We start from the raw sequence: 263,458 nt of genomic DNA, 5'->3' as shown, positions 1-263,458 counted from the left end.
AAAGAGAAATGGCTTAACCATAAGGTTCATCTAGAAAGACCTGTAGTGAGAATTGGGGAGGTTAGCGAGGTTATCAGAATAATAGTTTCTTTCAGCTAAGGCCATAGATATGGAGAATGGATTCTAGTGATGAAAGATGTTTTTCCTATGTTCAGTTCAGTTCAGTTGCTCAGTCGTGTCCGACTCTTTGCAGCCCCGTGAATCGCAGCACGCCAGGCCTCCCTGTCCATCACCAACTCCCGGAGTTCACTCAAACTCATGTCCATCGAGTCGGTGATGCCATCCAGCCATCTCATCCTGTTGTCCCCTTCTCCACCTGCCCCCAATCCCTCCCAGCATCAGGGTCTTTTCCAATGAGTCAATTCTTCGCACAAGGTGGCCAAAGTATTGGAGTTTCAGCTTTAGCATCAGTTCTTCCAAAGAACACCCAGGACTGATCTCCTTTAGAATGGACTGGTTGGACCTCCTTGCAATCCAAGGGACTCTCAAGAGTCTTCTCCAACACCACAGTTCAAAAGCATCAATTTTTCGGCGCTCAGCTTTCTTCACAGTCCAGCTCTCACGAGCAGGTCCCAAATGGTGAAATTTATTACTAGCTTTTTTCTGTGACTTTCATGTTATAATCTCATTCTACACACACAACACCCTTCTGGTAATAGAACTGATGTTTCTGTATTAGGAGATTATGTAGAAAACTTGGCCTTGGTCATGAAACTAGTTAGTGGAGCCTCTATAAATAGCATGTACAGATTTGGGTACTAATGACTATATACTGAAAACCTTGCCTTTTTATTAATGTGTCATTTCGCTCACTTTTAAATCTTTCCTCACTTTTCCAGATACCATTTCAACATAGAATATTTGCCAAGGAATTTTTGAGAAATGAAAGACAAACTGTTGAAAAACTAACAGTAACTTCAGTGTTTTCCATTGGTAGTCATTTCTGTTAACAGTTTTAATATTGGCTTTGAAGTATAGATACAGATATGTAAGTATCGCATATACATGCACACACAGTCATGTTTAGTATTGTGGCCTAACCCTCTGTCATGCTTGAATTTTACTCTATGATCCTTCAGTGATAAGAGCAGGTATGTTATCATCTCTATTTTATTTAAACGGAGTAGCAAGGCATATGAGAGGTGCTATGAATTGCTCAAAATTTAATAACAAATTAATGTTATTTACAAGACTTAAATGCTAGACTATTAACCTCCAAGTCTTCTGCTTTAGGATACTTCTAGAATGTGGATGTAGCACATAGAGCTGTACTCCTGGACAAATCAGACACACTTGAAATCATATCCTGGCTTCTAGTTTAAGTTAGCTTATTTTGAACTGTAATTCCTTTATTTGTAAATCAGGAATAATAATTACGGTTTCTAGTTTAAGAATATATTAAAATACCAAGTACATAGTATGTGCCCATTAAATGTTTTTTTTCTTCTAGGTTAGCTTTTTAGTATCAATCTTTGATAGTTTAAAATCTTTTGCCAGGAAGCTAGGCATTGAGTACTGAAGCCAATATTCTGTGCCCTGCACTGCTGCCGCTGCTGCTAACTCTGTGTGACCCCATAGTGTCGTGTCCAACTCTGTCGTGACCCCATAGACGGCAGCCCATCAGGCTCCCCCATCCTGGGATTCTCTAGGCAAGAACACTGGAGTGGGTTGCTGTTTCCTTCTCCAATGCATGAAAGTGAAAAGTGAAAGTGAAGTCACTCAGTTGTGCCTGACTGTTAGCGATCCCATGGACCTGCAGCCCACCAGGCCCCTCCGCCCATGGGATTTTCCAGGCAAGATAACTGAAGTGGGGTGCCATCGCCTTCTCCGATGCCCTCCACTACATGAATATAAATGAAGCACAAGGTAACCACTTGTGAAAATGAAAGTGTTAGTTGCTCAGTCATGTCCCACTCTTTGCGACCTCATGGACTGTAACCCGCCAGTCTCCTCTGTCCATGGACTTCTCTAGGCAAGAATACTGGAGTAGCTTGCCATTCCCCTCTCCAGGGAGTCTTCCCAATTCAGGGATTGAACCCAGGTCTCCTATATTGCAGGCGGACTTTTTACTGTATGAACCACCAGGGAAACCCAAGGTAACCTCTTACCTTGATTTTATTTTCCACATCTAGTCCTATTTTAAAATATTTTCTCATTATTTTATGTGTATATATCCTCTCATCAATATTACAAGTAATTTGTGACTAGGGAACCATGCCTTCATATTTTTATGCATTTTTCATTTAAATCATCAAATTGCATATCCATATTGATTTACTTTCTAGTGGAAAAAGAGCACTGGCTTCAGAGTCAGGACTTACTGACCTTGGTTACTATGCTGCTTACCTTCAATTCGCCCCATCAAGATCTACTTTGTATTCTTTCTGTAAACTGAGTCCAGCAACATAACAGAGATTATACATTGTGATCTGATAGGATTTATACCAGGAATGCAAGGCTGGTATAACAGTCAAGAACCAGTCAGTGTAATATGCCATATTGATAGGGTAAAGCACAAAAATCACATGGTCATCTCAATGTGGAAAAAGCATTTGATAAAATCTAACACCCTTTCATCATAAAACATTCAGCTAACTTGGAATAGAAAGGAACTTCCTCAACCTGATAAAGAGCAACTATACAAAACAAAACAAAACAAAAAACAGAACATATAGCTAACAACAAACTTAATACTTTCTCCCTAAGATCAGGAACAAGACAAGATGTCCACTTTCACCACTTCTATTCAACGTTGTACTGCAGGCCCATAGCTGGGGCAGTTAGGCAAGAAGAAGAAACAAGAAGCATCCAGATTAAAAAGAAAGAAAACGTCTTCTATATAGTTGCATACAGGTTTCTTAGGAGACAGATAGGGTGGTCTGGTATTCCTATCCAAGAATTTTCCACAGCTTGTTGTGATCTGCACAGTCAAAGGCTTTAGTATAGTCAGTGAAGCCGTAGATATTGTTTTTGGAATTCAGGTCAAGAAGCAACAGTTAGAACTGAACATGGAACAACAGACTGGTTCAAAATTGGGAAAGGAGTACCTCAAGGCTATATTTTGTCACCCTGCTTATTTAACTTGTATGCAGAGTACATCATGGGACACACTGGGCTGAATGACTCACGACCTGGAATCAAGATTGTTGAGAGAAATAACAACCTCAGACATGCAAGTGATACCACTCCAAGGCATAAAGCAAAGAGGAACTAAAGAGCCTTTTGACGAGAGTGAAAGAGGAGAGTGAAAAAATGGGCTTAAAACTCAACATTCAAAAAACTAAGATCATGGCATCCAGTCCCATCACTTCATGGCAAATAGGGCAAAAGTGGAAACTCTGACAGATTTTATTTCACTGGGCTCCAGAATCACTGCAGATGGTGGCTGCAGCCACAAAATTAAAACTCTTGCTCCTTGGAAGAAGAGCCATGACAAACCTAGACAGCGTATTAGAAAGGAGAGATATCATTTTGCCAACAAAGGTCCATATAGTCAAAGTATGGTTTTTCTGGTAGTCGTGTATGAATGTGAGAGTTGGACCATCAAGAAGGCTGAGCACCAAAGAATTGATGATTTCAAATTGTGGTGCTGGAGAAGACTCTTGAAAGAGCAAGGAGATCAAACCAGTCAATCCTAATATTCCTAAGTAAATCAATCCTGAATATTCATTGGAAGGACTGAAGCTAAACCTGAAACTCCAATACTTTGGCCATCTGGTGCAAAGAGCTGACTCATTGGAAAAGTCCCTATTGCTGGGAAAGATTGAGGGCAAAAGGAGAAGGGGGAAACAATGAGATGGTTGGATGGCATCACCAACTTGATGGACATGAATTTGAGCAAACTCTGGGAGACCGTGAAGGACAGGGAAGCCTGGCGTGCTACAGTCCATGGGATTGCAGTGTCCAGGCATGACTTAGCAACTGAACAACATTTACAGGTGACATGATCTTGTATACAGAAAATTCTATAGAATCCACACAAAACTTTTTAAGTTGAGCAATATAAAAAATCAATTGTATTGCTACACTAACAATTCTAAAGTGAAATTCCATTTATGATAGCATCAAAATGATAAAATCCTTAGGCTTTAATCAAAGAAGTACAAGACTATATATATATTGAAAGCTACAAAGCATTTTTTAAAGGAATTTTTAAAGACCTGAGAATAAGGAAATAAATGGAAAGACATCCCATGTTCATAGATTGGAAGATTTAATATTTTTAAGTTAGCAATATTTTTCATGGGTCTACAGATTCAAGACAATCACTATTGACATCCCAGCTGCCTTTTGGGCAGAAATTAACAAGCTGATCTTAAAATTCATCTGGAAATACAAGGAATAACCAAACAAAAAGAAACAAATCTGGAGGACATACACTTCCTAATTTCAAAACTTATTACAAAGCTACAATAATTGAGACAATGTGTAACTGGAATAAAGATAAATATATAGCTCAATGCAATAGAATTGAGAGTCCAGAAATAAACCCTTTTACAATAGGCAATTGATTCTTGACAAGGGTGGCAAGATAATTCCCTGGGGAAGAAGTCTTTACCAAAAGTGCTGGACAACTGGATATATACTTGTAAAAGAGTGAAGTTAGACCTTACATCATGTACAAAAGTTAATGCAAATGCCTCATAGACATGAATAAAAGATCTAAAACAAAATTATTAGAAGAAAACAACAGTAAATCTTTGTCAACTTGGGCTAGGCAAAGCGTTAGGTACAACAGGAAAAGCACAAATCACAAAAGAAAAAAAATGCTTCAAAGGGTAACATCAAAAAAGTGAAAAGACAACCTATAGAATGGAGAAAATATTTGCAAATCATGTGTCTGATTAGGGGCTTGTATCCAGAATGTATATTAAACAAAACACAACCCAGTTTTAAAATGGATGAGGATTTGAGTAGACATTTCTCCAAAGGTGGACAATTGACCAACAAGCACACGAAAAATGCCCCAAAATTATTTATCGTTCAGTTCAGTTCAGTTCAGTTCAGTCGCTCAGTTGTGTCCGACTCTTTGTGACCCCATGAATCACAGCACTCCAGGCCTCCCTGTCCCATCACCCGGAGTTCACTCAGACTCACGTCCATCGAGTCCGTGATGCCATCCAGCCATCTCATCCTCGGTCATCCCCTTCTCCTGCCCCCAATCCCTCCCAGCATAAGAGTCTTTTCCAATGAGTCTACTCTTCGCATGAGGTGGCCAAAGTATTGGAGTTTCAGCTTCAGCATCATTCCTTCCAAAGAAATCCCAGGGCTGATCTCCTTTAGAATGGACTGGTTGGATCTCCTTGCAGTCCAAAGGACTCTCAAGAGTCTTCTCCAACACCACAGTTCAAAAGCATCAATTCTTTGGCGCTCAGCCTTCTTCACAGTCCAACTCTCACATCCATACATGACTGCAGGAAAAACCATAGCCTTGACTAGGCGGACCTTAGTTGGCAAAGAAATGTCTCTGCTTTTGAATATGCTATCTAGGTTGGTCATAACTCTTCTTCCAAGGAGTAAACGTCTTTTAATTTCATGGCTTCAGTCACCATCTGCAGTGATTTTGGAGCCCCCCAAAATAGAAAAAATGTCTGACACTGTTTCTACTGTTTCCCCATCTATTTCCCATGAATGATGGGACTGGATGCCATGATCTTCCTTTTGTGAATGTTGAGCTTTAAGCCAACTTTTTCGCTCTCCTCTTTCACTTTCATCAAGAGGCTTTTTAGCTTCTCTTCACTTTCTGCCATAAGGGTGGTGTCATCTGCATATCTGAGGTTATTGATATTTCTCCCGGCAATCTTGATTCCAGCTTGTGTTTCTTCCAGTCCAGTGTTTCTCATAATGTACTCTGCATATAAGTTAAATAAGCAGGGTGACAATATACAGCCTTGACGTACTCCTTTTCCTATTTGGAACCAGTCTGTTGTTCCATGTCCAGTTCTAACTGTTGCTTCCTGACCTACATACAGATTTCTCAAGAGGCAGGTTAGGTGGTCTGTTATTCCCATCTCTTTCAGAATTTTCCAGTTTATTGTGATCCACACAGTAAAAGGCTTTGGCATAGTCAATAAAGCAGAAATAGATGTTTTTCTGGAACTCTCAGGGAAATATAAATAAAAATCCCAGCGAACTGCCACTTCACATCCACTGGAATGACTGTATCCCCCACAAGACTGACCATATCAAGTGTTGGCAAGGGTGTGGAGCAAGTACAACTTTCAATGCTACTGGCAGGATTGTAAAATGGTGGAGCTGCTTTGTAAAATAGTCTGGGAATTTCTCAAGTGTTAAACATAGAGTTGCTATGGCTCAGCAATTCTATTCTTAGGTTTTATATATATATTATATATATATATACCCAAGAAAAGTGAAAACATGTCCATATGGGTATTTGTACATGAATATTCCTAGCAACATGACTCATCTTTCTGAATTAGAGAATAAATCATTTTGCAATCCCTAATGAAATAAATCAGCCAAAGACTATTAATGCTGAAACCATTAGGAAAAGGTTGATTGGGGGCTGAATATCCAAATGGTGTTGAAATATCACCCTGTGGATCATTTGCTAGTCATGAAAGTAGAAACTTTACATTATAATGGTCAAGCTTTCTGGTTGTTACCATTTTAACCCAATCAAATTTAACATTACCAGCAATGGAAGACAGGATTTGAAAGGGGAAGAGGTCAGCCAGTGTGTATACACTGTGTTAGGAAATTGCAGTTTGGCAGTCACCCAAAGAAGAGCTAAGAGTTGGAACACCGGGAAAGTGGCTGTGACAAAGTGTGATGATTAGCTATTGATCAAATGAGTGAATTATTAATGCAAACAGCACCAGATCAATATGGTAACTAACCATCCCAGTTTGCTTGGAACTTTTCTGAGTTTGCCCATGAAAGTCCTGTATCCTAAAAAACTTCATCAGTGTCAGGCAAACTGGGAAATTTTGGTCATCCTGCCAACTCAGTAAAACTACCTTTGCCTCTTTTCCCTGGTCCTCACCTTCCCTGCCCCAATTCTGGAATTTGTAGGGGAGAAATTGAATAACAAAGGAAAATGATAAAAGGAGTGACATTTCTCTCTCCAGCAATAACTGGTCCCTGAGCCAAAAAAGGAGAGGGGCTTTAAACCAAGTGTGAGTTTCTTTTGTGGGTGGTAAAGAATGTTCTAAAATTGATGGTAGTGATGGACGGACAACTAACTCTGAATATGCTAAAAACCATTGAATTGTACATTTAAACACTGAATTATATATAATTTATATCTTAATAAAGCTGTTTTTAAAAAGTGAATGTGAGAGAGTTTTAAATTAGATTAAATTAGCTTGGGGTATTTAAACCTGAAAGAGACTGAAAAGCTATAGGAGCTGCCCAAGATGTCAAGGGCAAGCAAGGAAAGAGGTGTGATGGTTTAAGACAATGGTGGAGACAAAATACCGTTTCTTGTTTGTTTTGCATTTAGTTTATATCCCTCAGTAAGATGGCTACACCTGTTTATTCCCTGCAACCAAGGGTTGTGACTAAGACACCTGAAGAATATTCATTCCATCTTGTCCTGTTTAGATGCTAAATTTTATCCTTGGGAAAAAAATCACAAAGAGCTGTGTATTTGAATTGCATTGCTCTAGTCTCATAGAATTAAAAAAAAAAAGTCAAACTACATTGGCATTATGCCACTGGTTTGTAATGGAGATGTAATAGAAGACACTTGTATAATAAAATATCCCTATCAGTGTGTTACTGAGTTCCTAGAGGAGACATTGTTTCTTAAGTATTAGTCTGGGGAGTAGCTGGGCTTCTGAACAGTTGATTTGTTTATATCTTATGTATATGAAATTATGTTGTTATCAAGATATTTTGTTTGCTTAACCCTTTTCCTTACTGAAACTGCCACTGAAAGATAATGATTTCCTAATGGGATTGTAAATCATGCAGCACCCCCTGGGGCTTATGGGAGAGGGCACGTTGACCCAGGCTAAGCAGTTAGAATGCCTCATTCCTTTGTCCACATTGTTTAGTCCAGAGTTGGGACTAACCACAAAGAGGGCCAAACAGAATCCAACCAAGGACTTTTTTGTGGCGCTCTCAGAAAGAGATGCTCTCTTTTCACTAGAATCACTAGCTGTAAGACCTATGTAAGCACAGATTTTTGAGGCCATCTTTGCCAGCAGGTGAACAGAGGCTACTTAAAAATGAAACCAACAAAAAGTAAATGTCCAGATAACCTTGTTTGAGTCTGTGGACCTAATCTGTGCCTAAAGCTAGTTCCATTTGCAGACTGTTCTATTAAATAAGCCAATAAATTTCCTTTTTTGTATTTATGCCTGTTTGATTTGGATATTTGACATTTGCAACCAAAAGAGGCTTGACTGATACAGCTCCTGATTCAGTTTTCCTCTTTAAACTGACAGAAACTGAGTCAAATATGTATCCCACGAGTACAAAGAATCATACTGAATAAATTTTGTGTAGTGCGCTTGTCTTTTAACTTTTTCTATCCTTTCTCTTTACTCATTTTATCTTGCTATACTTTATATATTTTTTAAAGTCACTTAAAATCCTTTTTATAATAAGGCACTAAATAGTAGAGACACTAAATAGTTTCCCATGTTTTCTTTAGTCTGGATTGGAAAAAAACTAAGAATTGATTCCTAGTAGACAGAATCAGTTTCTTACCCAATTTTACCTCTCATTTTTTCTCCCAATTCTGATTTTGTTGTAGCAATCACTCTGTTTGTGTCCCATGTGATTGAGGAAAGGCCAGCCTCACCCCCAACTTCAGGGATGGGTCTGAGTTATCTATAAGAGTGACTTTATTTTCCTTGTCAGGAATTGATTCAGAAATGTGGGCCATTGAGATGCCAGGGGACATTTGCTAGTAGCTTCTATTTCTAGGACACTTGCTGAAAATGACTCTTTTGCTATTTGTTATGTGTGAATATGAGTCTTGAAACAGTTGCAGCTGTCCTAAGACCTGTTTGAGAATGAAACTGATGCCAAAAGAGAGCAAAGTCAAAAGAATGTGAGGGAAAGGGAGCGCAACCACTGGAAGAAATCAGTCTTGAGAACTGCATTATCTCTGGGCTTTCAGTTATGTGAACCAGTAAATATTTTCATTCAAGGCACTTTAAGTTGGGTGTACTCTTTATGAGGATCCTAATGTAATTGGGCTTCCAGGTAACGCAGTGGTAAAGAATCCATGTGCCAGTGCAGGAGACTTGAGAGACTCAGGTTTGATCCCTGGGTTGGGAAGATCCCCTGGAGTAGGAAATGGCAACCCACCCCAGTACTCTTGCCTGGAAAAAGACATGAACAGAGGAGCCTGGCAAGCCATAGTCCCTGGGGTCACAGACTGGGCCCATGACCGAGGACACTGAGCATAATATAATTGGAGAATATAGTTTTGGCAATGATATTTTTAGATTTGACCAAAAGCAAAAATGGGACTACCAGTGGGACTACATCAAACTAAAATCTCTGTACAGCAAAGAAATATATCAGTGAAATGAAAAGACAACCTACAGAATGGAAGGAAGTATTGGCAAGTCATATCTGATGAGGGTTAAAATCCAAAATATATAAAGAGCCCGTACAACTCAATAGAAAAAAAAATTGATTTAAAATGGGCAGAATTGATCCAAATAGACATTTTTCCAAAGAAGACAAATAAATGGTCAATAGGTACCCGAAAAGATGCTCAACATTACTGGTCATCAGGAAAATGCAAATCAAAACCATAATGAGATATCACCTCATGTTTGTTAGAATGACTATTACCAAAACGACAATAATTGTTGGTAGGGATGTGGAGAAAAGGAAACCCTTGTGCACTGTTGGTGGGGATGTTAAGTGGTGCAGTTACTATGGAAAAGAGTATAGAGGTTTTGAATTAACATGAGCCAGCAATTCCACTTCTAGGTATTTATCTGAAGGAAATGAAGCTGCTGTCAAAAAAGATAACCATGTTCATTGCAGTATTATTTACAATAGCCAATACAGGGAAACAAGTGTCCATCATTGAATGAATGGATAAAGAAATTGTAAGATGCTGTACACCTGAGACTAACACGGCTTTGTAAATTGACTATATTCCAATAAAAAACTTTAAGGAATAATAAGTTGTAAGATACACACACACGTATACATATATACACAATGAAATATTCAGTCAAAAGAGACGGAAAGAAATCCCGGCATTTGCAACAACATGAATGGATGGACCTTGAGGGAATTATGCTAAGTGAAATAAATCAGACACAGAAAGACAAATACTGTCTCATTTCACTTATATGTGGAATCTAAAATGATAAAGGGAACTCATAGAGAATAGATTGGTGGTTGCTAGAGGTAGGGGTGGGAAAAAATGGGTAAAGGTGGTAAGAAGAAAACAATTGAAGAGTGAGTTTCCCCTCCAGCCTTTGTTGTGAAGGTTTCATAGCAACCTTCTTTAGCAGAATTAAGAACTTTCCAAATCTCTACAGTCTGACAATTGCAAAAGAAATGTCTTTAGAAAAAGTCTTACTGGTAACTCACTGGCTTGACTAAGTTCAAAGTCCTCTAAACCTCCTTACAGCTTAAGCCAGTCAGAGTTCAATGAAGTTCAGATACCTGTCTTAGAGAATGCACTTTATACTTAGAAATTGTTCAGAAGTCAATTACAGTTCATGTGTTTGGAAACAGATGACCCATAAACAAGTCATTCTGGTTTTTTCAGCCCATTCACAACTGTCTGCTCACAAGCTTAAGCCAGTCAGAGTTCAATGAAGTTCAGACACCTATCTTAAAGAATGCACTTTATACTTAGAAATTGCACAGAAGTCAGTTACAGTTCATGTGTTTGAAAATAGGAGACCCATAAACAAGTCATCCTGTTTTTTTCAACCCATTCACAACTGTCTGCTCACAAGATGCCAAAAAGATGGTCCTTCCCTTTATAGGTCGAAGATGAACCCAAGTCCAAAGTAAAGATTATGAAAATAGCAATTTTATTTATATGGCTCATATCCATATGCCTAGCACTCTACTTGTTGCTCTATGGATACAACTCCCATAGTCAAAGAATTTAAAGTTGAAATTATATGATTGAAAGTTCAGATTTTTTTTTTCCTTTAAATAAAATATGGACCTCTTCAAACTCCTTTTGCAAATAGTAATCTCTGTCAAACATGTCCCCAAATAACAGGTGAAAAAGCTAAGTGCTAGTGAAAGCACTCCCCAGATTTCTCCATATGTGTGTGAACAAACATGAACATACAGAGAAATGCATTTTTAAGTCTTGACAGTACACTTAAAGATACTATCCAGCAAATTTTCACTAATTTGGCCATTTTCATGTTCTCAGTTCACAAAACTGTCTATAATAATAATAGCAGAAGTCCAACCATAAATTATAAGAATGCATTTGGTATTATGAATTTAAATAATTTCCTAGTAAAAGGCCACCATATGTTAAGGTAGTGCTGTCCCACTGTGATAAGAATAAACTCAGCTTTATCTTAACAGGTTGTTTTGGTGCTGTTTTGCTAGAACTTGTATTCCACAGAATTCAACATCTTACATATAATTTCTTTTAGCTTATTTTCTTCATTCCTCCAGTTCTTCTGAAAGCAGCCACTATCAACAATTTCTTTTGTATCTTTCCAGAAATTTTTATAATTACTTGTATTTAATTGCTGGTAAAACTATGTGGTTTTCTATGTGATAATTACAATACTTAGATTGCCCCTCCCATGTTATTTTTGTCAGATGTCTTCCCTGTTTGGTTACTTTCATATTGTATAGGTGTCCCTCAGTATCAAGGGGGGATTGATTCCAAGATCCCCCTGGATACCAAAATCTGCAGATGCTTAAGTCCCATGTAGAAAGTGGTGTAGTTTTTTCCTGTAACCTACACACATCCTCCTGAATACTTTAAACCATCTCTAGTTTACCTATAATGCCTAATACAATGTAAATACAAATAGTTGTAAATATCAATATAATGTAAATACTATGTAAATAGCTGCTACTGAATGGCAAATTCAAGTTTTGCTTTCTGGAACTTTCTGGATCTTTTTTTTTTTTTTTCAAATACTTTTGGTCTGTGATTGGTTGAATCTGTGAACGTGGACCCAGGGATACAGAGGGCTGACTGACTTTTATAAAAGTCTCTTGAAAATTAATAAAACAAAAAGATTGTGTAGACATTTTTCTTTTTTCTGATATCACCTTTTGTTTTTCCCCAGGACTCAGAAGAGTATTATTCTCTCCAGGGCATATCTCTTTATGCTAGCCCATTTTCTTCTCCTGTTTTATGACCTATCAAAATATATTTTATGGTATGATGTGAAGCAAAGACCTAAATTAATTGTTATCATTATTTTTGGCTGCCCCACTCAGCTTGCAGGATCTTATTTCCCCAACTGTGGACTGAATGTGGGACAGGGCGGTGAAAGCGCCGAGTCCTAGCCACTGGACCACCAGGGGATTCCCAGTTACTTCTTTTTTATACTAAAATGCTTCTGTCTAAAAAACATTGAACTGCTCATCCAATTCTCTCTAGTTTGTCAATGGTTAAAATTTTATTCTTTGACTTTACTAGGGTCATTATTCTGTACCATCAATAAGTAACTCTTACTATTTTTAAAGTATATGTTTTTAAATTTTTAAAATTAATTAATTTATTTTAATTGGAGGATAATTACTTTACAATATTGTGATGGTTTTTGCCTTACATCAACCAACATGAATCAGCCACAGTTATACATGTGTTCGCCCATCTTCATTTTTTTAAAAATCTACATAAATATTTTAGTAGTTGACTATTTTGTTAGGCTTTAGGTCTAGTTCAATGAGTTCATTAATTATTTAAATTTGTTCTTTGAAATTTGTTTATTCAACCAGGAAAATTTCACTATATTTCAGCCTTTAATACTAAAAAAATAAATTTATAATTAGTAAAAGTATTTTCAAGTTATTGTTATTTTAATTACTTGTATGTCCTTTTTGGTCTCTGGTTATTCTAAATATTCCTATTTGTTTTACAGCACAAAAATGTGCAGATTGTCTTGGTGAAGAGTTTGGAAGTAATTATTTGATTATTTCATATTACTGTTTTTAGCTTATGCTATAGGAACATGAATATTAGACTCAATTAAAAAATACAAAGGGAAAAGCAATATTTTTACTGTTACCACTGGATATCTAATTTAAGATATTGCACAAGAAAGAAAACCTTTTTTAAGTTCATGTGTAATCATTAACTAAAAGTATGCAATTCTTTGGTTATCTTGAACATTGAACTTTTGTAGATTCTTCAAAGTTACTTAAGTGCAACCACTTATTAATCAACATTTGCTTACTAAGTAGAAATGATCCAGCATATTTTCCCCCCAAGTCACTATGATCAAATGTTCCCTTCTACTGGATTATCTCTATGAAATCAATTATTTACAGAACACACACATTGAGTCATTAAGAAGAGATTTTTGGAAGCCATTTAGAAGAGATCTGGGAGAAATCATTTTACTTAAGACCATCAGAGCTAACACCAGAATCCAGCCAGCTTTCCTGACACCTCTACATGTTGCAGTCTTTCTTAGTACAGTCTTTAAATACCAATTATTACACTTTAAAAGAGAGAGTTCACAGAACACCCTACTGATAAAACAGAAGCATCCCTGAAAATGTGTATGTATTTGAGATATTCAGATTACATCTTCAGGGCAGTAGGAGAGTTTGTGATTTAGAGAAATCCTGTGGTATAGCCTTTGGTAAAGGGAATCACCACACTATTTTTGTCTTTTGTGTAAAATTTTATTTACATTAAATTGTAACATCTTGGAGGTCTTCTGGTCAGACTTTCTCCCCAGAGCATACTTTCTCCCCAGAGCCTACTTTCTCCAGTCCTTTCTATACTGTAAGAAGTGGGATGACATCTGTTGATGTTTTTGCTGAACAGATATGGAACATTATTCTTTGTAAGTTGTGGGATGTAGGACAGTTTTCTGAACGTCAGTTTCCTGATTGGTAAAATAGGAATAAAAATGCCTACCTGATAGGATTATTGTGAGGATTGAACTAGATAAAATTTTAGAGTACCTACCTAGAAATATATTTGTTATTTGTTGACATGTAAGATGTTCATTAAATGGGTGTTCTCTTAATGCTTGTAGATCATTGATAAAAATGTTGAAGGTGCTGAAGCCACCACAGACTCTTTTGCAATGCTAATAGAGATCTTCCTCAGGTTATATCATTAATATCATTTTGTTAATTTTTTTGACTATATAGTGCTTCAAGCAATTAAAGGTCCATGTAAATATGCTCTCATTCTGTCCATAGAAAACATGATCTATCTTGTCAGGTGTCTTGGTGAGTTCAAGATATACTATACCTACTGCCAACGTAATAATCACATCAAAAAAAGGAAATTAAATTACAAAGAGTGTCCTGCGTATGTTTTCCTGTAGGAGTTTTACTGTATCCAGTCTTACATTTAGGTATTAGTCCATTTTTAGTTTATTTTTGTGCATGGTGTTAGAGAATCTTCTAATTTCACTGTTTTCATGTAGCTGCCTGATTTTTCTAGCACCATTTATTGAAGAGACTGTCTTTTCTCCATTGTATACTCTTGCCTCCTTTGTTGCAGACTAATTGACCATAGGTGTGTGGGTTTATTTCTGGACTTTCTATCTTGTTCCATTGATTTATGTTTCTGATTTGTGCCAATACCATACTGTTTTGATCACTGTAATTTTATGATATAGTCTGAAGTCAAAGAGCCTGATTTCTCCAGCTGACAGTGTCTTTTACGGAGCAGAAATTTTAAATTTCAATAGAGTCCAGCTTGTTAATTTTTGTTTTCTTTCATGGGTCATGCCTTTGGTGTTGCATCTAAAATGTCATTTCCAAACACAAAGTCATCTAGATTTTTCTCCTCTGTTGTCTTCCAGGGGTTTTATGGTTTTGCATTTTACATTAGGTGTATGATCAATTTTGATTTATATTTTGGGGAATGGTGTAAGGTATGTATCTACATTCTTTTTTGCATGTGGATTTCTAGTTTTTCCAACATTATGTATCAAAAATATTGTATTTTCTTCATTGTATTGCCTTTCTTCCTTTGTCAAATATCAGTTAACTATATTTATAAGGCTCTGATACTGGGCCCTCTTTCTGTTTCATTGATCTGTTTGTCAATTTTATCTATCATACTCTTAAAGTCTGGTAGTGTTAGTCCTCCAACTTGGTTTTTCTCCTTCAATATTATGTTGGATGTTCTGGGTCTTTTGCCTCTCCATATAAACTTTAGAATCAGTTTGTTGATATCCAGAAAATAACTTGTTGAGATTTTATCAAATTGCAGAGAATTGACATCTTGACAGCAGTGAATCTTCCTAACCATGAACATGGGATATTGCCCTTCTTTGCATTTTTCATCAGGGTTTTGTAATTTTCCTCATACATATTTTGTTAGATTTATTCCAAGGTATTTCTTTTTTGAGGTGCTAATATAAATGGTGTTGTGGTTTTAATTTTGGATTAAATTTTGATTTGTTCATTGCTGGCATATAGGAAAGTGATTGATTTTAGTATGTTAGCTTTGTATTGTGCTACGTTGCTATAATTGCTTATGAGTTCCAGAAAGATTTTTGGATTTTTTACAGACAGTCATATTACCTCAGATCATCTTCCTTCCCAGTTAGCGTATCTTTTCTTTCTTTTTCTTGTTGTTGTTGTTTGTTTGTTTGCTTGCTTGTTTTTTGATTAGCTATGAATTCTAGTTTAATGTTGTAAAAATGAGGTGAGAGGGACATCCTTGCCTTGTTCCTGATCTTAGTGGGAAAGTTTCTAATTTCTCATCGTAGGTATGATGTTAACTATAGGTCTTTTATAGACCCTCTTTATCAAGTAAGGAAATTCCCTTCCTCGTTGTTCCTAGTTTCTGAAAGTTTTTATCATGAGTGTGTGTTGGGTTTTATCAAATTATTTTTCTCCATCTATCTATGGATATGATCATGTGATTTTTCTTCTTTAGCCTGACATAATGGATTACATTAACTGATTTTTGAATGTTGAACCAACCTTGCATACCTGGGATAAGTCTCACTTGTTTCTGATCTGTAACTCTTTTTATACATTGTTGGATTTGACTTGCTAATATTTTGTTGAAAATTTCTACATCTATTGTTTTATGTTAAATCAGTTAAGAATACAAAAAAGGTTTTTATTTTACCTTCACGTATTCCTTCTCCAGGGGCTTCCCTGGTGGCTCAGTGGTAAAGAATCCGCCTGCAGGATTTGACCCCTGGGTCTCCCTGGAGAAGGAAATGGCAACCCACCCCAGTATTCTTGCCTGGGAAATCCCATGGACAGAAGAGCCTGGAGGGCTATAGTCCGAGGAAGCAAAAGAGCCAGACATGACTTAGGTGACTAACAACTGCATAACATTCCTTCACCAATTCCTTCTCTTTCTTTCTTTTTCTATATCCAGGTTTCCAGCCTGTATCATTTTCCTTTTCTCTAGAGAATCTTTTAAAAACAATTCTTGCATGGTAGGTCTATTGGCCTCAAAGTGCAAGTGAAAGTAGCTCAGTCATGTCCAATTCTTTGTGACCCCATGGACGGTAGCCTACCAGGCTCTTCCATCCATGGGATTTTCCAGGCAAGAGTACTGGAGTGGGTAGCCATTTCCTTTTCCAGGGGATCTTCCTGACCCAGGGATTGAACCCAGGTGTCCCGCATTGCAGGCAGACACTTTAGCGTCTGAGCCACCAGGGAAGTTCCTAAAGCCCCTGACATATTAATCATAGTTGCTTAAAATTCCTAGTCTGATAATCCCAACATTCCTGCCATATCTGAAGCCTGCTCCATCTCTTCAAGCTGTGTTTTTTGCCTTTAGGAATTTGCTGTAGGTTTTTATTTCTTTCTTTCTTTCTGGCCACTCTGTGAGGCATGTGGAACTTCCCAGAAACCTGTGCCCTGCCCTCTGCAGTAGAAGCTCAGCGTCTTAACCACGGGGCCACCAGGGAAGTCCCATATGCTCTGTAATACTTTCTTGATAGCTGGATATGGTGTACTGGGTAAAAGGGACTGCTGAAGATAAGCCTTTACTAATGTGGAGTAGGAGTGAAGGGAGAGGAATTGTTCTATGATTCAATGATTACGTCTCAGCCTTTTTGGTGAGACTGTGCCTTTGGACTGTGAGCTTCACAAGTGTTTTTCAGCTTCCTCTCTTAGGTGAGACAAGAAGGCTAGAGGGGGCTGGAGTTGGGTATTTCTCTTCCCCCAGGCTGGTTTGGCTTAACCCAGCAGGTTAAGCTCTGAAGGCAGACTGTTAAGAAAGAATTCTCTGGTATATTTCAAATGATTACTTTTCCCTTCCCCTTGCCAAAAATAGGAGATTTTTCTCCGATATTCACTGTGAGAACCTCCTCAAGGTAAAACTCATAGGTGTGGGGGGCTCCCCTATAACTTGGGGGCCCTGGGTCTGTTTTTATTTTTTGTTCTTTGGCCACTCCTCACAGCATGTGGGGATTTTAGTGCCTAACTAAGGATTGAAACTATGTCCCCTATATTGAAACCATGCAGTCTTAACCCTGGGACTGCCAGGGAAATTCCCATCCTCTTGAATCTTTTTGATGTCTCAGACCTGACTGAGACTCAGTCATCCAGAGGAGATTTGTTAAGATCCAGAAGCAAATGAATGCCGTCTTGGAGGGATTCACAGAACTGCTTTTTACTGATTTGATTAAAAATTTTGATGAAAGTCAGCTTGAGTTGCTGATGTTCAACCTTAGCAATGTGGACATGAATGACTGAAGACAGTATTTATTTACAAGATGGGCTGCTCCCCAGACCACCCTATCATTCAGTGGTTCTGGAAGGCTGTTCTGCTGATGGATGCTGAGAAGCACATCCAGTTACTGCAGTTTGTCACAGGAACATCCTGAGTACCTATGAATGAATTTGCCTAACTTTATGGTTCCAGTGGTCCTCAGATATTCACGATAGAACCATGGTGGGGTCCTGAAAAACTGCCCAGAGTGCACGTGCGCCTTGAATTACCTCCAAATGAACCCTTTGGAAATTTGAAAGAGCAATTTCTCAGGGCTGTGGAGGATCCTCAGGGATTTGAAGGCGGATTACGCGCCCCCTGCCTTGGGATGGTTGGTTGCTTGTGGAGTGAGTCCTGCTTGCACTCTTATATTTGCCTAACAGGCTTGACTGTGGCAATGCCACAAGAGCAGTCTCAGGGAGTGACTCTTGGAGCAGAGCTTCAGCTTGTGCGCTTGCCCAAGCTCAGATGTGGGACCTCAGTCCCAGGTCACACTCTTGCATTTTCTCCCACAAATGATCAACAGGGTAATATCCACTGAATACACTAATTACGTTTCAGGAGGATTTATTCTATTGATGTTATGCTGCTGTAGGCAAGGCCCTTAATATTTTATATACTTTTTAAAAAAAAACCCTCTCAGTGACCCTGACTCTAAAAAACGGAACCTCTATCAATTAGTCGATTATAGTTCAGCTTTCTCTACCCTGGCACTCGTTCTGCAGAAATTGCAGTTCATGGATTTTTGTTCCAGTAAATCATGATTCCCTGTACTCACCTGGCTCCCCAGTTTAGGGGGCAGCAGTTTGCCCTGTGATCTCACTTCTCTTACCCTTCTTAGAAAAGTTGCTAACTTTTCAGTTTGTTTAGCTTGATATTTGTTAAAATGGAATGGTAACTTCAAGCCACTCACATGCCAGAACCACCCACTTCTTTTCTCATTAATATCATATGTATATTCCATCTATGTCAGTACATATTCTATAATCTAAGCATTCGTTCTGAGGAAATTCAGATCCTCTACTCTCTTCTTTTGGCTATGCAAAATATGTAAGTACAAACAAGTAAAAATCCTGCTTGTCTTGGTCAACCACAAATTGACACCTGCCATGGGTGCTTGCCATCTACCTGTATAAGAATTAAATTACATGCTGCTGCAGCTGCTGACCTCCAACACCCTGAAGGAGTTTAGGGTGGAGAGCAAAAATGAGACATTCTACTCCAGGAAACTGGCAGGACAGGTCTTTAGATAGATCTTCTCAGGAGCTGATTTTATGAGCCCAATTCTTGTATCTCCTCATATCTAAAAAAGCTCAAAAGTTCTTCACAGTGACGATAGTTTCTCGTGACTAGCAGAAACTTCACGAGACCAGCAGAAACTTTCTACAAAAAATATGCGCTTGACTGTATGTACCCTCCCTTTGTCAGCATCACATATATACTGTCTGTTCCCTACCTCTTTGGAACAGTTTCTCAGAGCTATCTGAGGTGCTGTTCCCTGGGCTGCAGTTCTGACATTGCCCCAAATAAAACTTAACTTGTAACCCTCTCATTGTGCATTGTTTTTAGTCGACATTTTAAAGCATGATTATAATTTATGTTAGTCACCTTTGATTCCTTTTACTTGCAACAGCATGAGACTTTTCATTTTATTTTTAGAAAATGATCCTATTCACACCATACCACTCATCAGGTCTTCTCTTAAAGCCCGATGAATATTACCAAGCTAGCTAATTTGCTCTCACAACTTACTTGCTAGCCAAACTCAGTAAATAAATCCTCCTCCATTCACTTGAGAAATAGAGGTCTAACATCATTATCAGAGAATAACTTAGATCTTTTGTTAGATCTGCAACAATGGTGTTGCTTTTCAATCAAATTTTTAAAAGAATAAAACTTGCTTAGGGTTTGGCAACTTATAAATCTTGATTTATGTAATGGATCACTTAAATTTTTTAATTGTCTAACTTTTAATAACAGTTTCTTCCTTTGCCTTAGAGTTCTGATTGGAACTTCTTTTGCCTTAGAGTGCAAATTGGAATTCTGTGTTAATTTAGAAGCTTTAGTATGCTAGCCAAGGAAAGCTGACCCCTGTATGCTGGAGGTTGTTGCTTTCAGTTTTAAAGCTCCTTGGATATTGTCCTTCATTGTCATTTAGTCACTCAGTCGTGTCCCACTCTTTTGCAACCGCATGGACCCTAGCCCTCCAGATTCCTCTGTCCATGGGATTTCCCAGGCAAGCATTATTGGAGTGGGTTGCTATTTCCTTCTGCAGGTGATCTTTCTGACCCAGGGATCAAACCTGCATCTCCTTCATTCACAGGCAGATTCTTTACCACTGGACCACCAGGGAAGCAGATACTATCCTTTATTAAAGCCAGAATTTCCTACCAAGATTTATGCATTTTTTAAAATCATCTCTGGTAAAGGAATTTGATTTTGCAAATGTTGAGAACTAATGGGTAAACATGAAAAAAGCTAATGGTTTAGAGGGAGGAAGAAGGCTCTGAGCCTTAGAATTGCACATTGATATATATGAGGTATACGCAATGTACTATAACTCTGATCAGAAGCGCATGATGATAACAACTTCTGAAACGTACTGTTTAAATGCCAGGAAATGTAACCCAGCAGGACCCTATAGGGCCCTTTTGGAACAGACCCCTCCCTTGTATCCTCTGCTGAAGTACCCAGATAATATTATCTGATGCACGTTTCCTGAGTCGTTTCACAAATGCAAAGTTGGAGAAGACTCTTGAGAGTTCCTTGGACTGCAAGGAGATCAAACAAGTCAATCCTAAAGGAAATCAGTCCTGAATATTCATTGGAAGGACTGATGCTGAAACTGAAACTCCAATACTTTGGCCACCTGATGCAAAGAACTGACTCATTGGAAAAGGCTGTGATGCTGGGAAAGATTGAAGGCAGGAGAAGAAAGGGATGACAGAGGATGAGATGGTTGGATGGCATCACTGACTCGATGGACATGAGTTTGAGTGAGCTCCGGGAGTTGGTGATGAACAGGGAAGCCTGGCGTGCTGCAGCCCATGGGGTCACAGTCAGACATGACTGAGCAACTGAACTGAAAATCACCACAACATGGAAGAGATTAACTACTTGATGATCGTGAGCACATAGCTCCCAAACCTCCTGAAGTCTTAACTTCTCTGACACCGCCTTGTTTCCTCACCATCAACCAATCAGAGAGTTGTACACGAGCTGATTGCCTACCCAGGATGCCCCTCCCTTGGGTCACTTTTTAAAATGCTTTGCTGGAGCCTAGGGATGAGTTCTGGTGTTTTGAGTGGTACCTCCCCTGGGTTCCTTGCTTGACGGCCTGCAGTAAGTGCTGCACCTTTCTTCAGCACAACTCAGCTCAGTAGACTCGCTTTACTGTGCACGGGCCAGCAGACCCAAGTTTGGTTCGGTAGCAGAAATGCCAGAATTATAACAGACAAAAGCAAATACACAAGGCTAACAAACACAGATTTCCTGTTGTCTGCCACCAGCCACAAAATGAATTCCTGTCGAATGCCACTTGGCAGAAATTGCCACTGATGAATGGTTAGACATCTAAAATCCCACAGAGCTGGTACCAGAGGAGAAGACTAATATGATAAACAAAAATAGGAAAAGCCACTTGGCTAGTGAGAGCCAAAAAGCTCAATACTGTTTATATCACTCACCAGAAGAGCCAGGAAAGGTGAGCTGTGGACCTCACTCCATTGGAATGAGGTTCATTTTCAGGCATGTGCTTCTCTTGGGCTCTGATAATAGAACTCAGGTGGGAAAGTCGGTAAAGCTTTCTGCGTGGTTTACTCGCATGGCTGCTTCCTACTTTCTATTTTCTTAGAACATATTCTGCCCTGCTGCCTGCTCCTACCCCTCCATCCCCCACTTGCCCTTTCCAAGGATGGTTGGGTGGGGTGATCTTATATCCCATGAAGGTGGAATTGCACTAGAGGGGTTCTCTCAGCTCTTCTGCATCTGCCTTAACGTTCTGTAGGTGAAAGCTTAGAAAACCTCAGTGTTTAATCTCAGCTCTCCTAACTGCCTCCTTCTGTTTTGTTGTACTGCTCTCAGCACTTGGTAAGGCTGGTGTGGCAAAGAGTTGGCGATTGTGCAGTCTTGAAAGCGCCCAACTCAGATGGGACTTGAACCCAGCCAAAACCAAGGTTGGGACTTGAACCCACGGGCTAGGACTCGAATCCACTGTCTTTTAACTGATATCGCACACCTGGTCTCAGGACTTAATGAAGCTCAGGTTCTCTATGTTTCAGCACAGAGGAATTCAGTGAGAGGCAAAGTGATAGGTAAGAAGTGGGTTTACTTAGATACATACTCCACAGACAAAATGCTGTTCATCTCAAAAGGTGAGAGACCCTGAAATATGGGGTAGTTAGTTTTTACAGACTGGGTAATTTCATAGGTTAATGAGTGGGAAGATTTTTCCAACTATTTTGGAGAAGGGGCAGGGATTTCCAGGAACTGGGGAAACGCTTTTGGCCTTTTATGGCTGGCCTTTGTGCTGTCATGGCACCTGTGGGCATGTTATTTAGCATGCTGATATACTACCGTGAGGGTATAATGAGGCTTAAGGTCTAATGGAAGTTGAATCTTCTGCCATCTTGGACCTGATCAGTTCTAACCAGTTTATGTTTAACTGTGCCATTCTTGAAGGGTTGTGCCCTGCCCCCCTTTCTCCTGTTTCGCTCTTTTTGGGCTCCTCTTTCTGTCAGCCCCACGAAAGACCTAGAAAAGTCTGTTAGAAAATAGACTGATTTATCCTCAACCCCCTTTATGGTAGACTTCGCCTCCCTGCTGCATTTCAGCAGAGATGAAAGCTGCTGTGGCTCTCTTCTGTCTTATAAAGGTCTTGTTTCTGAGGTTTTGTTGGCAAACTTTTCATTAAAGGGTCAAATAGTAAATATTTGGAGCTTTGTGACTCAAGAGGCAAAACTGAGCAGTCTTTTTTTTTTCTTTTTCTTTAATTTGGCTGTGCTAGGTGTTAGTTGCAGCACACAGGATCTTTGTTGCTGCATGTGGGAATCTTTTAGCTTTGGCATGAGAAATCTCAGTTGTGGCACGTAGGATCGATCTTGTTCCCTGACCGGGGATGGAACCCAGGTCCCCTGCACTATGAGCAGAGTCTTAATCACTGGACCACCAAGGAAATTCCCAAATTAAGTAGCTCTTATTGAAAGGCTGCTCATATTGAAGAGCCTTTTTCACATTTTATAATTAAAAATGTAAAAATCAGTCTCAGCTCCAGGACCAGACAAAAATATAGGGGTCAGATTGATTTGTCCCATGGGTGAAAGCAATCTCTTGTTTGGTTCACGTAGATTTCTTTGTATCCTCATTGGTGAGTTTTTAAAAAATCTATATAATGAAGTCATCTTTCCAGCTTGTTTATGTTAGTATGGTCAGAGGGCTGTGCCAAAACCCACTATGCTAATGTCATGCCTTTATCTGATCCTGGATCTGATCTCATTCCAAGACCTAAATCATTTTCTGTTGTTATAGACACATAGAAAAGTGTGGAAGTTCATCTCACAGCTATCTTCTCAGAAGATAACTAAATGACTGAATAAAATATATACATCGTTCAGGTGTTAATAGTCCAGAACATATCCACTGGTACTAGTGGCAAATATTTTTATCATTTGTGAATTTGAATAACCAAATTATATTTAACCTTAGGCCAATCATTATAGTATAAATTATACACATATGTGTGTGTACATTAAAGTAGACATTATTCTTTTGTTAGTCTCTGTTGATAGTCTGTATATAACCACAGAACTAGGGGCTTTCTTGTGTTGACCACCAGAATGGTTCCACTTAATCCTCCCAATGATGGTGTTTTCACTTTTATATGTTGGTAAGCATGTCTGGCTGCCATTATTGTAGAATGTCCTAATTTTTGAAAGAACGTTTGCCTTACTAGGGGAAGCAGGTAATGGGGAATGTCCAAGGAGTTTCAGTCTAGAAATACTTAGAAAAGGTTCAGTTCAGTTCTGTCGCTCAGTCATGTCTGACTCTTTGCGACCCCATGGACTGCAGCACGCCAGGCCTCCCTGTCCATCACCAACTCCAGGAGTTTACCCAAACTCATGTCCATTGAGTCGGTGATGCCATCCAACCATCTCATCTTCTGTCGTCCCCTTCTCCTCCTGCTTTCAATCTTTCCCAGCATCAGGGTCTTTTCAAATGAGTCAGCTCTTCACATCAAGTGGCCAAAATATTGGAATTTCAGCTTCAACATAGAAATGGTTAAGATGGTAAATTTTACATTACACATTTTTTTACCACAACACAAAAAAATTTGCTTTAAAGATATTATTACATAAATAATTGCTGACAATTATGTAAACATCAAAAAATACCAGCAAAAAGGAAAATAAAATCACCCACAACATTTTATTGCATGATGCATAAATCCTATGTAGATTCACATTTGGATTTGCTATTTTATAACCTGACTTTACACTATTTTTAGTTTAGTTGTTTTTCCTGGCTATGTTGGGTCTTAGCTGCACGTGGGCTATATAAAGTTGTAGTTAGCAGGGCTGGTGGGTGGGCTTCTCATTGCGGTGGCTTCTCTTGTGGGGCATGGACTCTAGGTATGTGGGCTTCAGTAGCTGCAGGGCACAGGCTCAGCAGCTGCAGCTCCCAGGCTCTGGAAGCTGGGCTCAGTGGTTGTGGTACATGGGCTCAGTTGCTCTGCAGCTCCAGGATCTTCCCGGACCAGGGATCGAACTGGCATCCCCTACATTGCAGGGTAACTGTTAACCATGGACCACCAGGGAAGCCCTTACACTATTTTTAACCATGTTTTAAGTTCTATGTTCTTAATTGAAAATGCAGAGAAGTAGGATATTTCACACTTCTATAAACTCTAAGACCTCAAGGCAGAAGTGCGACGGCACATTTAAGGGTGCATGCCTTTCCGTCAATGCTTCTCTCTTTAGATCATGTGTCCTCAGGAGAAGGAAACTCTCCTCCACTCCTGATTTGTCCGCTAGCTCTACTGACATATTTCAGTGGTTCCTTTTAGGTATAAACCCATCTATAGAGGCTTCATCCCTTCATTCTTTCTGGAGTTATTCCTCCACTGATCTCCAGTAGCATATTGGGCACCTACTGACCTGGGGAGTCCCTCTTTCAGTATCCTATCATTTTACCTTTTCTTACTGTTCATGGAGTTCTCAAGGCAAGAAAACTGAAGTGGTTTGCCATTCCCTTCTCCAGTGGACCACATTCTGTTACAATAAACTGTGGAAAATTCTGAAAGAGATGGGAATACCAGACCACCTGACCTGCCTCTTGAGAAATCTGTATGCAGGTCAGGAAGCAACAGTTAGAACTGGACATGGAACAACAGACTGGTTCCAAATAGGAAAAGGAGTACGTCAAGGCTGTATATTGTCACTCTGCTTATTTAACTTATATGCAGAGTACATCATGAGAAACGCTGGGCTGGAAGAAGCACAAGCTGGAATCAAGATTGCTGGGAGAAATATCAATCACCTCAAATATGCAGATGACACCACCCTTATGGCAGAAAGTGAAGAGGAACTCAAAAGCCTCTTGATGAAAGTGAAAGAGGAGAGTGAAAAAGTTGGCTTAAAGCTCAACATTCAGAAAACAAAGATCATGGCATCCTGTCCCATCACTTCATGGGAAATAGATGGGGAAACAGTGGAAACAGTGTCAGACTTTATTTTTGGGGGCTCCAAAATCACTGCAGATGGTGACTACAGCCATGAAATTAAAAGATGTTTACTCCTTGGAAGAAAAATTATGACCAACCTAGACAGCATATTGAAAAGCAGAGACATTACTTTGCCTAAGTAATGTCCGTCTAGTCAAGGCTATGGTTTTTCCAGTGGTCGTGTATGGATGTGAGAGTTGGACTGTGAAGAAGGCTGAGCGCCGAAGAATTGCTGCTTTTGAACTGTGGTGTTGGAGAAGACTCTTGAGAGTCCCTTGGACTGCAAAGAGATCCAGCCAGTCCATTCTGAAGGAGATCAGCCCTGGGTGTTCTTTGGAAGGAATGGTGCTAAAGCTGAAACTCCAATACTTTGGCCACCTCATGCGAAGAGTTGACTCATTGGAAAAGACTTTGATGCTGGGAGGGATTGGGGGCAGGAGGAGAAGGGGATGACAGAGGATGAGATGGCTGGATGACATCACTGACTCGATGGACGTGAATCTGAGTGAACTCCGGGAGCTGGTGATGGACAGGGAGGCCTGGCGTGCTGTGATTCATGGGGTCGCAAAGTGTCGGACACTGAGTGACTGAACTGAACTGATAGAGGCTTCTGGTACTTTGGAAACAGGTGTGTCTACCTGTCCCTGGGGCTTTTTAGTCACATGTCTATCTACTGGGGTAATGTGAATACACATCTGAGCAAGGTTAACGATTAAATTGTTGAGTTAAAAGGTCAGAAGACCTGCTGTTCGTTGGAACATCCAAATAGGAGATAAAGAACCTCTTGAAACTGGCATTCTACCTTCTCTGAGGAAAAGAATAAATAAGAAACAGCACAGTCATACAAGGATCTTCATCCCAGAAGTGATCCAGGAATCATGCTGGATACTTTCTGCGGCTCTACTTTTTGGGTAAGTAAATCCCACTTATTCTCACTGACTCTTCTCAGCTCAGAGTAAGTAGCAGATTAACCTAGAGTGACCACTAATAAGAACTAGAAAAGTTAGAAATGCAGTTTGTCTAAAGCTTAGGGGTTTTTTTTGCTTGTTTGTTTAAAGATAAGTCATATTCTATGTGGGTGAGATAATGTATCTATTTTTCTAGGATACATTTATTGCATCCCAGACTCTTTTCTCAGAATAGGTAGCTGCAAAATTGCCTTCTCTAAGGAGAAATATGGAAAAAGCTTCTTCATTAATCTTAGGAGGAATTGTTTGTGGAGTAGGAGGAAGACGAGATGATCTATGTTTGAGTTTTATTGGGAAATGTTGATGCTGAAATGATACTGATATGTTCTAAAGGAACTGGCAATTAGTGAGATGGACTAGAAGTTGAGGCTAGGGATGCAAATTTGGGCATGAAGAGCACTGAGACAATTTTTGAACCATTAGAGCAGAGAATTCAAGACGGGGTGAACAACAGTACCACATGGTTTAGTGAAACAGAAATTTAGGGATTTTGAGAAAGCCTGGTTGGCAGACTCCTAGCGTCAGAATCAACTGGAGTGCTTGTTAAATTAGCTTAACCATCTTGGTAATTGTTTCACATTCTCAAGTTAGGCAATTTTACAAGGAGAGCAGGAATGAGATAGCAGAGCACGCGGACAGCACTTCCCATCCTAGAAAGACACTGGGCCCCAAGGTGCTCAAGGCCCAGACGAGGATGATGCTGAAAGCTCAGCTTCTCTGTCCACCAGTGCCAAATTCAATCTCAGAGACAGAGTTCTGGGTGAAGTAGAAAAGAATAGCTTTATTTCTTTGCCAGGCAAAAAGGGCCACAGTGGGCTCTTGCTCTCAGAACCATGCGTCCCACCTTGCAGAAGATAGTGAAAAGTTTCATAGTAATTGTTCAAAGAGGATGTGACCAGCTCCTGGACATTTTCCTGATGGGTGGGTGGTGAGGAAAGTGGAAAACGGCATTGTCTCCAGCTGGCCTGGGGTCTGCATACTTGTGGGCAGCATGCTATCTTTAATCATTAACTTCTCCCACCTGGAGGGGGTTTCAGTATCTGCAAAATAGCTCAAAGATATTGTCGTGTGTATCTGTTGATGGGGAAGCAAGGACCTTGCCCCACGGCCGAGCTTGACCAGTTTGTTTTCCCTCTTATCTCGCATCCCTTCCCTTCCTTAATTAAAAACTGCTTGAATCTGCCCATTGGAACTCAAGGAAGTTTCTGGAGGCTGAATGAAGGCTGTTTCCTATAAGGCTTTGCGCCCAGGAACCCCACCGGGCCCTGCACAGTATCATGTACACCACAGGAAAGGGGGGCTTACCATGCCCCAGGATTGCACCAAGTCATCTCAAGAGAATTCTGAGAATCATTTGACAGATCATCTTGGTCAGGGAACCTCAGTCTTTAAAGAGTGTACCCCAATGTTCATCGCAGCACTGTTTATAATAGCCAGGACATGGAAACAACCTAGATGTCCATCAGCAGATGAATGGATAAGAAAGCTGTGGTACATATACACAATGGAGTATTACTCAGCCGTTAAAAAGAATTCATTTGAATCAGTTCTGATGAGATGGATGAAACTGGAGCCGATTATACAGAACGAAGTAAGCCAGAAAGAAAAACACCAATACAGTATACTAACACATATATATGGAATTTAGGAAGATGGCAATGACGACCCTGTATGCAGGACAGCAAAGGAGACACAGATGTGTATAGCGGACTTTTGGACTCAGAGGGAGAGGGAGAGGGTGGGATGATTTGGGAGAATGGCATTCTAACATGTATACTATCATGTAAGAATCGAATCGCCAGTCTATGTCTGACGCAGGATACAGCATGCTTGGGGCTGGTGCATGGGGATGACCCAGAGAGATGTTATGGGGAGGGAGGTGGGAGGGGGGTTCATGTTTGGGAACGCATGTAAGAATTAAAGATTTTAAAATTATTAAAAAAAATAAAATTAAATTAAAAAAAATAAAGAGTGTGCAAACAGCTGTACAAAGCAAAAAATGTTTGCAAGAAGAGGAAGATCTACAGATTCAAGAACTGGTGCCCCCACCTTCACCTCACAAGATACTTCTGTTTATTGCAGGATGCAAAGTCTAGTAGGAAACTTGCTGGGAATAAGCCTTCCCTCCAATGTGCTTCTGCTGCTCCTTAGCCTAAGGCCCCTTCAGGTTCCAACTTAAGCCCTTGGGGCCATACGAGCTTAACTGCCCTAGTGTAACTAAGCACTCTGCTGCCGGCAGGTTTGGCGTTTGCCCGTGAGTTCGGTCAGTGCTAAAAACTATTATATCCTAGGATTATTCTCCTCTTTGGATTGTGGAGTGGTCCCTCTTCTTCCCACAACTTATTTGTACAGCTGGTGGAGAAATTCACTTAGAATCGCAGAAAGAAAGGTTTTTAGAGGTTTGGTCAGAAGTCACCAACTGGCATTAAATGGTGATGTTTATATCAATGGAGTTGGACAGGAAAATACAGCTAGTTGAAGGGTTAGGCTAAATAGGGATATAGAACTGAGTTAGAACTGTTTGGAAGTGAGGGTAGGGGTGGTACTGGGCTGGGGATTGGTATTCTGTCTTCAGAAATGCATATATCCAACAGTCATTCCATTTTGATCCCCCAGAACTCCTCGTTGTTGGATAGCCCGGAGGTGGACCTGCCACTTTGTTTTGAGCAGACTGTTCTGGTGTGGATTCCCTTGGGCTTCCTTTGGCTCCTGGCCCCTTGGCAGCTTCTCCATGTATATAGCTCCAGGACCAAGAAATCTTCTATAACCAAACTCTACCTTGCCAAGCAGGTAAGGGAACTCTACTATTTTCACACGAGTTTTGTAGTATGCAACAGAGGACATTTCTCGGTGGTTCAAGTGTCGTCTTCCCTGTCTGTGCCAGTTTTCCCAGGTTCTGCTGTCTCAGGTAGAGACGTGCTCTGGAGGCCTCTGCTTCCACCTGCCCTGTGCCTCACTGACCCCTGCCATATTCCCTAGTTAAGATTACTTTGATTTTTGCATAAGAATGACTCTGAAGTCTTACGGATATTGGACTCCAGAAACACCAATGATGAGTAATCAGTCAGTTGAATAGCTGTCTTTTCAGCATTTGAGAAGCAAACACTGAATTTTCTATCTTTGCTGCATGTGTGTGTGCTCAGTTGTATCCAATTCTCTGTGACCCCACGGACTGTAGCCCGCCAGGCTCCTCTGTGCATGGAATTGTCCAGGCAAGATCACTGGAGTGGGTTGCCATCTCCTCCTCCAGCTGATCTTCCTGACCCAGGGATTGAACCCACATCTCTAGTGTCTCCTGAATTGGCCGGCAGATTCTTTACCACTAGTGCCACCTGAGAAGTGCATGTATGTATCTTCAAGCTGTTCTAATTAATCAGGAGGCTATAATTCAGTTGGCATCTACCATGAGGTAAAAATGAACTACCAAAAGTGTCTGCACCACTCAGGCAATCCGAACATCATTCTTCTCCCCAGACTTGGATCTGGAATAGGGCTTCTGTTCCCCACCAGAGTCAACCCTGGGTCTGGGTGGTCGCTCACCGTAGAGGGAGGATGGGTATGTGCTCATTGTGACCTGCCCGAGCAGGGAGATAATGGAAAGGAGCTGCAGGAGAAAGCCCAGGAGGAATGAGTGTAGGTGCCTCCCAGCCGGCTGCACTGATCAGTGCAGAGAAAAACTTGTGGGAACTGAGAGATCTTCAATTGAGCTTGTAAAGCTCCCTCTTAGTAACTATCACCTGCTGCTTTTCACTAGGGTTTTCTTTTATCTTGTCCTGATTATTAAATAGGATTTTAGACAGACAAATTAGATTTGGTGTTCTATGAGCATACAGATCAATGAACCCAGGTTGTTGCAGCCTAAAAAGAAGGCAGGAAGAAATTTGTCCAGAGGAAGTTGACTGCACGGACTCTCTGAGGTGGTGGCAGGCCTTGTCTACTCTGGATAGAGGAACAGTCTGGGAGGGCTTGGAGCAGAGCCACTGTCTCCCTCATAGAGCTGAGTGCCTGGCACAGGGCCGAGCACTTGGCATGGCATTTGCTGAACGCTGGCATAAATCCATTCTAGGAATAGGAATGGGATCAAGAGTGGGTCACTCTGAACATCAAACATCATGCTTCAGTACCTTAGGGATGAGACAGAGCTTCTGGCTAGTCAGTTAAGTTAGAGAGCTTCTATCATTTTCTGGAGCTTCTAAGCAAAGGTTGGATGATCAGTAAATCAGTATCTCATTTCTTATCATAGCTATTAACTTTAAAAAACTTTATTGAGAAATAACTCACATATCTTATTAATACAATTTTACCCATTTAAATACAATTTTTTTTAGTATTTTCATGATCTATGTAAGCTACCACCCCAGTCAATTTTAGAACATTTTCCCCCTCAAAAACAAGTCCTTTGGTCATTAACCCATATCTCCGCATTTCCCCTAGCCCTGAGCAACCAATTATCTACTCTTTGTCTCTGCAGTTTCCCTGTTCTAAACACTTCATATGAGTGAAATCCTACAATATATGATTGAGTAGCTTCTTTTACTTGTTATAAGGTTTTCAAGGTTCATACATGTTGTTCAAGGCTTAACCATGATATTCCATTATATGACTATATCACGTTTTGTTTAACTTTCATAACACAAACCTCTACATAAAACTCAATAGATAAAAATAAAAGCAGTGTATTTGTTTTTTTTAATTTCTATAACTAATGATCCACTCACCCTTGCTCATAGCTTATAATTTATACTCTTTTTGTCCTCCATCCTAAGAGTGAAAGGTACAGATTAGCTTCCTGTTAAAAATTTCAAGATTCCTCTGAAACAGTCCAAAGTATAACTCTTCAGAAAATAAAAATTCACTACTTCTATGAAATTCACCTTCTTCTTGGCTCAGTCCTCAGCTTGACTTCATTTCTTTACTTCCTATTCTACTTGCCTTTGGGCTGTTCCTCTCTGACTCTCTTCCTCTCTTTTTTTAAACAAAGTATTTCACTGCATTGCTTGGTATGTGGGATCTTGTTCCCTAACCAGGGATTGAGGGATGTTAGTTCCCCCACCAGGAATTGAACCCACGTCTCTTTCATTGGAAATGTGGAATCTTAACCTCTAGACTGCCAGGGAAGTCCCCTCTGACTCTTTTAAACTGTTATTGTTGTTTGGTCATTAGCGCAGTGTTTATCTTTTCTGGACTAAGTCAATTTGTTTGACTAACCTGGTGAGAGACTACCAGTTTGTTCAAAGGTGCACCCTTTGCTAAAGGGACCCTGTGCCCAGCAGGTGATTTCATGAATTAAAAATGAGTGAGTGAATGAGCTCATATTAAGTCCTAGAGGAACAAAAAAGGAGTTTTGTTCTAGAGGTTATAAAATGGGCTGAGGTCAGATATGCAGCAAAAATTGGCCTATTGTTGAGCCAGTGAGATATATGGAAGTCATCTTCAAGTATTTGTAGAAGTTTAACATAGGAGATTGTCTAGCTCATTCTGAAAGTGTCAGTCAACAAGATTAAGTTAAGTTGGTGTAGGTTGTTCAAGGGAGCTAATTTTAGCTAAACATACAGAACTTTTTCTTTTTTTGTGTGGATGATTTAGCTTGTTATCCTTTATTCTTATGTAAGTTTAAAGAAAATCATAGAAATTATTTTCCATTCAGCTGTATCAAAATTTAAGAACTTAAATTTGAGACAGCTTTATCAGTTGACTTTTCTTTGAGAGGGTTTTAAATAAGTTCAGTTGTAAAGACCATTACAAAGGTGGAAGAACTTTCTAATAGTAATAACTGTCTGATAGTAGAATGGTCTGCTGGGGGATATAGTTCCTGAAAATGTTGAAACTGAAGTTATACATTTGTCTGCCAGAGAAGTGATGAAAATAGACACCCTATGTAATGGGTCAGAGGTTCAATCAGAGTGCTTTCATAAAGCCCTGGGGAAAGGAAGACTGTGCAGAGGTAGAAAGATATTAAATATAGCCAAACCACTTTTTTTTTTAATATAATACCAATGAGGTTGTGTCCCCTTAGGAAGTTGAGTTCAGTAAACTCCACGTGCACTTGAAACCCCTCCAGTGATTCAGAGATGGAGTGCAAAGCCTATTTAAGGACTTGGTAATCATTAAACAGGGCTTCTCTCGTGGCTCAGCAGTAAAGAATCTGCCTGCAATGCAAAAGACGCAGGTTCAATCCCTGGATTGGAAAGATCCCCCGGAGAAGGAAGTGGCAACTTACTCCAGCGATCTTGCCTGGGAAATCCCATGGACACACTAGCCTGGTGGGCTACAGTCCATGGGGTCACAGAGTCAGATACAGTTCAGTGACTGAACAACCACAGCAATAGTTAAACAACCATAATGTTCCCTTGAATGGGATTAAAAATTGTTTCTGGTTATTAAAAATGCATTGCTGTAGAAAGCTTTATTATGTGATTATTGTAGAAATTTTGTCGACTCTAGGGAAATAGAGGATGAAATCATTGATAACTGTTATCACTCTGTACTTCTGTTTTTAACATTTGGGGATGTTTCCTTTCACTCTCTTTAAAAAACTGAATTAAAAAAGACAAATGAAAAAGACACTTCCCTCAACCCTCTACCTTCTAGTTTTATTCTCCAGAGGCTGCCATTTACAATTATTTTGATGGCTACCTCTGTATCTGCAAATAATGTTTTCATTCCGTGTTTCTTGATCCATCAATTTCAGTAAAGATCTATTTATGTCCTCTATAAAAGACAAGGAATTTATTCATTGACCCAACTCCCTAGCTTCCTTTGCCTCTCTTCTTCGTTCTCTCAGTCCTTTAATTCTATGCTCTCTGTTAATTCAGTCCTTTATTTTCTGTTCTTCTGTAGGTTATACCTAAAAATCTGCCATCAGTTTAGTTTAATTGGCCATGCCATGTGGCCTCCCAGATCTTAGTTTCCCAACCAGGGACTGAATCAGGGGCCACGGCAATGGAAGCCCAGAATTCTAACCACTGGACCACCAAGGAACTCCCCTCCCCATGCCCTTTTTTTCCCATCAATTTTAGACTAGTTCTTCCTTGCTTCTTTCTTAATTGAGGTATAACATTGTATAAGTTGAAGGTGCACAACGTATTGATTTGATACATTTATATACTGCAATATGATTACCACCATATCCTTGGCTAACTAACACTTCTATCATGTCACAAAATTATCTTTTGTGTGTATGTGTGAGAGACAGGGAACATTTAAGATCTAGTCTCTTAGCAACTTTGAAGCATGTAATACAATGTTTTGACCATAATGGCAGTGCTGTGTATGACAAACTTGCGGTTAGAAGATAAATTCTGGAGATCAAATGAGATTTTTTTCAGTTTACAGTCTTTTTAAAAACTGAGGCACAATTGACATATAACATTATTAGTTTTAGGTGTACAACATAAGTTTGAAATGATCTAGTAAGTCTAGTTAACACCCATCACCATACATAGTTGCAAAATTTTTTTTCTGGTAATGAGAACTTTCAGAATCTACTTTCTTAGCAACTTCAAATATGCAGTACAGTATTGTTTACCTATAGTCACCACGCTTCATTGTATTTTCCATTCTAACTCTCTGCCAGGGTGGACTAGAAAGAATAGATTTATAGTAAGTCAAAACTTTCTCTTGCAAATTATGCCTGTTGGCTTAAGTAACACATTTTATAATCTTATAAAACAGGAAGTCCAGTGCACCTCCTGGGTTTGTTAATATAGCAATTCAACAATATCAATAGGTAAATTTTTTTTTTCTGATAACCTCAGCAAATCAAGCCAGTTATCAAGTCAGCACACGATTGCAGGGTGACTGTAGCAGCTTTCACACACAAATGCAGTCATACAATCTTTGTCCTTTTGTGTCTGGCTTCTTTCACTTAGCATTATGTTTTCAAGGGCCTCCTTCATGTGGTAGCATGTATCAGTATTTCATTCCTTTTTATGGCTATAGACTACACAATTGTACAGATTCGACTTCTTATTTATCCATTTATCAATTGATGGGTATTTGAGTTTTTTTCCAGGTTTTGTCTATTTGAAAAATGCTGTTAGGAACGTTTGTGTACCAGTTTTTGGGTGGACATGGGTTTTCAGTTTTCTTGAGTATGTATAGGCTTAGCAATAGAATCGCTGAGTCATATGGTAAATCCATGTCTAATATCTTGAACTGGCAAGTGTTTTCAAAGTGGCTATACCCTTTTATATTCCTGCCAGCAAAAAAATAATTTTGGAGCATAGTTGATTTATAATGTTGTATTAGTTTCAGGTATACAATATAGGCTCTAACACTTGTCCACACCAATACTTGCTATTCATCTTTTTGATGGAGAATATAATATATCTACTATCCTAGTAGGTGTGAAGTGGTATCTCATTATGGTTTTGATTTGCATCTCCCAAGTGACTAATGTCGAGCATTTTTTTTTCATCTGCTTTTTGGCCATTTGTATACCGTCTTTGGAAGAATTTATTCTTTGCATAAACCCTTTACACATTTTTAAATTGGGTTATTTGTATCTTTTTGCTATTATAAAAAGTTCTTTACATATTCTGGATCTATGTATCACTTTGATCAGTAAGGGAAACCTTTTTCAGAAGCTCACCCAGGACAGTCCCCACAAGCTGCCCCTCAACTTTGTCACATGTCTGTGGCAAAAGCAGTCCCAGGCCAGAGGAACAGGATCACCAGGATTGGTTTTAATTCACTTCATAGGGTTGGAGAAAGGTGCAGTTTCTACCCAAGCCTATGACTGTGCTGAGTAGGTTCATATTTTACAGAAGTAGGGGTTCTGTTAGGAAGGAAATGGCTTTGAGGAGGTAGCCTTACCAGTCAGGGTCCTCACAGGAGGCAGATGGCTGAGGCAAAGTAAAATGGTGAGAGGAGGTTGTATTTACAAAGAGACCTGGGGCTTAGCAGTGAGCTGTTACCACCCCAGGCTCTAATGGACAACGGTGGAGAGTGAATCTGGAGGGGCAGACAGAAGATACAAGCATAGCAACCAGTGATGTCTACTCAGGCCCCTTTTCACTGCTTTTGCTTGTGTATATTTTAGACCACAGTTTGCTCTGCTCTTTGACCTGATGCTATTGACACAATTGGGTTTTGTTTTCTTAAACTACCTGGTTTACCAAGCTCACTCACCCTCTTCCATTCATTCAGTCTCAGTACTACTATGGATTTACTTCTTGGGTAATTCTCTACTATCATTTCAATGGGATAGGAAAGGCTGGGAAACAAGTATACTAACCCTGATATTTTTTTAAATGCTTTTTATTGTGGTAAAATTCACATAATATAAAACGTACTATTTTAACCATAGTTAACTGTACAGTGGTACTAAGTGCAACTCTTACCATCATCCATCTCCAGCATTTTTCACTTTCCTAAACTGAGACTCTGTCCCCACTAAACACTAAGTTCCCATTACCGCTCCTCGTACTCCCTCCTGCCCCTGGCACCTGCCAATGTATTGGGTTGGCCAAATACTTTCCAACTCTATGAATCTGACTATTCTAGGTACCTTGTATAAGTGGAATCAAACAGTATTTGTCTGCACCTACTGTATAGTGAAATGTATTTTTATAAACCTGATATCTTGAACTGGAAACTCCTATCTTTTTCTGTGCATACTTTAAAAACCTAATTGAATTCATTGAATGCAATGTTATGGTCTACTTTTTTGCACCTGAGTGTTAAATCACTTCAGTCATGTCCAACTCCTTTGTAACCCCATGGACTATAGCTTGCCAGGCTCCTCAGTCCATGGAATTCTCCAGGCCAGACTACTGGTGTGAGTTGCCATTCCCTCCTCTAGGGGAATCTTCCCAACCCAGGGATTGAACCCAGGTCTTCTGTATTGAGACAGATTCTTCACTGAAAGCATTGCCTAGTGTTATCAACATTATTCTTAAAACATAATTTTTCAACATAGTTTTGATGACTAAAAAATAGCTTATCACATGAGTATACCATAACTTATTTAACAGCTCTTCGTAGTAGTGTCTTCTCTCAACTGTAAAAAAGAAATAACAATCACAAGCCTCTGTAAGTAGGTGGAAAACCAGAAGAGGGAGTTCTCACCCTCTGTAACTGTAGCAGATCCCAACAAGGAAGAAGAAAGCCTCTTTGTAGGCAAGGACTCGGCCAAAGAAAAACCATGGCTTCCTTGTTTACTGTAGCCCTTCCAATTTCCTTTTCCTCTTTATGAAACTGTTCTCCTTCCCATGTCAGAGGGGCACTTGCATGTGGCTTGCCATGGTTTCAGACTCCAAAATGCAATCCTCTGTTGAATAAATTGATTTTTGCTGGAAAATTATCTGACACTTCTTTCAGATCAATACAACAAACCCCTCCACCACTGTTTTGGGTTATTTTAGGTTTTATAAATTCTTCACTATAAAGAAAGAGACTTCAGTTAACATTTTTGCACTTAAATATTTGCCTGCAATTCAGATTATTTCCTCAGAATAGATTCCCAGAAGTAGAACTACTATGTCAATGTATATAAGCAACTTAAAACTTTTGAAACATAGTGGAAAATTTTTTTAATTTAGGAAGGTTCTTTATCACATTATAATCTCACCATGGAAGTGTGTTAAAGTGCTTAGCTCTGTACTTTCGCTAGCACTGAGTAACATATTTTTAATTTTATCTGCAAAAATGACATCCTATTGTTTTATTTTGCATTGCTGTAATAATGTGACTGATTTTTTTTAAATGGTTAAGAATATAACTTTAAAAAAATGCATAATGTGAGAGTTGTGAGTTGTTTTATTTGGGGCAAAATGAGGACTATAGCCTGGAAGACAACATCTCAGATATCTCTGAGAAACCACTTCAAAGAATTAGGGGGGAATGTCAGTATATATGTGACTCTGGTGAAGTGGGAGTGCATGCAATCAAGCACATATTTTTTGCAGAAGGTTTCTTCTAGTCATGAGGAGCAGATGTCTCCATGAAGATTTTAGTGCTTTTCTAGATATGAGAAGATACAAGAATCAGGGTTCATAAAATTCAGCTCCTAAAATTATGTATCTGAAGATAGTTTCCACTGGTTCCCCACCACCACCACCCTGAGCACAGAGTGCCTTATTTCTGCTCTCCACCAAGAACTCCTTTCAGGGGGTGTTAAAACTCAGCAGCTGAAGCAGTATATGATTTAATCCTTGCAAAGGTAGATGGCAAGTGTCAATTTGTAGTTGATACTTTATTTTTAAATTGTCTGTTCACGTCAGTTTAGGTCACTTGCTCATTTTTTTAAAAATGAGCGTATTCATTTACTTTTTATCTTTTGAACAGATAATTTGCAGAGGGTTACAAAATTCCAAAGCTGCAAAAGGATATATGATACTCCTTGTCATTCATTCCTGTCTGAGGTGGCAACCATTGATACCAGTTCCTTGTATACTCTCAGAGATAACCTATGCTTTTGTAAACACCTGCCGATGTATACTTTTCTACACAAACGTTAGTACTAGTCTTGTATACATCCTTCTGTGTCTTGGAGGTCCTCCCATTTTAGCACTTAAGATCTGCTTCATTCTTGTATCTTTGGCTGGGTTGGATCTTTGCTGCTGCGTGTGCTTTCCTCTAGTTGCAGAGAGCCAGGCTACTCACCATTGCTGTGCACGGGCTTCTCAGTGCAGTGGCTTCTCTTGCTGTGGAGCATGGGCTCTAGGGTGCACAGACTTCAGTAGTTGCAGCACATGGCCTCAGTAGTTACAGTTCCCAGACTGCAGAGCACAGACTCAGTAGTTGTGGTGCACGGACTTTGTTCCATGGCAAGTGAGATCTTCCTGGATCAGGGCTCTAACCCATGTCTCCTGCATTGCAAAGGGGATTCTTTACTACTGAGGCACCAGGGAAGCCCCTGCTTCTTTCTTTTTAATGATCACTTGAGATGCTGTTATTTGGATATATCATAATTTACATCCTCTGCTTGATAGAAATCCAAGCAGTTTCTAACTGTCTGCCATCAAAAGCAATGCTGCAATGAGTGTGTCTGTAGGATAAACTCCTAGAAATAAAATTAGTGGGTTAAAAGTATGTGGACTTAAAAAAACTATGTGGACTCAATTGCTTTGTAGAAAAAAAATTTTTTGGTTGTGTTGAGTCTTGTGTGGGCTGTGTGTGGGCTTTCTCTAGTTGTGGAGAGTGAGGGCTACTCTCTAGTTGTGGTGCGAGGGTTTCTCATTGTGGTAGCTTCTCTTGTTGCAAGGCATGGGCTCTAGGCATTTGGGTTCAGGTGTTGCAGCTCTCGGGAAATAGAACGTGGGCTCAGAAGTTGTGACTTAGTTGCTCCCTGGCATGTGCAATCTTCCCAGACCATGGATCTAACCCATGTCCCCTGCATTTTTATCCACTGAGCCACCAGGGAAGTCCTATAGGAATGTCTGATAATGTAAATCAGTCCTTTTTGATATGGGCTGCTCAGTGCGTTTCTGATCAATTTGTATGAATTTCATATATGTAAGCCTGTGGCAAAGGTTTCTTCCTTTTCCTTAGCCTGGGGAGTGGTCTGCTGGTTTGTAGTCTCTTATCCAGGCATCCTCAAGGGTGAGTGCTTTAGCTCTAGCTTGCACTGTTTTATCCCCTAATTTACCTAAAGGCAAACATAAATTATTGTTTAAAAAGCTATGATTTTTTTCCCCAAAAAATCTTCACAGTCTCCAGGGAGGAAAGCAGAATATGCCTAAGAAAGATGCATTCCCTTTATAAACATGTCTTTGACTCTGTACCTTGCTAAGTAATAGCACTTATTAAAGGTGCTTTTGCCTTCCTTCTTGGCTGGTTTTCATTATAAAGGGCCCAGGGACTTCCTTGGTCCAGTGGTCAGAACTCTGCACTAGCACTGCAGGGGGGTGTGGGTTGGATCCCTGGTCTGGGAGCTAAGATCTTGCTTGCTGTGCAGGGCAGCTAAAAAAAAAAAAAAGGGAAAGAAGAGGTGGGGGATGATATCGTTGCCTGAGCTGAACTGTTCTGGATGAACGAGGCTTATGGAATGAGTATGCATAAATGCATGGGAAAAGGAAGTGGTGAAGATGGTGAGCTGATACTAAAGATGCTCATTTTGAGAAGTAAGATACTGGTGGACCTCCTCAATGGAGGTAATAATTTTCCCTTCTGATGGGTGGGCCAAAGTTCTTTAGAACAACATGTATCATTTATGACCTCATAAGACAAATATTGACATGGTTGCAATCATTAACTTCAAAGTTTATATGAGAAAGCTGGGGATACTGACCTAGGAGAGGGAATAGTGCCATCCCAGTTGGGGTGGAGGAATTCCCTTTTTAAATCTATTTTATTAGTTACCTATTGCTATGCAACAAATTACCCCCAAACTAAGTAGCTTAAGAATAAACACTTTTTTTTTTTAACTGCACAGTTTTCATGGGTCAAGGATTTGGGAGTGGCTCAGACAGTAAAGCGTCTGTCTACAATGCGGGAGACCCGGGTTCGATCCCTGGGTGGGGAAGATCTCCTGGAGAAGGAAATGGCAACCCACTCCAGTATTCTTGCCTGAAAAATCCCATGAATGGAGGAGCCTGGTAGGTTACAGTCCATGGGGTGGCAAAGAGTCAAACACGACTGAGAAACTTCACTTCACTTATCTGAGTTCAGTATCTGTCTTGAGGCTGCAGTTAATACACAGGTGGGACTAAGGTCATCTGAAGGCTTGATTGGAGCTAGAAAGAAGACCTGCTTCTGAATTGACACACCCACGTGGCTTTTGGCAGGAGGTCTCAGTTCCTATCCAAGTAGAGCTCTCCAAACAGCTACTTGAGTGTCCTCACGATGGGGCTGGAAGTTTCCCTTGTGGTGAGTGATCTGAGCAAGAAAACAAAGAGGGAGCCACATTGTTTTCTATGCCCTAGTCTTGGAAGTTGCACACTGTCACTCCTGCCATATTCTGTTCATTACAAGCAAGTCAGAGTTCAGCCCATACTCTGAACTCTGAGAAGGGGGAACCAATCTCTGATTTTTGAAGGAAGGAATACCAGGGAATTTGTGGAACGTATTTTTAAATCATCACACTTGAGACTTCCCTGGTGGTTAAGAATTCTCCTTCCAGGGGCCTCCCTGGTGGCTCAATGGTAAATAATCTGCCTGCCAATGCAAGAGACATGGGTTCAGTCCCTGGTCTGGGAAGATTCTATACGCCGAGGAGCAAGTAAGTCTGTGCACCACAATTTCCAAGCCTGTGCATCACAATTGCTGAGCCCATGTGCTGTAACTACCGAAGCTTGTGCACCTAGAGCTCAGGCTCCACTACAAGAGAAGCCACTGCAATGAGAAGCTCACGCACCACACCTAGAGAGCAGCCCCCACTTGCCGCAACTGGAGGAAGCCTGCAGTAAGGAAAACCCGGCACAGCCAGAAATAAAATAATACAAATCCTCCTTCCAGTATATGGAACGTGGGTTTGATCCCTGGTCAGGGAACTAAGGTCCCACATACAGCAGGGCGACGAAGCTTGTGAGCTGCAACTACTGAGCCCACACACCTCAGCTAGAGAGAAGCCCTCACACCGCAGTGAAGAACTAGGGCTGCAACCAAGACCTGACGCATCCAAAGATGAACCTTAGAAGAGTCACACTCAACATTCCCTAATGCTCATCATAGCATACTTTGAACTTTATCCCTTTGCTTGAACTCTATGTATTAATTGCAGAAAGATTTGTTATCTTAATCACTGTTTATCATTTTTATTGAGCTATAGTTGATGTACAGTGTTATATAAATTATAGATGTGCAGTATGATTCACAGTTTTAAAGGTTATACCCCATTTATTGTCATAAAATATTGGCATAGTCCCTGTGTTATATAATATATCCTTGTAGCTTACTTTATACCTAAGAGTTTGTACCTCTTAATTCCCTACCCCTCTTCTCTCTCCCCACTGGTAACCAATAATTTGTTCTCTATATCTGTGAGTCTGCTTTTTTTTTTTTTCGATAACAGAAAAGAATATAATAGAAAAATTCATTAGTTTGATATATTGTTTAAATTCCACATATAAGTGATACCATACAGCTATTTCTTTGGCTTATTTCACTAAGCATGGTCCTTGCCAAGTCTATCCACATTGCTGAAAAGGGCAAATTTTCATTCTTTTCATGGCTGAGTAGTATTCTATCGTGTGTGTGTGTATCGGTCACAACTTCTTTATGCACTCATCTGTTGATAGACACTTAGGTTGCTTCCATATCTTGCACTGCCTACCGTTTTTACCATCCGTTACTGGGAACCATTATGTTCTAAAGAATGATATCCTCCTAACAGTGGTCTTTTGCCTTCTCAGGTGATTGTTGGCTTTCTTCTTATTCTGGCAGCCATAGATCTGGCTCTTGCGCTCACAGAAGACACTGGACAAGCCACGGTTCCTGCTGTTAAATATACCAATCCAGTCCTCTACCTGGTCACATGGGTAAGGCTAATCATCAGTTCTACCCTGTTTATCTTCTCATAGCCATCTAGCTGAAATTTTGCTCTTGTGGAATGAGATTCAGTTCAATTTCCTCTACTTTTCTCAAAGGACCTATGTAATAGGGTAAGACAAATTTTAGCTTTTCATCTGCTTTTAAACATGAGTTTATAATGCTTTCTTCTTAGGGTAAGTACTAGCTTTAATGACTAAGATATGTACGTTATGGCTTCATATTTTGCCATCTAAGGATCACAGATGAAATCCAAGTATCTTGATGTAAAATAATTTCCTAAATGTTGTAAACATTATTTTTAAATTGATTGGTGACTCTTAATCAACAGATCACTGAGTCTAGAGCTGTTTGTATAGATTTGACAAACAGGTCTTTCCTACAGGCATGGTTTTGGGGGCGGGGAGAGGGAGAGCTGTACAGTGTTGGAAAAAACTATTCAATTTACTACCATCATTTTGTTTTATTATTTGGCCACACCATGTGCCTTGTGGGATTCTAGTTCCCCAACCAGTGATGGAACCCAGATCCCTAGCAGTGAAAGTGCTGAGTCCTAACCACTGGACCACCAGGAAATTCCCATTATCATCGTTTTAAAAGAGGAAGATATAACATAGTTGTTCAGATTCCTAAACTATCTTGAAAAATCAGAATGCCTGGCAACTGTGGGCCGACATTCCCACAGGGCAAGTCAGCCAGGACTGAAGCAGCTGGTCACTTTAGACCAGGCTCAGTACTGTCCTTCAACCTCACTTCACTTGGTAACAGGGTGTGCCTGGTCCCTGCAGGCACTCTGTTTTGTTGTTATGAAACAGAGAAGGTCTAGGCAGCAGTGTACTGGAATGGACTCAGAGAGCTGACTGTGCCTCTCTTCCCAACCCCAAGTTTGGTGACATGAGGCTGAGATTGAAATCCACCATAAATCCACCACACTTGTATTTATACCATGGAAATTCACACACAAATTCATGCCTTGGTTTTCAGAATGCCAGTTTATTAGCACAGGACTGGGTCTAGGAAAGCAACATTTACTTCATTATGGTTAAGTGAAATAATGTGAAGCAAAGTTTTTTTTGCTGTTGTTGCTAATTTCTTAGTCTAATATTATTAGAAAATATCATCATGTAGATACCCTGCACCTATTCAGGATGTTCCTCCCCCATCTGATTGCTGTAGTGCCTAAAATTATTTTCTTGGTCTTTGGAAAGATTTTTCTGGCTCCCAAAGTTACTGCACTTAGGGGGTGACCCTCTGTGTTCTTGGCTGACTCCCCACCAAATGTGGTGAATAGAGATGGGATTCAGTTCAGTTCAGTCGATCAGTCATGTCTGACCCTTTGCGACCCCATAGACTGCAGCATGCCAGGCCTCTCTGTCCATCACCAACTCCTGGAGTTTACTCAAACTCATGTCCACTGAGTTGGTGATGTCATCCAACCAACTCATCCTCTGTCATCCCCTTCTCCCCCTACCTTCAATCTTTCCCAGCATCAGGGTGTTTTCCAATGAGTCAGTTCTTTGCATCAGGGATGGGATAGGGAAAGGGGATTCCAGAGAAAGCACCCAGGTCCTGAAAGAGAAAGTTGGGTGGTATCGGGGAGGAAATGTACTAGTTGGCATCAGATTAGTTACAACAGTCTCCCCTTTCAGCCTCCATTTCTCCCCCTGTTCTCTGACACCTCTCTTGCCTCTTGTCCTTGGATGGTGACACTATTTTTCGAAACATGGTGTAAATTTCTATCTAGGTCCTGGTTTTACTGATCCAACACAGCAGGCGATGGTGTGTGCAGAAGGACTCTTGGTACCTGTCCTTATTCTGGATTCTCTCAATACTCTGTGGCACTTTCCAATTTCAGACTCTGATCCGGGCACTCTTAAAGGTAAGGAGGAGAGGGATGGTGCCATTAGAAGGTACTCCTGGGCAGCTGCTAAGTTGTAGTAAGCGACATCAGGCAAATTGAGTTCCAGGGTAGAATTGTATTTAGGGGATTTGATAACAGACTTTAATCATGAGCATTGATACATAGGGGCTGTTTATATTTAATTCAGATAAAAGGCTCATTTTCTTTGTTTTTTATCCCCCATAGGACAGCAGTTCTAATCTGGCCTACTCCTGCGTGTACTTCATCTTCTACGCATTCCAGATCCTGGTCCTGATCCTTTCAGCGTTTTCAGAAAAAGATGACTCATCAAAAGTGAGACTTGAAATTTGACTACCTCATATGTTATTTAATTGGATGGTATCTTGACAAGTGTAACCTTGAGATGTCAAGGTCTCATGAAGGTCCCACAAGCCCAGAGTTCAGTAATATGGATGATTTTGTGACTTAAGGACACAAAGTGACTAGAATTTGGAAACATTAACTTTTATATTGACCCACCAAGCTTCAGCACAGACAGTTAATTTATATATCTAGGCCAAAAAGTCTGATTATCATTCTACTGGTGACCTTAGCGTGTCCAAACAAACACACTGAACAGGCCACTTCAGTGTCAGATCTAGTTTCTAGCACAGCATCTATTTAGAAACATCAATTTCTGATTTTAGAGTGTCATTGAATTCCTGTTTCTAATTGATTTACTTTCTGATTTTCTTTGTGTGTCTTGCAGAATCCTTCAACCACAGCTTCATTTTTGAGTAGTATCACCTTTAGTTGGTATGACAGGTAGGAAATGCCTGGAGTGTGGCTTGTCTCTATCCTTCACCACTCAAATCTTCGTTTTAAAAGTACCTGCCGTGGCCTCCATTTCTCCGCTACTTAGAGTCAGAGAATGTTGAAATATACAGATCAGTTTATTGCATTCCCTTCACGGGGCAGATGGGGAAACTGAGAGGAAGGAGGGAATTTCTTTTTTTTTTTTTTTTTTTGGTAGCCTGGAGTGGGGGAATTCCACATACCCTAAAAAAAAGACAGAAGGAAAAGGAGGCAGGAGGACAGGAAAAGGGAAATTTGGAGGCAAGGAGTGTGGCACAGACTTGGGTAAGGGATGAATAGCTGTTCTGGGCTGCCAGGAGATCCAGAGCAGCCATCCTTGGCCTTTGTAGTTGCATGGGTCTCTTGGGCAGCCTGGTAACACCCACAAATCCCTTCTCAGATAATGTTTTAAACATGTACAATAAAAGATATGAAATTGCAAAGGGAAACGAATATACTGAAATGTAGTTACCTAAATAGTCTTTTAAAATCAAATCTGTGATATAGTAACACTTGTGCCTCTTTGTGAATGCATTAAATAATGAGACCCGGTGCTAGGTTCTAGTTTCACAGCAGTGATGAGTATACATGAGCCATGAAAACATCTGTGGTGTCTCCTGGTAACAAAGGCACAAGTACTCTGTTTCACAACTGTAGTTGGTTGACTACATTCGTATTAGAACTAGGAAAGGCTGTGTTTCAGTTAGAAGTGAATAGGAATAAAGACATAATCTGTTTTCCATCCATGTTCTTGAATCCCATGTTGAGCAGCCCTGATCTAGAGAGACAGTATAGAGGCAGCCTCTGGGTCTGTTCATTTCCTTAAGGGCCTCTTGGAGGCCCCTCAAGGGATGCCAGGGTGGCAGAGAGGCAGCCACTATTTGAGGAGGAAGGAGCAGGATGTGAGTAGGTGATGCTCTTTTGACTCTTCATCCAGTAGAATCCCTTCTCTTTCTTTTATTGCTTTCTCCCACCTTCAATCACCCCTACCTGCTCCCTTTTCTGCTCTCTCCACTCCTCTTTCAAGTTCCCAGGGCTAGGAGCTGGGGTAGCAGGGTAAGGGAGAAGCCCCATTCTTCTGTCCCTCCATCCTGGAACTGGATGGTTTTGACAGAGGCAGAGAGGTGACCACCTCTGGCCCCCCTCTGCAGGGCCTCAGCCTGTGGCTTATTCTTGTTCCAGCACTGTTCTGAAAGGCTTCAGGAAACCTCTGACGCTCAAAGATGTCTGGGATATTGAAGACGAGGCTAAAACAAATGCACTAGTTAGCAGGTTTGAGAAGTACATGGCAGAAGAGCTACAGAAGGCCAGGCGGGCGTTCCAGAAACGGCAGAAGAAGAAATCCAAGCGGAACCCTGGAGCCAGTGTGAACGGCTTGGACAAGAACCAAAGTCAAAGCCAAGATGTCCTTGTCCTGGTAACTTTTCCATGAGTGTCTGTTCAAACGTCCTGCACGTCACTGGTGTCCTGGTGATGGTGATTCTGTCCTTACATTTTTTTTTTTTTTTTTTTTTGGTGATTGCAGCCATGAAATTTTTTTTTTTTTTTTACTTTATTTTACTTTACAATACTGTATTGGTTTCAACATACATTGACCTGAATCCACCACGGGTGTACATGTGATCCCAACATGAACCCCCCTCCCACCTCCCTCCCCCTGTCCTTACATTTTTACAGCACTTTACACTTTGCAGTGCATTTTAGATTAGTAGTATTCACAATTCTATCATAGTTCCGTAGTGATGGATACTTGGGGGTGTAATGTAGTACTGTTCTCTCTCCTTTGGGGTATATATAAAATTTTTCTCAGTGTCTTTTTTAGTAGGAAAATAAAACAATACCTTAGCATTGCTAGAATTTGCATGTTGGTGGGATTTAGTGTTAGCTAATTTATTTTTTTATTCACTTGAAAATATTTATTAAGTAGCACTGTGCATTGGAGATCATTCTGGGCACAGATATAGAGTCCTGAAGGAGTCCTCATCTTTAGAGAGCTAGAAAATAACTAATAAACCAATACATATGTTACCCTTTCAGAGCAGGAGGTGCTATTAAGAAAACATATTCATGTATTTGGGGTGAAATGCTTCCTTAGAGTAACAGGAGAAACTTCAGAGGAGGTGATATTTGGGCAGAGATCCAAGCGATGAGAAGAGCCCATCAGAAGGAAGCCTGTTCCACTCACAGGGGGTGGGTTGTGAGGCTGAGAGGGGAACATGGTTGGTTTGTTTGGAGAGGAGAAAGAGAGTGCGGGAGCATGGAGAGAGAGGCTGAGTCTGCGGGGAGGTGAGTGCAGGAAAGTGGGCGGGTATAAAGAGGTATAGACCCTCATGGGCCATGGTGAAGAGTCTGGACTTTAAGTCTGATGGAAAGCCAGGAGAAAGTTTTGAGCAGAGGAGTAATGCAATCAGATTTACATTTTTAAAAGTCCACTTGGGCAGCTGCCAGGAGAATGAATGATTGGGGTGGAGGCGGGGGCAATGGAAGCTGAGACGTAGGCTGAGGCAGTTGTTCAGGCAAAGAGACAAATAAGATGGGACCTCAGTGACAGCCATTATGAAAGGATGCCACTGAGCCTGAGAATCTGGAATTGGGGGCCTGGCAGGACAGGAAAAGGGAGTGTAGCGGGTGAGCGGTGATGACACCCCACACCGTAGATTCCCAGGGTTGCTGAGACAAAGCACCACAAACGGCATGGCTTTAAACAACAGAAATGTATTGTCTCAGAGCTCAGGAGGCCAAGAGTCTGGAGTCAGATCATCAGGAGGACCACGCTCCCTTCAGACCCTGTATGGGAGAAAGCACCTTTGCCTCTTCCACCTTCTGGGTTTGGCCAGCAGTCCTTGGTGTTCTACGGCTTTTGGATGTCTTACCCCACTCTCTGCCTCTGTCACCACGTGGCCTCTTCCCCTGCCCCGCCTCTGTCTCTCTTCTTACAAGGACACCAATCATATTAGAGTAGGACCCGTGATGTACTCTAATGACTTCATCCCAGCTTGGTTGTATCTGCAAGGCCCTATTTCCAAACAAGGGCACAGTCTAAGGCACTGGGGTTTAGGACCTCAACATTCCTTTTGAAGGGGTTTCTATTCAACCCATAACATCGCACAATAACCTCAAGCAAGAAGAGAACGAAAAGCCTTCTAAGCATCTGAAATATATATTAAGATACATGTTAGCATGTCCATGCCCTTCCCTCCCACAATGCCCCACAGGCCCCCCTCAGAGTCTGTTCTATGTTTTTCTATGCTATTTTCATCTGCTTTGTTGCCTGTTTTCCTAATCCAAAATAGATTCTAAGCCTCAGTTAAGAGGTGAGAGGGGAACAGTGAGAGCAGCTAAAAAGGTGGATGGGACCAGGCAGTGAAGAGAAGACTCAAGCCTGTTCAGTGATGGCCACAGGGATCAGGGGCTAACGCTGGGGAGCTGGTCAGTGGAGACAAAGTCTTACACCACGCACTTCTGCAAGCACTGCTTGTTTGGTTTTGTCCCCAGAAAGAAACTAAAAAGAAAAAAAAGAAGTCTGAGACCACAAAAGACTTTCCCAAGTCCTGGCTGGTGAAGGCGCTCTTCAAAACTTTCTACGTCATCCTCCTGAAATCATTCCTGCTGAAGGTGGTGTATGACCTCCTCACGTTTCTGAATCCTCAGTTGCTGAAGTGAGTCCCCAGACCCTGGGTTGTCTCTTTAGGGCCTCCTCTGCCACTCTGCTTTTTGCTCCTGTACATGCAGGCAGGAGCCTGTTATTAAGTTCCTAATTTTTAAAAAATGCTCATAATTTTCTTCCACCTTACAGCATTGTGTTCATGAAAAGCACAAGGCATTTTTCAAGGTCTAAAATAGTATGTCCTTTAGCCTTCCTCTTTCCCATGTCCTTTTCCTCATTGGAAGCCGAGTACTTCTTAGGGGCATTTCTTAAACAGAATTGCTGTGAGCTGAGCTGTGTCCAAGAGGTGGGCCTCATACCTGAGGAGAGGCTTGTATGCAGGCTTTGTAACATCATTGCTCCCCAGTCAGGTATTAAGTGGGCGGTTCCAGTTAATCATGACATGACTTCAGTCTGCCAGGATCTATGGAATACACTATCCTCCAGGGGAAACCCTTCTAACTCACACTGGATACGTGTCCTAATTCCTTTCCAGGAATAAATCAACTTGCCACACATAGCTCCTTCTACCAGAGGGTAGGAAAAGAAAGGGTTAGAGAAAGCACAGCAGCAGCAGCTCCGTGGGGCACACAATATCCTGTCTCACATCTGTGGGTCATCAACCCTTGGTCCCTGCTGCTCATCTCCAAATGCAAGAGTGCTGGATGGCTGTGGAGCTCAGTCTTCCAAGAGCATTGAACTGTAGTCACTTCAGTTACCTCCAGGGTAGGGCAGGGTAGCTGGCTGTGCACAGTGAGGGTAAGGAGCCCTCAGAGGCTTGATGTCAGCACTTGCTTACTTGGTTTTGCTCTGGCAGGTTGCTGATCGCCTTTGCAAATAACCATGGAATCTATCTGTGGACCGGATATCTCTATTCAATCCTCCTGTTTGTCGTGGCCCTCATCCAGTCTGTCTGCCTTCAGTATTACTTTCAGCTGTGCTTTCTGCTGGGCATGAAAGTGCGGACCACCGTCATGGCTTCTGTATATAAGAAGGTATGTGGGGTATGCCAAGGACCACCAAAGAAGATCCCCTTAGTAAACATGAGCCTTTGTTCCACGATTGAGGAAAACTTGATGGAAGTGATAACTGACCTCAACACTGAATTTTGGCTAAACATACAGCCTTCTTTAGACATTTCTTTGGAAATTAAAATGAAAAGTGTGTATACAGACATAGAATATGTGTGTGTGGCGGGGGGTGGGTGGTGGTGGTGGAGTGTACCCTACTGCAGGGAAAAGCTGCCAAACTCTTCTCTGCCCAGGATCTGCCTTTCAGCCTTGAAGGCTGGCATACCATCTCTCTCTTTCTTCTCTCCACAAGCTGACAACACCTTAGGATGGAATGTGAAGTCAGAAAAGAAGCTGACTCTTAAAATCACCAACATTTAAACCAAGTACTACGTGAAACTAGGCTCATGAGACCTGGTGTATCCATCTCAAATCACAGTTTTACCATAGACTATACTCTGTGGACCAGGGCTCCATCTCCCTGGACTGCCTTTTGCCTAGTGATTTCTTTTTCAGTCTTGAGTGGCAACCAACTCCTTCTCTGCCTGATTCCTTTTTTGGATTTGTAAATATCAACACCCTCACTCCAGTTATTAAATTCTGCAGACTTGGGAGCTTTTCCATTTCCTTAAGATGATTTTGCCCATCTTCCCTCTGACCTGTTGCTTTATTATTTTTTTTCCTATTTTTATACATGCCACATGACATGTGGGATCTTAGTTCCCTGACCAGGGATCGAACCTATGCCCCTTTCAGTGGGAGTGTGGTGTCTTAACCACTGGACTGCCAGGGAAGTCCCTGACATGTTCCTTTTAGTGTTTAATTTTCTCAGAGCAACTTTATTTCCCTCTGTCCTAGACACCAAGGTGAAGTCTCATTTTTTCCCTTCAGTTCAGTTCAGTCGCTCAGTCATGTCCAACTCTTTGCGACCCCATGAATCGCAGCACACCAGGCCTCCTTGTCCATCACCAACTCCCGGAGTTCACTCAGATTCACGTCCATCGAGTCAGTGATGCCATCCAGCCAAATCATCCTCTGTCGTCCCCTTCTCCTCCTGTCCCCAATCCCTCCCAGCATCAGAGTCTTTTCCAATGAGTCAACTCTTCACATGAGGTGGCCAAAGTACTGGAGTTTCAGCTTTAGCATCATTCCTTCCAAAGAAATCCCAGGGCTGATCTCCTTCAGAATGGACTGGTTGGATCTCCTTGCAGTCCAAGGGACTCTCAAGAGTCTTCTCCAATACCACAGTTCAAAAGCAGCAATTCTTTGGCACTCAGCCTTCTTCACAGTCCAACTCTCACATCCATACACAACCACAGGAAAAACCATAGCCTTGACTAGATGGACCTTAGTTGGCAAAGTAATGTCTCTGCTTTTCAATATGCTATCTAGGTTGGTCATAACTTTTCTTCCAAGGAGTAAACGTCTTTTAATTTCATGGCTGCAGTCACCATCTGCAGTGATTTTAGAGCCCAAAAAAATAAAGTCTGACACTGTTTCTTTCCACTGTTTCCCCATCTATTTCCCATGAAGTGATGGGACCGGATGCCATGATCTTTGTTTTCTGAATGTTGAGCTTTAAGCCAGCTTTTCACTCTCCTCTTTCACTTTCATCAAGAGGCTTTTTAGTTCTTCACTTTCTGCCATAAGGGTGGCGTCTTCTGCATATCTAAGTTTATTGATATTTCTCCTGGCAATCTTGATTCCAGCTTGTGTTTCTTCCAGGAAGCAACAGTTAGAACTGGACATGGAACAACAGACTGGTTCCAAATAGGAAAAGGAGTACGTCAAGGCTGTATATTGTCACCCTGCTTATTTAACTTATATTTTTTCCCTTAAGAATTGAAAATAGCCAAGTATTGTTGTTCAGTTGCTAAGTCATGCGACTTCATGAACAGCAGCATACCAGGCGTCCCTGTCCTTCACCATCTCCCAGAGTTTGCTCAAACTCATGTCCATTGAGTTGATGATGGCATCCAACCATCTCATCCTCTGTTGCCCTCTTCGCCTCTTGCCCTCAATCTTTCCCAGCATCAGGGTCTTTTCCACTGAGTTGGTTCTTCACATCAGGTGGCCAAAGTATTGGAGCTTCAATTTCAGCATCAGTCCTTCCAAAGAATATTCAGGGTTGATTTCCTTTAGGATTGACTGGTTTGATCTTGCTGTTCAAGGGACTCTCACAAGTCTTCTCCAGCACCACAGTTTGCAACCATTAATTCTTTGGTGCTCAGCCTTGTTTATGGTCCAACTCTCATATCCATACATGACTACTGGAAAAACCACAGCTTTGACTAGATGGACCTTTGTTGGCAAAGTAATGTCTCTGCTTTTTAATATGCTATCTAGGTTTCTCATAGCTTTTCTTCCAAGGAGCAAGTGTTTTTAATTTTGTGACTGCAGTCACCAACTGCAGTGATTTTGGGGCCCAAGAAAATGAAATCTATCACTGTTTCTACTTTTTCACCATCTATTTCCCATGAAGTGGAAAATAGTATCCCATGTATCCATCTGCATATATGAGGTTGCTGATATTTTTCCCAGTAATCTAGATTCCAGCTTGTGCTTCATCCAGCCCAGCATTTCACATGATGTATTCTGCATTGAAGTTAGATAAGCAGGGTGACAATATACAGCCTTGGCATACTCCTTTCCCAATTTGGAACCAGTCCATTGTCCCATGTCCAGTTCTAACTGTTGCTTCCTGACCTGCATACAGGTTTTGCAGGAGGCAGGTAAGGTGGTCTGGTATTCCCATCTCTTTAAGAATTTCCCACAGTTTGTTGTGATCCACACAGTCAAGGCTTTTTAGTGTAGTCAATGAAGCAAAAGTAGATTTTTTTTAATTCCCTTGCTTTTTTGATAATCCAGTGGATGTTGGCAATTTGATCTCTGGTTCTTCTGCCTTTTCTAAATCCAGCTTGTACATCTGAAATTTCCCGGTTCACATATTGTTGATGCCTAGCTTGAAGATTTTGAGCATTGCTAGCATGCTTAACATTGCTAACATTGCTAACCTTGCTAGCGTGTGAGATGAGTGCAGTTTGCTGTAGTTTGAGCATTCTTTGGCATTGCCCTTCTTTGGGATTTTGAAAACTGACCTTTTCCAATCTTGTGGCCACTGCTGAGTTTTCCAAATTTGCTGGCATGTTGAATGCAGCACTTTCACAGCATCATATTTTCGAATTTGAAATAGTTAAGCTGGAATTCCATCACCTCCACTACCTAGTGCTTCTTAAGGTCCACTTGATTTCATATTCCAGGATGTCTGGCTCTAGGTGAGTGACCACACCATCATGTTCCAGTTCATTAAGACCTTTTTTGTACAGTTCTGTGTATTCTTGCCACCTCTTTTTAATCTCTTCTACTTCTATTAGGTCCTTGCCATTTCTGTCCTTTATTGTGCTCATCTTTGCATGAAATGTTCCCTTGGTATATCTAATTTTCTTAGAGACTTTTAGTCTTTCCCATTCTATTGTTTCCTTCTATGTCTTTACATTGTTCACTTAAGAAGACTCTCTTATCTCTTCTTGCTATTCTCTGGAACACTGCATTCAGTTGGGTATATCTTTCCCTTTCTCCTTTGCCTTTCGCTTTTCTTTTTTTCTCAGCTGTTTGTAAGGCCTCCCCAGACAACCACTTTGCCTTCTTGCATTTCTTTCTTGGGGATGGTTTCAGTTCACCACCTCCCGTACAGTGGTACAAACTTCTGTCCACAGTTCTTCAGGCACTCTGTCTACCAGATCCAGTTCCTTGAGTTCCCTTAATAATTGAAAATAATCAAGTAAACTTCAGCTTAAAAAATAAATGAAAAGAAAGAAATGAAAATAGAGTAGTGGCTCTAAGCCTGAGGAGAAAATTCATCCAGAAGGAGACAATACTTTTGATAGCTCAGAACATCAAACAGTTGCCTTCTCTTCCTTTTTTTCATCCACCACTGAAGTGTTCCATCATGGTGGTTTCTCCGTTAAAGTTCCTGGTTTTCTCCTCTGCTTTCGTCTCCTAAAACTCCAAGACGACTTTTGTCTGTCCTGAGTAGATGCTGACTGGACGAGAGACCCAGAGAGGTGATCCAGATGCCTTCAGATCAGAAGTCTGGTCAAGTTGTTTGAACCCCTAGATAGCCCCACACTGGAATTTGTCTTCTACAAAATTTTTAATTCCTTTATTCCTTGTGGAGTAACTGTGTTTCTGTTGGTTTGCAGGATATGAGGTCACTACCCAGGCTGTCTGAAACACATCTATGAATGCACACTTTTACAATTGTGACAATCCATTCCTGCCTCTCTGATTCGTAATATATTCCAGGCTTTGCAGTTGTCACAATTCATACAAAATGTGTAAAATAGAGCCTTTAATGAGACCCCAATTCAAAGAAATATTCTCCTAAGATGGAATTTTAAATTGACTAATTTTATGGTTAGATTATACTTCATTTATGAAATGTTATGAAACATATTTTACATCCATTACCAGTTCATAGCTCTGTGAAGTAACTGCATCATCCTTGTTTTAGAGAGAAGTAGGGCTTAGATCATTTTAATGGCTAGAATCGCATAGACAGGCCCTGACTCCTGATAAGGGCTATTGGGACTATATTGTTGACTTTTTCACTGTATTGAGATTTATTGAGAAAAGAAAAGTATTGCAATTACCTTGAAGGGTAGTTAGATAATACTTTTTTCTTTTACTTTTCAATACCAAAAGGGAGGCATAGCAGTGGACTGATTTCTCTAGAACCTTGGTGGCCTAACATTTTGGGAAATTTACTTCTTTTTACTGAACAACAAAGCATCCTGATATATTCTAAAGACTACATTGATGGATTAAGATGACAGTAGAGCTTTTAGGAGGAGACTGAAGGTGGTATCTAGGGCCACTCATAGCCTATACACTGCCTTGTGGGAATTAAGCTTTCCTTCCTTTGGAAAGATGTGGGCCACACCAAAGGGTTGCTTGGTGAGCATAGTACCAGCTGGTTTCATGCAGCTACCCCCTCAGCCCCCAGCCTCTTGTCTGGGAGCATTTGTACAAGACACTGCCATAAGTCATCGACTGTGGGTCTCCGTCTTCTCATCTCTCTGAAATGATGGTTCGTGATACAAGATTCAGGCATTTAGATAGTGCCCTCAAATTTCCTGACAGTAAACAAGTCATTTTGCTTCCAGTATGTGAGCCCCACAGCTTTCCTCTCCATTCTGAGGTCTCTGTCCTTCTTGGGAATGGCTGCAACCTCCTCACAGTATGGCTCCAGATAACATTGCCCCATTAAAGTCTGCAAGGCCAGAGTCAGTACAGGCTTCTTGCCTTCCTTCCTCTGCTCCTCCCATCCTTCAGTATTTGATTTCCCCACTGTGTGTAGGTAGTAAATTGGACAGAGGTAGCCGTTGTCCTTAGGGTTTTCTACTGGTGGAGAAATAGGAAAATACAATTAGAGTTCTGTGTGATGAATGTAATGGCAGAGATAAGCATTTGGGGAATACACAGAAGTAGCTAACCCAAACTTGGGAGTCAGGTGGAGTCATTTTCACCTAAACTGACACTAAGGGATAAATAGGAGTTTTCCGGGTAAGACAAGTGTGTGGGGGGGAGCGGGTGTTGGGGAAGGTAGAAATAGCGGGAAAGATCGGTCAAGAATGTGAGAACACTGTAAGATTTAGCAGCCAGACCATCACAACCCCTTGGAAGTTATGTCCATATGGAGCCCATCCTTCTATCTTTCACTGCCCTCCTGAATCCCCTCTCACTTCCCAGGCTCCTTGGCCTTGTCCATGCCTCTCAAGTCCAATCTTTATTTTCAGGCGCTGACTTTATCCAACCGGGCCAGGAAGCAGTACACCGTTGGAGAAACAGTGAACCTGATGTCTGTGGATGCCCAGAAGCTCATGGATGTGACCAACTTCATCCACCTGCTGTGGTCAAACGTCCTACAGATTGCCTTGGCCATCTACTTCCTGTGGGCGGAGTTGGGACCCTCTGTCTTAGCAGGTGTAGGGGTGATGGTGATCCTAATCCCAATTAATGGAGTACTCGCCACCAGGAATAGGGCTATTCAGGTAAAGAAACAGTCACTGGGGATATGTACATGTTCTTCAAAGTCTAAAGTTTTCTTACTTTATTCTGACTGGTGATTGAAGTTTGGGCAAGGCAAGGCTCATAGGAGACTTGCCACTGTCCCACACGAACTTGGCTTTATCTTCCCTTCCCATCTTCTGACCACTTTAGGGTTCATATTTCCTGTCTTCATTCAAGTCCCTAATTGGAGAGAGAAGAGCTGCCCAGGGACCCTGCATATAACATTTACACACTGCTATGCTGGGCTGTTCTTAAGAAGTAATTATGACCCTGGTTCTCTCATAGCGTTATAAACCAGCCACACAGAGCCGTCACAAGAGCAAACCAGACTTTGTGCCTAAATCCTGGCAATCGACCTTGCTCCCACCAGGTAGCAGAGCTCCCTGTGGACAGTCCTTATCTCTGCCACAAATCATATTCTGGATGGGTGAACTCTATGGTATACGTGACTTAGTCATTCGTTTTGCATTCACTGAGTTACAAATATTGGCCAAAAATTCATTTGGGTTTTTCCTAATGCAGAAAAACCTGAGTGAACTTTTTGGCCAACTCAATATTTTTAAAAATGCTTACTGTACACCCTATTTCTGGGGGAACATGGCAGCAAATTAGACAAGGCTTTTGCTCTCATGAAACTTACAATGGGGTGGAGATTCAGGCCATAAATAAGTAAAAACAAGGAAAATGTCAGCAGTACTATGCAGGGAATTAAACAGGGTGATGTGATCCTAGGGAGTGGTTTTAGGTCACGGGGTCAGGAAAGGCCTCTGAGGAGGAGACACTGAGCTGAACTCTGGAACCTGAGGGTGAGGGAGGAAGACTTGGGTAAAACCTGGGAGGAGGGCACAGTCAGGCCAACACTGTTCAGGCTCAGAAGGGTGGTGAGTGTGGCAGGAGCAGGGAGAGCAAGGAGGAGAGCGGGAGAGAACACAGCCCGTCACTGGGCACCTCAAGTTCTCACCGAGCAACTGCCGCAAGTGCCACTGAGCTTTAGCATCTGAAGCAAAGCTGGACCCCTCACGCGGATGTTTGTTCTGTCTGTTATTCTTTCCTGGCAGGTTAAAAATATGAAGAATAAAGACAGCCGTTTAAAGATCATGAATGAGATTCTCAGTGGGATCAAGGTGAGAAGCTGAGCGTGGGTGGCTCTCTGGGCGCGTGACAGCCACAGTAGCCTCTTGGCCTTAACGACCTGCTTGAGGCTGTGGACTCCTGCTTCTGAGCCTGGGGTGTCCCATGACTCCTGATCCATCCAGCCACAAGTCTCCTGTTTCTTCTGCTACTCCTCTCAGGCCTTCTTTTGATCATGATTTCTATTTATGTATGTTTAATTGTCTGTGTCGTTCTTATAGTTTACAGTAAAGGTTGTCCGATGTGGGCAAAAGTAGACAGAATGCTATAACGAACCCCCATGGACTTGCCACCCAGCTCCAGCAATTATCAGCAGGACCTAACCTGTTTCATCTACATCCCCACTCCCCACTTCACACCTTGCTAGATTATTCAAAAGCAAGTCTCAGATATTTTGTCATTTCACTGGTAAACACTTTGTATGTGTTTCTAAAAGAATGACTTTAACGTAACCACAATACCAATAGCATACCTAAAAACAAATCCTTCTTTGATACCATTAAATTTCCCCAATTGCCTCATACAAGCCTTTTTTAATTTTATTTTTTACTGTTGGTTAGTCTGAATAAGGATCTAAAAACTGCCCATGTGTTGTATTCAGTCAATAGTGCTTCTAATCTACAGTAGCCCCTTGCCTGCCCGCTTCCTGGTCATTTGATGATAGAAGAGTTTGTCTTGTTTCCCATGCTTGCTTGTAAATTGGTGGTTAAATATAGAAACTTGAGTAGATTTAGTTTATTTGGTTTTTGTTTTTGTTTGGGATGGGGTTGGAGGGCTAGGGGTTGGGTAGTGCTGTGTGCTTCCAAACTTAGTGATGGTCAGTGTTTTTGGGGTCCAGGCACTGTCAGCCTGACTCAGCCTTTATTGTTCTTTCACCAAGAGCAGTGATTTGTGGCCCTGGCAGCACATTTCAACCTCCTGGGAGATTTGTAAAACCCACTGAGGTTTGGGCCTTGCTTCAAACCATCTAAATTGAACTCTGGGTGGGGGGTGGGAGGGGTGAGACCCACGCATGTATATATTTTAAAAGCTCCCTAAGTGATTCCAATATGCAGCCAAACCCACTGAGGTTTGGGCCTTACTTCAAACCATCTAAATTGAACTCTTGGTGAGACCAGGCATGTATATATTTTAAAAGCTCCCTAAGTGATTCCAATATGCAGCCAAGGTTGAAAACCACTGTCATAAAGGTTTTAGCAGCCGCTGTTGATCACTACCTTGTTCTGTTATTTCATTGCCAAAGGGTGATGCTTTAATTCCTTTGTTCCTTTGGCATTGCTCAGCGGGAATTCTATAATGAAGAATGATTTTTAATCAACTAGTTGGTTACTCTAAAGTAAAGGACAGGTAGGATAAATACACACTTCTGTCCTCTATTTACTAGCTTTCAAAATACTGCATTTCATCAAATTCTTTTTTAATCTAGACATTTTTTGAATTCATAGACTTTTTTTTTTTTACTTTTTATTTTGTATTAGGGCATAGCCAATTAACAATGTTGTGATAGTTTCAGGTGAAGGGACTCAGACATATATATACACGTATCTATTCTCCTCCAAACCTCCCTCCCATCCAGGCTGCCATGTAACATTGAGCAGAGTTTGGCTGAATTAATGGACTTTAATATTACCCTAAACCTCTTGAAAATTAAGAGCCCCCTTTGAACATCTGATATTTCTGCAGACAGAGCTCTGATATGCCTTACTGCCAATGTAGCAAAATGAGAAGATAGACCTGATTTTGAGTCTTAGCTCTTACCACTCACCAGATGGTGACTTTGGGCAAGTTACTTAGTCACTCTCAACCTGTTTCCTTATTGTTAAAATGGATACAATAATTCTGAAAGAGTAAGCAGCTACTTCTTCCTGGTTTGCCCAGAACTTTCCGGGTTTAGCACTGAAAGCCCTGAGTCCTGGGCAACCCCCTTTAGTGCCAGGCAAATTTTGTCACACTTAGGATTAAGTAAGACAGAGTACATAAAATGCTGTGTACCTTGTAAGCTGTCAACAACTGCAAGCTGCCTTTCTGTTGTTGTTCAATCACTAGGTCATGTCTGACTCTTTGTGACCCCATGAACTGCAACACACCAGGCTTCCTTGTCCTTCACTATCTCCTGGAGTTTGCTCAAATTCATGTCCATTGAGTCAGTTACCTTTCTGTAATCACCCTCTATAAGCTGAATTTGTACCTCCCCAGTTTGGGGGAGTGTTTCCTAAAACCTGTGTGGCGGGGGTTGCACCTGATTTCCTACTGGGGCAACAGTGTAAGCTGTGCACCTCTCTATTATTAGATCCTGAAATATTTTGCCTGGGAACCTTCATTCCAAAAACAAGTCCACAACCTTCGGAAGAAAGAGCTCAGGAACCTGCTGAGATTTGGGCAGTTGCAGTCTGCAATAATGTTCCTCTTATACTTGACTCCGGTGCTGGTGAGTGACAGGAGTCAGTTGACGGGGTCAGCGTCCTGGAAAGAAAGGTCTGTTTAGATAGATGAGAGGTGCCTAGCACCTCTAGGCCTGACCCTGAAATCCAAGGAACTCTGACCCACTCCTTAAGTCATCATGCTGTCCTTCCTACCTCACGGCCCCTAGATCTAGTTTCACCCTTAGAAACAGTTTGATTACCTGGCTGCCTGGAGTAACTACAGGGTTAGTTCAACATGAATGTGGTATCTAGGCATGGTCTGCATGGGAAGGCTTCTCATCTGTAGGAGGAGGAATGCTGATCATAGGAGCCAGGATTCTCAAGCTCTGGTCCTAGCAATGCCATTAGTTGACTTTGTGACCTCAGGCAAGATAGTTCCTCCTCTTCTGGGCTCAGATTTCTCTGTAACATGAAAGGTTGAGATAATCCCTGAGACTCCTTCAACTCTGATACAGTACTTAGAACAAGGCTACTTGATCCCTTTCGGAATAGACCACTGATGGTTCTTCTTTTCCAGGTGTCTGTGATCACGTTTTCTGTTTACGTCCTGGTGGATAGCAGTAACGTTCTGGATGCACAGAAGGCCTTTACCTCCATCACCCTCTTCAATATCCTGCGCTTCCCCATGAGCATGCTCCCCATGCTCATCTCCTCCATGCTGCAGGTGGGTAGGGCCTCTCACCGCCAGCTGAGTGTGCTCAGTGGCTCAGTCGTGTCAGATGCTTTGTGACCCCATAGACTGTAGCCCACCAGGTTCCTCTGTCAGTGGGATTGTCCAGGCAAGAATACTGAAGTGGGTTGCTGTTTCCTTCTTCCCCTGGTTAAAAACCTTAGATTCCAGAATGACTGGTATGTCCTATCTCATTTCCAAATTCTGCTAGTGAACCTTCACTTAGAGAGATTGGTTTGGTCTCTGGAGACCAACAGCATGATTTAATAAAGTCACAATTTCTTTGAACCCCCGTTTTTCTGACTATAAACTCAGGATAACCATACCAATCTCATATACCTAACAGGGAGACAAGGTTTTGAGAGTGTTTAGTGAGACTATTACAATTAGCTCTGCTCCTGGAACATTTCTAAGCCCTTTTCTTGGTTCAGTTTCCAGCATCTTAGGGTATTTATAAATCATTAGGGAAATATGGCACAAAAGGAGAGAAAAGGCTTCTCTCTCTCAATTAAAAAAAAAAGGATGGCTACACCAAGTCTTAGTTTTTTGTTGCAGCATGCTAACTCTTAGTTGCAGCATGCAGATCTAGTTCCCTGACCAGGGATCAAACCTGGATCCCTGAACTGGAAGGACGGAGTCTTAGCCACTAGATCAGGGGACTTCCCTTTGTCCAAAGACTTCTCTTTGTGTGAAGCCACATGGTGGTAAAACCAAATGCAATCTGGGAGCCTCAAGCTGTCAGAAAACTAAGTTTGGAATCCAGTAGGCTTAAGATAGTCCAGAGGGAGTGTCTGGGTCCTGAAAACTGAGCACAGTCACTGAGATGGACCAGGTACCAGGCCTCAGGAGGATGTTCCCAGGGAGGTGGCAGACTGGCGAGGCAGCCAGGATGACAAAGTGTGGTGACCTGTGTTCATCCAGAGGTGACTGGCTTCAGAGAGTTCAGGCCCTAGGAAGGACCAGGGTTTAGGAGGAGCCCTTCTGGCCCTGGAGGGTGTTAAGAAGGCTGGTAGATCTGGCTGAGAAAGAAACAACACGCTCTTTTTAGAGTCGGATGGTTTATCACATTGATAGCAAAAGCAGGATCAACAAACGTGACAACTCTCTGCAAAACAAAGGAGCCAGATGAGCAGGCGAGTGGGCAGTGAGGCCCTCTACAGGAGCTGATCCACACCGCAGCCATGCAGTTCTAGAGCCCACAGTTGTGCTTCAAAGAGGGGGCGAGGCAGAAAGTGCAATGCCTGCTTAGCCACTCAGTCATGTCTGACTCTTTGTGAGTCTTTGAACTGTAGCCCACCAGGCTCCTCTGTCCGTGGGATTTTTCAGGCAAGAATATTGGAGTGGGTTGCTATTTCCTCCTCCAGGGGATATTCCCGATGCAGGGATTGAACCTCCTACATCACAGGCAGATTCTTTACCTGCTAAGCCATCGGAGAAGCCCCCCAAAGTGCAGTACTTCCTCAGAACCCAGGTCGTGACAAGAAGCTGTCTCGTGACAGCCTGCCTGGAAGGGAGGAAGTGAGAAACATCCTTGTAAATCCCCCCAAGTTCTCCTGTTCCTGGGGGACCACAGGGCAACCTGCCAGTGCTTAGGTCACTTGCAATTTAAGCCTGGCCTAAGTGGAGATATGCAGAAGGCAATGGCACCCCACTCCAGTACTCTTGCCTGGAAAATCCCATGGACGGAGGAGCCTGGTAGGCTTTAGTCCGTGGGGTCACGAAGAGTCGGACACGACTGAGCGACTTCACTTTCACTTTTCACTTCCATGCATTGGAGAAGGAAATGGCAACCCACTCCAGTTCTTGCCTGGAGAATCCCAGGGACGGGGGAGCCTGGTGGGCTGCCGTCTATGGGGCCGCACAGAGTCGGACACGACTGAAGCGGCTTAGCAGCCGCAGCAGCCAGTGGAGATCTGCCAAGTCACTGTGGTTCCATGGCCACTTCCTCCACAGAGGGTCCCAGTAGTGATTCAGGACACTGCCTGGGTCATCAGAACGTGGACTCAAAGAAGAATATGCCAGGGGCCCAGTTACCAGATTCAGACAGAAACTTCATCTTAGAAGGAGGCAGAAAACAGTTTCTGGATCTAGGTCCGAAGCCTGGAGACAGCAGAGTAGAATTAACCTTCCACCCACCCATACCACCACCACCGCAATGAGTTTTCTGAGGGGCTAAAATAGAGCCTCTTAATTTTCCTGTGTTCAGAGTAGGGTGGCTCCTAGAGCTGAGATGTGGCTGAGTCAGGGGTGAGGGAGTTGGGGAGTGGGTAGGGAGCCAGAGATTCCAGCTGTGGTAAATCGCAAATCGTAGGCAAGAAGCCTGGCAGGTTGACTGGTTGACTGTCTGATTCTACATCTAAGGCTGACGACGAAGTCACACTCCTGTGTCTCCTTGTGCTCATCATTGAACTTTGTTCCTCCGTGTCCTTCTCTAGGCCAGTGTTTCCACAGAGCGGCTAGAGAAGTACCTGGGAGGGGATGACTTGGACACATCTGCCATTCGACGCGATTGCAATTCTGGTAAATGAATTTGGAAGTTGCTTCCCATATGTATTCACAGTGCTGGCACCAGGACTTTGATATACAAGGGCAGAGCAGCAGCAAACCGAAGGAAAGGGAAAGCCAGGGGACTTATCTTGCATCTATATTTGCACTGGTATTACTTAAATTTTGCATTCATTTAGAACAGATTTCTTAGCCAGCCAGATTGCCGAGCAAAGCTGGGCCAGCTGTTTTGAGAATAAGTGGGGAATCCTGCAAAGGATCCAGAAAACAGAAGTCATGATGGAGCCAAGTATGTGGAATTGGGAGGGGAGGCTGAAGTGAAAGAACACACGGGTTCCAAAGGTTTAAGGACTGAGGGGCATTCATAGCCAGAGCAAGCCATGGTTCTGGAATCCAGGGCAGGAGTGGCTGAGCTTGTATATGGAAGTGGAATTTATACAACAGACTAGGCAACAGAGGGCCTGGGAATGAACCCAGAGTGTCTGTAGATCAACAGTCTGGGCTATCAACTGGCTTGGGACTCCTAAGTAAATAAAGGACTTTGTATGCAGGCGACACTTGGTCTCACCCCTGGGGCTTTCATTTGCCTCTTGACAGCTCAGGATTTATCACCAGACAAAGGCAGGCTCTTCTGGAGGAAGGAACAAGGGACACATGAAGGCTGAGAAAAGGCAGACAGACATGCGGGGACCTACATCTGACTTAAAGACAGGAATTTTTCTCAACAGATAAAGCTGTGCAGTTTTCGGAGGCGTCATTTACCTGGGACCATGATTTGGGTGTCACAATCCAAGAGTGAGTTGCCCCCTTTTCTTCTTGCTGTATTTTAAGATTCTCCTTGCTGGTCTTGTTATAGGGAAATTCCATATAATATACCACATGGGGAAGCAAGCTGTGCCCATGTTCAGTTAGATACTAGTGCAGGCTAAATCCCTGGAGGGATAAACTGGCTGCAGTCGCTGTGACTGCGCCTGCCCTCCTCCTCCCCCCGCCCACCGCCGCTTTCCTCCTGGGGGACAGTACAACTGAGAACCTGTGAAGACATGTGTTCTCCAGATTGTGGATGGAGGTAGTGCAGGCTGGCAGGTAGCCTAGGTCTCTGGATGTGCCAGAGGATACTCACGAGAACCTAAACTCAAGTTCACTTATTCACTGAAGAATAGTTTTCATGAAGGACCCAGAGGGGATGATGTGAGCTGCTTCTATACTCAACTTCAGATCTGGAATTTTTCATTTACATAACCCCTTCTCACATTCTGCCCTGTAGGTCACCCCCTGCCTTAAGCCAACCCTTTCTTGCCACACTCCTGCATGTAATGTGTTCCTTAAGCACTACGTGTGTGAGCACACCAGCTTCATCACGAGCACAGTGCCACAGAGTACGCCAGGAGCCCGAGCAGGCCAGGCTTTCTCACAACTGATTACACCTAATAGTCTTCCCGCCACTTTCCACACTCTCTCTTGCTTCTCCATCCTCTAACATGGACCCTGGAGCTTGCCTCAGCATATGTCAGTCCAGAAGCCCTGAGCCCTCCCAACCTGAAAGCCTCAACTGTATGAGAGAGGAGAGTGGACACAGCTCCCACTTTGCTGGTAGTATAAGTCTAGAAGGAGTCCAGCTGGGTGGGCAGGTTCAGAAAGCCTGAGAACAAGTTCCTAATGTTCTAGGAACTTAAATATTAGGACTAGAACAGAGAGTTTCCTGGAGCCTGGCCCAGTGTGGGCCCCTACCCAGCCACACTCAGCCAAATCTCCAGGGAAGGGGGCAGGACATCTGTGCGCTCAGTGAGTATTTATTGAATTGCTCTTCTCATTGAATAGTCGAGTTTGGGATGCATTACTCTGTCCCAGCCCCATTAGTTTAGAAATTGAGAGTCCAGGAGAAGTGAGACTCTAAGATCACACAGCTCAGCTGTAGCAGAGTTGGGATTTGAACAAATAGGGTCTTGTTCAATGGTGCCACATAGTTCTGAAATTATTTTACCATTGGAAACTGGCTTTTTGCACAAACAGCTTATAAATTAAGCCTTACTCTCTAAAGTCTTGGAGGAAAAAAAAACAAACATTAGAGGACTACTTTGAAACTTTGTATATTCAAGATATATTTTCCAATCTTGAAGGAAAATCTCCTTTGGCATCTGAGAAGTCCTTTGGGCATCTGAGAAGTGGCGTGAACGTCTACCCTCCACTTCCTTCAAGTACACTTCTCTCTTTCAGTGTGAACTTGGACATTATGCCAGGCCAGCTGGTGGCTGTGGTGGGCACTGTAGGCTCTGGGAAATCTTCCTTGATGTCAGCCATGCTGGGAGAAATGGAAAATGTCCACGGGCACATCACGGTCAAGGTGAGAAGGAAAGCCAAGGAGAAGACTTCTGACACTCAGATGTGGGCGGTGCTGAGTGCTGCCTTCTCGTAGGGAGAAACAGTTAGAATCTGATAACCGCTCCTGTCAGGCTGCCGTTGGTGGGGTCTTGGAGACATCTAGGAGACTTATAAACTATAGATTCTTTGCCCTACCCCACATATATAATCATATTCTGGAGTAGATTTTAAAAGCCTGCCTTTTTAATGAGCTCCCCAGGTGATTCTCATGTGCATACTGAAGTTTGAAAACTGGTGAAAGATGTCTTCTTTCAAAGTATAGGTAATTCTACTATAATCCATGTTTCTGAAAACCTCCTTAATCTACAAAATTATACAATAAAAATAAGAGGACTTGGGGAAAGAGCTGGAACAGATCATTAAAAATATATGCAGCCAGGCTACCAACAAAACCAATAAGAGCAATAACAGTAAAAACAGTAGCATAGTAAAATCTCCACTGACTGTTGTATCCAGCTTCACAATTGGTTCTGGGCCTCTTGCCTCTTCTTTTGAGAGCTGGGTGTTGGAGGGCACTTTAACAGAGAGGAAATGTTTTCAAGGCATCTCCATCAGCACTCTTAGCTTCACCAGAGAGCTAAATTTAGGGAAAATTATAGGTACTTGGAATCATTTCACCAGCCACTACTTGCACCCAAAAGAGGCATGTCTGTAGATTTTTAGCTTTTCTTCTTAAGATCTTCATATATTGCTAAGCCATTCTTCTTTATTATAAGAAAATATGCCCCTGATTACTTAAAATTGACAAGCCTGGAAAATTTTTAAGAGCCAACACTTCTTCCATGTTATACTGACATTTATTCCCTGATCATTAGTGAGATAGTTTTCATACTGTTCATGAATGCTACAGGAGATCAGTGGAGAAATAACTCCAGAAAGAATGAAGGGAACAAGCCAAAGCAAAAACAATACCCAGTTGTGGATGTGACCAGTGATAGAAGCAAGGTCCAATGCTGTAAAGAGCAATATTGCATAGGAACCTGGTCCATTAATTAAGACAAATTGGAAGTGGTCAAATAGGAGATGTCAAGAGTGAACATCGACATTCTAGGAATCAGTGAACTAAAATGGACTGGAATGGGTGAATTTAACTCAGATGACCATTATATCTACTGTGGGCAGGAAATCTTAGAAGAAATGGAGTAGCCATCATGGTCAAAAAAGAACCCGAAGTGCAGTACTTGGATGCAATCTCAAAAACGACAGAATGATCTCTGTTCATTTCCAAGGCAAACTATTTAATATCACTGTGATCCAAGCCTATGCCCCAAACAGTAACACTGAAGAAGCTGAACTTGACGGTTCTATGAACACCTACAAGACCTTTTAGAACTCACACCCAAAAAAGATGTCCTTGTCATTAAAGGGGACTGGAATGCAAAAGTAGGAAGTCAAGAAACACTTGGAGTAACAGGCAAATTTGGCCTTGGAATACGGAATGAGCAGGGCAAAGGCTAATAGAGTTTTGCCAAGAGAACGCACTGGTCATAGCAGACACCCTCTTCCAACAACACAAGAGAAGACTCTACATCACCAGATGGTCAACACCAAAATCAGATTGATTATATTCTTTCCAGCCAAAGATGGAGAAGCTCTATACAGTCAGCAAAAACAAGACCGGGACCTGACTGTGGCTCAGATCATGAACTCCTGATTGCCAAATTCAGGCTTAAATTGAAGAAAGGAGGGAAAACCACTAGACCATTCAGGTATGACCTAAATCAAATCCCTTATGGTTATACAGTGGAAGTGAGAAATAGATTTAAGGGGCTAGACCTGATAGAGTGCCTGATGAACTATGGATGGAGGTTCGTGACATTGTACAGGAAACAGGGATCAAGACCATCCCTATGGAAAAGAAATGCAAAAAAACCAAAATGACTGTCTGAGGAGGCCTTACAAATAGCTGTGAAAAGAAGAGAAGCGAAAAGCAAAGGAGAAAAGGAAAGATGTTCCCATTTGAATGCAGAATTCCCAAGAATAGCAAAGAGAAATAAGAAAGCCTTCCTCAGCAATCAATGCAAAGAAATAGAGGAAAACAACAGAATGGGAAAGGCTAGAGATCTCTTCAAGAAAATTAGAGATACCAAGGGAACATTTCATGCAAAGATGGGCTCGATAAAGGACAGACGTGGTATGGACCTAACAGAAGCAAAAGATATTAAGAGATGGCAAGAATACACAGAACTGTGCAAAAAAGATCTTCATGACCCAGATAATCACGATGGTGTGACCACTCACCTAGAGCCAGATTCCTGGAATGTGAAGTCAAGTAGGCCTTAGAAAGCATCACTACGAACAAAGTTAGTGGAGGTGATGAAATTCCAGTTGAGCTATTTCAACTCCTGAAGGATGATGCTGTGAAGGGCTGAACTCAATTATGCCAGCAAATTTGGAAAACTTAGCAGTGGCCACAGGACTGGAAAAGGTCAGTTTTCATTCAAATCCCAAAGAAAAGCAATGCTCAAACTACTGCACAATTGCACTCATCTCACACGCTAGTAAAGTAATTCTCAAAATTCTCCAAGCCAGGCTTCAGCAATATGTGAACCATAAACTTTCAGATGTTCCAGCTGGTTTTAGGAAAGGCAGAGGAACCAGAGATCAAATTGCCAACATCCGCTGGATCATCGAAAAAGCAAGAGAGTTCCAGAAAAACATCTATTTCTGCTTTATTGACTATGCCAAAGCCTTTGACTGTGTGGATCACAATGTATTGTGGAAAATTCTGAAAGAGATTGGAATACTAGACCACCTGACTTGCCTCTTGAGAAACCTATATGCAAGTCAGGAAGCAACAGTTAGAACTGGACATGGAACAACAGACTGGTTCCAAATAGGAAAAGGAGTACATCAAGGCTGTATATTGTCACCCTGCTTATTTAACTTATATGCAGAGTACATCATGAGAAACGCTGGGCTGGAAGAAGCACAAGCTGGAATCAAGATTGCTGGGAGAAATATCAATCACCTCAAATATGCAGATGACACCACCCTTATGGCAGAAAGTGAAGAGGAACTCGAAAGCCTCTTGATGAAAGTGAAAGAGGAGAGTGAAAAAGTTGGCTTAAAGCTCAACATTCAGAAAACGAAGATCATGACATCTGGTCCCATCACTTCCTGGGAAATAGATGGGGAAACCATGAAAACAGTGTCAGCCTTTATTTTGGGGGGCTCCAAAATCACTGCAGATGGTGACTACAGCCATGAAATTAAAGGACGCTTGCTCCTTGGAAGGAAAGTTATGACCAACCTAGATAGCATATTCAAAAGCAGAGATATTACTTTGCCAACAAAGGTCTGTCTAGTCAAGGCTATGGTTTTTCCAGCAGTCATGTATGGATGTAAGAGTTGGACTGTGAAGAAAGTTGAGCGCCAAAGAATTGATGCTTTTGAACTGTGGTGCTGGAGAAGACTCTTATGAGTCCCTTGGACTGCAAGGAGATCCAACCAGTCCATCCTAAAGATCAGTCCTGAGTGTTCATTGGAAGGACTGATGCTAAAGCTGAAACTCCAATACTTTGGCCACCTCTTGTGAAGAGTTGAGTCATTGGAAAAGACCCTGATGCTGGGAGGGATTGGGGGCAGGAGCAGAAGGAGACGGCAGAGGATGAGATGGCTGGATGGCATCCCGACTCGATGCACATGAGTTTGGGTGAACTCCGGGTGTTGGTGATGACAGGGAGGCCTGGCGTGCTGCGATTCATGGGGTCGCAGAGTTGGACACGACTGAGCAACTGAATTGAATGAGATAGTTTACATTAAATAAACATGCAGCATAGCAGATCAGACTCAACAGATTTATCTCTGTCTCCTAACTCCTTTTAGGGCGTTTTTTCCTGCTAATTCATAACCAAGTTTGTCCTCAAACCCGAGGGCATTTATCCTCGATCTTTTTTTGACATGATCAGATTCATGCATCAGCCTGGTGCCCAAATTTCCATCTCTGAATTCTTACTTTCTAAGATGTCATCTATCTGGTTTCCCCTATCAGTGCTGGCCCTATGTTTGTCCTAGTAAACTCACTAGGGTCTGACTAAAACCCTGTTCTAGAAGCAGCATGTGCATTCATCCTTCAACTTTCAGATCATGGCTAGAGAGTGACAGTCCAAAAAGGAGACTTTAAATGATGCATAGGATATTGACTTTTTCTCCCTAGTTGGTGCAATAAATACATGTACCTTTATAAAGATCAATTGTCCAGTCAGCCTGACATTTTTCCAAAGCTACATTCCATTTGTCCCTCCCACCTCCAGCACCCCCTCCTTCAGCCCTGCATTTCCAGAGGTGCAGAGCAGTCATGTGGTCTAATCCTTCCCATCCAGGGCTCCGTAGCCTATGTCCCACAGCAGTCTTGGATCCAGAACGGCACCATAAAGGAAAACATCCTTTTTGGATCAGAGTTGGATGAAAAGAAATACCAGCAAGTTCTGGAAGCCTGTGCCCTCCTCCCTGACTTGGAAGTGCTGCCTGGAGGAGACATGGCTGAGATTGGAGAGAAGGTACTTGGGACACGAGGGGATCCTGAAGGCTGAAGGAAAAGAGAGAGGATGGTAAAGAGGTGCACGGCGGGGAAATAGTTGATCAATTTTGGTAGTCAAGCCTGGAACAAGCATCAGAAAACTTGAGTTTGCACAAGATTTTGTGCAAATAACTCAGAAATTAAAAATTTTGTACCTGAAAGCAAATATAAGAGTTGTGTAATCTAAAGGAAAGATAATGAACCTAGGACCTGGTTAACTAACCAGCAGCTAACACGAGGTAGATCTCTGGTGGAGGGCCAGAGGCAGACGGGAGCTGTCTGAACTCTAACTCTGTACACTAATGTGGGCCAGAGTAGGGTTCTAATAATCTGCAGTGAACACATAGAAATCTAATACATTATTAAATGCCTTTCTTAAAAGTTAATTTTTAATGACCATTTCATATTATATGAATATAGTATAATTGGTTTACAAATCCCTGATTGCTATTTATTTAAGATGTTTTTATCCTCTTTCCCCATTATTAAAAATAAATATAATAAAAAATATACAGCAGTCTTTTGCAGAAAGGTCTTGAGGTTAGGAGACTGCAGATAACAGCTCTAGAGTGATTTTGTTTCTTAATTCAGCATACATTTCTTGAGTACCTACTGTGTGTCAAATAGTATTTTAAGTGCTGGAGTTATATCCACAAACAAACAGAAAACCCACCCTGATATAGCTCTACATTCTCCTGGGGCAGGAAACAAAAACAACAACAAGATAAGTACATTATATGATATAAAATGATAACCTGGGCACACATTTAATTATTAGGTTTAAAGTTATTTATTTGAATCAGAGATATTTATTTGTATAAAGGAACTTGTGTTCCTTTATACAAGTCTGGCTGTCCACCATGCAACAAAGCCAGCCTACTGACACGGAGCTGTGGTACAGGAAAGTACAGTTTATTGCAGGGCCAAGCAAGGAGAACGGGCAGCTAATGCTCGAAATACTGGAACTCCTCAGTGGCTTTCAGGAGAGGGTTTTTAAAGGCAACATCTGGGGTGAGGGTTGCAGCTTGTAGACTTTCTTCTGATTGGTTGGTGGTAAAGTGACAGGGTGCTATTTCAGGACTCTTAATCACCAACCTTCTGGTTCCAACCAGTTTCATTCAGGTCTAAGTGCTTATGGTCAGCGTGCAGTTAGCATCCTCCAACTGCATGAGAATTTTTGTTTCTGCAGAACAATTTAGAGATATGCAGATTGTTACATATCCCCCTTAAGGAGGAGCTGGGGCTCTGTTTTATAGCTGAACTATTGTTTCTTGACTGCTTTTCCTTTGTTTCCACATTCCCTCGCTTCCCTAATTAGTAACTGCTTGGAACTCAGGAAGGCCAGGGAGACGAAAGCTTTTTTCTTTTTTTTCTACAAATAAGAAACGGGACACAGAGGGGCTTTTGTACCCAGGAGGTTGCCCTGCAGGGTCCTGCTTTGTTTCAATCCTCCCTTTTATATTCCTTAACTTGAGGGGAACAGGTATGAGCCAAGAATGGGAATAAAGTTTTGAATAGAGATGTTTATCATAAATTCAGTAGAAGAACTCAGTTTTAGGGGGACTCAGTTTCAGTACTTAATGTAAATTCTTTTCTTCCTCAGGGTATAAATCTCAGTGGGGGTCAGAAGCAGCGGATCAGCCTGGCCAGAGCTACCTATCAAAATTCAGACATCTATATTCTGGATGACCCTCTGTCAGCTGTGGATGCCCATGTGGGAAAACATATTTTCAACAAGGTCTTGGGTCCCAATGGCCTATTGAAAGGCAAGGTGAGAACTTATTTAAAGTGATGAAGACATGAAGAAGGGCACACATCTCCTAGGACTGCTGGGTCCTAAAGCAGATTCCCTTATTTCCCTGCCCTCCTGGGCTGCTGAGGAGATAATATCCTGCTGGTCTTGCAGGAAATGGCCTGGTGAGGTCTCCCATCTAGTGGTCATAGCTTATGTGAGAACTGGGTAATTTGAGCCTTATTCTCTGGCTCCAACATTGAGCTATTCTCTGGCTCCAACATTGAGCCTCTTATTAATTAAGGGTGATTAATTATGATTAAAAAGTCCTTAGAGATCTGTCATATAGGAAGAAATATGTTTGATTTTGTCACTAGTTCCTGGCATAGAACTTGCTGTTGTTCAGTTGCTCAGTTGCGTCCAACTCTGCAATCTCATGGACTGTAGCACACCAGGCTTCCCTGTCCTTCACCATCTTCTGGAGCTTGTTTAAACGCATAGTCCACACGTGATGGGAGGACAAGTGATGGGAGGGCTGGAATTTTCAACACCAAACACCAGCCTCTGGAGAGAGGAAGATGGGCAAGATGTTGGAAGCATTCCCTCCAATAGCAAGTGTAGAGTGGGGGCTGGCAGCACTCTGTCTTGTGTTTGGCTTGCTCCCTTCAAGATTTTTTTGAATGCTTCCACTCAGGCTGGTAGGATTGACAGGGCAGCTGTCCCTTTGAGGCCTTTTACGTCTCTCTCAGATCAGTGAGTCAACGGGAACTCACTTTCCCTCCTATTTTTGGTCCTGCTTTCTGTCCTTAAAGCTAATTGGCTGCATTCATTCTTAAACTGAATACCCACTCTGGGGCTGGTTCATTGCAAAGACTGGGCAAGCAGATGAAAAGCTCTCGTCTCTGCTCTCAAGTGACTTATCTAACTGGCAGACATATCAAAAAGCAAGCAATAATATTATAACACAAGAATTATTTTTAATGGCAATCTATACAAACTACTATCTGGAGGGTTTCCCAGGTGGCTCTCCCAGGTGGCTCAGTGGTAAAGAATCAGCCTGCAAAGCAGGAGACTCAAGTTTGATTCCTGGGTTGGGAAGATGCCCCTGGAGAAGGAAATGGCAACCCACTCCAGTATTCTTGCCTGGGAAATCCCATGAACAGAAGAGCCTGGCGGGTTACAGTTTATGGGGTTGCAAAAGAGTCAGACATGACTTAGCAGCTAAACCCCAACAACATATAAACTACAGAGGAAACATTGGAGAAATACCCAGTTCTTGCCTGGGGACTCAGGAAAGGCGACCAAAAGGGCTGGCTTTGAGCTGAGACTCAAAGATGGGCCTCTCCTGCATCTTCGTGATACGAGTGACCTAGTGTCTGTGGGGCTGTCTGTAGAAAGCAGAGGCAGTGGGCTTGGGCTATTGCACCAGAGGCTCATCTCAATACCATGACCCCTATTTGAGCCTCATTACTCATCTGCAAGTGTTCATCTTTCTTTGAGTGGAATCCCTGTGTCAGGAGTCAGTGTGGTCCATAAATAGACAACAATACAAGGAGTGCCAAGTCCTCCACACCAGAGAGGGCCTGGGCCAAAGACAAAGGTCCTTGACCTGTAATGTTCCTAACATGCTGAAATAATCTGGGCAGTTCTTGTTAGATCAGTGGTTTGCTGATTAGTGAGAGGGCAGTTAGTTTTGCGTGCCTCAGTTGTACTGATAGCCCTTTATCTCAAGTGACATCACTAAGCCTGACTCTTGGCTGCCCAGAAAGCTGGAGGGAAATGTGTGCAGGGCAAACCTCACTGTCACTACAGGAAAATAACTGAATATATTCATGATGACAGGAGTCTCGTTTTACACACACAGTCAGATTTTAGGATGAGATGCTGGGAAGTAAAGAGAAAGTAAAAGAAAAAAGGTTAAGTGGTCAGGGCCGCATTTGGAAGCAAAGCCCCACAGTGACTCTGTTTTTCCTTTTCAAGAGTAAGCTAAAGAAGGTGGTCACAGGATCGTCAGCACAACTTGCTGTTATTTTTACAGACTCGAATCTTGGTGACACACAGCATTCACTTTCTTCCCCAAGTGGATGAGATTGTGGTTGTGGGGAATGGCACCATCATGGAGAAGGGATCCTACAGCACTCTGCTGGCCAATAAAGGATTATTTGCTAAGAATCTGAAGACATTTGTGAAACAGACGGGTCCTGAAGATGAGGCCACAGGTATGTGAAGAGGACTGGGACAGGATAGAACTTGGGTATGGAAGGGACGGGAGTAGAAAACTACCACTATTTGCCTGCTGACCTGCTCAGCACCCAGTGGACTAGATGCGGAAGTGAGTTAGCCAGAGATCCAATATCTGTTCTTCCTGTGTTTTGGGTCTCTGTAAAGAAACACAAACATAGACATTTTTCATGTGAGCCAAACTAGGGGCCCATCCAGCTCATCTGGCCTCTGACATGTAGTCATAGGTTACTCTTTAGAAAATGGGGCTGCCCTGATAGTTCGGTTGGTAAAGAATCTGCCTGCAGTGCAGGAGACCGCAGTTTGATTCCTGGGTCAGGAAGATCCCTTGGGGAAGGGATAGGCTACCCACTCCAGTATTCTTGGGCTTCCCATGTGGCTCAGCTGGCAAAGAATCCTTCTGCACTGCGGGAGACCTGGGTTCAATCCTTGGGTTGGGAAGATCCCCTGGACAAGGGAAAGGCTACCTACTTCAGTATTCTGGCCTGGAGAATTCCATGGACTATACAGTCCATGGGGCTGCAAAGAGTCGGACATGGCTGAGCGACTTTCAGTTCAGTTACAAGATGACTGGAGGTATGGGGTGATTAGCTCTTGTGGGAGAGAAGAGACACCAGGGGCAGGAGTGACCCCCTTTTAGGGAATGCCCTACTTCACATATTCCACCCTACCTATTCAAACTCATTAAAAGCACTTCCTGGACAGCTTCATAATACCTGGTATTAATAGTGTACTGCTAAATCATTGCTAAGCCCTAACAAAGGGATCTTGACTAACATACCAAACACCGCTGGGTGTTTCAAAGCAGAACAGAATGATGGCAGTTGCATAGTGTCACAATATACCACAGGAATGGCCCCAACCTAATACAGGACCACTGGGGTCACTGATTAGTTCCAGGCAGTAATGGAGCCCTGGTCTCTGAGGTCCCTCCCAAGAACCTGCCAGGAGTCATCCCAGGCATGGTTCTGGGTATCTGCTTCAGGTGGCAATTACCAACAGGAGGTCAGGGCTGAGAAAGCAAGATCTGCAGGGGCATTCTGAGAGTCAATCAGAAGAGGTAGAAACTTCAGAGCCTAGAAGTGGGAGCACATTCAAGCCTTGAGGTCAGAAATATGTGATAGTTTTAAACCACAAGAGTCAGAAAGAAAAGCCTAAACCAGGAAGTCTATAAACACTGGCAAGACAGTGTTTATAGAAACGAAGACTGACCTTTGGTGTCTTCGATGACCTTAGGATGGTGTGGGCTACAGGGACTGGGAGCCAGTGCAGGAAAGTTGAGCAGGGATACCAGCAGGAAGGAGGGGGTCAGAGCTTTCCATCAGCCTTTATGTGCTCCGGGGATTGGCCTGGAGAAAACAAAAAGCGCCTGCCTGGGGACTGGTCTCCAGCAGAGGGAAGGGTCTGATGCTGGATCCCCTGAGTTACCGCTCAGTTAACCACATCACCTCAACCTGTACAGGTTTCTCATTCTAATTCTCAACTTTTTTCTTCTGATTTGCCTGGATGTGAGTTCTGTTTATCTAAACCCCCAGGGGTAGACGGCCCCTTTGAAGAATCCTGTCTTTTGTGTACAGAGAGAGTTTGCAAACCCTTCGTTTGGGTCACACTGACAGGCCATTTCTGAGAAGTTGTGTAAGCCGCAGTGCCTGGCATGCTGTTGTGTGGTTTCCAGGGCTCAAGGTACAGACCCCAGACGGTAGAAGAAAGGAAAGGGCAAGAGGGCAAGGTAACCTGTGTCAATGTGGGCTCAGTGTTTCCTAATTAGCCATTGTAACAAAACACTACAAACTTGGTGTCTTACACAACAGAAATGTATTGTCACTCACCGTTGCAGAGGTGAGAAGTCCAAAATCAAGGTGTCAACAAGATGTGTTCCTTCTGAAGGTAACAGGGAAGGATCTATTCCAGGTTTTTCTCCGAGTGATTTGCTGGCAGTCTTTGGCATTCTTGGCTATAGATACACAACATCAACCTCTGCCTTCGTCTTCACATGGTTTTCTCTCTTATGCGCATTTGTGTCCACGTTTCCCCTTTTCACAAGGACATCAGACGTATTGGATCAGGGGCCCATCCCAGTGGGCCTAGAACTTCCCTTTAGAGACCCAGATCCAATCCCTGGGTGGGGACGATCCCCTGGAGAAGGAAATGGCAACCCACTCCAGTATTCTTGCCTGGAGAATTCCATGGACAGAGAAGCCTGGTGGGCTACAATCTATGGGGTCACAAAGAGTCGGACATGACTGACTGACTAACACTTTCTTTTCACTTCCTTTAGATCTTGAGACATGGTTTCCTGTTGTTTTCTGAGCATACTTATCATAGCTGACTTAAAATCTTTGTCAGTAAGTCCAACACCTGTGCTTCCTTGAGTACAGTTTCTGCTGACCGCTTTTTTTTCTCTCTCCTGTGTACAACCCCATACTTTCCTGCTTCCTTGTATGTCTCATTTTTTGCTGGAAACTGATCATTTTAATTAGTTTAACAATTCTGGAAATATAAGCTCTCTCCTCTCCTTCCTCCACCAGGATTTGTTGTGGTTCCTCTTCCTAACGCTTAGTTTCCCGAACTAATTCTGTTAAGTCTACATGCTTTATTTCATGCTTTATTTCATGCTTTATTTCATGTGGTCACTGATATTCCTGCTTGGTTGGCTTAGTGGTCAGATGATGACCAAGAGGTTAGAGGTTTCATTAAGTGCTTGCAACCAATAAGTCACTCAGCCTTTGCTGAGAGACTCTGTGGGAATGAGGGGTGGGGGGCATGTCTTTTTTAACAAGCCAGCAGGAACTTGACTGGTGTGGTTGACTGAGCCAGATGGAACTGAGTTCTATCTCAGTCTTTGTTGCCTGCTTGCCCAGAGTCTGAAGTTAAGCCAGAGGTAAGGGAGTAAGACATTCTCAAGTCTTTCTTGGGTAGGTGTACAACCCTACACATATGTTTGACATACTTGATTGCTAGGAATATACTGAAGATATCAAAACTCCCTATGAATATCTTATTCCCCAGATTTTTTTTTAAGTTCTTGGTCGGTTTCTTATTTGCCCCAGCAGTTATCACTGACACAGGCAGCTGAGATGTTAAACAACTGCTGATTATTAGAGCCAATGCCAAGTCAGGCCCAGTAAAGACAAGCCCTGTGAATGGGGTTTTCCAGAGGACTGCCAGGCTGTCGAATAATGACAATTGTCCAGCAATGAGGTTTTGGGCATGTTCTGAACCCACACTGTTCCCTCCAGTAGCTGCAAGGTTACAATAATTGTAATTGGTTTGCTGTTGGTTTTCTAGACTACAGCAGATCTAAGGAGAGGGACAGGGAAATAGGGTAAATTAAACTATTACAAAGCTTACTGTTCTTTCTGAGATTTAGCCTTTTTTCCTAAATAAATGCTCCTTGGATTTTTGCAAGCCTTTGGTTAACTTCAAAGTTATGGAAAATTTGGTTTTGATCATTTCTGACCATTATGCTCATTGCTTTTACAGAAGTCTCAATTTCTGGAGGTCATTACGATTTTCACAGCCCAAGCTGTTTTACCTTTTCAGGGTATGCTTTTTTAAAATGCTTTAAATTATTTTAATTTCAAGCAGAACATTTTAAATTTACACACACCTTTTTAGTCCTGAGGATTATGACTCTACTGTTTGTCTCCTATAATACTTAAAAGTTCTTTCCTGCTCCAAAGGAACTTAGAAGTTTCTGGAAATATTCTCCGTTTTGCCTTTTATCTTCCAGTGTAATATTAACTCATCTTTCCTGTATTCTGGTATTTCTCAAAGAGATGCCCTAATAAATAGTATTTCTGGAGTAAAAGATTCCAACCTGTATGTACATCTGAGATCTCTTGTCAAGGCCAACAAAATCAGAAAAGACTTCTCTCCTTGTTCATGGGGCTATGACAGCTCCATGCAGCTCTCTCCTTAACCTTTGATGTGTCTCCTAGTCAATGAGGACAGTGAAGACGATGACTGTGGGCTGGTGCCCAGTGTGGAGGAAATCTCAGAGGATGTGGCCTCCTTGTCCATGAAAAGAGAGAACGATCTTCATCGAACACTGAGCCGCAGGTTGGTCATCTGTTCAGCTGGCAGCCCGCATTACTTCCGTAGTTCCCCTTGATCATTCTCTTTTCCTCTTTTTTTCCCTGAGTGTCCACGTGGATGCTCCCAGCTCTCCTTTTGCTTCCGAGCATGGGGAGTAGGGTTGGGGTGGCTTCCCCTATGATCATCTGCTCTGAAATGCACCATGATGCACACAGAACGACCGTGACACCTGCTTCCAAGAAGACACTTGGAAGGAAAACTTCCCCTCTCAATCTTTCAGATCTAGGTCCAGTAGCAGGCATCTGAAGTCCCTAAAAGACTCCTTGAAAATTCGGAATGCGAATATCCTGAAGGAAGAGGAAGAACCAGTGAGAGGACAAAAACTCATCAAGAAGGAATTTGTACAAACTGGAAAGGTGAATGTCACAGTGAAAAGTACCATTCATTAGAGGTGATAGAAGGCTTGGGATTCGAATATTTTTAAGTTTGATGATTTGAATACATATCTGTAGAGGAATATGTCTTATGTGCACTGCCAGTCTTTAAATTTATCATTGAAATGTTAGCAGAGGCTCTAGGCTCTTTATCAAATCGTACTTCCATGAAGAATGACACACATCCTGTGAATATCGTCACACCACACTTCACGTGTGAAAGCAACAAAAATGAGAAGCAATTCTGGGAGCTGGAGAATACCAACCTATCAAACTCATAGCACACTGTTCAAATTAGTAAAACTTAAGACCAAGCTCCTAAATTTAAGGTCTTAAACATTAATAAAACACGGTCTGTGGTATAGCCTTATCTGTCCCACTCTGTTTTTATATCTGTTGCTCTTAATTTCATCTAGAAGTTCATTGATAATCTGATGGTTATTTATCCTGCATTATATTTCAGCATTGATTATTATCTTGCCCGTGTAGAAATGTGACCCCTTACCGAATTTTGCTACCTGCTATCCACTTCTCCGAAGCACTGCATTCCCCAATGATTGATATTCCTCACCGAAAGTCAATAGTGTGTGTCAGTTGCTCAGTTGTGCCCTACTGTTTGCGACCCCATTGACTGTAGCCTGCCAGGCTCCTCCCTCCATGAGATTATCCAGGCAAGAGTCCTGGAGTGGGTTGCCATTCTGTTCTTCAAGGGATCTTCCCAACCCAGGGATTGAACCTGGGTCTCCTGCATTGCAGGCAGATTCTTTACCATCTGAGCCATCAGGGAAACCCAAAATGCCAGTAGGACTTCTGCTAACACTGAGGTGGGGGCTTTGCAGGTGAAGTTCTCCATCTACCTGAAATACCTACAAGCAATAGGATGGTGCTCGATAGTCTTCATCCTCTTGGGGTTTGTGATCTATTATGTGGCTTTTATTGGATCAAACCTCTGGCTCAGTGCTTGGACCAGCGACTCTAAACAATACAACGGCACCAACTATCCATCCTCTCAGAGGGACCTGAGAGTTGGCGTCTATGGAGCTCTGGGAATAGCACAAGGTATGTGTGATGGCGACAGTCTATAGGTCCCCTTCCTTTGCCTCCGCTTGGGAAAGCATTTGCCGCTGTGTCCCTGGCGCGAGTCTCTAGGGGTCCCTGTGCACGGTGCTGACTACACTGCTTCCATTTCTAGGTTTCTTTGTGTTCGTAGCGAACATCTGGAGTGTCTATGGTTGTAACCATGCATCAAACATCCTTCACAAGCAACTGCTGAACAATATCCTTCGAGCACCCATGAGTTTTTTTGACACAACACCCATAGGTCGGATAGTGAACAGGTTTGCTGGTGTAAGTATCTCAAGGGCTGTAAGACGCGTTTATGGCTGAGGTCTTTCTGTTTCCAACAGGGAAAGAATTCTCATTTTCCCCCTAGACAACGCTGGGCAGTTCCAGTTCTTTAGTCCCACTCAGCATGCAGATGTTTCTGGAATACCTTGTGTGTGGTACTAAGGGTCCTGAGGATACAGGGATGAACCACTGTGGCCCTTTAAGTAGGTCACCAACAAGTGAGGGAGATGGCCAAGGAAATAAAGGATGATGATAGAATATGGGAAAACCAGGAGCAACAGTGCACACAGTGGCTTTCTGGGAGTATGAAAGAGAGACAGGAAAAAGGTGCCAGCTGTGTCTGCATGACCAAGGGTGGGAGATGTCAGGAAGGGTGAAATTCAAGCGGTAGAAGTTAGCCAGAGAGATGGCGGGGGGAGGGCTGGGCCGGTGGCACTGGAAGCAGGATGTGAAGGGTTTCTCTGCAGAGGGAAAAACACAGGTGAAAGGAGAGTCCTGGTTGTGACAGTGAGTAGAAGTGACAGCGGGGTAACCCTTTGCTTGGTCGCTGCTTCCAGTCCTGAAACTCCCATTTTTGATGCTTTACAAATAAGTAAATGAGGTCTGGATTATAGAATCTTGTGATTTGAATGGAGTTCTGGAACACTGTCTCCATCGGCTGTGGATTCTTGAACCCTTAGCATTTGTTCATTCAACATTTATTGAGTACCTTCTATGAGCCAAGGACTGTACTGAGGATTGAGATGTTCAATAAATGCAAAGGTCATAGATGGCTCTCTACCATGGACCGGACTGAACTCATTGATTCTTAATGAATATGAGATGGAAATATCAGGAACAGAGGAAACCAGACAATTCAGAGTAATATTCAACTATCACCAAGAGAATTTTCAAACTTCTGTTTGTAGAAGAGGGTGCACATTTTTAAATGTCTTAGCAGTTCTGAGCCCTACATAAGGGTAGGGCTACACATAGTTTGGTCTTGTAGCAGACACAGAAAGTCTAGCTCCTAGCCTACAGCCAGGTTTTGGGGACATGGCGACTACTTCAAAAGTGGGCTGGCCCCCACTTGTCACTTTCCTCTGCAACAAAAATGGTGGGCATGACGTCATTGGAGACAATTTACATCGGCTTTCTGCTCTTTATTGGAGCCTTAAAAAGGACATAATTTTGGATGGGGAGATTTCTCAGAGGAATTTTGCAAAGATTGCCCACACTTTTCCATGTTGTGATATATATATGTATACGCATGCTCATGCACTTCAGTCGTGCCTGACTCTTTATGGCCTTGGACTGTAGCCCATCATGCTTCTCTGTCCACGGGGATTCTCCAGGCAAGAATACTGGAGTGGGTTTCCATGCCCTCCTCATAACTGTGTCCAGGGTTGAGAGAAAAAAAGACGTTCTCACTATCAGTTCTGTGCAGATTACTTTTGACCATTAACTGGCATAGATTCTCCATCCTTCCTCCCCTACCTCCGTCTCTTCTTAAAGGCTCAGCCATTGGCTCCAGGGGACCTGGGATCTAACTCTCCTTTATGATCTGAGTCACCTCCACCACAAAGCTCAGCATACAGTTAATGATAGTTTCCTTCTTCATGCAAAAACGGTTAGCAAAATATGACTGTTGGCTAAGTAACTCAATATAAGTTCTCTGTGTTTTCTTTTTTAGAAGATTAATTATGTACATACACATGTAATTATTTATATATAATATATGTGTATATATATAATACATATTATATATGTTAAACATATATAATCTACATTTTATAAATATAAAATAAATATTATATATAATAATACATATCATTATTTATTTGGGACATGGGAAAAAGGAAACTATCATTAATTGTATAGTGAGTTTTGTGAGGGAGGTGGCTCAGACCATAAAGGGGTATTAGACTCTGGGTCCTCTGGAGTAGGTGGCTGAGCCCTTAAGAGGAGATGAAAGTAGGGGAGGAAGGAAGGATGGAGCATTTATACCAGTTAAGGATCAAAAGTAATCTTCACAGAACTGATAGTTGGTGAGGGTTTCTTTTTTTTCTCTCAACCCTGGACAGTTATTTGCATTCTGATATGACAAAGCCAATTCCCTGCCGCAACTGAGAAGGTGTGAAATGTCCCAGGAATTCATGAGCACACCATCTCTCCTCCTGTGTCCCTAGGATATCTCCACGGTGGATGACACCCTCCCCATGTCTTTACGCAGCTGGGTCTTGTGCTTCCTGGGCATCGTCAGCACCCTGGTCATGATCTGCCTGGCCACTCCCATCTTCGTCGTTGTCATCATCCCTCTTGGCATCATTTATGTGTCTGTTCAGGTAGGTTTGGAAATGGCTAGGTTCCTCTTCTTCTCTACTCATAAAAGCTTAAGTTCTTCTCTTGTGTTTACGGCTAGTCACCCCCCACCCCTCTAGCATCTTTGTCATTGAGTCAGATATTAACATACCATCTTCACAATGGTGAGGTTGGTGGTGGCTTCTAGAAGAGGTGTGCTAAGGCTGCTTCCTTGGTTGGCTTAGGTTGATCTACTTGGAGATATCCCTCAGCAGGAGCCCAGTCTCTTCACTTCAGGGCAGTTCTCCTTTCACTGGGGTGTCTGCGGTGGGGCGGTGAGTGGGGCGGGGTGGGGGTTCAGGCTCAATTCCACTGTGGTCTTGAGGGCACAAGCAGTTTGATAGCCAAGCCTCACGGAAAACTAGAGCAAGTAGAAAGGGCTCTGTGCCTGTAATAAGGGGAGGGAATGAGGGGAAGGACGCTGTAGAGAGAATTCTTGTCCCAGCAGCTACATTTGGGATAAATTGATCACCTTGAGAAACCAATCCTGAAGCCCTTCAGTGAAGGGCAGCCTTGTGGCTGTGGCAAGTTTACACTGCTGGGCTTTGTGTTGAGTTCCTCAGGTACATTGTCATCTCTGTTAGTAACAAACCAACTAATAAGAGGCAGGATATTTAAGGAAACATCCACGTATAACATTTTGAATTCTGACTCACCCATGCCTAGCTCTTCCCTGATTTCAACAAATCCTCTGGGTTTCCCTGGTGGCTTAGTCAGTAAAGAATTCACCTACAATGCAGGAGACCCAGGTTCAATCCCTGGGTTGGATCCCCTGGAGAAGGGAATGGCTATCTTGCCTGGAAAATTCCATGGACAGAGGAGCCTGGGAGGCTACAGTCCATGGGGTCACAGAGAGTCAGACATGGCTGAAGCGACTTAGCATGCATGCATCAGCACACCTTTCTTGAGCCACTTATTGCCCATCTCTCCTTTCCAAACCCCTTGTTCCCCAGCTGCATTTATCCCTTTAGAGACCATTTTTCTCACTACGGTCATTTAGAAATATGTGCAAAAAAAAAAAAATATGTGCAGATTCTTGGGAGCATATGGATTAGGCTGACAGAACTCCTTGGAATATTCCAGCCTCTAGGGCTGTGGCATAGTGTCTTGCTTTCGTGCTCCCCTGTTCCCCACCAACCCCAGATCCTCGCATCGTCCTCTTTCTCTGAGCCTCTCTCATCTCTCCCTAGTGAGAGACCAGACCAGAGCTGCCTCTGGCCTCAAAGTAATGACTGTTGGTCACAGCCACGAGGGAGGAGCTAGCAGCATACGTGATGTGGTCGTGTGACAGTCTTCTCTTTTCCGGGTCCAGGTATTTTATGTGGCTACTTCCCGCCAGTTGAGGCGACTGGACTCTGTCACCAGGTCCCCGATCTACTCCCACTTCAGCGAGACTGTGTCAGGCTTGTCTGTGATCCGCGCCTTTGAGCACCAGCAGCGATTTCTAAAGCAAAGTGAGGCAGCGATTGACAACAACCAGAAATGTGTCTTTTCTTGGATTACCTCCAACAGGTGAGGCTGCCCCCAGATATTCACCCGGATATGTGTGCTTTGGAGTTCTGCGCATTTGACATTAGCTGTGGGAGGGTAGGCGTGGCCCGAAATGTGAAATTCACTCTGCCCAAACATGCCTATCATGTGAGAAGAGAGGAGAAAACCTGAGCTTCGGAGTCAGACTGGTCCCTGTATCTGCTCTGCTACTTCCCAAGCTGGGGAAATTGTTTTGACCCCTCAGGAAAATCTCTTTTTTTGTTGTTTTTACAATGGCTGGAACACAACCTGTCTCATGGGCTTATGGAGGAAGTCACATGACGCTGCTCAGCGTTTTGTAACACAGATTCTGTCCAAGTGCTGGGGGAACCAGACATTCTATTTGCTTCCCTGAGAGTGGATGTGTGGTTGTCCATAGGCAGGACAGTTTCTGTAGGTGGGAAAGAAGCAGAAGTTGGAGGGAGGAGAGCTGGAAAATTTTAGGTAAAATCAGTAATGACAGAAATGAAAAACTCAGATCCTGTGAGGTGAATCCAAAAAGGCTGAGCAGTCTTGGTTCCTCCAGCTTCATTAGACCTTGGCGTGTCCTTGGAGGAGGAAGATCTTTTTCAGGAAATGAAAGCTCTTGAGTGGTTTCTACACTGTCTTGCACTGTGAAGGCGGGGCTAGTGCTGCTTAGTATTATTTGGAACGTGAAACAGTCAGAAATTTGATTGTGAAGATATTTTATGTCTTAGATACTTTCCAAGAAGGAAAGAGTCATTTTTCTGTTGGATGTCCCTTGTAAAATATGTATCATATTTATTTGTAGATATGCTAGAATTATTTGTATAAATTTAGGTAAGCACATTTTACTGGGAAAGTCACTTTTTATAAATTACATCAATCTATATACTATTTCAGAGAAGGCAGTGGCAACCCACTCCAGTACTCTTGCCTGGAAAATCCTATGAATGGAGGAGCCTGGTGGGCTGCAGTCCATGGGGTTGCTAAGAGCCGGACAGGACTGAGCGACTTCACTTTCACTTTCAAACATTGGAGAAGGAAATGACAACCCACTCCAGTGTTCTTGCCTGGAGAATCCCAGGGATGGGAGAGCCTGGTGGGCTGCCGTCTATGGGGTCTCACAGAGTTGGACACGACTGAAGCGACTTAGCAGCAGCAGCAGCAGCATATACTATTCAGTTCTCTACCAAGCCCGACATATCTCTCTGTTATCAGCTCATACCTAACTTCTCTCCACCTCCTATTTTTTCTCCATCTTTTTAAAATCATGAAATCAGACAGGGTACATTGAACTTTCCTGTGGTAACTTCTTTCTAACCTTACATATGAATTCTTTATCCCATTGTTTACCATGCCTAATCAAAAGAACTCATTTGGAACATTTTTTAAAATGCAGATTCCTAAAAGTCATTTCCTGAATCTCCTGGGGGAGAGTCCATGAATTTTTCGCACAAATTTGTATATTTTTAACAATTGCCACCCGATGATTGCTATGATTTGGCAAGTTTGGGAGGATTCCCTTAGTTTAGCAAACTATAGGATTCCCTTAGTTTAGCAAACTCTTCCAGTATCTTTAAAAATGCAATTTATTTTCCAAAATCCAAAATTTAAAAGACTTCAAGAAAACATGGCACAGTTAAACTGAAGCACCTCCTAAGAAGACAGTCCTACCAACTCAAGCCCTGTCAGAATGCTCTGGGAACCCCGTGCTTGCTGGGTAAGGTTAGGAAGGTCACACCTCTCAGTGACACCTCTTTCTCTGGTTCTGTTGCCCTCCAGGTGGCTTGCAGTTCGTCTGGAGCTGATCGGGAACCTGATCGTCTTCTTTGCATCCTTGATGATGGTTATTTATAGAAGTAACCTAAATGGGGACATTGTGGGCTTTGTTCTGTCCAATGCACTTAATGTGAGTCTGGTTGGGAGTTTGGTTGAATTAATGCATTATTCTTAAATGCATGGTATATCCTAGACTAATTTAAGAATTAGTCTAGGGTATACCATGGAGTCCATGCTCTGGATTCCAGACAGACCAGGAGAGACTGAGGTTCAAACCCTGTCTCCATCTCTTACTAATTGTGTAACCCATGAACATGCTCCTTAACCTTTCTAAGTAGATGCCAATGTCATCTGGGAGGCTGGATATATATTTTGTTGCCCTGGGGAGTTAAGAAAGCAATCTCATGTGATTCAATCTAATAGTTTCCCATCTCTTTGCCTCTTTACTTGATTATAGTCAAAAGAAAAAATTACTATTTCTTTTATAATATAGCAGTAACCAGAAAGTCTTTTGAACAATCACTTCTACGTTTATTTTGTTAAATCACAGAATAATTGGAGTTCACTTTAATGAAGAATATAGAGTCTAACAGAACTATATAATGCATCCCCCACTTGACTAAGGGGTAAATATCAGACATTATTTCTTACCACCTAAGACAGAGACTGGTACCACAGTAAAAGTTTAATGAGTAATACTCATTTAATGAGTCATTTGGCCATCTTTTGCGGAAACTTTCTGAACTAATATTTGGGGGGTCTGGATAGCCACCAGCAGGCTCTACATGGTGCTATTTTCAGTTGGAGTCCATAAGACCCAAAGGTGATCATGGTGGAAAAGGACTTGTCATTCACCAGAATCACTGGTTCCTTGTGCCACTGCCCTTTCATCCGCTCAATTCTAGGCTTATTAACCTAGAACAGACAGGGCAAGGAGTTGGAGAACTTTAGACTGAACCAAAAGAACATCATTCAGATATCAGCAGTTCATGTGGTCCAGCCGATGCCAAGCGGTTGCCCTTAGTCCCCAGCCTCCTGAGCTTTCCCTGTCTCTACCTACCATGTGCTCAACAAAGATTCCTGAGAGTATGTGCCAGGCCTATGTTTTTGCCTGTAAAGAAGACTGCATCTGAGAAGCTTGCCTCTGAGAGACCCACAGATGCCCAGGACTCTGGCCCAGGTCATGACAGCCATCTTCCTGTTGGTTAGATTTATCTCGGTAAAGGCAGGAAGGCACTTGAGTTTACTGGGGTAACAGAGGACAGGGGTCCACGTGGATGTCCCACCTTGAGGGTTGGCTTCTCAATTGAGCTGTTGTTAACTGAGAGCAGAGAAAGGCAGCAGCTTTTTAGAAGACCTGTTCCTACCCCACGTCTTTCCTTATGCTTTCCCCATTGGAATGCTACACCTAAACTCTAATGACTTACAGGTGGGAGAGCCAAGTTCGAGTGCCACTCTACCAACAGCCAGCCTATCCAGCCTCAGTTCTGGCGCCAGGCCCCTCCAAGCCCCTGGTGTCTTTCCTGCGAGCACCGCAGAGTAGAGCACTCCGTTGTCCTCCCCCTATTCGATGCACTGGCCTCATTCCCTCCTCCACAGAGGTGTGGATTCTCTTCTCCTCCTTGCTGTCTTGTAGAGCCCGGCTTAGTGCTAGGTACCGAGGAGGCACTAGATTGACCTTGCGGTCTGACTAGCTGGGTTGGTTTGAGCCTCAGATGATCATCATCTGGTTTCTCTGTAGATCACACAAACCCTGAACTGGCTAGTGAGGATGACGTCAGAAATAGAGACCAACATTGTGGCTGTTGAGCGAATAACTGAGTACATAAACGTGGAAAACGAGGTAAGGAGGAGTCAGAGGAACCCAGGGACAAGGCCGAAAAAAAAATCTGATGCTTTGAGAATGCAGCTTCACTTTATCTAGAGATTTCACACAGGGTCATAAAGGTTCTCTGGAAGTTTCCCTTGCTCTGACAGAAAGGACCTAATTTTTTTAAACCTAGAATAGGTAATGGTTTGGGAGAAGTCAGGTCTTGGGATGCATCAAGTTAAATGGTGGCTTCATTTTCAGAGCAACTTCGTAGCATAGGGTTTCTTTAATTGAATAAGGTAAAAACCTTCTCAGCCATCCTGGTGGCTCAGATGGTAAAGAATCTGCCTGCAATGTGGGAGACCTGGGTTAGATCCATGGGTCAGGAAGGTCCCCTGAGGAAGGAAATGGCTGGAAGAACCAGTCTAGTTCAGTCTGTTCAAAGCAGATGCTCATAAGTGGCTGGGACACTGCTGCTTGCTCTGTTCTGTGACATGAAGCCTAGGGGGATTGTTGAGTGAGTTGTCACCACGTAAAGCACTTTTCTTCCTGTCTCCTGGCCAGGCACCATGGGTGACTGATAAGAGGCCTCCAGAAGGTTGGCCCAGCAAAGGGGAGATCCAGTTTAGCAATTACGAAGTACGGTATCGACCTGAGCTGGATCTGGTACTGAGAGGGATCACCTGTGACATTAAGAGCGCGGAGAAGGTAGGTGGAGCTGAAGGAAGGCCTGGGTGAGTCCCGGTGGACATAGAAAACCATTTCTTCATTCCGTTGAAGTTAAGAAGGTGGGAACACTTCCGATACCCTGAGGTGTAGGGACACAGTGCCACCACGAGAGGGCAGGATATCCACACAGGATCAAACAGTCTTACTAAGCTTCTAAGGGCTTTGTTGCTCAGCCCTCCCCTGCCTCCCAGCCGGCATCCTCTCCTCCTGTGGCAGCTGGGCTCATTTCCCATTAGCCTCAAGGCTTACAGAGGGGAAGTCAGGAAGCACAGACCTGGGGAGGGAACTGGTGGAACGCCAGAGTGGAGGTTGTCCCTGCAGAGAGAGTGGGCTGGTTCTCCTTCTGGTGAGCAAAGTCCTAGTGTGGTGTTCGTGTTCTCTGAGGACTTGGGGCCTGACACAGGGCCAAAAACTGTCTGGGCAACAGTGCTTAGGTCTGTGACGTGCTTAGGTCCACCTTCTCAGACCTGATGGTAGGCCCAGTCCTTCCCTTCTCCTCGCATCTAAACAAGGTTCTTAAAAGTCTATTAATTTCCAGGAATAGTTGTAACAACAGATGTGTACATTTCCAGTAGTCAATGTAGCCGTCAGCCAGCTACAAGTCAGGGGGTAGGGTGGGAAGGCCATCCTTTTCTGACATCTAGGCACTTTTTTTTCCTCCCACCAAAACCACAATCAGCCTAACATCTTAAGAGATGCAGTGAGTATGAGTATGGAAACTCACAAGTGAGTTTCCACTTCTGAGTATGAATGCCCCAGGCTAAATTGTTGTCCCCAAGAATTACACGATGAACTAACATGCAAAAAACTGTGTTTACAGATCGGCGTGGTGGGCCGGACAGGAGCTGGGAAATCGTCCCTGACAAACTGCCTCTTCAGAATCCTAGAGGCCGCAGGAGGCCAGATCACTATTGACGGGGTAGACATTGCTTCCATTGGGCTCCACGACCTCCGAGAGAAACTGACCATCATCCCCCAGGTAAACTCTAGGACGTACTCAGATGCAGCTGGTTCCCCAGGAAACATGTGTATCATCTTCTTGATGTATGTTCATTTAGCAGTGTCATTTCTGTCGTCTACCTGGGATACCTAAGCTAGTTCCCTAAAATACACTGCTTCCAGAACTTAACAAAAAGAAGTTTTGCATTTGGGGGGTAATATCCCAGGGACAGGGGAGCCTGGTGGGCTGCCGTCTATGGGGTCGCACAGAGTCGGACACAACTGAAGCGACTTAGCTTAGCTCTGCTTGTGTGACTCAGTATCTAAACAGTAGGTGGCAGCATCACAACAGAAATCAAGTGGAGCAGATGATTATCTGTAGCTCATCATGGTTCGCAGGACCTTTGCAATCAGCATTAGCAGTTTTGCCACTGAAGCTTGAAACCATTAAGCTTTATTCTCTGCATCTGATGTGGTTACAAGAGAGGGGACAGAATCTGCAGCAATTTTTTGCCAGTAAGTGGAACAGTTCGTGTATCAGCAAGAAAGTCTTCCCAGCAGCTTTGCTCTCTGGACCCTTCCAAACAAGAATGCCCTGCAGGCTCTGGGTGTGTGGTCCTCATCAGAACCTGTCTGCCCCTGCTCGCCGCAGCCAAGTCTGGGGGCGGCTTTGGCTGGTCTGGTGTTTGCTCCCTTTGTTACACTTTTCTGCAGCCTCTTCAAGAGCATAAGAAATTCTTTTTTTGTGACTGCAATACCCTTTCCTGTGCATGCCCTGATTCCCTCCACCTTATTCACACCATGAGTTTTCAATCTGTGTGTGGAGGGGGTGGGATATTTCTCTCATCTTTTTGAGAAATGCTGAGGCAAACTTGGAGATCTATAAATGAATTTCAGAATGAAAACAAAACCAAGGACTCCACTTCTTTTCAAATAAATATTTTATTTATTCGGCTGTACCAGGTCTTAGCTGCAGTACTCAAGAACTTTGATCTTTGTTGCAGCATGGGGGATCTAGTTCCCTGACCAGGGATCAAACCCAGGCTGTCCTGCATTGGGATCACAGTCTTAGCCAGTGGACCACCAGGGACATCCCCCAAGGACTCCCCTTAATGCTGTGTTTAGCTCAAAGCTGTCATCGGGAAAATCGTGCAGAACCTTGACCACTAACCAGCTTTCCATCTGAGACCAGTTCTGCCTGCTTTCTTGGCCACAAAGACCTGGTTCTTTTTCTGACACTGGCCCCAGTAACTGCCTGGTCCCTTGACTTGCAGGACCCCATCCTGTTCTCTGGGAGCCTGAGGATGAATCTGGACCCCTTCAACAACTACTCGGATGAGGAGATTTGGAAGGCCTTGGAGCTCTCTCACCTCAAATCTTTCGTGGCTGGCCTGCAAGCTGGGTTGTCCTACGAAGTGACAGAGGGTGGTGACAACCTGAGGTAAGGGTTCATAACCCACTGTTCCCACAGGCTGTGGAGGTGGCAAGGGGACCACTCCTTTTGTTGCTCATTCTTGGTGGCACCTGGCAAAGAATTTTCACTCTCCACGTCTAATTCCTAGTGTATAAAGGGAACCTGTTGTGAAGATTAAAACAGAAGTGAATATGCTTGAAAACCTTTGTTAATAAACAAACCCTCATGAGACATTACAAATGTGAGTTTGCAGATCCCGCCCTTGTGCGGGTTCTCAGGTGCACTCAGGCTGAAAAAAATCCCCGATGCCTGGTCCAGCCCCAGAGAGTCTGATGTAAGTGGTGTGAGGCACTGCTGGAGGTGTGAGTTCTAAAGGATGCCCAGAAGCCCTGATCTAAGGGGCACCTGGATGATGGAGACGTGGAGTCTGCAGGGTCCTTGTAACCATAACCCAGCACCAAGATTCTTTTGGCTTCACAATTCTTTTTTACCATTTCAAAGCTTTTCTACACATGTTGACACTTCACAGTTCCTGTTGGCTAACAAGCTGACCTGGCATTTCCCCTTTGACAACCTATTTTTTCCCCTCTACAAACTGGTGGTCAGTTCTCAGCCAGAGCCAGCAGCTCAAGGGTGGGTCTTCCTGCAGTCCCTGCGTGGTGAGCAGGGCTTAGCCCATTAGCAGCTGAAGCTCAAAAGAGAAGGGAAGGCTCAGAAGCTCGGTTAATGGACCTGCCGCTCTGGCCTCACTTGGGAGCTTGTTGTAAATGCAGAATTTCAGACTCTGGACCTACTACCTGGAATCGCCCCTGTAGCAAGTCCTGGGTGATCTGTATGCACACTAGAGCAGGGGAAGCAATGACCAGCAGGTTGAGCCCTTAGTAGGTGGCACGCTAGCATCACTAGGCAAAGTCCCGTGCCCAGGCTGTACCCCAGACCAGTGCGACCAGGGACCCTGGTGATTCCAGTGTGCAGCCCCAGGGAACCCCTTTGAGCCCTGGTGGAGAACACCCTAGGTTTGTTCTTCAGCCACAGATCTGGAAACTAGCAGAACTGAGGTAGGTCTTCAGGCCTATTAAAAATGCTGTTCAAACATTCAGTCAACAAATATATATTGAGCACCTACTGGAAAGACAGAGGAAAATGCCATAGACATACCCATGCCCTCCTAGAACTTACGTGCGATGGGAAGGACAGACATTAGACAGGCAAATTCTGCACAATAAATGCCTGAGGTGTGCAGGGCTGTGGGGGCCGAGCTGGCAGGATCTGATAGGGCCCAAGAACAGAATCATACCACCCTTCTTGGACCACGCTGAGACATGTGGCATTACCCGTGCCTTAATTTCAGATCTGGGGTAGCGGGTGTTGAAACCTAAAATCCTTTGATCAGAAACTAGAGATCAGCTTGCAGATCAAGCTGTCCACAGCTAAAAGCCAAACCGATGCCTCAGCAGCAGCCTGTTAAGCCCAAGTGAACCAGGCAGGATTTGGGGAAGTTAAGTAAACAGTTTTGCAGTATCTGTGTCCTTACATTACAGAGAAAAACTGGAAGTTCACCTTGGGTGACTTCTCATCTCCTGCAGAAACTTTCTTGCAGGGAATTACAGAACTTTGGTCTAGCCACCCTCTGTTTAATATGTTCCCTAATGGCCACGGCGGGAAAGAACAATTAGCAAATTCCCGAATATTTCCTCCACATCATTTCCCAAAGCTTCTTTATGTAAGTAAGAGGTCCAGCCTTCATTATGGGCTTTTAGCAAATTAAGGCTATTTGCATCTCGCAGGCATATTCGGCACATACACTGCATCTCACACCAAGACACCATCGTGTTCATTAGATGTTCATTAGCAATGATCTCCAATCAAGGCAGAAGGCCCCAAACAAATAATTAGACTTGAGGCTAGAATTACACATTAAAATAAGGAATGGATTTACTACACTAAGAAATGCCACTGGGGCATTCTTGTGTGGTATCATCCTATAGTAATAATGTCAGGTCAAATACTGCTGAAGCAAGCTTGGTGACAGCCATCTTATTTTGAAATTGTTGCTGGTGTACTGAGATATCACTGTAGCTAAATGCAGGGTACTAGTCCTGGGCTAGTGTTTTCCAAACTTGTTAAACATGAAAGTCTCCTGGGGTGTATTCAAAATACATGTTCCTCAAAATCGTGCACTTTGCAGAGATGTGGGTGGACCCAGAGACTGTCGTACAGAATGAAGTCAGCACAAAACCTATCACTTCTATGTGGAAGCTAGAAAAATAAGACAGATGAACTTATTTGCAAAGCAGAAAGAGAGACAGATGTAGAGGATGGACGATTGGCTGTAGGGGGAGAAGAGGAGGCGGCATGAATTTGGAGATCGGGATTGACATATATATATACTGCTGCTGCTGCTGCTAAGTCGCTTCAGTCGTGTCTGACCCTGTGCGACCCCATAGATGGTAGCCCACTAGGCTCCGCCATCCCTGGGATTTTCCAGGCAAGAACGCTGGAGTGGGTTGCCATTTCCTTCTCCAATGCATGAAAGTGAAAAGTGAAAGTGAAGTCACTCAGTCGTGTTCGACTCTTTGCGACCCCATGGACTGCAGCCCACCAGGCTCCTCCATCCATGGGATTTTCCAGGCAAGAGTACTGGAGTGGGCTGCCATTGTCTTCTCCGTATATAAAATAGCTAATGAAAACCTACTGTACAGCACAGGTTTGTGAAGACCTAAATGGGAAGAAAATCCAAGGCAGAGGGGATATATGTATATGTCTAGCTGATTCACGATGCTGTATAACAGAAACGAATACAACATTGTAAGCAACTATACTCCAACAAAATTTTTAAAAATATATATTCCTAGGCTCCTCCCCATTCTCAGAATGGGGACCAGAAGTATGAATTTTTCAATTAAGTACCTGTGGTGAGTCTTCTAATTAATTAAAGGTTTGGAAAACACTGCCCTTGGCAGCAATGAACAGCTGTTGAGAGGGTAACAGGCAGGAAGGCCAGGGGTCTCCAAACGGAGGATATGGCCTGCAAGTGTCAGACATTTTTATTTCTCTTAAGTGGCAGGAGGAAACAAACTAGCGGTATTTTTTCTTTCTCTGTACAAATTTAAAAGGAGGTTTCTCTCAAAATACTGTGTTGCCATAATGACACCTGGTTTCACCTGAAGTTAACTATTCTCAAACCTAGAGATAACCAATGCCTTTTTCTTATGGAAATGTTTGTCTTAAGCTATGCTAATGTACTATGCATTTACCCCAAACTCTGTCTTCAAGCTGGTTCCACCTCTTGGCTCTGAACCTACTTGACAAACCAGTATGTTATACTCAGATATTGTTCCTCTAATCTATGTAAATGATTTGTGTGGTGATCTGCCCTTCTTCAAGATTCAAGTTAATCACTTTATGGCCCAGGATGAACCATTTGGTGCCAAGATTACCCCAAAATGCATCTTATGGGTGAGGGGCCTGGTGCCAGTCTGAGTTTTAAGACATTCCTTTCATTAACAGACTGCTAGTGACTATATAACATCCAGCTGAAGACTAGCAGGGGGGCACTCTTTCTGCCCCCTTCTGATGCCTATGTCAGAAGCTTTCTCTATCTCCTTTATACTTTAATAAAACTTTATTACACAACAGCTCTGAGCAATCAAGCCTCGTCTCTGGCCCCAGATTGAATTCTTCTCCTTCAGGGCCAAGAATCCTGGTGTCGTGATTCAACAACAACCTTTCATAGTGGAAGAGGGTAAGGCATTCTAACGGAATAGAGGTGTGTGTGGGTTTTGAAAGTCTGATCTGGAATGTGAAATGTACCCTCTCAGACCCTCAAACCTGGTTACTCCTTGGTCCTTAGGGGCTAATGCTGGATTTCTTCCATTGCTGCAGCATAGGGCAAAGGCAGCTGCTGTGCCTGGCCAGGGCTCTGCTTCGGAAATCCAAGATTCTGATCATGGATGAGGCCACTGCTGCAGTGGATCTAGAGACAGATCAGCTCATCCAGACGACCATCCAGACTGAGTTCTCCCACTGCACAACCATCACCATTGCCCACCGGCTGCACACCATCATGGACAGTGACAAGTGAGTAAGGAGACAGCCTCAGAGCCTGGCTTAACCCTTGGTCAACAGTGATAGCATCAGTTGTGAGATATCTTAACAGAAGGCTTAACCACCAGCATTTTACTGTGAAGAAACAGAGGCTGAGAGATTTCAAGTAATTTGCCCAAAATTATACACCAGGCCGGCGGGGTTAAGGGAACCGTCTTGAAGGTAAAACAGGACACTGTGTGTAACTATAAGCCAAGTATGGGCGGTGGAGGCCCAAGCCAGCAGTGGCGGATGTTGATCCGGAGACCTTTCGGACTATATAGGGTCTCAGCTCCTCCCCGGTAAACAAGCTTTCCATTCCTTCTATCTCCGATGATTGAAAATGGGGATAATGTCAGTGATATGGAAATTAGAATAGACTCCCTTTTTAAATCAATGTGTTGGTGATGGACAGGGAGGCCTTGCCTGCTGCTGTCCATGGAGTCGCAGAGTCGGACATGACTGAGCGACTGAACTGAACGGATCCTTAAACAATCTGTATCCTTACAAAAAGAAAAAAGGTGACGTGAACAGACACACTGCATCTATTCCTACACTGTTTTGTTCGGCGTTCCACACAGAATCCATCTGTGCTGACGCAGATGGCTGTGGTTCACCCTCGCTCCTTTGTAGCCTGGAATGAATGAACATACTGCTACCGAACTGGCCACCCTCACCTGTGCTCGCGTCCTAGTCCACAGACTCCTCGTCTTGGCCAAGGAGGTTCTTTCTCTGCTCAGATTCCCAGTCAATAACAAAAGTGATGCTAAGGCTGAAACAGCATAAGCTTTATTCGATAGCCAAAGAATGGAGACGTGGAAATTAGTTGGCAAATCAACTTTCTCAACCCCCCAAAAGACACCAATTACATAGGATAGTTGAGGTAGAAAGGGAAAGAATCGGAAAGAGTGGGAGGAATATTCATGACTTATCTGAGACCAAGGTTGTGGTTTGGAGCCAAACTAATGCAACCCGCCTTTTCAGTACTTTCTGGTTGTTGTCATAGCAACTGTCCTTCGCAGGTGCTGGTAGGTATATCATTTAGCTGGTAGGTATATCATTTATCAAACCAGTCAGCCAGTAAAGGGAATCAACCCTGAATATTCATTGGAAGGACTGATGCTGAAGCTCCAATACTTTGGCCACCTGATGCAAACATCCAACTCGCTGGGAAAAACTGAGGGCAAAAGAAGTGAGCAGCAGAGGAGGAGATTGTTAGATAGCATTACCAACTCAATGGGCATGAATCTGAGCAAACTCCAGGAGACAGTGAAGAAGGAGGAAGCCTGGCATGCTGCAGTCAGCCCATCGGCTTCCAAAGGGTTGGACGTGACTTAGCAATTGAGCAACAACAATACTATATTACAGTGAGCACATAATGAGACCCAAGGTCTACTGGAAATCAAATCTTTCACCACCTTAGGTCTAGTTGGTTCTAACCAGTTCTTGTTTTTCTCTTTGCAGTGTCCTCCTGAAACTTAGATAAGAGCAATTGGTTTCTATTCAAGGGAGGGGAGGGGTATGATTCTGGGGCAACCGCTTTGGTAACAATACCATGACTTAATAAGTCCTGGTTATTCTTAAAGATGCCAAGGTTTGAGACGCTGCTTTCTAAGACTTTCTTTTCTGTTTCAGGGTAATGGTCCTAGACAGTGGGAAGATTGTCGAGTATGACAGCCCTGAAGAACTGCTGAAAAACCCTGGCCCCTTTTATTTTATGGCCCAAGAAGCTGGCATTGAAAATACGAACAGTACATCGTTCTGAGGACAAGTCTTATGGGTTAGAGGACTATTTAGAGCATTTCTTATTTTTTGTGAAGCATATCATACATATGAAAGTGTGTGCTAAATGTATGTTTTAAAGAAGGATCGTGAGTGAACACCTACATCCTTACTAAGATTAAAAAAAAAAATAGTATTACTAGCAACATCAGAAACCCCCAATGATTCCACTTTGATCATTCCTCCTTGCTACCCACCCACTCTTCTCCAGAGAAACCACCATCTGAATTTTGTGATAATTATTCCTTTGCTTTTCATTTTGATCTTACCATTTTCCTTAAACAGATATCTTTTTTAAAAAAAACTTAATGTGAATGGCCTGACTCACACTGCATGTATTCTTGCTTCTTTTGTTCAATATTATATTTGAGATTCATCCATGTCCAAGCACGTAGTGAAGCTGCTTCATTTTCACTGCTCTGGAGTACAGCAATATGTGAAACAGGCCTCAGTTTATCCAAGTTAGGTTGGTCAGCAGTGGGGTGATTTCCAAGGTTTGTTGTTTTTCCTGTTATGAACAGTACTGCTGTGAGCATTCTGGCACCAACTCCTAAGACACGTGTAAGAGTTAGGCAGAACGTATAGCAACGGGAGGTATGCATAGGTTTAAATGCATATAGTAGGTAATGCCAATTTAAAACTGTTTCCCCCCAACCTGATGAGTGTGAATTGGTATCTCCTTGAGGTTTTTAAATGTATATTTCCCTGGTTACTACTGAGGTTTCCATATGTGGTGTCTGCTGGTTCTTGTGCATAGTGCTTTATCTTCTTGGATGCCTTGTGAACGTTTAAACTGCTCGATCTCCTAAGCATTTTTTAAAAAACTGAGGTATAGCTGATTTGCAATATTGTGTTAGCATTTTACCCGTGGACACGCTTTGAGGCCTGAATTGAATCTGAGCTCTCTTAAGAGGAACTGTGAACGTTTTTGCCTGCCACCTGGGGGCATTACCCAGAAACAATTTGAGTTAAATAGTCCAAGAGGTTTCCAAACATGGCTGGTGGGACTTCAGACCACAATCCTGTGTGAGAGCCAGCTTGCACAACGGTCGAGGTCTCCAGGTTTCAGAAGTCACTGGGAGCCTTGACACATGACCCTTCTTCTCCTTCCAGGCTTTCTTGTGTCACATTATTTTGGGTTCAACATACTCCTTACCTCCATTTCAGCGATGCAGTTTTGGAAGAGTTTTATTCATTCATCAATGTAGCCATTTGTTGACTGAGATGCTCAGAGACTTACACTTCCTAAACGAGGGACTTGGACGACTGCGAGGCAGGATTAGGAAGAGACTTCTTACTACTGTTTGCTGCTCCCATCAGCATCGCTCTAGCAATGCTCGTTTCCCCACAGCGGCAGTTTTTCTAACACTCATAAAACCGGGATGGTCGTGACAGCACCCGCTGAGCAGCGCCCCCTTTTGGGAAGTCTGGGTTTCAGTCTGAGGGCCTCCAACCTCTGCCTTTTTGTGCCCACGGGACTATGGGTCATGTCTGCTTTTGCATTTGCTAGCTCTCTGGCCCTTTCTCCAGTGCCTATGTAATGATTCTTCATGTTGTTCTGTGAACCTATGATTTCCGTCTCTTGCTTAACCAAATGGGTAGAACCTTGGAGATAATGCAGTCCAAGTCTCTTATTCTTCAGCTAGGCACCAGACTGAGAGTGGTTATATGAGATCCACAATCAAAACTTGTTTACGGCAGAGGCAGGACCAGAAACCAAACTCCTGATTTAATCTAATGATTCCTTTTTCTCCTCTAACGGGAGAGGGTTTTTCATCTACCTTCTCCTGTGGATGCATATACAAGAGAGGGGAAGCGCTCTTTTTTCTGTCATGCTGACTCAGACTCAGTGAAGGTGGTGGGAACCAGAGCAGCCTGGATCCAAACCTTTGGTGATGACTCCTCCCCTCCAAATCTTCTGTTAGCCTAGGACTCCATAACCCAGTCCGCACTCTGGACCCACTTACCATGATCACTCATTCCTACTTGCCTCCTGAAGTCCTCTTTTTTGCTTGCCCTTGAAGTATTAAGATGTCCCTGGTTTTGTCCTTGACCCACCTCCCCCAGTTCCTCTCTTTTCTCTGTAATTGATTTCATACACTCTGTGGTCTCAACTTCTACGCATACAATTCTCATTTCTAGGCTCTCTTGCTCCAGTGTTGAGATTCATATATTCCGCTGCCTCTGGCACTATCACCTGGGTATCCTTCAGGCATCTGACAGGAGAATCACCCTACTCTGACAGATGCTCTTCTTCCTCTGTACCTTCTAACTCCAGTGCTGACACCACTGTCCACTCGGTCCTATAAGATGAAAACCTGTGTAGCACTCTCGGGCTTTCTTTCCGGATCAGTCGGCCACCAGGTCCTTCCAGTTGCACCCCTGTTGCTCTTGCCGTGGTTCAGATTCTCCTCGCTGCCATCCTGGGCTAAGGGCATAGGCATCCTTGCCTCCAGGGCTGTTTTCCTCAGATACACCCAGCCACAGCTACCAGAGTGATCTATTATGAAAAGCTGACCAGGCTACTCCTCTGCTTAAACCCTTCATTCAATAGCAACCAGAATAAAGTTAAAATCTCCTAGTATGGAATAACAAAGCTAACATCCAATCCAATCTCATGTTAAGCTCCAGTGACATTAAAACACATTTAGGATCCGCTCGCACCCCCCGACCCCCCGACACACACAGACAACTACTAGCCTTTTCCTTTTCTATCCCCTCTGCTTGGAATCCCATGATTACCTCTAACTCACTAAGACATAGTAAGAAGTCATCTCCTGAGAGCCTTCCCTGATTCCGTCTCCGCTCAACCCCAGGGCTAGCTTCAGCACTGCAGTGGATTTTCAATCTGCGGGGCAGCTCTGCATCTGAAAGTCAGTTCCCCATGGGCTCCTCCAACTTAAGATTCTGCGTGGGAGCCCAGGGTACGGCCCTGGGCCGAGCTTCCACTAATGTGATACACCTGTGCCAGATATTGATTCAGGTGCTGGAGACACAGAGTGGGGGAATCTCTCCTGGCAAAAGTAACAGGCACTGTCGTCATTCGGGGTAGCAGTGGCGGTGACTACAGCTGGGCGCAGTGATGCTGCGGGATAGCGAGCACCATCCCTGGCTTCGAAGATTCAAATTGGCTTTCTTACCCTCCCAGAGGGCCAGTGAGCTACATACTATCATTTGAAAACTTCCTCTCTGCTTAAGTTAACGAGTTGGGGGGCTGTTGTTTACAACTAAATAATGCTCCCCAGCACACTTAATTTGCTTTTACTGAACTTATTATTTTGTTAGATAATTTTCTGTTTGCATTTCTCTACTCAGCTGTGAGCCTCTTGAAACAAACAATTTCTTACTGTTTTGTATCGCCAGTGGCTGGAATATAGTAGGTCCTCACTTTTTCTTTTTTTGGAAAATCAAAAAATTATAGATTTTCAAAAAAATCTTTATAAAAATATAGCAACAGGGTTGATGCACACTGGTGGACTTTAAAAATTAGCAAATGATATTACACAAACACTGATGATCCCTAAACTGCTACAACTTAGATTTAGTTAGCAAAAACCATATTCAACTATCAATGTGGATTTATGTTTTCCACATAGATTAGATACTAAACTGGCTTTTGGAAAGGTTTCATGGTGTTTGAAGACTAGACAAAAGTTGTAAAAATGCAGGAAAGAATTGGGTTGTAAGAACACTCCATTTTCATAGTATTCCTTTTTACTTTGTATGCAAGTAATTCGTGATGCTATAGAATTTAACTGTTTCAGTATAAAAAGCAACTGCTTAGGAAAGAAGTAGAAAAAAGGGGAAAAAAAGAGAAAAGAGTATACAGTATTTCTTTCAAGACTACTTTGGTTCTCAGTGAATGAATAGTTTTCCTTTCTTCAACTCTAAGTCAAGCCCTTGGTTGACCCACTGGTAGGTAGTGTCCTGAATGGACAGTCACCTTGGTCCTCGCCATGACAGCCACCTGGCCATTCTGCCTGATGACTGCTGATTTCAGGTCCACTTGTCCTCTGGATGTCCGGTTCCACCGGAGCAGCAGTCTTTGGAACATTTATCTGTTGCTCAAGTCCACAGCCACTTGCTCCTCTTTGGGGAACAACCTTAGTGGTATCCATCTATAAAGACTGTCAAGGTATTTTCTGGTTGTACCCCTGGTGCTTGGTGCTAACACCCTTGACTGCTGGCACCCAGCAGCAGGTCACTGTCATCTGGTTTGTCCGGGTTTACATTCTGGCATCATAAAGATGCCTCCTGGTTCCATAAACATCTGCTGGGCTGATCCATCTATTAGTTCCAATCTGTAAACAGTTCCACTTTGGCTAGCTTTTCATTTTCCTTCATTAAAACGTCTAAAGTTTTCTGCATACTTGGCTGTAGTGTTAATGGGCTGAACAGAATCCTTTTGTTTTACTGGAACCTAGAGTTAGGGGTATGGCACAAGGGCCAAATTAGGCCTGCTATTTTTATAAATAAAGTTTTTGCAACACAACCATACTTGTTTCTGTATTTTCTTTTTTTTTTTTCTGTATTTTCTATACCTGCTTTGACAGTGAAGTTGTGAAACTCTCTGGCCTAAAAAGCCTGAAGCACTTACTATCTGGCCTTTTATGGAAAAGGTTTGCAAATTCCTGCTCTAGAATCAAGTGTAGTCTGGACTGGATCCTGTTTCCATTCTCAGATAATTTGCCTCCAAAATGTCATGTGGCTCCATACCTGCAGCAGATAGAAGGGTCCCCAAAGATGTCCATGACTGAATCTTCAAAACCTTAAGGATTTACCTAACACAACTAAAGGGACTTCACAGATGTGATTAAGGATAATAAGATGGCAGACTGTCCGGTGAGCCCAGTGTTGCTACAAGAATCCTTATAAGAGAATGAAGATGATGTGATGACAGGAACACAGACATTGGAAGACGGTGTGCCACTGGCTTTGAAGATGGAGAAAAAGACCATAAGAAGCCAAGAAACATAGGTAGTTTCTAGAAGTTGGAAAAAGGCAAGAAAACAGATTTCCCCTGAAGACTCCATAAATAATGACCCCTACCAACCTTGACTTTGGCCCAATGAAACAGATTTCAAATTTCAGACCTCCAGAACCAACAATAAATGTGTCGTTTTATACTATTAAAGTAGTGGTAATTTGCTAAAGCAGCAATATGAAGCTAATACAATAAGTCCAAGTAGCTCTGATAAAATTGCTAATATTCTATAACTGAAGTCAGTTTAATAATTCATTGACCTTCACTGAATCCCACTGTAGTGTGAATTTGTAGGGGATTATGTCATCTTTAAAGTCCAGTGAGGGACTTCCCTGGTGGTCCAAGGAACCGGTCCCTTGGTGAAGATTCTGTGTTCCCAGTACAGGGGGGCTGAATTTGATTCCCGGTCAGAGAGCTAAACCCCACACACTGCAACGAAGAGTTTGCATGCTGCAACTAAAGATCAAAGATCCCACATGCCACAACTGAGACCTGGCACAAATATACATTAAAAAAAAAAAAGCTACCTTTTAAAGCCCAGATGGAAGTGGGTATTGAATTCAATGCTCATGGCTCTCACCCCTTGTATCAAATTGCAAAAATCTTATTCAGCTTAATCCTATTTGGATGTAAAGTTTTGATCTCACCTGAGAGATGCAGGAAGGTCCTTTTTTCAAGAATTGCAGTGATGCCGATGACAGGAGGCAATCATGAGATCAGGGATCTTTCAGCTTCGCTGGTGCTGGATCTGGGGAAGGGCTGCCATGGGGATGGATGAGAGCTTGACGCCTCTTGGAGTCCCAGGGGACACCCAGACAGGCAGATAGCCCTTGTGACACAGCCCTGCTGATTCTGTAGCCCCCGCAAGTCTGCTCGCTCCCAAGAAACGCTCCTGAGTGGAGACACTGCTTGCTCCTGCCACCACCCTCCTCACCTCTGGGAAAGCACTGTCTGCTCCTTCAGGCCACCTGTGAGTGGTGGTAAGGAGCAGATACTCCTCAGCAGCTTGCAAGGGCGGCAATCTGTTGTAGAAAACTCCCATACTGATACACGCAAAGCACTGCTGTGGATCTCCCCTGACAACCACAGTGGGCTGCGTGAAAGGAAACAACGCAAATTAGAGATTGGAGAGACGAGCCCTGCTCTGTGGGACTGAACCGCCTGTCTCACCCAGCCCAGGTGCAATGTGACAGCTTCATCAGTACAATGTACTAATAGATGCGAGAGTTTAAAATCCTGTGAGTTGGGCTTCCCTGGCGGTTCAGTGGTTAAGAATCCACCTGCCAGTGTGGGAGACACAGGTTCGATCCCTGATCCAGGATGATCCCACATGCCACAGAGCAAAGCCCATGCACCACAACTATTGAACCTGTGCTCGGGAGCACCCAGAACAGCCAAAAAAAAAAAAAAATCCTGAGAGCTGTAATGACCAGAGAGGTGTTATATGATACTCAAGGTTTCTCAGTCCTTAGGGCTAAGGTTCTGCAAGTGAAACACAATTCAGAGCACAACTATGTTCTTTTACAGCTTGTTTGTACTCCTAACCCTGAAACAGAATGGTCACAGAGTTCCAGCTTCACAGTTAATTAAAAGAGTGAAACAAAATTCAACTTTTATTAAAACCATGTAATTCTAGAGCTCACAGTTCACAAAAGTTTGCAGAATCATCTTATGAGTTCTCACAATAATCTTGAGAGGGAGGTCCGGAATCTACACATTATAGACGACAGGAGATTCCCACCATCGCTCCCTGTCCTCCGAGGACACTCGGGAGAAAGTATCACTGAAGAGCTGCCTCCAGGCAGGAAAGGGAGCACATTCATGACAGGAAGCAAGCAGGCAAACCGGATTTGGAAATTTCTGTTGTGTCAGAAACATATGACACCCTTTCCTTCCTGGTGGTTTTTTTTTTTTTTTTTTCTTTCGGTAATTCCTACTCTTCCAACGGTAGGCTTCCCTGGTGGCTCAGATGGTTAAGAACCTGCCTGCAATGCAGGAGACCTGGGTTCGATCGCTGGGTCAGGAAGATCTCCTGGAGAAGGGAATGGCAACCCACTCCTGTATTCACACCTGGAGAATTCCATGGATAGACCCAACTGGTGTGCTACAGTCTATAGGGTTGCAAAGTCAGCCATGACTGGGCAACTAATATACACTTTTCCAATAGTGAAGTCGCTCAGTCGTGTCCAACTCTTTGCGACCCCATGGACTGTAGCCTATGAGGCTCCTCTGTCCATGGAATTTTCCTTCACTTGTGGCTCAGCTGGTAAAGAATCCGCTGCAATGCAGGAGACCTGGGTTTGATCCCTGGGTTGGGAAGATCCCCTGGAGAAGGGAAAGGCTACCCACTCCAGTATTCTGGCTTGGAGAATTCCAGGGACTGTACAGTCTATGGGGTCACAAAGAGCCAGACACAATTGAGTGACTTTCCAATAGCAGAAAGTTCTATTTAAAAAAACAGCCTACACTGGTGGTTCTCAAGTTTAACGTGCGTACAAATCACCCGCAACCCTGACTCAGTAAGGTTAGGGTGGGGCCTGCATTTCCAGCGAGCTCCCAGGTTACACGGGTGATGATGCTGCTGGTCTGAAGACCACACTTAGAAAGGCAAGACCTAGCAGCCACTATGGAGAACAGTATGGAGGTTCCTGAAACATACTAAAAAATAGGGGGAAATGCGCAGGATACTCACCTGAAGGTACGCACAGGACGGTAGGCTGGCAAGGAGCACAGCCCAGCCTGCTCTGGGAGGAGCACCCACCGGCATGGAGGGGAAGAGGACGGTAAGCGAGCCTGGCTGCAGTTCCAGTAGGTGGAGCCCTTGTTCTCCCAGCGCAGCAGCAGCGGCTGCTCGCAGTGTGCAACCTCTGCCAGAGAGCCCTGGCAAGGTGGGGGGCAGCCTGAGCCAGCAAGGACAGGAGCCTGCTGAGCAGGGAAGAGACACGCAGCTGCCCTTCAGAGCAGAACCCAGGGAACTTCCTGGCATCTTCATCAGCCATGGACTGAAAACTCACTAAGGACACCTACCTTGTCTGGTTTGCACTACCCAGGCACAGGCGGCTCAGCTTGCAGCCTGGCCAGCACCTCATCCTCCTTACGGTACATGCAGTAAATGGGAGAACCAGGCCTTGCAGCCCTGCTCTGCCGTTTGCTAGCTGTGTGGTCTAGAGCTACTTGCTTAACCTTCCTTTAACTTCCATTTGTCATCTTCAAAATAAACAGTGATATATTAAAAAAACAAAAAAATAAAAATAAAAATTGGGCTTTCGTATGACCCACCAATCCCAATTCTGGGCATATGTATCTGCAAAACACAAAAACTCTCGATTCAAAAAGACACATGCACCCCAATGTTCACAGCAGCACTATTTACAAAACAGTCAAGACCTGGTAATAACCAGTGTCCACCAACAGATGAATGGGTAAAGATATGGTGCATACATACAACAGAATGCTACTCAGCCACAAAAACAGAATGAAATAAAGCCATCTGCAGCAACACAGAAGGACCCAGAGAATATCATATTAAGTCAGAAAAAGATGAACATCATAGCATATCACTTATACGTGGAAACCAACAAAATGATAAACTTATTTACAAAACAGAAATAGACTCACAGACATAGAAAATAACTTATGGTCTACCAAAGGGGAGAAGGGGAGAGATAAATTGGGAATTTAGAATTAACAGATACACATCACTGTATATAAAACAGATAAACAAGGACCTATTGTATTAGCACAGAGAACGAAAGTCAACATCTAATAACCTATAGTAGAAAAAAATCTGATATAGATAACTGAATCATTTTTCTGTATACCTGAAACACTGTACATCAACTACATTTCAATAGAAAAATAAAAAAGCAAGACCTAGCAGACATGTTAAACAATACTTATCTTCTCATAAACTTGCTCCCATCCCAATGATCTCCCCTTTAAGGATTCCATCATTTCTCTAATTTCATATCTTTATAGGATGCTGCTTTTTTCCATTCACAAGCAATCTGAAATCTAAGCCAGTTAATTTTTTTAAATTAGATTTTTCTGACCTTTGATCTGTCCTCCCCTCAAATCATCCCACTATCATTAAGCTTTCCTATAAACAGGCAATCTGCTTAGGAAGCTTAGGTAACAAGAGTTTCTCATCAAATCTAATTCCTTGATTTGGACCTCCGGGGCTCTTTAGTTTATTGTCTGCTATGTGCCAGGCACTGTCCTAGCACTCTATGTATTAACTCATCCCACCCTTACCACAACTCCATGAGGCAGATAACAAGTATTATCTCTATGTTAGATAAGGAAGCTGAAGCCCAGGTTGGGTAAGTTGCCAAGGTCACAATGCACTTGAGTGTCTGAAGTCAGTCTGGCTCCAAACAGGGTGGAAAGGCTCAGCCTGACTCAAGTTTAGATTCAGGCTCCATCAAAAACTTGATGTTAAGATTTGGGCAGGTCACAATGTCACTGGACCCCATCTTCCTTCTTCGTAAAAAAAGTGAGCCTTGCTGGCCTTGTAAGCTTTCTCTCCAGAGTCTACCTTTCACCCACGTTCTCTATTCCTTAACAGTCTCAGGCAACTGCTTCATGGGCACCCCCTTGGCCAGCGCTCCTGCTACTTCTCCCTCCCAACACCCAACCTGGCTTGAGCTGCGGTCTGACTCTATGTTAGCTCAGCACTAGTGCATCAGTTTCCGTATCTGTAATGGCTGCGAAATACTTACCTCTCAGAATTCCCAGCTCTTCTACTAGGATTTTACTGCACGAAATGGCTTAAAATGCAGCATGGACATATTTTGAGTATAGAGTGTTTCTGCTGAAATCATATTTGAAAAGGAATTCCTGACCTGAGTTTCTTCACTTAGCCTCTCCCATTTCTTAAAATCTGAGCATCACTGAATCGTCAAGAAGGGACCCCCAGAAACATGAGAAGGTTCAGGCTAAACCAGGAAGAAAACCAAGAAAACATACTTATGGCCCTTGAAATGCTTTTATTTATAAAATAACTACTTAAATATAAACATCTCTAGGTATAAACACTATTCACGAGAGACTTTTGCGTTGCTGCCTTCTGACTGACCAGCAGACCCCGGGGTGGCCAAGGAGCCCCCGGGTGTCTCCTGACTCATGACTTTAAGGTGAAGGTGCATTTGGAGGAACAAGGGCTGTAAGCTGTTCTTTATGCCCTTTCTTGCAAGACAAAATTCATGATTTCCTGTTCCAAGGCAGGCTTTCAATCTGGGGCAGACCTTAAGAATAAGAGCCCTGCTCACATACAAACTTCAGGGGGGAATCTTAGTGTTAGGATCAGGAAACATCTTCCTGAGGTGGAGGAGGTACAATCAGGCACTTTAGATTCTGTTTGGCTTAGACCACGGTCTCTGAAGCACGGGGGCTGATGAAACAGAGAACGCTTATTTCCAACTCTAGGATAAGCTACTTCTGGACTGTTTACCCAGATTCAAATGAGATAAACGTGCATTATGGTCTCTTCATCTGTGGACAGTAGTGTGGAGGAAGGGGAGAGGCATCCAGTCTCCCTCTGGGCTGGACTGGCTTCAGCCCACTGCAGAATGAATCCCCCAAAGGGAACAGTGGGAGCTCCGATCCCGTTCTCCCAAGAAAGTCTATCAGCTATTCAGCTTCAGGAAAGAAGCCAGGAAAAATTACTGTACACAGACAGTATAGAGATGGTGTCAGCAAGGTGTGGAAGATAGCACCTAATGGGAAGTGAACCTTTCATATGAAAGTTCAGGGGAAAGGAAGATTCTAAACATTTTTTAAAAGGAGAAAGAAGTACTAGGTTGGCCAGAAAGTTCGTCTGGGATTTTCCATTGGATCTTACAAAAAAACCCAAATGAACGTTTTTAGCTGACTCAATAGTTGAATTTTGCCCAATCTGGAAATGTGGTGAAATAAATAAGAAAAAGATTACAGATGGCAGTGTTTTAGGGATGTTTAGAAATAAGGGGTGTGTGTGCAAATATGTGCCAGACACTGAGGTTTTGAAACACCAGATTTGGTACAATGTTGACAAACTTCTTGCCACATGCAGAGGCACAGCCTGAAAGGGCTCCCAGAGAATTCATCCAAGTTGGTTTCCGGTCAGTTGATCACGGAGCATGGGGCCACCCCACTCAATATGGCACAACCAACATCAACTTCTTCTAATGCTATAGCACAGCTTCTAGCATATACTGGATACTGGTCTTCTGATTGGAAATTTCTCATTTCCAAAGGCTGACCCCAGGACTTGCTTCTCTTCACGGTCACTGAATCACTTGCAAGCACCAAGGTCCATTTCAAATTCTAGAGATTCTAGTGAGCATCAAGGCTGACAACCCAATCAAAGAGAACAAGACTTATGCCCCACTGTGCCACAATTAAGCAATGTGGCAGGGCTAGTGTCTCAGGAGCAGGAGCCCTCTTGGCGGATACCAGAACCCTTCAGCAGAAGGAAGTGAAGGCAGCAAGGCTGAGTGGGAAGCAGAACAGGCTCAGGTGTACTCAGCTTTGCGGATATAATTGGATGGAACATAACCCTTTTTCCCATTGACTTCAGCTAACCACCATTCTGTATTTCCTGTAACATCTTTAAACTCTAGGATCTTGAGTCTCTGATTGGCTGACACACTCAGCTCATTTGGGTTCCGTGCCTTGAAGGTATAGACAGCAAAATAGACCTATGAGAGGGAGAGAAAGTGAGTTAGGAAATGGGAAACATCTGAGAGCAAAGCTACCCAACAGAACTTCCCAGGGTGATGGGTACCGTCTGTATCTGGACCATCCAATATGGCAGCCCCTAGACACATGGCAACTGAGCACTTGAAATAACAGCTAGTGAGATGAAAGAACTTAATTTTAAATGTTAACTTTACCTAACTTAAATGTAAATTAAATATGGCTGATGGCTACCATAATGAATAGGACAGCTTTAAAGAAAACCAAAATTCACTTACTCTTTCAGAGTTGCCTTAAAAGGGGAAAAAAGCTTCAGTCAGTAAGGAAGATAGATGAGACATGAGGACGCTCTTTCATACACAGAAATTCTGTATTTAAAAATCTTTACAAAACAACAAAAAACCCATATCTAATCCCAAAGGAAGAAAGGGTGCTCACTAGGTGCCCATAACAGGGCTAGCATGCAAAGCAAGGGTGGTGGTCAGTGATCAGGAGGAGGAACCATGAGGCCCGCAGGGGCACAGTGAACACACACCCAAGGGTGCTCAAGGGCTGGAGCTGATGAGGCCAGAACTGAGATCCTTGCACAAAGTCAGAATCTCAGAAAGGGTCATTTCCTGGTCCATGTCCACCAGCCCGCTGGTGGGCCAGAGCTGGGGTGTGTGTCCTGGGCTTGTCAGAACCACAGAGAGCTCGCCGACAAAGGTAAGACACACTTGGAGACTCATTGCTGCAAGTGAGCAAGGGCAGGTGGCCAGGGATTCCTCAGCTATGGATGTGAAAGTGGCTTTAAAATATGTAGGTTTAAAATGCTTATGATACAAAGAAGGGGCCATTACAAAAAGAACGGGAAAAACTGAAACAGAATCAGAATTCTATTCCTGAATTCTAGAAATTTAGTTACTTGAATGAGAAGCTAAGTAGATGAGTTAAACAGCAGACTTTATACCAACGGAAGAATCACTGGAAGTGCATTGGAAGAGTGTGAAAAGCTTCATGGTGACACCTGGGAAACGCCCCACAACACTACAGCCTGCGAAATCAGCCACCGAAGGTCCAGAAGAGTGGGGCTGCCCACTCTCACAGCACTGAGCTTCTGGAAATCCTTTAAGGATTTATCTGCGGGCCCATCTCCAGGGTCACCCCCGAGCCGGGTCAGGCCTCGCCCACTCCTGAGAGCTCACCACCTGCATCCACACGCAGCGCAGTAACCATGGAAACCGAGCGCACTCACCTGGTTGCCTTCCGCCTCGCTACTCTCTGGCTGTTCATGTCTGTCATCCAGAGACAGCGCTGTTCTTGCGCCTGCTTTTAGGAGGTCTCGACCCTGCCCGTTACGCCCTGACATGGAGGAACCAGCCATTTCTGGATGCCTGGAGTTTCGGGAGTTCCTCAGGGTAGGGGCAGGCTGGGGAAGGTCTCTGACCGCATCGCCCGAGTCCCACGGCCTGTGCTGGGAGGGGGAGTCTGGGTCCGAGGGGCATCTGGAAGGACTGCCCTCTGAGTTCAAGGATGCGCTGAGAGTTCCTTGGTCAAATTCTGTCTGGGAAGATGCATCTGGAGGCTGTTTCTGGCAAGGCCCTGAGCTAAAGGACACAGCCATGCTGCTGGGGTTGAAGGTCAAGGTGCCGCCACTGTTCTGCCGCCGTGGCAACCTGGGGGAGGAGCTGCCGTGCTCCGACTCGGTGGAGGAGTGGCTGCCCACGGAGGCGTCGGAGTGGCTGCGGCGCGCGTTGTAGGGCTTCAGGAAGGAGCTGTACACAAAGCCCTTGGTGACTGCGGGGAGGAAAAACAAACACCAAGAGCTTTTCGTGGGAGGAGCCGGGAGGAAATCAGCAGAGGAGAAACTATGGCTTAAGGTCAATACTGAGAGGGAATAAGATGTCAGGAGATGAAGAGAACAGACATCATCCCAGGGTGCAAAGCGGATGGCAGAGACCCACTGTGGCTGTCGGTCTAACAGGTGAGTGACAAGGGGCTTTGCTGAGAACTGAGAGACAGTAACAAAAATAACCACACGCCTGAGCATGAGCAGATGAAGACATTTTAACAAGAGTGCCAAACTATGGGAGCAAAGGTAAGGGGAAGACTTCACTAAGGATGTGTTCAAGTCCATAGAGTGTGGTTAAAAAGGATTTAAAAACCATCCTCAGCCTGACAGAGCCCCTCCCATATGCCTCCCTGCCCTCTCCACCCCTGGTTTAGGAATGTGGTGGGAATACTGAGAACTAGAGTAGGAAACTGCTTATATTAGAATACACACCAAACACGTGTTCATGTCAATAAATTTCCTACGATGAGGACAGAGAGGGCCTGCAGCTAAAACCTTTAGCACAAATTAGGAACTGAGATCTCTAACCTATAGGAAGCACGGTTATAATACTGAATAAGAAAGAATTATCTGTTAGGCAGGGACCTGGAGTATGTAACCTCCACTGGAGCAAGGGTCATCTCTGTCTTGACTGTCAGTGTGTTTCATGGACCTGAAAAAAGCCAGCTTGCATTGGTTCTCTTTTCTGAGTGATGGCGAGAAGTCCCCTAGGCAGACAGCAAGGGGTGGAGGGGCTAAGAGCTGACCCGGATGCTGCGGGCTTCCTGCTACGACTTTACTCATCAGGACTGTGGAGCTAGGAACCCAAGGACAGAGGAGCTCACACAGTCTGCATCTTCCCCAAGAGGCCATCGGTCTATCAGTGGCTCTCACCTGCCATCGCCCTGGGGGCCCCTTCCTTTGTCCTGCCTTTCCCACTTCAATCTTTATTATTTGGGGTAAGCAGAACAGGGGGCTGGGAAAGGAGAAAAAAAATCCACAAGACACTTTTAAAGAAACTGAGAAATATTAAAATTTTCAGTTCTCATGGTATGAATACAGGTTGTTTATTATAGAAGCCACAATCCTTCTCTAAAACATTCGGGGCCAGATGTATTATGGAATTCAGATTTGGAGATTTAGGACTGGGTCAACACCCCATAGTCAAACCCATTCAGGTTTCTGTAGCAAAACATGACTAGTCACACCAAAAGGGAAAAAGTAAGGGTCATAAACAGCCTCTCATCATCTGTTCAGGTTTGTCACCAAATGAGTTCAGATCACGGGAGGTTTGGGCAAATTAGTTCTTTAAAAAAAAAAAACCTCTGATTTTCAAAGCTTTTCAGATTTTGGAACTGTGGAAAAAGAATTATGGATTGGCATTATTCTTTGTATTTTACAAAAACAATTCTGTACCCCTTCCCTACCCCAACTCCCACCAGAAAGAAGGGGGGAAAAAAGCTGTGAGCTGTTTTTAAAGTCATTTCCTAAATAGTCATGAGATAAAATTATGTTTGGGGGGGAGCCAAAAAATCCTATCTTACAAGTTTTAAATTCATATGTTCACAAAACACATGTAAAGAACTTATGGTTCACTCAGCGATGCAGAGGGCAAAGGACCCTTCAGGCAGGATTCAGTGCCTGTAAATGTAAAACAAGGCATCTTGCAAGTGAAGTAATTCGAGTCTTCTCTGAAATTTTTCAAAAAAAAAAATAAAAAACTGGTTTTGCTCTGTAATGACTTGAGCATTAGATGGAGAAAACTTTTAAGGTTTGGCTAAGATCAAGTGGTGGCTCAGACGGAAAGCATCTGTGTACAATGTGGGCGACCTGGGTTTGATCCCTGGGTCGGGAAGTTCCCTGGAGAAGGAAACGGCAACCCACTCCAGTACTCTTGCCTAGAAAATCCCATGGATGGAGGAGCCTGGTGTCCATGGGGTCGCAAAGAGTTGGACACAACTGAGCGACTTCACTTTCTTTTTCCCTTTAATCAAAGGCTCTCATATTTTCTGCTGGCCTACACAGGACTCAGGCACAGCCCAAACCACTCTCTTCCTCATTTAGAGTCATGGTAATCTGTGTCTGGGGCTTCTCTGGTGGCTCAGCAGTAAAGAATTCGCCTGCTGGAGACACAGGTTCGATCGCTGGGAAGGTCCCCTGGAGCAGGGCATGGCAACCCACTCTAGTATTCTTGCTTGGAGACTCCCATGGACAGAGGAGCCTTGCGGGCTACAGTCGATGGGGTCACAGAAAATCAAGACACAACTTAGCGACTAGAAAACAACAATCTGTCCTCTACTGTTCTTACCTCCGTTGTCAATCAGCCAGCGGTTCTGACTGCCCATGGGGTCCTTCTTCTTGATCACACCCACTAGGTCACCTTCCAAAAGTGAGACATCCAGGTCCTGGGCTGCATTGAAGTTCCGTTCTGCCTGGAAGAGCTTTTCAGGGGGATACCTTGCCAGGAGTGAGGCTCGAAGTTCTTCCGACTGGAGCATGTAACTTGGCTGACAGGAAATATGAGAGATACCATCAGCTAAACCCCTCCCTGGCTGTTACCCCAGTAGCTGTATGTAATCACGTATGTTGTCAGTCTCAGAAACGGAGGCAATGACAGCCAGCTGCTCCCAGCTCCTATCACATGCTTTTGCACTGAGTCAGCCTGTGTGGCTGGGGAAAACCATAATCTCTTAGGTCATGTTTCCGTGCCTTTACAGCTAGAGTAAGAAAATGTAACACATCCTTAGTTTTAGCTCTGTTATCCTGTGATTAAAATATGTGGTTAAACTGCCACCTAAAGAATCAAAATATCTAAGTGATATGAGTAGGTCTCCTTGTAGTCTGCTATATGATTCTAAACAACTGAGACTTTCTTTATCTTGGCTTCTCATCTCTAAAAACAAATAATATTCATAAAATAAGAGAAAGTAAAGTGATAAAAAATGTGATACTTTTTTTAAAGATCACTGGAGACAGAAATGGCTACCCATTCCAGTATTCTTGCCTAAAGAATCCAATGGACAGAGGAGCCTGGCAGGTTATAGTCCATGGAGTTGCAAAGAGTCGGACTCGACTGAGTGACTATCACTCACTTTAAAATCATATAAAAATTTTTAAAATTATTTTTTAATTGAAAGGTAATTGCTCTACAGTCTACGGGATTATATGGGACAAAAATACTGAAGCAGAGACAGATCAGCAGTCTTGTAGATTGTGACCCCATATGGTTTACCCTACTTTTCAGAATGTAGAACTGAGTTCAAAACGAAAATAAGTCCAGGTAAAAAGTGATCAGCCAATAACTACCTGGCAGTTTATCAGATGATAATTTTTCCAATACATGATCAAAAATAGGGAGCCTGGCAGAATTAACATATCCTTAAACCAGTTCCCTTAACTGACTGACCAAAGTATTAATATTAATCCTTTATTAACGCCTTTCACTGTAGAGACTAGGCCCCAAGAATGCTTTGCAGAGGAAATTTGAAGTCTGTACCAGCTGGCATACTGCTGGTGCGTAGTGATAGTAAGTAAAGAAAGAGCACATGACAGATTTGAACTCAATAACCTTTGTTCTCCAATTATTATAAAATATTTAAATTCATTAAATTGTTAATTGGTAGAGACAGAGCTGAGTCAATCAATAACGTTGATGATAGCTTACTCGAATAATGCTTACCATGTACCAGGCTAACACCTAAGTGCTCTACATACTTTAACTCATTTAAATTGCAAAACAACCCTATGATGCAGCTAGAACGATTATTGGTGCTTTAGACATGAGGAAACTGAGGCTCAAGGACACAGAGTGAGTCACTGTCAGAACTGTGATCTGAACCGAGGTAGTCTTGCTCAGGAGTTCACAGCTTAACCACCAGGCCATATGAGCGTCGCTGGTTGCACTCACCATGCCGAGGAGCGGCTTTCGGGTGGACTGGCGGTCCATGGTTTTCCTCTCAAATGGTCTCTTGGTGGTGGGAAGAGACTCTGGGAAGAAGGTGAAAACCTGGAGCTGCTGCAGGACCCTGCTGTGCTCCTCGTGGAAGATGGCAATCAGGTTCCCCTCCCTGCCGGTGACTCTGAGTAGCTGGAGTCCATGCACAAGATCAGAGACAGAGGGGAGAAAAGAACACACGTAAAAGACCCCAGGATTGGCACAGTCTCCTTGAAACTCCTCAAGTGTGAGCCACCAACACTGTAGCCAGGGGGCCGCAGGCCCAGCGGCCCAGCTCCTCCAGGGTGGCTCAGGGTGGAAAGAGACCATTCAAGGCCATGGGATCCCCAGCACCGTCAAGGCATCAGGAATTCCAGTTCCCAATGGGCTTGACCCAGTGACACAGTTAACCTGCCTAGCTTAATAATGGCTTGACAATCCTGACATGTATTGCCCAAAAAACTTGGGGAGAACCTGGGAGTCCCCTTCTCCATGGGGAGGGAGGGTCTCACCGAGAGCAGTGGCTTCAGTTGCTCCAGCGCCTGACGCACAAAGTCACAGTGGGCCTCGGCGTAGCCATGCACGCAGTTGCTAAAGAGGCCCTGCGCGTACTGGTGGAACTTGGGCAGCTCATCTAGCAGCTGGGCATTCAGGGCCTCATAGTTGTTCCGTGCCGACTGTAGCTCCTCCAGGGTTTTCTTGTCCTTCAGCTTCTCCGCCCGTTCCGTACAGTTATAGAAGTCCAGAAGCTTGTCGAAGCGTTTCTGCACCAGCTTGTGGGGTCCTGTGAACATGCTCAGTAACTGATTCAGGGGAGAGATGACCAGCCGCTCTGTCCTCTCTTTCTGTGAAAAAGAGAAAGGCACGGTGTTCAGTCTCAAAGTTGTTATTCTTAGAACACTCTCCAGGTGGCTTTTGTTACATCCTGGACCACCTGCTTTACTCCAAGCTAAACCTGTGCAGATCCAACAGTGTTCTGCCTACCTGATACCAGATGTCTGCACACAAAGCTTCTCAGCTTGTAACTCTTCACCCAACAATCTGCACACACCAAAGAGTATGCAAAACAGCTCCACAGTTGACAATAAATGCTCAACTACATAAACATAATGTTGCATTATAACCCAGATGTGACCATCTATCTGGTATCACTTATGTATACATGTCTATACATAGCCTGAATTTAACTTAAGGTTTAATTGTTAAAAATAGAATTACCATATGATCCAACAATCCCACTCCTGGACAAATATCCAGACAAAACTATGATTCAAAAAGATGCATGCATCCTCATGTATTCATAGCAGCACTATTCACAATAGCCAAGACATGGACACAACCTAAATGCCCTTCGACAGATGACAGGATGAAGAAAATGTACATAAACACAGTGGAATACTACTCAGCCGCAGCAACATGGATGGACCTAGATATTATCACACTAAGTGAAGTGAGTCAGAAGGACAAACACTGTATCATACCACTTATATGTGGAATCTAAAATCTGTCACAAAACAAAATCTGAGACAGAGAACAGGCTGCTGATTGCCAAGGTAGAAGGGGGTGGAAGAGGGAGGACATGGAAGTTTGGGATTAGCAGATGCAAACTGTATATACAAAATGGATAAACAACAAGGTCCTACTGTGTAGCACAGGGAACTATATTCAATATCCTGTGATAAACCATAAGGGAAAAGAGTATGAAAAAGAATATATAAACATACACACACACACATATAAAACTGAGTCACTTTCCTGTAGAGAAGTAATTTACACAATATTGTAAGTCAACCATAATTCAATAAAAAATAAAAAGATTTAGTTGTTACATAAATCTGGGGTACAGAAACTTTCACACACCCATCATATCTTCTACTCATAACTACTTAATAATTGTTTTCACTTTTCAAAGATTTTTGTCTAATTCTAAAGGGATAGATATCAAGGGCGCAATATAGATGCAAAAAGAACATAAATAGGTACTTACTAAATTTTTACTAAGATGCTACTGTCAGAATACCTGTAAGCTTCCCAACTATCATGTTTTCTTAGCCTCAAGCATCCAGAGACCTCCAAGATACTATCAAACCCCATTCATTTCTATTTAGGATCTCTCTCTCTCCATTTAGAGTTTCCCAAGCAATCTGACATTTAGTAGTCTTTATAAAGTAGTTTGTGCCATTTCAAAGATCTACTTGTTAAACTATTAACTGTGCCGAAATATTCCTTTTAAAATCATTAATCCTTTAGTTGTTTTCTTTTGGTCAGTTATCAACAGTGATACCAGACTAAATTTCCTAGTTTTCCTTTGTCCCCTGAAATTGGGCTGGTCACTAGCTATAAAAAAAATCTCTTTGCACATATGCAGGTCCTACGTGTCCTTTTAGCTGACTGACTGAAAGCCACATTCTGAATATAAAATCCTTTAACTAAAGGGCACTGGGACTCCTGGTCCATGGAAGCATGTCTCTACGGCATGAACTTCGACAAGAGCCGGATGTTAGAGAGAAGCCTGGGAAAAGGGCCAATGCAAGAAAAGTGGGCTGAAGAGTCACTTACAAAGTTTGTGAAGAGCTGGTCACTGATGTAGCGATGCACCCTCTCGAACTGTTCCAAGTCTCTGTGTCCCTTCTCCATGCACACGTCCCACATGCTCACGGCAGCCACCACCTTCACACATGCCGATTCCTGTGGCCAGGTACAAACATGGGTAAGACCAGACAGAACTTCCGGCTTCCATCATCCACCTGAGACAGCAGTTAGCAGTCAGAACCAAACTGACCTGCCCGTCCAAGGGCTATCACCCACTGCTATGGAGACAAGCCTTTTAAGACCTGGGAGCTCTGGTGTACACTTGCTATGTATTTAGAAAGCATGGGGGGGGGGGGAATGGTCAATAGGGAGACAACAAAATTAGAGGAACTGTAGGGAAGAGTCCTAAGGCAAGGGAAATACACTTGGTCAAATCTCTCACTTTAAGCCAGTGTGCTCCTGAAAAGTCTTATAAGTCCCGATCTTTACTTAATTCAATTTTTATTCTTTTTTTTTGGCCATGCCCTGCAGCATGCAGAATTTTAGTTCCTCAATTAGAGATGGAACTCATACCCCCTGCAATAGACACGCAGTCTTAATCAATGGATTGCCAGGGAAGACCCCTTAATCACAATTTTAAAATAAGGAGAGTTTGCTATTTAAAAGAAATGTAGGAAGCATATCAAAAAGTGGGGATTACTCAATAAATGCTAATGACAACTAGATAAAAAGCAAAAAGCTGGATTCCTACCTCAAACCTTATGTGCTAATGTAAATTTCAGCTAGATTTATGACTTTAATATAAAATGATAAAAGTACTGAAACATAGGAGATCTTTTAAAAATTACTTGGAATGGAAAAGACCTTTTAAAGTATGACATGGAATGAAGAAGCCATAAAAGTTTTATTAGATTACACAAAAATAAAACTCTTCTACACACAAAAAAATCTTAAGCAAATTCAAAAGTCAACAAACCGGGGTGTGTGCATGTGTGTGATATTTGTAAACCATCATCTCAAATAAAAGGCTATTTCCTCCAATATATACAAAAGTACTGTAAGTCAATAAGAAAAGAACATTAAATCAATAAATAAGTGCCCCCAGCTACTGTTGAGAACAGTATGGAAGTGTTAGTCACTCAGTGTGTCTGACTTTTCCCCACCCTGTAGACTGTAGCCTGCCAAGCTCTTCTCTCTATGGAATTCTCCAGGCAAGAATACTGGAGTGGGTAGTCATTCCCTTATCCAGGGGATCTTCCCAACCCAGGGATCAAACCCAGGTGTCCTGCACTGCAGGCAGATTCTCTATCATCTGAGCTACCAGGGAAGCCCAAGAGACTAGTATGGAGATTCTTTAAAAGACTAAAACCAGAATTACTATATGACCCATGAATCCCATTCCTGGGCATATTCTCAGAGAAAACCATAATTCAAAAAGATACACATGATTTGTATATTCATTGTCCCACTATTTACAATAGCTGGAACATGGAAATAACCTAAATATCCACCAACAGAGGAATGATAAAAAAGATGTGGTGTATGAAAACACACAATGGAATATTACTATCTTACTCAGCCATGAACGGGAACAAAACTGTCATGTGCAGAGACATGGATAGACCTAGAGACTATCCATACGGAGTGTGCTTAGTCGCCCAGTCATATCTGACTCTTTGTGACCCCATGGACTGTAGCCCACCAGGCTCCTCTTTCCATGGGGATTCTCCAGGCAAGAATACTGGAGTGGGTTGCCATTTCCTCCATACACAGTGAAATAAGTCAAAAACTGAAAAACAAATATCATATATTAACACATATATGTGGAATCTAGAAAAATGGCATAGATGAATTGATTTGTAAAGAAGAAATAGAGACACAGATGTAGAGAACAAATGTGTGAATACCAAGCTGGGAAGGAGAATGGGATTTATATATATATACTACTATGTATAAAACAGATAACTAATGAGAACTGACTGTATACAGTCAGGGAACTGTACTCAAAGCTCTGTGGTGACCTAAATGGGAACGAAATCCAAGAAGAAGGGGATACACATCTACGTGTGGCTGAGTTACTTTGCTGTACAGGGGAAAATGAACACAACACTGTAAAGCAAGTATACTGCAATAGATAACGAATGATTAGTAGATAACTAATGATTTAAATAATAGAAATGCCCTCATATACACCCAAATCACAGAAAAAGAAATATAATGACTTAAGTTAACAGCATGTTAACTGAGAACTTCCAGATGTACAAGCTGAATTTAGAAAAGTCAGAGGAACCAGAGATCTAATTGCCAACATCCATAGCATCACAGAAAAAGTAAGAGAATTTCAGAAAAACATCTACTTCTGGTTCATTGACTACACTCAAGTCTTTGACTGTGTGGATCACAACAAACTGGAAAATTCTTAAAGAGATGGGAATACCAGACCACCTTACCTGTCTCCTGAGAAAACTATATGCAAGTCAAGAAGCAATAGTTAAAACCAGGCATGGAACAATGGACTGGTTCACAACTGGGAAAGGGGGTACATCAAAGCTATATACTGCCACCCTGCCTATTAACTTATATGCAGAGTACATTATGCAGAATGTGGGCTAGATGAATCACAAGCTGGAATCAAGACTGCTGGGAGAAATACCATCAACTTCAGATACGCAGACATTACCACACGAATGGCAGAAAGTGAACAGGAACTAAAGAGCCCCTTGAGAGTGGAAAAGTTTCCTTAAAACTCAACATTCAGAAAATGAAGATGATGGCATCTGGTCCCATCACTTCATGGCAAATAGATGCGGGAAAAGAAGTAGTGGCAGATTTTATTTTCTTGGGCTCCAAAATCACCGCAGACAGTGACTGCGGCCACAAAATTAAAAGATGTTTGCTCCTGAAAGAATGGCTATGACAAACCTAGCCTGTATTAAAAAGCACAGATATCACTTTGCCAACAAAGGTCCACATAGTCAAAGCAATGGCTTTTCCAGTAGTCATGTACAGATGTGAGAGTTGGACCACAGAGAAGGCTGAGTGCCAAAGAACTGGTGCTTTCAAACTTAGTAATGGATAAGACTCTTCAGAGTTCTTTGGACAGCAAGGAGATCAAACCAGTCAATCCTAAAGGAAATCAATCCTGAGTATTCACTGGAAGGACTGATGCTGAAGCTGAAATGCCAATACTGTGGCCACCTGATGTGAAGAGCTGACTCATTGGGAAAGACCCTGATGCTGGCAAAGACTAAATGCAAAGGGAAAAGAAAGCAGCAGAGGATGAGATGGTTGGATAGCATCACCAACTCAATGGACATGAATTTGAGCAAACTCTGATAGATAGTGATAGACGGTAAAGCCTGGTCTGCTTCAGCCTATGGGGTCACAACGAGTTGGGCACGACTTAGGACCTGAACGACAACAACATTCCTTTGGCAGTTTTTAAATTCTGCACCATTTTACTTAGTTAAAAAATGATAGTAAGAAAAAATATTTTTTTTAAAAAGCAAAGGATCTCTTTTAAAGGAAATTACTTCACGGTATGAGATTTTCCTGTGTGAGGGACAGGGGTATATGGTATATTTATTTAAACACTATTCTATTAAATCTCCAGCGGATCTTCTTGACCCAGGAATCGAACCAGGGTCTCTTGCATTGCAGGTGGATTCTTACCAGCTGAGCTACCAGGGAAGCCCTAATTTCTATTAAATCAGCAGAGAAATTACAGCTTTAAGAGAAAGTCCTGGATCTGACTTCATGAAGGAAGCCCTGCCTCAGGCAAGGAAGACGGGGCCTCCATGATCTCCTAAGTTCTTCCAACTCTCTAGACGTGTTAGTGGCTCTAACAGCCTTCGAGAGCCACGGACAGTTGTAGATGAATATGATTATTAGGAAGTACGCCCCCCTCCATAGGAACCATTCTCTTACTATTTGATCTTCAAAATGATTCTGACAAAATGAACTGTGATGAGTGCTTCTTATGTAACTGGATATAGGAAACAGGGAAAAAAGGGTGAAGACTGAAAGAGATGAAGGGAAGAGCTAGGTCCCCTTACTATGAATACAACCGTGCTGATCTTCTGATGTTTAACTTTCAAATAATCTGCAAAAATCCCAGTAAAAAGCTTGTCATGGTATAATGGTCATTTGAGTCCAGGTTATTCCACGTTCGTTAAGCAATATGCCGGATGAATAGGAGAATGGCTGGAATTACACTGTCAGCAATTCTAACAAGGTCTTTACTCACCCGGATGTGCTGGAGGTAGAGAGACAGGTCTCGGATAAAAGATTTGATTAATCTTTCTTGCATGCGGAAGTTTTTCTCTGTTTCTTCAAATACTTCATCTTTAATCTGTTCAAAATAAGTGCTGTTAGCAAATTTGGACTCTTCCTCAGTTGATTTTACTAGAAATGCATCTTTCTTAAGCACATCTTTTGTTTAAATTTTAACCCTTTGATGTTTCTGAATCATATGGAATTGGATTTAAGCACTTCTCCAGGCCTTCACAGAGCTCCTGAATATACACAGGCACACCTGTCTCCACCCAACCCCCTCTGTTCCTGACAAAAACCCCCTGCTGGTCAGGCTTTGGCTTCACCGGTGCTGCTGACTGGCCAGGTTTGCCCTCCCTCTCCCTATGCCAAACCTGCCCATCTCCTTTAAAGCTCAGATTAAATCTTGCCAACATGAAGCTCACTCTCACGGAGCTCCTGTTTACTTAAGTAACACACTGTGTAGAGATCAAACTGCAAAGCTTAGCAACTGACTCTTTAGTTGGTATTTTCCACTGACTGTAATCACATCCACATGGTTCAGCACATGAAGTTCGGAGACTCTGGATCTTCTCTGTGGCTGTTTTACAAGTCACTCAGATTTTAGACTTTACATTTCCTTACATGTGATGTATGGCGTTGAACTAGGTGATCTCCTAAATCCCTTCTACCCTCACGTGTCCACAATTTTGTCTCCCCAAACAGATGATAAACTCCTTATTGGTGTCTAAAACCATGATAACTCTTACATGGTGACAGACTTGGCTTCCTGATTTGTCTTTGTACACATTGTAAGCAGCTTAAGGCTCAGATGGAGGGTTGCAGGGGGCAGTAGATTTAAATAAACAGTAGAGGAACTTCCCTGATGGTCCAGTGGCTAAGACTCCATGCTCCCAATGCAGGAGGCCTGGGCTCAATCTCTGGCAGGAAACTAGATCCCACATGGCACAACTAAGACCCAAGGCAGCAAACAAACAAATAGTAGCTGCAGGATGTTTTATCTCCCAGCTAGCAAACACCAAGAGGATACTAAGAGGGGAATCTTACCAATTTACACCATGTAGGCTGCCCTGTGGAGCCCTGAAAAGCAGCCAAAGACACGGTAAACCTTCAAGGGCAGTAACCTCACCTGTGGAGCAAAGCCAGTGAGATGCTTCAGATGACTGCTAACCCGGTTAGATTTCTTGATGATGGAGTGGATGTTCAGTTTGGAAATTTTCTCCATGAGGCTATCTTCATCACCCTTTCGGTACTTGAGAACTGGGGAGTGAGTCAAACTGGTGAGTGGAGAAAGCTCTCTTCCAAGCATGGATAGAGACTACAAACGAGACTAACAACCCAAACTAGAGCTAGTGCTTATTTTCAATGAGCTTATGACTGAGCCCACAAAATATTAATCCAAATCACCATTTATGGACAGATCGGATACCCAGAGAACAGCAGAGACTGGAGAAGATTAGAGACAATGAAGGAAGGTCGTGGAGGTACAAGGAAAAAAGCCTAAGATCTGGAGTCAAGGTAACCTCTGAGTTCAACGCCTGGGTCTGTTGCTTCATCAAGGCGTGGCCTTATGGAATTCCAAGATGGTCCAGTGGTTAGGACTATGCACTTTCACTGCCAGGGCCCAGGTCCAATCCCTAGTCAGGGAACTAAGATCCTGCAAGCTGTGAGGCATGGCCAAAAAAAAAAGTGTGGCCTTAAATAATTCACTTAATTTCTCTGAGCCTCATTTTCCTTTCTAATAAAATGAAGACTGTAACAGTACCTGCCCACTTTAAATGGTCTCATACACAAATTATATTTATATGCAATCATCTCACACAGTGAAATGCTATGCAGGAGTTGTCTGACTGTGTGTCATACATCAGTTAGTCTGCAGAAACCCCCAGAAATAACAGTAGAAAGGTAGCAAGGGAAGTCTGGGTGGCAGAGAAAAGCACACTTAACTGTTGTAGGAGATGAAGATGACATTATATGACGAGATATGAACCAAGACCAAGGGCTCGATGGCCAGAGGGCTTTAACAGCCACAGCCGACATTACACATAAACATGGGTGACACAGCTGAAGCAGGAGGGGGGAATGATTTTAGATAAATACGCAGAATAGTGGAGAGACAGGCAGAGAGGCTGCATTATAGATTCTTTGAGGATATGAGTGATAGACCAGTTTATTATAGCATGGTCACCATGCTACACTCATTGAGTATTCACAATCAAAGTTTTGACAAGAGATTTCACGAGAGAGAAGACATGGTTCAGTTTGTCCTCTCTCATAAAGAAAGAGTGGGTGGTCTGTCAACTGACCGCACAGTTTTAGGGGTGAGGGGAGGGGCTCAGACCAGAGGCAGGACTGATAGGGCCAGAGAGGTGGGCAGACTGGGGTTTTCTGAAAGAAGACAAGAAACTTCTAGCTTAAGTGGCAGCAAACATGCAGAGCAAAGACGCAAGAATGGACCAAAAGAAAAAAAAAAAAAAGAATGGACCAAAAGGGATTCCCTTCAGTGCGATGAGAAGGCAGTCACTCAGCTTGGAGGAACTGTCCTGATCAGCCATTCTCTAACTGGTCTTCCTATCTCCTGGGAAAGACTCATTGCTATAAGCTTTGTCACAGATGCCTCATTTCCAACATGCACGGCTGTGCTTTTATTATCATCATTGCTTTCTTTCTTTCATGATCTCATTTTCCCCAAATTCTATTGCCATTTCTTCACCACAGCCCTACTACCATCTGCCTGTCCACCTCTGGTTTAGTAATTAATTCTTTTCAGGAGAACATTCTCAAGGGCGTGCCTCCTTTTTAGCAAGTATGCTTTTCTTACCTAGGTCCTTTCGACGTTTATACTCATTAATGTTAACGTTGATTTCCTTGACTGCAAGGACTGCATTCGTTAAAGGCACTTTATCTGGGTGGGATTCAGGGGTGGAATTCAATAACTCCATCAGCAGCAATGGGTAACGCATTACTCTCTGCACTGGTTTGATGAGGAAGGAGCCCAGGTTAATATAATTTGTGCATCCCCTACAAGAGAAGGGAAAACAGAGACTCTGGTCAACTGTCAATAACACCGGGCCTGTAGCCAGTATTTGTCATTCCTAATACAGCTCCGTTCTCTCACCTTGCTTCCCAACTTCATTCATTCACATTTACTGGGCACCTAACAAATATCAGGCAGTGTTTTAGGTGCTGTGGATTTAGCAGTGAACCGAAAGAGTCCCTGCCTGGTGGGAAGAGGCAGACAATAACTAAACCAACATTATACAAAGTGTCATTTGGTGGTAAGTGCTACGGAGGAAAATACAGCAAGGCAGGTCTACTTTTAGACCTGCCTTGACCTCTAGCTTCTGTCTATGAAAGAAGAAAACAAAAAAGAGGCAGGAACTCACCATTCGTTGTACAGGCTCCTATAAGGCAGTGAGCATGAAAAGAAGAAACAGCTGATTAGAGAAAATACTGATGCTGATTTTCACATTCCTCCCAGAACATATTAGTCCAACTAATGCCTATTAGCTGGGCAGACAAAAAACACACGAGATAAAACTGTGAATGTTTATGGTGGCATTTCTAGTCTATTTAAAAAGTCAGTGAGCCCCTAACTTCACTCTGACCTATTCAGACACATATTACATCCTCATAACCTGTCTCCCTAAGACATGAGACGCTCACGATGGTCAAGAAGACCAAACTATCTTCCTGGCAGCTTCTTACCTGAAAATGCTAACCTTGTATTATAAATAAAACTGATTTTAATGGATATAACTACAAGCAGGAAGCTACTTAAGATTTCCATGATACAGAACGGGAAAAGGGCAAGTTACACAGAAGGATCTCCAATGATGTACTGCTTACATTTAAAATATGACAGATTCATAGATGTCATAAGAAGTCTAGAGAGACATGGGAGTGACTTCCTACAGGCAGAACTAGAGCTGTGATGGAATGAAGTGCTCAAAACTCCTACTTAAGATCTGCCAAGGAGTCCTGAAGATGCTTCTGGATCTTCTCATCCTTCTCATAGATTTCCAGCAATGAGATGGCCTCATCATGATTCTGGCAGTAAACCTTGTATGTTCCTTCAAGCTCATCTCGGTGATCAAGAAACACAGGTCCTATGGAATATACACAGAGTGTTTTTAGTAACTCCCTTCTCAGCATCCTAAATGGAAGGTATATAACCAAACTTTAATACCAGATAATCTTATCCCTTAAACAAGAAGCTGTTTCCCTGTAATAGCTTAAAATTCTACTTATTTAATGCAAAATTAAGAGAACTATCTCATCCATGTTTTTATTTTTCAGAACCTATACACATGCACACACACCCACATACCCAGTTCCTGAAACAGCCTTCAGTCCCTTTTCAGTCAGGCAGAGCAATCAAGTACTCTCTACACAGTCATGTGATCAGAACCTATAAAGACCTCTTAGCTCCCAAAGCCCCAAATCCCCACAGAGATAAAGAGATCCTTCTATGGCAGCAGCTTCTAATCTTTTCTTTGTGCATAAATTAAATACAAGGACTATAAATGACATTTATTATATTAAAATATCCATAATATAAAACTCCCTGAATCTATGATATAGTAATATATGTACTTCTTGATAAAACACTCAATAGCAAAACACAGCAATGAATCGAACACCCCATAATTTCAAGTATGATGAGTGACATAAGAAACTGGTAACATGGGTTGTTCCTGGGATTTCGAGATACCTGCAACAACTTAATGTAATACGAGCATGTGACTTTAGTTGGTGAGAAAGTCATTGTTCCCTACAATCGTATCTTAAATCAGTGCTACATTTTTGTTATAAACTTCTATCCAAGTTGGTGGACTCCTTGAAATCTACCCACAGAAACCCCCCGTCCCCGCGCAGTCTACACCAGTCAGGCAAAGGAGCAGTTCCTAAACACACTTCCACGGGGCAGTTGCACTTAGAGCAGCTGCCTGAGCACGCAGACCCCCTGATTTGTTAAAGCCCTTCCTCTTGCCCCTCTCCCCTCTCTCAGAGAACCTGCTCCTTCCTTCTTCAGCTTGCACTGCTCCCCAAAAGACAACATCCTCTCATTCTTGAGCTTCTCCCTCAACATTTGGCCCTACTTACTGCTTCTCCTACAAGCAACTCTCTCTCCCAGCTGCTCTGGGCATGAGCCACTCCCTCAGGGAGCCCCATCTCTCTCTACAAGGTCACCTCTGTTTCCTGCATGTTATGTCCTATGGAATTCCCTATTCTCATGCAGAGCACTTTTTATTTAAATGAAATCTATTTCCTTAACTATAGCTCCTTCCTCCAAGAGCCTTGCCTACGTCCACACACATCACACTGGCGCTGCTGTCTCACTGGCAGCCTTAGGCTAACCCTGTGCCTCAAGGGCCCAGGAGCTAAAGAGTGGGGCTGGTTCCTCTTGACCTTCAGGGCCACCGTGAAGACCCTGAGCCACCAGTGTCTCCATTCAGTTTCACCAGCTGATATTTGCCTGGCTTCTTCCCCTCGTATCCTCCACCCCCCTACCGCCCACTCCAGCACTGCTAGAACCTTCATGCTGACACCCATGACTCTGCACACGCCTCCAATTCAAGGGTTTCCAGCCTCCCCAGTTGTGACTCTTCTACATCAATGACAACCTAGCAAAGCTCTGCCTTAACTTACAGTGTCTTTTCAAATTTAGGTCACAACACATGAATAGGTAATGGACTCTACTTTATGGGTACGATCAGCACATATCTGAGGAAACAGAATGGAACAGAAACGAACAGAGAACACTGGACACAGTAAAAGTAAGCACAGACAGACACGCACAGACGGGGATCCTGGCCGTTCTATAAAATATCTTTCTTTCTGTGGGACATGTTTAAAATAATTAAAAGCCAGTTCCTTACATATTACCAGATATTCAGAGTCTCCTGGTACTTCTTTCTCATCTCAACCTCTTCATGTTCTAAGTCATCCAAGCCCTGAACACCGACCATTCTCTCCTTCCCTGTGGACCCTTGTCCTGCCTGTACTAGAATTCTTCTCCAGTCAGGCTTACAATTCAAAGGTGCTTTCTCCAGCATCCTGGATTACCTTGGAATTTCACCACATTATCCACTGTATACTTTTTTCATTTCTATTCCTAGGTGATTAAAAACTGCTTGGGAGGCATACTTTTAAAAGGGGAGTCACGCGTACTGCAGAGCAGTTTGAATAGTATGCTGCTGCTGCTGCTGCTGCTGCTGAGTCACTTCAGTCGTGTCCGACTCTGTGCGACCCCATAGATGGCAGCCCACCAGGCTCCCCCGTCCCTGGGATTCTCCAGGCAAGAACACTGGAGTGGGTTGCCATTGCCTTCTCCAATGCATGAAAGTGAAAAGTGAAAGTGAAGTCGCCCAGTTGTGTCCAACCCTCAGCCACCCCATGGACTGCAGCCTTCTAGGCTCCTCCGTCCATGGGATTTTCCAGGTAAGAGTACTGGAGTGGGGTGCCATTGCCTTCTCCAGAATAGTATGCTACTGTTTATCTAATTTTTTTTTAAATGGGGATGGGGGACCAGGGTAGAGAAAATACATATGTAAGTTCTGTTATGAATCTCCAAAAGGAGATATAAGAAAATTAGTAACATTAGTTGTTTCTGGTTGAGAAGAGCTAAGTGGCAGGGACAGACAGAGTTTTCATTAAGCAGTTCTTTCTACCTTTCAAATTTTATGCCATGTGAATATATTAAAAGTAAGTTACACTTAAAATATATATTTATATATCAAAATATATACTACATATTAAAATAAACTTAAGAAAAATAAAACATGGCTTACGCAATTCAAGTCAATCTGCCCTTTGCAAGTGGCTGAACAATGCTTTACTTTGCCTTCCCTAACTTTCCAGAACCTTCCCTTATCAGATATGCAAAACCTTGTCCTTTATTAATTCCCCCTGAGTGCACTGCCTGGCCTCCTGTTGACCAAGATTGAAGCCCCCCAGCCTGGTGTGCTCATTCCGCCTCAGTTTCGCCTACTGTATATCATGGTCACTGCACACTGTCCCTCCTTGTAAAGTTAACCCTCTTCTCAGGCCCTAAGCCCTTTGGTTCCCAGGCCCTCTCCTCCCCCATCCTCTGCGTGCCTTCAGCTCATCTCAGTCTGCTACCTAAATTCCTGGTGTCTTGGGGCAAGAGTGGAAGGGGAGAAATAAAATGGCTAAAATCACACGGGGTGAGATTATGGATATTCGGTTTTCATTTCTTCTTTTATTGTTGCCATAATATACAGGTAATAATATCATTCTTTAAAAATGGGGTCACCATGGCTTCCTCCAGTCAACGTGTGCGTCTCCTTCCTCAACTTTTCTGACCTCTGGCCTCTCCAGTGAGGCTGAGAGCAGGATCCCAGGCTTCAGTCTCTCTTGCCATTCCATAAAGTACCATTAATACATAAGCAGCTTCTGTACAGAGGCTAACAGCATATGCAGAGACAACAGGAAAGACCTGAGTTTGAGTGTCAGTCCAACAGAGTACTAGCCATGTGACCCTGGGCAGATTACTCCCCTGCCAAAGTCTCAGTTTCCTCACCTGTAAACTAAGATTAATAGCAGGTTAACCTCAGAGGGCTGTTGTAGGGAACAAGTGCAGTCAAGCTCGACATATCTTGAAAGGGTGTATGGAATACAATAAACCCTGGAGAAACATTAACCAAGCTGCACTATCACCTACCATCCCACAGCCACCACCCCTTTCTGCAGGAGGGCAGAGCCCCGACTATTTTTATATCCACTTCTCTCCCTGGTGAGTCAGGTCAATACCACCTAGCTTAAGTCAACATCATGAGCCCATTCCCCTCTCTAGTGATCTATGCAGGCATATGCATGTGACCAGTTCTGGCCAGTGGAAAGTAGAATTCCAGTGAGGGGACTCTGGAAAGGTCCGCTTATCCTTAAATGACACAGGGTCGCTTTTTCCTTCTGTTGGATGTTGTGATGTGTGGAGTGGGATGGCTAGAACTATGGTAACATCTTGTCACTTTGATTCTAATAAAATACCAAAGTGACAGGAAGTCCCCTCCCACATGGTACCAGAGTTGGTCTGTATGACAAGTAAAATACGGCAGAAGCGATGGTGTGTCACATTTGAGAACAGGTTATAGAAGACACTGGCTCCCATCTCAAGCCTCCTCTCTCTCTTGGATCACACAGTTTGGGGAAAGTGAGCTGCCACCGTCATGTAAGTGAAGAGGACTACATGGCAAGGAACTGAGGACTGAGGATCTGAGTGACCTTTGGGACCAGATCCTTGATTGAGCCCCAGATGTTGGCGGCCCAGATAACAGCTTGACTTCAACCTCATGAGAGACCCAGAGCCAGAATCACCTAGCTAAGCCACTCCCAGATTCCTGAACCAAAGGAAATGTGACCTGTTTCTGTTTTAAGGCACTAAATTTTAGTATAATTTGTTTCATGGCAATAGATAACTAACACAATTCCCTTGTTTATAAGAAACAGATAATTGTTTTCCAAATATTTTTGACAATGACCCACGTGAATAAACACATTTTAAATCATGACTCAGTGGACACATATGTAGAACTGAAATAAAAATTTCAAAAACTGTAGTTATTATTTACAGTGCATTCTGATATTTTCTATTTTATTGGAAATATATATATACTGGGTATTAATTTTTTTAAAGAAATAGTTCAGTAGATTTCTTTATTAATAAGAGTAAAGATAAAGAAAGGCAACCTTTTGAAGATCAATTCTCCATGGCACTTCTACATGATTTGGGACAGTTATTCCAGACTGTATTCCCAAGGATGTTTGTATAACAGAAAGCCTTGGAGGATAGAGACAGATTCCCCTTCCTAGGCAGATGGCAGGTTTGTTCCTGACCAGAATAACAAAGACAATGTCTTCTTCCTGCACAAAGTTGGACGAATCTGCCAGCAGCCTACTGTAATACTGGGGTTTATCTAAATGTGATTGGTTCCTTAGCTGTGAGATAAACCCACTGAGTTACTGGGTCCTAAAATGATCTCATGACCCACTAAAAGACTGCAACTGTCAATCTGAAAAATATCACACGATGTAACAACAAAAATTTCTTCTATTGCAAGCATCCTATATCACCACAAAGTAGACCAAATAACCTTGGAACTAAGTAACTAAAACTTCATTTTCCTAGTAAAACTATTAAATACCAGTGCTCTTCTCCTCTGTCTCCTACAAAAGAAAAAAAAAAAAACCTGTTTCTGAAATAACAACAGGGGCTCATACCTATGTTATCGCTGATTTCCAGATCAGTCAATAATTGTTTTGAGACCTTAATCACCATCTGCATATTTCCAAAAAGTCCCTCAAAATCAATGTTTGGTATCTGAGAAAGGAAAACAAAACAAAGATGCATAGAAATAAAATTAATAGCATATCATTCACATTAGGAACATCTCTTCAAGGATGATACAAAAATTGCTCAAGGTTATCTTCACGACTGTCATGAGGTTTCCAGAATGGGAACATCTAACATCACGTTCAGTGTCACCTTTGTCCTTGATCCAACTACTTTCTGCTCCCCCATCCCCATTACCATAGTGAAATGACTGTAGAACCGATTTCTGTAACTGTGTAATAACTGAGACAGAAATTCCACCCAGGACCCAAAATCTGATAGCACCATCCACTTCCTAGAGTTCTTATGAGTGACTGCTCCAGGAGTCCATACCCAAGCTGAGCCCAGGTGGTCAAGTAACAAGCAACAGGACTGACTAAATCCCCAGGATACTGTTAACCTTCCTCCCTGCCTCATCTCCAGCATTTAAGAGAGTGTCTAGCATACTGGGCTGCCGTCTATGGGGTCGCAGAGTCGGACACGACTGAAGCAACTTAGCAGCGGCAGCATACACGTATTAGTAAGAGTTTCTTACTAATAAGAATAAACCTGTAAATCAGATGCTACAGCCAGGTAAACCATCACCAGACTTCATTATATTAATATTACTACACAGCTTCCTAGTAAAGTGTAAAGTGGTAACTCTAGACTCACTGGAACTGTTTTCGCCACAGAAACAGTTTGGAAACTAGGAGTTACTGCAGTAACTTAAGTTAGTAAGTTAATAATGGACTTGATAAGTGACAGGATGGTGAAGGCTTACGCTGATGACATGTCAACTGGAGCCCTTGAATTAAGAGCAGCAGTCACAACCTTTATTTCAAACCCAATAAGTCTTTGTGGTGAAGGCTCCCGTACCCTAAGCCTTAGGCCTGGAGAACCATGTTCATGGCGAAGCTCACTCTCTCCCATAGTTCCCACCTGTGCCAGTTGCAGGGGTACCATGATCCGCTCAATACACATCTCCAGATCCCGGATGTAGTCTCTTTCCGTCTGAAGAAGTTCCTCTATCACCTTGGCTCTCTTCTCTAGCATCCTTTGCTCTGGGTTTTCAGTGGACACAGAACCAGAAGGGGCCATCAGTGATGAAGACTGGGAGGAGAGAAGCGTCATTTCTAGAAGGAACAAGAGAACGGGTCAGCAGCTACGAAAGCAGGCCTCTGCAACAGTTTGAGTTGAAAAGAGCACATTCTTTGAGAACCGAAGGTCTCATGATTGTTGACCATCAGGAAATCTGATCCCCAAGTCCATTCTAATCATGAAGATGAAGAGCTGAGCAAGCGTGGAGACAGAACTTCTCCTATCCATGAGATTCCATTTTTAGAATCTGTCCTAAAAACAAGCAGCTGGCCCTTTTTATGAGGACAAACCAGTGGCCAAAGACACCTTGCAAAAGACGCTGAAGGAGGTGCTGTTTTTATAAAGAACTGCTTTCACTTAGTTAGGTATAAAACCTGTTTCAGGAACTTAGCAGCAGAGATACCAAGCTGGAAGTTATGAACACTGATATAGCTAGCACGTGTTAAAAAGAATATTATGGAAACATAACAATGCCAGCTAAAGGAAAGACAAGAACCAGGTAGGAATTATCTGTCTGAGATCTGGGTGACTGCATGGCCCACCTTAACCCAATTACTGTGATGGCAGATTAACATTAGTATATAATAAAACATTTAAAAATTGTTTGGGCTTCCCTGATAGCTCAGTTGGTAAAGTATCCACCTGCAATGCAGGAGACCCTGGTTCAATTTCTGGGTAGGGAAGATCCCCTGGGGGAGGGATAAGCTACCCTCTCCAGTATTCTTTGGCTTCCCTTGTGGCTCAGCTGGTAAAGAATCTGCCTGCAGTGTGGGAGACCTGGGTTCAATCCCTGGGTTGGGAAGATCCCCTGGAGAACGGAAAGGCTACCCACTCCAGTATTCTGGCCTGGAGAATTCCGTGGACTGTATAGTCCATGGGGTCACAAAGAGTCAGACTTGACTGAACTACTTTCACTTTCTTTTTCCCCATCAAAACAATAGTGAAGACTCACAAGCAAGTTCTGTTACTTCAAATGTCCTGGAAGATACAAATGTACTATAAATTTGAAGTTCTTTAACAGTATTTTCAATTAAAAAAAAAAAAACCTCTGTAGCCACACCACATGATCTAAAACTGAAAACAAACGCACATTTTGTCATTAGCTTTTACAAATACCTATTACTTAGATGTATATGATGAGAGCTCTATTATCTTATATATAAAATGAGATGGCATTTGTTTATTTTAAATAGATATTAAATGCTAGCATAAACAACTGAGAAAATCTCAACAATGAAGCAATCTCTGTTGTTTATTTCAAATTCCTTAAGATCCACTTTAAAAAATGACAACTTTGGTAAGTAAACATACTAGGAAGTCTGAGTTGGATTACAAGAATATTTTCACCCAGATCTAAGAAGTGAAAACACAAGTGTTCAAACTATTAAACTTATGCAAAACTAAGCTTTCACAGCAGATTTTAGTCTTCAAAATCCTTCCCCACTGCCCCTTCACTAAGAATTTAGGAATTCTAATGTTTAAAAAGGGTTAACTCAGATTCTGGTTTCTAAAACCCATTCTCCAGTAAAAGAAACCAGAGTTCTTTGGAGAAATGGCTCTTTCCAAGACAAGGGAAAGGTAGATGAGTCTGAAACCTCTTATGGCAGAAAATAAGGACATGCTGAAGAAAATGATGGGACTGTGTTGAAAGGGCATGGAAACAAATTGAAGGGGCTCCCACTGGCCAAATCTGTATAATTTGAGTATCAAAATAACTAAGCACAGCAATGAATTGTAATCTGTTGACTAAAATAAGAACCCATGAACTCTCATCAATAATATATACATACCTAAATAAATGGGGGAGAAGAGAAATGCTCTTTCTTATGGTAGAATGTCAGCTAATAGATACAGAAGAGGACTTCCCGGGGGTGCACTAGATAAGAGTCCTGACAACGCAGGGGACGTGGGTTCAATCCTTGGTCTGGGAAGATCCCACATGCCACCAAGCAACTAAGCCTGTGTACCACAACTACTGAGGTTGTGCTCTAGAGCCAGCTAGCCACAACTACCAACCCCGAGTGCTGCACCTGCTGAAAGCTGGGTTGCCTAAAGCCTAAGCTCCACAAAAGAAGCCATCACAATGAGAAGCCTGCCCACCACAACAAAGAACAGCCCCTGCTCACCCCACCTAGAGAAAGCCTTCACAAGGTAATGAAGACCCAGCACAGCCATACACAAATAAATAAAATCATACATATATATATACATGTATAAGAAATAACAGAATTAGGAAAAAAAATCAGTATTTTGCAGCCATCAGGCACAAACCATCAATGGATGATTCCAGTGTCAGTGATAGGGTCTTGATGATGATCAGGATATCTGCATAGTTTTGAACTAGTTACTATACATTACTTATTCCAAAAATGAAAAAGTGACTCTACAGTGGACAAATGGGTAACACCAAAACCTACTAATAAAAATTAACACTACCAATTAAGGAAACAGACATCATGCGCTTCCAAATATCATGTCTAGAAATAGCACAATATCCCTTATGGGGTATTCCAGTCAAAAAAGCATAATCTGAAATGAATCTTGAGGAAATGTCACACAAACATAGGGATCTGTAACCTTCAAAATGTCATGTCATAAAAGACAAAGGAAACCTGAGGACAAATCCCCAATTAAAGATAACTGAAGAGATGACAAGTAAAGGCAATGTGTGATCCTGAACTGAATCCTGATCTCAGGGAAAAAATGTTACAAAGGACATTAACAGGACAAACTGATGAAATTGGAATATAGACTGTAGATTGGGTACATGAGTAAACCAATTAAAAATTTCCTAAAATGGACAGCTACATGCAAAAGAACGGAATTCGAACATTCTCTCACACTCTATAACTCAAAATGAATTAAACATCTAAATGTAAGATCAGATACTATAAAACTCTTAGAGGAAAACATAGGCAGAACACTCTTTGAAAGTGCAGCAATATATTTTTGGATCTGGCTCCTAAAGTAAATAAAAGCAAAAATAAACAAATACAACAAATAGCTTTTGCACAGCAAAGGAAATCACCAACAAAATGAAAAGAAAATATATTGAAAGGAGAAAATATTTGCAAATGATATGACCAAAAGGGATTAATATCCAACACATATAAATAGCTCCTACAACTCAACTAAAAAAAAAAAAACAATTTAAAAATGGGCAGAACTGAATAGACATTTTTCCAGAGAGGAAATGCAGATGGCCAACAGCCATGGGAAAATATGTTCAACATCTCTAAGCATAAGGGATATACAAATCAAAACCACAATGAGAGATCACATCACACTTGTCGTAATGGCCATCATTGAAAAGAACAGAAATTAACACCTGTTGACAAGGATGTGGAAAAAAAGGAACCCTCCTATACTGTTGGTAGAAGTGTAAATTAGTGCAGTCACTATAGAAAAGAGTATGGAGGTTTATCAGAAAACTGAAAATAAAACCACCACATGACCCGGCAATTCTACTCCTGGGTATATATCTGAAGAAAAAAAAAAAAAGAAACCCACTAATTCAAAAAGATACATGCACCCTAGGAATAAAGCATAGCAGCATTATATTCCATAGCCAAGACGTGGAAGAAACCTAAGTTCCCATCAGCAGATAAATGGATAAAGAAGATGCGGTATACACACACATATATACACAATGGAGTACTACTCAGCCGTAAAAAGGACAAAATTTGCCATTTGCAGCAACATGGATGGACTTGGAGGGCATTATGCTAATGAAGTAAGTCAGACAGAGACAAATACCATAGGATATCACTTATATAATGGAATCTGAACAACACAACAAACTAGTGATTAAAACAAAAAAAGAAGCAGGCTCACAAATATAGAGAACAAACTAACGGTTACCAGTGTGGGCAGGGAGGCATGAAGTAAGGATTGGAGAATAGGAAGTACAAACTATTGGGTACAGGATAGGCTCAAGGATGTATTGCACAACACAGGGTATGTATTCAGTATTTGGTAGTAACTGTAAATTGAAAATGTTTAAAATTGAATAAAAAATTTTAATTAAAAAAATTGCTGAAATGGCATATCTATTATGGTCATGTATGAAAATATCCATATTATACACTGTGCTTACCAAGGAGCACAATATATGCAGCTTAGTCTCAAATAGTAAAGAAAAAAAGTGCATGTGTGGGTGTGGGTAGAGAAAGTGAGAGAATGAAAACAAAAAATGGCAAAATGTTAAATACTGGCAAATACAAATAAAGATCTGTATACCACTGCAATTTTCTATAAATTTGATACTATTCAAGATAAAATTTAAGAAGACAAAATTAGAAATTTTCTTTCTAGAACTACTGTTTTGGATAGAATGAAGGGCAGAATTTCAAATCTTACTTCAGAGTGTTAAATGATGACTAAATTAATTGTAGTCGACATAAAATTCTCAATGGCCTTATTTTAAATTTTATTTGCAATTTTAAACCTATGGAATTTCAGTCTCAAATACAGTTGCCAGAAGCAGCAAGTTGAGCAGAGAAATTTATTTTCAACAAAGGACTAAAAAGCTCTCAAAAGGGACACTTACTGAATTCCTACCATGTGTCAGGCACTTTATATGTTATGTCCCTGTACTCATTTAATATTCACACCAAAACTCTAAAGTAGTAGTATTATTCCCATTTAACAGATAAGAAAACCTAGGCTTTGAGAGACCGACCAATTTGTTCCAGCCTCTGTGGTGAGTAAACAGCAGTTCTGGGATTTGAATCTAAATATATTTAAATCCAAATCCTGAATTAAATCCACTTAATCCTGTATCATTCTTCCTCCCTTGCCTGGAATTTCAACTAGAAAAGGTCAGGGCTTATTTGCCTCGAATCTTAAAAATTCCCCTGAAGCTATTATCTCCCAGGAATCAAAAGTGAAAGTGAAGTCGCTCAAAGTTCTATTAATTATACTACAGGAAAGCATAAGATGCCAGAGCACTCATCAATTTGAACCCAGCAACCTAAACTGAGACTCAGATTTTTATTTATATTTAAAAAGGGAAAGAAATGGTAATAATTCTTTTAAAATACCACAAAAAATTTTTTGCCCTATAGGTGGATTTATAAACTGTAGAAAAGACTTTAAAAAACAAAAAGAAAAACATCCCTGGATGTTTTTGCTAATCTGTGGTTTTCTGGGCACCACCCCCTGGTGGTTCAGATGATAAAGAATTTGCCTGAAATTCGGGAGACCTCGGTTGGATCCCTGGGTTGGAAAGATCCCCTAGACAAGGGAACAGCTACCCACTCCAGTATTCTGGTCTGAAGAATTCCATGGAGAAGTCCATGGGGTCTCAAAGAGTCGAACACGACTGAGTGACTTTCACTTCACCCCTGATAAAATGCTAGGCGCTTCTGAAGATGCGACTCACCTTCCGGCCCCCCATAAACATTAACACTCAAAGATTAGGTCCAACTAGGAACATCTGGCTTGAAATGGCTCCAAATGTAAAACTGTTATTCCATTATTCCAAACACAGTAAGGGGGAGAAAAAGATCTACAATTACTTTGCCAACAAAGGTCCATATAGTCAAAGCTATGGTATTTCCAGTAGTCATGTATGGATGTGAAAGTTGGACCATAACGAAGGTTGAGTCCCCAAGAACTGATGCTATTGAACTGTGGTGTTGAAGAAGACTCTTGAGAGTCCCTTGGACTGCAAGGAGATCCAACCAGTCAGTCCTAAAGGAAATCAACCCTGAATACTCCTTGGAAGGACCGATGCTGAAGCTGAAACTCCAATACCTTGGCCACCTGATGTGAAGAGCCAACTCATTAGAAAAGACCCTGATGCTGGGAAAGATTGAAGACAGGAGGAGAAGGGAACAACAGAGTAGGAGATGGCTGGATGACATCACTGATTCAATGGACATGAGTTTGAGCAAGCTCCGGGAGATGGTGAAGGACAGGGAAGCCTGGCGAGCTGCAGTCCTTGGGGTCACAAAGGGTCGGACACGACAGAGCAACTGAATAACAAGTGAGAGAGAGCCCCCTAGCTCCCCTCCACCCCTCGTGAGCCAGTGAAACTCACACTCCCCCATTATTTAACTGGAGAGCCTTGAGAAAGTCCACTTTCACCTCTGGGCCTCAACATCCTCATTTGCAGAAATGCTGAGCAAATTAAACAGGGTAATTTACTCAACACAAACTAGTCCTTTTCCCACGATGGGCCAGAAGACGCCATCTGCGCTAAGTTAAGGTAAAACGCACCAAGGAGAAATGGTTCAGGTACCATAAAATTCCACTTTTCTGTAAGAACAATAAAATCTGGGGCTGGGGAAGCACTCCAGAGGAAACTGAGGCCCAGCGGCACCAGCTAACAACAAAACCCGCAGACTAGTCCCACTTTCCTCCTCGGCGAGCCCTGGAGGTGTTAAGGAGCTGGAGCTGGCAGCACAAACTTACGACTGTGATAAAACCAATAGGGATGGGTGTTTTTTTTTTTTTTCTTTTTGTCTCATTAACCCCCCTGCCCCCCGCAAAATCCCAAGACACCCTCATGCCCTGAGGTTAGTGCGCGGTCCCAGGCTCATTCTGAAGAGTTCCTAGGAAGCGATTCAGTTAACCAGCAGCTTCCCACAGCTCTACCCACCACATTCCAAAGCAGAGTTAAAGAGAACAGCCACTCACTCTTCCCTTGCCTCTGAAAGCTGGCTCTTTGCTGGGGAAAATCTCTCAGCTCCTGGCGAGGTTCCAAGCGGCACTTGAACGAGGCGGCCAACTGTTTTACCTGCTTTCGTGGGGGTTCCAGCAACCCTGGACATACCTGCAGCACCAAAATGCTGGTGCAAGCGTTCCCATGGGTCTAAGGCCAGGCTGGCAGAATAGAATCTTCCCAGCGCTCTGGAATGCTCCACAACCCCCTAAAATCCTTTGAATAGGGTAGGCATTTCCCCCAGGCTTTCCCATATTTACATATGAATCGTTCCGAATCCCCCAGGCTATCACAACAGGGCCTGTTCTAAAGGATGGAGCTGGAATCCTCCGCTTCCTGGACTGAGATGCAGAAGAGAGGGCCCAGCTCAGCTCTGACTCAACCCCTTTTCCCTCTTAGCTTTTCTTTCCTAGTCCTAAAACTGCCACAATTTCGCTTCAGGAGTTTTAAATCAAGAGTGTTATCTCCTTTTCCTACCCCTTTTAATGTGTTGTTTTTGGATACTCTTTTCAGGGAAGAAGTCTTATGATAAGAGGCAAAGGCGTAAAGAGGTCTACCTTTCTGCTCAGGACCTCTTTTCTGCAGTCCCTCTCCCAGGCCCCGCACAGCCCTCACCTTCCCCAGCGTCCTGCTACTTCTAGGTACCTTATCCTAAAGCCTTCAGAATGCAGATCTCACCTAGCTGGTCCCAGGACAGCAAGAACTGCTAGCATTTACACTTCAAAAGGAAACGTGGAAAAGAAAGTTGCAGAACAACCTGCCACTTCTGTTTTTAAAAAGAAGGTGGAGGAAGAGACGGAGAGGGAGAAAGAAAAAGGTGAGAAACATGCCAAAACCTCTACGTATTTCCATATACACACATATAATAGGTGGCTTCCCTGGTGGCTCAGAGGATAAAGCGTCTGCCTGCAACGCAGGAGACCCAGGTTCGATCCCTGGGTTGGGAAGATCCCCTGGAGAAGGAAATGGCAACCCACTCCAGTATTCTTGCCTGGAGAATCCCATGGACAGAGGAGTCTGGCGGGATGCAGTCCACAGGGTCGCAAAGAGTCGGACACAACTGAGTGACTTCACACACACACACACATATAATATGTAAGTGCACAGAAAAAGGTATCAAGGGAGAATACACTAAACTCCTCAGACAGGGAACTGGGATTGGGGACGGAAGGATTCATGGAGACTTGAGCTCAATCAGTACTTTTTAAATTTCCTAAGAATGTAGTAATGTACTACCAGTAATTTAAGACAAGCTGTCATGCTAGCCAAGATTCATCTCTATGGGTGAAATTTTAAGCAAGCTGAGAGAAGAATTTCTGGGGAAGAGCCGTCCCACTGCGAGGATGACACCATTGCCTAACTCCAGGGTTCCTGCTTCCTTCCACCATCAAATGGAGCTCTTTTTGGCTTTAAATTTTAACAAATATTTATGTGACATTCACTCTGCATGTCAAGCATTGTTCAGGCACTTTACAAATACTGGTTTATTTAATCCTCATAACAGTCCTCATATCGTCCCCATCTTACTGATTCACGAAGAGAAATTTGTAACTGGCCCAGTATGCGGAGGATGAGAGCCCACATGGGCTTCAGAGCTACAATGGCTACTCTGCCTCCAGCGCTTTTTCCGGGCAGGCCAATCTTGGCAACTGTGACCTGGAAATCTACTTGTGGGTTTTAGTGACTGCCTGGTAGCTAATGACAAAATTGTGATTTTAAAGCACACTTAACTTCTTGTATAGCCACAGGTCACCCACCCACCATTTCGACTGTGAACAATTACACATTTAAGCATGTATACTATATGTATGTCCATATCATTACCTCTGTAAAACCCTACTCAGGGGACTTCCCTGGTGGCAGAGGACATAAGAATCTGCCTGCCAATGCAGGGGACACGCGTTTGATCCCTGATCTGGGAAGATTCCACATGTGGAGCAACTAAGCCCATGTGCCTTGAGCCTATGCTCTGCTACAAGAGAAACCACTGCAATGAGAAGCCCAAGCACTTCAGTGCAGAGCAGCAAGCAATGAAGCATTCAATGAAGAGCTCACCGCAACCAGAGAAAGCCCATGAAGCAATGATGATCCAGTGCAGCCAAAAATAAATAAATTAAAAAAAAAAAAACCACTCAGTATAATGCAAATAATTCCTCAGAGAAAATCAAATCTAGCAGTGTTATACAAGTAAATATTCAATTTGTTGTTGGCTTAGCCCCTCAGTTATGTCTCAACTCTTTGTGATCCCATGGACTGTGCCCACCACGCTCCTCTATCCACAGGATTCTCCAGGCCAGAATACTGGAGTGGGTAGCCTTTCCCTTCTCCAGGGGATCTTCCCAACCCAGGGACTGAACCTAGGTCTCCTGCACTGCAGGCAGATTCTTTACTGTCTGAGCCACTAGGGAAGCCAAATACATATTCAATAGTATTCCAGATAATTTAGGGCAGAAATCATGTGCAAGTGAAGGGATCTTTATCAATGCATAAAGAAAATTTAGAAACAAAAATTTCTCCCCAAAGGGGCCTGTTAAATAAATTATGGCATATCTACATAATATCAATATTGTACTATGACAACCATTGAGATACAGATTTATATTCGTTAATACAGAACACTGCCTACTGTGCATTGCTAAATGGAAAAAGGCTACAAAAGAGTTTGTGAAAGAATTGCCATTTTGTTAAAAAGGGGAAAATATTTTCAATGCACATATCTGAAAATGAAAAGTCTTGAAGGGGACAGGAATTCTGATCTTTTTTCCTTTCTTTTCAACTTATTGTATTTTCTACTTTTACTCTAGTGAACATTCAGTATCAATACAACAAAGAACAATAATGCGGAAAAAAGAATACTTGCTACGAATAAGAATATTCTACTACTTAGTCCTCTCTCAATAACCCTGTTAATCCTTTTCAAATTTTCTTCACTTTTCAATAATCTGAGATTTCTTTTCTGACCTAATACCTTTAAAGTGCTGAAGAAAATTGGTAACAAAACACTGATGAAACAACAATTTGCTAGTCTAATAAGAAAAGCAAAACCACCTCCTGCTTAGCAATCTGTCTACAAAACTCCAAAAGGAAGCAACTTTTGTTAAGTCTGCTTATATTCCCAGCAGGCCAAGAGGAAGAATCATAAATCCTGGTTTTCCATGTGCCCACATCACTCCAGCCAGCCCACCCAGCCCCCACCACTTCTTTTCCTTCAGCACCTACTTACGAATATTTGGAGAAGGCTTATCCGGCCAACATTAAACTTTCAGCACTATGGTCCCTGGCTTTTCTGCAGGACTCACAGACTCTTCCGGATCACCAGACCTCAGGGAGGAATCTATTATATTTTGGACTTCAATCTCAACAGTAACTAAAAAAACTTTCCCCTGGGCCTTTTGCTCAGTGACTGCCCTGACTATTTTGGCAAGTAGCCTCCAGTACAATCCCTGCTGGGAGGGTTTCCACCTCGGAAAACCCAGCTCAAAGCTTCCCACCTCTTCCTCCTTCTACGAGAGCCTACCCAATCCTTTAGAAGAGCACACAAGAGTCAAGGGCCCAGAGTACAAGAGTCTGCAATTTCTTACGTGGCAACGATAGTGAAATTAATACTAGATTCTTTGAAACACCATTTTTGAACACACACCAAATCCGAGAGAGATGTGCTTTAAACTATGAAGTTATTACTACTGTCAAATCTTTAGGCAGCAGAAGGAAATAATCAAGAAGGCAAAGATAGTTTTTGTTAAAGAAAAAAAAGAAGAAATAAACCTTCACTGTTTAATAAGCAAATTTTGATTACAGTCAGGCAACAAAACTACACAAAAACTTTATTTTCTAAACAGACATACATCTGATGTTTTCCTTACCAGGCCTCTTGAGGGAAGGTATAATTGCTCTAAATGAGAGCACTAAACAATGAAATGACTTGCCTGACACCACACAGCTAATAACTCTTCAAAACTAGCATCTCTAGCTGGTGCTTTCCATCAAATGTCAAGGCCTGTTCCGGGTTACGTGGTTTTTCGATATGAGTGTGGCTGTTTCCTACATCGTATTTCCATTTTTGATAATTAATAACACTACAGTGAAGTCTCAAATGTTGTTCATTAACAGGATCCTCCGGTTATTTTTGTCCTACCCCGTAAAACCCAGACCTCCTGCTTCTATTAGCTAGTTTACTTTTACTCCTTTCCATTTGTTCTCATAACATTTTATGGATCTTTTAAGACTGTGTACAAAACAAAACAAAAACTAGTTGATCTGAGTTATAATTCTGCACAAAGTTTTAATAACAAAAAAGATGAATATTGAATAGAAAGCTACCAAGCAGCGTACTCCAAGATGGGGCAAAGTATAGAAAGTTGGAAAGCCCTCCACAGCTTTCTTCAGCTTCAGACAAGTCATTTCATCTGTCTGATACTCAAGAACAGCAAACAAAGTAGGGAGAAAGTAGGTGGTCTTAGACATAAATTCATGAAACAAAGCAATTAAACAAAATGAACTTAAGCACCGTGTATTTTGCTACATTAATTCATAGGAGTGAACCCAGTCTTTCAAAATAAGGGATTTTTCCAAGTGTGATCCAATATTTTCACAGTAAAATCTGATTAGGCTCTAGGATATCAGTCAGTACGATCTTATTTTCTAGCTGAAACTTTGGGGGAAGAAACAAAGCCTAAATATGAGGGAAATTAAACTGGGTTTTCCCTGGACCCCAGTCATTCATTCTGTACAGGCTAAAATGAGCTCTTGGCACCCCAACAGTGACTCTTATCTCTTTTGGCTTTCATTTCCAGGGACATACGTGGAGCTGCTTCTAGATCCCGAGAGGGCAGTACGCATAGGAAGTAAGGCACTCAGACTACAAGTCAAAAGACCCAGAATCTAACCTTCACTGTATCCTGACACGTCACACAGCCTCTCGGGTTGTTGTTTCCGGGTGTACATAACAAAAGCATTGGTCCTCTTTGGTTACTTCCAGGCTCTAAAATCTTCTGTGCTTTCCTACTCTGTGTTTTCACTTACTCCTCTTGGTCTGATAGAACTAACACTACTCTCCAACTAGCTCCACAAGGAGGGTGGCTCGTGTGTCACTTAGTGACTAACCTGAGAAGTTAGTCACTTCCTGTCCGCAAGCCTAGAGGCCCATGCACAGGCTGCTATTACGGAGCCTAGCACAACATAATTTAAATATTTGTTTATTATTCCTTGAACCTAACAAGGAATAGGTTTGTCTCTGTGCCTTTCAGCTCAACTACTGTCCTTTAAGCCCAGCTAGATGAAGGCTTCTTTAGTCTTCGGATTACCCTTTACTCTAAACTTCACTTCTTGAGTAACAACACAAAATAATACTATCTATCTTTTGATATACATGTCCTGTGTCCTCAAATAGAGTATATTTCATTGGATAGCAAACATTCACTGAGTATTTACTATACACTAAGCATTAATGTAAGAGTCTAATGTACCTAATCTACACTAACCAGCACAGCAACCAGCACTTAACAGATGACAGCAACTATTATTATTCACCCTAGGTACTGCTCTGGGCTTCCCTGGTTGCTCAGTGGTAAAGAATCCGCCTGCTGATGCAGGAGATGCAGGAGACATGGTACAGTCCCTGACTGGTCAGGAAGATCCCCTGGAGAAGGAAACAGCAAAACATTCCAGTATTCTTGCCAAGGAAATCTCACGGACAGAGGAGCCTGGTGGGCTACAGTCCATAGGGTTGCAAAGAGTCGGACGTGACTTGGCGACTAAACAACAACAAAAACAACAAGTATTACTCTGCTGTGATTATGACGGAAAACACTACTCAAGTTTTAAAAAGTCATTAAATATCCTAGCTTTTGTTTGTCTTAACCAATGAGCTGCCACAACTATGATGTTAGGGTAAGTTAGGTTTCAATCTTCCCCTGAGAGGTAGGGGCTGAAGAGCAGAGGAAACTGAATTCCAGATCTTCAAAGCACTGAGGAAAGGACAGGAGGAATTCTAGATCAATGGGAAGTGGAAGCATCTCCATATCTCGGTAGACTCTAAGATACATATTTTTTCATACTTTAACATCTCAGAAATGGAGATGTATTTTCCAGTAAATAGCATGTTAATCAGTCTTCCAATTAGAAGTAGTCTTTCTAATGTTACATACAATTATTTAGTGTCTTACAACAGAGGGTTTTAGATTCAATGAAATGAGATATGTTTTATCTGTTTGCCTTCTCTCAGCTTATGATTTGAAGAAAGGATTTTCCTGATACCATGGAATGACTTCTGTGACCAAGAATCTAGCCCTGCCCTCTGCTGTGGGGCCAGGTACACAAATGTGTTTCTTCCCACCAGAAATGACTCTGAGTTGAACTGCCACATTCCTCTTACTTGACAGCCTGGGCACTTTCTGGTTTCTCAGGAAATATTGGAAAACTGTGGTGTCCGGGTGGGAGCGTCAAGTTTCTGAGCCCCCAGCACGACATTCCTTTGAAGGCTGGCCCTGCCATGGCACTGCCAGTGAGCCAACTGGATTCACCCCCTCTCCTGTGCCCACTTCAACATCCTCAGGACCGCAAGAAATATGATGCCCAAGAAGAGTGCCTCTTCCTATCCAGTCTCAATTTCTTGCCTTTCCTGGTTTTCTTTTTGCTTTTACAGAAGCCTGGAACCTCCCCAGACCAATATTCCCATTTATTGCTGATGAAATATTTTCTAAAAATAATGTAGGTAACGGTTCGTAGTTGAATAAACTCCAGGAGTGGGTGATGGACGGGGAAGCCTGGCATGCTGAAGTCCACGGGGTAGCAAAGAGTTGGACACGACTGAACTACTGAACGGTTCGTGGAGAAAGCAGACAGTCTGGCTCATGTAAGAATGCCAACTCATAATCCCAGAAGGCAGGACTGCCTTACCTTGTCTAAAACTTCGACGATCTCCCAACCCTTGACAAAGCATGGCCCTATATGCATTTCCTTTCACCTCCACATATTTTCTCTTTCCCTCTTCTTTGCATCCTACCTACCTATCTTAATCAGCCTGTCAGTACAGCCTGATTTTAAAAAGTAAATACAGGAAACTTTGTTCAACTCTGTGCCCCCCTCAGTCACAGTCACCTCTATTTCACTCTGTGTGAAAGGTCTTCAAAGAGTGGTCTTCATGCAAGAAGACCTCCTTCCAGGCCTCTTCCCCCACCTAATTTCTAATTAATGAATTAATTCTTCCTAATTAATTCTGTGTCATCACTGTATTTCCGTCAACCAATAACCTCGGCAAGTCCACGGCATCCTCCTTGACTTCCCTGGGGCCTTTGAAAGTGCTGGCCATTCTCTCCTACTCTAAGCCTTTCGGTTTTCCTCTGCCCTCCCCACATTGCTCCCTTCTCCGGCCTCGTGCCGTGGGCATCCCCTAGGCTGGAGTTCTCAGATGCCCACCCTTTCCATAGCCATTCTGGTCCTCAGAGACGTCATCAATCAGTGTCAGTGATCACATCTCGGAGGGGGAATCACCATGTGCAGGGCCAGCTCTGACCTTCCTCAGGCTCTGGCCCAAACTCCCATTTGGTTTCTAAGATTTCCATACACTAGTTCTTCCCCACACTGTATTCCTCTTTGTCATGACAACTTTGCATCTTTGCTCATAGACTTTCTCCAACCAGAAATGTTCTCCTTGCTTCTCTCTGCCTATCTCAACCCCACTACTCCTTTAAGCTTTAGCTAAAATCCAAGCATCTTCCTAAAGTCTATTCCATTCACTCAAGTAAAAACTGAGCTTTTCCTCTTCTGATTGTCCACAGCATTTACTAAGTTAGACACTTCTGTACTTTATTTAATTATTCATATGTTTACACTTTGTCTTTTCAACTTATCTAAAAACGCCTATGGCGGTGAGGGGTATGAGGGGGGGGTATCCTTCCCAGCATACCCCAATGCTTGGTACAGTGCTAAGTACAAAAACTAGTTAATAAACACCTGTGTAATCACATTCAAAGGGAATATGGGATCTATGTGCTGGAATAATGTAATTGATGATGATAGTAGCAGATTATGTTTATTTAGCATTTACTGTGTGCCAGGCTCTGTTGCACTACTCTAAATATTTACACATCTAAACTCACCTATTTCTGATAATACTATCATGTATGTCAGTTTTCATACAAAGAAGAAGGGCAAGGCCAAAGGATGTTCAGACTACCACACAATTGCACTCATTTCACATGCTAGCAAGGTAATGCTCAAAATCTTTCAAGCTAGGCTTCAACAGTACATGAACCAAGAATTTTCAGATGTACAAGGTAGACTTAGACTTAGAAAAAACAGAGAAATCAGAGATCAAATTGCCAACATTTAGTGGATGACAGAAAAAGCAAGAGAATTTCAGAAAAACATCTATTTCTGCTTCACTGACTACACTAAAGCCTTTGAAAGTGTGGATCACAACGAACTGGAAAATTCTTAAAGAGACGGGACATACCAGACCACCTTATCTGCCTCTTCAGAAACCTGTATACAGGTCAAGAAGAAACAGTTAGAATTGGACATGAAACAACAGGCTGGTTCCAAATTGGGAAAGGAGTAAATCAAGGCTGTATATTGTCACCCTGTTTATTTAACTTATGTGCAGAATACAACATGCAAAATGCTGGGCTGGATGAAGCTCAAGCTGGAATTAAGATTGCTGGGAGAAACATCAGCAACCTCAAATATGAAAATGATACCACTCTTTACAGACAAAGCTCTGTCTAGTCAAAGCTATGGTTTTTCCAGTATTCATGTATGGATGTGACAGTTGGACTCTAAAGAAAGCTGAGCACTGAAGAATTGATGCTTCTGAACTGTGGTGTTGGAGAAGACTCTTGAGAGTCCCTTGGACTGCAAGGAGATCCAACCAGTCCATTCTAAAGGAGATCAGTCCTGGGTGTTCTTTGGAAGGACTGATGCTAAGGCTGAAACTCCAATACTTTGGCCACCTGATGTGAAGAACTCACTGGGAGAGATTAAAGGCAGGAGGAGAAGGGGATGACAGAAGATGAGATGGTTGGATGGCATTACCAACTCGACGGACATGAGTTTGAGTACATCACCAACTCCGGGAGGAGAGTGAAAAAGCTGGCTTAAAATTCAACATTCAAAAACTAAGATTGTGGCATCTGATCCCATTACTTCATGGCAAACAGATGGGGAAACAATGGAAACAGTGACAGACTTTATTTTCTTGGACTCCAAAATCACTGCAGATAGTGACTGCAACCATGAAATTAAAGGATGCCTGATCCTTGGAAGAAAAGCTATGACAAATCTAGACAGTGTATTAAAAAACAGAGATATCACTTTGCCAACAAAGATCTGTATAGTCAAAGCTATGGTTTTCCCAGTAGTCATGTACAGATGTGACAGTTGGACCCCAGAGACGGCTAACCGCCAAAGAATTGGTGCTTTTCAACTGTGGTGCTGGAAAAGAGTCTCAAGAGTCCCTTGGACTGCCAGGGGATCAAACCAGTCAATCTTAAAGGAGATCAGTCCTGGGTGTTCATTGGAAGGACTGATGTTGAAGCTGAAACTCCAATACTTTGGCCACCTGATGCGAAGAACTGACTCATTTGAAAAGACCCTGATGCTGGGAAAGATTGAGGGCAGGAGGAGAAGGTGACGACAAAGGATGAGATGGTTGGATGGCATCACCAACTCAATGGACATGAGTTTGGGTAAACTCTGGGAGTGGGTAATGGACAGGGAGGCCTGGCGTGCTACAGTCCATGGGGTTACAAAGAGTTGGACTCAACTGAATGACTGAACTCCCTGAAGACATTTAGTGTCCCTGGTCCTTGTCTCAAAAACGCAATAAGTCCTCTGCATCCTGCCACTGTGACAACCAAATGATACCTCCACCCATTTCCAAATCTAGGGCTGAGCTCGCCAAGCCTTAGAAAGCCTGTTGCCTCCAGCGCCCTCCACATACCAAATCAGCACTATCAACAGTCCCTACAGCTAGGGTTTAAACTAGCTGATTCCCCACCCTAGCCTTTACCACTGCCATCTGGATCATGGATGGGTACCTAATCAGTGAACAGTCAGTTCATACAATGTGGCCTAACTAAAAAATTCAAGCTGAACCAATTATATTCTCTCCAGGGAATCTGAATTAAGAACTATCATGCAGATTAGAAAGAACAAAGGCAGAAGCAATGGACAACTATGGTTATGTGTAATCTAGTAAAGGAGTAGAAACTGTAAGAGGAAGGTGTCGGTCTCAAGTCAGAGAAACTAAAGCAGAGGCCCAGAGAAGAGCAAAAACGTCTTGAGGAAAGATGGCCTGTGAGAGAGAGATACAGAGAAAGGGAGCAGCTGGTCCACAGGGTACCTGGCGTCAGTCCACCTATATGAGAACAACAGCCTTAGCCTGCCCCAGGGGCCTTAAGGTCGTCTCTCTCCAACATAGCACAGTGTTCGGTACTCAGTACATTTGTTAAAGGTACATGAATGGCTCATGCATGTTAAAACAGAATGAAATCAGAAAAAAAGCTGTAAAGTGAAAGTCAGTACTCAGTTGTGTCTGACTCTTTGTGACCCCATGGACTATAGCCCATCAGGCATCTCTGTCCATGGAATTCTCCAGGCAAGAATACCAGAGTGGGTTGCCATTTCCTTTTCCAGGGGATCTTCCCAACCCAGGGATCAAACCCAAGTCTCCCATATTGCAGGCAGACTCTTTACTGACCAAGCCACGGGGGAAGGCCCAAGCTGTAAAAAGGGCTCTGAAAACTATAAAGCATGTAAATTTAAAGTGATACTACTATTACTTCTGCTGATGATAAAATGTCATGGTTCATTCTGCTGACCTTTTGTTCAGTTCAGTTCAGTCGCTCAGTAGTGTCTGACTCTTTGCGACCCCATGAATCGCAGCACGCCAAGCCTCCCTGTCCATCACCAACTCCCAGAGTTCACTCAGACTCACGTCCATCGAGTCAGTGATGCCATCCAGCCATCTCATCCTCGGTCGTCCCCTTCTCCTCCTGCCCCCAATCCCTCCCAGCATCAGAGTCTTTTCCAATTAGTCAACTCCTCGCATGAGGTGGCCAAAGTACTGGAGTTTCAGCTTTAGCATCATTCCTTCCAAAGAAATCCCAGGGCTCATCTCCTTCAGAATGGACTGGATGCATCTCCTTGCAGTCCAAGGGACTCTCAAGAGTCTTCTCCAACACCACAGTTCAAAAGCATCAATTCTTCGGCGCTCAGCCTTCTTCTCAGTCCAACTCTCACATCCATATATGGCCACAGGAAAAACCATAGCCTTGACTAGGCGGACCTTAGTCGGCAAAGTAATGTCTCTGCTTTTGAATATGCTATCTAGGTTGATCCTACTTTTCTTCCAAGGAGTAAGTGTCTTTTAATTTCATGGCTGCAGTCACCATCTGCAGTGATTTTGGAGCCCAAAAAAATAAAGTCTGACACTGTTTTCACTGTTTCCCCATCTATTTCCCATACTGCCCAGTTAATTCTAAAGAGCAGGCCCCTGCTCTCTGGAAGGGCAGAGACCTCTTGGCATCTTTATACTCATTGCTTGTAATCAGCATATGAAGTGAATCAAGAAAAAAACTAATGCCTTGGATTGATGGGCAGATATTTTATTCTAGTAGCTTGAATACAGATTGTAGCTATAGATATGTATTCACACTCCTGCAATGAAAACAAACCTTGACTATACGAGAGTCCTAAAAAATCTTAACTCTCTGTATAACACTGGCAAAAGTGCCTTCAAATTGAGCAGTTTTTACCTTGGGGAAAAAATAAGATTTTCTTGCTCCACTGCAATTGCTGTCCAAACTTTTAAGGAATCTCTTTTACAGTATGCCCTCCATATCCACGGGTCCTGCATCTGTGGATTCAAACAACTGCAGAATGAAAATATTCTTAAAACTCCAGAAAGTTCCAAAACACAAAACTTGAATTTGCCCCACTGCCAACTGTCTACACAGCATTTACAACCATTTACAAGGTATTAGGTATTATAAGTGGGTGATACCTAGTGGCTCAGACAGTAAAGAATTCTCCTGCACTGTGGGAGAACTGGGTTCAATTCCTGGGTTGGGAAGATCCCCTGGAGGAGGGCATGGCAATCCACTCCAGTATTCTTGCCTGGGGAATCCCCATGGACAGAGGAGCCTGGAGGGCTACAGTCCATGGGGTCGCAAGAGTCAGACACGACTAAGCACAGCACAGCACAGATTTTTAAGTAATTAAGATGATTTAAAGTATATGATTTAAAATATACGTGCATAGATTACCTGCAAATACTATGCCATTTTATATGTGACTTGAGTATCTGTGGATTTTGGTATCTGCAAGGGTGTGAGGGTGGGGCAGGGTGTTGGTGTTGAAACCAACGCCCCGCAGATACAGATACTAGGAGATGACTGCATATCCCTCATTGCCACTTCCCTCCCAAACTCCTGTAATACATCTTGTGCCTCTGTTGCTCCTGTTCCTTACCTCAGGTACCAAGTGAAAAGTCTTTCCTCAGAACACATCCTCTCATATCTCTGCAGCATGCAACACAGCTGAGCCCATTCCATTTGGAGCCTCCTCCCTGGCTCCCCTAACACAATACTTTTCTGCTCTTCTAAGCTCATTTACTCGTAATGAACCTAAGCCTACATTTCTGGCTTCAACTGTGGTGCTGCAGTAAAAGCACTGGTCTGGGCATCCAGAGATCTCCTGGCCACACGGTTCGATTTCTCTGAGCTTTGTCTCTCCCTTTAAAAACTGAGTGGGTTGGATCTAAGTTTTGGTTTTTTTTTTTTCATACTGTGACTCACATTTTGCATTGTGGTTCAGTATATACATACATGCATTTATGTAATCCATGTATGTATAGGTATATACACACAGAAGTGATATAGAAGTACTACATACTTTTACTACATGAGATGTACTTGAAATTTTCTATTCACTTCTATTTTATTTTTCAAAAAATGCTAGTTGCAATCCACTAAATAGATTTCAAACTTAACCATGGGTATTCACCCACATGTAGAAAATAGTGGACTTGCTGAAATGTCAGGTTCCTTCTAGTAATATAAGAGGATTTTGTGTTACAGCCTTCCAACTTTGAACCATTAGCCTTAACTTGCATCTGAATTCAGCCTCCTATTTCTCTCTGTAAGAGTTCTTCATATGGGTATCTTAGTATCACTTAAATTAACCTAATTAACATAGAATTTGGAACACTAGGTCCCCTTCCCATTGTAACTATTTATGGTCTTAAGTAAGTGTTAGTCACTCAGTTGCACCCAACTCTGCAACTCTGTGGACTATGGCCCGACAAGATCCTCTGTCCATGGGATTCTCCAGGCAAGAATACTGGAGTGGGTTCCTTCTCCAGGGGATCTTCCCAACCTAGGGATCAAACCTGGGTCTCCTGTACTACAGGCAGATTCTATACTGTCTGAGCTACCAGGAAGCCCAGTTATGTTCTTGGCAAGTGTAAAATACTAGTGTTGACTTTTGGTCTAGTAATGATAGAGTAGCTTACATTGTACTAACTTCCCTACTGAAAACTAGCAGCAACTCTGGACAAGATATTTGTGAAAATAACTATGTGTTGGAAAGCCAGCAAAAACAGCCAGAAACTAGAGAGGATACAACTCAAAACATGGGAAGAAAACTAATTAAGATCCTTGTTTATCTGATACCCCATTACCCCCACCCTGAGAGAATCCCTAGTGTTTTAGCATGTGGGGAATAAAGCAAAAATTGAGAGGCAACCAATGGTAATCTTATTTGGCTACAGAATCAAAGGTCGTGGACTCTGAAGTGACTTGATATTAAGGAAGAAATCCTGAAAAAGAGGAAGTTGCAAAGAGGATAGCCCCAAAAGTCTATACAGAAATTCCCTTCAAATCCTGAACTGTGCATGCAAGTGATGTGACTAGGGAACACAGCAGAAAGCAGCAGCTGAAGGCCAAAGAGCCAAGCAGACATTCACAACTCTCTGTGAGTTGAGACGGAGTTTGCAATCTGAGTCCCTTCAAGTTAGGAGGTTCAATAAACACGTCCAGTTGGAAACCTCAGCAGAGCTGCACCTTAGGAGCAAGGCCCACCTGCTGGGATGAGGGGAGACCCCCTAGGACTAAAGGCAAAACCATAACAGACCTGCCCTAACAAGAATCTAAGCTTAAGGCCTTCACAGAATGAACTGTTAATATGGGTCAGGGGAAGGAAAAATCCTGGCAGAACAATTTGGTTTCTAGCCTGGGAGGTAATAGCAACCCACTCCAGTACTTTTGCCTGGAAAATCCCATGGGCGGAGGAGCCTGGTAGGCTGCAGTCCATGGGGTCGCTAGGAGTCGGACACTACTGAGAGACTTCATTTTCACTTTTCACTTTCATGCATTGGAGAAGGAAATGGCAACCCACTCCAGTGTTCTTGCCTGGAGAATCCCAGGGACAGGAGAGCCTAATGGGCTGCCGTCTATGGGGTCACACAGAGTCGGACACAACTGAAGCGACTTAGCAGCAGCAGCCTGGGAGGTGGTCAAGGAGCAGGCACTGAACAGCACTTTGCTTCTCAGATGCAGTAGGTGGAGGGTGGGGAACGATGGGAGAGAGGAAGGGATGGGCACTATACCTGTAAACACAGGGTCCGAGGACAGATGTCTGTCCAGTGGGGGGTCAATCTGGGTCTCAGAAGGGAGGGGACCATGCAGTGACAGTCAGGGAGGGGGAGGACTTGTTAGGGGGAAGGGTGGTGGGTGGATAAGAGATGAAGAAATCACAACTTATGAGCACCTACTATGTTCTAGACATGTGATGTTTTATTTATATTATCTCACTATGAGACAGATATGATCGTCTTCATTTAACAAATATGAGACAGATATGATCATCTTCCTTTAACAAATAAGGAATCCAAAGCTCAGAGAAGTTCAATAATTTGTCTAAAGCTACACTACTAGTAAATGGGGGAGCTGAGATATGAATTCAAGGCAGAAGATCAAACGTGTTCCATTCTGTAAGCACCTGTTGTGACTGTCTAACTTTCAGGAAGGGCAGTGGCACCTATGCTGTGAAACACTAGCAAAGTTAGAAAGCAAAAAGATCTCTGGGACAGACTAAGATATTGTTACAGGTCAAGGAGGGTATTAGAGGTATGTAAAGAAGTGTTAATGTGAATACACTATCAAAAGTTAAGTCCTCAAACAGAAAGACAGTAAGTTATAAAAATGGAAATATTATCAGGTGGAACTGAGCTGGTCTCAGAGAGCTCATTGGGCACATTACAACACTCAAGAGAGAACAGTTTGACTCCTAAATGAAACAATAAACAGTTAGGAGGCTTCCTACAATAAGGAACTAACGAAAGGAAACAAAGTTCACAGCTGTGGGGGAAGGGAAAAGGAGTGACGCAAAAAAACTAACCTAAGGAATCACAGAATCAGACATTTTTTAAGCTGGAAAGAATGTAGAAGTCATCCAATTCCTATCACTTCAAAGTAAAAATGCACCCAGGAAAACATAGCTAGCTGCTTAATATCTCAGCCTCCCAACTAAAGCCGAGTTTGGTTTCATTCTTTATCTTTACAAACGCAGGTAGAGAGCCTGCTTTGTCCAAAACAGCACCCTGGAAATTCAAGTTAAGTCTGTGATGAAAGACTCCTGGATAAACCACCAGCAGTTCCAGGATCACAAAAGGGACTTAGCTTTTTTTTTTTTTTTTTTTTTTTTTTTTTTTTGGGACTTAGCTTTTCAGCGGCTCCCCCACAATTCCAACCACCGGGCCTATTCTGAAGGAGACCTGGACAAGAAAGCTTCCACTTGGGAGGAAGGTGTGAGATGGATTTTCCAGATCGTTCACATTTTCTGACTCTAATCTTTCTTCTCTCATCATGTTCTGCACTCTCCCAAACTGGCCAAAACCATAAAGTCTGCCTGACATGAGCACATAAAAACCGACATAAAAAACACACATAAAAAACCGAAGATTTAAAAGGCAGTCCAGTAATTGCAACAACAAAACAAAATAAACACGGTTTATTTCAGAGACCTGGAGAAGACAAACTGGCAAGAAAGAAAGAACCTCTGATGATAAAAGACCCTTAATATCCCCATTTTACAGATACCTTAGAGTTCAGGGAGACAAATTCACCTGAATAGCTAACATATACAATGCACCATTAAAAACATACTTTTCTCATTTCCACAAGAGGTTTGGTGTGCACCATTCACTTAAGATTCCTAAATGTCAACGAATGAACCATCTGTAAAACAAGTCTTCTTCCCCCTAATGTCTAAAGAAGTGCAGGGATTGAGAGAGAGAACAGGCCAGGAAAATAAATTTTCACTCGGTGCCCTGATAAAAGCTTGCCCGGGCTCCATAAGATAAACAAAGGATACTAAAGTAAAAATGGAAAGATCTTTGGATTACAGCCCCTGACAAAAACCAACTAAGGTAAAGGAGAGTTCCCATGAAAGCAGCCTGGTTTTGAAAGCCACCTTGCAAATTTACAGCCCTAGGCATGCTCTTGGCTGTTCTCATTCAGGATACACTTATTAAAAATTTGGGGCCAGTTTCCTTAAGCTTACAAATGTTCCCGGTACCTAGAAGAACTATCCCTTTTATTTATTCCCAGGTCTTATCCTCTGAGAAGCCTGTCTGAGTTCCTACCTTCGGCTCTCCTCCTGTTCTGCACGAATTCCGAGCGTCTCAGGGTGCTTGGTGCTGTGCGGCGGAAGCAGCTATTCCTCTTCCAAGCTTCTGAGCCATTTAATCTTCTCTCTTCCTCTACATGCCAGGTATTCTTCTCTAATGAAGTGCCCCGAGGAACGCCACCATGATGTTCTCCTTGGTTCCCCCTTGTCCACTGATTTCTTGGACCCTCTGGGAAGACCCCTCTGCTCCCAGGTGCCACCATTCCTGGTCTGTCGATGTCATTACATTCTAACGTCTTCCTCTGGTGGAGAGAATCTGCTCCTCTGTAATTCTGAAATTTATATTCACAGTTTGCAAATGGAGAATCAGAGCCTCTATTCTCCATATCAAAACCACTCTGATCCCCGGCATGAATCTCGGTTTTGGGATCCATTTTATCATTTTGATAAACATTCCTGTCCCCGTCACAGTATTTGACAAATTCATTACCTTCACTGACACCACGCAAGTCTGGGAAGTCCACAGACTGATCATTAGTATAATTCTCAGGAACATGATCTAAATCACTGAGGTCTCTATGATAAAAATTAGCTTCTTTACAGTCCTCAAGATTGTAATTATGATTCCTGTGGTCTATACGCTGGGTTTGAGGCTGACCAAAATTCCCCACAGAATCGTTCAAATTCTTGCAGTCAGTCCACTGTCCAGCATCTTTAGAGCTCTTAGGATTATGATTCAGATTCTGATGATTTACATAGCCATTCGTCTCCCAGCATTCTCCAACTTTCCAGGTTACAACTGGGCTTCCTGTAAACCAATCATCTTCAGTCGTGGAGTTCGGATTCCCACCATCTACATTTTCTGCATTATAATCACCACAGCCTGGAGTCACACTTCTGTTGTACATACAGTCCTTTCTACTTTCCTTTGCTTCCTCGTCGTCCACATAACTTGGTTCACTCTGTTCAAAATCCCAGTATCCACAATGCCTTTTTCTGTAGGGCCGATTCTGCCCTGTGGTTTGGTGTCTGGAATCCCAGTCATCCTCTCTGTAAAGTCCACTCAGCACAGGAAGGTCCCTTTTCTGTAGACTCCCGCAGTCTTCATATTCCCGGTTGGAACGCCAGTCCCCGTTCTTCTGCAGTTCTTTCTCTTTCTTCATCTCGTGGGTTTCACACATATTCATTGTGCTCAAAGACACACGTTTTCTCTCTCTCTTCCATGGGTCTGGGTTGAGCTCAGACGAGGACAGGTGCAGGGTAGCCCACGGTGGTCTCTGTCCTTCTTAAAATGTCTCCCAAAGCACTTCAAATGCTCTCCTTGCTACTCTGGTTGGAGCACGAAGAGATGTGGAGTAATTTCTATCTCAGGATCCAATCAGTGAGCTGCTCTAGCTTTCCCCACGGAGCCCTGAAGGTAATTAGTAACTAGCGTTCTCGTGATTGGAGTTGGCAGTTTCCTTCAAGCTGGTCAAACTGGCTTGACTGCTTTATGAGCTGAGGGCAGAAGCATTCTGCTGCTCTAAAGGCTTTGCAGAAAAAGCAGAGTGAAAGACAAACAGCCCCCTCTAACAGCCCAAGGTAAGATCATGTAACACTTTCATCTGCCTCTTTAATCCTTTAGTAATCAATCAGGGCTATGAATAAATGCTTTCATGTGCAGCGCAAACTGGACCTCCACTGCCCGTCCTCTGAGTTTGGCTTTACTCCTTGGACATCTGAAACTCTTCAGGACACCCTTCTCTTTAGTTAGAGGCAGGACTCTTCCGCCTTTGAGAGCTTTGCTTTTATGGGATTCAGGTTACCGATTAGTGTATACTCAAATCACAAGCTGTTCAAGCTCCTGTCCACAGACACATTGGCTATCCCACTCAAGGAAGAAAAAGTACATCTTTTATTCTGATTTGGTGTGTGGGTAATTTTATAGTGTAAAAACTCTTCCCCAGAGGAATACAGTTATGTATGTTTTCACATTTTCCTTGACACTTGACATGCCAGAGAAGCATCAAAACCATTCATCTTCTGGGACTTCCCTGGTGGCACAGTAGTTAGGAATCTACTACCAATGCAGGGGATGTGGGTTCGGTCCCTAATCTGGGGAGATCCCACAGGCCACAGAGCAATTAAGCCCGTGTGCCACAGATACTGGGCTTATGCTCTAGAGCCCTCAAGCCACAACTAGTGAGCTTGCACGCTGCAACTACTGAAGCCCAAGAGCCTAAAGCCTGTGCTCTGTAACAAGAGGGGCCACTGCAATGAGAGGCCTGCACACTGGAATGAAGAGAAGCCCCTGCTCTCCGCAACAAAGACCAGTGCAACCAAATAAATAAATTATATATTTCAAAAAACTCATTCATCTCCTAAATCTCTTTTCCACCTAATTCATGTAGCATACTTAGGAACTGGAGAGTGAGACTGGAAATCAGAAAGGTGGGTATAAAAACACCATTTTGAATTCATCCAATAACAGATTATTTTATGTGAAGCACTGTGGAAGAGAAAAGGATGAAGTTAGTCTCTCTTATGATGCAGGAGCAACACACTATAAAGTATGACTGGAGGTGAAAAGCACCGTAACAAACACAAATGGTGCTGGCAAAAAGCAGAGTCTCTGGTGGGGCAACTGCAGTTTCACAGCAGTAGTGTTTGAGCTGTGCTTTCAAGTAAAAGTAGGGTTTCCAAAGGCTTTCCACACATGGGAAACTAGGAAAGGGGGAACAGTTTGAAGGGTACCACGTGTGGAAAAAGTAACAAGGATCATGCGTGAGGGGTAGGTTCAGGCAGATCTGAAAGGACTGAGGCCACTTCTTTTATTTAATGAATAATGAAGGGTCACTGAAGGGTTCTCAGAAAGACAGTGATATGCTAAGAGAGTCTTTAGTAAGATTACACTTTCACCTATGGTTATCTATTAAGTGTCCTTGAACTTTTATCTAAACCCTATTTGTGAAACAATATAAAGAACCCTAAGGAGACCAGGGTTATAAGCTTTGTCAATAATTAGATGTTTACTCTTGGATAAACAAACTGGTTCCATATAAGGAGTAGTCAAGGCTGTATATTGTCACCCTGCTTATTTTACTTACATGCAGAGTATATCATGAGAAATGCTGGGCTGGATGAAGTACAAGCTGGAATCAAGATTGCTGGGAGAAATACCAATAACCTCAGATATGCAGACGATACCACCCTTACGGCAAAAAGTGAAGAACTAAAAAGCCTCTTGATGAAAGTGAAAGAGGAGAGTGAAAAAGTTGGCTTAAAACTTAACACTCAGAAAACTAAGATCATGGCATCTGGTCCCATCACTTCATAGCAAATAGATGGGGAAACAATGGAAACAGTGAGAGACTTTACTTTTTTGAGCTCCAAAATCACTGCAGATGGTGACTGTAGCCATGAAATTAAAAGACTCTTGCCCCCTGGAAGAAAATTTATGACCAACCTAGACAGCATATTAAAAGCAGAGACATTACTTTGCCAACAAATGTCCATCTAATCAAAGCTATGGTTTTTCCAGTAGTCATGTGTGAATGTGAGAGTTGGACTATAAAGAAAGCTGAAAGCCGAAGAACAGATGCTTTTGAACTGTGGTGTTGGAGAAGACCCTTGAGAGTCCCTTGGACTGCAAAGAGATCCAACCAGTCCATCCTAAAGGAAATCACTCCTGAATATTCATTGGAAGAATTGATGCTGAAGCTGAAACTCCAATATTTTGGCCATCTGATGTGAAGAATTAACTCACTGGAAAATACCTTGATGCTGGGAAAGAATGATGGTGGGAGGAGAAGGGGACGACAGAGGATGAGATGGTTAGATGGCATCACTGACTCAATGGACATGAGTCTGAGTAAGCTCCAGGAGTTGGTGATGGACAGGGAAGCCAGGCGTGCTGCAGTCCATGGGGTTGCAAAGAGTCAGAAATGACTGAGCAACTGAACTGAACTCTTGGATAAACCACTTATTCTCTCTGGGACTCAACCTACCCCTTTATAAAATGAGGCAGTTGGCCCCAGTGACATCCTTGATTGCTTCAGTTTTAAAAATCCATGTTCTGTTTTCCTTGAAACTCCTTTTCCTTTCCTGAAATACTGAATGTACTGTGATACATCTTTGGATTCTATACTAACAGAATTAACCTCTAGATTGTTAAATCTGATTTTCATGCAAAGTTTTTTGCTCTTTTGTTCTTCTGCAGTAGCCGCAACAGCCCTGGCAGCTGCCATGCTGTCAAGTGTGTTTTATGGGCCAAGATCAGGATGAGGACTAGGAAGCTGACATAAACATCCTTTGATCTTCACTAACTATAAGGAGGATATTGTATTATTTTTATTTTACTACAGATAAAGAATCTCTGAGATTTTGAAAAACCTGTCCAAGATCACAGAAACCAGTAGAAGGAGGGGCCATAATTTAAACCCAGATCTGTGTGACTTTGTGGCACTAGACTAAGAGGAGTATCTCAAAAACATAGGAAAATTTTCATTTCCCTTGAACCGAGTAAGCAAACAAGCACACTCTATCATGGTCTAATTCACACTCTATCACTGCCAAGGTGAGTGCAGACACTCCATCCCATGCACCAAAGCCATCCGCTCTCTGTCTTCAGTCCTGGCTTACTCTTACCCTGCCTGAGTATTGACCCCCAACACCCAACTGAAACGAACACCCACACCAGCACACTAACAGAAAGACTGTCCAGTACTTGTGACTCAATCATCTAAAACCTCCTGCCTAAACCCAATAAAGATTGTGATTCTGTTCACAAACCAACAGGATGACATCATTTAGGAGGACAGCTTTGACTATGAGTTATGCAGAGTGACAGTGTAAAAGAGGGCGCATGAGATGAGGAATTAGGGCAGCTAGCTTCCAGAAGTTCAATTTTGGCTAATAACCAGTTTATAGCTATGCTTAATCTCTCTGGCTGTCAGTTTTCTTATGTGTAAAATGAGGAAGTTAATAATTTCTCTGCCACTTTAAATCTAAACTTCTGTGATCTTACTTATTTCTAAGCAAAAGTGAAAAGTAAAGATTTATCTTTCCCTGTTATGGAAATGGAAAAGTTCCTTTTAGCAACTTCAAGTCTTCCATAAAGCTAGCATGATGAGAAATAGGCCTAGTAAATCAACCAGGAGAATAAATAAAAGAGGATAAATTGCAAGTGACATGACTACTAGTTACATGAAGGTAAAAAGAAATGATCTGTGGATGAGTGAAGAGTGAATAGCTGGTTATAATAAAAGGGCTCCCTTCTCCCATCCTTACTCCCTCTTTCCAAGCTCTACTGCCTTTAGGACTTTAAAGATACAGTTTGCATAAAAATGTAAACTGTCTCAGCTTTACCTCACTACAATGACCCAGAACTAATCAAAAGTTGTGAATGGATTGCTCTTCTCATGTGATAAATCTGTGTGCAAAGAAATGTAGCCCAAGGGGATGAGGAGAATAACTTTCCCATTTTTCTCAATTCCAGTCCTACTGGTGAAATACAGTCTTATAGATAGTTATCCTCCCTTCCATTTGATGCAACAGTCACATTCCACAGGCTCTTTTCAAAAGCCTAGAGCAGCACTCTGCGTGATGCTTGTTGTTACTGAGGGCTTCCCTAGTGGCTTAGACAGTAAACAATCTGCCTGCAACTTGGGAGACCTGGGTTCAGTCCCTGGGTTGGGAAGATGACCTGGAAAAGGGAACGGCAAACCATTCCAGTATTCTTGCCCGGAGAACACTGCAGCAACTTGCCTGGAAACGACTGAGCAACTGAACTGAACTCTTGGATAAACCACTTATTCTCTCTGGGACTCAACCTACCCCTTTATAAAATGAGGCAGTTGGCCCCAATGACATCCTTGATTGCTTCAGTTTTAAAAATCCATGTTCTGTTTTCCTTGAAACTCCTTTTCCTTTCAGACAGAAGAGCCTTGTGGGCTACAGTCCATGGGGTCGCAAAGAGTTGGACACGACTAAACAACTAACACACACACAGAGGGTGGGTGATCAGCTACAATGTCCCTCTGTCGACAGAAATTCTGTGAGCATGACACTAGAAGTGAGGGTGGGGTAGCAGGATTTAGAGGATGAGAGAAGAGACACAAAGCATAGAAAAGGCAAAGGAACAAAAGGGAGGAGACGGCTTAAAAAAAAAAAAAAAAAAAAAAACCTAGGAAGAAAAAGTAATCACCCTAACTTTCCACAATCTCTCTGTAACTGTCCACAAGGTTCCTCCAGCCTGATGATCAACTTCTCCTCACTTTCTAAGACTCTACCCCAAGAACACTCTCGGGATTCCCATAGTTCTTGCTATTTTTCAGAGCACCAGGCAAACATCCCTCTCATCTTACCTGTTACCTTATTATACTTGTTTATCTCCTTTTATTACACTGAAAGCCTGAGGGCAAGGGTCATGTCCAATCTCCAATGAAGCTCTATACTGGCTCACACAGGAGGTACTCCCAGGCTCAATGAGTTGATAAGGTCACATCCATTGGGCACAGGCTAGATTCTATCAAGGCAGAGGGCAGGAGCACTCACAGGTTAAAAGCACAGGCTGTGCTTTTTTTTTTTAATCCTGACTCTGCCACTTACTAGCTGTGTCATCTTAGGCAAGTTACTAAGCCTGTTTCTTCATCTTTTCATCATCAAATCCACCATCCGACTTGCATCTATACCCATCTGTTCTGCCTTCCCTCTTGTTAGAATGGAAGAACTGTCTCTGCTCTGATCCAACAGGCCAGTCTCTGTTGCTTCACTGCTCCCACTCCCGCCTGACCCTCAAAGGTCCCGCCACCATCACGACCTCTTCAGTGTGCCCACTCTAACCACCAGTCTCATAAGCCTGTGAATGTTTCCCACCCTACAAACATCTGTTGGCTCCTCAGTCCCCAATGCTGCCTCCAGGTGCTACCCCTTTCTTTGCTTTCCTTTATAGCATACTTCTGCTCTGAAAGACTTCTGAGCAAGCAAATACTCAATGCTTCTATTTCCTTACCTCTCAGCCCACAGTGCGGGAGACCCGGGTTGAATGCCCAGGTTGGGAAGATCCCTGGAGAAGGAAATGGCAACCCACTCCAGTATTCTTGCCTGGGAAATCCCATGGACAGAGGAGCCTGGCAGGCTACAGTCCCTGGGGTCACAAGGAGTCGGACACGACTGAGCGACTACCACACACAATAAGGCTTTTATCCCTTTGTTATCACTGTACTGAAACTGCTCTTGACAAGGTCATCCAATCCAATGGCCATTCTTGGAACTCACCTCAACTTGGCCTCTAAGTAGCTTTTGGACACAGCCACTTTCTCTTTCTTGAAGAGCTTCCTTCACTTGACTGGCTGCTCCTTTTCCTTTGCTGATTTATCTCCCTAGTCTTGCATATTTCTAAACAGTGGCTGTCCCAGGTCTTCTCCTTTGTACCCAAGTACCTAGCATGGGCTTCCCAGGTGGCACTAGTGGTAAAGAGCCTGCCTGCCAATGCAGGAAACCTGAGAGACTTGGGTTCGATCCCTGGGTCGGGAAGATCCCCTGGAGGTAGGGCATGGCAACCCACTCCAGTATTTTTGCCTGGAGAATCCCAAGGAGAGAGGAGCCTGGTGGGCTACAGTCCATAGGGTCACAAAGAGTGGCACACAACTGAAGTGACTTAGCATGCCCCACACCTAGCACACAGCAGGAACTCAAAAACTCCTAGACTAGGAATGTGGTTTCCATTCTTAGTTCAGCTGCCCTTCAGCCTAAGGGTTAATTAGGAGGAGTTGTAAAGAAGATCCTATCATTAAGGTTAAAGAAACTCAAGGGGTCTCAATACAGCTGCAGCCTCCAGTTTTGTGGGAAGAGAGGATCTGGAAATGAAGAAGACAGAGATCTAAGATTAAAAAGTAAATTCCCCAGTAAAGGAAGAGATTATGAACTAATTAAAAGACAACTGTCTGGGACACAGGAAGAAGACACAGAGAGAAAAAGAATCTGGGAGTAAAACTTAAGTAACTTCATGATAAGCTAGCAGTCAAAAGTATATCTGTGAGGAAGGATTAAATATTTATATATACACATACATATGTGCTCTTAAATCCATAGACGTGTAATTTAACAAATAGTTTTCAACAGATGAGAGTACTAAAAAACGTTTGGCATAAATTTTTTTAAATTAATTTATTTTTAATATAAATTTGTTTCTTTTAATTGGAGGCTAATTACTTTACAATATTGTAGTGGCTTTGCCATACATTGACATGAACCCGCCATGAGTGTACATGTGTTCCCCATCCTGAACTGGCAATTTGTTTCACATATGATAATATATATGTTTTTAATAATAGCTGGGACATGGAAGCAACCTAGCTGTCTATCAGCAGACAAATGGACAAGAAAGCTGTGGTACATATACCCAATGGAATATTACTCAGCCATTAAAAAAATACATTTGAATCAGTTCTAATGAGGTGGATGAAACTGGAGCCTATTATACAGAGTGAAGTAAGCCAGAAAGAAAAACACCAATACAGTATACTAACACATATATATGGAATTTAGAAAGATGGTAATGATAACCCTGTATGCGAGACAGCAGAAGAGACACAGATGTAGAGAACAGTCTTTTGGACTCAGTGGGAGAGGGCGTGGGCGGGGTGGTTTGGGAGAATGGCACTGAAACATGTATATTATCATATGTGGTATAAATTATTTGGAAGTAAGTTGTCAAGAGTCAGTCGGGCTCCCCCCACCTTGAGCACCTGTAGATCTGAGTTTTCCAAGTGTTGTTCCCTACCACCCACTCTCAGATGTCAAGCCGTCCCTCCTAAGTCTCCACACGCTGGCAATACAGGGTGGCTCAGCAAGGAAGCACAGAAAGCTGCACAATGAAGCCCGCCTGGGTCTGGATCCCAGCTCTCTCACTTACCAGCGTGAGACTTGTGGGCAAACCTCGGTTCTCTCATCTATCAGATGTGGACAATTCTGGGAACTGGAAAAGCATATAAAAGCACCTTGCACATTGTTCAACAAAGAATAAGCCCTCAATTAATTATAATTTCTGTCACCATTCAGTTCCTATCACCAGCTCCAACGTCACCATTTCAGTTCCTATCTTCCAGACCGCTCACTCCTTAGGCCTCTTCTCTTTTTCTCTATCTAAACTTTTTTCTTTAATCTCATTAAATATAATGGCTTTAAATAATGTCTATGCGCTAACAGAACTGCTCAAAATTCTCCAAGCCAGGCTTCAGCAATACGTGAACCATGAACTTCCAGATATTCAAGCTGGTTTTAGAAAAGGCACAGGAACCAGAGATCATATTGCCAATATGCGCTGGATCATCAAAAAGGCAAGAGTTCCAGAAAAACACCTATTTCTGCTTTATTGACTATGCCAAAGCCTTTGACTGTGTGGATCACAATAAACTGTGGAAAATTCTGAAAGAGATGGGATTATCAGACCACCTGACCTGCCTCTTGAGAAACCTGTATGCTGGTCAGGAAGCAACAGTTAGAACTGGACATGGAACAACAGACTGGTTCCAAACAGCAAAATGAGTATGTCAAGGCTGTATACTGTCACCCTGCTTATTTAACTCATATGCAGAGTACATCATGAGAAACGCTGGGCTGAAGGAAGCACAAGCTGGAATCAAGATTGCCAGGAGAAATATCAATAGCCTCAGATATGCAGATGACACCACCCTTATGGCAGAAAGTAAAGAACTACAGGGCCTCTTGATGAAAGTGAAAGCAGGAGAGTGAAAAAGTTGGCTTATTCAGAAAACTAAGATCACGGCATCCAGTTCCATCACTTCATGGCAAATGGATGGGGAAACAGTGGAAACAGTGGCTGACTTTATTTTTCGGGGCTCCAAAATCACTGCAGATGGTGACTGCAGCCATGAAATTAAAAGACGCTTACTCCATAGAAGGAAAGGTATGACCAACCTAGACAGCGTATTAAAAAGCAGAGACATTACTTTGTCAACAAAGGTCCATCTAGTCAAGGCTATGGTTTTTCCAGTGGTCATGTATGGATGTGAGCGTTGGACTATAAAGAAAGCTGAGCACCGAAGAATTGATGCTTTTGAACTGTGGTGTTGGAAAAGACTCTTGAGAGTCCCTTGGACTGCAAGGAGATCCAACCAGTCCATCCTAAAGGAGATCAGTCCTGGGTGTTCATTGGAAGGAACAAGGTTGATGCTGAAACTCCAATACTTTGGTCACCTGATGGGAAGAGCTGACTCATCTGAAAAGACCCTGATGCTGGGAAAGATTGAGGGCAGGAGGAGAAGGGGATGACAGAGGATGAGATGGTTGGATGGCATCACCGGCTCAATGGACATGGGTTTGAGTAGACTCTGGCAGTTGGTGATGGACAGGGAGGCCAGGCATGCTGTGATTCATGGGGTTGCAGAGTCAGACACGACTTAGGTAATGAACTAAACAGAATTTATGTCTATGTGCTCTCAAAATTGGTCCCAAAGTTATGTCTCCAGGCTCAGCTCCTCTGAACTCTGGCTTCTACATCGAATTGTGCAGTTGACCTCTGCCCTGTCCCACCTCCCCCACCAACCAGAGTCTCCTGCATTCTTCACCATTAATTGAGAAATTACTGGCAACTCCAGTCCTTCTAGTTGCTCAACCTCAGCGTCTTCCTCATTTCGTTCACTTCATATCCAATTCACTAGCAACTCCTACTGGCGCCAACTCAAATATACCTTATATCAGTATATGATGCTCAAAATAACTGAGCACTTTCCTCATCCCCACTCTACCATCCTGGCCCAAGCTACATCACCTCTTGCCTAGATCATTGCAGTAGCCTCCTAACTGGTCTCTCTGCTTCTGCCCTTGTATCTCTATCTACACCTTTGCTAAACCGGCCTCCTTGCTATTCCTCAAACACCAGGCATATTCTCATACTTGCTATTCTAGCTGCCTGAAAAAAACAACCCTAACCCCCAAATGGCTTGGCTGGCTCCCTACAATCTTTCAGATATTCATTCAAAGCCTTAAGGCATTACCTTAAGAGGAGACATTTAGGAGCAAGATTCTTCCAGATGCAGAAGAGGCTAACTCTACAAATTACCATGCACTGCACTGATTTAGATAAACAGGGTCACGGCCGATATGGGAAGTAACTACAGCTATGATTCAAAGGCAGCTAGACAGACAGAAAGGATAATAAACACAGATCAGTATCAGTATGATCACTAGAGTTCCAAAGATACACAAATATGAATGATACTACTATATCTTTTTTTATTAATCAGTGTATACCCAGTGCCGGATCACAGTATGGGCTCAAGAAACACTTAATGAGTAAAAAAGTCACTTTTCATTGAGATTTTCCCTGACTCTATAGGTTCTTTCGCCTTCTAATAATACACATATTTTTACTTATTGTCTCCCCAAGGGGGCAGAGATCGCTGCTGTAACTCTAGAACCCTGCCTGGAATACAGTAGAAGCTCAACCATATTTATTGAATAAATTACTGCCCTAGAGTCGTTCCTCTTTGGGGTCTTGCTGTTGAATACATCTGATAAAGTAAACATAGGAGTCCACACACTCAGGTAACTAGCCAGTGGCAGCAGGAACGCTTTTGGCTGCAGCAGAAGGCGGGTCCTTTTACCAAGTGCTGCAAAGCCTGGATGAAATCTAAAACCTTGGAGCTTTTACAGCTTTTCCACCCCTGTGCCTGGTGCGGAGGGTGAGGAAATGTTCACAAACCTACACTACAAATTGCAAGAAACAGTGATTCACAGGCTAATTATAACTAAATTAACCATTTCCAGCTACATATCTTGACTGATATTAAACCATCTATCCTTAAAGGAAAACTAGCTTCTGTCCTGAATCACAGACCCCAAACGGCTTCTGGCTATGGTCGCTGTTTCATACCAAGAAAAAAAATCCAATGTAAGTAACTGAGCTAATTTTTTACTGAGCCAACACCCTAAACTAGATGTTACACAAGCTGAGGATACTATTTGTTTTTTTAATTATGTCTGACAAACTAGAAAGAAAAATCATTATTTCTTTTACAAAAACATTTATATCTTGAAAGACTACAAAATGCCTTAGCTTTAAAACTCTATCTTTTACTAGTTTAAGAATTCTTACAACTGAGGCATTCCAAGAAGTCTTCAGAATAATAAATTGCTTCTATACGTAGAAAAACTATACTTTTAAGTTTTAAAAACCTGTCTGGAATATTACTTAACACTTCAGTGTACAAAGGTTATTATTCCATATCGATCATTCTCTAAACCTAATGACTCTCTTTAGTGGATATTAAATCTCACCCAATATCTTGCTGAAAACATTACTTTTCTGAAAAACATATTCTGATGTAATGTGTGAGATGTGTGCGTGTGTCCGACTCTCTGCAACCCCATGGACTGCAGCCCATCAGGAACCTCTGTCCATGGAATTTTCCAGGCAAGAATACTGGAGTGGTCTGCCATTTCCTCCTCTAGGGCATCTTCCCAACCCCGGGATCCAGTCTGCATCTCTCTCGTCTCCTGCAATGACAGGCAGATCCTTGACCACTAGCGCCACCTGTGAGGGACAGGGAAGCCCGGTGTGCTGCGGTGCACGGAGTCACAGAGAGTCGGACAAGACTCAGTGACTGAACAACAAAGCGCCACCTGTGCAACAGTCTAAAATTCAAATTAAAAATCACCCTGACAGTCTCTGGTCAACCCTCCTCTTACTATTACCTTAAAGGGAGAAGTTTAGGAGCAAGATTCCGAATGGAAGAGGCTAACTCTACAAATTATCATCCACTGCACTGATTTAGATAAACAGGTCATGGCCCACATAAAAAGTAACTATAGCCATGATTCAAAGGCAGCTAGAGAGACCGACAGTGTGATAAACACAGGTCAATATCAGTATGCTCACTAGAGTCTCAAAGATACAGAAATATGGATGATACTACCATATCCTTTCTACTGATCAGTGTATAGCCAGTGCCCGGTTCATAGTATGTGCTCAAGAAATACTTGCTGAGTGAAGAAATGAGTGTACAACCCTGACAAATTCAAGCATGCGCACCTCTCCTAGAGGTAGAAAAGAACTATGATACGTTAAAATGGGATTCTCTCAAGGCTACAGGATGTAGTCCTAATCAATGTTTCTAAAAGAAACATATACAGGGAAATCTGAAATTTTGGACTAACCCTGAATATTTCTACTGCTTCAGAAGTCAAACTATCAGATTTGAAGGTACCCTTTTTTGTTGCTGCTATTCTATTTTGGTTTTCTTTTGACCATGACACATGGCTTGTGGAATCGCAGTTCCTTGACCAGGGATTGAACCTGGACAACAGCAGCGAAAGCCCAGAATCCTAACCACTAAACAACCAAGGAACTCTTGGTACTGTGTTTTAGATGTGGACTTTAATTATTAATTAGCAACTCACTTGACCAGAACCTCCTGGGAAGCAGACAAAACATCTACGTTTGTTACTATGTACCTTGTCCTTAACACAGTGCCTGGCACCAACATTTGCTGAATGAATAAGTGATTGACCTGACACCATCCTGAAGTCCACTATAACATGTCATTCCTCAAAACACTATACTCACAAATATGCCTCCTAATGTTCTACCCTGTATATATCCAACTGAATGCAGAGTTCCAGACAAAAGCAAGGAGAGGTAAGAAAGCCTTCTTAAGTGAACAATGCAAAGAAAGAGAGGAAAACAACAGGTGGGAGAGACTAGAGATCTCCTCAAGAAAACTGGAGATACCAAGGGAACATTTCATGCAACGATGGGCTCAATAAAGGACAGACATGGCAAGGACCTAACAGAAGCAGAAGAGATTAGGAAGAGGTGGCAAGAATACACAGAAGAACTGTACAAAAAAGGTCTTAATGGCCTGGAAAACCAGAATGGTGTGGTCACTCACCTAGAGCCAGACATCCTGGAATGTGAAGTCAAGTGGGCCAGAGGAAGCATTACTATGAACAAAGCTAGTGGAGGTGATGGAATTCCAGTTCAGCTATTTCAAATCCTGAAGGATGATGTTGTGAAAGTCCTGCTCTCAATATGTCAGCAAATTTGGAAAACTTAGCAGTTGGTCACAGGTCGGGAAAAAGTCAGTTTTCATTCCAATCCCAAAGGACAACGCCAAAGAATGTTCAAACTACTGCACAATTATTTCACATGCTAGCAAGGTAGTGCTCAAAACCCTTCAAGCTAGGTTTCAGTAGTATGTGAACCAAGAACATTCAGATGTTCAAGTTGCTTTTAGAAAATGCAGAGGAACCAGAGATCAAATTGCCAACATCCACTGGATCATAAAAAAAAAAAGGGCAAGAGAATTCCAGAAAAACATCTACTTCTGTTTCACTAAGCTGAAGCCTTTGACTGTGAGATCACAACACTGTGGAAACTTCTGAAAGAGATGGGAATACCAGACCACCTTATCTGCCTCCTGAGAAATCTGTATGCAGGTCAAGAAGCAACAGTTAGAACCAGATAGGGAAAAACAGACTGGTTCAAAACTGGGAAAGGAGTACATACATCAAGGCTATATACTGTCACCCTGCTCATGTAACTTTTATGCAGAGCACACCATGCGAAATGCCTACTTGAATGAATCACAAGTTGGAATCAAGATTGCTGGGAGAAATATGCAGATGATACCACCCTAATGGCAGAAAGCAAAGAGGAACTAAAGAGCCTTTTGATGAAGGTGAAAGAGGACAGTGAAAAAGCGGGTCTAACACTCAACATTCCCAAAACTGAGATCATGGTATCTGGTCCCTCACTTCATGGCAAATAGATGGGGAAAAAGTGGAAACAGTGAGAGACTTTATCTTCTTGGGCTCCAAAATCACTGCAGATGGTGACTGCAGCCATGAAAGTAAAGAACACTTTGCTCCTTGGAAGAAAAGCTATGACAAAACTAGACAGCATATTAAAAAGCAGAGACATCACTTTGGTGACAAAAGTTCATATAGCTATGGTTTTTCCAGTAGTCATGTACGGATGGGGGAGTTCAACTACAAAGAAGGCTGAGCGCAGAAGAACTGATGCTTTTGAACTGTGGTCCTGGAGAAGACTCTTGAGAGTCCCTGGGACTGCAAGGAGATCAAATGAGTCGATCCTAAAGGAAATCACCCTTGAATATTCACTGGAAGGACTGATGTTGAAGCTGAGCTTCCAATACTTTGGTCACCTGATGGGAAGTACTGACTCATCTGAAAAGACCTTGATGCTGGGAAAGATTGAGGGCAGGAGGAGAAGGGGATAACAGAAGATGAGATGGTTGAATACCATCACTGACTCAATGGACATGACTTTGAGCAAACTCCCAAGAGATAGTGAAGGACAGGGAAGTCTGGCATGCTACAGTTCACGGGGTCACAAAGAGTCAGACGTGACTTAGTGACTGAACAACAACCAATGTCAAGTTGCTTTTGCAACACAGAAAATGTCACATTCGACTCTTCTGCGACCCCATGGACTGCAGCCTGCCAGGTTTCTCTGTCCACGGGATTTTCCAGGTAAGAATAGTGGAGCAGGTTGCATTTCCCTCTCCAGGGGATCTTCCAGACCCATGGATCAAACATCTCCTATCTTGCAGGTGGATTCTTTATCACTGAGCTACCAGGGAAGCCCACAAGCAGAAATACTGAACACAGAGTAAAGATTAAGGTTGACTGGGACAAGAGTACAAAGAAAAGTGATCAGGATCTATCAGTTAGTATTGTTCGTAGCCGTTGCTATGTTATGAATGTATTTATAAAGCTCGTGTGTTTCAACGGCCCTGTGTGCTAACAATGAGTCACTCTTGCAAGTAAAATAAATATTAATAAGCTTATTTGCACAGTATATTTTATATAAGCCTTGTAAGTGATACTCCAAGAAATTTAAAACTTTAGAAGCAAAATTAAGTCCTTAAATTGGCAAGTCTGACTCATAATTCTGTGCAGTGTTAAATCTTGCTCAGAGGCAGACATTCTATTATTTTGTTGTTGTTTAGTCAATAAGCAATGTCCAACTCTTTTGCAACCTCGTGGACAGTAGCCTGCCAGGCTCCTCTGTCCATGGGATTTTCCAGCTAAGAATACTGGAGTGGGTTGCCATTTCCTGCTCCAGGGGACCTTCCTGACCCAGGGATCAATGCAGGATCTCCTGCATTGGCAGGTGGGTTCTTTACCACTGGGCCACCAAGGAAGCCCTCTATTATTTTAATTCTAGCCAAATACATTTGCTAAGTTTTTTCCAGAGCTTGTATTTGCTACGGATTGTTGTTCATTTAAGTATAAACTACAGTTCTTTTAAGTATTTTAACAAAAGAAATGCAGAGGAGATGCAAATATTAATACTGAACTATTATGCTGTATGTTGTTGCTGCTGTTGTTCAGTGGCTAAGTCGTGTACAGCTCTTCGCTACCACATGGACTGTAGCACGCCAGGCTCCTTTGCCCTTCACTATCTCCTGAAGTTTGTTCAAATTCTCAGTAAGTCAGTGATGCCATCAGAGGGCAGAGAGAATGAAAACCACAATCACAGAAAACTAATCAAACTGATCACTTGGACCACAGCCTTGTCTAACTCAAGCCATGAGCCATGAGTGTAGGGCCACCCAAGACAGAAGGGTCACTGTGGAGAGTTCTGACAAAACGTGGTTTGCTGGAGAAGGGAACGGCAAACCACTCCAGTATTCTTGCCTTGAGAACCCCATAAACAGTATGAAAAGGCAAAAAGATAGGACACTGTAAGATGAACTACCCAGGTTGGTAGATGCCCAATATGCTACTGGAGAACAGTGGAGAAATAACTCCAGAAAGAATGAAGAGACGGAGCCAAAACAAAAAGTACCCAGTTGCGGATGTGACTGGCGATGGAAGTAAAGTCTGATGCTGTAAAGATGCAAATAACTGACTCATTGGAAAAGACCCTGATGCTGGGAAAGATTGAAGGCAGGAGGAGAAGTGGACGACAGAGGATGAGATGGTTGGATGGGATCACCGACTCAATGGACATGAGTTTGAGCAAGCTCAGGAGTTGGTGATGGACAGGGAAGCCTGGTGTGCTGCAGTCCATGGGGTCACAAAGAGTCGGACATGACTGAGAGACTGAACTGACTGATGCTATCTAACCATCTCATTCTCTGCCACCCCCTTCTTTTGTCTTCAATCTTTTCCAGCATCAGGGTCTTTCCAATGAAATTAATATGTTGTATACTATTTCAATAAAATTTTTTTTAAAGATGTGAATATTGTCACAAATTTATTGTCTAAAATTTGAATTAACAAAACAATATTGCTTTCAATGGCAAAGCCAAAATCATAGCAAGCAGACAGAATATTTTAATTGTTAATAAATAGAAAGAATAGGGGTTTCCTTGGCAGCCCAGTCATTAAGATTTTACTTTCCAATGCAGGGGTGTGGATTCGATCCCTGGTAGCAGAGCTAAGATCCCACACACCTTTTGGCCAAAAACCCAAAACATAAAATAGAAGCAATATTATAACAAATCCAATAAAGTCTTTAAAAATGGTGTACATCTTTTAAGAAAGAAAGAATGTATCTATGAATAACTGAATCATTTTGCTGTACAGCAGGAATTAAAACATTGCAAATTAACTGTTGATTTCCTTCAGTAAAGCTTAAGAAAAATAAATACAAATAGTTGCTAGAAAATAAAAAAGAAAACCTGTCTGTACAAAAAAAGAGTATGAGCTTATGCAAAGCAACATGTACCCTAACGGCCCCACCGAAGACGTTTTTGGATACACTCAACAATTCAACCAACATCAACAGAAACTTTTTTCTATGTCTGAGATATCAGTCATAAAACAAAGACCAATACCATCAGCCATCAGATAGGGTAACTAATGCTTTGTGTATTTAAAATTTTGTTTTAAAAATCAGTTTTAAATATTAAATATCTGTGGTATTATTTTATAGTTTTTAAACTTTTTATTTAACATTTATTTTTTAAATATTCCCTTCTTTTAATATTTTTATTATCAGATACCTATTATGTTAATTTTCTAATTTTGATAAACATCCATATTTTATGATTATATAAGATATTAGGGTTAAGGGAAGCTGAGTGAAACCAGATGGGAGCTCTACTATTTTTGCAACTTCTTTACAAATTCAAAATCATTTTAAAGTAAAAAGTATTTCAAAGTTTATTATCAGGTAGAGAATAATTTTACATGTCATTAAGACATATAATCTAATATTTTGGTTCATAATAATAACACATGCATTTATTTAATATATATATACATATATATACATAAAATCTCTGAAACTTTTAGAATCCTAACAGAAAAATTGTTCACTATTAGTTATTACAGTTATCACTATTATTAAGAACATATAAAGAGCCTTTTTTTAAGAAAATACAGAATAATTTATAACTTTAGGAATTACCAGGAATTCCAATTTCTTGTTTCTGAACCTCACAATTACTATGCTTCAGGAATTTGGAAACACTGGCTGACCACAAGCACCTGACAGAAAGAAATGCAAATCCTCTCTCGAGGCATGTCTTAATTCATCTCAGATCTTGATATTTTCCAAACACTATGACTAGCACACAGAAACAGGTAACCAGACACATGATGAGTGCAGACCACACAAATGAGAACCATGTGACATTAAAGACACTCCCAGCAAGACTTAATACCTTGAAATTATCATCAGTTCAGTTCAGTCACTCAGTCATGTCCGACTTTGCGACCCATGGACTGCAGCACACCTGGCCTCCCTGTCTATCACCAACTCCTGGAGTTTACTCAAACTCATGTCCATTGACTTGGTGATGCCATCCAACCATTTCATCCTCTGTCATCCCCTAGAGACTATATAACAACTATCCTTACCATATGTAAAGAAAATAAAAACCAAGCTAAAAGATACCTACAAGAAACAGAAAACTAGAAAAGGTAACACGTCAGATTTGGGGGAGAGGGGCGGGAAAATAGAGCTTCTAGTAAATAAGTCCTCATGACTGCATAATTCCAGAGTCTTACAAAGGAGCAATATGAAGAATAGTATAAAGGCTATACACATTTATGTGTGAGCTCTCATGGAAATCCATACACCATCCTATACTTAAATTGAATCCATTCAGTGTATTCCCTGTTGGTCTAACTAGATTCACACTGATACCCATAAAATGGAGTTGAATGTAAACGAAATAGTCATGTATATTCTGCTCTAAAACCACCAAGCACAAACCAGAGCCCCCAACTGACTACAGTTCAAATAAATAAAGTCATACCCCTTCTCCCTATACTTAAGCCTTGCAATTAGAAGTGTTTCTTAAATATATTTTTTCTAATTTCTCAAACTCCTATTAAATACCCACAATACCATAAGCATAGCTAGGGATCTGCCCATTCATTTTCTTATTAAAAAAAGAAGTAGAAGGAGCAGTAGCTACAAATAACCTAATTTTTTTAAAAATAACTTAATTTTGGGTGTGGCTCACGACTGGACTACTTTGCTACTATTAACTATATCTAACAAGGAAGCCAGAATCTTAGCATCAATAGTCCCTAGCTCCCTAGTAGTCCAAGTTCAAAGAAACAGTGGAGGTAGGAGATCTTCGAAAGCTCTGGAAGGTAGAGCAGAAACTTCAATTTCATTCAGTTAAACTCAATTCAACTCATCAAGTATTTACTGAGTCTACTACTTATGTTGAACACCACACCAGGTGCGTGGGAAATGGCACACCCACTATCTCTTAGGAACTGTCTTCTCATTAGGCTTAAAATTGTCATGGAGAGGTATATAAATAACTAAATATTAATCAGGATTAGACAAATACTATATCAAAAGTTCTTTAAGGATTTCCCTCGTGGTCCAGTGGTTAGGAATTCATCTGCTAATGCAGGGGACATTCAATCCCTGGTCTGGGAAGATTCCAAATACTGCGAAGCAACTAAGCCTGTGCGCCACAGCTACTGAAGCCCACTCACCCTAGAGCCCATGCTCAGCAACAAGAGAAGAAGCCACTGAAATGAGAAGGCTGTGACCCACTCGCCGCAACTAGAGAAAGCCCACATGCGACAACGAAGACCAAATCCCGCCAAAAATACACAATTTCTTTAAAGTTTTAAATTTTATGCCTTAAAGTTCAAGATTAGAGATTGTATGGGACTGTACTGGAGCGTTAAAGGCTGGTGTTCAAACTGATTAATTTCTGCCTCTTCCAGGGGACTGCTTATATTGCTGCATGTACTTTTTTATGAAGACAGAGAAAGATGACCTGAAGAGGCACTGTCAGTGACTGCAAGAAATAATTTCATCATATTAGCGATTGATACAAATAATACACCTATTAAAAATCAATCAGTTCAACAGTAACACTGCCAATATTGTATATGGTAGAGTCAGACAAAGGAAAGTCTTTCTGATTAAGACTATACCCACCTACTGTGGGTCTTTCATTGCCCTGAACTTTTAGAATTAAAGGAAAAAACAGCTGAATTATTAAATTAGTTCTGAAAAAGAAGGTCAGTAGAACAGGACTTCCTTGGTGGGCCAGTGGTTAAGAATCTGCCTGCCAATGTAGGGAACACGAATTCAATCCCTGGTTGGGCAAGATTCCACGTGGCACGGAGCAACTAAGCCTGTGCACCACGAGGAAGAGCAGCCCCACTTGCCCCAACTAGAGAAAGTCCTGGCACAGCAACGAAGATTCAGTGCAGCCAAAAATAAAATAATTACATTAAAAAAAAAAAAGGTCAGTGGAATAAAAAAAGAATACCAGTTTCATCCGTTGGTACCAGTCCATTACTGGAATGTTGAATATAACATTTCTCTGGAACACTACTAATTCTAAAAAGTATCATTATTGAGAAATTATTGCCACCTGGAATTTGAGAGAGTTTTGTTCTGCCACCTGTACATCTAATGCAAGAATGGTTTACAAGTATATCTCAAAAACTGTATGTATAGAAGGTGATGGAGAATCTGAAGCTTGCTGTATCTTTGGGGATATAGCACTGAGCCAGTGTTCCCTTAGGATTCCTTTTCAGGCCCTCGGAAGTCATCAAGCAATCTGGCATTCCCCCAAGAGTTCAGCTACTCATATTAAATGAACGCCCTCTTAAGGACATGTCTAAGGGCTCACCCTTGTACTTTACCTTGAGAGCAAATGTTGCCGCTGCCACAAATGACCTGTGGGTCCAGTAACCTGGCTGGTCTCTAATTCATCACCCTGCAAGTGCTCCCTCCCAGAGCCCAGACACCCTCCCAGAGCCGTACCCCTGATTTTGGAGTTTCCACAGAACTATGCCCACTGGTACAGCAATTCTTGCCTGAGCGTATTTTAGACAGAGGTTTCCTTTCTTTCTATAATCCATTTGCTTTCCATTTTTCAGAAAATTACTCAGTTTCTGGTCTTCCAATAATACTCTTTCTTCTTGGATTTTTTTTTCATTCACTTTTTTTTTTTTTCATTCACTTTTAGAGATCTAAAGGAAAGTGAAGTTGTTCAGTCGTGTCTGACTCATGAGACCCCATGGACTGCAGCCCTCCAGACTCCTGCATCCTCGGGATTCTCCGGGCAAGAATACTGCAGTGAGTAGCCATTTCTTTTTCCAGGGAATACCCAGCTTTTATTTATTAGGATCCTGCAACTCCTAGATCCATAGAGGACTTTTTATTACTGACTTTCTTTTTTTTTTTTTTTTTTTAATTTTATTTATTTGGCTGCTCTGGGTCTTAGTTGTAGCATGTGGGATCTAGCTCCCTGACCAGGGATCAAACCTGGGCCCCCTGCACTGGGAGCTCAGAGTCTTAGCCACTGGACCACCAGGGAAGTCCCTATTACTGACTTTCTTAAGGAGATATAGGTTTAGAGCTTTCCAGCACGTATGCCAAAGGGCATGCAGTCATGCTCTCCCTGGGCCCTAGACCAGTTGCTGTTGTCTCACTCTTCTCCTACTTTATAAATTATTTCTTCTGGCAGTCTGGTGAATACAACTGGAGAATACACCAGCATTCTGGTGAATTCAACTAAGTCCGTGCGCCACAGCTACTAAGCCTGTGCTGAGAACCCAGGAGCCACAACTGAAGCCCATATGCTCTAGAGCCTGCACTCTGAGAAGTCCCTGTACCACAACGAGAGAGCAGCCCATGCCCGCCAAAACTAGAGAAAAGGCCACGCAGCAACAAAGATGCAGCCACAGAAACAAACAAAAAGCAAATTATTCCTTAGCTGTCCATCAAAAATGGTAACATATCCCTAAAAACTTGGGTAGGCTGTTATTTGGACTTGAGGGTATCAAGAAACAAGTATATACTATCTTCTAATCACTTACCTCTAAGTTGCTGGAGTTCCATGTTCAAACTCTCAATGTTATTCTCATAGAACTCAAGATGCTGAAGGGTCTCTGCCCTCAGTGACTCCTCTTGCTTCTCCTCCAGCAGTAAGTTGAGCTCTTCCTGAGCTCTGCGGCACATATCCAGGTCCTGTTCCATCTCCTGGATCTTCACCAGGACCAAGGGACACTGGGAAGTCTGGTCCAAAGTCTTGTCGACATTCTCCGGGCCCTCCTTTTCTAGGCTCTCCCGGCCAGGACGGTTACAGGTTAAGAGCTTGGGGGGTACTGCGTTTGTTCTCTGCTGGGCTGAGGGAGGCAGGGGAGCTGGGCGAGAGGGTCTCACTGCCAGGGGTGGGTCCAGTCTCAGGTTCTGGTCTCCCGGCACATGGGGAGGAGTGGATGCTGGAGTACAGGGACGGGGTGGTGGGGGCCTTAGAGCTTTTCTCCTTTCAGGCAACTCCTGCTGAGTCACTAGCTTCGAGGAACCTCGGAAAATATCCTTTTCGGAGTTAAAGTCCATGATTGAAAAGTGGCGCAAAATTTTATCGGGTTCTGGGAAGGGCCCTGACAAGCTCTTCTCAAACTCTATCAGTTGTTGCGTCAACTTTGAATCCAGGTCCGTGCTGCCTTCTCCTTGGGACCGTGCCATAGGTTCCAGGGCAGGTGCCTTGTCTTGCAGACCAGGCTTCATCTCTGGTCTGTCTGGGGCGGAGCAAAAGCTGGAAGCACTTTCTTTGGGTGTGCAGTGCTTTTTCACACATCTTGCCAGGCCGTGGAGCTGAGAGCTCAACTGGCTGGGTCTGACTGCCCTGGAGGCAGTGAGGGAAGAGGCGCTGTGAAGAGGTGGCCCTGGCTTCTGCAGGGTTTTCGGCTGGGAGTATGAAGTTCTTCTGGGAGGTAGGCTGGAGTAGTCTCGAGTCCTTGCTTCTGGAGGAAGAAAGTCAGAATACTGGTCTGGGCTTGGGTGGCTTCCTCCTCTCATAGAATAATACTGGTTTCTCTGCAGTTCAGGATGAAAAGGTACTGGAGGTTGGGACGCAACACCATTGACGACCTCTGAAGGATCCTTCGTGGAAGAGCATTTGACAAAAACCTCCTCATGCCCCGCACTTGGGCTTCTCGGGGGCCCTCCTGAGGGGTCCGCGTCCCAGTAAGACTGTTCGTTTTCTTCACACTCAGAAGTCAGGTGCTCCGGAGTAGAAACGGATGATGTTTCAGAAATAACACAGTTGGACTTCTCTGCTTCATACTCAGGAAATTCATGTCTGTTTCCTTCTGCTTCTAAGGAGTTCTCTGAACAATCCAAAGGTGTGTCAGGAATGTTGGTGAGGTCGCTCTCCTGTGACAGATCCACGGTTTCCTCCACCCTTGTTTGAGGACATAACTTTACAAACCGGTAAGGAAAGATGCCCGTCCTGCCCTTCAGTGACCCTTCAAGCCAGCCATCTTCCAGCGTGCCCAGGATTCGGATTTTATCACCTACTTCAAAATCCAGCTCATTTGGCTCCAGGGCCTGGAATCTGTAGAGGGCAATTCCATAGGTGCCCGGCTGCTCACTGTCCTCTTCTGGCTCCTTCTCTTCTCCTGTACCGGTATCTACTTCACCGTTACTAATGCAGTCATCACAGTTTCCAGAACTGGCCGATTCGTCCACAGTCCTCAGGGGCCCCAAAAGCTCCACAAAACCTTCTGGGAAAATGCCTCTTCGACCCTCTAGTTCCCCTTCAAACCAGCCTGGCTCAGGAATTCCAATAATGGTAATTACATCCCCTTCTCTGAAGTCCAGCTCCTCATCCAGCTGGGCAGAAAGCCCCATCAGTGCCCGGGCTTGTCCCATGGAATATTCAGGAATCTGGAGAAGAGCACTCTGTGAGTGCCACTGCCGACTCTGTGAGGAAAGGCAGAGCTCCCTAACACACGAGGATGGGAAGAAGCCCCGGGCACCCCAGCAGTTTCGGCCCTGCAGCCAGCCACCAGTGAGAGTGCCATCAAGAATCACTAGGTCACCTAAAGAAAGAAAAGAGAAGCAGAGATAATGACTTCCATTATCACCCCAGGAAGACAGTGGTATAAGTAATAGTACAATTCATCATCTTAAACACCTACCAAATTCAAGGGAATGTAAACCTAGAGTTTTCAGGGCATAAACACTTTTTGACAATTTAGTGATAATAGAGTGAATGTTCCTGTAAACCTGTGGTTTCCAAAATGTGGTCCTCAAAACCCTGGGGGTGGATCCCTAAGAATCTTTCAGAGGGTCTATGAGGTTAAAACTATTTTTTTTTTTCACTTAATCCAAAACAATGTAATGTGGCAAACTGAATACTGATTCAAATAAAAGAATCTAGATTTCTTCTATTTTTAAATTAAAATTTTAAAACACTGTTGAGTGTATTGCATAGCTTGCAGGATCTTAGTTCCTCGACCAGGGATTGAACTTGCACCCTCAGCAGCGTAAGCACAGAGTCCTACCTATTGGACCACCAGAAAATTCCCTAGATTTCTTCTACTAAACCAAATATTAAAGACATCTGCGAAAAATGTAAATAAGTGTTACTATTCCCAATAAGCTTTTTTTGTTTAGGAAACTAGTTATTTTTCATAAAATGTTATTCATGTTATTAATGTTAATATGCATTTAAAAAAATAAATTGATAATTTAAAAAAATTCTCAGCTTTAATAGCTAATGTAAGTATTAATAGACTCACAAACGCAAGTACTCTTCAGGTTCTCAAAAATTCCAAGAATGTAAATGAATCCTAGGATCAAAAAGGTTGCGAAATGCTACTATCAACAAGTTTGTACCACCGGATTTATTTATAAATGATGGAGAACATATTCATTTCCACTAGAAGCCTTTGAATAGATTGATCTAATTTTTCACACTAAGTTGTATTCAATATAAAAAATCAGCAAAGAAAGAAATCTTCAAAGTCCCTCCTGAACAATCCTTATCCTGAAAATACATCATAATGAAATCTTAAAAGAGTGTTCAAGTAATCAGGACTTTGTTTTTGAATATAATCACTAATTTCAATATTGTTGTTTCAAGCTATCGTCACAAAATACACACTAAACAGTTAGCATCTGTCTTGCTGCTGAAGAAGATGAGTGTAAAAGATGGGGCACAGCTCTTGTTTCTGAAAAAAATGAAACTAAAATTCAACCTATTATGATTCACCCCAGTGAACAAATTCCTCTATAGATTTGCAGCAAACTTTTAATTTTCTAATTATGAACTATTCATTTTGTAGATTATCAATTTTAATTTTTTTTTTAACTTTCTTAACATCTAAGCCAATTTCCCTTTCATGAGTACGGGTGATTAAGGAATGCAACTGGCCCAAGTAATAAGACCAAGAGAGCCAAGCACCTGGCAAAATCATGAGGCCTTTTATAGTCAAGCATACTTGAATGCTGGATTATTGTTTAGGGTATCAATTTATAAACTCTTTTTATAAAAATTAAGTCTATCTTCTTACGAAGTGAATTAGATGCAATACTGGCAGGTACCACGTCTCTTATTTCAAAAACCTGGTAAAATGCCTTTCACACAGGAGTCACTCAATGTCCTCGTTATTAGTGAAGATTCTTCAATTTCCCAATAAATATATCTTCCCTCCAAAACTAGCTCCATGCTGCCAACTTCCTTTTGTTCTATAATTTCTTCTCTCAAAACCTTTATTCCATTCATCACTTGCTCGTTGCTACCATCTAGTCCGACTCTCATCATCTTATTCTTTTAAAACTTTCCCCAGACACTGTCTCTTCCAATCTACCAAACTAAGACTATAAACGTTACCAATTTTATCATACTCTTCCCCTGTTCAAATGTTTACCATGGGACATGAAGGCTTCTTCCTATTAATCAAGGCTTCTTCTATAATAATCCTATTCTTACTACCTGAAATATATTAAAAGAAAATAAGCTTGCTCTGAATGTTCTCCAAAGAGGTTTAGTTACTAAGCTACCAAAAGACAGTGTTCGTGAAAGTCACTCAGTCATGTCTGACTCTTTGCGACCCCATGGACTATACAGTTCATGGAATTCTCCAGGCCAGAATACTGGAGCGAGTAACCTTTCCCTTCTCCAGGGGATCTTCCCAATCCAGGGATCAAACCCTGCATTGCCAGCAGCTTCTTTACCAGGTGAGCTACCAGGGAAGCCCAAGCTACCAAAAGGCTGTTCTTATGTTTTCACCTCAATGCAACCTGGCATTCACATCCAGATACAACCTCCCCCTGCCCCATCCCCAGCTATCCAATATTATCTCACCTCCGAGAACCTAATCCACACAAGGGGACTTTCACTGTCTCCTAAACAAGCCTCTCCATTCGAAACCTTAGCATATTTCTCTAATAAACTTTAGAGGTCTACACACATCTTGGTCATCTGTAGTCTACTAAAGAATTTATCACTTATATCAAGAATTTTGACACTTGTATATTTATAGACTATACAGCTCCTAATGTAAGATTTTTGCATTTAGTGGTAGGCCTTAAATCATTCTCACTGATTTCATACTGATTTGCTTAGATGTTCCTGAAAAATAGGGTCTTGGTCCTGTATTTCTATTTTCCCCTTAATTTCTGATTCAATATCCCATTGGTCAGAGCTTGGGGTCCTGAGAATTACAAGTGACTTTTCCCCATTCCAACTGGACCACAGGAGAAACTCACTGGAGACATGGTTACTGTTCAGATACAATAAGCCTTTTAGTGAACAAGAATAAAAGTGTGCCATAACTCCCACTCTACTGGCTTTGAAATGAACTCGCTTTTTTAAAGCTGCAGAATCCGAATATTTTCTTGTAATGCCAGATCTCTATGAAATCCTTACAGTAGGATTTGTTTCCCTATTTTCTGTTGAGTGACTGTTTTGATAGGCTTTATTATCTGCAGGCTTAATGCAGAATTATCTGCTTTCTGTTGATTATTTCTATATAATGAAGGTGAATTTTTTTTTAAGTCACAATTTAGTCCCTGAAAAGCACTTCAGAGATAATTTTGTTGAATACTTTTATTTTATATAGCCCTGTTATTGAGTTTTTTGCATTCTGATTCTTTAGGATGGAGGCTACTTGGTGGTCATTTCTAGACTTCAAAAACAACAATATGAGGAACTCCTGGAATACAGTGACCAGATTTTAAGAATAGAAAAATAGGAAGTGGGGTGACTCTCAGGGTCAGCCTGAGGCTTTTATTTATGCACAATTAATCCCAGTCACCACAGTGCTTGTTTCTTCTGGTTAAATTTTTATTTTACATTTGAACAAGAAATGCATTAAGAATAGGATGATAAGAAAGTCCTAGAGTCTGGCTCTGCAGGTATTAGGTCCTCACTGAATCCTAGTGCCCAGGGACTCTGTGCTCTATGGAGATCGACCACACTCTTTACCGAGGCTTCCACAGGAGCCATATCAGAACCTTAATCCTGATATCTCACGCACATGACACCAGAAATTTAAGACACAAGTGCTTTAACTGATAATTATCATTTATCTAACTATAAATACATTTATCAATTTAATTTGTATTGGTCTTTTTTTGGGGTAGGAAGGTAGTCTAGAAGCATGGGGTTGTAAGCAAGGAAAAAGCATTCTGTATTGTATAAGGCAATTAAATATTTCATCGCTAAATTTTTTTCTCTCCTCTTTCACTGTCTTTTCTTTGCCATACTTTTTTTGTTGTCTCTCTCTTTTCCCCTCTCTGTATTTTTTAGGATAGCAATCGCATTGGTCTTTCTAAGAGACAAACTTGTTTCTGAATTTAATATAACTCCAACTATAGGGAACAGACCAAAACAAATGGGAAGCTTCAGGGAAAGGAGGAAGGGTGACACCTGCTGGAAGAACCACTGGTGGTTTTCATTCCAAATAGAATCTCCCTGGAAAATGCAGATACACACAAAACTTCACATAATTATCAAGAAATGAGGCCCCCTGAAGCACACTTATGAGCTCCAGGATGAGAACAATAAAATAGCTAATATTTACTGAGTGCTTACCCTGTGCCAGGTGCTTTAATGTATAACCTCCTTTAGTCCTCACGACTACCCTGAGGTAGGTACTATCATTTGTAGATAAGGACACTGAGGCCGAGAGAACTTAAGTAATTAAACCAAAGTCAATAGCTACTGAGTTGTGAAGCTGGATTTCAATCTAGGGACATCAGAATTCTTACCCCTAAACTATACTGCTGGCGATCTTCCCAACCCAGGTCTCCCGTATTAGAGGCAGACGCTTTAACCTCTGAGCCACCAGGGAAGCCCAACTATATATATTAATTACACATATATATAAATAATATAATTTAGTTATAGTAGATATACTTTTTCTCTTATTTCAGTGATACTTCTGAAAGGTAAGTAAATAACAACTGAAGGCAGCATGATAAAACAAAACGGGTCTCAAACATTATTCCACATGCTCTTAAAGGTTTCCAAATCCCTCTTGACATACATTAAATCACAGAAGAGGAGACGCTTCCCTGCTACACTGAAGGATCAAAGGAAAGGTAAAGAAACAACAAGGAACAGGATTAATAGTACTAGAGATAAAGTCCTAGGGATAAAGGGATGTATACACTCATGAGCGGAGACACGGATCTTCATAAACCATATGTAGTATAAAACAATAGGAAATCAAAGGAATTAAAGTCACTTCTGTGTCTCACGCTAAGCTTCCCTCAAAATTAAAAACTGTATACATATACCTAGCTTCCTCATCTTCAAAGGCTATACGTCCTCATCAGAAGACTTACAGAACTAAAAGATGTGAAAAGCATTGAAGGAAACGGAGCTGAATAGTCAGCATGTTAACTGGCAGACAGCAAAGTATCACAGAAGAGAACAAGCTAAAACCACTAACAATTAATAATATATCTCCTTCCCTTTGCATCTCCTGCTCAGCATTCTTTCCTTCTGAGCTCTGCTTATGTTTTTAAGGGGCTTCTTAGGTGGTGCTAGTTGTAAAGAACCCACTTCCCAGTGCAGGAGACTTAAGAAACTCAGGTTTGATCCCTGTGCGGGGAAGATTCCCTGGAGAAGGGCATGGCAACCCACTCCAGTATTCTTGCCTGGAGAATCCCATGGACAGAGGAGCTCCTCAGGCTTAACTTGTTAAAATCTACTTAAGATAAGATCTACAGGCTCCAGGATCCAGCCTGACCCTGAGTCAGTCTTCGGAGAGGTGACTTGTGGCTGAAAGGTCCACACCAATTTCTTTGGTGGCCCTGGGATTCCTGAGGTGGATTTTAACTTGAAAGCAAGTTCACAACACATTAGTCCAGTCTTCTCAAGGGAAGCATTCAGCAGAAAGTCTCTCTGTTTAGTACCTAACACAACTTTGTGCTTAGTCTCTTGGTCATGTCCAACTCTTTGAGACCCCATGGTCTGTAGCCCACCAGGCTCCTCTGTCCATGGGATTTTCCAGGCAAGAATGCTGGAGTGGGTTGCCATTTCCTTCTCCAGGGGATCATCCTGACCCAGGGATCAAAAACCCACATATTCTATGTCTCATGCACTGCTTGTGGATTCTTTACTAACTAAGCCATTGGGAAAGACTAATTCCAGAAGCCACATTCTCAAATTCCTTAAATGTTGTCGACATACTGTACATTCCCATATAGTATACTGTTATACACAGAATAATAGATAACAAAGTCGTATCAATGTTGTTAGCCACTGGGCTCTGGCCCTTTCTCCACACCTTCTGATTGGTCTGACTGACGTGAACTCAACCCTCCAGTGGAAGAACTGTGAGTTATGAACAGATAAGGTTCCCTGCTATAACATCTTCCTCTATTTCTGTCTTCGCAACACTGATTAGCAAAAATGTATTCAGAACAGAGGTAGGGCTCGGTATAAAGTGAAGACAAGAAACTCTGACAATTGATTTTGAGGATTAAGGTCAAAGTCCACTCTTGCTTTCTTCTCACTGAATAAAGGTTAGGGAGTTTGCTTGGTCTCTCTCCCCACCTCGGTGTGCACTCTCTCTCATATATGTACATAGTTTAAGAAATTAAGCCCATTCCAGGACTTCCCTGGTGGTCCAGTGGTGAAGAGACTGTTTCCATTGCAGGGGGCATGGGTTTGATCCCTGGTAGGAACTAAGATCCCACATGCCCTGAGGTATGGCCCAAAAAAGAAAAGAAAAGGAAACTAAGTCTATCCATTTAGTGCCATACTCAGAAGAGTAAGTAACAATATTAATATATCCAATAAATCATACAATTCTAATGACTGCTGTGAGTCACAAAACTGCACTGATCATAAGCTTCAGTTCGTGGAACACTACTGGTTTCTGTGCTTATGCAGAAATGTATGTACATACGTATGTGTGCTGAAATGGTTTAGTCACTCTTTAGACATTCAGGCTTCCCTGGTGGCTCAGAGGTTAAAGCGTCTGCGCCTGGTGGCTCAGAGGTTAAAGCGTCTGCCTGCAATGTGGGAGACCTGGGTTCAATCCCTGGGTCAGAAAGATCCCCTGGAGAAGGTAATGGCAACCCACTCCAGTATTCTTGCCTGGAGAATCCCATGGACAGAGGAGCCTGGTGGGCTACAGTCCACAGGGTCGCAAAGAGTCGGACACGACTGAGCGACTTCACTTTCACTTTCTTTCAAGTCTATCAGAGTACATGAAGCAAGAAATACTTGAAATATCACTGAGACATGACTATGACTATCTGTTTAAAACCACTTCCTTTTAAACTTGTTCTAATGAGAACGTTAATAACATTACCTAATAGTTGGGTAGCAATGGGAATGTTCTGCATCTCTGCCTTAATTTGCATACCACAATTCCTGCTCTATTATTGTACATTAATAAATAAGTCTTAGTACCTAAGACTTGACTACACAAGATATAGAGAATGAAATGAGACTCTATTTGTGAGAAAAAAATACTGTAGAAATTATAAAACGCTACTCAAAGATAAGGATTTATTATTGTCAGCTCTATCTTGGTATTATTGAAGACTCTCTAGAGGTTAATAACTTATAAAAATTCAAAAAAGATCTAGTTGTCAAACTGGACTGACCCCACCAGTATTATTTTAAACAGACTACTCTTAGGTGATCAACTTACCTCGATGGAGAGGAAGACTGTTCAGTTCTAGGGATGTAAACTCACAGATACAGACATACAGTCTCTCGCCCTCTTTTAGACTGGGAATGGTAACAACTTCTACAAAACTGCTGGGGAACTGTCCTGAAAATAAAAGCAAACATTTCCAGTATTAAAATTCCTTTTTTCTATTTGTGTACCAAGACAAAAACCTTTTTTTGAGCTCATTTACAGACCCCAAATTAAAAACTCACTGAGTACTCATAGCTGGAAAATCTACTGTAGAAAATGTGCAATGCACAAAATTAGGTGCCTGCAGAACACAGAGAGTGCAATTCAGTCCAATAAGCATTTAATGGCCGTCACTCTATCAAAGGCACACTGCAGAGGGGAAAAAGAGTAAGATGGTCTTGGCCCTGAAAGACCTTGAAATCTAGTTCAGACATAAAATCTAATTCAGACATAAGCAATAATTCAGTCTGAAATCCAGTGTCAACTCATAGGTATACAAATTGCTATGGAAGTTCAGAGAAGGCAGAAACTGGGTCAGGAAGAAGATGAAAAATTTTATGAAAAAAAAACTACAGTTGAGTCTGAAAGATGGGCAGGGTTTTAATAGGTAACAGTAGACAGACAAGCCTGTCAGTTGGAAAGCATGAGAAAGTTTAGCTGATTCCACCTTCTATATATCTCTTGCATCTGTCCACTATCTCAAGACTCATCGTCTTGGTCCAAGCCACGGCTATTTCTCACCTCGATTACTACAACAACTTCCCATCGCACCTCCCTGCTTTTGGCTTTGCCCTTTCCTATCATTCTTCAATTTGAAGCAGAGAGCTTTGTAAAATACAAGTCTGACTGTGCCTGAAGCACGTCTACAGCAGCCTATTTCCATAACCCCTTTCCATAGCATGCGCTGTCCTCCACGATCTAATCTCTGTTCATCTCCCCAGGCCATCTCCCCCATCTCAACCATTCACACTTCATGCCAGACTGAACTTTTCTCAGTTCCTCCATGCTCGTTTCCTCTTGTTCCAGGGCCCCTGAATAAGCAATCCTCTCTGCCTTTCCTCTTTGACTTCTGACACACCATATTTATCCTAGCTGAGGTATCACATCTACTGGGAAATAATCTATTATCCCCCAAATATGGGTTAAGTATCAACAGAGTCTGTTCTGAGGACTGTTAAGATATACTCCAAGCCAGACATACATAAATATATGCAAGTTAAGCCTGGATTTAACACAGATGCATATCGTGGGAGAAGAACTTCTAGTCTCCTTCTGAATTCATGAAAGAAATTGGTGCTAATATATGTTTTCAAGAATAGAAAAAAGGAAACCAGGCACATGCAAAGTGGGAGGTAAGTGCATCTAGGGTACAGGGCAACTTTAATAAATTAGGTCACCCGGGGATTTAAGAGGGCAGCTGGTACCTAACCATGTCAGCCTTTTAAAGGAGCCTGCAAGGAGAGATGCACTGATAATAGACGTTCCCTCCATGCTGGTAGAAACCACAGCAAACACATACAGAAAACACAAAAGGATCTGAAATTTATTTACTGGGCTTGCCATTAAACCTTAATTTTTAATACAGAAAGAAGGGAGTGCCTGTGGCCTATTTTGAATGTGAAGAATCATAAGCCTCTTACCTGTCACATCCTCTTTCTTTCCTAGAAGCCAAAATTCATCCACCACTGCCAATACCTCAATAATATCTCCCACAAAGAGTGGCAGTTCTTCTGACACGCTAGGGCAGAAGTCAAAGATGGCTCGAACCACTGAGCCAGCCTCCATCTTTTAAACCTGGAACGAAAGGTTAAAGAAATGGGAAAGTAGATTTATTTAAGACACTGCAGTACAGACCTAAATCTTGCGAATTATCGTTAAAATACAAAGGTACTTATAATGAAGTCAAAGTAAATAAGAAGTTTTAAAAAATCAGAATGCTACCTCACTTATTTCTTTAAGAAACAATAATTTCCTCATACATTTTCATTTGATTCTCAAAGTCATTCTGGAATCGGAAAAAAAAAAAATGACCTATAGCTATGAGTAACAGAAAACATGCAATGTGGAACTGCAGACTTTCCAATATGCCTGAGGAAGGCAATATGGAAATTAACATTTTTAAAGTACAAGGCAAGAGGGTACTTTTAAAATATGGTATTTAAAAGGTAGGGAATTGAAATATGGCATTTCATCTATTCCTCATAACTATATCTTTTTTGGCTTATTTCTTCTCTTTGTATTTCCATATATATTTTATTTTTTCAAGTTTTATTTATATAATTGACGTACACCTCTGCATAAGTTTTTGTTTCCCTGGTGGTTTAGACGGTAAAGAGTCTGCCTGACTGCAATACAGGAGACCTGGATTCAATCTCTGGCTTTGGAAGATCCCCTGGAGAAGGCAATGGCAACCCACTCCAGTAATTCCATGGACAAAGAGAAGCCTAGTGGGCTCTAGTTCATGGGGTTGCATAGAGTTGGACACGACTAAGCAACTAACAGAGTATATTCTGCATAAGTTTAATCATGAAGTGATTATTGCAATAAGTTTAGTGAACATCCATCATTTCATTTAGATACAAAATTAAAGAAATGTATTTAAATATTACATTTTAAACATGTATTTTCCTTCTGATGAGGGCTCTTAGGATGTACACCCCTAATAACTTTCATACATAACATACGCAGTATTAATTATACTGATCATGTTGTACGTTACATCCCTAGTACTTTTTTATCTTACAGTGAAGTGACAGAAAGTTGCTCAGTTGTGTCTGACTTTTTGTGACCCCATGAACTGTAGCCTGCCAGGCTCCTCTGTCCACGGGATTCTCCAGGCAAGAGTACTGGAGTGGATTGCCATGCTCTCCTCCCAGGGGATCGTCTCAACCCAAGGACTGAACCTGAGTCTTCTCGGGGAGTTTATACGTTTTGACTGCCTTCATCCAATTCCCCCAGCCACCTCTGCCCTATCTATGGTGACCACAAAATCTGATTTCTTTTGTTTCTGTTTGTTTGTATCTGAAGTCTAGTTGACCTATAACACCATGTCAGTTCCTGTTACACAACTTGGTGATTCAATAGTTCTACACATTTCAAAGTGATCACCATGATAAATCTAGTCATGATATGTCATCATACTAAGACAGGAGTTATCAACTGTATTCCCAACACTATACATTTCATACTTGTGAATCATTTATTGTACAACTGGAAGTTACTTCTTAAACTCTCTCATCTATTTCCTTCCTCCTCCCGCCCACCTCCCCTCTGGCAACTGTTTGTTCTTTGTGTCTATGACTTTGTTTCTATTTTACATTTGTTCATTTGTTTTTTAGATTTCACATATAAGTGAAATCATACAGCATTTGTCTTTCTCTGACATTTCATTTAGCATATTGCCCTCTAGATCCATTCACATTATCAAAAATGGCAAGATTCAATTCTTTGTTATGAATTAGTAATATTTCATTACATATATACACACACACACAAAGATATATAATATAACCACATCTTCTTCATCCATTTACCTACTAACGGGCACTAAGTTTGCTTCCGAAGTTTACAGCTTTTGTAAATAATGCTGCAATGAACACAGGGGCTCATCTCTCTTTCTGAATTACCTTTTGTCAGATAAATATCCAGGGCTGGAATTGCTGGATCACACGGTAGCCCTGTTTTCAATTTTTTGAGGAACTTCCATACTGTTTTCCATAGTGGGTGTACCAGTTTATATTCCCACCAACAGTGCATAAGGGTTCCCTTTTCTCCAGATTACATCCTTGCCAACACATGTTATTTGGTCTCTTTAACAGCCAGTATGGTACGTGTGAAGTGACAACTCACTGCAGTTTTAATTTGTATTCCCTGATGACCAGTGGTGTTGAGCATCTCTTCATGTGCCTGTTGCCCATCTGTACACCTTCTTCGGAAAAATGTCTAGATCATCTGTTTATTCTTTTAATTGGGGTGTTTATTTGATACTGAGTTGGTTATATCATTTGCAAATTATCTTCTCCCATTCAGCAGGCGATGTTTTTCTTTTGTTGATAATTTCCTTTGCTGTACAAAAGCTTTTTAGTTTTGTGTGGTCTCTCTCCACAACTACCTTAAACATGGGGGTACTGAGGCTCAGAAAGTTATAAAACTTAATTTGTTCAAGATCACAGAGTTTATAGCAGCAGGGCCAGGATTTGGACTGAGGGCATTCTGGTGCCTACTTACTTCTATCTAAAAAAAAAAGGTAATTTGACCTGAATAACAGCCACAGTAGCACAGATTTAAAATGCATTGAAAAATAAAAATCCATTTAAAAAAAAAAAAAAAACAAGAAAAGACTACGTAGATGGCACCTCCAGACAAGACTGAGTACACTATACCACATCAACAGTGTGTTTTCTGTTCAAAGAAGCCTACAGTCCAAACTAGGAAACTATCTGCTATGGCATCTGTGCTGTTATAAGACAACGTGTCTGTTATTCTCTGTCAAGGGAACCTATGTGCATGCTCACCTGGTGGCTCAGATGGTAAAGAATCTGCCTGCAGTGCAGGAGACCTGGGTTCCATCCCTGGCTCGGGAAGATCCCCTGGAGAAGGGAATGACTACCCACTCCAGTATTCTTGCCTGGAGAATCCCATGGACAGAGGAGCCTGGCAGGCTATAGTCCATCGGGTCAGACAGTCAGACACGACTGAGCAACTAACACTTCACTTCAAGCAACAGAAAGGGAGGCAATAAAAAGGAGGGCATATATATACTGGAAACCCTCAGGATTACTTTACTCTTCTCCCAGGTCTTTTACAAGAAGCAACAGAAGATCTCCAGAGTGTCCAGGCCCCAAGCCTACTGTTTTTTATTTGCATCAAGTATTCATTTGGTGCTGGTAGAGATGAGGATTCTTTCATCTCACATATAACTATGCTAAGTCACTTCAGTGTGATTCTTTTCAACCCCATGGACTGCAGCCTGCCAGGCTCCCCTGTTCATGGAATTCTCCAAGCAATATTGGAGTGGGTTGCCATGCCCTCCTCCAGGGGATCTTCCCAACCCAGGGATTGAACCTACATCTCTTATGTCTCCGACATGGGCAGGCAAGTTCTTTACCACTAGCACCACCTGAGAAGCTGCTACATATAACTATAACCAACATCAAAAAGCACCGAGTGCCTAATTACAAAAAAGAATAGTTATAGCTTCACTAAGTTTACAGTCTAAGAATGGTGTGGACAAACATTTAGGCACATAATAAATTGTTTAGTCTATTAATGCAAAGTACCTATAAGTTTCTAATGACTCATGCAATACAAATGTTACGTATTTCACTTGAACTACTGAATAAAAAGAGCTTATCCTTGTGTTACAGAAACTTTTTTCCTATAAGGAGATGACTTGGGTGTACAACGGAGAAAAGAAGTAGCTAGTAACATTCCCCACATCCTCTCCCACCACATATTTTCTTTAAATATTAAAACATATACAAATCTTCCCTGGTGCCTCAGATGGTAAAGGATCTGCCTGCAATGTAGGAGACCCAGGTTCGATCCCTGGGTTGGGAAGATCCCCTGGAGTAGGAAATGGCAACCCATTCCAGTATTCATGCCTGGGAAACCCCATGGCTACAGTTCATGGGGTTGCAAAGACTCAGACACAACTGAGTGACTAACACAATTAAAAATCACACACTGAGGAGGCAGCATAATGTGAATGCAAGTTACTGGGCTCCTGGTGTCTTAGAGAGATCAACGTTCGAATCCCAGCTCCACTATATATTAGCTTTTTCACCTTGGATATATTACTTGGGCTTCAGCTTCTTTTTTAAAAAAATGGAGATAATCATACTTTCATAATAACCATCAAGAGGGTGACGATAATGATAAAAGTAATTATACTAATGCCTAATAAGGTGACAAACAGATTTAAGGGATTAGATCTGGTAGACAGAGTACCTGAAGAGCTATGGATAGAGGTTCATAACACTGTCAAAAATATGGTTTTTCCAGTAGTCATGTACGGATGTGACAGTGGGACCAGAAAGAAGGCTGAGCACCGAAGAATTGATGCTTTTGAACTGTGGTGCTGGGGAAGACTCTTGAGAGTCCCTTGGACTGCAAGGAGATCAAACTAGTCATTACTAAATGAAATCAACGCTATTTATCCTTTGGAAGGACTGAAGTTGACACTCCAATACTTTGGCCACCTGATGAGAAGAGCTGACTCATGGCAAAGAACCTGATGCTGGGAAAGACTGAGGGCAGGGGGAAAAGGGGATGACAGAGGCTGAGATGACTGGATTGCATCACTGACTCAATGGACATGAGTTTGAGCAAACTCCAGGAGATAGTGGAGGACAGAGAAGGCTGGTGTGCTGTAGTCCATGGGGTCCCAAAGAGTCAGACACGACTTAGCAACTGGATAACAACAATGCCTAATATTTAATTAGCACTTCTATACATAGCACTATGACTTCCCTCCTTGCGTCTTCACAACAGCCCTGCTGTATATAGTTGGTTCCCATTCTGCAAGCTCAGAGAGGTGACGTAATCTGTCCAGGGTCACATAGTAAGTCAGACATAGAACAGGAATGCAGATCTGCCTGTCTTCAAACCCATAACCAGTATGCTAATAGTGTGAAAGCACCTAGGACAGGGGGAACACAGTAGGTGCTCAATAAGTGTTAGCAGTTATTATTAAACATCATTTCCATAATCACCTACAAGATTAAATCTGTCCATGATATAGCATCATCAGAGAATGTGATATTTCAAGTATACAAATTTGTGATGAAATTTCAAGTATACAATTTACTATTTCAACATGTCAAACATGGTTAACTTTGACCATGTTTAAAACCTAGGCACATAACATACATCCTTGCCATCAACAGAAAAGACACTGAACACTAACTTAATAATAAGCTCGTTATTAAGACCGTTTCTTACTGTACTCTTCTGTGACACACAGTACCAGTGCTATGCAAGTTTTAGGTTTTTCTCTTTTAATGTCAGCCTTTGCTCTGCCATCAGTTTATCTCCTCTGTCAACTTTTCTACCTCTCTCTAGATCATTGTTTATAATCTGCTGGGAGTGGCAGGGAACCACACACACACCACCAAAATTATTACAAGTTTCTAGATAAATAAAAAGTAAACACACTCCAAGTACGAGGCTCACAAGCCCTTCTGCAGTGGTAAAGTACGTCTGGTAGTGCTAGAGTCCTTCAACAGTTATTTTTTATGTGCTCTGAGGCCCCTTTCTTAGTTTCTGGCTGTCTTCCAGATAGCTGAAGTTGCCAGATGTCAGATTTCCACATAAGGGTGGTGTCAAAAATATTTCTTTCCCCTAAAACAAACAATATTTTGCAAAATTCTTAACCATCTATATATTATTAAAACAACTCAAGGTTGAGCCAAGGTAGATTTTATTTTCCTTTTCCTACTACTATCTTTTCTCAAATTTCATCTATCAGACTAAATATATACCTCATTATCTAAAATATCAAGGAGAGAATTAGCATAAGCCCCAGAGGGTGACTTAGAGAGCTACCCTGTTCCATGGAGGAGTGACCTTTGTGAGCTGAAAGGGTTAAAGCTTCTCCTCGAGAACCTTCCTGCTCTACCAGAAAATGACTCAGAAGCAGAGGAGGGTCTGGCTCAATAAATACTTTTACTGACTGACCTCCTACCCTATTGGAAGGAGTGCGTAATCACTAAGGAATACACACCCTGGAAGAGTGCTGCAGTCAGAGCCTGGCTAAACTACAGGATTCGTGGGTGAGACCAGAAAGGAGGTCTTTATGTCCTCTGTTTTATGTGGAATAGCGTGAATTTCATCTGTCTTCTCTGTACACACTATGAAAAGCAACAATTACTGTTTCTGTCTGGGCCATTTTAGAAGCCAGGACTGGGATTCCCTGATGATCCAGTAGTTAGGACTAGGCACTTTCACTGTCATGGCCTGGGTTTAATCCCTGGTTGGGGAACTAAGATCCTGCTTGCCGTGTAGTATGGCCAAAAAATATTTTGAAACTTAATCATAACTAGTTTACACATAAACTGTTTCACCAACTTCAGATGGATGCAAAAAAGAACCATTAATACATTGGAAATCAGAATGCAGATGGGCCTGAGAGAAGGCAGAGGAAATAAATGCCTGGATGGCATAATGTCTGGGACATCAGAAAGTTTGCTATGACAGCGTTTCTTCTCTTGCTGGTGAATGCCTGTCTCTCCACCTTTGCAGAGTCACTCTGCATGTGAGATGCAAAGACCCTTCATTCTTCAAACCCTCATAGGATATAAAACTCTATGAGGGAGGAGATTTTTGTCTGTTTTGTTCACTGGTCTAGATGCTCAGTGAGTAATTTTTGGTGAGCAAATGATTTCCTGAACTTCAGGAAAACACAAGGAACTGTTCATATCAAAATCTCTACTTCCTGAAAATCTCTACTTATCTGAAACTAAATTAACCATCTCTTCTCCACAAATAGTTTTACCTTCCAGCTTGAGTAACAGCGTTATATAAGTCTTTCAGATCAAACATCAGAATCTGATACTTCTTCATCCTCTATAATCCAGACAGTACACTGACCGCAATAGCAACCATTTAAGAATTTACCACATGCCAGACACTGAGCTAGGAGCTTGTACCATCACCACACTGCAAGGTGGAGACCAAGGTGCTTGACTCGAGTCAGGGTCCCTGGCTTCAAATCCCAATGGCACCACTACACAACATACTGAGCTCTCTGACGCAAAGCTAAACCAGAACCAGAACTCAAATCTACTTGACTCCAATGCCCATGTACTTTTTAATAATGTAAATTTATTAATTCTCTTACATCTCACTGGTTCTTCCTTCAAAATCACTAAATTTCCATTTTCCTCTCTTTAGTTCTCCAACATTTTATTATGAAAATTTTCAAACAGCCAAGCTGAAAGAAGCTGACACCCACCATGCAGAGTCTACCATTAACATGTTACTGCGGGCACTTTGTCACATATCATCAAGCTCCCCATTTTTCAATCCTTGTTATGTTTTGATGTATTTCAAATATTTATTTTTCATTTTATCTTTGATGTATTTCAAAATATATTACAGATATTTTCCCCAATACTTCAGCATATATCTTAACTAGAGTTTATTATTTGTTTACAACGCATTTTCTTTTGGGGAAGTAACATTTTCCTCTCTTTTTAGCTAAAGATACAATTTTTCTCCTCACTAATCTGTCAGTGAACCTGGTTAATCTTTTAAACGGTCAATTTTTACACATTACACAGTTGCTTAAGAATTTACAAGATTTTCTTACTCTCTATAATGCATTCACATATTCAACAAATTTTAGTCAAGCCAAATGGAGTCAATCAAATTCCCATGCAGGCTGAAAATCTGGCTCTGCTGGGCAGGCTAATCAGTTGATGACTCTTTAACCCAATATTCTATAAAAATTTATTCTCTAATTCTGTTGGTGACTAACAGGAACATTTAAACGCTCCTCTATTGTCCTAAGCAACTCAACTCCTATCCCAAAGTATCTACCCTAAACAGGACAAAATAAGATCCTGTAGATAACCCAACCACTATCTAATAAGGAAACAGGCTTCTTTCCATGAGGAGGAGATCAATAGAGCAGACAATTGATTCATAAATCATTTTCTTTTTTTTTTTTTTTTTGGTGGAGGGAGCCTGGCAGGCTATAGTCCATAGGGGAGTAAAAAAAGGAAATGGCAACCCACTGCAGTATTCTTGGCCTGAAGAAATCCATGGACCGAGCAGCCTAGGGTTGTCAAGAGTCGCACACAACTGAGTGACTTTCACTACACTTTCAATGGACTAAAGACCTTGGCAGCAATCTCTCTATCTAGTTTCACTTCTCTGATGTACCAAGGAACAGTCAAGATGTTGTGAGATGACCTGTAGTTCCTGCACCCAAGAAACTTGGCTTAGTCCCCATCATTTCCCCAAAACATGCTGAGGACACTATCCATATTGTCCCCAAATACAAGAGCTCTATGGTCACTATAAACCTGGGGAAGGCTATAAGCCATATTGCTCTCTTGGAGGGACATTTTACTATATTAAAGATTGAGTCAATCCAGCCAAGAACTGCTTTTTAATTCAACTTCTCTGGCACAGCACACTTTTTTTCAGGTCAAACTTGATATATTTTTTTAACTGCTTCTCATTCCACTTATTCATAAATAGTCCTTGTGCAATCCTAACCAATCAAAAAGCTCTCTGCTCCCATAAAGCACTTTCTGTCCAAAACTCATTCCTTTGTTTACACGCTGTTTCTTTTATCCATGGTAGGCTCCACTCTTTCCACACATTTAAACTGCCTCTAGATGATGTCCTTCTCTCTTGCTCAAGCCCACATCCACTGCTTCAGCTCCCTTGCTCTTTTATCACCTTGCAGTTCTGTGAGAGATCAGGCTGGACGTGTGAAAGTTGCAGCCATGAGAGTGAAGATATTCAGTATTAACAAAAACACATCCAGAAATAAAAATAACACTTAAAAAAGTATATCATGCAACCTGTATGGCCATCAAAAGAACAGGTAGACAGAATGCAGCATACACGTACAATAGAGTACTATTAGAAAGGAAGGGCATTCTGACACATACCACAGTGGATGAACCTTGAGCATACTATGCTAAGTCACAAAAAGACGAATACTGTGTGATTTCACTTATATGATGAATCAACAGTAGTAAAGCTCAGAAAGGTGGTTACCGGGGGATGAGGGGAAGGAAAATGGTACAGAGTTTCAGTCTGTGACCATGGAAAGGTTCTGAAGATAGGTGATGATGACGGTGGCACAATAAAATGAATGAATTTAACGCCACAGAACTGTACACTTAAAATGGCAAAATGGTAAATTCTATGTTTTACATACACACACATATATATATTTATCATAACAAAGATTTTTAAAAACCTATGTCATAAGATGTGAGAGAATGTAGAAGAAGGCCTAGTAAACTTCAATAATTCCTGACAAACAACATATCTACAAGTCTGGACATACTTCATTAAAAGAAAATCTCCTGAGATGACAACTTTTCCCCTGAAGGAAAAGTGAAAGTCGCTCAGTCATGTCCGACTCTTTGCGACCCAATGGACTATACAGTCCATGGAATTCTCCAGGCCAGAATACTGGAGGGGGTAGCCATTCCCTTCTCTAGGGGATCGTCCTAACCCAGGGATAGAACCCTGGTGTCCCACATTGCGGGCAGATTCTTTACCAGCTAAGCCACGAAGGAAGCCCAGGAACACTGGAGTGGGTAGCCTATCCCTTCTACAGTGGATCTTCGTGACTCAGGAATCGAATCAGGGTCTCCTGCATTGCAGGCAGATTCTTAGATATTGATATCAAACCTGGGACAGACTGAGAACACTGAACATTAAAGTCAGGGTTGGGGGTCTTCTATTTCCCTTTCTAGGTCTGTCTGTCCTCCCCTCCTCCACCTTGCTCTATCTATGCTCCATGAAGCTGACCCACAAGAACTGAATCAAGGTGTTCCCTTGCCTCTGGCTTCCAGTTTGGTTCAGCCAATGGTCATCACCAGCAGGAGACTGAAGGCAGAGGGATGGTGAGGTTGGGTGTTTATTCCCATGCATCTTTTCCAGCTGCGCTGGGAGTCAGCTTGGCTCTGTCATTCTACCAAAGGCCACAGCTAATGTAAGGAAGCTGAAAAAGAAAAAGAGTCAGGCAATGAGCCAGTTTCCTGCCCCTTGAGGCATGGGTGGCTCACTGGCTATCTCTAGGGTACAGTACAATTCTCCAGAATCTTCCCTACATCTGCCTGTTCCAGGTGGGACCTCCTCAAATTACCCGATTTGAGTATGCCTTCTACATTCTGCTGAGCCCCTGACAGATACATGCCCAAAAGGATTCTTCTGAGTTTATGAGAACTATGCATGAAAAAATGGAGAGAGAAAATACAGGAAACCATATAAAGTTAGTTTCCTAAATCTACCATCCTAAATCTAGGTGAGAGATAAAAGAGAGATAAATTTTGAAGGCTTAAAATATATTTAGAAAAAGACTAATGCCTGGGTTCCTGTGCACCCACCCTTCAAAAAAAAAAAAAATCTCACTGTTGGTGCATGGGCCCAGACTCCAAACTGCTTTGAAATTCTGAGCAATCTATTTCACAATCCATTGTGTCCTAGGGAAGTAGGACACAACGTGTGAGAACTTTGAAAAGGTACTCTATTCTTTCAAACAGCACTGACGATACCTGGCATGCTCTTCCTAACACTGCCCAGAGTGGAGTAGAAGTCTAAATTCTGAACTTTCCGAATCAAATTTCTGAAGGGATTTCCTGAACTGGAAGACAGTTTCTCTTCCTTTCCTGTTTGCTCCTAAAGTGGGTGTGCTGCAGGAGCCCAGGTTCATCTGTGCTGACCTGAGAAGAGCTGGGAGAGGGTTCCCTTTGGAGGGACTCTCCAGCATAGGTTCCTGAGCATCTGGAAATTTCCTTATGTCCTGAAACTGAACTCTTCATAAAACGTCAGTTTTGGAGAATGGGAATCTATTTTAAAAATTTCAAATCCAAGTAATGAAAAGTAATCTTTAACCTCAAAAGCAACTGCACAGTTCTCTTATTCTTGGCAATATAGGACTGATAAGAACAGGCTCTTTCCTCTGGGCGAAAGGGTAAGAGGTGTCAGAATATGATGTTTAAATCTGTTTCAGGAAGTAAATGAGAGAAGCTAGGAAAACATCACTTCCTCCTCTGCTTTATGTCACCAGAGCTCGTTTTGGACAGAAGGTCAGCAGTCACTGCCAGGTGATTACTCAAATAACCAGCAATAGATGAAGGGGAAAAGTAGAACCCATCTTGAGCGTGGTGGCCCCCATGAGGCTGAGCAGCATGGCCTGGGCCAGCTGTCCTCAATCAAGTATCTTTCTCCAGCCCGCTGTGCTCTCCTGATGACAGCAGCACCGATTCACAACAAGCACTTTGCGAAACATGTTATGTAATGTTGGACTGTAAGAAAAAATGAAAAGCCTGCTCTGACGCAGGAGGGATGGTCAGAGGAATGAGGGTAGAAAAGGAAAGGAATCTGCTATCATAAACTGTCTTCAGTTCAGTTCAGTCGCTCAGTCGTGTCCGACTCTTTGCAACCCCATGAATCACGACACACCAGGCCTCCCTATCCATCACCAGCTCCTGGAGTTCACTCAGACTCACGTCCATTGAGTCAGTGATGCCATCCAGCCATCTCATCCTCTGTCGTCCCCTTCTCCTCCTGCCCCCAATCCCTCCCAGCATCAGTCTTTTCCAAAGAGTCAACTCTTCACATGAGGTGGCCAAAGTACTGGAGTTTCAGCGTCTACATCATTCGCTCCAAAGAAATCCCAGGACTGATCTTCAGAATGGATTGGTTGGATCTCCTTGCAGTCCAAGGGACTCTCAAGAGTCTTCTCCAACACCACTGTTCAAAGCATCAATTCTTCGGCACTCAGCTTTCTTCACAGTCTAAGTCTCACATCCATACATGACCACTGGAAAAACCATAGCCTTGACTAGATGGACCTTTGTTGGCAAAGTAATGTCTCTGCTTTTCAATATGCTATCTAGGTTGGTCATAAATTTTCTTCCAAGAAGTGTCTTTGAATTTCATGGCTGCAGTCACCATCTGCAGTGATTTTGGAGCCCCAAAAAATAAAGTCTGACACTGTTTCCACTGTTTCCCCATCTATTTCCCATGAAGCAATGGGACCAGATGCCATGATCTTCGTTTTCTGAATGTTGAGCTTTAAGCCAACTTTTTTGCTCTCCTCTTTCACTTTCATCAAGAGGCTTTTTAGTTCCTCCGGAGTTACTTTTTGTTTATTTCAAACTTGTCCCAAGTTGGAAGGCAACAACCTCAGCAGATGGAACAGGACACAGATCAGTTTCCACCAATCATGGAAGGGCCCTTCAGTCCTCCTCAGGATTTAAACTGAGTAGTTCTCATCTCAAACATCTAACTAGCTCTTTGCGACCCCATGGACCGTAGCACGCCAGGCCTCCCTGTCCATCACCAACTCCCGGAGTTTACCCAAACTCATGTCCATTGAGTCAGTGATGCCATCCAACCATCCGATCCTCTGTCATCCCCTTCTCCTGCCCTCTATCTTTCCCAGCATCAGGGGCTTTCCAAATGAATCAGTTCTTCGCATCAGGTGGCCAAAGTATTGGAGTTTCAGCTTTAACATCAGTCCTTCCAATGAAAACTCAGGCCTGATCTTCTTTAGGATGGACTGGTTGGATCTCCTTGCAGTCCAAGAGACTCTCAATAGTATTCTCCAACACCACAGTTCAAAAGCATCAATTCTTCAGTGCTCGGCTTTCTTTATAATCCAACTCTCACATGACTACTGGAAAAACCATAGCCTTGACTAGACAGACCTTTGTTGGCAAAGTAATGTCTGCTTTTTAATATGCTGTCTAGGTTGGACCCAGTGCAGCCAAACAAATAAATAAATAATAAAAAGAATCCGCCTTGCAATGCAGGAAACACTGGTTTGTTTCTATCACTGGTCGGGGAAGATCCCACATGCCACGGGGCAACTAAGCCACAACTACTGAGCCCCTGCTCTGGAGCCCTCAAATTGCAACTCCTGAGCCTACAGGCCACAATTACTGAAGCCCAGGTGCCTAGAGCCCGTGCTCCACGACAAAGAGTAGCCTCCAGCTCACTACAGGCTTCCTTGATAGCTCAGTTGGTAAAGAATCCGCCTGCAATGCAGAGACACCCATTTGATCACCTTCACTGGAAGTAGAGAGAAGCCCTCTGGCAGCAATGAAGACCCAGCACAACCAAAACAAAATTAAGTAAATTAAAATAAATAAAGAAAGCTTCAGGACTGACTCTTACCAGACACCTGTTTCAACTGACTTAAAGGATTCCACACTGCACCCCCACATTACGCTGATATTTTCCTTCCTTTTTAGTTATTTTTAAAATTGCTTATATATCTCTACATCAAATTTGTCTTTTTTGACAAACCACACTGGTGAAGGAAGGTCCCAAGATGAATATTTTAGAATTACCAAATTTGAGGAAATTTACATTAAAGACATTTTTCAAATGGGTCATCTTAACAATTCCTTAAGTACTCGCTCAGATTTTCACTTCTTAAATCCTGCATGAATCTCAGTTATGAAATCACTGACTCATAAGTATATACACTGGACATGTCTGAGCGAAGCAGCCGAGTGATACATTAAAATTAACAGCTCCAACATGCTGTGTATACAATAAATGCCCAGATAACACAACCCACAGCAGCTGTAGAGTACAGATTAATTTGAAACTATAAAGTGAAACTTCAGGGTGAAGCTGCCAGTAACAAGGAGCAAAACAAACTTGTGATAGCAGGCAGTTTTTAAGACAGTTTCCAGGAGATGTCTAGAAAATTTATTAACTTAACCTATGAGGATAAATAGCACAGAGATCTGCAAAGTAAGCGTCTTTTTTCCTTTCCTTATCTCTTTCAAGCATAGGCTTGTTTTTTGGCTAAAGAAGATTTAAAAGATAAGGCGCTTCTCTACCCTTCAGATATTCAGAGTATAAAATATTCTTGACATTTTGGAAGAAAGAAATCAGGAAAGGAATTTAGAAAACTAAAGATTCTGAGGAAGAAAAATAGGGAGGAAAGAAATTGTGCAGTTGGAGTTAAAAATAACTGAGACCACTCTCAGGGTAAGAGATTTTAGGTCATTCTACGCAGTACCTGCATCCAAGGACCATGGAAAAGAGGGACCAGCAGTTTTATGCGTTGTGTTGTTTAGTCTCTAAGTCATGTCCAACTCCTTTGAGATCCCATGGACTGCAGCCCACCAGGCTCTTCTGTCAATGGGATTTCCCAAGCAAGAACACTGGAGTGGGTTGCCATTTCCTCCTCCAGGGGATCTTCCCGACCCAGGGATCAAACCCCTGTCTCCTGCATTGGGCAGGAAGGTTCTTTACCACTGAGCCACCAGGAAAACCCCTCTACTCTCTTTTCCTATGAGCCGGGCATTTTTCTTTAAGATTCCATGTACAAGTGAGATCACAGTTCTTTGTCTTTCTCTGAATTTCTAAAGTGCATCTCTTTCAGACAGTTGCTATATACATTTAAAGTAATTATTGATACTGCATTTGTTTCTATTTGCCTTATTTTTTGTTCCTTAAAGCAAAGAAGAACTAAAGAGCCTCTTGATGAAAGTGAAAGATGAGACTGAAAAAGTTGCCTTAAAATTCAACATTCAGAAAACTAAGATAATGGCATCCAGTCCCATCACTTCATGGCAAATAGATGGGGAAACAATTGAAACAGTGACAGACTTTATTTTCTTGGGCTCCAAAATCACTGCAGATGGTGACAGTAGCCATGAAATTAAAAGACGCTTACTCCTTGGAAGAAAATCTATGACCAATGTAGATAGCATATTAAAAAGCAGAGACATTAATTACTTTGCCAACAAAGGTCTGTCTAGTAAAAGCTATGGTTTTCCAGTAGCCATGTATGGATGTGAGAGCTGGACTATAAAGAAAGTTGAGCACCAAAGAATTGATGCTTTTGAACTGTGGTGTTGGAAAAGACTCTTGAGAGTCCCTTGGATTGCAAGGAGATCCAACCAGTCCATCCTAAAGGAAATTAGTACTGAATATTCATTGGAAGGGCTGATGCTGAAGCTGAAACTCCAGTACTTTGGCCACCTGATGTGAAGAATCAACTCATTGGAAAAGATCCTGATCCTGGGAAAGATTGAAGGCGGGAGGAGAAAGGGACGACAGAGAATGAGATGGTTGGATGGCATCACTGATGCGATGGACAAGAGTTTGAGTAGGCTCCGGGAGTTGGTGATGGCAGGGAAGCCTAGCATGCTGAATTCCATGGGGTCGCCAAGAGTCAGACACAACTGAGCAACCGAACTAAACTGCTCAGCAATAAAGAGTAGTTCCACTTGCCGCAATCAGAGAAAGCCTGAGCAAAGCAACAAAAACCCAGTGCAGCCAAAAATAAAGACAAATTTAAAAGAAAAAAACTTTCCACAGTCTTCAGTTCAGTTGCTCAGTCATGTCTGACTCTTTGCGACCCCATGACCAGAGCACGCCAGGTCTCCCTGCCGTGCAGGGAGAATGAACACCCAGGACTGATCTCCTTTAGGATGGACTGGTTGGATCTCCTTGCAGTCCAAGGGACTCTGAAGAGTATTCTCCAACACCACAGTTCAAAAGCATCAATTCTTTGGCGCTCAGCTTTCTTTATAGTCCAACTCTTACATCCATACATGACTACCTGAAAAACCACAGCCTTGACTAGACAGACCTTTGTTGGCAAAGTAATGTCTCTGCTTTTTAATATGCTATCTAGGTTGGTCATAACTTTCCTTCCAAGGAGTAAGCGTATGCAGTGGTGTCATCTGCATATCTGAGGTTATTGATATTTCTCCTGGCAATCTTGATTCCAGCTTGTGCTTCTTCCAGCCCAGCGTTTCTCATGATGTACTCTGCATAGAAGTTAAATAAGCAGAGTGACAATATACAGCCTTGACATACTCCTTTTCCTATTTGGAACCAGTCTGTTGTTCCATGTCCAGTTCTGACTGTTGCTTCCTGACCTGCATACAGGTTCCTCAAGAGGCAGATCCAGTGGTCTGGTATTCCCATCTCCTTCAGAATTTTCCAAAGTTTATTGTGATCCACACAGTCAAAGGCTTTGGCATAGTCAATAAAGCAGAAATAGATGTTTTTCTGAAACTCTCTTGCTTTTTCGATGATCCAGTAGATGTTGGCAATTTGATCTCTGGTTCCTGTGCCTTTTCTAAAACCAGCTTGAACATCTGAAAGTTCACAGTTCACGTATTGCTGAAGCCTGGGTTGGATAATTTTCAGCATTACTTTACTTCCACAGTCTACTTAGATTTAATATTATACCATTCTACATACGTTCCCAGGTGGCTCAGAGGGTAAAGCATCTGCCTGCAATGTGGGAGACCTGGGTTCGATCCCTGGGTCAGGAAGATCCCCTGGAGGAGGAAATGGCAACCCACTCTGGTATTCTTGCCTGGAAAATCCCATGGACAGAGGAGCCTGGTAGCTACTGTCCATAGGGTCACAAAGAGCCGGACACAACTGAGTGACTTCACTCACTCACTCACATGCAATATATGAACTACATAATGGAATAATTCCATTTACCACACCATCCCGTCCTTTGTGTTACTGTTGCCATATACATTATTTCTATTTTGTGTTACTGTTGCCATAGATATTTGTGGTAGCTTTAAAGTAGATTCCAAACTTTTTCGATATTGCTCCCTATTTCCTCTCCTCCTGAGTGTGGGCCATACCAGTGACTCATTTCTAACCCACAGAATACAGTGGTAGTGACAGTGTGTGATTCCCAAGACTAGACTGTGAGGACACTCAGGCAGTCTTATGGAGAGCCCACACAGTGAAAAACTGGGGCCTGCCAGCAAGCATATGAGCAAGCATCATGGAAGGAGATTACAGAGTCCCAACAAAGCCTTCAGATGAATGCAGCCCCGCCAACATCCTGATGGCAACTCATGACACATTCTGAGCAAGAAACACCCAGCTAAGCCACTCCTGAATTCCCAACCCACAGAAACTGTAAGATAATAAGTATTTATAGTGTTTTAAGCCACTAATTTTTGAGAAAATGTTACACAATGATAGATAATTAATGTAGTATATTATAACCCCCAAATACAATGCCATTTGTTATAAACAATGAGTTGTCCTTAAAGAAAAGGTCTTTCACTTTTGCCTGTACAATTACCACTTAGGTTCTTCATCCCTTTCTACAGATCTGAGTTTCCTTCCAATATCATTTCCTCTCAGCCTAAAGAATATCTTTTAGCATTTCTTGCAGTATAAGTCTGTTGACAACAAGTTTGCTCAACTTTAGTTTATCTGAAAGCATTTTACTCTAATTTCAGAAAGATTTTTTTGGTTAGTACAGTATTTTGATTGGTGGTTTTATTTTCCTTCTTTCAAATTTTAGCGATGTTGTTCCATTATCTTCTGCCTATTTCAGATGATAAGTCAGCTGTCATTCTTATCTTCATTCCCCTGTAATATCTTTTTTCTCTACTCTTGAGAGTTTTCTCTGTCTTTAGTTTTCAGTAATCTGATGACAAAGTGTTGAGGTGTATAGTCTTATTTACCCAGTTTGAGGTTCACTGAGATTTCTGAATATATAAGCTTATGTTTTTGATTAAATTTGGGGAAATTTTGGTCATTATTTCTTCATCTTTCTTCCTCTCTTTATGAGATTCCAATTAGACATATATTAAACTACTTGATATTAACTCACTGTCACTACAGTTCTGTTCTCTCCTGTCCCCAATCTTTCTTCTCTCTGCATTTCAGCTTGGATAACTTCTATTTATCTGCTTGTAGTTCACTGGCCCCTTTCTTCTGCAGCATTGCTCTTGCTATCTTAAGTCCATCCAGTTAATCTATATTTCAGCAACTACACTTTGAAGGTCCCTATCTATTCATTATGTCCTATTTACATCAGCTGCTTTAAATTCCTCATCAGCTAAATTTATCATTTCAGTCATCACACAATGCATTATATCTTTCCCTCTGGGGTCTCAAATGAATGTCTTAAGTGCTCATCAAGGTCTCTCAACTCTGGTTCGACTAGAAATCCAGTATTTCTGAGCAACATGCACCCTCAAGTATCTCTGCTCAGCTCTTAGCTCCACAGAAGCCACTGTGTCAGGCCTCACTGAGGCTTACCATGGGCCAAAGACCTAAAATAAATTCCCAAGAAGATTCCTGCTTCTATATCCATTTGGTGCCGTCTCTACTCCTTTACTTGGACCTACAAATCTCAGCCCTCTCAGAGCTATTAAAAAAGCAGATGGTTGTTGTAATAAGCCATTGAGATTTTGAAGTTATCTGTTGCACAGCCAAAAAAGAGACAAAATGTGATGTTAGTTTTTTTGAGTGGATCAGCTGAGCACTTCCCTCGTCCATCAAATATGCATAACTCTTATTTTCTGGATAAACTATTATCTTCTAAGATCCAGGTCACGGTACCTCCACTATGAAGTCTACAGAATTAGTCCTTATCCACTATATGCTTTATAAGGCAAGGATCTTTTTTGTCTATTTTATGCATTGATGTATATTAAGCATCTAGAGCACTGCTTGGTACATAGCAGGCCCTCCATAAATAGTTGCAGAATGGATAACTTAACACACTGAACTAATTTAAGTTATATATCAAAATGTATATTCACATTCCCAATGATCATGTTCCTCATGAGCTTACAGGATCTCACAAGACTCACTCCCACATTAGAAACGTTGGGTTTGATCTTAGGTACTTGGGAGCACCTGAAATGTTTGAATAAGCAAGTATAATGGTTAGAATTAGAACAGCTTTTAAGTATTTGAGCACTCCCAAACACAAATGTGTGTATTTTTTTTTTCCAGATAAAGACAAAAAGGTAGTCTAAGGCAAATCATCCAGGTCATTCATCTTCATATCATTTTTAAAAAACAGGTTTATTGAGTTGCAACTCACATACTATAGAATTAATCCAAAGTGTACAATCCAATGGGTTTAGTAAATTTCCAGCGTTGCGCAACCTGCACCACTGTCAATTTTAAAACATTTTCACCATCTCAAAAATAAACTCCATACCCATTAGCAGTCACTTTCCATTTGTCTCCAAAAATCTCCCCATCCATCCCAGCCCCAGACAACCAGTAATCTACTTTCTCTCTAGACAGAGTTGCCTTCTCTAGGCATCTCATACAAATGGAGTCATACAATAGGTGGTCTTGTGTGACAGGCTTCTTTCACTTGGCATGGTTCAAGGTCTTTCTATAATTTTCAAATATAAATATGAAACTTAAAACACAATAATTAACAGCACAGATTACAAAGCCAGACTATCTGGATTTACCTCCTAGCTCCACCTCATGTTAAGGGTACGTGATTTGAGGCAAGTTACTCAACTTCTCTGTGCTTTAATTTCCTCATCTAGAAAATGGGTTTAGTAATAGAACTTGCTTCATAGAAATTTAAGTTAATATAAATACAGCACTTAGAAGAGTACCTCACACGCAGTAAGCACTATACAGGGGTCAGCTGCTATTATTACTGTTGTTGCTGCTGCCGCTCTCATCATATGCATTAGAGAGCAAGACTATGGACAGATATTCTCAAAACCCTTGTCATATCTTTAGGATGTTTTTCGGCATTTAATGGGTTTTAAAATGAGTGTCTCAGGAGAAAGAAGTGGGGAATGACTGACTGCTAAAGAACACAAGGTTTCTTTCCAGTGTGGGGAAATGTTCTGGAACTAGACAGTGGTGAAGGTTGCACGTATGTGTAGGACACCCCAAAAGACCCCACTCGAGCGTATGCTTTAAAAGGGGAGATTTCATGGTTTGTGAATTCTGTCTCAATTTTAAAAACTGAGTCTCTCTCTTGTTTTAGAAACTGCTATATTTCAAGCTAAAAATAGTGAAGGCACTCATGGATATCCTGCCTTGAAAAAAGTCAGAAATTTAAATAGTTTCCCTATCTATGCTCCACTTTGTCCTTCAGGTTTTTCCTGTCTTTTATGTATTAAAAATGTATTTATGTTTTACTCCCACTATTAGCTGCAGATGGAGGGTAGGTAATACAGTGTTTGATTATGTGAACTTTCTAGGGCATGGCTACATTAAGGAGTAAATTTAAAAAGGGAAATCATTTTCACTTCTAAACTATATTAAGTAATAAATATATTCATAACAGCTAAGAGCTCAGATTTAAATCAGAGAATTAGTTTCAGTTTTTGGTTCTGCATTTGCTATGTGACCTTGGGCAAGTTACTTAAACCACTCTGAACTTCTGTTTCCTCATCTGTAAACTGAAGATAACAATAGTAATTTATTTTACGGCGTGTTATGAGGATTAAGTTTGATCATGTAGAGAGCTTCCCTGGTGGATCAGTGGTTAAGAATTCACCTGCTAATGCAGGGGACAAGGGTTCGATCCCTGGTTTAGGAAAATCCCACAACCCACAGGGCAAACTAAGCCCAGCACCACAACTACTGAGCCCAGGTGCCCTAGATCTGATGCTCTGCAACCAGAAGCCACCGCAGAGAGAAGCAGGCGTACCCCACTCACCGCAACTAGAGGAAGCCCTTGCACAGCAATAAAGACCCAGCACAACCAAAGGTAGATAAATACGTTTGATCATGTAGGTAAAACATTTAATACATTTCCTGGTAAATAGTAAACCCTCGCACATTTTGTAAATGTCAGCTATGAGGATGGTGATGATGAAAATGAAGTGAGAGGAGAAATGTTATCATCGCTCATATTGATGACAACAATGACAAAGACGAGGCAGCAACTCCTGGGTGGGGCCAACTGCTCAAAATTGCTCGTCTTTTTGAAAGGAAGGGGCAGTAATGTGACCCTCTGTGGTTACTGGTCACAAGGACAAAGCAACTGACATCCCCCTCTACCCTAAACTCTAAATGAACCACATAGTTTTATATCCCACAAAGGTCTGGCAGCAGTTTTACTCAAGAGATCCTTGCCTATGGGTCTAAGAAAACCTTTGCCAAATGCCTTCCAGGGATAGAAGAGGAATATGAAATTAATTAAATATCCTATGGAACTTACACCATCAGCACTTCCTTGTTCTCAAGCCTTCCGACTTAGGCTAGGACTATACTACTGACTTTCCTGGGTTTCTACCTGGCTGACAGCAGATCATGGAACTTCTTAGCCTCCATAATCCTGTGAGCCAATTCCCCAAATTAATCTTTTAATAAACATAAAAAAAAACTAATGTCCTAAAAAAAAAAAAAAACCTTCTAAAAAAGTATCCTCCATTGCCAGGAAAAACGTTAACACTATTGTCAAGCCCTTCAAACTCATATACCTCTTAAAAATTGTTCTTTGACTTGACATTTTTCAATTTGAGATTGCCCCTGCCCTATTTTTTTTTTTTTCTCCCATCATCTTTTCTTTGGGACTATGGCAATAGCTTTCTAAATGGTTACCCACCAGTCTTATGTCCCTCTGTTCTATTTTCTACACTGCACTAGGATTATCTTTTTTAAATACAAACTCTCATAATTCTCTACTGCTTGAAGTTCAAAAGAGTTTCTCATCCATCACTGATAAGCAGTATCTGAAACTCCTCTGTAAATTGTACAGAGCTCATCATGATCTCGTTCCCACACATACGTTTGGCCTCATTTCTGGACACCCTCCACCCACCACACACCCCAAACTCTAGCCTCATCAAAATACTGGCAGTTCACTGCAAGGCACTACACTGTAACACATATTATTACAACACATCTACAGACTGCTTTTCAATCGTATTATCGCGTGTGTATGCTGTTGCTACCTGTGACCATGGTAAATAGGAAGTGTTTATTTTTACTAAACTGATCACTGCAAGGAAGAACAATCCATAACCAGCAAACCACCTCTGGTTGACACTTTTGTTGTGAATAATAATTATACTTCAGTTTTTAAGCATTTGGAGTCACCAGAAGAGAATATTGATCAAATCTGACTCCTGATTCCATTCTTATATGGAATATAAGAATAAAGTTTGAATATAGTGGTAAAATTCAACACAAAGATTTCCAGCAATTTACTGTTATCAATGCCTTTAATTAAAGCAAACCTCTTACTTAAGATAGCAAGTTCATAATGAAAGTGTAAGCAGTACTGTAACAAACGCATTAAATGTCCTTATTCTATGTTAGATTTTTAGTCTTGGTTTTATTAATTGCTGGGCTTTAAAACTACATGAAAATATTGACATTGAGATACTTTTTTTAACAGTCATCAAGCCACTAAATATTGATGAAAGTGAAAGTGTTGGTCACTCAGCTGTGTCTGACTCTTTGACTCCACGAACTGCAGCCCGCCAGGCTCTTCTGTCCGTGGGATTTTCCTGGCAAGAATACTGGAGTGGGTTGCCATCCCCTCCTCCTTGGGATCTTCCCGACCCAGGGATCAAACCCAGGTCTCCTACATTGCAGGCAGATTCTTTACCATCTGAACCACCAGATAAATAAAGCCAAATATTGCTTCACACTTCCAACAATTTTCTTTCTTTTTAATACTAATTACCCTGTAGAACTATTACAGTTGACTAGTGGGTCAAGGCAACAAGACTAAAAGAAAAATAAAACAAAATTGGACTTCTTCATGTCTACGGCAGTCCAAATATTATTATAATTACTGAATGACATCTAGACAGTGGCAGCATAAAGAACAGATAATAAACACTATAGGTGTGAAGACCATACACATTAGTATTACACTCTACAGTCTAGATAGCAGCTCAGGAATAAAACACAAGACCCCAACAGGCACTAACAAAGGTCTGATTTTAATGTAAACTCATTCTCCTAACGGACCCTTCAGGGATTCTGTTTCCTGATAAGCAGATCTAAACTATAAGACAATAATATCCCAAGGAAGTTCTGGCACTGAGCCCCATAAATCCTTAAAGCAACAGACACTGTCTGAAAGAAGAAAACCAGACCTCTCACTCGCTTCTCCCTTCCCTTCTCTGACTCTAGGGACCATGAAAATTCCTTGCCAAAGAGAAGCTATAAAATTCCTTCTGAGGCGAAATGTTTTTTAAATAGAGATATCTGCTGCTGATTATGTCATTCCCTATCACCTGAAACATTTTGGAAGACTCCTCGGAAACAACCTCTGGACCAGACTAAGCTGTATGTGGGTCAGTGAACCCTTTCTATTTATGGAGACTGAGTAACTTGGAACCTCCAAGAGTGACTGACAGATTAAAAGTGTAAATTAACTTGCAATCAGGCAATAAGGTTGCATCATAGCCATTCAAAAAAACCCAGAATGTGGGAAACTATATGACAAAACTCTTTAACAAAATAAACTGTAATCAAAACTTAAAATGAAAATGAAAAGAAAGGGAACTTATCAATTAAAAACTACTTAAGAAGCATATTAGCTGAATGCAATGGGTGCCATTTCTTGGATTCCAATTCAAACAACTCAACTATTAAGAAACTGAGACAAATGGAAGAAATTCTGAACATTGACTAGCTTCCTGATTATACATTAAGGAATGACTGGTGTTTTTTCTCAGGTGACAGTAATGGTACTGCTGTCATATGTAAACAGAATGCAATTCTTTTATTTTTCCTTCTAAGTCACTAGAACCAGAGAATCTTAAAAAGGGCAAAGGGAGGTGGAACACAGAAACCAACTCAGCTTTCTAAATTGAGTGTTGGATACATGGGACATTTGTTGTACTGTTCTGTATTCATTTTTGCAAATCTCAAATATTATTATTAGGAAATTATTATTTTTAGGAAAAGGTCAAAAAGCCAGAGAATGCAAGCTGGATGGGTAGTTTCAGAGCCTCTCCTTTTCTGAGGTGCCATTCATTTCTGTCTGCAGAGACAACACAGGATCTGGGAAGAAGCTCCCCAGCCAGTCCCAGCTGCAGAGTCCTCCCAGTCCCCCTACACCTTACACCAGTGAGTAGTGTGGTGAACGTGAAAAAAGGACAATCATCACTAACTATGTGACTGTGTAAGTCATTCTTGGTCTTCAGGCAGCCACTTACCCGAGACCTGCTATGGCATGCTGGTTAAGAGAGTGGGTGCTGGAGAAAAACAGGCGTGAGTTTGATTTCCTGTTCTATCACTCAACAGCATTAGAAACTTTAGGGCAAGTTTCCTAACCAACTTGTACCTGAGTTTCTCCAAATGCAAAATGAGGATTACAACAGCACCTTCCTTAAAATTGTTCTGAAGATTGAATAAGAATGCAGTTAGGACTATGACTGGCTAAAATATTAGCCGCTGTTAGTATATTATTATTATTGTTTTAATTCCTTTCCCTTCATTTGAATTCAGACTCCTTATGAACCCCAAGACATATTCATAATTATAATAATATACTTATTGCTATCCTCATTGCTATAGAAAAAAAGAGAGATCTGACTGAAGGAGAAATAGGGATGTGGAATTAGCATATACATGGACAGTTTGGATCAGATTTGAGGGCCAGGTAATGTGTAGAATAATAGTAGGGGAAAATAATGGTTAAGTGGTATTTTTCAGGACCTTGACTCAGACAATGGTCTATACAAGACAGATGGGTCTACAGCCTTGGCCTCCAGGACAGCATTATGGTGTATTTGTGTCAAACCTCACCCCCCTCTTTTTTTTTTTCTTAGCACCCTACTACTACTACTAAGTCACTTCAGTCGGGTCCGACTCTTCGCGACCCCATGGACTGCAGCCCATCAGGCTCCTCCGCCCATGGGATTTTCCAGGCAAGAGTACTGGAATGGGGTGCCACTGAGTGCTATTTAATATGATTGAGCCTTGCTTTATAATAAAGTGACCATGTATATGCAGCATGACTGTTCATCATGACAATCCTGAACCAGATCTAGAAACAACAGAAATGCCAAAAGGTTTCTGCATGGCTGGGGATGGGAGGAAGAATAAACTAGAAAGGGGGAGGGCACGGGGTGTGACACTGGGCATTCAGTGCCACTCGGCACATCCACTGCAACTTTTTTTGCTGATAGGACAGATCATTTGTCCTAAGAGAATCAATCACCTCATGAAAACAACGCAGAGTGTGTGCTGGGCCCGGAACCTGTGAGCCCACGTCAGCACTGACTATTCTCTGTGCGGCCCTACTCCCGACATGTGCTTGTCAGCAACACAGACACACTCCACTTTCAAAACTAACAGAGTGGCTAAAACAGATGTAGAGAAATTAACTCTGTGGCTGGGTTGATAGAAACGCTTACAAGGTCAAGCAGGAAACGGGGACTCTACTAGTTTATCGAACCCATGAGGCTAAGAAAACTGTCTTCCCTTGCCTCTCCCTTAAGACTTTCCCTTGCTGTAACACACAGCTGCCTCCTTACAGATTGACTCATTTTATGGGTTCCATCTGTTGAGGGCATGCTATGCACCAGGCAAGGCTCAAAGGTGCTTGGGATTTATCAGTGAAAATACAGGTTCCTGCCCTTGAAGAACTTCCTCCTGGAGGGATGGGGAAGGCAGACAACAAGCTCTGAGAAGTGACAGGTATCTCAGCAAAATGACGAAGAGCAAGGTGAAGGAATGAGGAGTGAGGAGGGGAGGCCATTGGATGTTGAATCTATCAGCTGATGAGAATGTTAAAAATTCTGTCACTTCCAGCAATTTAGTACCATACCACACTCCCTCACCTCACACTAGCAGAAGGTGATTAGGGAAACAAGACAATATTTTGGGATTATTTCAGAGTCAAAAGAAAATAAATTACAACTATTTCTTCCATACTTTTTATTTTCTGAAAGATAAATGCAAACGTGTTCTAAACAAGGAAGGTGCTAACTGAACTGAAGCAGAGTGACGTCAAATAGATTCCTCCTCTCCTTCAAGCTAGTCTTCAGTCTGCTGGCAGCTGGACTATGACTTCTCCATACTCTGGTAATGAGGCCGGGCTGTCTGTGGACTCAGACACAGCCTGTTAGAAATGTCCAAGTCATCCGCAAGCTTTAACCCTGCCTCTATAAACTAATCATATCTTTCTTACAGCCTTACAGCTCTTTTTTTTTTTTTTTCCAGATCAATCAAAGCAAGACAAACAAGAGCTGATGGCCTAAACCTGAAAAAGGAGGGGTGATGCAAAATTATATAGCCCAAGGTTAGGTGAATTCTCTTCCTCCAAAAAGTAAGCCCCCCATACCTACTCTCCAAAGACCAGAGAGAGAAACAGTTTAACAGGGATTGATTCTAAAAGGCAGGATCAAAGATTTCCTTTTCTATTTGCAAATTTTCTACAATTAAGAGGCATAATTTTTATAATTAAGAAAAAACAGCTAGCTTAAAAAAAAAAAATCATGTACGAAAAGAGATGGTCCTGAGAATCTACTGCCCAACACTCTAGCAGTTATGGCTGCTAAAGAGCTACTTGCTGAACCATCTCAATATTCTGTGAGATATACTTAGGTGAGGTTTATACCCAGAGCAGAGACTGATCCACAGAGCAAGGAAGCTATAATTTTACATATCTTATATTTACAATCATGCTGACGACTTCAGTTACACTGAATATGGCGCTCTCATCCTTCACACCAGCTTTTTAAACTTTCACTCTTAAAGCAGGAGGAAAAAGATGACATTCCGGTGAAATAAGCATATATTGGAATTGTGAGATGTTTACCATACATTTATATATGCAGTGTTCAGAAATATTGAAGACTTTTATTAATCTTCTTATACTTGAAGCTAAAGCTCAGCTTAGGATTTTGGTTTGCAGCCTCCTGATGCCATCTTATTTCTTTGGACACAAATCCTGAAAAAGTATTTGACAAGGCTTAATACCCATTTATGATGAAAATGCTCAGTAAACCAGGAGTACCTAAAGGAGAATACCTCAACCTGACAAAAGTGTGAGTCGCTCAGTCATGCCCGACTCGTTGTGACCCCATGGACTGCAGCCACCAGGCTCCTCTGTCCACGGAATTCTCCAGGCAGGAATACTGGAGTGGGTTGCCATGCCCTTCTCCAGGGTAGCCTGACGAAGGTACACCTAAAACCTAAAACAAACATTATATGAAATGGGGAAACTTTGGATTAATTCTCCTTACGAGTGAGAACAAGTCAAAGATGTTCACTAACGTAGCAACATTTTTGACATAGTTCTGGAAGTTCTGGTCAAGGCTGTAAAGGAAAGATAAACAAATAAAAAGATGGGAAACAACAAAACTATCAGTATTTTCAAAGGACATGATTAATTATGGGGGAAAAGAAACAACAGAAAACAGCAGACTATTTGAATAAGACAGTGAAGCCGGGCTGCAAAATTCAAGATTAACTTACAATAATCAATACCATTTCTCTTAAACTACCAATAGCCAACTATAAAACAACAGTAATAGAAAGACACATGATTCACAATAGTAACAAAACTATCAAGTATTCAGAAATTAATTTAGTCAAGAATATCCTCTTAGACCTTTATGGAGAAAACTTTAAAGTTCTAATAAGGGACTTAAAAATGAGCTGATGAAGTATTTAGGTGTAAAGGGTCATGATGTCTGCAACTAATAATTCAAATGGGTAAGAACAAATGGTACAGAAATGTAGACAGGGAGTAATAAAGCAAATACAGCAATATGAATCTAGGTAAGGGATATACAGGAGCTCTTTGCACTAATCTTAGAATTCCTCTGTTTTAAATTATTTCCAAGTAAAACAAAAATTCTGGAAAAAAAGTGAGCTAAATAAATGAAGAGACACATGACATACTTCTGAATGAAATAAGCTAATATCAAAAAGATGTTAAGCCTCTCTCAAATAATTTATAAATTCAATGTAAGCCAAATAAAATTTTCTCAAAAAATTTGAGGAACTTGATAAACATACTGCAAACGTTATATGGAAAAATAATGACCCCAGCATAGCTAAATAAATTTAAAACTAAAAAGAGATGGGATTCTTGCTATGCCAGTCATGAGGATGTATTGCCAAATCACTGTAATAAAGTTAGAGCATAAAAAAACAGAGCAAGAACTGACAAACTAATGGAACAAAAAAGAGGCTTAGAGATAGACTAGTGTATCCATGGAAACCATATAGGAGAAAGAGGGTATCATACTGTAATGAAAGAAATGATGGGTTTTTTGGATATGTTACTGGAAAAATTGGCTCATTAAATGGAGAATAATGGATCCCTATCTAACTCATGTGTAATGTGAACTCTAGACAAATTAAACAAATAGCAATAACCTGGGGACTGGCAGGGCCTTCTTAAAACTCTAAAAGCATAAGATATAAGCCAAAGAATTTATTTATTTCATTATATTAAAATTTAGAATTTTTATTGATAAAAGGACAACAAAGACAAAATTAACATACGAGGAAACATCTACAAAGTGATGATGAATGAACATCTATAAACTGTCTTCCACGAGTCAACAGTAACAACACAGTAACTTCAAGAGAAAATGGGCTAAGACAGGAATCAGTAACTTATAGATAAAACTATATGTATAAGAGATGTTTATAATCATTAGTAACCAAAGAATACAAATGAAAATGACAAGATACCACTTTGCCCCTATGAGATTACAAAAGGTGGAGACCAAGAGAAAGCTGAGTGGTGGCTGGGACATGATATAAGATCCCTCAAACACTTCTGGCAGGAGAAATTGGTACAGCTATTGTGGGCAGGCATCTGGCACCGTCTGATCAAATTCAGGACATGAAAGCCCATGACCCAGTGATTCCCTTCTAAGTGTATACCGCACACTTCTATTACACAGTTTTAGAAGTGGACAGGTATGAAGATGCTCACTGCAGCAATATTTGTGGTGGTAGGACGTAGGGACAACGTGAGTATGTATTACACAGAAAGGAGATAACCAAAATTGTGGTTCACACATGCACATAGATCACGGGACATAATACAGCATTCAGAAGCAAAGAAGTAGATGTACATGTAGAAACATAGGAGGACATTAAGAACAGTACTCAGAGGGTGAAAAAAAAGCATAATGAAATGTATCATTACCAACTAAAATGCAGGGAGGAAGATAAGGGAAATTTTTTTTAAAAAAGACATCTTTTAGGCTCCTTGCATGTTAAAAAAGAAGAATTCAAATGACCTATGATGAAAACAAAATTAGAATTGTTTCCTTCCCCTAAGTTTCCAACTTTCCTAACAACAAAAGCAACTTTGGTTGCCAGCTTTGTTGATGAGTAACAGCTTTTCATCCTTTTTCAAGCAGGAAGGGAAAAATTCAGGGATCAGCAGAGTACTAAAGGGATCAGGGGAGAATGGTCACGAAACAGTGTTTTTGTTCTCATGACCTCACAACCTAACTGAAAAGAGCCGATTACCTCTTGATTAGGAGTGAGATTAGGAGCGATTCAGCTAAAGGCACACTGGTGGCACAACTTTTCACGTCGTCTGAAACTTCTTACTTTCAGAACCTTTTCATATATATAATCCTCTAGCCCACAGGGATTCCACACTTCTTAGAATCTAAAAATTCTAGAGCTAGAGAGCACCTGGTTATCCTAAGATGAGCAAACAAAGGCCAGGGGACTGCAGTTCAGGGTCACACAACTGGTATGAATGGGAAGCCCTCACTAACTGTGCCCTTGTCCCTTTCTGTCTGTCACTCAGCCAGAGTGATCCTGTTAAAACATAAGTCATCAGAAGCTTCTCTGTCCAAAAGGCTCAGCGGGCTCCCCGCTCACTCAGAGTAAAGGCCAAAATACTTTACAAAACCGCCTACACTGCTATGCACACCCTGTCCCCAACCCCAACTCCTACCACCTCTCACTTGCTGCACTTTCCCCTTACCCACACGGGGACTGCTTGGCCACCGTGACCCAGCTGTGCCTCACACAAGCCAAACATGCTTCTGCATTAGGGTTCAGAACTTACTCATCCCTCTGCCTTCTGCTCACTCCCTCACTCCTCTCAAGATCTAGATTCAAAGTGATCTCAGTAGAGGCCTTCTTTAGACCACTCTGCATGCCTCCTTCTTCTTTCCCACGTACACCTCTTTCTGTTTCTTCACAACATTTACAATCATGTGACCATGCCTATTCACATTTTTATTTCCTGTCTGCCCCCATGCTACCAGAAAATCTACTGCATGAGGGCAGGGCTTTTTCTGCTTTGTTCACAGCTATATCCCCAGCACCAAGAACAGATCTGGTACTCCATGAATATTTGTTGAGCCTTGGTTTATCAATTCTTTCATCACAAGGTTGATCTGTGATATGATTTTATGGCTGCTACTTCATACCTTTCTGCCTTTCCAGGTGAGAGATTGATATAATTAGCTCCTGGCCAACAAGACTGTTATCCAATCTTGAAGGTTAGTTTATTCAGATAATTTCCTAAGCAAGGCATAATAAGAAACTACTTAATATTAACTGAATTCGTGTTTAAGGGTTGCCATTTCCTCCTCCAGGGGATCTTCCCAACCGAGGGATGGAACCCACTTCTTCTGCACTAGCAGGCAGTCTTTACCACTGAGCCATCTGGGAAGCCCGCTGTGGGGTAGGTAATACATTAACTAACTTCCGAAATGACAGATTAATAAACCTAGAAAATAATGCAAGCCTTATATCTGGTAGTGGGTATGCAAACCTCCATCTGCATTCTAGTTTAATTGCTTTTGTCACTTAAAAAAGTTCACCAAATTTTAAAAGTATTTGTAATCTGAACAATCACTGAAGTGTCTGAAATATGAGAAATCACCTTTTGCTTATTTCAGCCCAACCCTGATAAAGTGAGGAGAGAGATGAGAAGAATAACAAATGTGAAAATTCACTATGTATCCTGGTGAAACTGTTTCCTTCTGAGGCAGAGAAATGAGTCTACTGGCTCTGGAGGCTTCCTAGATTGCAGTCTCCCAGTTTAGGAAGGATAAAAATCTATACACAGTCCCCTTAACCCTTTTTCAGAACCAGAGCCTCATGGAGTCTTGCACTATGTTCTAAAAATGAATATTCACTCTGAGTTTTTAGGAGACCTAAATGATGATTCAAGAATTACAATTTATCATGTACTTTAAGAGGAGAAAAAGTGATGTAGGTTCAATCAGTGCTTGAAACAGGCTCTGAACTGCCTCTTTCATGTGGATCAAAGAGGAATGTGAAGGGGTCTCTGCACAGAAGAAAGGAGCCAGAAAAGAAACAAGAGGTGGGAAAGGCTCTACTTTGGAGGTGCAAGACAAAATAACATGTACATATTTGGGCAGATTGTCTACGAAGATTATCACATCTCGGCCGGAAATTCACACAGTATGAACACTGTATTGAAGACACCTTATCACATTTCCGAGGCAGAATGTTCTTGGCTTATTACAAAAGTTATCTGTGCACTGCAGAGATCCCATCCCCAGGCCAGATTTTAGCAGCTCTCCACCATACACAAAGCATTCATTACAGTCTCTAAACTTAGTGAATTTAACACAGAAGTAATTTGAAAAATCTCTTTTCACTTACATTAATTCAACAATGATGAAGTGACTGGGAGCATTGAGAATAACACTGAATTTGAAGATTTGCTATGCATGATGCAGAGTTTTTAAAAAAACATGTTTTCTAAAAACTGTTATTGTCACGACGAGTGATATATGTTTCAAATAAACACGTAAAATCTGGGAACTTTAGAGATGGGAGTCTTAGAGAGCTTTTAACTCAATAATTTAGAGAAAAACAGGTGGTGAGGTTTAAACTAACTTGTTCATCACCTTGAATCAATTCTATGCCGTGAGTAATAAACGTAGCAACAGTCTAAGAAACAACACCTGTATGCTGGCACATATGTCACTCTTCAATATACAACAAGGAATTAATCGAGCCTGTAACATCAGCTATACAAACACGTGCAGCTAACCTGTGTGTGCTAAGTCGCTTCAGTCGTGTCTGATTCTCTGCGACCCCAAGGACTATAACCCTTCAAGCTCCTCTGTCCATGGGATTCTCCAGGTAAGAATACTGAGGTGGGTTACCATGCCCTCCTCCAGGGTTCTTCCTGACCTAGGGATCCAACCTGTGTCTCCAGCATGGGCAGGTAGGTTCTTGACTACTAGTGTCACTTGGGAAGCCCAGCTAATCTATGCTCAAACACTACATATTAATGCTACCACTGGCTTGCCACATTCCACAGCACCAGTGGTAGTGAAAAGAAAAGAAAGCTCACATTACTATAAAACAATTATGGTAAAACAGACCTAAAGGCAAATTACTGACTACAGAATAAGTTGTGAGTATCCTTCTTTACTATATAAATGAGACAGACAATAAAGGATAAAAAGATTGCATGTGGAGTTTTCATTTAAAATTTAACCGTATACACAGACCATTTTCCACAGCACCTAACTTGCAGCAGACCTGATCTGTTTGTAACCCCAGTATTCCTTTATTCAACTGACAGCATGGACATCCTTTTTAAGGTTAGATGCCTTGAGAAATTGATGCCTGGTGGACATCGGTACCTGCGGCAGGAAAGCAGGTATACCAAATTCCACCAGAAGCAAACTTGCATCTCTAGCCAAACAGGTCTTACTCTTGTTTCGGAAACCGTCCTCCTCTGCCTCCCTGACACAAAATCACGTCCTCCTACTCCGACTGAAAGTGACGCTGTGTGAACCAAAAGAATTTCTTCATCTGTAAAATAACGCTGGATTCTTTTCCACAGTTTACAAATTTCGCCTCATTGCCGAAGTGGCAGGGCGGTGCAGTGCGAAGATCCCTGGGCTTGCCTGACACAATTTAAAAAGCCCACGTCTGCAACCCTCGGACTGCCGACCACCTGGCTTCTTCGAGTCCCCAGCGCCTCCTAGGGCTCGACCGATCTGGACCGGAGGGCTCCGACGAGGGCCCGGTGCCCCGCTGTCTGTCGGAGGCTCCCGGCAGGGGTAGCGGCCGCGGCCGGGCAGGGGCGGCGCAGGCCCAGCATCCCGGCGCGTCCCTCGGGGCCCGGGGCCCCTCCGCCCGCCGCCCCCGAAGACCGAATTGCCCAACCCGGCCTCGCCCGGCCCCTGACCTGCTCTCCGCTGCCCGGCGGTCCCTCGGCGCAGCGGGCAGCTACGGCCGCACGTCCCAGGCCCGCTGTCACCTCCGCCTCCGCAGGCGGCGAGCGGGTCAATCCCGCGTGACTCAGCGCCGCGGCCCCGCCTCCAGCCTAGGCTTCCGCCTCGCCCGGACCGCGCGGCCCGGGGGCGCCACGCTCCGTCCCGGCGCGCCCACCCCCTCAGGGCCAGCCCCGCGCTCTAGCCCCAGACGGCCCGCCCCGTGACGTCAGAGGGGGTGGCGCTCCAGAACCCCTACCCGGGGAAACTGAGGCAGCCGGCCGCGCGGCGCCAACCCTGCTGGGACGGCTCGAATGTCAGCTCCCCGTGGCGCGTTCAGTTCTACGTGCAGCTCTCTCTGGTAGAAAGTTCCTTTCCTCCCTTGCTGATCCCTCACCCGCCACACTCCCCATCCACCCTGGGGCTGAGGGGATGGGAGGCGGTGGTGGGTCGGGGGGAGTTCCATTTAGAGAAAGCCCATTCAATTCCTGTCTACCGTGCAGTCCTCTCTGTTGCTCCGAGGTAGTTCCCTTTATCACGTCACAAATGCTTGGCATTCACTTCGGCCTGTTTTGTTTTTTGTTTTTTGTTTTTTTTCCTGAGGAACTTCTGTCAGTATACCGTCTAGAATTTGAAAGTAAGGAATGACAGAATGCACGAACTAGGCAGGGCTGAGAGCACGCTTTTAACTCGTTCGCGAATCCTCACAGGATTTTCTTTGTGTGTTAATGGCCGTAAAGTCACACTGCTTGGCTTCTTGCTTGAATTTCTGTGCTCGGTTCCTGGGATCTATCTGGGAGATGCTCAAGAAGATGCAACAAGTCTATCACTGTGAACACATAACAGATAAACCTCCACAGATGGTCCCCACTTAAAATTGTTGGACTTAAGATTTTTCCACTTTACGATGATGAGAAAACGGTAGGCATTCAATAGAAACCACAGTAGGATTTTCAATGTCAATCCTTTCCTGGGCAGGCGATTTGCTCTAGGACATTCCTAATGCTGAGAGGGACAGTAAGCCTGCTCCCAGTCAACCACAAGATAAAGGGGCAAGCCACCAACTGGCTTTCAACCATTCTGTACTCATAAACAATTCTGGGTTTCACTTTCAAAATACACTATTCAATAAATTACATGAGATATCCAATACATTATTGTAAAATAGGCTTTGTGTTAGACGATTTTGCCCAACTGTAGGTTAATGTAGGCATCCCTGGTGGCTCAGTAAAAAATCTGCCTGCAGTGTAGGAGACTCACCTTCATTACCTGAGTTGGGAAGATCCCCTGCAGAAGGAAATGGCAACCCACTCCAGTATTCTTGCCTGGAAAATCCCATGGACAGAGGAGCCTGGCGGGCTACAGTCCATGGAGTAGATTACTGTGAGTGTTCTGAGCACGTTAAAGGTAGGTCAGGCTCTGATGTTGGGTATGTTAGTTGTATTAAATGCATTTTGGACTTAGGATATTTTCAAATTACCATGGGTTTGTCTGGACATCCCACTGTAAGTGGAGGAAGATCTGTATTTCAAAATTCTCATCAGATGTTGTTTCTCCTTTCTATTACTTGTGTGTGCTTGTTAAAATATATGTAACATCAGTCAGTTCAGTTCAGTTGCTCAGTCGTGTCCGACTCTTTGTGACCCCATGAACGCCAGGCATCCCTGTCTATCACCAACTCCCAGAGTCCACCCAAACCCATGTCCATCGAGTCAGTGATGCCATCCAACCATCTCATCCTCTGTTGTCCCCTTCTCCTCCTGCCCTCAATCTTTCCCAGCATCAGTCTTTTCCAATGAGTCAGCTCTTCGCATCAGGTGGCCAAAGTATTGGAGTTTCAGCTTCAACATTAGTCTTTCCAATGAACACCCAGGACTGATCTCCTTTAGAACAGACTGGTTGGATCTCCTTGCAGTCCAAGGGACTCTCAAGAGTCTTCTCCAACACCACAGTTCAAAAGCATCAATTCTTTGGCGCTCAGCTTTCTTCACAGTCCAACTTTCACATCCATACATGATCACTGGAAAAACCATAGCCTTGACTAGATGGACCTTTCCTGGCAAAGTAATGTCTCTGCTTTTCAATATGCTATCTAGGTTGGTCATAACTTTTCTTCCAAGGAGTAAGTATCTTTTAATTTCATGGCTGCAGTCACCATCTGCAGTGATTTTGGAGCCCCACAAAATAAAGTCTGACACTGTTTCCACTGTTTTCCCATGAAGTGATGGGACCAGATGCCATGATCTTCATTTTCTGAATGTTGAGCTTTAAGCCAACTTTTTCACTCTCCTCTTTCACTTTCATCAAAAGGCTTTTTAGTTCTTCACTTTTTGCCATAAGGGTGGTGTCATCTGCATATCTGAGGTTATTGATATTTCTCCTGGCAATCTTGATTCCAGCTTGTGCTTCTTCCAGCCCAGCGTTTCTCATGATGTACTCTGCATATAAGTTAAATAAGCAGGGTGACAGTATACAGCCTTGATGTATTCCTTTTCCTATTTGGAACCAGTCTGTTGTTCCATGTCCAGTTCTAACTGTTGTTTCCTGACCTGCATACAGATTTCTCAAGAGGCAGGTCAGGTGGTCTGGTATTCCATCTCTTTCAGGATTTTCCTCAGTTTCTTGTGATCCACACAGTCAAAGGCTTTGGCATAGTCAATAAAGCAGAACTAGATGTTTTTCTGGAACTCTCTTGTTTTTTCGATGATCCAGCAGATGTTGGCAATTTGATCTTTGGTTCCTCTGCCTTTTCTAAAACCAGCTTGAACATCTGGAATTTCATGGTTCACGTATTGCTGAAGCCTGGCTTGGAGAATTTTGAGCATTACTTTACTAGTGTGTGAGATGAGTGCAGTTGTGCGGTAGTTTGAGCATTCCTTGGCATTGCCTTTCTGCCATTAGAGTATTTTAAAAGGTTGTTTATCTGAGGTTGTTGATATTTCTCCCAGAAATCTCAATTCCACCTTGTACTTCATCCAGGCAGGCATTTCACATGATATACTCTACATATAAGTTAAATAAGCAGTGTAACAATATATAGCCTTGACATACTCCTTTCCCAATTTTGAACCAGTCTGTTGTTCCATGTCCAGTTCTAACTGTTGCTTCTTATTCTGCATACAGGTTTCTCAGGAGGGAGGTAATGTGGCCTGGTATTCCCATCTCAGTAAGAATAGGAAGAGGAAGGTAACAGACAATAAATCATTAAACAAATGGTAAGCCAAATAATTACAGGGTATGGTGAATGCTGTGAGGGAAATAAACCAGATGATGTGATAAATTAGACCATAGAGAATTGAACCCTAATGCCCTAGGCATCCATTGTATATAATGAAATGATCTCTCTCCTATACAGGCGAATGGCACAAGTTATACCGTTTCCTGAGAGAACTGAGAACTGTGATGTGTTCTGCGGTTTAGATGAGGATCTGGTCTGGTAAGGGCCAAAGTAAGAAGTGGAAACTTTCTTTGAATATAGTGGTTGGTGGTCAGGAAAGTCTCTGCGGATGTAACCTTTACTTGTGTCCAAAATGATGAGAAAGAACCAGCTATGCGAAGAGCTGTGGAAGTGTCTTTGCAGAAGGAGGAACTGAAGGTGCAAAGCCCTAAAGTGGAAAACAATTTGATCAGTTTCAGAACAGAAGAGAAGCCTGTGTGAGAAAGAAATCAAGTACTGTAAGATGAAATTACAAAACAAACAAGAGTAAAGGTCTCCTGGGCCTGATGGGCCGTGGTAAGGAGTTTGAACTTCATTTTAAGTCAATGTACTGATACATAATAAAATGTCCTTGATTGAAGAGACTGAAATAAAAAGGATCAAAAGAGATAATGCATGTGGAACCTCTCTGTTAACAATAATGACAATATCCACCTGTAGAATACTAAAACAGAAGTTCAATTTTTTTTCCTGGATAATCCTCAATAAACCAAAATCAATTCCTGTAGATTTTGACTAACCACATTGATCAAAACTATTTAGGTGTGTCATCCTTTGATCCCATGTCTGAACCTAAACCCACTCTATCAGGACACACTTAAGTGTCCATCACTGTTATAATGAACTGCGTCACTAACAGTTTCCACAGCTGGCCGCAAATCAAAGCCGGTCCCCATGGCTTCCCTCTGGAGCAATTCAGTAGTAGAATATACAAGGCACCGGTTTAGCCTTTTGTATCAGAGAAGGAAGAAATAGCACTTGGAAACACTAGTAACTATTTGTCAAAATGGTGCCAGAGTGCACTGGAACAGAAAGGAGAGGACTCCTATTGGGTGGAGGAAGGGTGTGGGAAGTCTGGCTCTATTGGGGAGGAGTCCAGGGTGATTTTTCAGGAAGGGTATCTGTCTAGTGGACTTGCACTGAGGCAAGACCAGCTCCTAGATGAAGATAACGGAGGTCATTTAGTTCCATTTAGGAATACTGGTTGGCAAAAGTAAAGCCGATTCCTATTTTGTTCTTCCTAGAAGGAAGTTCTGAATTCAAACAAAGGACCGTATCATGTTTATCTTAAGAGTTGCTCTTATATATTGATATAGTGTTTCCTAGGGGGCTCCTTCTCTTCCTATCTGCTTGCAGAAGCTTGAAATTGGTTTAATGAGGAAGAGGAAATCCTTTCATAATTAGAAGTAAAAATCAAACTAGCAAACAAATCTACCTTAAAATGCTAATGCCTAGTCCAGATAATATTTTGGAAAATAATCATTCTCTTGTGTACCCATCAAAATATATTTAAGTGAGGACTTCACTCACGGTGCAATAGATAAGAACCTGCCTGCCAATGCAGGTTCGATCCCTGGTCTGGGAAGATTCCACATGCCTCAGAACAACTACCAAGCCCGTGCACCATAACTACTAAGTCAGCGCTCCAGAGCCCACGTGCCTAGAGCCCATGTTCTACAATAAGAGCAGCCCCGACAATGAGAAGCCCACACACCATAACAAAGAGTGGCCCCGGCTTGCTACAACTAGATAGAGGAACTCTGAGCAAAGTGACAAAGACCCAGCGTGGCCAAAAATAAGGTTTTAATTAAACACACACACACATATGTATATATTTAAGTGACACTCTCAGATCTCTTCTTATTTTCATAGGAGATAAGAAAGAAGATAGTTGAGAATCTGGAAGGAGGTAGGGGAAGGAAAGAAAGGGGAAGCTGAAATACTAAACACAACTTTATAGTAAATGTTCATTGGGACCTGACCTTATGTTAAGAACTTCCCATATATCATTTTTTTCTTTTATTAATCAGAAAAAATATTATACTAAGAAATAGAACCTGGTTCCCATTTGAATAGAATCAATAATTCTTTAAAAATAATTCACAAACCATCTTTATTTTCTTTCCCAGTTTGTCTACATTAATGAAGAAAGATAATCAAGGTCATCATTTTCTTCTCCAAATAATATCGGTGGTTTATTCTTGCACATATCATGTCAACAACCAGGCAAGTAATTGTTATCTTTAGCTTATAAATGAGGAACTGATGCTCCCTGGGGCTAAACAGCTGGCCTAATGCTTTCCACACTTCACATAATTCACTCTCAGAAAACCATCACAATAATTCTTGACTAAATGGATACCACCTTCCTAAATTTTTAAAATATTTTAATTTATTTTTTACTTAATTTAATTTTTCGGGCCATGCTGCCCAGCATGCAGGATCCTAGTTCTCCGACTAGGGATTGAAACCATGCCTCCTACTGTGACACCAAGTCTTAAGTACTAGACCACCAGGGAAGTCCTAAAATATGTTTATTTAAATTTACTCACCTTGTTTTTTAAGGAAAAACTTGTACCACTCCCATAAATGCAAAACCAGTATATAGATTGCAATTAATAGGAGATAACCTTCAAAACAAATACATTGAAAACAAAATGGTTATTAAATTCTAATTCTGAGCTTGAGGGCTACTCTCCTCTTGTTAAAAAATGAAAACAGCCAATGTTAGAAAGCAGACCACCTTACCTGCCTCCTGATAAACCTGTATACAAGCCAAGAAGCAACTGTTAGAACCAGACATGGGACAACGGATTAGTTCCAAATTGGGAAGGGAGTATGTCAAGGCTGTATATTGTCACTCTGCTTATTTAATTTATATGCAGAGTACATCATGTGAAATGCCAGGCTGGAAGAATCCCAAGCTAAAATCAAGATTGCTAGGAGAAATATCAACAACCTCAGATATGTGGATGGTACCACTCTAATGATAGAAAGCTAAGAGGAACTAAAGAGCCTCTTGATGAGGGCAAGAGAGGAGAGTGGAAAAACTGGCTTAAAACTCAACATTCAAAAAACTAAAATCATGGCATCCAGTCCCATCATTGATGGCAAACAGATGGGGAAAAAGTGGAAACAGTGATAGATTTTATTTTCTTTGGCTCACTGTGGACAGTGACTGCAGCCATGAAATAAAAGACTCTTGCTCCTTGGAAGAAAAGCTACCACAAACCTAGACAGCATATTAAAAAGCAGGGACATCACTTTGCCAACAAAAGTCCATATAGTCAAAGCAGTAGTTTTTCCAGTAGTTATGTACAAATGTGACAACTGGACATAAAGAAGGCTGAGTGCTGAAGAACTGATGTTTTCAAATTGTGGTGTTGGAGAAGACTCTTGAGAGTCCTTTGAACAGTAAGGAGATCAAACCAGTCAATCCTAAGAAAAGCAACCCTAAATATTCACTGGAAGGACTGATGCTGAAGCTCCAATACTTTGGCCACCTGATGGGAAGAGCCGACTCACTGGAAAAGACCCTGAAGCTGGGGAAGGAGAAGGGGCAACAGAGGATAAGATGGTTGGATGATATCACTGACTCACTGGACATGAGTTTGAGCAAGCTCTGGGAGATGGTGAAGGACATGGACCCCTAGTCCATGGGGTCAGAGAGTCGGACACAACTTAGCAAATGAACAACAAGAAAGTTAGAACCCAATAGAGACTTTCTCCTTGATATATTCAGAAAGATCTAAATAAATTGTTAAGAGAATAACTTTTTCACTAAGTTATTTATTGCTTGGTTGGAGCATCAAGCAAAATTGGCTCCTGCATCACTTGAACCGTCCTGAAGAACATCTAGAGTGATTCGTTATCCATATTTGTGATTCTTTACCCATATTTTTGGAAATACCTGATTTACCAAGATAACAGAGCTTGTAAAGGACAAAGTTAGGTTTCAAACCACCCTCTGCCAGTTTCAAAGTCTTTCGACTGTGCACTGTGGGCTCACCACTCAGACAATTTCAGAACTTCACTTTGAACCAGCCATGTTTTTCTTCTCCTGGCAAAATTTTATCTTCCTGTGTCCACGAGGCTTAGTGATGTCATGACCTTCAAAGTCCTTCCTGAAAACATGGCAGGAGCTATACGTCACACTCCAGAGGAAGGCTGACTCTTGCATGGCCTGGTGGAACTGTGCTCTTTTGATGTGACACTGTGCTGCTGTAACACCGTCTAGGAACGTTTTACCTGCTTAACAGCTAACGCTGTGCGGTGCTCAGTTGTGTCCAACTCTTTTTGACCCTCTGAACTGTAGTCCCCCAGGCTCCTCTGTCCATGGGATTTTCCAGGCAAGAATGCTGGAGGGGGTTGCCATCTCCTTCTCCAGGGGATCTTCCCAACCCAGGGATTGAACTCACGTTTCCTGCAGCTCCTGCAATGACAGGCAGATTCTTTACCACTGAGACACCCAGGAAGCCCAACTGCTTCACAGACTATTATAAAAAGTGTCTGCCTCTCCCTCTCTTCACTTAAGCTAAATTCACTGAAGGCAGAGACTAGTGGATTTATCTTTGTATCCTATTGCCTAGCAAAGTGCCTGGCACATAGGTGTATCTAATAAATGTTTGTTGAATGACTGAGTTCACTGGACTTAAGAGACACAGTAAAATTAAAACGATGCTTGAGTTTAATAAAATTATAATGCTCTTTTGTTGTTTTTGTCTATAACCATCCATTCTCTTTTATTTGGTAACAGAGTTTTTAAAGACAAACAAACAAAAAAACAGGAACCAACTCTTCTACACTAGTTTCCCATCCTCACTCTGCACCTTCTGTGAGTGGTCATATAACCCCAGACTGACCAGACTCATCATGATGCTGTTAGGGACAGACATGTCACCCAATCTGTGCTCTTGAGAGCCAGCCCCAAGAATCAATAGTTTGTTGCTAGGCTGACAAAATACAAGCTTGAAGCCGCTATTGATCATCTAGTCCCACGTGGGGAGAATTTGTGTGAGAAGAAAGTCACCACCAAAAGTAATGAAATCAAGAAGTAGAGAAAGATTCCAACCCAATAACTGGGCACCTGGTTCCAACTGTGTCTGAAAAACCCTTTTTATAAATTTTTAGTTATCAGTCTCATCTTTAAACTACTGGTTCAGAAGTGCCAGTCTGAGATAAAATGTTTACTGTTCCCAAGAGTCACAATGGCAGCCCACTCCAGTACTCTTGCCTGGAAAATCCCATGGACGGAGGAGCCTGGAAGGCTGCAGTCCATGGGGTCGCTACAAGTCAGACACAACTGAGCAACTTCACTTTCACTTTCCACTTTCATGCATTGGAGAAGGAAACAGCAACCCACTCCAGTGTTCTTGCCTGGAGAGTCCCAGGGACGGGGGAGCCTGGTGGGCTGCCGTCTATGGGGTCGCACAGAGTCGGACACGACTGAAGCGACTTAGCAGCAGCAGCAGCAGCAAAATGAGAGAAATTTCATTGATAATACATTTTTTTTAAAAATATTGGCTCCTGCACCAGGTGAAGCCACGTCCCATGTGCAGCAGGGCCCTTCATGGGGTGAGGGCAAAGGTGCAGGGAAGTTGTGGGAAATGAAGAGAATGAAGGAAGACAAGGAAAGATCCATGGGGGAAGGGGCGTGGGGAGGAACGGTAAGTACAGAAGGGAGGAATTAGAGAAAGTGAGAGGAAAAAACCTTTATACATAGTGAAATTTAACTTCTGGGAGGAGGGAGAGAATGGATGCTTGCTTAGGCATTCGTCCAGAGGGAATGTTTACTCATGGTTTAATTAGCCAGAATGAAGTTAGTGTCAAAGTGAAGTAATAAGTTAGGCAGGAGGCAGGCATGATGGAGTGTTGATGGGAGTGTGTATATTAGACAAATCATGGTAGCACATAAGTGAAGATGATGCTCCAGACCCATGAACTTTGACTTCTCTCATCCTGATGGCACATTTGTCCCAAGCCAGTCTATCCCACTTTCTCAATCCTTGTTTTTGAGATGACTGGTCTTATTAGGGGTATTTTCTCTGGCCATGGAAAAAGTGAATCCTACTGGCTCGCTTATGACTAGATTCAGTGTGGTTTGGATGCTATGCTGAGTTGTAGACCTATGCGAGGTTAAGCTTCTAGCATGTTAGATCACAAACACACACACACACACCTTAGACCCAGGAGATGCAGTTGCTAGAACCACCCAGGCTCTGGTTGGCTGCAGGGTCCTTGGCCTTGCTATTCCCTCTGCCTATACTTTTTATTCCTATTCTTTGTAAGCTTTTCCTTTTTCTTATCCTTTATATCTCAGACCAAAAATCACCTTTTCAGAGAAGTCTTCCCAAACCATCCTATTTCAAATAGATCCTTCTAGCGTTTTCTCTCTCAGCACCACTTCTCAGCTACTAATTCTTTTAATGTATTTGTTCATGAACTTGCTTTGTTCTCTGTCTCTCCTTCAAATCCTCAAACTCCAAATAGGTAGAAACCATGTCTCTCTGGTTTACACTGTTTCTCTGCTCTTAACACAGATAACACAGGGTTCGATTCATAAATGGCATTCAACTGTCAGATGAATGAATTCATTAATGAAGTGCTCTCAAATCTTATCTTTAGTCTTTCACAGACTAAAAACTTGAGATCGTTCTCAGATCAGTTCACTAAGTCGTGCCCGACTCTTTGTGACCCCATGACATTGCTCTACTGGGGTTATATCTTGTTAGAATAAAATTTCAAACTGTAAGAAATTACTTTTGGCTATTTAAGATGGCTCCTGCTCTCACTTTTTCTCCAAAAATGTCCTGAAGGTGCACAGAAGAACTTGGGATGTTACACACTAATGACTCTGGTCCTTTGGGAAGGGCAGAAGAGCCTCCATTTGAAGCATTTAAGGAACCATTCTGTCTACAGTCTTTGGACATGCTTTCCGTTTTTCTTGCTTTAGTATTTGTGCCAGTGGTACATCTCCATAACCCAGTAACAAGCAATTTGGTACAAATGATGGGGACTATTTGAAGCCAGAAACTACAGTTATCCAAAGGATAAATTCCCTGCTGTCAGAGACATGTGTATTCTTTAGAGAGAGAGAAAATGGGTAAAGTCGCCTATACTAGCCCTCTTATTTAAAAAGAGCTGTATGCTTTTGTTTTTCCCTGTGCTAGGTTCCACATAACATTCATATGAGGTGGAAGTACTGGCAGCCTTACCATTCAGTAGGGTGAACACAATGGATTATTGTTGTTTTATTGGTTTATAGCCTAATTTACAAAGCAATTTAATATAGTTTATATATTACTAATAACTTTCTATTGTGTTTAGTCGCATCTGACGCTTTGTGACCCCATGGACTATAAACCACCAGGGTCCTCTGTCCATGGTATTTTTCAGGAAAGAATACTGGAGTGGGCTACCATTTCCTCCTCCATAGGAACTTCCCAACCCAGGGATCGAACCCATGTCTCCTGCACCTCCTGCACTGGCAGGCAAATTCTTTACCACTGGAGCACTGGGGATTAGCACAAACATAGAGGCTTCAAACAGCACGAATGCATTATCCCCAGCGTCTATTGGTCAGGGATCTGGACGTGGTTGAACTGGATGGACCCTCTGATTACATCTCTCAAGATTACACCCAAGTATGGGCCTGAGCTCATTCAGATTGTTGGCACGACCCATTTCCTCATGGTATATGACTGTGTCCCCATTTTCTTGCTAGGTGTTAGTCTATACCACTCTCAATTCCTAGGGGCTGCCTCTTTTCATGTGCAATTCACAACCCAGCTGTCTGTTTTCTTCCTCCCAGGCCTGGGAGAGAAACTCCCGGATAGTAGAAGGCTGGTCTGAAAAGGTCAGGTCCACCCAAGGTAATCTCCCCTTTGATTAATTCAGAACTGGCTGGTTTTGAATCCTGATTACATTTGCAAATTCCTCTTGCCATATCTGTCCTAAATCCTCTTGCCATATCTGTCCTAAGTCATTTCAGTGATATCCAACTCTTTGCAATCCCATGGACTGTAGCACACCAGGCTCCTCTGTCCATGGGATTCTCCAGGCACGAATTCTAGAGTGGGTTGCCACTTCCTTCTCCAGGGGATCATCCTGATTCAGGGATCGAACCTGGGCCATATAGTGGAACATAAGTCAAGGAGTGATATCTTGGTCACAAGGCCCATCCCACCTGCAAGGGGAGGGTTTAGACAAGGGCTGAGATCATGGGGACTCATTTTAGAATTCTGCCTCTCATGGTTTACAATAATAATTTTTAAAATGGATGCCCAAGGGCTTCCCTGGTGGCCCAGTGGTTAAGAATCTACCTTGCAATGCAGGAGACACCAGTTTAATCCCTGGTCTGGGAAGATTCCACATGCCACAAGCCAGCTAAGCGCAACTACAACCGCTGAGCCTGCACTCTGGAGCCTTGAGCTGCAACTACTGAGTCTGTGTGCAGCAACTATTGAAGCCCACATGCCCTAGAATCTGTGCTCAGCAATAAGAGAAGCCACTGCAATGACAGGCCCATGTCCAACTAGAGAGTAGCCCCTGCTCTCTGCAACAGGAGAAAGCCCACTCACTCAACAAATATGCTTGCTGCATTTATATATACCGGGCAGGCTAAAAGGAAAGACAAGGGAGTCACAGCTTACCAGAGCAGGATCTTCTTGGGGCACCAATGCCAGGTCATTAGGTATCATCTTGCCTTAAAATTGGAAATTCTCCTCCTAGTCACATGAGGAGGATCACTGTGTCAAGAGTCTTCAATTTGGAAGGAAAAGTGCTAGGAGGAATAAGGAACACTAAAGACTTCCAGCACATGAGATTTTTAAAAAAGAAAGAAAGAATAGACTTGACTCAGCCCCTTAGGACCTACCTCACTTCCAAACTCGCCTTTGCACCTCTAAGTCCTTGATGCCCCTGTAAGCCTCAGTGGTTTACAATCAACCAAGCTGATGAGTTATAATCCTCCAAGGAGAGTCCTGGGCAGAAGCTGCCTTCTCCTCCCTACTGATCTATGAGAGTATCACCTTTAACTCCAGGTGAGGTTGATAGTATCTCCATTTTTTTTTTCCAGGTGAGTAACCATGATCAGAGATGATAAGTTACTTGTTCAAGGTCATGCAGCAAATAAGGAGCAGAGCTAGGATTAAACCCAGGTCTGTCAGAGTCCAAAATCCATGCCCTTAATTAGAGTATTCTTTCCTTGAGAAACATTATCTATCTAGGCTGGCATTTTGTGAGGAAGATTTAAAATAAGATCCTAGATATCAAATAGAAAGGATACGCTCCTGAAAAGCGCTGGACTCAAAGATGGAGGGTGTTTCTTCATGTCCTCTGAATTCTGCCTCTCTCCCCCATTAGCTCTGATTTCACATCCTTCTTCCACATATGAGAAATTTTATACAGTCATGGCCAGGCCCTGTATTTTCCATATAGTATTCTGTCTGTATAATCACCTCCAGCTTGAGTGAATTTTACTCAGCATAGCCTTTAAGGTTTGGTTGAAAACCTGCCATCTCCTTTAGTGCTTAAAATCCTCAGGATGGCAGGCCAGGAGGGCCTGAATGAGAAGGCTGCAAGTCTTGAAGAGGTCAGGGAAGCCGTGGGGGCCGACAGGAAGCCTCTGGCTCAGTCCGAATGGCCTGGTGGTCCCCACCCCTGCTGCCCCGCCCGGGTCACCTTCTCACCTGGCTCTCGGCAGTCTCTGCAGTGACTCAGCCTTGCCGCTGCTCCAGCCAGCTTGTCAGGTTATAGCCAGGGTGATGGCTCTAGATCTGATTCTGCCTCTCCCCTCAGTGGAACCCTTCAGCGGCTGCTTGTTCTTCTCAGGATAAAGTCTGAACTCTGTAATGTTGTTCAAAGGTCCTGCACATTCTGGTCTCTCCCCACTCCACTCACCTTCTGGGCACCTCACTCGCTCCCCAGTGCTGAATCTCTCACAGTTCCCTGAAGGGCCCCCTCTCCCATGCCTCCAAACCTTGGTACTTGCAGTCCCCTCAGCCTAACTCTGGTTCCCTATCTTTCGCCACCCCTCCCCCTGCCCCCATCAATGCCTCTTTATCTGACTTTGTTACATCTCACCCTAGACTTTACCAATTCCAATATGACTTTCCTGATCTTCCCAAGATTATGCCAGCGCCCTTCCCACAGGTCCCCTGTTCCCTCACCTCAGAGTTCACTTAATCATAGCAATTATCACAAGGCAGTGTAATGAGCTATTTGTCTTCCCAACTAGGTCACGGCAGCCCTGAGATCATGCACTGTATCTTATTTCTCTTTGTATTCTCAGCATTTATTGAGAGCAAGGACTCAATAAATGGCCCCTGCATGAATGAATGAATAAATAAAAGTATACTGTTCAGCCAGGGAAAGCACTGTGACCGTGCTTTGCAAACATCAGCTTTGCTAAATGACTATGTATAAAATGACTATGAAATGACTATGAAATCAAAGTAAGCGATATTCAGACAGTCTGGAAAACTCAAGTGCATATAGCAACCTCAGGCAGTCTTACTGAATTGCAAAGAGCCCTCTCAAGTAGTTCCCTCTTTATAACAATAAGAAGGGAACCAAGGGATATGGGATTAAAATTGGGAAGAAAGAAAATATCACCTGAGGAGAGAATTTCCTTTTTAAATGGGAAAAGATACATTTTCTTCTGTCTCCCATTTGACCACAGATTGAGAGATTGCTCAGGTAACAAAAGAAAATCATGTGTTCATCCTAATCTTGAATGGTCTCCTGCAGAGGGTGGATTGTCACAGAGAGAGCACCTCCTGTTTTCTGGTGGATGTGAGAATACTTGCTGAGAAGAGCTAAACTGCTCAATGTTGGGAAAGGTCTGTGCTTGGGAGAGGCTGAGGAACCATTGGTGGAGGATGACAAGGTGGGGAGAGGTGGAGCAAGTGTGGGGGGAAATGGAGCCTGCCCTGTCTCACTGGGGCTGAGCCCTGAAATGGGTGATGATGTACCCCTCTATGGCCTGGGGACAGGGAATTTAGGAACCCCAGCATGCCCAGTGGGGGGTTATGAACTTTTGTGATGAAAGACTGCATATTCCTTCAAAACCTTCAGTGATGTCTATTTTGCTTCATGACACTTTGAGTATAAACGGTTCATTCTGGGAAACTCAGAGGGTGGAGAGTACTATGCATTCCTGACACAGGGTCAGGACACAGTCATTCCACAGGGGCATCTCTATTACCCAAAAAATGTTTGGAAGATGCATGTTGTTTAAAATGCTTGTGTATGAAAACAGGTAGCAGAAGGATTAGGTGCTTGTATGTGAAATTCTTTAGTTAATAAGAAACTATTGGCTCAGGCTTCCCTGATGGTCCAGTGGATAAGAGTCTACTTGCCAAATGCAGAGGACACCGGGTCGCCCATGCGCCTAGAGCCTGTGCTCCATAACTAGAGAGGCCACGGCAGTGAGAAGCCTGCACACCTGCTCACCACAACCAGAGAAAACTCCGCACAGCAACGAAGACCCAGCGCATCCAAAAATGAATAAATAAAAATTATTTCTTAAAAAGCAGTACTATTATTTTTAAACAAGAAACTATTGGCTCTTGTTGAAACGGTCCTCTAGGATTTCAGAATGGGCTACCTGGTCTTGCTATGGGAAAAACGTCAGTGATGGATCATCTCATCCTTTCAGCCATTCATCCAGAAACCTTCATAGGTACTTAACTGTGTTGCAGGCTTTGTGCTAGACTCTAGAAGGAGAGTGATTAACCAGCCAAAACCAGTCTCTGGATACAGCGTGCATTGGCACAGAGCCTTCTGGACCTAAACCGTATCCCTGGAAATGGAAAATCTTAATGAACGTCATTTGCATGTATGTATTAGTGCATCAGAGGGTTTACCCTTGGAACAGATGGAAACCATTCTGAATTGTTCTGAATATGTTTATATTTAAATATGTCTCAGATAATAAAATAGAAAGAATGCTGCTTCTGGTGGGAGAGCAGGAACAAAGCCTTTCCAAAGCGTTGCCCCGGGCACTGTGGATTTCAGGCAGGGCCTCTCTGGGGTTGCTTCATCATCGGTTCTTTTTTCCTAGCTGCCTGGGGCTGCACTTTCTTTGGTAAGACTCTGCCTCTATGCCCTGAGTTGGGAATTCTCCTCTTAGGGGCTGCTTGAGAGGTGCTTCTCTTGAGTTGGAAATTAACCTGGGAAAAAAAAAAAAAAAGAAGCTAGGAGAGCACAGAAATCAGTTTTCCATTTCCTAGAACTGAAATTGGGGGAAGACCAGTTTGGATCCTGCTTTATGGTTCCAGGTCCTGAGAACAAGGAACTGAGGAGAATATCACAGCAACCACCCAGTGTGGGTGGTGTCATACAGGCTTGGCTCATATTTCCCCCAAAATGGCTCATCATAACTGATAATACATAGGGTAAATCTGGATGAATTTAACGTACATTTGTTTTATATGTAATAGCAAAAACTATCTACACTCAAGGCATGATTTTTGCCAATAGTGCTGTTCAAAACAAGAGTTAAGATTTCATGGTGCCACAGTCATCACCTTTAAGCTGACTACATGACTCACAGGTACTGTGCTCAGACAAGCCAAAGAATGCCTCAGACCTTCAGAGCTAAACCTTCCAAACCTAATTGTCTGGAAATAGAGACGATACAGACTGTTAGTATGGATTCTTAAATTCTCAGTGTCCTCGTGCACTAATGCCTGTTTCCAGCAGTACATTGAGACCTTCCTTCTGGCCATGCACACAGAGGTGATGCTTCTGACTGTCAAGTGTGGGATCTGTGGGCTGTGCAGAAGCCCTAGAGCTCTGGCCCAGGAAGGGAAAGGCGAGGGTGTGGCGCCATGTTCTAACCACACTCCCTGGAGGCATCCTTGGCTCTCAGGCCCTGGGAACAGACTGAGCTGCTGAAGCCAGCTGGGAGTTGGAAAACATGTGACAGACAGACCTCTTCATGGGGTTACTTCTTGCCCCTTTGGGAAAAAACCCACAGCCAGCTAGTTTTCCCAAAGCCGGAGAAATCAGAGCCAATTGTACTGTATCAGCACTATTTCTTATATATAGTGTCAATATAAGGATCAAGCAAAGGAAAGTGGGGGGAGAGAGAGAGAGAGAGACAACAAAATGAGGCAAGGACAGAGAAAAGCGTGGGACATCTGGACGGCAGTGAGGGAAGCCACGGGGAAAACACTGGACTCTTGGAGACACTTTAAAGAGCTTTAATTGTAGCACAAAAACCCTCTAGTAAATGATCTTTTTTTCTTTTCTTTCAACCAAGTAGATCTCTGCTTTAGAATGGGAAAGAGACTCAACTGGGATCAGTAAGTGGATTCTTAGTTGTGACTGCACCTGAGAAATGTATCCAATAGATAAATTTTTTCCCCTCTTAGTTATACGTGATACAATGATGGGTTATATCAATTCATTTAAAGGTTATATGAGAAAGGAGGTAAGATCTTTTGAAGCCTAATTTGTTACTCAAGAGGATTTGTCCTTGTTTGAATTTGCAATTGAATAAACTTACACTTAGTGCAAGACTTCTGTAAGCAGCTGCCTAACAGTCATTTGATTTTAGGGTAGATGAGGAGCAGGGGGATAACAAGGACAAAGGAAGAGGGTGCACCGACTGGGAAATTGGGAGCAGGTTAACAGGCTGCCAGGGAAGAGCTACTCTCTGCTTCACGCATCTGCAAGTAGAAGTCGTTTATATCCTGCAGAAGAAGGGAGTGGAGGGACCAGGACAGGGGAAAGCGGGAGCTGTCTAGAAATTTCAAAGGAATTTCAAAGTCTTTAAAGAGCTCTTTACTTTGACTCCTGTGTTAAAAAAAGAGGCTACGAACACAGGTGCTGAGCTCAGCACAAGGCCATGTAATAGACTGGCTGAGAAAGCTGCCTTGAAAGTCCCGCAGAGGCTGGACTCCAGGCTCCCACTTACTCACCATGGGGTACTGGACAAGTTACTCCTGTTCTTTGAGCTTCAGCTTCCTCAGCCACAAATGGGTTTATATACAGGGTTGTTATGAAGGTTAAATGAGATGATTCTGGAAAGCTCTCAGGTAACGTCTGACACACAGTAGCTATTCAACGAATAGTACCTATAACTATTTGAAAAGGCAAGATATTTGACTGCATCGAGTTAACAGGGAAAGGGCAGAAAGGTCTGCTAAGTTCTCAGGATGTATACAGAAGGAATAGGACAGAGTGAGGGGGCCCAAGGGACGACCTGACATGAGGGAAAGGTCCACAGATACTCATTAACCAGGACGGCCTCATTACCTTTTCTTTGTTTGAGAAACCTGAGGATTAGTGTCCATGATCTTTGAATTTCTTTGGCTCTGAGATCCCAATCCAAAACGACCAAAGATAAAAAGGCCCAGGCTATAGATCAAAAAAGTTTTTCACTTCTCATCCTGTCTGAAAGCCTTTTGCAGAGTTGAATATTGAAAAGCACCGAGGTGAGTGGAAAGCAACGCTGTCTGGGCACATGGGCACCAGAAGGGGGCAGAGTGCCATCTGGTGGTGGTCCTTACTGATGACGGCGAAGACTGTAAGCCTGGGTATCTGGACAAAGTCTCTGGGATTTGTTGAGCACTTTCTATGTGTAAGTCACTGTACTAAATGTTTTATGTGCACCTTCTCACTTCAACCTCTTGTGAAAGAGGCATTATTATCACCAGTTAACAGAGGAAGAAACTGACGATGAGAGCAATCAGGTAATTTGTCCCAGGTCTGCAGACAAGTGAGCTGGATTTAGAATCTGGCAGTGTTTTAATCACAATGCTACATTAAAGAGAAGGAAAAGGAAAAACCAAAAGAAATGGGGAAGGATATAACACAAGATATGACAGAAGAAAAATTAGCATAGGGGAGCACTAATTTTGTTTTTCTCAGGTGGTGAAAGAGGGAAGCTCAGCAGAGGTTAGAACTATGCAATTGATTATTTGTAACTCTGCGCACATGATCTTTACAGTGCTCCGTACGGGTCAGCCTAACTTACCAGCTTGGGTTCCGCAGGACCCACGGTCACACTCACGGTCTCTGGGTCGAACCCAGGTGCTGTGGCAGTGACAGTGTAGGTGCCTGGAAGCAGCAGCCGGAAGTAATCGCCGTGGGCACCTAAAAGTTACAAGGCTACGACTCAGTCCGCTGACGAGAAATCTGCCCCAGATGAGGCTCTGATATGAAAAACAATCTGAGGGGTTTAGCTGACCACAAGCTTAATTTTTTTTTAAACAGTCTGATGAAACTGGTAAAGACCTAAAACAATCATAGGCTGTCATAACATTTTAAGATCATGGGCCTCAGCTCCTGGAAGTAGAATTTTCACTGTGCTCTGCACTGAGAGTACTATGTTTAATTTTAGATCCTGCATGCATTTTAAAACAAACTCATGTCCACTGAAGGGTCACTAGGAGAAAGGTTGAAAGATTTATGAATGTTTTTCCTGGTAAAGAGATGACATGAGATCTTTGTTTCAACGTCTGAAAAGTTATTGTGAAGAAACGATGTCTACGTAAAGAAATAAGAACGAGGACAGAAGTAAAAATTCAACAACATATGAGTTACCAAAAAAGGAATGAACTGCCTTTTGAAATTGTGAGCAGAGACTGAATGGAGTGAGGGGCTCTAGAAAAGCTACACAGCTGTGCAGTGTGCAACCTGCATCAGTGGACATGATTCAAACAACCCGATGTCAATGCTGTTGCATAAGTGTACATTTTTTTTAAATTGGAGAATAAGTGCTTTACAATGTTTTGGTTGTCTCCGCCATACATCAACACGAATCAATAATAATTATAAATGTATATATAATATATAGATCCCTTCCCACTTGAGCCTTCCTCTCTTGTATGTAATTTTGTATTGAGTGGGAGGGCTGGACTAAATGACCTAAATATCTGATTTTGAGAATCTTATTTCTAATATTTCTTCCATCACCATCAAAAGGGGAAAATAAAACTGAAAAGAAAGCCTGTTTCTCAAGACAGGGATGTAGTATTTTTGCTAATGATTTTATATCTCGTTAGAATAAATTATGACTGTGCCTTTAAAATTCTTTTTATTGTAACAGCAATGAAGAACTGACATAATAAATGCAATTAAGAATGAGAGATAATAAATAATGAAGAGGTCTCTGCCACCTATAATGACTGTAATTTACTTTAAAATTCCTTAGTAAAAGCAGTGTGTTATAATGCATACATTGGATACTTTGTTATACCCTAGGGACTGTCATTTTCTTTAATTAGAGGCTCCAACTAGGAGTGGTTAGCTACCACTGTACCAGAAAGGCCTAATTCCAGATGCAGCTATTACAATGGCTTCAGCTATCTTTATCTTTTAGCAACACTAGATGCTTTGCTAAGTAGCATAATGAACATTAGCAATGAGCTCTTCCAATAGTGAAATGAGTAATTTATCAATTTAGTATCCTGTGTGTTAGAAGTGAGTTCTTATTGCTGTAATTCGTGGTGTTCAACATGTTGATTGACTAGAATGAGACATTTCCCACCCTTGCATGAATAGGATAGAAGAATCTAACAAGCCCTGAAGCTCTTAGGGGTGTCAGAGTGTGGCTCCCTAAACAGTCCTGGGTCCAGTCACTGGACTGAAAGAATCTGGTGTCTGCTGCTTGACTATGAGTCTACAGAATTCTGCCTTTAGAATGTTGTTGCCTTTGCCTTGAATGAACTGTTCATGGAAGAGGTGTCGGGAGCACCTTAAAGAATGTAAGCTATCTCGTTAAAATTGAGATTTCATGCAGCTTAAACAGATTGAGCTGTAAGATGCCTGTTTGGTAAAGCTAGCACGGTGAAGTGTGGCTGAGCCATGCTGGTGTCAAGGTTGGGGGAGGCAAATCTCACCTGCCCCTAGTCATGGGAGCTACTGCTCTACATGAAAACCCAACCAAACACCACCAAACCCCTAAGAGTTGGGCCTGATCAAACTGGGCTGGGGCAGTTTGCAATACCATTGTGCTGTGAGATAGTCTGTACCATTCTAGAAGGTTTCAACTTGGTTCCAAGAAGACCTGCTCCCACCATCAATCTTGCCCTCAGCGAGCCTACTATGGGATACATCTTACCAACTTTTTCCTAAACAGAGCTGTAACAAAAGCCTGGCCTGGGGTCAAGACTAAACATCAGTTTTACAGTCCTCTTCTTTTCTATCCCATTTCACATCAGTATGACAGCTATTAATAACCTCAATCCCAGAAAACACTCCTAACAAAGTATGAGGCAGTGACTCCTGAATGCTGAGAGAGATGTTCACATTTGCATCTTCCTGGCCCTTGTCTCTTAATTCCTGTCCTCAATCCTGTTATCCTTCCTTCCTCCAATCCCTCCTACCTCCAGTGTCCTTGACGCCCCTGCTGGTCTCACTGGCTTACGAACTGGCTTCCTGACTATGCTGAAGACAGTGAAGCAGTAAAGGCTCCCTTCTCATAAAAGCAGTGGCCACCTACCCGAAGTGACATCATGATTAATCCCACCGACAGAAATGACAGCATCTGCAAGATTATTGTAATTCTCATCCCTCACCATTCCCTTGATGCCCTGGTGAACCTGTAGGAAAGTTTATAGTGTATAGTTATGTTCACAAAACATTTGTGCCATGTTGGAGAGTCCTCAAAGCCCGTCCCCATGTGCTACTGCACTTGATATTCACAAAGATTATGGTAACAGATTCTTGATTGGTCTTTCTGTTCTCACCACAATCCCCAGTAATCTCAAAACAGTAGTCAGAGTGATCCTGTTAAAATCTAAGTCAAATCGTGTCACTAAGCTCCTTTCTATCTCTGAATTCGTCTACTCTTCATACCTCATATAAATAAAAATTGCTGTTTTTTTGTGACTTGCTTGTTTCACCTAGCATAATGTCCTCTAGGTTCATCCCCATTGTAGCACATGGCAGAATTTCCTTCTCTTAAGGCTGTACGTCCACTGTGTGTCTCTGCCACATTTTGTTTGTTTCTTCATCCACCACCGGACACTTGGGTTGCTCTCACCTTTTGGCTACTGTGAACAATGCTGCTCTGAATACAGGTGTACAAATAACTCTTTGAGATCCTGCTTTTAGTTCTTCTGGATATATACCCTGATTGGTTTTGCAGGATCATATGGCGGCTCTGTTTTCACTTTTTTTTCAGGAACCATCACATTGTTTTTTCTTAGTGGCTACACCATTTTACATTCCCACCAACACCGTACCAGTGTTCTAATTTCTTCACGACACTTGCTATTTTATAGCAGCCATCCTAGTGAGTGTGAGGTGGTACTTCATTGTGGCTTTGATTTACATTTCTCCAGTGATTCTGAGCATCTTTTCATCTGCTTACTGTTGGCCTTGCATTTGCTACTATGGCTTCATCAGGGAGCCCCCTTTCCCCTAGATATCTGAACCGTTTACTCCCTTACCTCCTGTAAGTCTGTTTAAATGTTACTTTCTCTGTAAGGCCTTCTTCATAGCATTTTGCATTTAACATGTTACAAATTATTTTATTTACTGTCTGTCTCTCCTTACTGAAATATGAGCTGCATACATGCAGACATATATATTTGTTTACTCTTAATCCTCAGCACAGAGTACAGTCTCTGACAGATAGCTGTGCTCAATAAAGTGGAATGAATTAATTTCACTGGTAGAAAAGCTGAGATCTATTGTATTGAGTCAGAGCAAAAGTCAGACCTGAGTCATACAAAATACCTTGCCTACCATCAGAAAACACTTCCCTTTCTGTAACCAGGACACTTAAAATACGGAATTTACCTGTTCCAAGAATTGGATTAGGGCTTCCCTATTACCCAGCCACTCGCGTTGTAATTCCTCTTGCAGTGGAAACTTGTCACAACTAAGTTCCAGCGTGATCTCAAAGCAGTTGGTATGGAGATAATTAAAGTCTTGCATTCCTAGGGGAAAGAGAGCAGGGGCAGAGTTGTATAATCAAGTTCCCCACTCAACACTCAATTTCTCCACACTCTCTTCCCCATCACCTGCTGTTCTACCTCATCATCTCCAATATTCTTCTCCTCCATAAACCCTTTCCTCAGTTCTCAAATTCACATGTCTATCTATCTTTCCAGTTTTCTCCCTTCACAAATGCCCACTGTGTGGTCTCCATTCCCTACTTCTTCCATTTCATGACTTAAATTCACTTCTTGTCTCTCTCATCATACCAAGGTTTGCTTATTACTCATGCCTTCATATCAGACAATTACTGCTCTCAGGGGATAGATTCTTCTCTTGGACCGTGATATTCTTCAGATCTGGGAGATCAGAGATGAGATGGTTATCTTGCTTTCACACCCTTTCTCCTGCCTGAGAACACAGCACCAACTTGAAAATAGTTATCCTAGAAAAACAGACTCCAGAGAAAGCAGAAGGCAGATATAGTTTTTCTTCATCAAATGCTTGCCTGTTTCTATCCTGCATATTATTCAACTGAATCAATTACTTTTGAATATATTTCTGATTATTAGAATGGTATTTATCTCACAAACTTATTGGGATTAAAAATTATTCATCTAATCAACTTTTTACCTGCTCTCTAAGCTGATGAGTGCAAACAGCTTTTATTAAAAGAATGGGGAAAGTTGGAGAACAACTCTAGCCTGTTACATTGATTCTCTCCCTGAATCAGAATTACCTAGAAGGCTGTGACTTCCAGCCAAATACAAATTGCTGGGCCTCAGCCCCAGAGTTTCTGACTCAGTATGTATCCAGTACTTGCTTTTTTTTTTCAACAAGTTCCCAGGTGATGCTGATGATGCTGGTCTAGAAACCTCACAATCATTTTGATATAAACTTCATGATCTTGGAATTAAACCCATTTAATTAGGGGTAATGACTAAATGATTAATGATTTAGTGGAGGCATGGGTTATGCTATCCCAGAAAATGGGAAGGGAAAGGAAGAACAAGTATTTGAAAAAGTATACTTTATATTTTACATTTGGGAGGGGGTACTTATTGTTTTGGGGCTTCCCAGTGGCACTAGTGGTTAAGAACCCTGCCAATGCAGGAGACTAAAGAGACGTGGGTTTAATCCCTGGGTAGGGAAGATCCCCTGGAGAAGGAAATGACAACCCATTCCAGTATTCTTGCCTGGAGAATCCCAAGGACAGAGGAGCCTGGTGGGCTACAGTTCATGGGGTCGCACACACTCGGCCACAACTGAATCGACTTAGCACACAAGCACTTATTGCTAAGACTGAATGCAAAAGGAGAAGGGAGCTGCAAAGGGGATGAAATAGTTAAACAGAATCACCAACACAATGGACACGAATTTGAGCAAACTCTAAGAGATGGTGGAAAACAGAGGAGCCTGGCATGCTGCAGTTTGTGGAGTCTCAAAGAGTTGGACCTAACTTAGTGACTGAACAACAACTTACTGCTTTCCTAATGTAAACCAAAGAAAGTCAAGTTCAATCTTCTTGCTTTGGGTTCAAGTGAGTTTTGGCCACAAGAAGTCTGTCATCTTCCTAGTACATGATGACTTGCTAATCTTCCTCCTTCCCAGTCCCCATAGGACAAGCCATCAGCTCAGCCCTCACCAGCGAGTTTCTACTACCTGGGCTCTGACCGGTCAGGTGTGAGAGGATGGGAGAAGAGAGCTGCTGCAACATCATTCCTAAGAGAACCTGGTTTCCTGCTTCAGCTCTTACCTATCCTTAGGTTCTTTATCTACTGAAGGTTTGTAAACAGAGGTTACATCTTGACCGTCAGTGATGGGAAAAGCCCAAAGAATAGAGAGAAGAGCCTCTTGCTAGAGGTGTCTGCTATGCTCTCAGTGGCCAATGTCCATGGCAAATCCCTGCTGATGGGAGATGGGCAGGCAGGGTACAAAGAGCACATATCAGAGGAATTGTCTGTCCAGCCTGGCATCTCTCCTCATCTTTGCTATATGAGGCATACCTCATGCCACTTAAGAAAAAGCTTCATATTTATAAAGCAGGCATTTCTAAATGCTCTACGTGCATTATTTTATTTAATACTTACATAAAAATCCTAATGCAAGTAGTGTTATTCTAAAAGTACAAATGAGGAAACTGAAGCACAGAGAAGTTAGGTAATTAGCCTGAAGCCACATAACTAGTGAATGGTCAAGCTGGGTTCAACCCAATATAACATTAGAGAGCACACTCTTAACCACTTGACTACATTCCTATGATCTAATCCACTATGTGAACCATCAGTTCTAAAGGAGCACAGTGTTCCAACCTCCATTTTAAAGAATTACAAGATGATGTTAAATGCCAACTTAAGGCTTCTCATTTTTCAGATCTCTACTTGAATGCAAAATAGCATTCCTGTCAGAGATATGACAGGATGCAAAAATCAGTTGACAATTTAAAAGGAGACATGAGTCCCAGTCTACTTCAGCTTACAGCACTCTCGTGCCCAGAATTCTTCTTACCCTTGCTGAGGGAATACCAGGAAGCCCCATTGGTGATGCCGTCTGGGAAGTAATCCCCACAGTTCCAACCTTGGTGCATCCATCCATGTGCATAGGAGTAGACCTTCGCCAGCTACAGGTAAAGTGGGTGAGAAATGACCTTGAGTGTCCCCAACTCATACGGCAATGCTCATACTCAGAAGCAGGGTGAGGCCAAGAACCCCACTAGGTAGAAACAATTGATTATTTCCTTTTGTGAAAGAAAATACCAGGAGAAATGGAGAGATGGTATGTGCGTGTGTGTGGAATGGACTAGAGCTAGGAGATCTATCTGCTGCTGTTCCCACTACATTGGGCCTAAATTTCTTCAAGTGCAAAATGAGGGGTGGCATTCAATCATGTACAAGCACTTTTCCAAGTGTACCTCAGTTTCCACCTGAATTTTGCAAGAGAGAATCAAGAAGCAAGACAGGTCTTCATCACAAAAGGAATTATGTATTGGGAGTGAGAGATGTGTGTTAAAGGGACAGGGATATAGTCAAAATCTCTATCATTTTCTTTCACTACTATTTTATAACAGTAGACAAAATGAGATTACTAGAGAAGAAAATACAATAATATATTTGCTTTGCAAAGCAACAACTTGTGTTATTCTCTATGTAATTCATTAACTGTTGAATTAATATTATAGGAGAATTCTCTGGAGTCCAGTAGTTAGGACTTGGTGCTTTCAATGTGGGGACCCAGGTTCAATCCTTAGCCAGGGAACTAAGATCCCACAAGTCACGAGACTCAGCCAGAAAAAAAAAATCTGAAATACTAAATAATATTATTTTATTGAAAGAAAGTGAAAGTGAAGTCGCTCAGTCGATCCGACTCTTTGCGACAGCATGGACTGTAGCCCACCAGGTTTCTCCACCCATGGAATTTTCCAGGCATGAGTACTGGAGTGGGTTGCCATTTCCTTCTCCAGGGGATCTTCCTGACCCAGGGATTGAACCCGGGTTTCCTGCATTGCAGGCAGATGCTTTACCATCTGAGCCACCAGGGAATTCCAATTATTGTACTAATTATATATTATTAAGAATATTAACCATAAAATAGCTAATCTGGTAATTTTATTCTATTGCTGTTTTGAACTATTATATAAGCCTTTTTCCTATGCATGGTATATTTTACATTTATACAGCCATACTACTATAAAACTATAAATTAGAGCCCCCAAAATTCACATTTAATGCTCTAGCTTACCACCAGCACTATCAGGCTTTCAGTATATTTCTTCCTTATCACTAACAAGTATTGTGGTAACTGTACTATAAAGCTTTCCTATTTATTTACTTTTTCATAAATGTATGGTTTATCACTCAAAACAAAATGTAATATACTAGATTGTAAGCTCCTAATGAGCAGGAGGTATTTTCAATCATTTTCTGTTGACTCATTCCTAATAGGGTCCTGTGTTAACTGATTTGAACTCTGTCACTCTCCTGAACCCCATTTTCCTCTGCCTGGACAGATGGCCATTCTGCATACCTTCTGGAAAAGCTTGTCATCAGGCGTGGGGGTATTGGCAGTGCGGCGGAAACCTCGGACCCGGTGCTCAAGGGACTTGTCATATGGGTAATTGGCCACCACTGCCCCTCCGTGGAGATTGGCTGAAAGGACAAAGTTGAAGGAGCGGATCCACTGTATCACAGCCTGGGTCTCGGGTTCCACCTGAGGAGAGATGAGAGCTTGGTGGTGAAGCTACAACTAAAGCCAGATGGCTGTTCACATGAGTTTGTCAGGAAGTGGCCTGAGAGGATGGCATGCCTGAATAAAGCAAAGAGAGTTCTACCAGATATAAGAAGTGCAGACGGGGAAATTTTGATCTTTTGCTTGACAGTGTAACAAATTAGGTGAATGGAATACTTTCAAAACGAAATCTCATGTGAAATCCCACTATTCAAAATAGCTAAAAACATGTCATGTAGGGCAGTGAAACTATTGTGCATGATGCAAAATGGTCGATAAATGTCATGATACATTTGTGAAAACTCACAGAATACACAACATGAACAGTGAACCCTAATGGAAACTATGGATTTTGGGGTAATGATGACTAGTCAATGTAGGTTCATCATTGCAATAAATGTACCACTCTGGTGGGAGATGTTGATAATGGGAAGCAGGGAATATGTGGTAACATTCTATATTTTCCATTCAATTTTGCTGTGAACCTAAAATTCCTTAAAAAAATAAAGTCTCTTAAATAAAAAAGGGGGAGAAAGGGAGAAAAAGAGCAATTTGAAGAGGAGTAGCACAGGGTTTCTGAGCACAGAATTCCAGTTTGGCCTCTCTTGTGTAACAGAGAAAGTGTTCTTCAACTTATCCACTTTTCCAGTAGCTTCTGCAGCTGCAGAAATTTGGAGTTTAATAAATATATCTGAAAATTACAGGTTTACAACAATGACTTTCAATCTCTTCCTACTCCCAACACATCTGCTGTAATGTTGACATGTAGAAAGTTCTCCTCTCAGTTCAGTTCAGTTGCTCAGTCATGTCTGACTCTTTGCGATCCCATGGACTGCAGCATACCAGTCCACCCTGTTCATCGCCAGCTGTCAGAGTTTACTCAAACTCATGCCCATTGAGTCAGTGATGCCATCCAACCATCTCATCCTCTGTTGTCCCCTTCTCCTCCTGCCCTCAATCTTTCCCAGCATCAGGGTCTTATCAAATGAGTCAGCTCTTCGCATCAGGTGGCCAAAGTATTGAAGTTTCAGCTTCAACATCAGTCCTTCCAATGAACACTCAGGACTGATCTCCTTTAGGATGGACTGGATGGATCTCCTTGCAGTTCAAGGGACTCTCAAGAGTCTTCTCCAGCACTGCAGTTTGAAAGTATAAATTCTTTGGTGCTCAGCTTTCTTTATAGTCCAACTCTTACATCCATACATGACTACTGGAAAAACCATATGTTTCACTAGATGGACCTTTGTTGACAAAGTAATGTCTCTGCTTTTTAACATGATGTCTAAGTTGGTCAGAACTTTTCTTCCAAGGAGTAAGCATCTTTTAATTTCATGGCTGCAATCACCATTTGCAGTGATTTTGGAGCCCTGAAAAATAAAGTCTGCCACTGTTTCCCCATCTATTCGCCATGAAGTGATGGGACCGGATACCATGATCTTTGTTTTCTGAATGCTGAGCTTTAAGCCAACTCTTTCACTCTCCTCTTTCACTTTCATCAAGAGGTCTTTAGTTCTTCACTTTCTGCCATAAGGGTGGTGTCATCTGCATATCTGAGGTTATTGATATTTCTCCTGGCAGTCTTGATTCCAGCTTGTGCTTCATCCAGCCCAGAGTTTCTCATGATGTACTCTGCATATAAGTTAAACAAGCAGGGTGACAATGTATAGCCTTGACGTACTCCTTTTCCTGTTTGGAACCAGTCTGTTGTTCCAAGTCCAGTTCTAACTGTTGCTTCCTGACCTGCATACAGATATCTCAAGAGGCAGGTCAGGTGGTCTGGTATCCCCATCTCTTTCAGAATTTTCCAGTTTATTGTGATCCACACAGTCAAAGTCTTTGGCATAGTCAATAAAGAAGAAATAGATGTTTTTCTGGAACTCTCTTGCTTTCTTGATGATCCAGCAGATGTTGGCAATTTGCTCTCTGGTTCCTCTGCCTTTTGTAAAACCAGCTGGAACATCTGAAAGTTCACGGTTCATGTGTTGCTGAAGCCTGGCTTGGAGAATTTTGAGCATTACTTTACTAGTGTGTGAGATGAGTGCAATTGTGCAGTAGTTTGAGCATTCTCTGGCATTGCCTTTCTTTGGGATTGGAATGAAAACTGACCTTTCCCGGTCCTGTGGCCACTGCTGAGTTTTCCAAATTTGCTGGCATATTGAGTGCAGCACTGTAACGGCATTATCTTTTACGATTTGAAATAGCTCAACTGGAATTCCATCATCTCCACTAGTTTTGTTCGTAGTGATGCTTCCTAAGGCCCACTTGACTTCGCATTCCAGGATGTCTGGCTCTAGGTGAGTGATCACACCATCGTGATTATCTGGGTCATGAAGATCTTTTTTTGTATAGTTCTTCTATGTATTCTTGCCACCTCTTCTTAATATCTTCTGCTTCTGTTAGGTCCATACCATTTCTGTCCTTTATTGAGCCCATCTTTGTATGAAATGTTTCCTTGGTATCTCTAATTTTCTTGAAGAGATCTCTAGTCTTTCCTGTTCTATTGTTTTCCTCTATTTCTCTGCATTGATCACTGAGGAAGGCTTTCTTATCTTTCCTTGCTATTCTTTGAAACTCCGCATTCAAATGGGTATAGCTTTCCTTTTCTCTTTTGCCTTTAGCTTCTCTTCTTTTCACAGCTATTTTTAAGGCCTCCTCAGACAGCCATTTTGCTTTTTTGCATTTCTTTTTCTTGGGGATGGTCTTGATCCCTGTCTCCTGTAAAGCGTCATGAACTTCCATTTGTAGCCATTGGGCACTCTGTCTATCAGATCTAGTCCCTTAAATCTATTTCTCACTTCCACTGTATAATCATTAGGGATTTGATTAGGTCATACCTGAATGATCTAGTGGTTTTCCCTACTTTCTTCAATTTAAGTCTGAATCTGGCAATATGGAGTTCATGATCTGAGCCACAGTCATAGTCAGCTCCCAGTCTTGTTATTGCTGACTGTATAGAGCTTCTCCATCTTTGGCTGCAAAGAATATAATCAATATGATTTCAGTGTTGACCATTTGGTGATGTCCATGTGTAGAGTCTTCTCTTATGTTGTTGGAAGAGGGTGTTTGCTATGACCAGTGTGTTCTCTTGGCAAAACTCTAATAGCCTTTGCCCTGCTTCATTCTGTACTCCAAGGCCAAATTTGCCTGTTACTCCAGGTATTTCTTCGGAGAAGGCAATGGCACCCCACTCCAGTACTCTTGCCTGGAAAATCCCATGGACGGAGGAGCCTGGTGGGCTGCAGTCCATGGGGTCGCTAAGAGTCGGACACGACTGAGCGACTTCCCTTTCACTTTTCACTTTCATGTATTTGAGAAGGAAATGGCAACCCACTCCAGCGTTCTTGCTTGGAGAATCCCAGGAACGGGGAAGCCTGGCGGGCTGCCGTCTATGGGGTCGCACAGAGTCAGACACGACTGAAGCGACTTAGCAGCAGCAGCAGTCAGGTATTTCTTGACTTCCCACGTTTGCATTCCAGTCCCCTATAATGAAAAGGACATCTTTTTTGGGTGTTAGTTCTAGAAGGTCTTATAGGTCTTCATAGAACTGTTCAACTTCAGCTTCTTCAGCGTTACTGGTTGGGGCATAGACTTGGATTACCATGATATTGAATGGTTTGCCTTGGAAACAAACAGAGATCATTCTGTCATTTTTGAGATTGCACCCAATTACTGCATTTTGGACTCTCTTGTTGACTATGATGGCTACTCCATTTCTTCTAAGGGATTCCTGCCCGCAGTAGTAGATATAATGGTCATCTGAGTTAAAGTCACCCATTCCAGTCCACCATAGTTCTCTGATTGTGGTCATATCCAAATTTCATGAATTAGATATACTGTAATATGGGCTAGTCTTATCTAATTAATGAGGGTCCATGCTTTCTACTACAAATTATATTGCTAGTGAGTGACAGTATTCTAAAGAAAGCCTTGAATCTACTGGACTTGTAGTGTAAGTAAATAATTTATAGTCTTCACAGTTTTTCCTCCCCTCCAGGTGGATGTGCTTAGGAATTATGTGGTGTGAATGACTCCTCCCGGATCAAGGCTCTCTTCTGAAGGTTCTGATCTTTTCTATTCCCAAGGAGACCAAATGAATAATGTTGAGCCCCACTCAGTCAGAGTGAATATAATCCAAGAGGAACTAGTCCAACTCTGTGACCAGGGCTCAGGTGCTTTAAAGCAGTTCTTTCTCCATGTCCTAAGCCTCCATCCATCAGAAGGAGGCCAGCCTCTCATGTTCCTGGCCCTTTAGGCTGTCCCATCAAGAGTGAGAGACTTCTCATTGTTTTTTACCTTCTAAGCTGCAGACAGAGGAGCCAGTGGAGTTTAATTATTACTGGCTCAGTTACCTTACTTCATGTAGACAAGTTTAATAAATCCGAGCATCCTTCTGACTGAATATGACAAGTACAAAGTTATTTTTGATTTATTATTTACTTGAGCCAAGAGCATAGCTGCTGCCCAAAGTCTAAACATGTCAGCATGACTTTTGCTTCAATTCCAATGGGAAAAAATTGGTAATATTCATCTAGCAATTCCCAATATAAAGCCTTATATCTGCTTTATTTTTCTCTCCCCAGTCTCTAAGCTCAGATATTCACAAAGAGAATGTTTAGAACTAAGCCATACAGTGTCAGAAACAGGGTGGTGATGATACTCCGAGGATGACAACAGTCATTCCCAGAAACAGGCCAACCATTAGGATGACACCATTTCTAATACGAAGAGGTGAGAGACCTGGGAGTATCAAAGGGGATCTTTGGTTGAAAAAAGGAAATGAAAGTATGGTAAAGTAGTTAATGGCATACAGAAAAAGAAGAAAAGCTTCTTTTCTAAGGGTGAGACTCTCGGAACCTCTTTCTATTGCTAATTGTTCATAAGCACACAGTTCATCACGTGCAACAGAGATTTCTCTCTAGAATCCTACAGCTCTCTGTCGACAGGGTAGTGCCATAGAAAGAATGTTGGATAAGGAGTCAGGAGACCTAGGTTTTAGTCTTGAATCTATCAGTTGCTATCTGTGTGAGTTTAAGTTATTTTTTTCTATAAGTGATATCTATAAAATAGGGATGGATAACTGCTTGATGCATTTACCACAGTTTTATGACAATACGCTAGCTGAGAAAGAGTTCTTTAGGACTATAAAGTGCTGTGCAACAGTATGATACCAGTTTTACCTTCTTCACCACTAACATCAAACATCTTGTGCTCAGTGAAGGGCTCTATGCTCAGGGAGGCAAGAAATACAAAGAGGCATACGATATGGTCAGCACTGCTCTGGATAGATTAGCACAGAATTGGGTTGTTCCTTTATTCTTGTTTGTTTAGTTGATGTGAAGATTGAGAGAAGAAATCCCAGATGCTGATTTACCTGCTTCTGCATGCAAATTTCATCACATACCTGACTTTTCCAGTTGTCTGGAAGGGGCAAGTGGTGGTTGGGGCCTCCGTTCTTCTCATTGTAGTAGATGTAGGTATTGAGATCGGGGAAGTTGCGGTTCAGGTCCACTCCATTTGCATTGTTCCTGCCAACCAGATACCCAGAGATGTCGCGTTCCTAGTAGGAAAAGGAAGAAATGAAAGATGAAGGTTTAGGTTTCACACTGAATGCTCTATTGGAAGAACACTGTATAGTTTTTGTTTTTTTTTTTAACTCATTAGTTCAGTCTATGAAATAATGTAACCTTTTTCTCTTTAACTTATCCAAAGTCCCAGTGGCATGATTCAAGTTTCCTTGTTGACCATGTGCTGGATGTAGAGATCCCAGGAGAAGCTCAAACACAAGAAGGGTGTTTCAGGATAATGGGAACCCGTATTTTTAAAAAAAAAAATGTTTATGTCTATTTAATCAGAATGATAAAGGTATATGTGAAAAGAAAATATACTTTCTTTAGTTGCATATGTATTTTTTCAGATTATTTTCCTTTATAGCTTATTATAAGATATTGACCATAACTACCTGTTCTATTCAGTAAATCCTCATTGCTTATCTATTTTATGTATTATGTTTGTATCTGTTAATCCCATGCTCTTAATTTATCCCTCCACCCTCCCTTTCCCCTTTGGTAACTATAAGTTTGTTTTCTCTGAGTCTGTTTCTATTTTGTATACAGATTCACTTGCATTATTTTTTAGATTCCACATATATAATAATATAATAAGTGATATAACTTATCACTTGTAATATTTGCCTTTCTCTGGCCACCTCATGCGAAGAGTTGACTCATTGGAAAAGACTTTGATGCTGGGAGGGATTGGGGGCAGGAGGAGAAGGGGACGACAGAGGATGAGATGGCTGGATGGCATCACTGACTTGATGGACGTGAATCTGAGTGAACTCCAGGAGCTGGTGATGGACAGGGAGGCCTGGCGTGCTGCGATTCATGGGGTCGCAAAGAGTCGGACATGACTGAGCGACTGAACTGAACTGAACTTACTTCAGATGGTGACTGCAGCCATGAAATTAAAAGACGCTTACTTCTTGGAAGAAAAGTTATGACCAACCTAGATAGCATATTCAAAAGCAGAGATATTACTTTGCCGACTAAGGTCCATCTAGTCAAGGCTATGGTTTTTCCTGTGGTCATGTATGGATGTGAGAGTTGGACTGTGAAGAAAGCTGAGCGCCGAAGAATTGATGTTTTTGAACTGTGGTGTTGGAGAAGACTCTTGAGAGTCCCTTGGACTGCAAGGAGATCCAACCAGTCCATTCTAAAGGAGACCAGCCCTGGGATTTCTTTGGAAGGAATGATGCTAAAGCTGAAACTCCAGTACTTTGGCCACCTCATGCAAGGAGTTGACTCATTGGAAAAGACTCTGATGCTGGGAGGGATTGAGGGCAGGAGGAGAAGGGAACGACAGAGGATGAGATGGCTGGACGGCATCACTGACTTGATGGACATGAGTCTGAGTGAACTCTGGGTGTTGGTGATGGACAGGGAGGCCTGGCGTGCTGCGATTCATGGGGTCACAAAGAGTCAGGCACTACTGAGCGACTGAACTGAACTGAACTTACTTCACTTAATATGGTAATTTCTAGGCCAATCCATGTTGTTACAAATGACAGTACTTCATTCTTTTTATGGCTGAGTAGTATTCCATTGGATATTTATACCACATCTTCTTAAACTAATCATCTGTTGACAGGCACTTTGGCTGTTTCTATGTCTTAGCTATTGTAAACACCGCTGCTATGAAAACTGGGGTGCATGTATCTTTCCAAATTAGAGCTTTCATCATTTCCAGATATATGTCCAGGAGTGAGATTGCTGTATCATAAAGTAGCTCTGTTTTTAGTTTTTTTTTTTAATTTATTATTATTTTTTTAATTTTACAATACTGTATTGGTTTTGCCATACACTGAGAACCTCTATACTGTTTTCCATAGTGGCTGCACCAATTTACATTGTCATCAATCGTGTAGGAGGGTGGGAACTCCTATTTTTTATTTCTGCATTTATTTTTTGGCTGTGCTAGGTCTTCGTTGCTGTGAGGGCTTTTCTCTAGTTGCAAAGGCCAGGGGTTACCCTTCGTTGCAGTGTGCTGGCTTCTCATTGCAGTGGCTTCTCTTGTTGTGCAGCACGGGCTCGAGGGCACATAGGTTTCAGTAGCGGCAGCACGCAGGCTCAGTAGTTGCAGCTCCCAGGCTCTAGAGCACAGGCTCAACAGTCGAGGCACACAGGCTCAGTTGGTCTGCGGCATGTGGGACCTTCCCGGACCAGGGATCAAACCCATTTCTTCCTGGACCTGTATCTCCTGCACTGGCAGGCAGATTCTTTACCAATGCGCCGCCAGGGAAGCATCTCTTAGTTTTAAAAAGTTTCATGAGATATAGCTTACATGCCACAACATTCACCCATTTTAAGTGTATAACTTGATGAATTTTAGTATGCTTACAGAATTGTGCAACCATTACCACAATTTTGGAATATTTCTATCGCCCTGAGAAGAAACCTCACGCCCATTTACAATGACTATTTGGTTTTACTCCAGTTGTAGGTAATCACTTTCGATATTTATGGATTTGCCTTTGCCGGACAATTCAATAAGTGGGATCATATATTATATGATTGGGTTTTTTCACTGGGAAAAATGTTTTTGAGGTTCTTCCACTCCATAGCAAGTATCAGCACTTCATTCCCTTTTATTTCTGAATAATTACATTATATGGATTTATCACGTTTTGTTTACCCATTCACCAGTTAATAGACTATATTTGTTTCCTGGGTCTGCTGTAACAAACGACCACAAACTAGGTGGGTTATAAAAGGAGAAATGTATTCTTTCACAGTTCTAGAGGTTAGATGTCTGAAATCAAGATGTTAGTAGGGTTATGCTCTCTAAAGTCTGTAGAGGAAGATACTTCTTCGTCTCTTCCAGCTTCTGGTGGTTGCTGGCAGTCCTTGGGATTCCTTGGTTTGTAGATACTTCAGTCCAGTTTCCACTTCCATCTTCAATATGGCCTTCTCCCTCCTATATCTGTGTCTCTGAGTGCAAATTGCTTTCTTCTTATAAGGACACCAGTTATATTTGACTTAGGTCCCCTAATCCGGTATGATTTCACTTTAGCTTGATGACATATGCAAAGACCCTATCTCCAAATAAGGTCATGCTCATAGGTGCCAGGTAGACATGAATTGGTGTGTGCGGGGGATACTATTAAACCCAGTACATGGGCATTTGGTTTGTTTCCACTTTTTGGCTATTGTGGATAATGCTTCCATGAACATTTATGTACAAGTCTGAGCATGGACATATGTTTTCATTTCTAATACCTAGAGTAGAATTTCTGGATCATAAAGTAAATTCATATTTAACTTTTTCAGAAATTGCTAAACTATTTTCCAAAGTGGAAACCAGCCTCCCCCTTTATTTATTTATTTTACTTAGGAACGTTGATTATCTTTCTTCTGAGCAATATCAGCTTCCTAGACCCTTTAATCTCTCTGCTCACACTTCACATTTCATCATTTATTTGGTCACATATTCATTCTTTCAGTTATCCATTTAATCAATCCACATCTATTTATCTCTATTAAGGCCCTCTGCAACACTCTAGGGAAAGAAACAATGTGACATTATACTAGCTTTCTAGGAATTCATGGTATATATGGAGAAATAGATATTAATATAAGCAATAAAATATACAAAGTGGTAGAACAGAGATAAGCTCACAGGCTCTTGCAAAACTGAAATTCTATTTGATGTTCTGTTTGGCATGGAAGAAGGGGAATAGTGTCCACTGGAGCCCTTTGGGACTGAGAGGGGAGAGCCTAAATTGGTGGCCATTCCTGGAAATAGGGTAAATGAATGAACACTAGAAGGCTGAAAACTCACAGATGTACTACTACTCTTGATTCCTCTAAGAACTCTTTATTGTTCTCAGATTTATCTATTCTTCACGGCATCATGCTCATATTTTACTCTTAGGTCTCACTGAAAACATTTTTTTGACATTCTCTTAAGTTTTCTACAGCAATTCTGTTCCAGTGGAAAATATTTATATGATTTTTCTATGTGGAGTTTGATTTTTCACTTCTATGAGATCTATGAAATACTGATTTTTATTATGCTTCCAGATGTTTCCATTGCTTTCTCATTCATATCAACGTAACTCATAACTGTTCATGTTAATAGTTATGCTAACTTACCTATCAGTTGACTTACTACTCACACACGCCATTAGTTAGGCTGACAGTCAAGACTTCCCTTAACAGAAAGTTCCCACTCACAGGGTTCGCTTATTAGCTTCCTATTACTACTATAAAAAATTACCACAACCCTAGGGCTTAAACTTGCACAAACTTATGATCTTATAGTTTTGGAGGTCAGCAGAATGAAACGGGTCTCACAAGACCAAAATCAAGATATTAGCAGGGTTATGTTCTTTCTGAAGTCTCTAATCCCTTAGAACATCTTCAAATCTCTATTCGACTGTGATCTCCTGCCTCTCTCGTCCACAGTTAAAGAACCTGCACAACTGGTTACACTGCTGCTGCTGCTAAGTCACTTCAGTCGTGTCCAACCCTGTGCGACCCCATAGACGGAAGCCCACCAGGCTCCTCCGTCCCTGGGATTCTCCAGGCAAGAACACCGGAGTGGATTGCCATTTCCTTCTCCAAAGCAGGAAAGTGAATAGTGAAAGTGAAATTGCTCAGTTGTGCCCAACTCGTAGCGACCCCATGGACCGCAGCCCACCAGGCTCCTCCACCCATGGGATTTTTCAGGCAAGAGTACTGGAGTGGATTGCCACTGCCATCTCAGTTGGTTACACTGGGCCCATCCAAATAATCTAGGATATTTTAAGGTCAGATGATTAACAACCTTTATTCTCTTTGCCATGTAATATAACACATTCACAGGTTCCAAGGATTAGGACTTGAACATCTTTGAGAGGTAAAGCCACATTATTCTACATTCCCTACAGGTGACTTTAAATTTAGGTGGCCAGGCAGGTCTTCCCTGTGTAGCAACACAGATAGGTTGGCAGGTAGCTCTGGAAGTTGGAGAACATGATGGGTTCTCTTTTGGGTTCAGGTTCAAGATCTGTTCCCTTTGAACAAGTACACAGTAGATGAGCAGAGGTGACTAGCTCCTCAGAGATAGATAGCTCTAGGATCTAGTGGGCTGGCAGGGGCTTTACCAACTCCCCCACCCCAGCCCCAGCCCATCACACAAAAGATGTGGGCAGGTCTGATGTGCTTCTCCTTGTCTTCCTACTGTTGTACAAGAAAGGGCTACCAGGAAGAAAGCAGCCAGGCTGGGTTCTCCCCCACACCACCCTCAAATTGTCCTGCTTTTTGGGAAACTTAAGTCTTCAGGCACAGTAGTGTCCACCTCTCTGATGTCCAGAGGGGAGATGACATTTTTTTTTTGTTATGCTTTGTTGTTCTGATTTTTTCCTTTGTTGAGTCATGTCAGCAGGAGGTTGTAAGATTACAAGGGTGAAATTTGGGTTTGGTTCAATATTTGGCTGCGTTCCCCTCCCTGCTGCTATTCACCCTTTGGCCCTGTCCTCAAGTAGGTTAAACCAGGATGGGTCATTAAAAAACAGATGCCAAGTGGTTCCACTTGTACAGGACAGTGCAGTCAGATTCATGCAGTCAGAGAGTAGAAGGTGGCTGTCAGGGCCTGGGAGGAGGGGGAAATGGGAAATTACTAATGAAGGGTCATAATTTTTTTTTTTGAATGGATAGATAAGTTCTGGAGATCAGGTATACAACATTTTACCTATAATCAGCAATACTGTATTATACACTTAAGACTTTGTTAAGGGGGTAGATTTCACCTTGAACAGTCCTTGTCAGAATAAAATAAAATTTGTAAAAAAGTAAAGTGGTGAAGTCTAGTCTTAAAAACATTTCAAGACTACCCCCAAACAAACGTATTTTTAAATGAAAAAAAACCTCTTTAATTTATACCTCCCACCAAAAACCCCCAAACAAAATAGGTTTAAATATAGCTTTTAAAGGAACATATTCTAATTCAGTAGATTTGGGGGTGGGGGCAGGACCTGGGAATCATATTTTGAATATCTTTATCCTCAATTCTGACGCACAGCCACAAAAGAATCACTGATTTAAAGTTAGGCACAATGATAGTTTGAATTTATGTTAGGAAATAAAGTAAAGCCCATAAACATTTATTTTCATCTGTCTCCTGGCCAATGTGACCCTAAAATAAAGAATTCAAAGGCTCAGTACTATACTAATAGAGGAAAAAGCCATACAGAAATGTAAATAAATGCAAAGATTTATTATTTATTATCATTATTTATTATATAAATTATATATTTATAATTTATTGTTTTTATTATTTATTAAAATGTGAAAAACTAACCTGCCACACCCACAATTGTGGAGAACATTTTCTTCTCTCCCTTCAAATACAAATTGAAATGTAGTGTGGGAGGGAGAAGAATACTTAGTATTTGAAGCCTAAATATCCGGGAAGGAGGGCTGTTTTGCAATATCCTTTCGTACCTTTTTAGTATTTTCCAGTTGACAAAGTGTTGTCATTGATATTGCTTCACTGATCCTCGTAATGAAACAGAGCTCAGCTGGAAAGGCAGAGAGGGAATCCAGGCTCAGAGAAAAGCCGCATTCATTACCTAGGGTGCTACAGGGCTGAACCTGTCTTCAAACTTCATTCTATTTCTCCAGCTTTTTCTCTGTCATACCATGGCATTTACAGTGGGCAGAGACGATACCTGCTCCCCCAGCTTTTCCTTACACCCTCAAGACGGCTCTGCTCTGTGCAGGGCCTCCCCCTGGAGGTCGGTACCTGGGCAGCAGCGGCCACCTCGTAGCCGTCAGGGTTCATGGACGGCATGATGTGGATGCGCGTGTCCTCCACCAGCCGGACGATGCGCTGGTTCCTGTTGCGGAACTCCTCACACAGGAACTCCGACAGCTGCAGCAGCAGCTCACGGCCGAGCACCTCATTGCCGTGCATATTCCCCACGTACTTGACTTCCGGTTCCACTGCAAGTGAGAGAAATACACGCAGGAAGAAGATGGGGAAAGCTAGTAAGTGCTGCTGATTCCTAGCAGTGCCAAGGGACACTTTCCTTCTTTTTCAGTAATGAATAAAAGAAAACTTCTTGCTTCTGTTAGGTCTTTTCCAACAACCCCTGAGCCCTCTTTGAATAAACTGTAACTACAAATGCTACAACAATTCATGCCAGCGATAATAATGTCTACTATTTGTTAAAACTCTACTGTGCACTAGGCATTTATGTTATTGCTAATCTTCACAGAAAATCTGTAAAGTCAGCATTATTAGCTTCAGGATGAGGGTATGGCATATGGAAGAGGTTAAGTAACTTGTCTGAGGTCACCTGGCTGATTAACAATGGAGGTCAAAGCCCAGAGGTAGCTTAATGCTTCTCAGAGACAAACTTTTTCAGGATAAGGATGGTGCTTTTCCACGATCTGCTAGCCTAGACTCCTCTAAGTTATAGCATAACAGTTCCTAATTGTACCAGTTAAAAATATAATTTTCCTGGTACTCAGGAAACTAAAATCTCCCCTTCACATCTGAGAATGCTGTGTCTTGAGGCACAGAATAGGAAGGAGTCTATGTTTGTCTCATTCCTTAGTCTTTTCTTTGGCTATGTTAACTGCGCAACTGAAGTAAGAATTGAGGTCATTAAAAGAGCCTCTGCTGCTGCTAAGTCGCCTCAGTTGTGTTCCAACTCTGTGTGACCCCATAGACGGCAGCCCGCCAGTCTTCCCCGTCCCCGGGATTCTTCAGGCAAGGACATTGGAGTGGGTTGCCATTTCCTTCTCCAATGCATGAAAGTGAAAAGTGAAAGTGAAGTCGCTCAGTCATATCCGACTCTTCGTGACCCCATGGACTGCAGCCCACCAGGCTCCTCCGTCCATGGGATTTTCCAGGCAAGAGTACTGGAGTGGGGTGCCATTGCCTTCTCCAAAAGAGCCTCTAGAATCACTTAAAGAAAATCATTCTTGCCCCACTTTTAAAAGGAAGGAAGGAGAAAAGCTCTAGCCAAGTGACTTCCCTTCCGCCTAACGCCTTCCTGCCTCCACGCCTCTTCTGATTGTGCGCCTCTTCATCTCCACCTTTCCACGTCCTCCTCACCGTCCTTCTAGGCTCAAATGCTCCTTATCCCATGAAACCAACTTCGATTCTCCTTGCTGGGCATGAATTCACTATTAAACGTCTCTATTATTATACTTACCGCTTTCTACTCTGAACTTCTACTTTAATTTTGCACACATCCTATTTTCTTTACTGGACCTGGCCCTTGCAATATATGCCATTTTAAATTTTCTTTAGGACACAATCCATTGCTATTTATCTTAGCAAAGCTATAGCAGTCCTTCCCAAAAGAATGTCTATAACTCCCAAGGATTGTGTAGTGGATTTTCTATCAAGTGCATTCTTTAATCTTAGTGTATTTCTTTGCTCTTATCATGTCTTCCCTACTTTTCTTGGTGTTAGAAAGTGAAAGGTGCTCAGTCATGTCCGACTCTTTGCGACCCCATGGACTATACAATCCATGGAATTCTCTAGGCCAGAATACTGGAATGGGTAGCCTTTCTCTTCTCCAGGGGATCTTCCCAACCCAGGGATCGAACCCAGGTCTCCTGTACTGCAGGTGGATTCTTTACCAGCTGAAACACAAGGGAGGCCCTTCTTGGTGTTATCGCTTATTTTAGGAAAGGATAGTGATAGCAGATGGCAGGTAGTATTTTTCAACATCCTTGTTCATTAAAATAAAATTTGGAAAAATCTATATTAGTCCCCTCCAATCTTATTTATTTAAAAAATATTATATATATATATATGTGTATGTATGTGTATGTATATATATATATATATATATAATACATATATATTTTTATCTTCTGCGAAATCCAAAAGTTTGGGAACCACTGCCCTGTAGAACCTAGCATAGTGCCGTGCTCTGAGTAGGTGCTCAATATAAAATTTTTTTGTCTCTACTTTCCATATATCCAGAATGCAGACATTTCTCCTAACAGCCCCTGCCATCATTTTGATACAAGCCCTGACACCTGCATACTTGAATTATTACAATAAATATCCTGCTTGAACTCCCTGTATCAGCCTAGCCATGCAACTCTATTCTCCTGAGTCAGTGGTTGGCAACATTTCCCTGTAAAGGACCAACAGGAAATCCTCTGGGCTTCCAGGGCTATAGTGTCTGCATTGCAGCTACTCAATGCTTCTAGTAAAAGCGGACATAGACAATACAGAAACAAATGGGTATGACTGCATTTCAGTGACATTTTATTTACCAAAACAGGTAGCTGGCCCTCAGGACTCTAGTTTGCCGACCCTTGTTCTGAGTGATCTTTCAAAAATTTTAGTCAGGTCATCTTTCTCCTCTGCTTAAAACTCTCCAAAGGCTTCTCACTTCACTCAGAGCAAAAGGCAAAATTTTTGAACAGGCCTGTAAGGCCTCATGTGATCTCCTCCTGCCCCCTGAGCCCTGACAACTCTGCACTGACTTGCTTTCCCATAGTTCTCTCTGTTGGGGCCACAGGGGCCTCCTTGCTGTTCCTTACACATGCCAAGCACACTCCTGCTCCTGCCTCTGTGCAGCAGTTTCATCCTTGATATCAGTATAGCACCTCCATCATGTGCTCAAAAATTACCTCAAAGGAAAAGCTTTTCCTAAAAAGCAGCACCCCTGCCCTACTCAGTCCACAATGCTCCATGACTCTCCATCTCTCCTTCCTGGTTTCTTTTTCTCAACAGCACTTATTTCAGCTGATATAATTATATTTATTTAGTTATCTATTTATTGCCAGTCTTATCCCACTAGAACTCAGACCCTGGGAGCAGAGTCTTCATTTTATTCTCTGTGTTATATTCAGAGTCTACCAAAATGCTTGCACTGAGTAGGTAATCAGTAATATTTGTGGATAAATTAAGGAATGGATGAAAGGCATGAATGGATGGACAGCTAACAGGGCATCAGAGAAAAGAAGGATCAGTGAGATAGAATAGTGTAAAAAGCTTCAGGAAAGGCCTTGAATGCTAGAAATAGGGGGGCTTAGGAAAGGGGCACAGAATGAAGGGCTAAGCCTACAATGCCCATTAGCATCCACAATCTTCCGAAATAAACATGCAACCTGAGTAAAAGGGTGCCTGCTATGCGAGTGCATCTTCAAAACAAGGCCCTGGTCATCAGCTAATCATGAAGCCTTCCTTGAGCCAGGCTCCCCACCCCTCACACGCCTCCCCCCACTGACCACATAATATTCTGAAGCTGTCATGGATTGTAAGATTGCCACCCAATGGGTGTTGAGTGCCACCCACGGGTGTAAGATTGCCATTGAAGGTTTTTAAGCAAGGGAGTGAGGTGATTATGTCAATAATTTGGCTACCTGGCATCTGTGTCTTAAATGCAGGGTTTAGAGAGTGGTGGCTGTTAGGAGTTAGGAGAACAGCTGGGAGCCCAGTGCAATCACTTAGGCAAGTTGTGATGTAATATGGGCTAAGCTGAGGGGTGTGGAAGTAGAGAGGAAAAGAGACTTGAGGTTAACAGTTTGCAAGAGGAAATGGTGTATCTGTATGTCACAATAGCTGGTAGGTAAAGCAGCAAAAGCAGCGAGAAATTAGAGACAACTTACATGCCTATCAATAAATGAACTCTTCAGTATAACCATACAACCATGGAATATTATGCAGCTGAAAATGATAATGCAGATCTACACTTCCAGGCATGTATGCTATTCATCAAAGACTAGGAAATGAGAAAAGCAGATATAGTATGATTCCATCTTCATTTTAAAAATGCAGAGAAGAAAGTCTGCAAGGAGATACAACAATATGTTAACAATGGTCATCTCTGAGTGGTGAGATTATGGATAAGGGTTTTTCCTTATCTAATTTCTATTTTAATCCAAACATGGATTGCTTTTATAATAGTAACAAATAATAAATAATGCAATAAATAAAATGAATAACCCAGACCTAAGATTTTCTCCAGCATCCCAGACTTTGATTACACTGTCATTCCAGAAAGAGCTATCCCTAAACTCTTCTAAGTTTCCTGGCAGAACCAGAAGAGCTAATTGTTTCTGCAGAGGCATTGGATAGGGAAAGGCAGGACAGAAATAGCAAGCAAGGAGGAAGGGAGGGAAGGGGAGTGCAAGAAGGATAGGAAGGGAGCAGGGAAGAAGACTCACTCTTTTACCATTAAGGTCTTGAACAAACAGAACCCAAACAGGAGCAGCAGACAGGAGCTTGAATTGGGGTTGCAGCTCTCCAGAGGCTGGGCCAGCTTGAGGGCTAAGTAAGGAAATACTTAGCACAGGCTGGGGAAGTGGTGATACTTCACAGGTATCCCAGAAACCACCCCAGTTACTGGATTTGGAAGGCAAGGGTCCTGCCCCCCCCATACTTTAAGACACACGCTCAGGGCTTACAGGGTTCATGGATTCCGGGGTAGTCGCTGAATTCCAGCACGTAGAGGTGTCTCCCTTTCACACTGCGCCCAATGCTGTAAACCCGAGTGATGTGGGGACATTCGTTGTGCACCTTGTACAGCATCCGCACGAGGTCATCGTAGTGGTGGTGGCGAAAGGTCACTGGGGCAACCAACTTGAAGAGAAGGAGGTGGAGGAAGACTGAGACCAGGTCTGACATCTTGCTGGGCTTTTTCAGAGACTAAAATAGGCCCTGCTTCTCCCAGTAACCAGTCAAAATCCAGGGGCCAATAACCAGCTCTTCTTGTTTCCCGCTAGTAAACACCAGTGTGACAGCACCTGGGAAGAAAGTTCAGAATTGTCTGGCCAAAGCCAGAAATTATTTTTGTAGCTCTGGAATAGGCACTCATCTCCCCTCCCCCCATTTCTCTGCCTCTCCTAATCCATGAAAACCTTTTGAAAGGTTTTTGCAGTTCCCCAGATTGGGCAGTTTCACTGATTCTAGTTTACTGATTAACTGGATTGTAAACAGGCTTCAATAAATAGCTGCTTATAACCCTTTGATTCCCAGAGAATTTTGAGAAGCTTGGCCTGTCCTTCTTCCTTATATTACAATATAGGGAAGGGTAGTAAAATAGAACGCTTATCCTTTTGATCCATTCTACATCCTGTCTTTCTGAAGCACAGCTGTGTCTTGTCCCTTTTTCCTTCAAAAATCTTTCAACAAATACCAATGAGAAAATGAAAAAGTGAGCCCCATTTTGGGAGAAAACAGTTGCCAATCATGTATCTGACAACATATCCAGAATAAATCAAGAATACTTACAACCCAGTAATAAAACTAACCCAATTTAAAAAGTGAGCAAAAGATCTGAATAGACATTTTACTAAAGTAGATATATGAATGACTAATGAGCACATTAAAGATGTCCAACATTATTGGTCATTAAGGAAATGCAACTTAAAATCACAATGAGATATCACATTATACCCACATCTAGCGGCTATAATCAAAAAGACATAATAACAAGTGTTGTTGAGAACAAGGAGAAACTAGAACCCTCATACATTGCCAATGGGATCATAAACGGTACAGCCACTTTGGAAAACAGTTTGTAGTTTCTTA

The 263,458-nt window shown here is 42.2% G+C and overlaps 3 protein-coding genes, 1 long non-coding RNA gene and 1 other non-coding gene across 6 annotated transcripts; 3 read left to right on the top strand and 2 right to left on the bottom strand.

Moving 5' to 3' along the window:
* On the top strand, positions 26,297-99,654 carry ABCC2 (ATP binding cassette subfamily C member 2). The gene is made up of 32 exons (XM_005698320.3): positions 26,297-26,449; positions 29,123-29,296; positions 41,803-41,928; positions 43,683-43,817; positions 44,025-44,132; positions 44,548-44,603; positions 45,816-46,050; positions 48,129-48,292; positions 49,097-49,274; positions 55,088-55,342; positions 56,420-56,485; positions 58,783-58,920; positions 59,433-59,579; positions 62,021-62,105; positions 62,819-62,885; positions 64,308-64,434; positions 68,798-68,974; positions 70,598-70,765; positions 72,765-72,945; positions 76,909-77,029; positions 77,286-77,421; positions 78,279-78,498; positions 78,632-78,786; positions 80,955-81,110; positions 82,439-82,638; positions 84,403-84,529; positions 86,141-86,242; positions 86,774-86,917; positions 87,759-87,917; positions 89,152-89,318; positions 93,177-93,371; positions 95,013-99,654. Exons 1-32 carry the CDS (start codon positions 26,417-26,419, stop codon positions 95,140-95,142), a joined length of 4,632 nt encoding a protein of 1,543 aa, XP_005698377.2. The 5' UTR covers positions 26,297-26,416; the 3' UTR covers positions 95,143-99,654.
* On the bottom strand, positions 105,115-219,155 carry DNMBP (dynamin binding protein). Of its 2 annotated transcripts, XM_018041450.1 has the most exons (17): positions 219,048-219,155; positions 186,112-186,265; positions 184,481-184,603; positions 175,391-177,400; positions 129,646-129,839; positions 128,613-128,712; positions 123,331-123,478; positions 122,756-122,773; positions 122,191-122,390; positions 120,499-120,629; positions 119,344-119,448; positions 115,125-115,253; positions 113,078-113,410; positions 112,539-112,718; positions 110,940-111,138; positions 108,056-108,597; positions 105,115-106,823 (listed from the first exon to the last, which is right to left on the bottom strand). In XM_018041450.1, the coding sequence occupies exons 2-17, from the start codon at positions 186,254-186,256 to the stop codon at positions 106,638-106,640; spliced, it is 4,743 nt and encodes a 1,580-aa protein (XP_017896939.1). In that variant the 5' UTR covers positions 186,257-186,265; positions 219,048-219,155; the 3' UTR covers positions 105,115-106,637. The 2 variants fall into 2 exon arrangements, with proteins under 2 accessions (XP_017896939.1, XP_017896940.1); XM_018041451.1 differs by lacking the exons at positions 175,391-177,400; positions 184,481-184,603; positions 186,112-186,265; positions 219,048-219,155 and adding an exon at positions 153,117-154,523.
* Positions 137,347-137,418, top strand: TRNAC-GCA. Its single transcript has one exon. It is a non-coding gene; the product is annotated as a tRNA-Cys (tRNA).
* On the top strand, positions 219,330-222,892 carry LOC108634031. Its single transcript, XR_001917318.1, has 3 exons — positions 219,330-219,433; positions 222,196-222,287; positions 222,428-222,892. It is a non-coding gene; the product is annotated as an uncharacterized LOC108634031 (long non-coding RNA).
* CPN1 (carboxypeptidase N subunit 1) lies at positions 234,185-262,758 on the bottom strand. Its single transcript, XM_005698323.3, has 9 exons — positions 262,333-262,758; positions 257,693-257,892; positions 250,812-250,967; positions 245,210-245,392; positions 243,695-243,806; positions 241,049-241,188; positions 239,745-239,844; positions 237,276-237,394; positions 234,185-234,462 (listed from the first exon to the last, which is right to left on the bottom strand). The coding sequence occupies exons 1-9, from the start codon at positions 262,550-262,552 to the stop codon at positions 234,304-234,306; spliced, it is 1,389 nt and encodes a 462-aa protein (XP_005698380.2). The 5' UTR covers positions 262,553-262,758; the 3' UTR covers positions 234,185-234,303.

This window comes from Capra hircus, chromosome 26, assembly GCF_001704415.2.
Source record: "Capra hircus breed San Clemente chromosome 26, ASM170441v1, whole genome shotgun sequence".
NCBI lineage: Eukaryota > Metazoa > Chordata > Mammalia > Artiodactyla > Bovidae > Capra > Capra hircus.
Note: the sequence above shows the minus strand (reverse complement) of the source record. Positions and strands in the feature narration are given on the sequence as shown.

Excerpts from the sequence above, each read along its gene's own strand:
- ABCC2 (XM_005698320.3), top strand. The coding sequence starts at position 26,417 with ATGCTGGATACTTTCTGCGGCTCTACTTTTTGG. Across the intron at positions 41,929-43,682 it reads TCCTCTACCTGGTCACATGG|GTCCTGGTTTTACTGATCCA; the intron begins GTAAGGCTAATC and ends ATTTCTATCTAG. Across the intron at positions 56,486-58,782 it reads AGATTCTCAGTGGGATCAAG|ATCCTGAAATATTTTGCCTG; the intron begins GTGAGAAGCTGA and ends CTCTATTATTAG.
- DNMBP (XM_018041450.1), bottom strand. The coding sequence starts at position 186,256 with ATGGAGGCTGGCTCAGTGGTTCGAGCCATCTTTGACTTCTGCCCTAGC. Across the intron at positions 184,604-186,111 it reads AAAGAAAGAGGATGTGACAG|GACAGTTCCCCAGCAGTTTT; the intron begins GTAAGAGGCTTA and ends TTTTATTTTCAG. Across the intron at positions 111,139-112,538 it reads GAAAGCCGCTCCTCGGCATG|CCAAGTTACATGCTCCAGTC; the intron begins GTGAGTGCAACC and ends ATTTCCTGTCAG.
- CPN1 (XM_005698323.3), bottom strand. The coding sequence starts at position 262,552 with ATGTCAGACCTGGTCTCAGTCTTCCTCCACCTCCTTCTCTTCAAGTTG. Across the intron at positions 250,968-257,692 it reads AGGTGGCCGCTGCTGCCCAG|GAACGCGACATCTCTGGGTA; the intron begins GTACCGACCTCC and ends TTTTCCTACTAG. Across the intron at positions 241,189-243,694 it reads CTGGTATTCCCTCAGCAAGG|GAATGCAAGACTTTAATTAT; the intron begins GTAAGAAGAATT and ends TCTTTCCCCTAG.